The 288,358-nt window shown below is 41.2% G+C and overlaps 1 protein-coding gene across 2 annotated transcripts; it reads left to right on the top strand.

The window, feature by feature from the left end:
- Positions 1-103,462: 103,462 nt before the first annotated feature.
- AMPH (amphiphysin) lies at positions 103,463-278,361 on the top strand (the record flags this gene model as incomplete). Of its 2 annotated transcripts, XM_079711942.1 has the most annotated exons (21): positions 103,463-103,531; positions 184,152-184,236; positions 197,431-197,481; positions 205,032-205,126; positions 208,247-208,342; positions 218,773-218,880; positions 220,811-220,896; positions 225,358-225,433; positions 226,077-226,159; positions 228,873-229,011; positions 230,121-230,249; positions 238,221-238,337; positions 242,440-242,463; positions 244,445-244,468; positions 247,255-247,287; positions 250,027-250,083; positions 255,044-255,169; positions 269,469-269,678; positions 271,658-271,897; positions 274,629-274,730; positions 278,254-278,361. In XM_079711942.1, 21 exons carry the CDS (start codon positions 103,463-103,465, stop codon positions 278,359-278,361), a joined length of 2,058 nt encoding a protein of 685 aa, XP_079568068.1. The 2 variants fall into 2 exon arrangements, with proteins under 2 accessions (XP_079568068.1, XP_079568069.1); XM_079711943.1 differs by lacking the exon at positions 255,044-255,169.
- Positions 278,362-288,358: the final 9,997 nt, after the last annotated feature.

The raw sequence follows: 288,358 nt of genomic DNA, 5'->3' as shown, positions 1-288,358 counted from the left end.
AGGTAATTATCAATATGTATTCCCATTTTCTTAATTGTTTTGGGTTTGTTATTGCAGGTCTTTTCCTTCTCTTGTGTTTCTTGCCTAGAGAAGTTTCTTTAGCATTTGTTGTAAAGCTGGTTTGCTGGTGCTGGATTCTCTTAACTTTTGCTTGTCTGTAAAAGTTTTAATTTCTCTATCGAATCTGAATGAGATCCTTGCTGGGTAGAGTAATCTTGGTTGCAGGTTTTTCTCCTTCATCACTTTAAATATGTCCTGCCACTCCCTTCTGGCTTGCAGAGTTTCTGCTGAAAGATCAGCTGTTAACCTTATGGGGATTCCGTTGTGTGTTATTTGTTGTTTTTCCCTTGCTGCTTTTAATGTTTTCTTTGTAGTTAATTTTTGATAGTTTGATTAATATGTGTCTTGGCGTGTTTCTCCTTGGATTTATCCTGTATGGGACTCTCTGTGCTTCCTGGACTTGATTAACTATTTCCTTTCCCATATTAGGGAAGTTTTCAACTTTAACGTCTTCAAATATTTTCTCAGTCCCTTTCTTTTTCTCTTCTTCTTCTGGGACCCGTATAATTTGAATGTTGGTGCATTTAATGTCCCAGAGGTCTCTGAGATTGTCCTCAGTTCTTTTCATTCTTTTTTCTTTATTCTGCTCTGCAGTAGCTATCTCCACTATTTTATCTTCCAGTCACTTATCCGTTCTTCTGCCTCAGTTTTTCTGCTACTGATCCCTTCTAGAGTATTTGTAATTTCATTTATTGTGTTGTTCATCATTGCTTGTTTCCTCTTTAGTTCTTCTAGGTCCTTGTTAAATGTTTCTTGCATTTTCTCTATTCTATTTCCAAGATTTTGGATCATCTTTACTATCATTATTCTGAATTCATTTTCAGGTAGAGTGCCTATTTCCTCTTCATTTGTTAGGTCTGGTGGGTTTTTACCTTGCTCCTTCATCTGCTGTGTGTTTTTCTGTCTTCTCATTTTGCTTATCTTACTGTGTTTAGGGTCTAGTTTTCACAGGCTGCAGGTTCATAGTTCCCGTTGTTTTTGGTGTCTGTCCCCAGTGGCTAAAGTTGGTTCAGTGGGTTGGGTAGGCTTCCTGGGGGAGGGAACTAGAGCCTGTGTTCTGGTGGATGAAGCTGGATCTTGTCTTTCTGGTGGGCCGGTCCACGTCTGGTGGTGTGTTTTGGGGTGTCTCTGGCCTTATTATGATTTTAGGTAGCCTCTTTGCTAATGGTTGGGGCTGTGTTCCTGTCTTGCTAGTTGTTTGGCATAGGGTGTCCAGCACTGTAGTTTGCTGGTCGTTGACTGAAGCTGGGTGCTGGTGTTGAGATGGAGATCTCTGAGAGATTTTTGCCGTTTGATATTACATGGAGCTGGGAGGTCTCTTGTGGACCAGTGTCCTGAAGTTGGCTCTCCCACCTCAGAGGCACAGCACTGACTCCTGGCCTGGAGCACCAAAAGCCTTTCATCCACACAGCTCAGAATAAAAGGGAGAAAAAATAGAAAGAAAGAAAGAGGATAAAATAAAGTTATTAAAAAGTAAAAAATAATTATGAAAAAAATTTTAAAGTAAAAAAAAAAAAAGAAAAGAATGGACGGACAGAATCCTAGCACAGATGGTGAAAGCAAAGCTATACGGAGAAAATCTCACAGAGAAGTATACACATACACACTCACAAAAAGAGGAAAAGGGGAAAAAATAATATATCTTGCTCCCAAAGTCCACCTCCTCAATTTGGGATGATTCATTGCCTATTCAGGTATTCCACAGATGCAGTGTACATCAACTTGATTGTGGAGATTTAATCTGCTGCTCCTGAGGCTGCTGGGAGAGATTTCCCTTTCTATTCTTTGTTCGCACAGCTCCTGGGGTTCAGCTTTGGATTTGGACCCGCCTCTGTGTGTAGGTTACCTGAGGGCGTCTGTTCTTTGCTCAGACAGGACAGGGTTAAAGGAGCCGCTGATTTGGGGGCCGGGGGGAGGGAGGGGTACGGATGCCGGGCGAGCCTGCAGCGGCAGAGGCCGGCGTGACGTTGCACCAGCCTGAGGCACGCTGTGTGTTCTCCCGGGCAAGTTGTCCCTGGATCACGGGCCCCTGGCAGTGGCGGTCTGCACAGGCTCCCGGGAGGGGCGGTGTGGATAGTGACCTGCGCTCACACATAGGCTTCTTGGTGGTGGTAGTAGCGGCCTTAGCATCTCATGCCCGTCTCTGGGGTCCGCGCTTTTAGCCGCGGCTCGCGCCAGTCTCTGGAGCTCCTTTAAGCAGCGCTCTTAATCCCCTCTCCTCGTGCACCAGGAAACAAAGAGGGAAGAAAACGTCTCTTGCCTCTTCGGCAGGTCCAGACTTTCCCCCGGACTCCCTCCCGGCCAGCCGTGGCGCACTAGCCCCTTCAGGCTGTGTTCACGCCGCCAAGCCCAGTCCTCTCCCTGCGCTCTGACCGAAGCCCGAGCCTCAGCTCCCAGCCCCACCCGCCCAGGCGGGTGAACAGACAAGCCTCTCAGGCTGGTGAGTGCCGGTCGGCATCGATCCTCTGTGCGGGAATCTCTCCACTTTGCCCTCCGCACCCCTGTTGCTGTGCTCTCCTCCGCGGCCCCAAAGCTTTCCCCCTCCGCCACCCGCAGTCTCCGCCTGCGAAGGGGCTCCTACTGTGTGGAAACCTTTCCTCCTTCACAGCTCCCTCTCACTGGTGCAGGTCCCGTCCCTATCCTTTTGTCTCTGTTTATTCTTTTTTCTTTTGCCCTACCCAGGTACGTGGGGGAGTTTCTTGCCTTTTGGGAGGTCTGAGGTCTTCTGCCAGCATTCAGTAGGTGTTCTGTAGGAGTTGTTCCACATGTAGATGTATTTCTGATGTATCTGTGAGGAGGAAGGTGATCTCCGCGTCTTACTCTTCCGACGTCTTCTTGTGTGTCTTCGATAATTATACTTCTTAAGCAATTATTATGTCAAACACACTGTTAAGCATTATATATACGTTTGTCACTTAAACTTCACAACCATCCTATTATTAAAGGTGAGACCAGGGAAGCAGAGTGGTTAAGGAATGCTGCCAAGGTCACCCAGCTGGTTTGAATCCAGGTGAGGCTAGAGACTGCCCTCTGCACCACTGCACAGTGGCCTGTCCCTTGGAAAGGTACAAGATGAGCTGGGAGGGACTTGGGAGCTGTCTGGTCCCCTCCCCTTGTTCCAGAGTAGGAAGTGGCTTGCCCAGCCTGCACTGCCAGCCTGGGGCAGACGTCTCCCTCCAGCACTCTAGAGGAAAGCCACACCAGGAACAGAAGCCACAGCTCTAAACCCCTCTTCATCACCAGGGAATGATGGAGCCACGAGGTACGGCTCATTCGTGGGTCCTGACCCTGATCAACAACAGCAGTTTACTCTAATTCTTTTTTGTATGAGGGCCGTAAACATAACATCTCTAGATTGCAAAAGGCTTTCCTGACCTTTCCAAATCAGTAGATTTGCTTTGGCACTGTTCACGGGAGCCAAGACATGGAAAAAAACCTAAATGTCCATCGACAGATGAATGGATAAAGAAGATGTGGTACATATACACAATAGAATACTACTCAGCCATAAAAAAGAATGAAATAATGCCATCTGCAGCAACACGGATGGACCTAGAGATTAACGTACTAAGTGAAATAAATCAGAGAAAGACAAACACCATACGCTATCACTTATATGTAGAATCCAAAATATAACACAAATGAACTTATTTATGAAACAGGAACAGACTCAGACACATAGAGAACAGACTTGTGGTTTCTAAGGGCAAGGAGGGTGGGGGAGGGATGGAGTGGGAGTTCGGGGTTAGCAGATTCAAACTATTACATATAGAATGGATAAACAACAAGGTCCTTCCGTATAGCACAGGGAACTCTATTTAATATCCTGTGATAAACCATAATGGAAAAGAATATTTTAAAAAATAACGTATATATATGTATAACTGAATCACTTTGCTGTACAGCAGAAATTAACACTAAATCAACTATACTTCAATCAAAATTTTTTTAAATTAAAATAAAACACTGCTGGTGAGAGTACATTTTAACCCTTTTTAATTAAAGTGTACAATTCTGTGGCTAAGTACATTCCCATTGTTGGGCAACTATCACCCACCACCCCTCTCCAGAACTTTTTCATCTTCCCATTTGAAACTCTATACCCATTAAACCTAGCTCTCCATTCCTCCCTCCCTCCAGCCCCTGGCAACCACCATATTACTTTGTCTCTATGAATTTGACTATTCTAGGTACCTCATATAAGTAGAATTATACAGCTCTTGTCCTTTTGTGACTAGCTTGATTCATTAATCATAGTGTCCTCAGTTTGTCTAGGTTGTCAGACAAACTTTTTAAGACTAATACTTTTCCACTGTGTGTATATACTGCGTTTTGTTTACCCATTCATCTGTCAGTGGACATGTGTGCTGTTTCCACCTTTTGGCTATTATACCTAATGCTGCTATGAACACTGGTGTGCAAATATCTGGTCAAGTCCCTGCTTTAAATCTTTTAGGTATCTATCTAGAAGTAGAGTTTCTGGATCAGAGGCTAATCCGATGTTTAGTTCTTTGAGAAACTGCCACTGCCACACTGTTATCCTCAGTGGCTGTACCATTTTACATTTCTACCAACAATGCACACGTGTTCCAATTTCTCCACATCCTTGCCAACACTTGTTATTTTCTGTTTTTATTTATTTGTTTTATGATAGCCACCCTAATGGATGTGAAGTGGTATCTCACTGTGGTTTTGATTTGCGTTTGCCTCATGAGAGCTAGCAACTTTTAGGATGATTAGTTACACAGAACTATATAATCAGAACATTAATCACATTCCTCTTGAGCACTGCCTAGGATAGACAGCCCTGTCTGTACAGAAATAAATTATTATTTTAGTCATCCTAGAACAGTCTCTCACTTATTCTTCACATCTCTTAGCAGATGCTAAATGTTCTTGTCTCTACCTCCAAAAGAATGCTCCAGTCCAGCTCTACCCTCCAACCCACTACAGCTGTTGCAGTCCATGTTCTCATGCAGGAACTCCTTCTTAGTATTGGCTGCAAAATTTCTTTATGTTTTTGCAAATCCTGAGAAAAATCAGTCAAGAGATTGGGAAAATGGAAAAAGTATTATAATTCTATGATGATTAAAGCTTAACAGTCAACACAGAGATGTTACTGTTTCAAGGGACTCCACTGGCATCAAGGGCAGAAACCCTGACCTGAGAATCAAAAACCAAGGTCAGAATTTTCAGGAACCAGGACTGGACGCTGGAGGAGGGGAATTCACCATCTAATGAGATGGCCTTGCTTGTAGTTGTTGCCACATTACAAACATGTGTTTGTGGTCCCGTTTGCTGCTAACAATGAGTCATTCTTGCAAACAAAACAAATAAATTATAAACTTAGACACGTGGTATACTTCTTATAAATCCTATGAGTGGGATTCCAAGAAATAACACATTTTAGAAGCAAAATAAATTCTTCAATTGGCAATTTCAACACATGATTCTGTTAGTGTGTTAACCTTGCTAGGAGATCCAGATATTTGTTGTTTGAATACTACCCAATCACCTTCACTGTTTTCCAGTGAACATATAGGCTACAGTTCTTTGTAAATACTTTAATAGAAGAAATGCAAAGAGAAAAAGACATGAATGTTCCCAATGGGAAATTAGAAACTGATAGATATCTGAATTAGCAAAGCAACACAGATTATAATTTTTGCCAGCAAAGCCCATATCAGGGCAAGTAGACAAAATAGTGTCATTGGTAAAAAGGAATAAGCTCATGTGAAGCAGCAACTACCCTGATGCCCAACTTGAAGATGCTTTTGGATGCACTCTTTTTTTTTTTTTGCGGTACATGGGCCTCTCATTGCTGTGGCCTCTCCCATTGCGGAGCACAGGCTCCGGATGCGCAGGCTCAGCAGCCATGGCTCACGGGCCCAGCCGCTCCACGGCGTGTGGGATCTTCCCGGACCGGGGCACGAACCCGTGTCCCCTGCATCGGCAGGCGGACTCTCAACCACTGCGCCACCAGGGAAGCCCTGGATGCACTCTTAACAATTCATCCCAGTGTCAATGTGAAAAGAAAGAAATTTTTCTACATCTGGGATATGTGTCATGAAACAAAGATCAAAGCTATAGGATAGGGCAATGGTATTTTGTATGTTTAAAATTTCCATTTTACGAATGGATAACTGTTAGATATTAAATATGGTATTTCAAGTTGTTTAAGTGATTTTCAGCTGGAATTTATTTTATTTTAATATTCCCATCTTATAATGTTTTTATTATCAGATGTCTATATCAGGTAGGGATCATCTTTTCATGTTATTGAAATATATCATCTTGTCATAATAGATTAGTTGGCAATAGAAAAACTGTTCATTTACTACCGTATCTTTTTTAGCATAAAAGTGAAACTTTAAAAATACAACCACATCACAGAAAAATGATTTACCATTTATTATCACGGTAACTCATTATGATTTAAAAACATAAATAGAATTTTTTGAAAATACTGAATAGTTTACGATTTGGGGAATTCACAATAATTCCCAGGAATTCCACTTTCTTGTTTACAAGTGCCCAAGACTAACCCATTGGGAATTTGGAAACACTACTTGGGCTACTGCAACCCCTCTTACTGGGCTTGCCTTCATTTCTGCCACATTTTATCTGTGCTCCTGTAATCAGAAAAATCCATCAGAAATCGAGAGTTATCCACATCAGTTTCCTGCTTAGAACCCTCAGTAGCTTAGTAGCTTCCCACAATATTTTTGTTCACATACCCCATCTGTATAAATTTTTTTAGAGCTCACCCCATGTCTATTTATAAATCTACTACTATATATAAATGTACTACTATACAAAACTAGTATATTCATCTCAAAACATGCAAAAAGTTGCAAAAAAGAAAATACTTCAGGCTTTGTGGGTCATACAGTTTGTCACAATTACTCGATTCTGCAACTGTAGTACAAAGGCAGCCACAGATGCGGGGGACACGGGCTCATGCCCCAGTCCAGGAGGATCCCACATGCTGCGGAGTAGCTGGGCCCGTGGGCCATGGCTGCTGAGCCTGCGCATCCTGTGCTCTGCGGCGGGAGGGGCCGTGGCGGTGAGAGGCCCGCGTACCGCAAAAAAAAAAAAAAAGCAGCCACAGAGAAAACATAACTGAATGAGCATGACTATGTTCCAATAAAACTTTACCTATGAAAACTAAAAAAAGAAAAAAATGCAAAAAGTAAAAATTTTAAAGGATGAAATTTATAAAATCCTTACAGAAATTCTAATTTTATTTTCCAGCAATCCAGTGAATCATTTTGGTACATTCCAAAAGATCATGCACCTTACTTCGGGGTCCACTGATTTGAAGAATAAAAATCCAAATTCCTTAGCAATTTTTTTCATGATTGGGCCACCCTCCCACCTCTCTGCAACTCCCTGTGCTCCAAGCACATTCCTTGTATGTGGAATAGTCTCTCTCATTTTTGCACTTCTGTCAGTTTTGTCCATGGTGTTTAGAATGACCTAGCCTCCGCTTTTGCTTGGTGAAACTCCTCCCCCTCTTTAGCATCATTCTAAGCATCACCTCTTCCAAGAAAGCTACTTTACCCTCTCTAAGAAGAGTTGGTGAATGATAGTAATTATTTTAATCATCTTCATAAAGCATCAGCTACCACTCATGGATTGCCAGTTCTGTACCAGGCAGTGCCTGGGGAGTCCAAGTGCACCATCTCATGTAATCACTGCAGTGTCCCAATGAGACTCTTAGTAACCCCCTTTTTTGGATGAAGCAATGAAGGCTCAATCTGCCTGGCTCCGAAGCCCAAATACAGGACTGTCTTCTAGCAACTTCTTTTACGTCCCTTTCCCCACTGCTATAAGCTTTTCCAGGTGTATCCCTCACAAAGCAGTGAGCCCCTGGAAATCCGGGGCTATCTTTCATCCACCTTTGCATTCCTGCTATTGGGCATCAGAACTGACACAACAAAAAACTCAACAGTTACTGAATAAATCTGTAAGCAATTTAAAGAATAATTTTGTGACCCGTTGTAGTTGGCAGGTCAACAAGGTTGTTAGGCAAATAAATCCTTATAAGCAATTATAAAATGTTTTTTCACAAAACTCTTATCACACAAAATACAAACTCTCCTGACCTCTCATATCATCTCTCTGCTCACTGTCGAGAAGAAGTTCTAATACAGGATATGGTTAAACAATGACATTTTAGAATGTCCTGACATGGTCCCATTATTTGCTTAGCTGCAACTTTTTCAAAGTTTCACAAACTCTGTGAACCACAGTTTCCTTCTCTGTAAAACAGGGATGTTAATAATATCCTCTTAGAGTTGTCGTGAGGGTTATGAAGCATTTAGAGTGATGACTGGCACATAGTTATTGCTCAATACATGTTAGTTCTTATCATATTTAGAAACTATTCCTGGCATGAGTGGCTCCCAAGCTGCATAGAAGTTGTGGCATCTGAGGGGTTCCTCCACCTTGGACCCCTTGTCTCTCTCTAAACTCCATCTCTGGGCAATCACTCTTGTAGCTTCAATGATCATCTTTTATTGGCCAGTTGCTCTAAATTCCATGCCTTAATTCAAGCTTTTAGCCCACAGAGCTCTCTGAAACTTTAGACTCACATATCCAAACACCTACTAGATAGATCTACGTTGCCCAGTCACTTCAAACTCATCATGTTGAAGATGGTGGAGTGGGAGGATGCGGAGTTCATGTCTCCCCACAACTAGGGCACCTACCAGATGCTGGTGGGGGACCTCAACACCCAAGGGGATGGGAGGAACCCCCAAGTGACCAGGTAGGATGTCGGAGGGAGTGGGAGGGGTAGAAGTGGAGACTGGACGGGACTGGCGCCCCTGAGAGGTGGCTGGGGGTGGGGGGGGCGGGGAGGGGATTCCACGCCTGGAGGGACGCTTGGGGGTTCAGAGGATCAGTGGGGAATGCGGCTAGCATTTCACCCACCCACTTGGGCCCCAGGAAGTATTCTGGGCTCCTGGGCTGGGTCCTTTGCCTTCCACGGCCCCCTCCAGCTGCACTGGTCTTAGGGGTGGGGGGGTGGGGAGTAGAGAGGCAGACGTGGAGGGACCTTCTGGGATCAGAGGATCAGGGGGAGCGTGCATTCTGTTTCCCCAGCCCACTTGGGCCCAGGGAGCCTGCTGGGGGCCTGGGCCTGGTCCTCTGCCCTCTGAGGCGCCTTGGAGCATGCTGAGCCTAAGCCCCGCCCCCAATCCCCCCAGGGCCTTTTCCAGCTGCATGTGTCCTAAGCCTTGACCCCGCCCACTGCCTAAATTCTGCCCCTACCTAAGCCCAGCCTCCCACAGCCAAGGCCTTTTCTGGCTTTTTTCTTTTCCTCTTTTTTTACTACTGTGGTTGTGCTTTACCTTCCAGTTGTTGTTTCATCTATATATATTTTTCAAACATATCTGTTACTTTTCTAATCTTACTTTCTTTTTTACTCTTTGTTATTGTTCTGCTTTTCTTTTCCCCCTCACTGCATGGCTTGTGGGATCTTGGTTCACGAGCTGGGGGTTGGCCCTGAGCTTCTGTGATGGGAGCTCCAAGTCCAAACCACTGGACTAACAGAGAACCTTAGACCCCAGGGAATATTCATTGGAGTGAGGTCTCCTGGAGGTCCTCATCTCAGCACCAAGACCCGGCTCTACCCACCAGCCTACAAACTCCAGAGTTGGACTCCTCAGGCCAAACAACCAGTAAAACAGGAACACAATCCCACCCAACAACAACAACAAAAAAGTGAGATGACAAAAACATGTTATAGATGAATGAGAAAGGTAAAAACCTACAAGACCAAATAAATGAAGAGGAAATAGGCAACCTACCTGAAAAAGAATTCAGAGTAATGACAGTAAAGATGATCCAGAATCTTGGGAATGGAATGGAGGCACAGATCGACAAAATACAATAAATGTTTTAAAAAGACCTAGAAGAACTAAAGAACAAACAGAAATGAACAACACAATAACTGAAATGAAAAATACACTAGATGGAATCAATAACAGAATAACTGAGGCAGAAGAACGAATAAGTGAGCCAGAAGACAGAATGAGAGAAATAACTGCCAAGGAGCAGAATAAAGAAAAAAGAATGAAAAGAATTGAAGACAATCTCAGGGACCTCTAGGACAACACTAAACACACCAACATTCAAATTATAGTGGTCCCAGAAAAAGAAGAGAAAAAGAAAGGGTCTGAGAAAATACTCAAAGAGATTATCATGAAAACTTCCCTAACATGGGAAAGGAAATAGCCACCCAAATCTATGCAGTACAGAGAGTCCCATACAGGAGAAACCATAATAGAAACATACCAAGATACATATTAATCAAACTAATGAAAATTAAATTCAAAGAAAAAATATTAAAAGTAGCAAGGGGAAAGCAAAAAATAGCATACAACGGAATCCCCATAAGGATATTTGCTGATTTTTCAGTGGAAACTATGCAGGCCAGAAGGGAATGGCAGGATATACTTAAAATGATGAAAGAGAAAAACCTACAACCAAGATTACTCTACCCAAAAAGGATCTCATTCAGATTTGACAGAGAAATCGAAAGCTTTACAGACAAGCAAGAGCTAAGAGAACCCAGCACCACCAAACCAGCTTTACAACAAATGCTAAAGGAACTTCTCTAGGCGGGTAACACAAGGCAAGAAAAAGACCCACAAAAACAAACCTAAAATAATTAAGAAAATGGTAATAGGAACATACATATCAATCATTACCTTAAATGTAAATGGACTAAATGCCCCAAATGAAAGACACAGACTGGCTGAATGGATACAAAAACAAGATCCATGTATATGCTGTCTACAAGAGACCAACTTCAGACCTAGGGACACATACAGACTGAAAGTGAGGGGATGAAGAAAGATATTCCATGCAAATGGAAATCAAAAGAAAGCTGGAGTAGCAATATTTGTATCAGACAAAACAGACTTTAAAATAAAGACTGTTACAAGAGATACATAAGGCAAGTGCTAACAACCATAAAAGGGGAAATTGACAATAACACAATAATAGTAGGGGGCTTTAACACCCAACTTACACCAATGGACAGATTATCCAAACAGAAAATACATAAGGAAACGAAAGCTTTAAATGACACAATAGATGAGACAGATTTAATTGACATTTATAGGACATTCCCCCAAAAAGTGGCAGAATACACTTTCTTCTCAAGTGCACATGGAACATTCTCCAGGACAAATCACATCTTGGATCACAAATCAAGCCTCAGAAAATTTAAGAAAACTGAAATTGTATCAAGCATCTCTTCCCACCACAACACTATGAGATTAGAAATCAGTTACAGGAAAAAACTGTAAAAAACACAAATACATGGAGGCTAAACAGTGTGCTAATACATAACTAAGAGATCACTGAATAAATCAAAGAGGAAATAAAAGAATACATAGAAACAAATGACAATGAAAACACAATAACCCCAAACCTATGGGACTCAGCAAAAGCAGTTCTAAGAAGCAAGTATGTAGCAATTCAATCTCACCTCAAGAAACAAGAAAATCTCAGATAAACAATCTAACCCTACACTTAAAACAGATAGAGAAAGAAGAACAAAGAAAACCCAAATCAGTAGAAGGAAAGAAATCATAAACATCAGAGCAGAAATAAATGAAATAGGAACAAAGAAAACAGTAGCAAAGATCAATAAAACTAAAAGATGGTTCTTTGAGAAGGTAAACAAAATTGATAAACCTTTAGCCAGACTCATCAAGAAAGAGAGGGAGAGGACTCAAATCAATAAAATTAGAAATGAAAAAGGAGCGATCATAACTGACACCGCAGAAATACAAAAGATTATAAGAGACTACTACAAACAACTATATGCCAATAAAATGGACAACCACGAAGAAATGAACAAATTATTGGAAAGGAACAATTTTCCAAGACTGAACCAGGAAGAATTAGAAAATATAAACAGACCTACTGCAAGTAATGAAATTGAAACTGTAATTAAAAATCTTCCAACAAACAGAAGTCCAGAACCAGATGGCTTCACACGTGAATTCTATTAAACGTTTAGAGATGAGCTAACACTTACCCTTCTCAAACTCTTCCAAAAAATTTCAGAGAGAGGAACACTCCCAAATTTGTTCTATAAGGCCACCATCACCCTGCTACCAAAACCAGACAAAGATATCACAAAAAAAGAAAATTACAGACCAATATCACTGATGAACATAGACGCAAAAATCCTCAACAAAATACTAGTAAACAGAATCCAACAACACATTAAAAGGATCATACATATGATCAACTGGGATTTATGCCAGGAATGCAAGGATTCCTCAATATACAGAAGTCAATCAATGTGATACACCATATTAACAAATTAAGGAATAAAAAACATATGATCTCAATAGATGCAGAAAAAGCTTCTGACAAAATTCAACACCCACTTATGATAAAAACTTTCCAGATAATGGGCATAGAGGGAACCTACCTCAACATCACAAAGGCCATATATGACAAACCACAGCAAACATCATCCTCAATGGGGAAAAACTAGAAGCATTTCCACTAAGATCAGGAACAAGACAAGGATGTCCACTCTCGCCACTCCTGTTCAACATAGTTTAGGAAGTCCTAGCCACAGCAATCAGAGAAGAAAAAGAAATAAAAGGAATACAGATTGGAAAAGAAGTAAAACTGTCACTTTTGCAGATGACGTGATACTATACATAGAAAACCCTAAAGATTCTTTTTAAACATACATCACTTCACATAGTTATATGTTGTTTTTTCTTGTGTTGCGAACTTTTAAAAACTTTATTATTTATTTGTTTGTTTGTTTTTGGCTGCATTGAGTCTTAGTTGCTGCGCGGGGGCTTTCTCTAGTCGTGGCCAGTGGGGGCTACTCTTCATTGCAGTGTGAGGGCTTCTTGTTGTGGTGGTTTCTCTTGTGGAACATGGGTTCTAGGCGCATGGGCTTCAGTAACTGTGGTGCTCGGGTTCAGTAGTTGTGGCTCACAGGCTCTAGACCACAGGCTGAGTAGTTGTGGAGCATGGGCTTAGTTGCTCCACAGAATGTGGGATCTTCCCAGACCAGGGCTCAAACCCGTGTCCCTTGCATTGGCAGGCAGATTCTTAACCACTGCACCACCAGGGAAGCAGGGTGGCAGGGTCTGGGGAAGGGGCGGCAGGTGCCATGTTGGGCTGCAAAGGTGGCAAATAGAAGCCCCCGAAGCAGCCTAAGAAGCAAGCCAAGGAGATGGATGAGGAAGATAAGGCATTCAAGCAGAGACAGGAGGAGGAGCAAAAGAAACTCAAGGAGCTAAAAGCAAAGGTGGCAGGGAAAGTCTTAAGAAGTCTGGCAAAAAGTAAGCTGTTCCTTGTGCCTGAGGCAATGATGATCCTTAATTCCATTCCTGTTTAAACATGTGGATTAAACATTTGGATTCCCTGCCATACATCTGTTGCCACCTATAGCTAGAATGCAGTGGTGTCTTGGAACCTACTGTACATTTAAGAATAAACTTCTGTAAAAAAAAAAAAAAAAAAAAAAAACAAAACTACTAGAACTAATCCATGAATTTGGTAAGATTTCAGGACACAAAATCAGTGCACAGAAATCTCTTGCATTCCTATACACTAAAAGCAAAAGATTAGAAAGAGAAATTAAGGAAACAATCCCATTTACCATCATAGCAAAAAGAATGAAATACCTAGGAATAAATCTACCTAAGGAGGCAAAAGACCTGTACTCAGGTAACTATAAAACACTGAGGAGGGCTTCACTGGTGGCACAGTGGTTGAGAGTCTGCCTGCCAATGTAGGGGACACGGGTTCGTGCCCTGGTCTGGGAAGATCCCACATTCCGCGGAGCAGCTGGGCCCGTGAGCCATGGCCACTGAGCCTGCGCGTCTGGAGCCTGTGCTCCGCAACAGGAGAGGCCACAACAGTGAGAGGCCTGCATACCGCAAAAAAACAAAACAAAACAAAACAAAACACTGAGGAAAGAAATTAAAGATGACATAAACAGATGGAGCGATATACCATGTTCTTGGATTGGAAGAATCAACACTGTGAAAATGACTATGCTAACCAAAGCAATCTACAGATTCAATGCAATCCCTATCAAATTACCAACAGCGTTCTTTACAGAATTAGAACCAAAATTTTTACAACTTGTATGGAAACACAGAAGACCCTGAATAGCCAAAGCAATCTTAAGAAAAGTGGAGCTGGAGGAATTAGGCTCCCCAACTCCAAAATATACTACAAAGCTACAGTAATCAAGACAGTATGGTACTGGCGCAAAAACAGAAATATAGATCAATGGTACAGGATAGAAAGCCCAGAGATAAAACCATGCACGTATGGTCACCTAATTTACAACAAAGGAGGCATGAACATACAATGGACAGTCTTTTCAGTAAGTGGTCCTAGGAAAACTGGACAGCTACATGTAGAAGAATGAAATTAGAACACTTCCTAACACCACACACAAAAAGAAACTCAAAGTGGATTAAAATCCTAAATGTAAGATCGGACACTATAAAACTCTTAGAGGAAAGCATACGAAAAACACTCTTTGACATAAACCACGGCAAGATCTTTTTTGACCCAATTCCCAGAGTGATGAAAATATAAACAAAAATAAAAAATGGGACCTAATTAAACTTAAAAGCTTTTGCACAGCAAAAGAAACCATAAACAAGATGAAAAGACAACTTTTTCATCTTTCAAGTCTTGTGATTTTTTTTATTGGAGTATAATTGCTTTACAATGTTGTGTTAGTTTCTGCTATACAATGGAGTGAATCAGCTATATGTATACATATATCCCCTCCGTCTTAGACCTCCCTCCCACCCCCCAGCCATCCCACACATCTAGGACATCACGGAGAATGGACATGTGGACACCGGGGCAGGAAGGGGAGGGTGGGACCAATTGGGAGATCAGGATTAGCATATATACACTGCCATGTGTAAAATAGATAGCTAGTGGGAACATGCTATAAAGCACAGGAAGCTCAACTCAGTGCTCTGTGAGGATGGGGGATACAAATCAATCAGTAGAGGGACATGCAGGAAGGTGAGGGAGTTCTGCCCAATGGCCACTAGTTTCTTTGGAAAAGAGAAGAGGAGACTGTTTGCTTTAAACAGAGTAGGGAAAAGGAGAGCTTGGGGCTATATTCAAGTTGTGAGGATTTCACACCATTGTCAAAGAATGGAAGATGAGCTTCCATGCGAGGCTGTGTGAAGGTCCCCTTGAGGTCAGAGAACACAAGTCTGTGCCCATTGCTCTGCGAGGCTGTGTGACCTTCTCAGTAGTTGGGCTGGAGACGGGGACAGTGAAGTAGAGAGGTGGACATTAACAGAGAGATATATGCTCTTGGAGCCAATGTGAGGGATGAGATGGGTTTGACTGGAGCACAGTTGAGGATGGGGAAGACCAAACATATGTAGGCTATGATGAAGCCAAAGAGAAGAGAAGGAAGAAGTGCTCAGCTGGGAGGACAGGAGACTGTGGTCAGAGAACGGGGTGCCTGAGTTACAGTTTTCTGAGACGAGTAATTCCAGGTAGCTAACTGCAAGGTTTACAGTGTGGCCTTGGCAGTGGGTAGCTGAAGGGATGGTCACTGGAGATGGGTATGTGAGTTGTTTGGGCCATTCACCTGGACACTGAGATATTGAGGAAAGATGAAGAGCAGGCATCACTGGGGGAGGGAGGGGCCAGGAAAGAACTTGGGGAATCTTCCTCCTGGCATGGAGGGCTGGCTGAGAGCATATGTCCCTTTAGGGGGTTCACCCAGTGCTGGGGAGAAAGCTCACCATTTACTCACCATTGGTAAATGCTGCTATAGGAATTCAGGTGAGAGCACCAAATATTTTAACTCCCTGCTCTTTTCTCGCTGCTTAAAAATGAAATATCAAATCATTTACCTATCTCCTTTTCCTTTACCACTTTTCCTTGAAACTTCATTATTCTGAAATGGACTTGTCACTTAGATCAATGTCCTAGCCATAATTTTAAAAACACTAAATACAGCTCATTTATTCTTCTCTTGTTACAAAAGGTATACATGTTCATTTTAAAAAAAAGAATTAAAAAACTAAAATCACAAAAGTTGCCCATAATTACAACACCTAGTGGTAATCACTATTAACACCTTGGGATAAATTTTTCCAGTTTTCCCTGAATAGGTAAGTGGTTTTCCTGGCTTTATTTAGTGTTTCTGGCTGTTCTGTCTTATTGTGACAATAACTGTTGAGTTATTGTCACAGCACTCTCTCCTACTCAATCCAATGTAATGGATCCATAGTCTCAAAGACTGGGCACTCAGAACTCCTTGGAACTCGCAGATGGCAAACAACTACTCTAACAGACCTCCAAATGATGATTCAAGTCTCTACAGTCTAACGCCAAGAGCGGGCGTAATACATGGCTCTTAGTGGACATCCCATGTTTGTTGAATGAATGAGTGGATGTTTTCCTTTACTTCCTGTTCTGCTTTTCTTATTGTACCTAAGTTGACCCACCACGTTATAGTACAAGATAAATGTTTCTGAATACAAAAAAGAGAGAGACGTTATCACCTTCAGAACAAATGTAGAACATTAGAATTAAGTCTTCAGAACTCTCTACAGCCCAGTGCTTCCCAAAAGTGTTCCGTGGAACACCAACCTCTCATCAAGCTCAGAAAACAAGGGCCTTTGTGGTGTGATAAGTTTGAGAAATATTACAAACTCTCCCCCACTCCTTGGGTATTTTAAAAAGCATATTAGTGTGTTAAAATTCCCTACGGCCCAGAAATAAAGACATCTGTGTCACAGTAACTTTTACTTAATAGTGGAGGAAAATCAAGGCCAGAAAAGTGACCAAAATGGCCACAAAACTGAGGCCAGAAAAGCCATGAGGCTAATGAGCACCAGACACAGGCCAGACCGAGCGCCATTCCACTTGTGGGTCAGACAGAGCCCCCTGTAACCCCTTACACTCGCCACCCCTCAGATTTCTAGCACTTTGTAAAGACTCAGAGGGAAAGTTCTAAAATTGGACCAATAGGACATTTTAGCTTCTAATGGGCAGATTTTCCACAAAGCCTGGGAAAGTTCACGTAGTTCATGTGCCATCTTAGATCCCGGGCTTGTTGCCAGCTGGTTCCTGTGCTGGTTGTTGCTTAACTCTGATCCACACAGAATGAAATTTTGTACAGGGAACAGTGCTTGAGGTCAAAAATATTGAGGTCAAAAATAAAGGTCTTTCTATTTTCCATGGACACTAGTAAATGGTCACCTCCTCCCTCCCCGTATTTGTGAGAATCTCGGCTGCAATGCAGTTTATATAAAATGCCACAACTCATGTGCATTCATAGAACAACTGTAGAAAATTCTATCATTTGTCACAAAAGTTATCCACATATATGAATTTTTAAAATATATTTAAATTTTCTCTAGAAAGTGCAAAAATTAAAAAAAAGATTTCCACGTTTAGTGGAAATCTTTCTATCCATGGTACATCTGCTGGCCTTTTTTGTCAGAGTCACCATTTAACTTTGTCATAATTATAAACACCAGCACTGAACAGTGAAAGCCTCTGGCCACTGAGCTCCACATCAAAAAGGAGAGACAGTCTGGCATGCTGGTGAGAAGTCCAGGTCTCAGAGGGGGATACCTGTGCATCATCCTGGTCCTGCCACACACCACCAGTGGGACCTGGGACAGTCTACTTCACCTCTTAATGCCTCAGCTTGTTCCTCTCTGAAATGAGCATGGTAATGCCCACCTTGAAGGGTGGTGGTAAGGCTTTAAGGGGTTTGGCATGGAATAACCCTTCAACAGGTGATAAGTACCACAGCCTGTGTGTTTTATTTTTTTAAGATTTATTTTCTCTGCTTTCTTTTTTCTTTTAAGATCAGAGGCAGTCAATTTTTGCTGCTTTCTGTCCCTGAGATCTCCATCTGTAGGGGAATCTGTCATTCATGAGTGCTCCAAATCTCCTGAACACCCTTTCCATGTCTGGGTAGTTCCCCACCGTGGAAAGGGAAAGGCTGCCTTCCCAAGATAGACCTAGAAAAACGCTGTAGTCTGCTGATCAGATGCATCCATGAGATGGTCTGGTTAGAACCCAGAATGGTCCTGTCTGAAGCCCGTGATCACTAAAGCCAATTAGGCAAGTAGGGAATAGGGAAGATGCATCCTTGACTTAGAACAGTTTATATAACATTATAGACATATTTGTTTATGTTTATTTTAAACAAATAATATTCCAGCCATGCAGAGGCTGCCATGCTAAGCTGAGGACACACTTCTCCAATTTGTCTTCCTAGTTCATAAAATTAGGTTACAATAGTTCAATTTGCAGCAAACTTGCTCATGCTAAACCCTCAGGGTCACACATGGCCACCTGTCACACTCAGCAGGGAAACCCCCTCCAACCTCTCTCTTCCCAGGCCCCAGAGGGACTCATTTTAACAGGTTTCCTACCACCCACACCCTGAGGGCTTGAGCACAGCTTCTGACAGAAGCTGTCTGTGATTCAGCTCCACTAGGTTCAGCCAGAACAGAGAGGACTCCCTCCAGATTCAGAGAATGGAGGGAATCTCATTACCTATTAGATATTTAGGTCCTTTCCTCTGCCTTAATAATTCCACAGGCACATCTTCAGTGTTATTTTGTGAAAGAGTATGTGTCCTTTCTACATCTTGAGTTTCAGATCAGTATCTGAGCCTTGGTACCTGTTAGGACCATGAAAAAAGTGGATTTTGTCAAAGAAGAGAGTAGAGACCTATTCCACAATGTTAGATTGTCCATTAATAAATAGTCTCCAAAAATCCCAAATTCTTAAAGCAAATGTCTTCCTAGTCATGCAATCTTGAGCGCATAACCTGGCTTTCATATTTTGGGACAATTTATTTCCTTAATTTTAATTGCCCAATTGATAAAAATGTGATCACAACCATGACTTCAAGTGAAAGGACACAGTGTACCTTAACTAATTAAAAGCTAATGACTGGGGCTTCCTTGGTGGCACAGTGGTTAAGAATCTGCCTGCCAATGCAGGGGACATGGGTTCGAGCCCTGGTCCGGGAAGATCCCACATGCCGCAGAGCAACTAAGCCCGTGTGCCACAACTACTGAGCCTGCGCTCTAGAGTCCACATGCCACGACTACTGAGCCTGAGTGCCACAACTACTGAAGCCTGCATGCCTAGAGCCCTTGCTCCACGATAAGAGAAGCCACAGCAATAAGAAGCCCACGCACTGCAATGAAGAGTAGCCCACGCTCGCCGCAACTAGAGAAAAGCCCATGTGCAGCAACAAAGACTCAATGCAGCCAAAAATAAATAAAATAAATTAATTTTTTAACAAAGCTAATGATTGGAGGGGCTTGCGCTTGGCTCTGACAGAGTGGCTAATATCTGGCTTGCCCAACAATAAAAGCTGGGAGATGACAACACCCCCATGAAAACAAAACAAACCTGTTTGAAGGTATCGGAGATCAACCAAGGTAGTCAGGACCTTGGAGAGAGGAAAGAAATTCTCAGAGATGAGCTGGACCTCTTCCAGAGCTTTAACCTACAGAGCGTTTATTAATTCACAGTGCAGGGTAAAGAGGTCCAACAGAGTCCAACAGTGAACTAGGGGTTGACACAGTCTCACTCGAATGGGGAGACCTAACTGGAGTTCAGGTTTACCAAGGCAGCTAGGGATCAAGGAGCCAAGATCCTGGGGAAAAGGGACCTGCAGAGAAAGGGTTTCCACACCTGCATGGAATTCACCACTGAGGTATCTGATGACCCCTAAAGATGCACACTGCAAAGTGTGACACCAGGAAGACCAACACTGACACAGCCATTCTAGAGAGCACAACCTAGTCTAATCAAACATACACATACCCAATGGTAGAACGGATAACTGATAACCAAATGAACAGAAAAATACAAGTGAGCATGAAGCCTCGTACAGACTGATGAGCACAATTAACTCAAACCTCTGCAACTAAGCTGCAAGAAAAAAGAAACTATAATAGGGACTTAACTTATAAGATACTTAGAAGCAAAATGTAAAAAAGAAATATAAAGGATCAATATGAAGAAAACAAACGTATGGAGACATATGAATAATTGAACAAATGGACAGACAACTCCGATTTCTGGATGAGAGGGTTTAAAATTATACATACGAATTCTTGGGGGGGAAGGAATCAAGGTGGCAGAGGAGTAGAATGTGGAGCTCACCTCCTACTGCAAACACATAAAAAACACATCTACAAGTGGGACGATTCACACAGAACAGCTACTGAACACTGGCAGAAGACCTCAGAATTCCGCAAGGGCAAGAAAACCATTGCTGGGGGCGGGGGCATGAGGAGAGGGGTGAGACCACCATAGGAGCTTCTTTCCCTGTGCACACTCTCAGGCAACAGGACACCACTTACATGAGCTCCAGGGGCGGGTGCAAGCCACCGCCTCCATCGTGGGCTCCAGAGGCAGGCATGAGCCACCGCCAATGCTAAGAGACCCATGAGTGGGCTCTGGTCACTGCCCCCTTTGTTCTGGGAGTGTGTGGGCTGCTGCCACCACTGGGAAACATGAAAGCGGGTGCCAATCACTGCCCCTGCTATCGTAGAAGTGCATGTGCAGTCGCCAATGCTGGGAGACACAGGAGCAGACACCAACCGCTGCCCAGGAGTGTGTGGGTCACTGCTGCTGCTACGGGACCCAGGAGTGGACACCAAGTGCTGTCCCAGGAGTGCATGGGCTGCTACTACTGCTGGGAGGCCCGTGGGCAGGTTCCAGTTGCTGCCCCTGCTATACCAGGAGGAAGCACAGACCGCTGCACCTACATACCCCATATAAAGGGAGTAACAGCCAGCACACATTGAGGAAAGAGGCAACAAGCATCCAAACTAAAAGCAGCCTCTCAATTCAGGACAAGATGGTGGAGTAGAGGAAGCTGAGCTCACCTCCTGTCACGAAAACACAAAAACCACAACTAACTGCTGAAGAACCATCGACAAAAAAGATCAGAACCTACCAAAAATATATTTTAAATCCAAAGACAAAGAAGAAGCCACAACAAGACAGTAAGAGGGGTGCTTTCATGATATAATCAAATCTTATACCCACTGGGTGGGTGACCCACAAACTGGAAAATAATTACATTGCAGAGGTTCTCCCACAGGAGTGAGAATTCTGAGCCCCATGTCAGCCTCCCAAGCCTGAAGGTCTGGCATCAGGAAGAGGAGCCCCCAGAGCATTTGGTTTTGAAGGCCAGTGGGGCTTGAATGCAGGAGCTCTACAGGACTGAGGGAAACAGAGACTCCACTCTTTCAGGGCGCACATAAGATTTCACATGCACTGGGACCCAACACAAAGCAGTGACTCCATAGGAGTCTGTGCTAGACTTGCCTGTGGGTTCTGAAGGGTCTCCTGGGGAGGTGGGGGTTGGCTGTGGATCACTGTGGGGACAAGGACACAGGTGGTAGAGGCACTAGGGAATACTGACCAGTGTGAGGTCTCTTGGAGGTCGCCATTTTGGCACTGAGACCCGGCCCCAACCAAAGACCTGCAGGCTCCAATGCTGGGACGCCTCAGGCCAAACAATGAGCAGATGGGGAGCACAGCCCCACCCATCAATGGACAGACTGCCTAATGTTGTACTGAGTTCACAACCACCTCTGAACACACCCCTTGACACAGCCCTGCCCATCAGAGGAAAAGGATGCAGCTCCACCCACCAGTGAGCAGCCACCAGTCCATCCCACCAGGAAGCCTGCACAAGCCCCTGGACCAACCTCACCCACCATGGGGCAGGCACCAGAAACAAGAGGACCTATAATCCTGCAGCCCACAGAAAGGAGAACACAAACACAGGAAGTCAGAAAAAATGAGATGGCAGAGAAATATGTTCCAGACGAAGGAGCAAGATAAAAACCCCAGAAGAACAACTAAGTGAAGTGGGATAGGCAATCTACCTGTAAAAGACATCAGGGGACTTCCCTGGTGGTCCAGTGGTAAAGGATCTGCCTTCCAAAACAGGGGAGGTGGGTTCGATCCCTGATCAGGAACTAAGATCCCACATGCCACAGAGCAACTAAGCCTCTGTGCCACACTACCGAGCCTGAGCACCTCAACTAGAGAGCCCGTGTGCCACAAACTACAGAGTCCATGCACTCTGGAGCCCGCACACTACAACTACAGAGCCCACCCACTCTGGAGCCGGCGCACCACAACTAGAGAGAGAAAACCCACATGCCACAACTAGAGAGAAGCTGACGTGCCACAACTAGAGAGAAGCCCACACGCCACAACTAGAGAGAAGCCCATGTGCCACAACAAAGAGCCTTCACACCACAATGAAGATCCTGCATGCTGCAATGAAGATCCCATGTGCTGCAATGAAGACCCAATGCACCCAAAAATCATAACAAAAAAAAAAATCAGAGTAATGGTAGTAAAGATAATCCAAGATCTCAGAAAAAGAATGGAGGCACAGACCGAGAAGATACAAGAAATGTTTAACGAAAAGAAGATTTAAAGAACAAACAAACAATACAATAACTGAAATGAAAAACACACCAGAAGGAATCAATAGCAGAATAAATGAGACAGAAGAACAACTAAGTGAGCTGGAAGACAGAATGGTGGACATCACTGCCACCACTGTCCCCATTCTGGGACAGGATAATGAAAAACGAATGAAAAGAAATGAGGACCGTCTCAGAGACCTCTGGGACAATATTAAATGCACCAAAATTCATATTAGAGATCCCAGAAGGAGAAGAAAAAGAGAAAGGGCCCGAGAAAATATTTGAGAAGACAATAGCTGAAAATTTCCCTAACATGGGAAAGGAAATGCTCAAATCTAGGAAGTGCAGCAAGTCCAATACAGGATAAACCAAGGAGGAACACACTGACACACATATTAATCAAACTGACAAAAATTAAAGACAAAGAGAAAATATTAAAAGCAACAAGGGAAAAGCTACAACTTAACATGCAAGGGAATATCCATGAGGTTATCAACTGATTTTTTCAGCAGAAAATCTGCAGGCTAGAAGGGAGTGGCATATATATTTAAAGTGATAAAAGGGAAAAACCCATGACCAAGGATACTCTACCCAGCAAGGCTCTTGTTCAGATACAAGGGAGAAATCAAAAGCTTTACAGACAAGCAAAAGCTAAGAGAATTCAGCAACACCAAACCAGCTTTACAACAAATGCTAAAAGAACTTCTCCAGGCAGAAAAGGCCACAACTAGAAACAAGAAAATTAGGAATGGGAAAGCTCACTGGTAAAGGCAAACATACAGTAAAGGAAGGACATCATCCACACAAACATGATATCAAAACCATCAATCATGAAAAGAAGAGAGTACAAATGCGAGATAATGGAAATGAATTTGAAATTAAGAGGCCAGCAACTTAAAACAATCTTGTATGTATATAGACTGCTACACCAAAACCTCATAGGAACGTCAAATCAAAAATCTACAGTAGATACACACACAAAAGAAAAAGCAATCCAAACACAACACTAAAGATAGTCATTAGAGACTTCCCTGGTGGTCCAGTGGTTAAGACTCTGTGTTCCCAGTGAAGGGGGCCCAAGTTTGATCCCTGGTCAGGGAACTAGATCCGCATGCTGCAACTAAGAGCCTGCATAGCACAAGTAAAGATCCTGCATGCTACAACTTAAATATCCAGCACGTGGTAATGAAGACCCTGCATGCTGCAAGTAAGACCCGGCACAGCCAAATAAATAAATGAAAAAATAAAAATAAAGATAGTCATCAAATCACAAGAGGAGAGAAAAAAGAGGAAGAAAAAACACCTACCAAAACAATTAAGAAAATGGCAATAAGAACATACATAACAATAATTACCTTAAATTATTAAATGTAAATGGATTAAATGCTCCAACCAAAAGGCACAGAGTGGCTGAATAGATACAAGAACAAGACCCGTATATATGCTGTCTACAGGAGACCCACTTCAGATCTAGGGACACACAGAGACTGAAAGTGAGGGTATGGAAAAAGGTATTCCATGCAAATAGAAATCAAAAGAAAGCTGGAGTAACAATACTCGTATCAGACAAAATAGACTTTAAAATAAAGACTGTTACAGAGAAAAAGAAGGACACTACATAATGATCAAGGGATCAATCCAAGAATAAGATGTAACAATTGTAAATATTTATGCACCCAACATAGGAGCACCTCAATATATAAGGCAAATGCTAACAGCCATAAAAAGACAAATTGACAGTAACACAATAATAGTGGGGGACTAATCACCTAGAGATAAAATCAATAAGGAAACACAGACCTTAAATGACACATTAGACCAGATGGACTTACTGAAAATTTATAGAGCATAATCTGAAAGCAGCAGAATACACATAGAACATTCTCCATGATAGATCACATGCTGGGCCATAAAGCAAGCCTAAATAAATTTAAGAAAATTGAAATCATATCAAGCATCTTTTCCAACCACAACGCTATGAGATTAGAAAGCAACTACAAGAAAAAAAACTGTTAAAAACCACAAACACATGGAGGCCAAACAATATGCTACTAAACCAGTGGATCACTGAAGAGATCAAAGAATAAATCAAAAAATACCCAGAGACAAATGAAAATGATAACATGATGACCCAAAACCAGTGGGATGCAGCAAAAGCAGTTCTAAGAGGAAAGTTTACAGCAATACTATCTTGCCTCAGGAAACAAGAAAAACCCCAAATAAACAACTTAACCTTACACCTAAAGCAACTAGAGAAAAGAACAAAAACAAAACCCAAAATTAGAAGAAAGAAACCATAAAGATGAGAGCAGAAATCAGTAAAATAGAGATGAAGAAAATAATAGAAAAGTTCAATGAAACTAAAATCTGGTTCTTTGAAAAGATAAACAAAATTGATAAACCTTCAGCCAGACTCATCAAGAAAAAAAGGGAGCAGGCTCAAATCAATAAAATTAGAAATGAAAAGGGGGAAATTACAACAGACACCACAGAAATACAAAGGATCCTAAGAGACGACTACAAGCAACTCTATGCCAATAAAATGGACAACCTAGAAGAAATGGACAAATCCTCAGAAAGGTACAACATTCCAAAACTGAACCAGGAAGAAACAAAAAATAGGAACCGACCAATCACAAGTACTGAAATTGAAATTGTGATTTAAAAACTCCCAAACAAACAAAAAGTCCAGGACCAGACGGTTTCACAGGCAAATTCTATCAAACATTTAGAGAAGAGCTAACACCTATCCTAAAACTCTTCCAAAATACTGCAGAGGAAGAACACTCCCAAACTCATTCTATGAGGCCACCATCACCCTGATACAGAATCAAAGATACCACACAAAAAAAATTACAGGCCAATGTCACTGATGAACATAGACACAAAAATCCTCAACAAAATACTAGCAAACCAAATCCAGCAATACATTAAAAGGATCATACATCATGATGAGGTGGGATTTATACCAGGGATGCACAGAATTTTCAATATCCGCAAATCAGTGTGATATGCCACATTAACAAATTAAAGAATAAAAACCATATGATCATCTCAATAGATGCAGAAAAACCTTTTGGCAAAATCCAACACCTATTTATGATAAAAACTCTCCAGAAAGTGGGCATAGAGGGAACCTACCTCAACATAATAAAGGCCATATATGTTATGACAAACTCACAGCCAACATCATACTCAATGGTGAAAAGCTGAAAGCATTTCCTCTAAGATCAGGAAAAAGACAAAAATCTCCACTCTTGCCACTTTTATTCAACATAGTTTTGGAAGTCCTAGCTATGGCAATCTAAAAAGAAAAAGAAATAAGAGGAATACAAATTGGAAAAGAAGTAAAACTGTCACAGTTTGCAGATGACATGATACTATACACAGAAAATCCTAAAGATGCTACCAGAAAACTACTAGAGCTCATCAATGAATTCAGTAAAGTTGCAGCATACAAAATTGATACACAGAAATCTCTTGCATTCCTATACAGTGACAACAAAAGATCAGAAAGAGAAATCAAAGAAACAATCCCATTTACCATGGCATCAAAAAGAATAAAACACCTAGGAATAAGCCTACCTAAGGAGGCAAAAGACCTGTTCTCTGAAAACTGTTGGGTTGCCCAAAAAGTTCATTCAGGTTATTCCATACGATGTTACAGAAAAACCCAAATGAATATTCTGGCCAACCCAATATAAGATGCTGATGAAAGAAATTGAAGATGACACAAACAGATGGAAAGATATACCATGTTCTTGGATTGGAAGAATCAATATTGTCAAAATGACTATACTACCTAAGGCAATCTATAGACTCAATGTAATCCGTATCAAAATGCCAATGGCATTTTACACAGAACTAGAACAAATTTTAATTTGTATGGAAACACAGAAGACCCTGAATAGCCAAAGCAATCCTAAGAAAGAAGACCGGAGCTGGAGGAATCAGACTCCCTGACTTCAGACTATACTACAAAGCTACAATAATCAAAACAGTATGGTACTGGCACAAAAAGAGAAATATAGATCAATGGAACAGGATAGAAAGCCCAGAGATAAACCCATGCACCTATGGTCAATTAATCTATGACAAAGGGGGCAAGGATATAAAATGGAGAAAAGACAGTCTCTTCAATAAGTGGTGCTGGGAAAACTGGACAGCTACATGTAAAAGAACACAATTAGAACATTCTCTAACACCATATACAGAAACTAACATTCAGAAATCGTGTCAGGTGAAACACGTTATGAACTGGAACTTCTCTCCAATATGGTAATCATCACAGTGAAACTTACCACACTTATTTTTTTCTGATCACTAGAAGAATCAAAAGGAAGAATCTAACATGAAGGGAAATGCAAGTCAAAACTACAATGAGATATCACCTCACACCAGTCAGAGTGGCCATCATCAAAAAATCTACAAACAATAAATGCTGGAGAGGGTGTGGAGAAAAGGGAACCCTCTTGCACTGCTGGTGACAGTGTAAATTGCTACTTTGGAGAACAGTATGGAGGTTCCTTAAAAAACTAAAAATAGAACTACCATATGATCCAACAGTCCCACTCCTGGCATATATCTGGAGAAAACCATAATTCGAAAAGATACATGCACTGCAATGTTCATTGCAGCACTATTTACAATAGCCAAGACATGGAAGCTACCTAAATGTCCATTGACAGAGGAATGGATAAAGAAGATGTGGCACATATATACAATAGAATATTAATCAGCTATAAAAAAAAAATGAAGTAATGCCATTTGTAGCAACATGGATGGACTCAGAAATTATTATACTAAGTGAAGGAAGTCAGACAGAGAAAGACAAATACCATATGACATCACTTATATGTGGAATCTAAAAAGAAATGATACAAATGAACTTATTTACAGAACAGAAACAGACTCAGACTTAGAAAACAAACTTATGATTACCAAAGGTGAAAGGTGGCGGGGAAGGGAGGAATAAATTAGGAGTTTGGGATTAACATATACATACTATTATATATAAAATAGATAATCAACAAGGATCTGCTGTATAGCACAGGAACTCTACTCAATATTCTGTAATAACCTGAATGGGAAAAAGTCTAAAAGAGAATGGATATATGTATATTTATAACTGAATTACTTTGCTGTACACCTGAAACTAATCCATCATAAATCAACTATACTCCAATATAAAATAAAAATTAAATTAAAAAAAAGATACCAATTCTTCCCACAATAATCTGTATATTTAGCACAATTTCCATTGAAATCCCAAAAGATTACTTATAAAACTTGATAAAAATTAATTCTAAAATTAATATAGAAGAATAAATGAGGAAATATTTAGAAAATATTTGAAAAAGAAAGTAATGAAGGAAAAATGTCCCTAGCAGATATTAAAATGCACAATAAAGCTATAATAACAGTAATAGTTATATCACTGGAACAGACTAGATCCAAAAAGGATTAAGGATATAAGTGTAAACAAGTCATAAAACACAAACCATAAAAGTAATGTAACATAATGTAGATCAATATGTATATATATTATGATTTCATTTTTTATAACACAAATTTTGAACCATTTTGAATTTTTTTTTGCTTTAAGGACTGAGGTAGGAATTAAGCTTTATTTTTCCTAAGTAGTTAACCATTGACTGAATATCCACACTGATTACTAATGATCCTTATCACATACCAATTTCCTGTGATTCATTCGTTGTCTGGTCCTTTACCTGTACTATTTTAATTGATATAGCTGCACGCATTTTCATGTGCAAGGGTCAAACTGACCTCATTTTTTTTTTAGAATTTCTCCCAGCTATTCTGCTACATATTCTTTTATATGACCTTTTAAATTATTTCATTTCACAAAGTTTTTTATTTGCAACTGCATTTAATTCACTGATAAATTTGGGAAGATGTGATATCTCTACAATGTTGATCTTTGGATCCAATCAGAAAGTATGTTTATAGTTTTCTTCAAGGAGATATATTTTCAAAATAAGGGAGAGAACATATATATATTAATTATTCAGCTATAGTGTAATTTTTGTCTATATCATCTGACTAAAAGAGACTTGTCTCTTTCTATGGTTATGTTTCTGTCACATTTTCTTTACATTTTCAGCAGTTTTGGTCTTAAAGGTAATTTTTGACTTTTTACCTTTGATTTTCATAAAAGTTGAACTGGTATACATTTGTAAATGACTACTGATTCCTCTCCATCAGCTCTGAGGTACTGAATTCAGAGTTGCCTACTTGAGTTGACCCAAAAGTTCTCCGAGTTATTTTTTCACAGTACTGGGGCCTGTCGGCCAGCCAGCAGTCCACTTTTACTGTTACTATTTTGCCGAATATAAATTGTATTTTTCCCTTATTATTTTATAAAATAATTGAACCATGGAAACATAAATGGGTTGGTGCTAGTGATAAGAATAAATTAATTCTACTGCAAAAAGACGGAATTCATCAGATAAACCTAGTAGCAAATCCTCAGGTTCAACTAGGCATTTATTATGAAAATAAAGCAAAATTAAAGAAATTTTAGAAAACAAACTTATGGTTACCAAAGGGGATAGTGGGGGGTGGGGTAGATAAATTAGGAGTTTGGGATTCACATATATACATTAGTATATATAAAATAGATAACCAACAAGGATCTACTGTATAGCACAGGGAACTATATTCAATATCTTATAATAACCCAAAATGGAAAGGAATCTGAAAAAGAATATATACATATGTATAACTGAATGACTCTGCTGTACACCTGAAATTAACACAACATTGTAAGTTAACTAAACTTCAATAAAAATGATTTTAGGGATTCCCTGGTGGTGCAGTGGTTGAGAGTCCACCTGCCGATGCAGGGGACACGGGTTCGTGCCCTGGTCCGGGAAGATCCCACATGCCGTGGAGTGGCTGGGCCTGTGAGCCAAGGACGCTGAGTCTGCATGTCCGGAGCCTGTGCTCCGCAACGGGAGAGGCCACAACAGCGAGAGGCCCGCGTACCGCAAAAAAAAAAAAAAAGATTTAAAAAGAAATCAGATGAAATATATCAAAACTGTAGTAATAAAGATGATTATATAGATGAGCAGTATCCAATGGAATATAACACAAGCCACATAGGCAACTTAAAATTTTCCAGTAGCTACACTGAAAAGGCAAAAACCCCACAAATTAAATTTACTTAACCCAACACATCCAAAAGGTTATGATTTCAACATATAGCATAAAAATTATTAACATGGTGATTTATATATTTTTTCATTCTAAGACTTAGAAAGCTGGTATTTATTTTATACTTGCAGTGTTGCACTCAGACCAGTGGCTATTGTAATGGATGATACAGATCTAAAAGGTAAGGTATAACTAGGAATCTTACCACATTTTAGCTCTCTTGGAATGGAATTCCCTTTGTAACTTAATGGATTGTCTAGCTTCAACATGTTACATTTTCATAAACTTTTCCATGAAAATATATTTTTTTAAGTTTTATTTTTATTTATTGATTTTATTTGTTTATCTTTGGCTGCGTTGGATCTTTGTTGCTGCGCACGGTCTTTCTCTAGTTGTGGCGAGCAGGGGCTACTCTTTGTTGCGGCGAGCGGGCTTCTCATTGTGGTGGCTTCTCTTGCTGTGGAGCACAGGCTCTAGGTGCATGGGCTTCAGTAATTGTGGTGCATGGGCTCAGTAGTTGCGGCACACGGGCTGAGTTGCTCCACTGCATATGGGATCCTCCCGGACCAGGGCGCAAACCTGTGTCCCCTGCATTGGCAGGCGGATTCTTAAACACTGCACCACCAGGGAAGCCCATCCATGAAAAAATATATATTTTTTAACATTTTTATTGGAGTATAATTGCTTTACAATGGTGTTAGTTTCTGCTTTATAACAAAGTGAATCAGCTACACATATACATATATCTCCATATCTCTTCCCTCTTGCGTCTCCCTCCCTCCCACCCTCCCTATCCCACCTCTCTAGGTGGTCACAAAGCACCAAGCTGATCTCCCTGTGCTATGCGGCTGCTTCCCACTAGCTATCTATTTTACGTTTGATAGTGTATATATGTTCATGTCACTCTCCCACTTTGTCCCAGCTTACCCTTCCCCCTCCCCGTATCCTCAAGTCCATTCTCTAGTAGGTCTGTGTCTTTATTCCCATAAAAGAGAATTGTTTGCATGATATTTTGATGCTGTGGGTTCAATGGCACTTATAAACTTCTTATGAATTTCTTTACCCATCATTTATATAAAGTGACACTCTTAGGCATGTCTTTAATGCTCTTTGCTTGACTAACTTGACAGTAATCTCGTGACCTATGTTTTATTTTGTTTGCTTTTGCCCGCCATATTTCTCCCATCTCTTTAAAATTTTGATTCCTCTTGTTTTAAGAGTATCTCTTGTAGACACTAGTAACCGTAGACCTCCTGTTTTAATTATATCACTTACAGACATTAATTCATTGGTTTAAATTTGTGATGCAATACTTGAGTAAATAGTACTCACATGTATTATTATTATAGACAGTTTCACTGTCACTTTGTGTGACTGTGCTTTCCTATTTCCTATCTTTGCTATGTGGCCCCTATTTTCTTTGAGCTCATCTCACTCTTCTCCCTTTGGTAACTTGAAAGTTATTAAGAATGACCTTATTTTAATGTTAAGTAACATATGGGAATGTGGATATTTCAAGTCAACTTCATCCATCTTCATAAGCAAAACAAAATCCATTTACTTCCTCCTATGGAAGAAAAGGGAATTCACCCACTTAAACTTCCTTCTGATATCAGCTCCAAGTTTTTGTTGGGATACACTAGGATTTTTGTCCATCACTGTTATTATTTTTATCATAGAGGCTTTTCTGTAAAGAGGTATAGCATCTACACACTGTATTATGAATACAATGATTCTATATTTAAATAATTTAATGTTTACTGTCTAAAGGCCAGCTCCATAATTTGTAGGGCTGAGTGTAAAATGAAAATGGGGGATCTCTTTGTTCAAAATTATCAAGGATTTTAAGATGGCAACAGCAGAATGCAAACCACGTGTTGCTCTTTTAAACACAAGGCTCAGCGTGACGGCACAGATCCTGAAGTCCACAAAGAAAGGACTGCTGCCCTCTTGTCATACCACTTCCCCGTTTGTTAGTTCTTTTGATTTATTTATCTCGGGTGGCCTTGGCCTGCAGTGGCTCACAGCAGGATTTTGGTTCCCAGCCAGAGATTGAAGTCAGGCCACAGCAGTGAGAGCACTGAATCCTTGCCACTAGAGCACCAGGGACCAGTGGCCAGTGGCAAGGCCCTGGCCTGTCGGCTTTGTAGAAATGAATTCCCACAAAGAAACAGAAAGTAGTGAAACAAATGTTTATTAGGAGGAAAAAGAGTACATGTGAACAGGCACACACAGGCCGCCTCATGGTAGTTTTAATCACTTACATGGGGCATTTCTTCTGGGTTTCCTTTAGCCAATCATCTTGCTTTTCCAGGCTCTGAGCCTGTATTTGGTTTATCTCAGGGTCCTCCCTTGTGTGCATGCATATCTCTTAGCCAAGATGGATTCTAGCAAAGAGGCCTATGGGTAGGTTGACATCACTACCTTTTTGACCTTCAAGGGCCATTTCTGTACATGTACAGTCGGGAAGGTCTCCTTGACTTCGAGAATGAGGAATATGTGGTCTCTTTTATCTGGGCAGGGCCCAGCCTCTCCTATGATCCTCCTGCTACTGTCTTCATCCTGGAGTATCTGTCCACAGGGGACAAACTCCAGCTGCTCAGCCTGGGGCCCATCTATCTCCTGCCTCATTATCATTTGGTGGATTGAAGTAAGACTTTGCACCAGTCCTGGGCAAAGTCCTGCTGGCCCTCGGATTCCTTCCTCACTCTTCTCCTACTTGTTCCGAGCCATAGAGGGACTTCCCTGTGAAAGACGTTTTCCCAGGTGCTTGAGTCAGCTGGTTTTCAGCAAGGTTTGGCCAATGGGAGATGAAGGAAGAAACTGGAAGGATGGAGGAAGGGAGAAGGAGAGTATTTCTCCCTTTCCCTGTGCATCTCATTCAGCATCCCAGACACCAACTCCCCGTAAGTCTCAAGGAATACAGCAGTGCCCCCTTATCTACAGGGGGTATGTTCCAAGACCTCCAGTGGGTGCCTGAAATTGGGATAGTACAAAACCCTATATATACTATGTTTTTTCCTATACATACGTACCTGTGATAAAGTTTAACTTGTAAATTAGGCACAGTAAGAGACTAACAACTAATAATAAAATAAAACAATTATAATATACTCTAATAAAAGATATAAATGTGGTTTCTCTCTCAGAATATCTTACTGTACAAATTGAATGCCTTTACCATTTTAACTAAGTACTTATCATTCACTGTGGCCATAACTTTTGCAGTTTGAGGTGGGACCGTAAAAGTAGTATGAATTTCTTTTTCCTTCTTCACAATTTCGTGAATAGGACATACATTCTTAACATAGATCTTAGCAGCCTCAGCATACATTTTTTTTCTTTCCTTATTAAGTCAAGATCTTTCAACTTTTCACTTAAAGGAAGCACTTACCAGCTTCTCTTTGGCACTTCCCAATTGTCAGCATTACTACTCTTGCGCTTTGGGACCATTATGAAGTAAAATAAGGGTCACTTGAACACAAGCACTACCATACTGTGGTAGTCGACTGATAACCCAGATGGCTACAAAGTGACTATCGGGAGGGATATCCTGCACAAAGGGATGTTTCAGGTCCTGGGTGGGACTGAGCAAAATGGCCTGAGATTTCATCATGCTACTCAGAACAGCAAGCAATTTAAAACTTATTAGTTGTTAATATACAAACAGCTCATACAGTTCAATATCAAAAAACCAAACAATCCATTGAAAAAGTGGGTGGAAACATATTTCTCCAAAGAAGACATACAGATGGCCAACAGGCACATGAAAAGATGTTCAACATCACTAATTATTAGAGAAATGCAAATCAAAACGACAATGAGGTATCACCTCACACTGGTCAGAATGGCCATCATCAAAAAGTCTAAGAGGGACTTCCCTGGTGGCGCAGTGGTTAAGGATCTGCCTGCCAAGGCAGGGGACACAGGTTCAAGCCCTAGTCTGGGAAGATCCCACATGCTGCAGAGCAACGAAGCCCGTGTGCCACAAGTACTGAGCCTGCGTTCTAGAGCCTGTGAGCCACAACTACTGAGCCCATGTGCCACAACTACTGAAGCCCGCACACCTAGAGCCCATTCTCCGCAACAAGAGAAGCCACCGCAATGAGAAGCTCACACACCACAAGAAAGAGTAGTCCCCTCTCACCGCAACTAGAGAAAGCCCGCGTGCAACAAAGACCCAGCACAGCCAAAAATAAATAAATTAATTTTTTAAAAAGTCTACAAATAATAAATTTTGGAGAGGGTGTGGAAAAAAGGGAACCCTCCTACACTGTTGATGCGAATGTAAATTGGTACAACCCCTACGGAGAACAGCATGGAGGTTACTTGAAAAACTAAAAATAGAGTTACAATATGATTCAGCAATCACTTGCGGGCATATGTCCAGAAAAGATGAAAACTGCAATTCAAAAAGATACATGCACCCCAATGTTCATAGCAGCACTTTTTACAATAGCCAAGACATGGAAGCAACCGAAATGTCCATCAACAGATAAATGGATAAAGAAGATGTGGTAATATATACATACAATGGAATATTACTCAGCCATAAAAAAGAATGAAATAATGTCATTTGCAGCAAAATGGATGGACCTAGAGGTTATTATACTAAGTGAAGTCAAACAGAGAAAGACAAATATCATATGATATCACTTCTATGTGAAATCTAAAAAAATTACACAAATGAACGTACAAAACAGAAACAGATTCACAGACATAGAAAACAAACTGGTTACCAAAGAGGAAAGGGGGGAATAAATTAAGAGCTTGGGATTAACAGATACACAGAACTATATAAAAAATAAACAAGGACCTACTGTACAGCACAAGGAACTATATGCAATATCTTGTAACAGCCTATAATGGAAAAGAATCTGAAAAACAAGTCATATATATATATATAAAATATATGAATATATATTTGAATATATATGATATATATAATATAAAATATATAGAATACATATTTACATTTTATATTTATATATAAATATATACATTTATATTTATATATTTATATATATTAAAATATATATATATAAAATCTGAATCACTTTGTTGTACACCTGAAATTAACACAATATTGTTAATCAACTCTACTTCAAGTAAATGAAAATAAAACAACTCACAAATTGAAACTTCTCACTCATTATTTTCAGACTGCAGTTGACTGCAGGTAAATGAAACCGTGGAAAGTGAAACTGAGGATTTTGGGTGGTGATGGGGCTACTGTATCTCCATTCCTGCTAGACACGTCTGCCAGTAGTAATTTCCTTCCGGTTAACTCTGGCCTCTGGTTTCCTTTGTTCTGCCAGCAGAGAGCCTTGCTGTTGTTTCTTGCTATTGCTCATCTTGAAATGTCTCATTTCCCCTTATCAGCTCTCACATCAACTGTGAAAGTAATTTTCTTCATTCAATTCTCCCTCTTTCAAATAATCATGACAAATTTATTTTCTGGGTCTATACGTACAAGAGATGGTTACCTTTGCATGCAAATGACAATTTAGCACGGCATAGAATTCATGAGTTGCCCTGTGTTCATTTTTTTAAAACTCTGGAGCAGTGCTTCTCAGACTTCAGCGTGCCTCAGAATCACCTAGAGGACTTACTGGTGCACAGATTTCTGGGCCCCACCTGCAGAGAACTGAAATCAGTGTCTATGGTAGGGCTCCCGAATTAGGATATTCTAACAAGATTCAGGGAGCACTGAAGCTGCCAGTCTGCAGACCACACTTGAGCAGCACTGTTCTGAGAGTTCAAAATTTCCTTCAAAAATTCCTGTGCTTCTTTTCCTTTCACTGCCTGCCACATGCTCTTAAATAGTGGCAATGTGTTTTGACTCTGCCTTCAACTTGCTCAAAAATAAATGACCTGTTAGCTATTTATTTTTAAATCTGTGAGGGGTTGCTAGGGAAAATATTTGGTTTCTGAACAAAGTTTTCTAAACAATTAGTTAAAAATTTTGTTCATTTAGGTGGGTTATAAGGAAGGTTTTACTTCTTAAAATGTTTTCAGGAACTTTTATTTCCTAGTTTAAAAATAACTCATGCATACTGGAGAAAATTAGGAGAGCACAGAAAACAGAAACACAGGAAATAAAAAACTGCCCATTACTTTTGCACAGCAAAGGAAACCATAAACAAAATGAAAAGACAATAGAAAAGAGAAAGACTGGGAGAAGATATTTGCAAATGATGCAACCAAGAAGGGCTTAATTTCTGAAATATACAAACAGCTCATACAACTCAATATAAAAAAAAAATAGACAATCCAATAGAACAATTGGCAGAAGACCTAAATAGACATTTCTGCAAAGAAGACATACAGATGGCCAATAGGCACATGAAAAGATGCTCTTTATTGCTAATTATTAAAGAAATTCAAATCAAAAACTACAATGAGGTACCACCTCACACCAGTCAGAATGGCCATCATTAAAAAGTCTACAAACTCAAAACTACAATGAGAAATCACCTCACACCAGTCAAAAGAGCTCTCATCAAAAAATCCACAAACAATAAATGCTGGAGAGGGTGTGGAGAGAAGGGAACCCTCCTATACTGTTGGTGGGAACATAAATTGGTACAGCCACTATGGAGAACAGTATGGAGATTCCTTAGAAAACTAAAAATAGAACTACCATATGATCTTGCAATCCCACTTCTGGGCATATATCCAGAGGAAAACATGGTCTGAAGGGATACATGCACCCCAATGTTCATTGCAGCACTGTTTACAACAGCCAAGACGTGGAAGCACCCATTGACAGAGGAGTGGATAAAGATGTGCTACATATATACAATGGAATATTACTCAGCCATTTAAAATAATGAAATAACACCATTTTCAGCAACAAGGATGGACCTAGAGATTGTCATACTGAGTGAAGTAAGTCAGAGAAAGAGAAATACCATATAACTTATATGAGGAATCTAAAAAGAAATGATACAAATGAACTTATTTACAAAACAGAAATAGACTCACAGACTTAGAGAATGAACTTATGGTTACCAGAGGGAAAGGGTGGGGGGAAGGGATAGTTAGGGAGTTTGGGATTGACACGTCGTACGCACGGCTTTATTTAAAATCGATAACCAACAAGGACCTGCTGTACAGCACAGGGAACTCTGCTCAATATTATGTAACAACCTAAATGGGAAAACAATTTTAAAAAGAATAGATATGTGTATATGTATAACTGAATCACGTTGCTGTATACCTGAAACTATCACAACATTGTTAATCAACTATACTCCAATATAAAATAAAAAGTTTTTTAAAAGTCTACAAAAAATAAATATTGGAGAGGGTATGGAGAAAAGGGAACCCTCTTACACTGTTTATGGGAATATAAATTGGTACAGCCATTACAGAAAACAGTATGGAGCGTCTTCAAAAAACTAAAAATAGAGTTACCATATGATACAGCAATCCCACTCCTGGGCATATACTCAGAATTCGTGCACCCCTATGTTCATAACGGCACTATTTACAATAGTCGAGACATGGAAACAACCTAAATGTCCAAGACAGATGAATAAAGAAGATGTGGTATAAATATATACATATGTATAAATAAAATGAAATAATGCCATTTGCAGCAACATAGTGGACCTAGAGAGTATCATACTAACCAAAGTAAGTCAGAAAGAGAAAGACAAATACCATATGATATCACTTACATGTGGAATATAAAATACGACACAAATGAACATATCTGTGAAACAAAAACAGACTCACAGACATGGAGAACAGACTTGTGGTTGCCAAAGAGGAGGGAGTGGGGGAGGGAAGGGCTGGGAGGAGTTTGGGATTAGCAGATGCAAAGTAGTATTAATAGGATGGATATACAACAAAGTCCTACAGTATAGCACAGGGAATTATATTCAATGTCCTGTGATAAACCATAATGGAAAAGAATATATATATATTCTTCTATGTATATATATATACACACACATATATATTAACTGAGTCACTTTGCTGTACAGCAGAAATTAACACAACATTGTAAATCAACTATACTTCAGTTAGATTTTTTTTAAGAAGAAAAATAAATTGCTCACTATCTGGAAGTAAATAATCCTAATATTTTTGTCCACTTCCTTTCTATATTTTTCTTAACTTACTGAGAGAAAATTATACAATTCAATTTTGATCTTATATTTTTCATAGAAAATTTTATTTTCCAAGTCAAGTGGAGAGATCTGGCAGGAATATAATTCCATTTACATGGCATGACCAAAAGTTTATTTGATTATACCTATTGTTCAGTGTACTTACTAATAGTGCCTTTTTTTTTTTTTTTTTTTTTTTTTTTTTACACTCAAACATTTTTCACTGGGAGTACAGCGGAATAAAGCTGGAGGAAAGAGGAGTAGAGATTAACTGGGGGTGGGGGGTTAAAGGAAGTCAAAATAAATTTGATTAAACCAATAAAAGTAAAGCTTTCTGTACATTATTTAATGTTTGAAGATACCAAAAGAAAAGTGAAATGTAACTAGAAAATTTTGGAAGGAGTAAAGGGAGAGAAGAGAGAAGTGGTGAAGTGAGTTAAATCCTTATCTTGGATGTTACCCCACAGGAAACAATGGCACCAGATGAGTAATGCGAGCTATTCTATAAAACGGTTCTTGCAAAAGCTCTATTGTCACCACACCCTCTCAGTGGCACTTTGGGATTATTGTCTAATCTGCATCTAGACCGCAGAACCTCTGCCACAGTTACTGCAGAATAATTGGCATCTCCACCCACAGATTGGCCAGAAATTACCACCACCTCGAATTGTGAATTTCTTCTATGTTTTACACAAGCAGTATGCCGGCTTGGTGAAAACTAGGTCACATATGGGTCCCCTGCTGCAAGAGAGTCTGGAAAACATAGGTTTGCTGTTCTTTTATAGACTTCTGGCTTCTATCATACAGGAAGGCAATAGAGGGTGGTGGCGCTCATGTTGAGTGAACTGATTTGCAGAGTTTGCCGTAATCTACTTGCTTAAATAACACCTGTAGACAGTACTTTTAAAAGTTTTCTCTACCCTGACATTTCACCACAGAGCCTTATAATAAACTCCTATCGTCAAAACAAACAAACAAAAAAACCCCAAAAGTACTAATAATGAATATATACAAATAGAAAATTCATAGTATAGAAGGCACAAAATAAAAGGTAAAAGCTGCTTATTATAACTCCTTTCCACCCCTCACTTCCTGGATGAGTTATCTACTGCCAAGTAACAAATTACCCCCAAAATATAGCAACTTAACAAAACATTTATTATCTCAGTTTCTGTGGGTCAGAAACCTAGGCGCTGCTTAGCTGGCTGTCTCTGGCTCTAAGTCTCTTGGGTTGTAGTCAAGCTGCTGACTGGACTTCATCTCATCTAAACACTCAGCTGGGGGAAAATCTTCCAACTCTCTCACGTGGTTGTTGGCAGCATTTAGCCCTTCACTGGCAATGGACTGAGGATCTCAGTTCCTCATGGCTGTTGGCTTCAGGCTGCCCTCAGTTCCTTGCCACGTGGGCTATGCTTAGGGCAGCCCACATCATAGCCACCAGCTTCCCTCCTGGTGAGCAAACAAGAGAGAAAGCAAGAGAAAACAGCCAAGATGGAAGCCACCATCTTTCTATAACTTCATGCAAGTGACATCCGTCACTTCTGAATTGTGGTAAGTCACCACGTTCAGCCTACACTCAGTCTACACTAGAGGTTAAGTCAACACGTTCAGTCTACACTCAAGAGGAGGGGATAACACAGGGGTGTGAATCCCAGGAGGTACCTCACCTTAGAGGACACCCATCACAACTCATTTGTGCCCTGCCCACAACTCTCCTCCCCCCAAAGTAACCACTGTTAACAGTTTCTTATGATTTCTTTCAGGGGAAAAAAGAAACAATTGGATTTCAATCAATTTTCCAAGATTAACCTGGAAGTGTTCCAACAGTTACTGCTAAGATTTAAATGTCAACCATTCCTCAGTGGCATAAAAGTCATCCTCTTAGCCAAAGAGACCAGATGAGCATTGAAACTCACAGCCTGTGTTCAGCAAAAAAGGTAAACAGTACGGCGATGGTAACGTGGTGAAAGTGCCTGAATGTGTGTTTACATTTTCACAAATGAAGAAAAAAGTCAACCACAGAACATATGGGCAATGCCTCAGAAGAAGTTTTTGAAAAATAAATTTGTTCAGAAAATGCCTCCAGCTCTGTCTCCACAGAACTGACAGAGAAGCAGGGTGATGCTCCCAGGATACAGGTTAACCTAACATACAAATAACAACGACCGTGTCTGCTCCTCCCTGGTACCACCTCTGGCCTCACGCAGAATTCATGGCCAGCCCAGCAAAAGTGCTGTTCCTAACCCCCCCTTCATCTTCTTCACAGAGATGAAGAAACTGTGGCTCTGAAATGTAAGTGACTTGCCCAAGTTCCAACCCAAGGGTCTTTGGTTTCAATGCCTTTGCTCTTCCCACTTCATTCAATGCCTGAGGTCTGTTTTAACCTCTCCCTAACTTTACTGATGCCCACACTATTCCACAGCTTAACTAAGCAGACCCAGCTACAAGCTTCCTTGGGGATAGTTTCCCTCTATCAGAGGGGCATCTTTCAGCTGTCACCTGCCATCCCCTCTCCTATGTGAATAAGGATTCTGAAAATAGGCACATATGATTCTCATCTGGTTCCACTCTATCTAGATCAGTGATGCCTCACAAGGTCTTTTCTTCTTACAGAAGCCAGCAAATATTTAGAAATCATTCTCAAGCTGTGTACACTGCAGCAGGACACTGGATGCTGGCTTTTGTCCTATTTGAATTTAAATTAAGAAAACAACTAAAAATAGATATAAGTCTTAGCTATCTGGGGAAGAAAATTATACAACAAATAACACTTGTAGACAATGTCCAATATGATGAATAAAACATGCAATTATGTTAGAGAGACTGCTGGGAATTAGAAAGTACTAGATGCTATCTGATTTAGAAATTTGAGCTACAGCTATCGTAAAATCTGAAGTGTTAAACACCCCTCCAGGATTAAGCACTCATCAAACAAATATTTATTGACCTTAGTACCAGGGACAAAAAAAAGGCAAAGATAAACAAAAGCATTTTGGGGATTCTAGAAGAGGCAGAATGAGAAGTAATCATATAAAAATAATTACAGTACCATTAAGGGGGCATTTATTCCCCAATTCGTACATTTTCATGTGGAACTCCCATTAGACAACACTAGGCTTTTCTCCACCTCTCTCCTTCCCCCTTCACTGGTACCCAGGCTAAGGGTGAATTATCTGATGGAGACTTTGGAAGAGGAAAAGGACTTGCCTCTCTGCTTCTCTCTCTCTCTCTCTCTCTCCCCTCACCCCACGGCTACTCTTAAGCTCTCTGACACTCTACTTAAAGGAAACATGGTAGGGTTTTTGCCCATATGGAAGTAGTTTCACTCAGACAGCAAAGTGTAGTCATAAGCCAACATGACCACGCAACTTAAGTTTCATCTTCCAAGATACAGTTTTCTATCAGTAAATGGGGCTGAGATTATATATATATATATATATATATATATATATAAAATATATATCTTATATGTATATATTTATATATAAATTACATATATTTTTAGTTTCATGAAATTTTATTTTTGTATACAATCATGTAACGAGTCATGTTAACATCACATTTCCATCATGAAGCTGATATTTTGATCTTCATCTCACATCTCCTATGTGTCTCTCTTAGAACTAGGCAACAGAGAGAGAGGCTGCTTACTGTAACACTTCAAACTCCAAGAAAAACAGGATATGTGGATAGTATATTGTAAGTACAACAAGCGCTGTAGGACGCTGAGGAGATACCATCTCTTCCCACTGGATATCTAAGGACCTCACAGTGCAGTCACTGGGGCAAAATGTTGAAGTACCTGGACTTATTAAGGCAAAGAAGGCAGGAAAGAACATGCTAGAAAAGATAATACAGAAAATTACTCTGCATGAAAATGTGTGTCACGGTAGGAAAACGGAAAATAGTCTCTGTGGCCTCAGGGTATGAAGAGGTGTGGAGAGAGGGAAAGTGGAGCTGAGGTCACACTCTGTGGATGGAGAGCTCTCTACAGATTTCTGCACCCCAATCCCAGGATTTGGTGCCTCTGGGATGGAGACCACTATTTGCTGTTTTAAAAACTACTCCAGATACTTTAGATGCACAATCAGCTTCAGGAAGCACTGTCTTCCAGGCTAAAAAGTATGAACTTCATCCTATTAGTAATAAGAAGCCATTAGAGGATGCTGACTTCAAACATCTGTAGCAAGATAACTCTGGTGGGCAGTGTGAAGGCAAAAATAAATGAGAGAAGCTAAAACCACAGTGGTTGGAAAGAGAGAAGGTGGGGTTGATTCTAGGTATATTTTGGAGGAAGGGGAGACAGGGCTGAGTGACCAGGTAAGAGGGGAAAGGATGCACTTGCTGGAGAAGGGGGAAGAGGTAGAAATGACTGGAGGATTCTACTTTGTCTCAGCAGAAGTGGAGAGGTGCCTGCAGGGATTATTTGTCCCATAATTCTTAAGTCTCTCTCCATCCTTCTACTCACCCATCCACATGAAAGGAGGAGTGGCTGATCGTATGGGTCAGAGTCTGATGCACTTTGGACCATGCTTCTCTACGGGGTTAGGTCACTGCACTGAACAGCGCTGCATGTTGCCCCTGTTCTCTCGGTTCCACTGTGCCTTGGTGAGTAAAGCAGACACACCCATTTCTCTAGGGGCTGTTTGGAGGATAGAGCCTTTTAGATTCAGGAGAGAAAAACAGGTAGAAGAGGTCTTGCTTGATTTTCCCAATCTAAGCCATAGTCTCCAATTCAGTTTTAAGGATTTGAAGTGGGGAATCAGGGTAACTGATCCCCGTTCATTTTGGAAAGACCTAAGTCGTGTTGTATCCTGTCTAGTTTAGCCTTTGCCCTAAATATTTCTGTTTTAAAGTAGTAGTATTAGTAGTTACATTGAAGTAAGCTGGGGTGAATTTGGTAGACTCACACTTTGTACTTCTATCTGCTGCCATGGCTTCACCTAGGAATGAGTGATTTGTGGGAACAATAAGCATAGTTTTCATATTAAGGTAACAGGGGAAAACAAATCTGACTCCATATTGGATCTGTTTCTTTTACTTTAACCTTTGTATACTATTGCTTTTTCTACAAGTTAATCACTAAAGGGATGTTGCCTAGAGCTTAAAGCATGCATAATGGTCCTCTGGGAACCCTGCCTCCCATTCCTGAGCTTAAGCTAAAATATCTTTGTTTAGCTCACAGGAAACATCCTGACCAGGCCCACCTGTAAATGGCTTCAGGAAAGAAGAAATTAACACATCCCCTCTGGAGTCTGGCCAGAACCAGGAAATACTTGCAACAACTTACTGCCCTTTTTACTTTGCCTCCTCCTCACCTTCCCCTCTTTGCTCTAGAAAAGAAACTAGCATCCAAACCTGCGCAAGATGGTTCTTTGGGACCCCAGTCCATCATCTTCTCAGTCTGCTGGCTTCCTCAATAAAGTCGCCATTCTTTGCCCCAACAACTTGTCTATTTATTGTCCTGCTGGGCTGCGAGCAGTACAAGCTTGGACTCTGTAACAACTGCCTTCGAGAGACATTGCAGGAGGAAGGGTATTCCTTCCTGGTTCCAGTGTGGCTCACTCCTAGAGAGTGGACTTTGTTTCTTCAATTTCTTCATGCTAGGTGCCTACACCATGCTACCTTCTCTAGCATTTGTTTGCCACTTGCTTTCTGAATCTCTCAACTCAGGCAGTAGCAGTGTAGCCACAGAGAGTGTGGACCTGTGTCCTAGCTGAGGTTACTGCCCCCTGCACCATCCTCTCAGCCCCAGCTATGGGCACACATGTGGTCCCAAGGAGCTGGTCATCTAGTGAGCTGGCTGCCTGATCTTTATCCCACCCATGCAGCCATGAACCCCCAGCCCAAGCCATACACATAGGTGCACCAGACTCCTGCAGAGGGTGGCTGCTTCAGCTCCCAATATGGCAACAACTGCAGCAGTGCCCTGACTCCTAATGCTCTTTGGGTATTTGCCCACCAGCCTTGGCTCAGCTTTGCCCTGGAAAGCTGTTTCTGTGGCCCGCTGGATTCAAACACCATGTGGGCCGGGCCTTGCTCCTGCAGCCTTATCCAGACTCTGCCCACCCATCCACCTACCTTGACTTGTACACACAGAGGGTTGTTCTTGATTACCCAGCGCCTGGGACCAACTCTGTCCCAGGCAACCCAGTAAACTTCTCTACCATCCACACCTTCTTCAATGAATTCTGAGACTTGTCTTGGGAACGGGGCCTCTTCCAAGTTTGTTCTTCCATATCTATTTTTCCTCCATCCTTTAGATGTCACTTACATCTTCAAAGTAATTATCCTGTCATAGCTTATGAGTAGGAAATTTTTTTTGCAAAGAGCCAAATAGTAAATATCTTACACTCTGTAGACCATACAATCTCTGTGACTACTCACCCCTACAGTTATAACGCAAAAGCAGCCATAGAAAATATACAAACGAATTGGAATGACCGTGTTGCAAGAGCACTTTATTTTACAAAGCTAACCTTACTGTGGTCGCCATTTCACAACTCATCAGACTGCACACCTTAACCTTACATAATGTTTTCTGTCAATTATACCTCAATAAAGCTGGCAGGAGAAAAGCAAGCCTGAATTTGGCCCCCAGGACACAGTTTGCTGACCCCACATTTAATACCCCTTAAGTTTAATAATTTAAAGAAGTATTAAACTTCTTTAAATTACTGTGCAGGTTCTGTCTTCTATTTGGCCCAAGTTCAACTTTGAAAATTGAGGCAGAAGCTGGCGGTGCTCCGCTTGCATCTTCTCAATTAATGCTCTTGCCAGTAAGTGCATATTTGTCAGGAGACTGCTTTCAGGCTGCTCTAACGCACTCTACAAGGCCAGAAGTGCCTGGGGCACTACCCTCAGGGGTACCAAACAATCAGTAATTAAAGGGAATAGGAGTATACATACCCCAGCTCCTGGCCCCTTGGCTGGGATAATTCTGAGGCATGTGTTTTACAGTCATCCTTAGAGCTCCCCACAAGACTAAGCCACCAAGTCAGCTGGCATAGGATATTACTTCCCCACTCTCCTGATGGTTTCCTGAACCTCCAAATAAATCATGTGCACTCGAGGCTAGCCTCAGTGTCTGCTTCTGGGTGAATCCAACTAGGAAAGAAATTTTTTTCTGGACTAATGTAAATACGACTCTTGATGCAACAGAGTCATGGTAAAAAACAATGTTCTACTAAATTAAGAAACCTGTGCAGCCTATAGCTCACAAGTGCATTCAAACACCTTGCAATCAAAATAGCAGCTGTACTTGTCAAATTTTTAAAATACTTTTATCACTACAACTGAACTGCATTTTTTTCTTTTTCTGGTGGAAGCTGAGCCTGGAAACTAAAAACACTGATGAAAGGCAATACAAGTTTTTGTCTACTGCCTATTATCAACTGAGTTTAGAGATGTTTGAGCCTTTGAAAAATTACTCTGTGAGTCAAATTCAGAGTCCTGCAAATGGTATTAAACTTTTGCGTAACTGAGTAATCTAAAGCTTGTTTGCATTGTATTCAAAATGTTAAACAATTGTAGTCCTCAAAACCTCAACATTCAACCATTTTTTTTCTAATTGCAGTTTGAAAGCAACACTTGCATACAGGAAGCTGTTGACATGTATCCCTACTAAAGCTACAGAGGAACTGAACAAATTAACAATGATAGGGCAAAGGGGATGTAAGATTTAATTTTCAGGTTCTGTAAATATACTTTGGAATATCTTATTTTGTAGGTAGAATCTATTAATTCTGCAGCATCTAAATTTGATTATCATTTGAAAGAATCATAGATAAAAATTACTGAGTTTTTCTGATGAAAATTAATTTTGATAGGTAGCAAAAGAAAAAACAGATTAATTGAACTACATCAAAATTTAAAACTTCGATGCATTGAAGGATACAAAGTAAGAAGGCCACTCAAGGAATGGGAGGAAATATTTGCAAATCATATATCTGATAAGAGGTTAATATCCAGACTATATAAAGCACTCCTACAACTCAACAACAAAAACAACCCAATATTAAAATGGGCAAAGCACTCAAATAGACATTTCTTAATATATACAAATGGCCAAAAAGCACATGAAAAGATGCTCAACATAATTAATCAATAGGGAAATGCAAACTCAAACCACAATAAGATACCACCTCATACCTGTTAGGACAGCTACTTTCAAAAACAAAATAACAAGTGCTGGTGAGGATATAGTAAGATTGGAACATTTATGTACTGTCTGTAGGCGTATAAAATGGTACAGCCTCTATGGAAAACAAAGTGGCAGGTCCTCAAAAAATTAAAAATGGAACTACTCTATGATCCAGCAACTCCAGTTTTGGGTATATACTCAAAAGAATTTAAAGTAGGAACTTCAAGACATATTTGCACTCCTAGGTTCATAACAGCATTAGTCTCAATAGTCAAAAGGCGGAAGCAAACCAAGTATCCATTGGTGGATGAATGGATAAACAAAATGCAGTATATACATAAAATGGAATATTATTCAGCCTTAAAAAAGTAGGAAATTCTGACACATGCCACAACATGGATGAACCTTGAGGGCACTGCACTAAGTGAAATAAGGCCATCATAAAAGGATAAATATGATCCCACTTGTATGACTTATTTGTAGAGTAGTCAAATTTATAGAGCCAGAAAGTAGGGTGGGGTTCCCAAAGTCTGGAGGGTTGGGAGAGTGGGGAGCTATCATTTCATGGTACAGAATTTCAGTTTTGCAAGATGAAATGAGTTCTACAGGTGGATGGTGGTAATGGTTACATAACAACGTGAATTACTTAATGCTACTGAACTTCACACTTAAAATGGTTAAGATGGTAAATTTTATGTATGTTTTACCACAATTTAAAAATGCCCAGGGGACTTCCCTGGTTGTGCAGTGGTTAAGAATCCGCCTGCCAATGCAGGGAACATGGGTTCGAGCCCTGGTCTGGGAGGATCCCACATGCCATGGAGCAACTAAGCCCATGTACCACAACTACTGAGCCTGTGAGCCACAACTACTGAACCCACGTACCGCAACCACTGAAGCCCGTGTGCCTAGAGCCCATGCTCTGCAACAAGAGAAACCACCACAATGAGAAGCCCACGCACCACAAGGAAGGGTAGCCCCTACTCGCCACAACTAGAGAAAGCCCACGTGCAGCAACAAAGACCCAACACAGCCAAAAATAAAGACATTAAAGAAAAAAAATTTTAAATGCCCCCAAAATTCTGAAAGAAACCTTGAATGGAAGCAAAAGATAAGACCTGCGAAAATATTTGGGCTGAAATATTTACAAATTTCAATATAAGGGAAATTAGAATTTAACATATTCTCCTTTTAGCAGAATTTGTTCTACAATTACTTGCACGTTAGTACCTGTAAAGATAGCATTTTCTTAATTATAGATTATAACATGTAGAGAAGAGCCAAGTGAAGGTGTGAGCAATTTTAAATATACTAACCATAAAATGCACACTTGAAGCTGATTACTGGCAATTTTTTGAAAAAAATTTTAATAATTTAAAAAAGGTTTTCTCAGTCTCTTCAGGAAGTGGTGTTGGGAAAGTTGGACAGCTGCAAGTAAATCAATGAAGTTAGAACACACCCTAACTCCATGCACAAAAATAAACTCAAAATGGCTTACACACTTAAATGTAAGACATGACACCGTAAAACTCCTAGACGCGAACAGAGGCAAAACATCCTCTGACATAAATCGTACCAATGTTTTCTTAGGTCACTCTCCCAAGGCAACAGAAATAAAAGCAAAAATAAACAAATGGGACCTAATCAAACTTAAAAGCTTTTGTACAGCAAAGGAAACCCCAAACAAAATGAAAAGTCAACCTATGGACTGGGAGAAAATATTTGCAAATGATGTGACCGACAAGGGCTTGATTTCTAAAACTTACAAACAGCTCACACAACTCAATAACAAAACAAACAACCCACTCGAAAAATTGGCAAAAGACCTAAATAGACATTTCTCCAGAGAAAACATACAGATAGCCAACAGGCACATGAAAAGATGATCAACATCACTAATTATTAGAGAAATGCAAATCAAAACTACAAAGAGGGGACTTCCCTGGTGGCAGGGTGGTTAAGAATCCGCCTGCCAATGCAGGGGACAAGGGTTCGAGCCCTGGTCCGGGAAGATCCCACATGCCGCAAAGCAACTAAGCTCTAGAGCCCGTGAGCCACAACTACTGAGCCCATGTGCCACATCTACTGAAGCCTGTGTGCCTAGAACCTGTGCTCCACAACAAGAGAAGCCCCTGCTCGCCGCAATTAGAGAAAGCCTGCACAGAGCAATGAAGACCCAATGCAGCCAAAAATAATAAATAAAAATTTAAAAAAAACTACAATGAGATATCACCTCACACCAGTCAGAATGGCCATCATCAAAAGTCTACAAACAATAAATGCTGGAGAGGGTGTGGAAGAAAGGGAACCCTCCCTACACTGTTAGAAAGGGAACCCTCCTACACTGTTGGTGGGAATGTAAATTGGTACAACTATGGAAAACAGTATGGAGGTTCCTCAGAAAACTAGAGTTGCCATATGATGCAGCAATCCCACTCCTGGGCATATATCCAAAGAAAACCATAATTCAAAAAGATACATGCATTCAAGTGTCCACAGCAGCACTATTCACAATAGTCAAGACATGGAAACAACCTAGATGTCCATTGACAGATGAATGGATAAAGAAGATGTGGTACATATATACAGTGCAATATTACTCAGCCATAAAAAAGAATGAAATAATGCCATTTGCTGCAACATGGAGGGACCTGGAGATTATCATACTAAGTGAAGTAAGTCAGAAAGACAAATATCATATGGCATCACTTATATGTGGGTGTTAAAAAAAAAAAGATACAAATGAACTTATTTACAAAACAGAAATAGACACACAAAGAAAACAAATTTATGATTACCAAGGGTGAAATTGGGGGTTGGGAGGGTTAAATTAGGAATTTAAAATTAACAGATACACACTACTATACATAAAATAGATAGGGACTTCCCTGGTGGTGCAGTAGTTAAGGATCTGCCTGCCAATGCAGGGTACATGGGTTCAAGCCCTGGTCCAGGAAAATCCCACATGCCACGGAGCAACTAAGCCTGTGCGCCACAGCTACTGAGCCTGCGCTCTAGAGCCCGCAAGCCACAACTACTGAGCCCATGTGCCACAACTACTGAAGCCCACGCACCTAGAGCTCATGCCCTGCAACAAGAGAAGCCACCACAATGAGACAGCCACGCACCGCAACAAAGAGTAGCCCCCGGTCGCCGCAACTAGGGAAACCCCGCAGGCAGCAACGAAGATCCAATGCAGCCAAAAATAAATTAATTAAAAAGTAAATAAAATAAAATAAAATAAACAACAGGGACCTACTGTATAGCACAGAGAACTGTATTCAATATCTTGTAATAACCTATAATGGAAAAGAATCTGAAAAAGAATATATACATATATATGTATAACTGAATCACTTTGCTGTACACCTAAAACACTGTAAATCAACTATACTTCAATAAAAAATAAAAATAAATTTTTCAGAAAAATATCAGTGACAGAGAAAGAGATATGGCTGAGAAGCAGATCAAAGTAAGTGAATAGGTACCAAGTATAATTATTTTGTTTACCTTATTTCAAATGCTTAATATAAACAAGCTTTCATAAAATTTGTTTTAATGTACATGAAACATTACTTTTATTTTGTAGAAAGCATTTTGTTTTTAGAAATAGTTTTTAATAGGACTATTTTATAAGCCTATCAACATCATAAGATCAGTTGAGGGCCAATTAATAAATATTTCAAATCATATGATCCATTCTTAGCAGAGTTTCTCAGTCTCAAAAATATTTAGGTTTAGGTGATAAATGGAATACTTAGTTGTTTATAAAGTTGGTATGTTCCCCAGCTGGCTGTCGATCCTCAGTCCCTCCACAGAGGACACTGGAGGAAGGAAGGAGAAGCAGTGGGTCATGAACCGTGATTCACGGGTGCCCAGCCATGTGAGGACACCCTCAAAAGCAGCATTTGAAGACCAGCGTACTTCAGGGAAAGGCCAGGTCTCATTGTGCCGCTGTGCAAGCCCATGGCGTGCCTCAGGCTGGTATGAGATTATTGGGAAATGAGATTCTTTTAGTTCCATTTAAGGCTGACTTCAGAACAGCCAGTGCTTCCAACAGGCTTTTAGGCAGCTGTGGGGAGAATGCTGTTTTGCTCTCACAGCTTGTTTTCTCCTTTAATCTGTTTCTCAGCAAGGACAGCATAGAGGGACAGTATGTCTCTGAAGAAAGCATCTACATTCCACATATGCCTCAGGGGCCTCTGGTTCACAACCTTTGAGCATAGGCAGGTGGTTCTGGATCCATATTCCCAGACTATGTATCCAGAGCTAAGAAGGGAACCATGGTGTGACTAACATCTTGGATTCATACAGTCTGTGAAGTTCCTTGGATTCACCACCTCCTCACCATGTATCAACTGAATTTTGGGTTGCTAATTATATACCTTTAATTCAGTTCAGCATTTCATGACCCAAACATTGGTTTCAATCACAGTGGGTGATGGAATTTCTCTTACCAATAAATAGACAAAAATGCCTGAGGAACTTATTATACAAGACTACGTTACCTAAGTTAAGGCAGATTCTGATAGATTGTATTATTGTTGGCCACATATTCTAGCTTTCCTTCCTTAGATGCTTCTGCAAGAGTTATAAATTCTTACACAGTTGAATTCAGGAGTGGCCATGCGACTGGCATTAATCAATGAAATAAGGGCAGAAATAATGTGTTACTTCTAGGCAGAAGCTTTAAGAGCCAGTATGTGGCTTCTCCATGTCTCTCTTCCCTCTGCCACAGCAACTGGCAATATTTCAGGTAGAGGCTACTCTGCTAGTCTGGTCCCAGAATGAAGATGACATGGAGCAAAACCAGAGCAATGTGTCACAATAAGTAGATAATATGAGTGAAAATTAAAACTTTATCATTGTAAGTCACTAAGATTTGGAGTTGTTTGTTACTACAGCATAACTTAACCTATCCTGACTAATGCATAATTATCAATAAACTCAAAGGCTAGAAATAAAATCTAGGTGTGCCTGGACATTTTGCTTACGGGAATCCCAGGGAAGAACAGGATGAAAAACACAGTAAATGCAAGCCAGGCAGGACCTCAATAATGCAGTCTTGGCCTGGGTTCGACATTGGGGTAATGGGAGGATGCTTCCTGGCTAAAATTGCCTCATTTAGATAGACAGAAGAGTAAAGATGGGCATGATCTGTTTGAAAAATAGATGTTGTAATAGACTCAGAACTTGGTACATTTATATTTCTTATTGTGGAGAACCCCAGAAGATAGATTATAGATGACTGTGTTAGGAAAACATATGTTTAAGCTCAAAAGCAAAGAGAAAAGGAATAAAAAGTATTCTGGTCTAGTGCACAGTTTTTGTCCTCCATGTGCTGGAGCGGAAACAGGACCACCATACAAGCTGGTTAGATTTTAAACTCAGCTGGGTTTGCTTGAAGAGAGTAGGAAATAGGAGGAGGAATCTGGGCTCTAGAGTTATCACACTATTGTAAGAAAAGACACATCAAAAAAACAGCTTTCTACTGCTACAGAATGCGCACAAGTTAATCTAAGACTAGAATTTAAGAACTTGATACCAACGGCTCATACAAACCAATATCAAATCAAAACAAAACAACCCAATCAAAAATTGGGCAGAAGAACTAAATAGACATTTCTCCAAAGAAGACATACAGATGGCCAACAGGCACAAGATGCTCCACATCACTAATTATCAGAGAAATGCAAACCAAAACCATGATGAGGCATCACCTCACACCAGTCAGAATGGCCATCATCTAAAAGAATACAAACAATAAATGCTGGAGAGGGTGTGGATAAAAGGGAACCCTTCCACACTGTTGGTGGGAATGTAAGTTGGTGCAGCCACTGTGGAGAACAGTATGGAGGTTCCTTAAAAAACTAAAAATATGATATGATCCAGCAATCCTACTCCTGAGCATATATCCAGAAAAGACGAAAACTCTAAAAGATAGATGCACCCCAATGTTCACTGCAGCTCTATTCACAAGAGCCAAGACATGGAAGCAACCTAAGTGTCCATCAACAGATGAATGGATAAAGAAGATGTGGTATATATATATACACAATAGAATACAACTCATAAAAAGAGTAAAAAGAATGAAATAATGCCATTTGCAGCCACGTGGAGGGACCTAGAGATGATCATACTGAGTGAAGTAAGTCAGAGAAAGAGGAATACTACACTTATATGTGGAATCTAAAAAATAATACAAATGAATTTATTTACAAAACGGAAACAGACTCACAGACATAGAAAACAACCTTATGGTTACCAAAGGGGAAAGGAGGAGGGAGGGAGGGATCAATTCGGGGTATGAGATGAACAGATACACATCACTCTACATAAAACAAACAACAAGGATTTACTGTAGAGCACAGAGAACTATATTCAATATCTTGTCATGGCCTATAATGGAAAAGAATCTGAAAAAATATATATGTAACTGAATCACTTTGCTGCACACCTGAAACTAATACAGTATTGTTTCATCGAAATATAGTTGATTTACAATGTTGTGTTAATTACTGCTGTACAACAGAGCGACTCAGTCATACAAATATATACATTCTTTTTTCATATTCTTTTCCATTATGGTTTATCGCAGGATATGGAATATAATCCTCTGTGCTACACAGTAGGACCTTGCTGTATTTCCATTCTCTATATGAAAGCTCACATCTGCTAACCCCGACCTCCCACTCCAACCCTCCCCCAACTTCCTCCCCCGTGGCAACCACCAGTCTGTTCTCTATGTTCGTGGTTCTGTTTCATAGATAGGTTCATTTGGAGCATAATGCTGTAAGTCAACTACAGTGTGATTAAAACGCTGATGCCTTGCTTTGCTGTTTCTACCGTGGTAACTCCTCAGGGAGCAATGGGGGCCCCATCTGGTGCCCTGATAAGGATCAGGTATGAGAGAACAGCGAGACAGAGGAAACACCTTAGCTAATGCTTTAGAATACATCCCCTCCCCACTTCTGTTAACACAGTAGCACTTCCGTCATCCTCCTGCTGTTCTACCTCATGGGTACAGTTTCAGCACACGGAGGGGTGTGACTAGTTGGGCAGATTTGGGGAATCCTATGCCTGGTCATCTAACTCACAACATGCACATAACTGGATATCCCTCAACTGACTAGAGCGGTGAGCACGAGTGACTGGTATTTATACGGGCACTTTTCCAAGAAATAAGTACAGAACTAGAGAGATCCAGCATGCAGCCAGAAGGAACAGGGAGCTGGCAGGGGCAGTCTGTGACAGGGAGAATAGGATGTATGGACAGCAGAAGAAAAGGTCCAGTAGCCTGAGAGGAAGATGCCAGCTCCGCCTGAGGCCCTGCCCAGCCATCTGGGCTAAAATGATCTGACACTGGATGAAGCAAGGGGAGCACTGGATGCACTTCAAGTAGGCAACCTTGGACTTCCCTGGTGGTGCAGTGGTTAAGAATCTGCCTGCCAAGCCAGGGGACACGGGTTTGAGCCCTGGCCCGAGAAGATCCCACATGCTGCAGAGCAACTAAGCCCATGCACCACAACTACTGAGCCTGCTCTCTAGAGCCCGTGAGCCACAACTACTGAGCCCACGTGCCACAACTACCGAAGCCCGAACGCCTAGAGCCCGTGCTCCATAACAGAAGCCTCTGCAATGAGAAGCCCACGCACCACAACAAAGACCCAATGCAGCCAAAAAATAAATTAATAATAAAAAAGGCAACCCTCCTACTTTAAGATGTGAATAATTGATCACTTTAGCCAAAAATGGTGAGTTCTGCTTCCCTTTTCCCCATGACGCGTGCTTTCATACATACATGTGTGTGCACACAGACACAAGTGGACACGCACAGAAGCCCACAAAACCAAGGACTGATGTGACAAAAATGACAGGACTGGCGATAGCCAAATGGCCAGCTGTGAGATGAAAGGGTTGTGGGTGCTGGGTATATGTACCCAAAGAGTTGCTCATCTAGCTCTGCCAGAGTCAACATGTAAGGCTGGAAGTAGAGGGAACATCCGGGGAACAGGATTTGTGAGGCAGGGAGGAGCATCGTGTGTTGCACCCTGCCCTCTCTAGAGAATGCAGAAGGAACTAAGGAAATTCTTCCCTGAAGTCTCAAAGTTATTCTAAACACAGATGTAGCAGTCATCATCTGAGCACTGTGCAGCCCACTAGGATGGTCTTCTCTGCACCCTTCTCCCCTGCTTCCCTTTGCTTTTGCCTCCAGAGCTCTGCACCTGTGATTTTTTCAGAAGACTTCTTCAGCTTCCTGGAGCCGACTTTGCCTGCAGGAGTTCAGAGCCCCAGGTATTCCCAGGCTTGTGGCCCTTAACCAATGACTGGTGTAGATAGATAGATGGATAGATAGATAAGATAGATAAATAGATGATAGATAGATAAGATAGATGGTAGATAGATGGATAAGATAGATGGATAGATAGATTAGATAGATGATAGATAAGATAGATAAATAGAAAACAGATAGATAAGATAGATGGATAGATAGATGATAGATAAGATAGATGGATAGATGGATAAGATAGATAAATAGATGATAAATAAGATAGATGGATAGATAAGATAGATAAATAGATGATAGATAGATAAGATAGATAAGATAGATGGTGGATAGATGGATAAGATAGATGGATAGATAGATAAGATAGATAGATGATAGATGGATAGATGGATAAGATAAATAGATGATAGATAAGATAGATGGATAGATAGATAAGATAGATAAATAGAAAACAGATAAGATAGATGGATAGATAGATGATAGATAAATAGATGATAGATAGATAAGATAGATAAGATAGATGGTGGATAGATGGATAAGATAGATGGATATATAGATAAGATAAATAGATGACAAATAAGATAGATGGATAGATGGATAGATAGATAAGATAGATAAATAGAAAATAGATAAGATAGATGGATAGATAAGATAAATAAATGATAGAGGATTGATAGATAAGATAGATAAATAGATGATAGATAGATAAGATAGATAGATGATACATAGATAGATAGATGGATGTGTGTGTGTGGGGGTGTGTCTTGGGTGTGGGAGATGACTGCTTGGCCCCCCTGCTCAGGTCCCAACACCTCTGAGACTCATTTACATTCCAGAATTCTGAGGAATCAGGCTGTAGCCACCTCCCTCCCTCCCCTAAGAATCCCTTCTCCCCCTCTTCCCCCTAGCAGTACCCCTCCTCCCTTAGTGGTCTTCTTCTGAAAGCATTTCCTTAACAAATCACTTTCACCCAAATCCTTAGCTCAGAGTCTTTCCCTGGGGAACTATTTTTTGGAAGTATAATTGACATACCACATTACATTAGTTAAAGGTGTATAACACAATGATTTGATATCTGTATATACTGTGAAATCATCACCACAATCAGTCTAGCTTCCGGGGAATTTGACTCAAGACAAAAGAGGACTGGTGTTGGCTTTTTTGCTGAAGTTTGCTGAGAGGAAAAATCTGCAGGTCACCCTTGCTGCTAAGGAAAAGTGACCTCAGAGCTGTTGAGTGAAGAAGCTGGGAGGAAGTGGTCATGTTTCCACAGGATCACCCAACGGCAAAGCTGCAGGAGGACCCACCTAGGTACCTAAAGACCATCTAACTGTCACAAGCAAAAGCCAGTATTGGATACATCCGGGATGATGGAGCTGACAGTAGCCATCAGCTGCAGTTGGGCACCAAAGCCAAGCAAATGCAATGAAAATAAAGACAAACATGCCTCCCCCACATGTTCACCCAAGTGTGTTGCCCATGGAAACAGACACTTCTTTCTTCTCCCTGATGCTACCCAGAGACGCGAACACTGAAGCCTGTTGAATGAGAAGTAGAATTAAAAGGAGGTGAGAAGAAGAACACAGGATGGAAAAGAGTTCGGGACAGGGAGCTATGTGCTTTGACTGAAGCAATACTTCACTTCAGCTGAGTATTTACCTGAATGAGATGAAGTATTAAAACAGGAGTGACTAGAAGGTTGACCAAAGATGTCAGCCTGGTGGTAAATATCTTTGAAAACCTTTCCTTGAAATATTTCAAGTTTGGCAGCAGGAAAATGTTAAAAGCTCAAATGAACCAGATCTTGTTTGAGGATTACATTTAAAATTTATTTACCATGATAAAGATCAGCCAGGATGGAGGAGTAGAAAGACCCTGAGCTCACCTCCTCTCGTGAGCACACCAAAATCACAACTATCTGCAGAACCATCGATGAACCTACCAGAAAACAACATTCTACAGGTAAACACATAAAGAAGGAACCACAATGAGAGGGGTGGGAGGGGTGGACTCGCGATATAATTAAGTCCCATACCCCTGGGTGGGCAACCCCCAAATTGCAGGATAATTATATTGCAGAGGTTCTCCTACAGGAGTGAGAGTTTTGAGCCCCATGTCGGGCTCCCCAGCCCAGGGGTCCTGCACTGGGAAGATGAGCCCCCAGAGCATTTGGCTTTGAAGGCCAGTGGGGCTTAATTCTGGGAGCCCCACAGGACTGGGGGAAATAGACTTCACTCTTAAAGGGTGTTCACAAAATCTCATGTGCACTGGGGCTCAGGGAAAAAGCAGTAATTTGATAGGAGCTAAGCCAGAGCTACCTGCTGGCCTTGGAGAGTTTCCTGGAGAGGCAGGAGGCAGCAGCCACACTTGGCAGTTTTCTACTGTGTGAACACTACTGCTGGTGGCCACCATCTTGGGACCCTCCCTCTAGCTCATTAGTGCCAAGACCTGGCCCCATTCAACAGCCTGTAGGCGCCAGGGCTGGGATGCCTCAGGCCAAAAAACTAACTGGTTGGGGACACAGCCCTACCCACCAGCAGATAGGCTGCCTAAAGACTTCCTGAGCCCAAAGCTACATGCTTCTAGGCAGGGCCCTTCTCACCAGAGGGCCAAAACCCAGCTCCATGCACCAGTGGGCAGGGTAACAGGCCCTGCCCTCCAGAAAGCCTGCATTAGCCTCTAGATCAGCTTCATCCACCAGGGGGCAGATACCAGATGCAAGAAATTCCACAATCCCACAGCCTGTGGATCCAGTGCCCCCTCAGCAAGCCAGACCCTACCTTGGGACCAGCTGGGCCCTGGCCCTGCCTGCTAGCAGGCCAACAGAAGCTTCAGGACACCCCAGACCACATACCCAACTGTGTCAGAAACTGGTACTTCCTTACCAGTGATCTGACACCAGCTCTGTGACTCCTTGGCCCTGCAGCCAGACTCCAAGACCCGGCTTTGCCTACCACTAGTCTGGCACTAACCCCAGGACTTGGCTTCACCCACCAGTGGGTGGGCAATAGCCCTGAAGTCTTCTGAACCCTGACTCTGCCCACCAGTGAGCGAGCACTAACCAGGGCCCCCTAAAGTCCTGCAGCCAGCTGCCTAATGACCAGACCCCACTAAACAGCAGCCAGCAGCATATACACAAGGCAGGGCCTGGCCAACAGGGCCAGGGGTCAACCAAGCCTACCAGACCACCCACATAGTCAGCCTGCTACAACAGAAGAACCCATGAAGCCCTTTTATGGGGAACCCACAGAGCATATAACTTGGGTGACAGTAGGGAGTGTGCTGCTGGGATGCATAGGACGTCCCTGACAGAGGACAACTTCTCCAAGGTTGAGAAACATAACTAACCTCCCACATACTTAAAAATACAAATAGCAACTTAGCCAAAATGAGGTGCAGAGTAACATGTTCCAGACCAAGGAACAAGATAAAACCCCAGAAGAACAACTAAGTGAAGTGGAGATAGGCAATCTACTTGAAAAAGATTTCAGAATCGTGATCATAAAGATGATCAAAGAACTTGGGAGAAGAATGGATGCACAGAGCTAAAAGTTAGAAGTTGTTTTTTTTTTTTAACAAAGCATAAACATACAGAACAACCATATATAAAGAATACAATAAATAAAATGAAAAATACACTAGAAGTAATCAACGGTAGACTAAATGATACAAATAAATGAATCATGAGCTGGAAGACAGAGTAGTGGAAATCACTGCTGCTAAATGGAAAAAAGAATGAAAATAAATGAGGACAGTTTAAGAGACCTCTGGGACAAGATCAAGTACACTAACATTTGCATTAAAGGGGTCTTAGAAGAAGGGAGAGAGAAAGGGCCTGAGAAAATATTTGAAGAAATAGTAGCTGAAAATGACTCTAACCTGGGAAATGAAAGTCACCCAAGTCCAGGAAGTACAGAGAATCCCATACAGGATTAACCCAAACAGGAACACACCAAGACACATTGTAATTAAAATGACGAAAATCAAAGATAAAGAAAGAATATTAAAAGCAGCAAGGGAAAAGCAACAAATCACATACAAGGGAACTCCCATACAGCTATGGGCTGATTTTTAAGCAGAAACTCTGCAGGCCAGAAGGGAGTGGCATAATATATTTAAAGCAATGAAAGATGAAAACCTGTAACAAAGAATATTCTACCCAGCAAGTTTCTCCTTCAGATTTGATGGAAAAATAAAATGCTTCACAGGCAAGCAAAAGCTAAAAGAGTACAGCACCACCAAACCAGCTTTAAGTGTTAAAGGAACTCTTATAGTCTGAAAACAAAATGCCCCAACTAGAAACAAGAAAATGACGAAATGAAAAAGCTCACCAGTAGGAGGTGCAGCCAAGATGGCGGTGTGGGAAGACACAGAGTTTGTGCCTCCCCACAACTAGGACACCTGCTGGCCACTGGTGGGAGGCTCTGATGGGAGGAACCCTAAAGGGAACCGGTAGGACGTAGGGGTACTGAGTGGGGAGGAGAAGTGGAGGCCAGACAGGATGTGTGACCCTGAGGCTGGGGAGATCAGGAGAGGCAGGCAGGAGGAGCCATCTGGGAGGAGAGAGAGGAGAGGAGGGCGACTGCTCCGCCCACTTGGGCACGGGGAGCCTGCTGAGCTCCCAGACAGGTTCCCTGCCCTCCAAAGCCCCATCCAGGCTGCGTGGGTCCTGGGGGCAGAGGAGGGAGGCCGGGGAGACCAGGAGAGGCAGACGGGAGGAGCCATCCAGGTGGAGGAGGAGAGGAGCGGAGGGCGTTGGCCCCGCCCACTCAAGCCCAGGAAACCTGTTGGGCTCCCAGGTGAGGTCCGCTGCCCTCTGAGAGCAGGGTTGGGGGCCACGCCTGGGCCCCTTCTGTTCCTTGAACCTAAGCCCCACCCCCCACAGCCTCCCAGCCTTTTCCAGCCCTGTGGGTTCTGAGCATTGGCCCCACCTACCACCCAAACGTCACCCTTGCTTAGGCCCCGCCCTCCAGAGCCAAGGCCTTTCCCATTTTTTTTTTCTCTTCACTTTTTTTTTTTTTTTTTTTTTTTTACAATTGTGGTACTGATGTACCTTCCGGTTGTTGATTCATCTATATTTTTATCTTTATATTCTTTCTAACATGTCGGTTAGTTTCCTAGTCTAACTTTATTTTTTACTTTGTTATTGTTTTTTTTTTTTCCACCCCACACAGCTTGCAGGATCTTGGTTCACGAGTTGGGGGTCAGCCCGAAGCTCCTGTGTTGGGAGCTCTGAGTCTGAACCACGACACTAACAGAGAACCTCAGACTGGAGTGAGGTCTCACAGAGTTCCTCATCTCAGCACCAAGACCCAGCTCTAGCCAATAGCCGATAAACTCCAGTGTTGGAAGCCTCAGGCCAAACAACCAGTAAGACAGGAACACAATCCCACTCATTAAAAAAAAAAAAGTGGGGGCTTCCCTGGTGGTGCAGTGGTTAAGAATCTGCCTGCCAATGCAATGGACACAGGTTTGAGCCCTGGCCCGGGAAGATCCCACATGCCATGGAGGAACCAAGCCCATGCGCCACAACTACTGAGCCTGTGCTCTAGAGCCCGTGTGCCACGACTACTGAGCCCACGTGCCACAAATACTGAAGCCTGCATGCCTAGAGCCTGTGCTCTGCAACAAGAGAAGCCACTGCAATGAGAAGCCTGTGTACCACAACGAAGAGTAGCCCCGCTCACTGCAACCAGAGAAAGCCTGTGAACGGCAACAAAGACCCAACTCAACCAAAAATAAAAAAATTAAAAACAAATAAATTTAAATAAAATGAGTTAAAAAATATGACACAGATGAAGGAGCAAAGTAAAAATCTACAAGACCAAATAAATGATGATGAAATAGGCAATCTACCTGAAAAAGAACTCAGAGTTATGATAGTAAAGATGATCCAGAATCTCAGAAATAGAATGGAGGCATGGATTGAGGAAATACAGGAAGTGTTTAACAAAATTCTAGAAGAACTAAAGAACAGAGATGAACAGCGCAATAACTGAAAAGAAAAATCTAACAGAATCAATAACAGAATAACTGAAGCATAAGAATGAATAAGTGAGCTGGAAGACAAAATGGTGGAAATAACAGCCAAGGAGAATAAAGAAAAAAGAATTGAAGACAATCTCAGGGACCTCTACGGCAACACTAAACACACCAATGTTCAAATTATAGTGGTCCCAGAAAACGAAGAAAAAAGAAAGGTTGGAGAAAATATTTGAAGAGATTATAGTCGAAAACTTCCTTAAATTGGAAAGGAAATAGTCACCCAAGACCAGGAAGCAGAGAGTCCAATACAGGATAAACCCTAGGAAAAACACACCAAGACATATCAAACTAATGAAAATTAAATTCAAAGAAAAAATATTAAAAGCAGCAAGGGAAAAACAAAAAATAACATACAAAGGAATCCCCATAAGGCTATCAGTTGATTTTTCAGTGGAAACTCTGCAGGCCAGAAGTGAGTGGCAGGATATACTTAAAATGATGAAAGAACAACCTACAACCAAGATTACTCTACCCAGCAAGGATCTCATTCAGATTCGACGGAGAAATCGAAAGCTTTTCAGACAAGCAAAAGCTAAGAGGATTCAGCACCACCAAACCAGCTTTACAACAAACGTTAAAGAAACTTCTCTACATGGGAAACACAAGAGAAGAAAAAGACCCAGAAAAACAAACCCAAAACAATTAAGAAAATGGTAATAGGAACATACATATCAATAATAACCTTGAATGTAAAATAGATTAAATGCCCCAACCAAAAGACACAGACTAGTTGAATGGATACAAAACAAGACCCATATATATCCCATCTAAAAGAGACCTACGTCAGACCTAGGGACACGTACAGACTGAAAGTGAGGGGATGGAAAAAGATATTCCATGCAAATGGAAATCAAAAGCAAGCTGGAGTAGCAATACTCACATGAGATAAAATAGACTTTAAAATAAAAACTGTTACAAGAGATAAGGAGGGACACTACATAATGATCAAAGGATCAATTCAAGAAGAAGATATAACAATAATAAATGTTTATGAACCCAACATAGAAGCACCTGGATACATAAGGCAAATGCTAACAACCATGAAATGAGAAATCGACAGTAACACAATAATAGTAAGGGACTTTAACACAATAATAGTAGGGGACTTTAACACCCAATTACACCAATGGATAGATCATCCAAACAGAAATAAGGAAACACAAGCTTTAAAGGACACAATACACCAGGTAGATTTAATTGATGTTTATAGAACATTCCACCCAAAAGTGGATGAATACACTTCCTTCTCAAGTGCACACAGAACATTCTCCAGGATAGATCACATCTTGGGTCACAGATCAAGCCTCACAAATCAATTTTAAGAATACTGAAATTGTATCCAGCATCTTTTCTGACCACAACACTATGAGATTGGAAATGAATTACAGGAAAAAGAACTGTAAAAAACACAAATACATAAAGGCTAAACAGTGAGCTACTAAATAACCAACAGATCACTGAAGAAATCAAAGAAGAAATTAAAAAATACATAGAAAATAATGACAACAAAAACTCGACAACCCAAAACCTATGGGACGCAGCAAAAGCAGCTCTAAGAAGGAAGTATATAGCAATTCAATCTCACCTCAAGAAAAAAGAAAAATCTCAAATAAATAATCTAACCTTACACTTAAAACGACTAGAGAAAGAACAAAGAAAACCCAAAGTCAATAGAAGGAAAGAAATCATAAACATCAGAGCAGAAATAAATGAAATAGAAATGAAGAAAACAATAGCAAAGATGAATAAAACTGAAAGCTAGTTCCTTGAGAAGATAAACAAAATTGATAAACCCTTAGCCAGACTCATCAAAAGGGAGAGAAAACAAATCAATAAAATTAGAAATGAAAATGGAGAAGTCACAACTGACACTGCAGAAATACAAAGGATTATAAGAGACTACTACAAACAACTATATGCCAATAAAATGGACAATGAAGAAATGGACAAATTCTCGGAAAGGTACAATTTTCCAAGACTGAACTAGGAAGAGTTAGAAAATATAAACAGATCTATCACAAGCAACGAAATTGAAACCATAATTAAAAATATTCCAACAAAAGTCCAGGACCAGACAGCTTCACAGGTGAATTCTATCAAACATTTTGAGAAGAGCTAATACCAATCTTTCTCAAACTCTTCCAAAAAATTGCAGAAGGAGAAACACTCCCAAATTCATTCTATGAAGCCACCATCACCCTGATACCAAAACCACAAAAAGATATCACAAAAAGGAAAATTATAGACCAATATCACTGATGAACATACATGCAAAAATACTGGACAAAATACTAGAAACAGAACCCAATAGCACATTAAAAGGATCATACACCATGATCAAGTGGGGTTTATCCCAGGGATGCAAGGATTCCTCAATATACACAATCAATCAAAGACCCCGAATAACCAAAGCAATCTTGAGAAAGAAAAGCAGAGTTGGAGGAATCAGGCTCCCTGACTTCAAACCCTACTACAAAGATACAGTAATCAAGACAGTATAGTACTGGCACAAAAACAGAAATATAGATCAATGGTACAGGATAGAAAGCCCAGAGATAAAAAACCCACGCACATATGCGCACCTAATTTACGACAAAGGAGGCAGGAACATACAATGGAAAAAAGACAGCCTTTCTATAAGTGGTGCTGGGAAAACTGGACAGCTACATGTAAAAGAATGAAATTAGAACACTCCCTAACACCATACACAAAAATAAACTCCAAATGGATTAAAGACTTAAATGTAAGATCAGACACTATAAAACTCTTAGAGGAAAACATAGGAAAAACACTCTTTGACATAAACCACAGCAAGATCTTTTTTGACCCACCTCCTGGAGTAATGGAAATAAAAACAAAAATAAACAAATGGGACTTAATTAAACTTAAAAGCTTTTGCACAGCAAAGGAAACAATAAACAAGACAAAAAGGCAACCGTCAGAATGGGAGAAAATATTTGCAAATGAAACAACAGACAAAAGATTAATCTCCAAAATATACAAACAGCTCATGAAGCTCAATATCAAAAAAAAAATCAAACAATCCAATTAAAAAATGGGTGGAAGACCTAAATATACATTCCACGAAGGAAGACATACAGATGGCCACGAGGCACATGAAAAGATGATCAACATCACTAATTATTAGAGAAATGCAAATCAAAACTACAGTGAGGTATCACCTCACGCTGGTCAGAATGGCCATTATCAAAAAACCTGGAAACAATAAATACTGCAAAGGGTGTGCTGAAAAGGGAACCCTCCTGCACTGTTGGTGGGAATGAAAATTGATACAGCCGCTATGGAAAGAGTATGGAGCTTCCTTATAAAGCTAAGAACAGAACTACCATATGACCCAGCAATCCCACTACTGGGCATATACTCTGAGAAAACCATAATTCAAAAAGAGACATGTACCACAATGTTCATTGCAGCACTATTTACAATGGCCTGGACATGGAGCCAACCTAAATGTCCACAGACAGATGAATGGATAGAGAAGATGTAGCACATGGATACAATGGAATATTACTCAGCCATGGAAAGAAACGAAATTGAGTTATCTGTAGTGAGGTGGATGGATCTAGAGACTGTCATACAGAGTGAAGTAAGTCAGAAAGAGAAAAACAAATACTGTATATTAATGCATATATGTGGAACCTAGACAAATGGTACAGATGAACTGGTCTGCAGGACAGAAATAGAGACACAGATATAAAGAACAAACATATGGACACCAAGGGGGGAAAGTGGCAGGGAGGGGTGGTGGTGTGATGAATTGGGAGATTGGGGTTGACATATATACACTAATATGCATTAAATGGATAACTAATAAGAAACTTCTGTATAAAAAAATAAATAAAATTATAAAATTCAAAAAAAAAGATGTGAGATATACATACACACACACAATGGAATACTACTCATCCATAAAAAAGAATACAATTTTGCCATTTGTAGCAACATGGATGGACTTGTAGGGCATTATGCTAGGTAAAATAAGTCAGACACAGAAAGACAAACACTGTGTGATATCACTTATATGTGGAATCTAAAAAATACACACTAGTGAATATAACAAAAAAGAAGCAGACTCAGTGATAGAGAGAACTAGTGGTTACCAGTGGAGAGAGGAAAGGGGGAGGGGCAGTACAAATGTACAAACTATTCGGTATAAAATTAGCTACAAGGATACAACACAGGTATACACGTGGGGAATACAGCCAATATTTTATAATAAAGCCAATATTTTATAAGCTACAAGGAAACAACATTGGGGATACAGACAGTATTTTTTTTATTAGTTTCTGCTTTATAACAAAGTGAATCAGTCATACATATACATCTGTTCCCACATCCCTTCCCTCATGAATCTCCCTCCCTCCCACCCTCCTCAAAGCGAAAGAGAGGCATGGACATATATACACTACCACACGTAAGGTAGATAGCTAGTGGGAAGCAGCCGCAGAGCACAGGGAGATCAGCTCGGTGCTTTGTGACCGCCTGGAGGGGTGGGACAGTATTTTTTATAATAATCATAAATGGAGTATAAACTTTAAAAATCATGAATCACTATACTGTACACCTGTAACTTACATAATATTGGAAAGCAACTATACTTCAATAAAAAAATTTTTTAAAGTAAAACAGGAGTGACTAAAATAGCTGGAAGAGAGAAGATCAATATCCAGTTACATACTGCTGAGAAGCCCATATGGGAGCCCATAAATGGAATAAGATCTGTTAGGAAAATAATTTTATTTCTTTGCATACATCCCCTGTGTCGCACACCTGGCAGCATTCTCACTCCCCATTTAAAGTCAGAAGATACTAAACTTGCACGGGGCTTGCCTTCCCCAGCTCCTTTTATAACTTTGGGAGAAACCCTTATGATGGAAAACCCATCCTATTGGGCATGATAGCCTTATCTAAGATCCACCCAAAATAACACATGATGGATAATAGTCTTCTCAGATCTCTTTCAATTTCTTTATAAAAGATAAAGCTGGGACTTCCCTGGTGTGTGCAGTTGCTGGGAATGTATCCTTTCATCTTCTCATTCTAGACTGAGGGATCTAAACTCATAACTGCTCAGTCCAAATCAACCCTGCCTGGAATCTCTGCTTTTGTCTTTCAGTGCCAAAATATAAGCTCTCCCGGATGTCCACCTTTCTCTATGCCATCATCTCTCTATGGCTCCATGTGATTTTACTGTTAATCCATCTATGGGCCATGGAGATGGTTTCCTCTTGGCTCCCATGGCCATTTCCAGTATGAGACACCACCAGCTCTCAAAATAAACAAAGCCAAATTGGGTTCCTTGGAGACTCACACCATTGGATTTATCACTCTCAACCTGTCAGGCACTCGGCTAGCTCCATAGTCCATCCCATTTATTAAGGATTTTGAAACCTGGTTGATAATTGTCAGCTCCGCTCCAGGTTCTGCATCCTGGATGACTTCACCATCTGTTGGGACAACCCATCTAATACATCAGTTTCTTAGTTCTTCGAGCACTTCATCTCTAATGACCATCGCCTCCACTCTTCTCCAGCTACCATCTACCAAAGTCATGGTATGGATTGAAGTGGGCGATCGACAGGCCCACCCCTCTTCTCCTCATTAAGTTCTATACCAGTTGTAGTATAGAGGGGAGTAAGACAGATAGAAATGAATTTATCTTTATTGCAGATGATAAAGGCTAGATTCGAGAATGTGGCTTAGCTGTGAAGCCAAGATTAAGCTTCTTGATAGTGGGCCCTAGAATGAGGTGCGTCCACCCAGCGTGAATATGTACAGGTTCTTCATGAGGAAGTCAGAGAAGCAGATCTGAATGTGCACTTCCTGGGTAGCAAAGGAGATAAGGGAGAAACAGCTGGGTACTTATGTTTAACTTCTCCTTCCCAGCCCCTCCAGAGTTGAATCAAAGCACAAGAGAGCCACTTTATAGGAAAGGAAATGACAAGCATGGAGAGTAAGTATCCTTCCCAGCTGCAGCTTGGACCATATCATCATCCCAAACTGCTTCATCTCCCAAATCACTAACTCGAGCATCCTACTCCCTGGCCAATTACTGTGTACCCTCATTGGAAGTTTTGGTCCTATGACTCTTTCTTGTTCATTTTCCTTCTATTACAGTGTAGGTTTCTTTCTAAGCTCTTACTAATATTCTCTAATACCTCGCTCCTCTGAATTTTCTTCATCTGTCTAGCAAAACTATAAGCCTATAAGCTTCTGGGTTGTTTTGCACCAATAGTCAAATGGCCAAATACTCCTGGAGAAAAACAACACAGCACGTTGATATCATTTAAAATACATGGTCATCAGCCTCAATCACGCCCTCAACACTGACCAGCACTACTATTACATTTCTCTGATCAACTCATTCTCCTGCACTCAACAATGGCTATTTAAAATCATGCCCCACCCTTCTTTGAAGCCTTTTGCTTTTTTTGTGTGTGTGTGTGGTACGCGGGCCTCTCACTGTTGTGGCCTCTCCTGTTGCAGAGCACAGGCTCCGGACGCGCAGGCTCAGCGGCCATGGCTCACGGACCCAGCTGCTCCGCGGCATGTGGGATCTTCCCGGACCGGGGCACGAACCCACGTCCCCTGCATCGGCAGGCGGACTCTTAACCACTGCGCCACCAGGGAAGCCCGCCTTTTGCTTTTTAGCAGATGAGATCATTTCCTATTTTACTGAGAACCGTGAAGCCATCAGTCAGGTGCTCCTTCACTTCCTGATACCAAGCGTACATAACCCACCCACATCTGTACCCATCATCAGAGCTGTCTGCCCTCCCCACCCCGCCAGCCCCGTATACAGCACACACCTTCTCCTGTGCCTTGGACCCTACTTGTCTATGCTCTCATGATCACTCCCCACTAGCAAATATCCCTCTTCCCTCTGTACAGTCAGCCAGTCCTTACAAACTGGCCCCTTCCCAACACCACTTAAATGTACTTAAGTCTCTTCTCTCTGAAAAATAACTTCCCTTCAGCTGGATGTGACTGGGGAAGAGCCACAGGGACGTCTCAAATACTGGTAATATTCTTCACCTGAAGTTGAACACACATATTACATAGGCTCTTTTATATGCATGCATTTTTGTATATATGAATTTTTCACACTTAAAAAGGAAAAACCAAACCGAACCTTCTCTCAATCTCAAATCATGTTGTCACCCAACACCATCCTGTTGGGCCCTATATCACTCTTTTCTTTCACAATCACACTTCTTGAAAGAGATCCCTGTATTTTCTGTCTCCACTTTCTTAACTCCCCATCCTTCCTCAACCTACTCCAGGCTGAATGTTCTGGTCCCATGCTCCCCCCACCCCCAGTCACTCCTCTGAACCAGCTCTGAGAAGGGCAACAAGGACTTCCCTGTCCTCAAACAGTGGACACTGCTCAGATCTTATCTTACGGCACAATTCAGCAGTCTTCTTGAATGCTGTTAACCACTTCCAAATTCTTGCAACTCTTTCCCCCTTGCTGCAATGCTGCCACGTCCTCTTGCTTTCCCTTCCTGCTTCTTCTCAGCCTACTTTCGGGTCTCATCTTCTATCCAGCCATTAGATCTGAAGCTTGCCGAGGCCCAGGCCTTTTTTTCAATACACTCTTTCTGTCTAGGCATCTCCATCCGAGAGCATTAGTTTTAACTGCTATCTCTAAGCTATTTATATCTGTCTTAGGCTCAGACACTTCCTTGAGGTCCAGATGCATATATCCAACAACCTATTTATATCATCCATTAGCATGTCTCAAAGGCAGTCCAGACACCTCACGTTCCAGACCAAACCCAGGCTCTTCCCCGAAACATCTGGTCTTCCGCCAGCGATCCCTGTCTCATGCGTGCCTCACACATCTTTTACTGGCCATCTTCTGTCCTACCATAGAACCTTGGCACATCTCCACCTAGCTGTCTGCAATGCTCTTCCTTTTTCTCTTTCCTTAGGTAACTCCAGACATTCTTTATAGGTCAAAGGTCTCTTCCGTAGAGAAATCTTCCATGTCCCACAAGTGTAGGTCAGCTTTCTATCTTACATTCCTTTTCCTTGGAGCATGTATCTACATTTGAATGTTTGCATTTATTAATTAGCATGGTTATTCGGTCAATCTCTAGGACTCCCACTGAACTCTTAAGTGTCTCCCCCATTGAACTACCCTTGTTATTGCTCCAGTGTGTCACTGGTGTCCAGTATAGTGAGCACACACTTGTGCAGCAGGCGCTCACTAATATTTGTTTAGACTCAGAGAACGGCCTTGTGGTTGCCAAGGGGGAGGGGAGGCATCTTTATGAGAGATTATCTTTGCATCAGACTCCATTGTGGGAAGTCTGTATACTTGCAAAAAATACACCACTATCCTTGCTCAGGTAGCCCAAGACATCTTAAAGCAGTTTTTCTTGACTTTCACTCATGAAGGATCTCATTTCTTTTTCCCTAGAAGTAAGAACTCTGTGCACACCTAATCATCTTAGAAACGAATTCCTTTTATGCTTACTTGTAACATCAAAAAGCTACCAATTCATAAAAAGCAAAGTATGTCCCCCCCCATTAAAAGCATCCTACTAAAATATGACACAAATGAACTTATCTATGAAACAGACTCATGGACATAGAGAACAGACTTGTGGTTGCCACGGGGGAAGTTGGGGGAGGGTTGGACTGGGAGTTTGGGATTAGCAGATGCAAACTAGTATATATGGAATGGATAAACAACAAGGTCCTACTGTATAGCACAGGGGACTATATTCAGTATCCTGTGATAAACCATAATGGAAAAGAATATGAAAAAGAATGTGTGTATTTATATATATATGTATGTATAATGAATCACTTTGCTGCACAGCAGAAATTAACACAGCATTGTAAGTCAACTATACTCCAATAAAATAAATTTAATTAAAAAATAACAATGTTTAAAGTATGTGTGTATAATCATAAATAAATGAATGATTAACATGTAGTGGGATATAATTTACTCTCAGTATAAGAGTATATAATTTACTCTCAATATATTTATATATATATGTATGTATAATGAATCACTTCGCTGCACAGCAGAAATTAACACAGCATTGTAAGTCAACTATACTCCAATAAAATAAATTTAATTAAAAAATAACAGTATGTTTAAAGTATATGTGTATAATCATAAATAAATGAACGATTAGCATGTAGTGGGATATAATTTACTCTCAATATAAGAATATATAATTTACTCTCAATGTATTTATATATATAAATATGTGTATGTATGTATAATGAATCACTTTGCTGCACAGCAGAAATTAACACAGCATTGTAAATCAACTATACTCCAATAAAATAAATCTAATTAAAAAATAACAGTATGTTTAAAGTATGTGTGTATAATCATAAATAAATGAACGATTAGCATGTAGTGGGATATAATTTAGTCTCAATATAAGAGGATATAATATATTCTCAATGTATTTATATATATGTATGCATAATGAATCACTTTGCTGCACAGCAGAAATTAACACAGCATTGTAAATCAACTATACTCCAATAAAATAAATGTAATTAAAAAATAACAATATGTTTAAAGTATGTGTGTATAATCATAAATAAATGAACGATTAGCAGATAGTGGGATATAATTTACTCTCAATGTAAGAGTTAAGTAATTTGGATGCTGGTTTTATTTTGAGCCTCTTTGGTTGCGTGGTCAATGTCCAGAGAGCTGTGGATTTCAGTGGCATACTGGACACTCTGATGCACCTGGAACTGTCATAGCACTGCAGGCACTGGAGGATAAGACGCCAGGAGCCCACAGGAAGGATATTTAGAAAGTGGCTCCTGAAAAGGAACATCAAAAGTCTCCGTTGCCTTCCTCTCTTGCTTAACAGACTCTCTTGCTAAAATGTGAAATTATATTATTGGATATGGGTTACTGTGGTAACAAGGAGGCAGGGAGGTATTTGAGAAAAAGACATTACAATGCAGATAGGGGCTTAATCTGTATAAACTTTGGGTGAAAGTCCCTTCCTCTGAGATAAGCTTTAAATGTTATTATGTCTGCTCCTCTGAATGTGGAGGACTTCATAAGGAACACAAGAATATTCTCACGTTTTTACAAACAGACTGATTTTTCTCTTTATCCATTCTCAGAGGAGCCCAGAAAGACCACAAAAGAGGCATCCTGGTGGTGGTAACAAAGCAATGTTAAAGTCAAGGTCAGGAGGCTGCCAAAGTAAAGAATTCTACTTTGAGCAGAGAGAACAGGGAGTAAAACTCAGTGACAATCAAGAGAAGGATAACAAACGTTTACACGGCACTGACCATGATCCTGGCACTTTTCCAAGGGTTTGATTTATATTGACTATTCTAACCCTCAATTCAATTTTATGAAAGAAGTACTAATTTTATCCTAATTTTAGAGATGAGGAAACTAGAGCAGAATGGGCTGAGTACTTCCAAGATTATCAGTGTCATGCCATGGTTATGAACTTTTTCAACAGAAAAGGCATTTAGACATGAAAAAAAGCATCCTGTTCTCTATATGACTATATGTATGAATGAATAAGTGATACTGGTGGGAGGAAACCTGCCAATAGGTTCAGAATTAAGATCAACTCTTAATGAGATGGTTGTTGACTTAGAACTGGGGGCCCATAGTTTTTTGTAAATCTGCCTCCTTTGAAGGTTTCTTACTTCTTGGGGGAGTATATTCATCTGTCTATATCTTAATCTGCAGATTCTTCTGAATACAATGAAGACAAACGAAATCCTTGCTGGCCTTCAGAATGAGACTGATGGACCCTTGCGGGACTGAACATTTTTATCTTCAAAAATTGGGATAGGGTGGAATCGGGGAGCATGGAGAGATCGTGGTCATAGGGCCCTGATCCTGACCATGTTACTTGGATTCAAGGACCATTTGGGTCATCAGCTATGTGTGTCTCAGAAAACATGATACTACAGAAGACCATTCTCCTCTTTGTAAAGAAAGAGGACACAAAGAAAAAAAGACATCCTTAGTTTAATCACTTATCAAGGGATAGAGGGATCCAAAATTGAAGCAGCTTGACAAGAGGCCAAAGTTCTGTGTGTTAGTGATAGAAGATATATACTCAGAAAATAGTGCCTTAGGGTCTGAAAAGTTGGGGGACAAATGCTCCAGCCCCTAGAATCAGTAAATGATGGCTGTAAGGGTCCTATGGCGGCTCAGTAAACAGGATTCCAGAGATCCAGATAAGAACTTCCCATGAAAACACTGGGGGACAACAGCAGGAATCATGTGCAGGTGAGGGGTCCCTCTGGAGGTTTGCAGCGTCAGAGCCATTCCACTGTCCAAGCTTCCTGCGGAGCTGGGTCAGGGACCACTGGGAACAGCTCACCAGGACAAAGCTGGGGCTGCTGACTCACTTCCCTGGAATGCTGGATGCCTGAGCACCTGCAGGTCTTGCAGCACACACTAGAGGGAGCTGTGAAGGTGGTGACCAGGAGAGATCTGAATGAGTTCTAAGGATTAGAACGTGCCAGAAAGGGAGACATACCCAAAGAAACCAGGAAAGATGAGAGTAGATCCAAGTGTCTTAAAAGCGGCAAGAGAGTGTGGGATGAGACAGCTAAAGTCAGCATTAGGGACATCATGTGGCAGGTGCAAAAATTATGTGAATTCCTCCTATTTCAGGGTGAACCCAGGTGAGAGAGTTCTCACAAGTCTTCATGGCTTCATATGAGAGCACATGGAGGTCAGTCCACAGGAGGGCATGAAATAAAACATGAATTAAACAGAAAGTTGTACCGCATCCCCAAATGAGGAAATTTAATATCATGAAAATGTGAATTGTCCCGTTAATATAGAAATGAGTGCAATCCAAACTAGAACCCTGGTGTGGTGTGTGTGTGTGTGTGGGGGGTTTCTTTTGGATTAAATGAACTTAAAATTCATATGGAAGAATAAATGTTCAAGAATAGTCAAGAATTTTGAAAAGGAAGGCTTTATACGATATTAAAATCATGTGAAACCTCTGTAATAAAAGCAGTATGATGTTAGCATAGGAAAAGGCAAAAAGACAAGTGGAACTATGTAGAATAGGATCCCCTAAAATAGATTTCAGCGCCTTTGGGAATTTAATATAGGAAAATATTTTATAATTCAGCAGGGAACAGTGTTTTAATTTAATGAATAATACTGGCAAAACTGGCTATGCATTGGGAAAGAATAAATTTGACTCCCATCTCTCACATAAGAATAAATGCCAGATGGAGTAAAATCTTAAAGGTAAAGAATAAAACAATACATTTTAAAGGAAAGTGTAAGAGACCATACTTGCAAGCTAGAGGTTGGTGAGACAGGAAAATCATGAGCTATTAAACATTAGTCATATTTGATTTTACAAACGTTAAAACATTTTATAAGGGAAAATATAACAAATATAAAACACTTATATTGTTTGTAGCATACGAATGATTAAGAAAAACATCTGTAACAGCTAAAGCATAGGTTACATACAAACAACTATAACAAATTATAATCACACCAAAAAAAGACGATGGAATAGAAAAATGGACAGAGATAAGAAAGAGGTCAAAGAAAAGCAACTCCAAACGGCTTGTTATCAACAATAAAAGGCCTTTAAGCTTGCTAGTAGTCAGGGGAAAGCAGATAAAAGTAACTATGAAGTATTAAAAAGGAGTTCCACTTACTGTTGGCGTTCACCATCAGGAAAAGGGGGTGCTCATGCACTGCTGATCCACTTGTGAATTGTTCAAATTTTTGTGAAAACAGTCTAGCACAATCTGTTAAAAAAAAACAACAATTAACACCTGGAAAGCTAATCTTTAGATATAAAAAGTAGCAATGCAAAAAGAAACATGTACTCATATTTGTTCCAGCATTCTTTGTAGTACTAAAACTCCTGGAAACAAAGTAAATACATATCAAGAAGGAAATGGTTATGTAGGTGGAGGCATAGCTGACCAAGGCATATCTTGTAGTTATGAAAGAATCAGGTAGAGCTACACTAGTTGACCTGGAGGAACTCCTGAAGCTGTTAAACTAGGAATGCAAGATGCAGAGGTGATATATATACATATAAATAAAATACAGTTCCATTTTTGTGGAAGTTAATGGCAAAAAAAGCCACTTGATTTTATACATTATGTATTGTGTATTTGTGTGGTTTACTTATATAAAAATATGTGTATGTTCATAAATATATGCACAGAAATATCATGAAAGGATGATCACTGAAAGGTCACTGTGGTCACTGCAGGACATGAGGTTTCTAAGTGACCCTGAGACAGGCTGGGACCTGGGACCCTTTACTGCAGTCCTTGCACCAGGACAAACATCTCTTCGAGCAAAAGAATATAAAAAGAAACTATAAGGGACTAAAAATAACTGCATGCACAGGCAGATGGGGCAAATTACCAACAAGATACAAAAAGGCCAAAATCCAACTGCCACTTATGAGGTGCCAGGAGCAAAAGCAGAGTACTGGGCATGATCCCTGCACACAGCACCACCAAGGGGGTGGGCAGACCACCTAAGCCACCTTCCAGCCCAACTCACCTACACACCCCTACTCTCACCCCAATTAAGGGACCAGCTCACTGCCCCCACCTCAGGGCGTGAGCAAGGCCACCTGTTACTTGTTCTCGCTCCTTCGGGCTGCAGCATGAGTCCCAATTAAGCCTTGCCTAAATTCTTCGTCTGGCCTCTCATCAATTTCTATTGACTAAAGAATCCAAAGACCCTAGTCAGTAACAACCCTAGTGTCATTTGAATCTGAGGATGGGCCTCAGAACACGGTGGCTAAGAGGACAGGCTCCAGAGCCAGATGGACTGGACCTGAAGTCCACCTCCGCTGCCTCTTAACTATGAAATTTAAGTAATCTCCTTGTGCCTCAGTTTCCTTGTTGGTAAAACAGGTTTTTAGTACCTAACTCACAGACTTGTTCAGAGAATAAAATGAGAAATTAAAACATTTAAAGCCCCTAGAACAGAGTTTGGCACTCAGTAAGCAGTATATAAGTCCTCACTAATGAAATATCCACACACTTGTTTATTTTGTGGTAATGAGAAGGTATTATTTATGTAATCAGAAAAAATTGGAATGACATTAAAGGAACAACCCCAGGTATAGTAGAATTTTCTGACTAAAAAAATTGTACGGTTTTCTAACTTCTTCCCTTCCCTTTCTGTAAAAGTATGAGTGGAAAAATAAAATACCAGAACTTCTCTTTCTGGGTGGGAAGAAAGAAAGAAGAGAAGAGAGGGTAGGAGAGAGGCAAGAAGCAAAGGAGGGAAAGAAGGAAAAGAGAAAGATGTATATGTGCCTCTGTGGAAGGGTCTCTGCAGTAGAGTGATAGTGCCCAGTGCAGTGTATACAGTGGTCATTCGTGTAAGTCAAAATTAAGATATGCAGAGAGTGATGTTGAGACAGGCTGGGCCCTGGGACCCTTTAGTCCTTGCACCTGGACACACATCTCCTTGAACAACAGAATACAAAGAAGCTATAAGGGACTGAAAATAACTGCATGCATGCACAGATGGAGGCAATTATGAGCAATAAGATACAAAAAGGGCATGAACCAACGGCCACTTCTGGGGTGCCGGAAGCAAAAGCAGGGTACTGCGCATGATCCCTGCACACAGCACCCCCAAGGGGATAGGCCGCCTACCTACGCCGCCCCTCTGGCCCGACCCACCCATCCACCCCACCCCCTCCCCATTTGAGGAAACAGCCCGCCCCCTCCCTCTCCCACCCACGCCCACCGGGAGCGGGCAAGAGCACCTGTTACTTGTTTTCACTCCCTTGTGCTGCAGCACGAGTTCCACTAAAGCCTTACCTGAATTTCTCATCTGGCCTTTTAGTAATTTCTATTGATTAAAAGAGTCCCAAAGAAATCTGACTCCACGAGATCTGTTTCTTTCACGCTAATCTTTGTTTTCTTGGAGTTAAGAATGTTGCCTAGAGCCTGAAATATGCAGGATAGCCTATTCTCAAGGCTCTGACCTTTAAGGGTGTAACACCATTCTTACAGAGGTAAAAAGCTGCACAACAGAGAGTAACATTTGTTTTGTTTGAGATTTACAGGAACATCTGACCTGACCCTTGTGGACAAAGGATTCCTGCACCAAGAAGTCTGCAGCAGCCAACCTGACCCCTCCCTCAACTTACCTTTAAAAATGCTTTGCTGAAACCCTTCAGGGAATTTAGGGGTTTGGGGGGCACAAACCACTTGTCTCCTTACTTGGTCCTGCAGTAAACCTTTCTCCGCTCCAAACTCCAACGTTTCGGTACTGTTTGGCCTCACCATGTGTCGGGCACACAAACCTGCATTCGCTAACATTCCCACAAAAACAATGACTCAGCAACTATCCATAGACTAAAAGAGCTCTGGGAAAACTCTGGAATATAATTAAGAAGCTGCAGCAACCCAGTGGAGCCCCAAAACAGAGGATGGCCACATAAAAAAGGGTAGGAAGGGGCTTCCCTGGTGGCGCAGTGGTTGAGAGTCTGCCTGCCACTGCAGGGAACACGGGTTCGTGCCCCGGTCCGGGAAGATCCCCCATGCCGCGGAGCGGCTGGGCCCGTGAGCCATCATGGCCGCTGAGCCTGCGCATCCGGAGCCTACACTCCGCAACAGGAGAGGCCACAACAGTGAGAGGCCCGCGTACCGCAAAAAAAAAAAAAAAAAAAAAGGTAGGAAGAATTTTACCTGTTACTCCATCCCCCAAGTCAGCAAATCCCCTTGGACGTGAGTTCACTCCATGGAAGAAAAGGGGAGCAGGAGAACGCTGGAAGCTTTCACCACTGAGGACCCCAGAAGTCCTCACTGCTGCTGTGGACTCCCACAGCCTCTGCCATTGCAAATCTCCGAAGTCTTCACCAACGTGGACCACGGCTACGGAGCTTCTCAGAGTCCACACCACTGAGCGTCTGGCGCCAGTTTTCAACGCTCCGAGCCCCGTATGGGCTCCACTGCGCATGCCCACCCTGTATTTGGTGCACCTGGAACTGGCGTCCCCACGTGACCTTGGACCCAGCACCAGACTCGCCGTAAGAGTGCATCTCACTGAACCAGTGAAACCGTTAACAGAAGCTGATAATTAATAGAAATGCTTGAACTTGTCTTATAGAACAACAGATAAGGGAACGGCCTGTTAAAACCCTTTTGCTTGTAAACTGCCTTCACTGATTAAGTTTGCTTTAGTTGTCTTTTTTCTTAAACAGAGGAGAAATATCTTTCCTTACGTACCTTCTCAGCTTCACACAGCTCAGCTGTTTTACAGGAACGCGGAATCAGCTGCTCCCTAGTGCGAGCTGGCTGGGGGCTGGTTAGGACCAGCAACCCTAAAACTGGGCCTGCGCATGTCCCGTGGATGTCCGAGGGCCAGAAAACCCCACCCTCAGATCAGGCTGAGCTCCTCCATCTTGAATCTGCACAAGCAGGTAACTTAGATGCACCTGTGCAGAACACCAATTGTCTCGCCTTTTTCCCTAACTCCAATCACCTTTCCCTACGCCTAAGACCATCCTACTTACCCCAACACTCTCGCCTTCGGGGGATGGATCTGAGACTTGTTCTCTTGTCTCTTCACTTTGTGAATGCTTTGTGAATAAACGTTTTCTTGGCAGTAAACTTCAGTGTATCAGCCTTTGGCTTGCTATGCGTTGGGTAAACAGACCGGGTTTGGTAACACTAGGCCCTGACATCCACACACAAGCAAAGGTCTTTCCCTGCCAGTCAATAAAGTCTGGAAGAAGTGACTACTTCCAATGTGAAGACACCAATGCAAGGCTACAAGGAAAACAAAAAATCAGGTAAACATAACACCATGAAAGGAAGACAATACATTTCCAGCAACTGACACAAGAGAAATGGAAATCTATGAGATCTTTGACAAAGAATTAAAAGAAATTGTTTTCAAGAAGTTCAGAGAGCTACAAGAGAACACAGACAATTCAATGAAATCAGAAAAATAATACATGTACCAAAAACAACCCAAATAAAAATGGACTACGGACCCGAATAAACTTTTGTTCCAAGAAGACATACAAATGACCAACAGGTATATAAAAAGGTACTCAACATCACTAATTGTCAGGAAAATGCAAATCAAAAACCACCAAGAGGTATCACCTGATACCTATTAGGAGGGCTATTATCAAAAAATCAAAAGATATTAAGTATTGGCAAAGATGTGAATTGTTGGGTGGCAATGTAAATTGGCACAGCCATTATTGAAAGCCGTATGAAGAGTCCTCAAAAATAGTTAAAAAATAGAACAATCATACTATAACAGCAACCCCATTTTGGGGTTATACCCAAAGGAAACAAAATCAGGACCTTAAAGAGATAATCTTCACTCCCATGTTTACTGCAGCATCATTCACAATAGCCAAGATAGGGAAATAACCTAAATGTCCATTGATGAATAAATAAATAAAGGAAATGTGACACACACACACGCACTGAAATATTATTCAACCAGAGAAAAGAAGGAAATCCTGCCGTTTGTGACAACATGGATGAACCCTGAGGATATTATGCCAGGTGAAATGAACTAGAAACAGAAAGATGTGCTACCTTTTGTTTTTTGGTTTTTGTTTTCTGGCCGGGCTGCACAGCTTCCAGGATCTTAGTTCCCTGAAACAGGGATGGAACCCAGGCCCATGGCAGTGAAAGCACAGAGACCTAACCACTGGACCTCCAGGGAATTCCCTACATGCTGATTTTTATTTTAAAACAAGTTACTAAAAACATAAACTCGATGAAACCAGAGTTTGGAATTATGCTGTTGACAATGCTGTTGACAATAAAAAATTATTTGATTGAAAAGGAAGAGAAAAAGGCAAAAAACACTTAGATGAAAAATTCAAATATTAGAGCTATCAGGTAAGAACACTAAAATAGCTGAAACTAATATGCTCAAAGAAATTTAATGACAAAATGGTGAATTTCACCATATACTGGATGTTACAGAGAAGAATCAAATAGGAATTCCAGAACTGAAAGATATATAACTGAAATTAAGAGTTCACGGTGGGAGAGGTTTCACTTCTGATTAGGCTGTTGAAGTTATAAAACGTCATTGCTCCTGCTCAAACAACAACATACAAGCTAAACTAAAAAAAATCTTAATTTTAAATGATATTAGAATGACACTGAAGAGCCGTGGAAACCATAAAGTCTAAGTGATCTATACTGCAGAATATGGCAAGCCCTTTGCAAGGAGGGAATAACTGGCAGTCAGTTTTACATATGGGCATAATTATCCTCTCTGGTAATATGGATGTACCACTCAAAAACATCAAGAAAAAACTTGTTGGCTCAGCTGTTGGGAATGTGCCAGAAGGCAGCCTTTGGTTGTTAAACTCTTCAGTGAATGCCTCAACTACAGAAAGCCAACCCACCCAAAGCCACACTTCTCTGGGGGTGGTCTGTATCTACTGCCTGATTGGGTCATTTTGGCTTAACACAGGAAAACTGTGACTGGCTATTTTATCCCGGGACTCCTTGTGGGGTTGCCTGAGATTACTGGGTCTGTGTTGCAGCCTGACTCTCCTTTTTGCTTCTTTCCTCTCTCTTCCATAGATACTGATTCCTAATAAACATACTGTCCTTTATACTCTGTCTCAGAGACTGCTGACTGGAGAACTCCATCTGTAGACAGTTACTCCCAGAAATGGCCAAAAAAGTGAACACTGAAGTGGGGTTTTGGAGCTAGATTACTCTCTGCCCAGCTGCTACTGAAGACTTCATCACTGGTGAAAAGTGGAGCACACACAGTTGTTAAAAATTTCAGTAGTGATGAATGCACTAGCATGTGAAGAGAATGCACTAGCCAAACGTATCAATCAGTATTTTAAAAGTATGGGGGAGGAAAGTACCTCAACCTAGTAAAGGCCAAATAGGAAGCTCCCATAGCTGGTATCATACTCAATGGTGGAAAAACTGAAAGCTTTTCCTTTAAAATCAGGAACAAGTCAAGAATGCCCACTCTCACCACTTCTATACAACATAGTACTGGAAGTCCCAGACAGAGTAATTAGACAAGATAAAGAAATAAAAGACATCCAAATTGAAAAGGAAGAAGTAAAATTGTCTCTGTTTGCAAATGACATGATCTTATCTATAGAAAATCCAAAAGACTACATGCAAAATAGTATGGTACTGGCAAAAAGACTCTTAGAACTAATAAATGAACTCAGTAAAGTTGTATGATGTAAGCTCAACATACAAAAATCAGTTGCATTTCTATGCACAAACAATGAACTATCCGAAAAGGAAATAAGTAAAATAATCCCAATTACAATAGCACCAAAATGAATAAAATACTTAGGAACAAACTCAACCAAGGAGATGAAAGACTTGTACACCAAAAACTATATGACATTGATTAAAGAAATTAAAGAAGACACAAACAAATGGAAAGACATCCTATGCTCACGGATGAAAAGGCTTAATGTTATTAAAATGTCCATACCACCCCAAATGATCTATAGATTCAATGCAATCCCTATCAAAATCCCAACGGCATTTTTAACAGAAAGAGAAAAAACTATTCTTCGTGTGGAGCCCCAAATAGCCAAAACAATCCTAAGCAAGCAAGAACAAAGTCGGAGGCATCACACTTCCTGATTTTGAAACATATTACAAAACTAGTAGTCAAAGCAATGTGGTACCAGCATTAAGACAGACATATTGACCAACAGAATAGAATAGAGAGCCCAGAAATAAATCCATGCATATACACTCAACTGATCTTAGGGTGCCAGGAGTACACAGTGTGGAAATCATAGTCCTTTCAACAAATGGTGTTGAGAAAACTGGATAGCCATATGCAAAAGAAAGAGATTGGACTCTTTTCTTATATCTCACACAAAAATCAACTCAAATGGATTAATAAGACCTGAAACTATAAAAATCCTAGCAGAAAATATAGGGAAAAAATTCTTGATATTGATCTTGGCAATGATTTCACAGATATGACATCAAAAGCACAGGCAACACAAACAAAAATAAACAAGTAGGACTACGTCAAACTAAACAACCTTCTGCACAACAAAGAAAACAATCAACAGAGTCAAAGGCAAGCTAGGGGATGGGAGAAAATATTTGCAAACCTTACATCTGTTAAGGGATAAATCTCCAAAGTATATAATGAATCCCTACAACTCAACAGCCAAAAAACCAATAACCTGATTTAAAAAATGAACTAAAGACTTGAATAGGCATTTCTCCAAAGAAGACATATAAATGATCAACATACATATGAAAAAATGTTTAACGTCACTAATCATTGGGAAATGCAAATGAAAACCATAGCATCACCTCACACCGGTCATGACAGCTATCATGAAAGACCAAAAGACAACAACTGTTGGCAAGCATGTGGAGAAAAGGGAACTCCTGTGCACTGTTGGTGGGGATGCAAAATGGTACAGCCACTATGAAAAATGGTATGGAGTTTCCTCAAAAAATTAAAACTAGAACTACCACGTGATCCAGGAATCTCACTTCTGGGTGTTTATCCAAAATAACTGAAATCAGGATCTCAAAGACATATAAGCACTCCCATGTTCACTGCAGCACTATTCACAATAGCTAAGATGTGGAAACACCCTAAATGTCCATCAACATAGAAATGGATAAATAAAATGTGGTATATACATACAACGGAATGCTAGTCAGCCTTAAAAAAATAAGAAAATTCTGCAGTATGCATGACATAGATAAACCTTGAGGATATTATGCTAAGGGAAACAAGTCAGTCACAGAAAGATAAATCTGCATGATTCTGCTTACATGAAGTATCTAAGATAGTCAAATTCATAGAATTGAAGAGTGAAATGGTGGTTGCCGGGGGTTGTGGGGCACGGGTGAGTGGGAAATGGGAAATTACTAATCAATGGGTACAAAGTTTCAGTTAAGCAAGAAGAGTCAGTTCTCGAGATCTGCTGTACAACGTTACACAGTAATGTACCGCACACTGAAAACTTCGTTCAGTGGTAGATCTCATGTGAAGTGTTCTTATCACAATAAACTAAAATTTTAAAAAAGAAAAATATGCAGGAATCAGTAACTAAAAAGATTATGGAGTTAGATGCCTTGTGCAAAACTCACTGACACTCTAGAAAAAGATAAGGAAAGACTAAAAGCAACTAACTGGCAGTTGAAAGGCCAGAATGAATTAGAGCACCTCTTGGGAGACTGCTAAGAGGCTCTGAAAAGTATCTGCAGTTGGGGGTGCAGGGAAATCTAAGCACGAGGCCCAGGACTCAATCACAAGAGCAGCAGGGTTCCAGAGGTTAAACTCTCAGCCATGGTAGGTCTTAATGCCAAGATTAGAGCCTTGTTTGAGAAAGAACAGGACACTGACACATGGGATGAGGATATCTGGGTTGAACACCCTGAAACTCTTAAATCCACAAATTTTCCTAAAAGTTCTGAGCCTTCAGAAGTGGCACATCCCCTTCCAAGAGCTAGTGCTCTGTTACCTTGAAGACAATTCAAAAGCCTCTCCTCTGTGAGCAGGGATGTGCCCCAGGATATGTCCCCTCATTCGTCCTGGGTACCAGGCCTATAACACGGGTGAAGTCACAGGATGCCCCAACCAGCAACATACAGGGCCAGAAAAGGGAGGAAAAGGCCTGTACCACAAAGGAGCTGCCAGTCCCAGCCAGCATATACTGGCAGGACCAGTGGAGTCTGTGTGGGACTGGATCTGAGCATGTTTGGTAAAGGGGGCCTGGCTAACAGAAAGTTTTCAAATTAATTGCACTTTTCCCAGATAAAGGGTTTAACATGCTAGCAAAGACTCTAATCTGGCTCTAGGATGGCTCCTAGAAGCATGGAAAAAGTAATGGTCTGTACTAAGTGAGGAAAAATACCAGAACTACTGTGGCAGACAGTGGAAGAAGAGATTCAAGGACTCAGGGAAATGGGCATGCAGGAGTTGACAGACTGTGTAGGGCCAGAAAACTCAGCAGATGGTCAGGTTTGATGGGAAAGCCTTCCTCAGTTTGTGGTAATTTGTTATGGCAGCCCCAGGAAATGAAACACTTCCTTCCACAGGTGCTGATCCAAGGGCACTCCCTGGAAACAGCCTGCACACCAAGCTCCATCTCAGAGTCTGCGCGTCCCTGAGAACCCAGTCTCACTGTACCCGTGTCACAGGTGGGAGGGGCCTGGCATCACCTCAAAACACTTGGAACTAGAAGATAACTGAAATTAACTAAATCTGAAGCCCAGCTGCCACCAGCTCAGCTGATAAGTTCATAGAGATCAGCCCCTCAATAGTATAAGAAGCTGGAAAGCAGAGAGATCTCACAGTCTCATTTATTTATTTATTTTTGGCTGCGTTGGGTCTTCATTGCTGCACATGAGCTTTCTCTAGTTGCGGCGAGCGGGGGCTACTCTTTGTTGCGGTGCGCGGGCTTCTCATTGCGGTGGCTTCTCTTGTTGCAGAGCACGGACTCTAGGCACGCGGGCTTCGGTAGTTGTGGCACGTGAGCTCAGTAGTTGTGGCTCACGGGCTCTAGAGCGCAGGCTCAGTAGTTGTGCGCACGGGCTTAGTTGCTCCGTGGCATGTGGGATCTTCCCGGGCCAGGGCTCGAACCCGTGTCCCCTGCACTGGCAGGCGGATTCGTAACCACTGCGCCACCAGGGAAGCTCTCTCACAGTCTTATAGTATAGTGGTGACTTGCCTGCAAAGTCTGGCTATTGGGAGGGGGCTGACTTCGTTCTCAAGCGGTCCAGATGTAAACTGAAATGAATTAAAGCTGCTATTGATCCCCTACTGAGGTTAACTCCTAGTGAGATCAAAGAAATCATCCCTTCACCTTAGCTGCCTGACAGAATCTACTTCACTGTCTACTGTTTTAAACACAATGCCTGTCATAAAATTGAAAATGTATAAGACACACGAAGAAGCAGGAAGACTAGGTTAAAAAGAAACCAACTAGATCTATAGTCTAGGTTAAAAAAATAAATTGATAGAAGCAGACCTACAGATACAGATGGTCCAGATATTGGAATTAGAGACATGAATTTTATAATGGCTTTTCTTTACCTTAGAGAGATATTTGGGAAATAATCTCTCATTTATTTCAAGTTTACAGTTCCTTCAGTTTTTTCTTTTTCACCCATCAGATTGACAAGAATCCAAAGGCTTGCCAAAATTAGCCAGATTGTGCAGAAACAGGTACTTTCATACACTGCTGATAAAAATGAAAAATAGTACTATCCCCTGGAGTTGAATTTGACAATACTGAACAAATCTACTTACATATGTATTATTTGACCTACAGATTTATCAGGAATTTATCCCGAAGATATATTTTTAACAACATGAAAATACATATGCAAAAATTGTTCATACAGCATTATTTATAATTGTAAAATATTGTAAACTACTTAGATGTACAAACACAGAAGATTGCTTTCACTGGCTATATCTGGGATAATTTCAGCTTGAAGATAAATAAGAACAATGATTGTTGGTTGAATACACTATGATAAATATACACTCTGAAGTACTGGAAACTGGTAAAAAAAAAATAGGGAAATGTTTATAAACTGAAAGAGAGTAATTTCCAGAACATATTTTAAATAAAAAATGCAAAAGAATATATGTAGTATGCTAGTTTTTTTTGGTAAAAAAGAAAATAAGAAAACATGCACATATTTGTATAACTGCAAAAAGTAATACAAGACTGATAATACAAAAAGTAATAAAATTGGTTACCCACAAGGAATGGAGATGAAGGGATGGTTGAAGGGATAGGAGAAGGAGTGACACTTCCCTGAGTGTACATTTCTATACAGTTTTGACTTTTAGATTCATATTAATGTTCTTCATATCCAATAAAATAAAGTTAATAAGGATGGGGAAAATCTTAAACTAAATGAAAACAGTAACAAACCTGTTTCCAGTGAATAAAGTGATCTGCCTCAGGAAGTTTCTCATTTTTTTTTATTATGGTAAAATATACATAATCTACAATTGACCATTTTAACAATTTTTAAGTGTGTAGTTCTGTGGCATTAAGTACATTCATATTGCTGGGCAATCAACACCACCATCCATTTCCAGATGTCTCTTCATCTTGTAAAACTGAAACTCCAAACCCATTAAATAACAACTCCCCATTGCCACCAGTCCTGGGTAACTACCATTCTACTTTCTGTATCTATGACTTTGACTACTCCAGGTACTTCATATAAATGGAATCATACAATATTTGACCTTTTATGATTGGCTTGCTTTATATGGCATCATGTCCTCACGGTTCTTCCATGTTGTAGCATGTGTCAAAATTTCCTTCCTTTTAAGGCTGTATGAATATATCACATTTGTTTATCCATTAACCAGTCAATGGATGCTAGAGTTGCTTCTACCTTTGATGATTATGAATAATGCTGCTATGATTGTAAGTGTACAAATATTTCTTTGAGACCTTGCTTTAATTTTTGGAGGGTATATATCCAGAAATGGTACTGCTGTCATATGAAAGTTCTATTTTACTTTTTTCAGGAATTGCAATGTTGTTTTCCATAGTGGCTATACCATTTTATATTCCCACCAAGAGTGCACAGGTATTCCAATTTTACTACATCCTCATCAACATCTGTTATTTTCTGGGTTTGATAGTAGCTATTCTAATGGGTATAAGGTGGTATCTCATTGTGATTTTAATTTTGATTTTCCTGATGATGAGTGATGTTGAACATCTTCTCATGTGCTTATTGGCCACTTGATTATCTTGTTTGGAAAAATGTCTATTCAAGCCCTTTGTCCGTTTTTAAATCAGGTCGTTTGGTTTTTGTTGTTGAGTTTTAGGCATTTTTTATATGTTCTGGATATTAACCCTTATCAGATATATGGTGAGCAAATAGTTTCTCTGATTCCATGGTTTGTCTTTTCACACTGCTGATTGTTTCCTTTGATAAACAAAAGCATTTAATTTTGATGTAGTCCAATTTATCTTTTTCTTTTGTTGTCCATGTTTTTGGTGAGATATCCAACAAATCATTGCCTAATGCAATATCATGCTTTCCTTTTATGTTTTCTTCTAAGAGTGTTATAATTTTAGGTCTTACATTTAGGTCTTTAATCCATTTTGAGTTAATTTTTGTACCTTGTATAAGTAAGAGTTCAACTTCATTTATCTACATATCAATACCCAGTTTTCCCAGCACCATTTGTTAAAAAGACTGTCCTGGGCTTCCCTGGTGGCGCGGTGGTTGAGAGTCCGCCTGCCGATGCAGGGGACACGGGTTTGTGCCCCAGTCCGGGAAGATCCCACATGCCGCGGAGCGGCTGGGCCCGTGAGCCATGGCCGCTGAGCCTGCGCGTCCGGAGCCTGCGCTCCACAACGGGAGAGGCCACAACAGTGAGAGGCCCGCCTAACGCAAAAAAAAAAAAAAAAAAAAGACTGTCCTTTCTTTTTGAAAGACCTTGGCACTTTTGTTGAGAATCATTCAACCATATATGTGAAGGTTTATTTTGGGACCTCTCTATTCTATTCCATTGGTCTGTCTTTATGCCAGTACCACAAGAAAATGCTGAAGATAGCATTTTGACTTCAGTCCAAAGGAAAAAAAAGGTTAACCTTGAACTCTTCTCAATAGGTTTGTTGCAGTGGTATCAGTATTATGAAACATTTTGTGGGTATTGCAGTATTGAGCAAATGAGTGACTATAGTAAGGTTCTTGAGAGCCAGGAAAATACACAAGATGAGAGATACAAGTATGGAATGGGGAAAGGCAAGCAAGATCCTAGGTTGGATTCTAATTAGAGGTATCCATATAAATTTATTATTTCAATGACGCTCAGTCACCCATTTGCAACGAGCAAAGCCTGAACCCACACCTTCGTTTCTAAATACAATTCTCCACAAAAATGAACCAGGGGTTCATGGAGAAATGGCTTATTCAAAGGCTGGGGCAGAGAAAATCAAGATGAGCCTGGAATATGTTACTGTGCCAGAAAATAAGGAAGTGCTCAGAAAATGATGAGGATATATTAAAAAAAATGAAGGGGCTTTCACTGGCCAAGTCTGGGGTAATTTGAGCAGCAAGGTACATAAGGACAATAACAGAATGAATAAAATAAGAATCCATGAGTCCATATTGACAATAGATAATAAATGAGTAGATATGTGGAAAGAAAGGGAAAGCGCTTGCATACAGTGGAGTTCTGATTAACAAACACAGTAGCACTGATGGAAGTAGAAAATCGCCATTTAAAAACCATCTTGGTAAAAACAGATTTAGGCAAGAACCCTTATGCATGCCAGATTGGGGGAGGGAGGTTTTGGCAAGAAACAGAGTATTTACGTAGTTTCAGAGTGTCCACCTACAAGTTTCTTTTTCTTTTTTTTTTTTTTTGCGGTACGTGGGCTTCTTGCTGTTGTGGCCTCTCCCTTTGCGGAGCACAGGCTCCGGACGTGCAGGCTCAGCGTCCATGGCTCACGGGCCCAGCCGCTCCGCGGCATGTGGGATCTTCCCGGACTGGGGCACAAACCCGTGTCCCCTGCATCGGCAGGCGGACTCTCAACCACCGCGCCACCAGGGAAGCCCCTTATTTATTAAAAATGGAAAAATAGTAGCTATAGAGTGGGGAGCCCTGACAACACAGATGACTACAACTAACTTCATAAGGGGCAAATGGACCATGCTTAAATGTAAAAGTCTGTGCCTTGTGGAGGATGATCAACTTAGTATTGATCTCAGAAACATCTCAGTGTAGGTAGGAGGCAGGAAACATGGGAGGGTGAAGAAACAGCAGATGTTTAGAGGGGACCAAAGAACACGGGTCTACCATGTTCTAGGAGCTCTTCATCTGAACTACTGAGTAGGGGATGGCCTGGCCCACTGCCCAGATCCCCGTCCAAGAAGGGCTTGCTGGGACCTCCCTGGTGGTCCAGTGGTTAAGACTCTGTGCTTCTAATGCAGGGGTCGTGGGTTTGATCCCTGGTCAGGGAACTAAGATCCCAGATGCTGCGCTGTGTGGCCAAAAGAAAAAAAATGGGGCTTGCTGCTCACCTCTGAGGGACGGTCCCTGGGCAGCCTCCTGCCAGGGCCTGCAGAGTGGACTCCCCTGGCAGAAAGCTGCCTGACCCCAGTTCACATGCCTCCTAGGGCCACCGGTCTCCAGTGGCTGGTGGGCAGAGGTGTAATGGCCCAGTCCTGTGAGCTGGATGGGGACATTCTATGGGCAGTGCTCCCTACAGAGGCCAGACCCGCCTGGGAGTCCAGCTTCCTCCTCTGTCAATGCTGCTTCCTCCCCCTGCCTTTCACAGGTTCAGCGATCTCTAATGAACTTGCACCCCAAACTCAGCCTCTGCCTCCTTAGAACCCAACCTGCAAGAGGCTCGCTCAAAAGCTACTGCTTTTTTCACTAAATTAAGAAGGAAAAGAAGTGCAAATCATGCACTTACAAAAATACATTGTTTCAAAAGAAAGCAACAGATGAGCAAAGGCTGTTCCAACTAATGAAAATCTTGTTTTCAGAAATCTGTTTGTCAGTGATTTGGATTGGGAGATAAATTTTTCCAAGATGTATGCTGTTTTGAAGAAGGAGGTTGGATTCTGCATCAGTTTCCTAGGCCTGCTATAAGAAAGTAACAAAAACTGGGTGGCTTAAAACAACAGAAATTTATAACCTCAGTTCTGGAGGCTGGAAGTCTGTAATCCAGGTGTCAGCGGGCCGTGCTCACTCTCCAAGCTTCTGCAGTTGCTGGAGGTGCTCCTGTGGCGCAGCTGAGTAACTCCCATCCGTGCCTCCATCATTACACGGCCCTCTTCCCTCTGCGTCTGTCTTCACATGCATTCTCCTCTGTGTGTGTCTGATTCCAAGTCTCTCTTTTTTTTTTTTTTAAATAAAGAAACCAGTTCTATTGGATTAAGGACCTGCCCTACTGCAGTGTGACCTCATCTTAATTTGCATCTTAATTATATCTGTAAAGATCCTATTTCCAAATGAGATTAAATTCACAGGTACCAGGAGTTAGGACTTCAATTCTTTCTAGTGGAGACTAAAGAAAAAACTCCTCCTAGGTGTTTTTTTCCTACTTGCAAAACTTCTGGCCACCAAATGTTGGGGGGAGCTGCCGGGTTTCCCCACACCAAGCAATTCTGCAACACCAGCTGGGGGTCCTACAACTCAGTTCAGTCCTGACACTACCTGGAGTTAGTGTCAGATCCCATAGTTTAAGGGCTCAACCCCACCCTCCACTACAGGTGCCAATGGCAAGTTCAGGTTGTCACCTATGCTTCTTACCAACTGGCTGTAAATTGGAGGTTCACATGACCCCCTCCTAGGATTTAACTAATTTACTGGAGTGGCTCACAGAACTCAGAGAAACATTTTACTTACTAGATTACTAGTTTATTATAAGGGTATAATTCAGGAATCGCCAGATGGAAGAGATGCATAGGGCAAGACGTGTGGAGCTTCTAAGCCCCCCTCCAGGCCCCATTCTCTCTGCACCACCACGTGTTTACCAACCCGGAAGCTCTCTGAATCTTACCCTTTTTGTTTTTATGGAGGCTTCATTACACAGGCATGGTTGATTCAATCATTGGCCTGTCTTCTCTCCCCAGAGGCCGGGGGTGGGAGAAGGTAGGGGGTAGGGGGATGCAATGAGGGTGGGGCTGAAAGTTCCAACCCTCTAATCACCAGGTTGGTCCTCCTGGCAACAAGCCCCCATCGTTAGGACCTTTCTAAGAGTTACCTCATTAACATACACTCAGGTGTGATTGAAAGGGTTTTTTTTTCTTTTTTTTAAATAAATTTATTTATTTTTGGCTACGCTGGGTCTTCGTTGCTGCACATGGACTTCCTTTAGTTGCGGCGAGCGGGGGCTACTCTTGGTTGCGGTGCCCGGGCTTCTTATTGCGGTGGCTTCTCTTGTTGTGGAGCATGGGCTCTAGGTGCACGGGCTTCAGTAGATGTGGCATGCGGGTTCAGTAGTTGTGGCTCGCGGGCTTTAGAGCACAGGCTTAGTAGTTGTGGTGCGTGGGCTTAGTTGCTCCGTGGCATGTGGGATCTTCCCGGACCAGGGCTTGAACCCATGTCCCCAGCATTGGCAGGTGGATTCTTAACCACTGTGCCACCAGGGAAGCCCAAAAGGGGCTTTCTTAAGAATAACAAAAAATACTTGTATTGCTCTAATCACTTGGGAAATTTCAAGGGTTTGGGGAGCTTTGTGCAAGAACAGGGACAAACATCAAACATAATATTTTTTATTATAAATCACAATATCACAGGGACACAATTCAATCCATGACAGATTCTGTCCTAGACTAGCTTACCAAAGCCTCTCTAAGCCCAATAATGCTGAACTACAGCAGAAACACAGAGAGCAATACTAATAGGAAATATTACCACCATCACCATCCAACTTGCTTGATTCCTTGGAGGTGGCTCTAGGCAGCAGCCTGTTGGGGGTCTTAGAGAAGAGAGGCAAAGAGAGTGAGGTAATTTTAGATGTGAGAATGTAATAGGGAGGAACAAATCTGACTCCATATTGGATCTACTTCTTTTACTTTAAACTTTGTATTCTATTGCTTTTGCTAGAAGTTTATTACTGAAGGGAAAGTATACAAAATGGTCCATCCCCGGCAACCCTGCCTCCCGTACCTCAGTGTTAAGCTAAAATGCCTTTGTTTAGCTCACAGGAAACATCCTGGCCAGGCACACCTGTAAACGGCTTCAGGAAAGAAGTAATTAACACATCCCCTCTGGAGTCTGGCCCGAACCAGGAAATATTTGCAACAACTTATTGTCTTTTTCACTTTACTTCCTCACCTACCCCTCTTTGTTCTATAAAAGAAACTAACATCCAAACCTGTGCAAGATGGTTCTTTGGGACACTAGTCCAACACATCAGTCTGCGGGCTTTCCAAATAAAGTCTCTATTCCTTGCCCAATGACTCGTGTCTTGATTTATTGACCTGTCATGCGGTGAGCAGTATGAACCTGGAGTAGGTAACAAGAACAGGTCGAAGGTTGTGTGGTCTCTGGAGAGGAAAGAGGCTATACTGCAGGGAAGTAGGCAGATGTTTGGGAGGACACAGTGCTTAGTCCAGACTTCTTGTACATAAAATCATACCAGGAACCTGGGTTGGCTTCATTAGCCAGGGGCTTTGGTTGAAGTGCGGGCTTGGAGTGGAGGAACACTGTCGGGGGAATCTTATGGTCCAAGGTAATACCTCTACTATGTCAGCGGCAGCCACAGCTCCAGGAGCAGTTTGGAGAGAGGTGTGGCAAAAGATGGGGTGAAGGTAGGGGAGCAGCCATGCAGCCAAAGGTAGGCACATGTGAATAGCTACATTCATGTAAAATATAAATATGGACACATTTAATCAAAAAAATAAGTTCCTTGAGCCAAAAAAAATCTCGGGCCAACATATGATAAAATTAAGCATTTGTTAGAAGGTTTTCAAGTAGATCACTGTTATAAAGCTGGGGTTTGTCCAAGCTGGAAAACTTCCCAATAAAATAGTCTAGATATATAAGCAATTAAGAGGGTGCTCTCGGTAGCCCAGACAAATGTGCTGTTTCCCACACTGTACATGGAATTTTTATAGCTTATTTGTGGATAGAAAATAGCTTAAAATATTTGCAGGGACTTGTCCCTTTCTTCAGAAAGAGTTGTGGTTAATTAGAATTTCTATTTTGTTTTGCTCCCTGACCTCTCAGTTGGCTTGTAAGCTATTAAGTGATGTTCAAGCATTTTGTTTTGAGGCATAGAAGTTGTTTTGCATTATTTTGCATAAACACATCAAACATGGTGTTGAAGTACTTTAAAGTTATTAGGCAACTGAATACATTGTTATTGTTTTCCTTAGTGGCCAATGGCTCATGTATTAAAACAAAGCTCTTGCCTCCTGTGCAGTATTTTGGGATACATTAGTGATGCATTATTAATAGAGTTAGAAATTTGTATTTTTAGACTTGGTTAAATTGGAAAAAGAAAAGGGTAGTCATGCAGGCGATTTAATAAAAATATATGTGGGACTAAAATGTAAATAGTTGGCATAATTTGAAGAAAGTTTTCACCTGAAATGCACAAGATAATCAGTCAAAAAATATACATTTTACAGCACATCCTCCTTTCACTGCTATTTTAACATTTGTGAGACAAAATAAAATTTTGTCTGAGTCTTTAAACAAAGAGGTAAGCGTAAGCACTAGTCATAATTTGGTTGGGACCAAAAGTCCAGGTAGGTTCAACCAAATGTTTAAATGGAATGGCTCCTTAATTATCTGTACAATGACATAAAGAAGTTGTAGCTAATTAGAATATACAGCATAAATTTTAACTCTTTGTTAGCAAAGGGCTAGACACATTAAACAATGGATCTAGAAATCTACCTTCCTAAGGTCTAAATTGGACTTACAAGATATAAATATAGGCAAGGATAAACTTCTGTACCATTAAAACATCTGGAAAATGAGTTTTGTGATAATACAGTAGTAATTCTGGGCCTATTCCAAATTATGAAAACCTGTCATAATTATACTTCTGATTTATCAAGCAATTTGAAGTGCAATTTAGAAGGAAGGAAGGTGAATTGGAAATTTCAATTAATTCAGGAATTCTGCCCTGCTCAGATGAATACCTGGGGTTGGAGTTGTGATGCTTTTTCTGAACTTTACCTGAATAATCATTAAATATAATTTAACATTTTGTAAGCAGCTTTTGGCAGGAAAGAGTTCTTTGCAGGAAAGAGCTCCCTGCAGGAGGCCCCTTTTGTCTTGACACTAACCTTAAACCAGGAACCCCCCATGCTCTACTCATCTCTGGCCCAAGCACACCTTTCAAATCTTTTGATCACACAATACCTTGCCTAACGTGTTGGTTCTTTCCATAGATCAAAGAAGTAGAAATGAAGAATAAGGAATTAATAGATGACCAGATCTCTTCTCTAGCTTCCCCTTCAGTAAGCTCCCAAGCTGTGTGAATAAGACTGCATCTAGAGAAAGACCACAAGAAGTCAACAAGCCTGCACACATTGTGGGATGGCAACAACTCTGACCCCCATCTCAGTGATTAACTGAGATTACTTCCCTTTTTCCTTTTAAAAGCTTTTGTGGCTGAGCAGTATCTTTGGAGATGGTTTTGGGGGATGCTGATTGCTGGCAGATTGCCGGCATTCTGATTAAAAGCAGTTTTCCTTTCTACCAACATTTGTCTCTCTCTCGAGTACTGATTTCTGAGCGGTGAACAGCCAGACCTGAGTTCGGTAACAATCTAAGCTTGTCCCTGAAATTAGTGAGGATTTGGGTTACTTTTCATTAATAGTGACATCTACGTGGAACTGCAAGGGCCACATTTTTCCTTGACTGACCAAGGAGAAAAATGTATGGTCAATATGAGGAGCAGGCACAAACAATCAAGAAATACTGGTAGGAAGGCCCAGTGGTGTTGGGGATGAAGGAAACACACACAAAAGCATGGATCCTACAACTTCAGAGACAGAAGGTGTCACTGAGGATCGCTGGTACTGTGGACTTCTGCTGTGTACAGGGAGTTCTGTGGCTCTAAGGATCTTCCTTAAAGATAGTCACAGGGAATAAAGGGGCCACCTAATGGGTGGAGGTCTGGGCACCCAACATTCTCTGCATCTATAGAGGGTCCATCTGATTAATATATTTGAGTACTGCATAAGGTTTTGTTAAAAAAAAAAAAGACTCCACTGTATGACATAACCATGTTTAAAAATCATACTAGTTTTTTTTTTTTTTTTTTTTTTGAGTATAAGATGCTATTGAGGTAGGAAGCAAGATGGAAGAATAGAAGGACGTGCTTTCACTCCCTCTTGTGAGAACACCAGAATCACAACTAGCTGCTGGACAGTCATCAACAGGAAGACGCTGGAACTCACCAAAAAAGATACCCTACATCCAAAGACAAAGGAGAAGCCATAATGAGATGGTAGGAGGGGCACAATCACAGTAAAATCAAATCCCATTACTGCTGGGTGGGTGACTCACAGACTGGAGAACACTTATACAGCAGAAGTCCACCCACTGGAATGAAGGTTCTGAGCCCCACGTCAGGCTTCCCAACCTGGGGGTCTGGCAACGGTAGGAGGAATTCCTAGAGAATCAGACTTTGAAGCCTAGTGGGATTTGATTGCAGGACTTCGACAGGACTGAGGGAAACAGAGACTTCACTCATGGAGGGCACACACAAAGTAGTGTGTGCATCGGAACCCAGGGGAAGGAGCAGTGACCCCATAGGAGACTGAGCCAGACCTACCTGCTAGTGTTGGAGGGTCTCCTGCAGAGGTGGGGGGTGGCTGTGGCTCACTGTGGGGACAAGGACACTGGCAGCAGAAGTTCTGGGAAGTACTCCTTGGCGTGAGCCCTCCCAGAGTCTGTCATTAACCCCACCAAAGAGCCCAGGTAGGCTCCAGTGCTGGGTCGCCTCAGGCCAAACAACCAACAGGGAGGGAATGCAAACCCACCCATCAACAGTCAGGTGGATTAAAGTTTTACTGAGCTCTGCCCACCAGAGCAACAGTCAGCTCTACCCACCACCAGTCCCTCCCATCAGGAAACTTACACAAGCCTCTTAGATAGCCTCATCCAACAGAGGGCACAAGGCAGAAGCAAGAAGAACTATAATCCTGCAGCCTGTGGAACAAAAACCACATTCACAGAAAGATAGACAAGATGAAAAGGCAGAGGGCTATGTACCAGATGAAGGAACAAGATAAAACCCCAGAAAAACAACTAAATGAAGTGGAGATAGGCGACCTTCCAGAAAAAGAATTCAGAATAATGATAGTGAAGATGATCCAGGACCTTGGAAAAAGAATGGAGGCAAAGATCGAGAAGATGCAAGAAATGTTTAACAAAGACCTAGAAGAATTAAAGAACAAACAGAGATGAACAATACAATAACTGAAATGAAATCTACACTAGAAGGAATCAATAGCAGAATAACTGAGGCAGAAGAATGGATAAGTGACCTGGAAGACAGAATGGTGGAATTCACTGCTGCGGAACAGAACAGAATAAAGAAAAAAGAATGAAAAGAAATGCAGACAGCCTAAGAGACCTCTGGGACAACATTAAACGTAACAACATTCGCATTATAGGGGACCCAGAAGGAGAAGAGAGAGAGAAAGGACCCAAGAAAATATTTGAAGAGATTATAGTGGAAAACTTCCCTAACATGGGAAAGGAAATAGCCATCCAAGCCCAGGAAGTGCATAGTCCCAGGCAGGATAAACCCAAGGAGAAACACATAGAGACACATAGTAATCAAACTGACAAAAATTAAAGACAAAGAAAAATTATTGAAAGCAGCAAGGGAAAAATGACAAATAACATACATGGTTACTCCCATAAGGTTTACAGCTGATTTCTCAGCAGAAACTCTATAAGCCAGAAGGCAGTGGCATGATATACTTAAAGTGATGAAAGGGAAGAACCTACAACCAAGATTACTCTACCTGGCAAGGATCTCATTCAGACTTGATGGAGAAATCAAGAGCTTTACAGACAAGCAAAAGCTAAGAGAAATCAGCACCACCAAACCAGCTCTACAACAAATGCTAAAGGAACTTCTCTAAGTGGGAAACACAAGAGAAGAAAAGGACCTACAAAAACAACCCAGAACATTTAAGAAAATGGTCATAGGAACATACATATAGATAATTACGTTAAACGTGAATGGATTAAATGCTCCAACCAAAGACACAGGCTTGCTTAATGGATACAAAAAAAAAAAAAGACCCACCTATATGCTGTCTACAAGAGACCCACTTCAGACCTAGGCACACATACAGACTGAAAGTGAGGGGATGGAAAAAGATATTCCATGCAAATGGAAATCAAAAGAAAGCTGGAGTAGCTATACTCATATCAGACAAAATAGACTTTGACATAAAAAATGTTGCAGAAGACAAGTAAGGACACTACATAATGATCAAGGGATGAATCCAAGAAGAAGATAAAACAATTATAAATATATATGCACCCAACATAGGAGCGCCTCAATACATAAGGCAACTGCTAACAGCTATAAAAGAGGAAATCGACAGTAACACAATAATAGTGGGAGACTTTAACACCTCACTTACACCAATGGACAGATCATCCAAAATGAAAACAAATAGGGAAACACAAGCTTTAAATGACACAATAGACCAGATAGATTTAATTGATATTTATAGGACATTCCATCCACAAACAGTAGATTACACTTTCTTCTCAAGTGTGCATGGAACATTCTCCAGGATAGATCACGTCTTGTGTCACAAATCAAGCCTCAGTAAATTTAAGAAAATTGAAATCATATCAAGCATCTTTTCTGACCACAACGCTATGAGATTAGAAATGAATTACAGGGAAAAAAACATAAAAAACACAAACACATGGAGGCTAAACAATACATTACTAAATAACCAAGAAATCATTGAAGAAATCAAAGAGGAAATCAAAAAATACCTAGAGACAAAAGACAATGAAAACACGATGATCCAAAGCCTATGGGATGCAGCAAAAGCAGTTCTAAGAGGGAAGTTTATAGCTATACAAGCCTATCTCAAGAAACAAGAAAAATCTCAAATAAACAATCTAACCTTACCCCTAAAGGAACTAGAGAAAGAAGAACAAACAAAACAAAGTTAGCAGAAGGAAAGAAATCATAAAGATCAGAGCAGAAATAAATGAAATAGAAACAAGGACAACAATAGCAAAGATCAATAAAACTAAATGCTGGTTCTTTGAGAAGATAAGCAAAATTGATAAACCATTAGCCAGACTCATCAAGAAAAAGAGGGAGAGGACTCAAAGCAATAAAATTAGAAATGAAAAAGGAGAAGTTACAACAGACACCGCAGAAATACAAAGCACCCTAAGAGACTACTACAAGCAACTCTATGCCAATAAAATGGACAACCTGGAAGAAATGGACAAATTCTTAGAAAGGTATACCCTTCCAAGACTGAACCAGGAAGAAATAGAAAATATGAACAGACCAATCACAAGTAATGAAATTGAAACTGTGATTAAAAACCTTCCAACAAACCAGGACCAGATAGCTTCACAGGTGAATTCTATCAAACATTTAGAGAAGAGCTAACACCCATCCTTCTCAATCTCTTCCAAAAAATTTCAGAGGAAGGAACACTCCCAAACTCATTCTATGAGGCCACCATAACCCTGATACCAAAACCAGACAGATACTACAAAAAAAGAAAATTACAAACCAATATCACTTATGAATACAGATGCAAAAATCCTCAACAAAATACTAGCAAACAGAATCCAACAACACATTAAAAGGATTGTACACCATGATCAAGTGGGATTTATCCCAGGGATGCAAGGATTCTTCTATATATGTAAATCAATCAATGTGATACACCATATTAACAAATTGAAGAATAAAAACCACATGATCATCTCAACAGATGCAGAAAAAGATTTTGACAAAATTCAACACCCATTTATGATAAAAACTCCCCAGAGAGTGGGCATAGAGTGAACCTACCTCAACATAATAAAGGCCATTTATGACAAACCCACAGGAAACATCATTCTCAATGGTGAAAAACTGAAAGCATTTCCTCCAAGGTTAGGAACAAGACAAGGATGTCCACTTTCACCACTATTTTTCAACGTAGTTTTGGAAGTCCTAGCCACGGCAATCAGAGAAGAAAAAGAAATAAAAGGAATACAAATTGGAAAAGAAGAAGTAAAACTGTCACTGTTTGCAGATGACATGATACTATACATAGAGAATCCTAAAAATGCCACCAGAAAAGTACTGGAGCTCATCAATGAATTTCGTAAAGTTGCAGGATACAAAATTAATGCCCAGAAATCTCTTGCATTCCTATACACTAATGATGAAAAAATCTGAAAGAGAAATTAAGGAAACACTCCCATTTACCACTGCAACAAAAAGAATGAAACACCTAGGAATAAACCTACTTAGGGAGACAAAAGACCTGTATGCAGAAAACTATAAGACACTGATGAAAGAAATTAAAGATGATACCAACAGATGGAGAGATATACCATGTTCCTGGATTGGAAGAATCAATATTGTGAAAATGACTCTACTACCCAAAGCAATCTACAGATTCAATGCAATCCCTATCAAATTACCAATGGCATTTTTTATGGAACTAGAACAAATAATCTTAAAATTTGTACGGAGACACAAAAGACCCCGAATAGTCAAAGCAGTCTTGAGGGGAAAAAGCAGAGCTGGAGGAATCAGACTCCCTGACTTCAGACTATACTACAAAGCTATAGTAATCAAGATAAGATGGTACTGGCACAAAAACAGAAATATAGATCAGTGGAACAGGATAGAAAGCCCAGAGATAAACCCATGCACTCATGGTCAACTAATCTATGACAAAGGAGGCAAGGATATAAAATGGAGAAAAGACAGTCTCTTCAATAAGTGGTGCTGGGAAAACTGGACAGCTACATGTAAAAGAATGAAATTAGAACACTCCCTAACACCATACACAAAAATAAACTCAAAATGGATTTGAGACCTAAATACAAGACCGGACACTATAAAACTCTTAGAGGAAAACATAGGAAGAACACTCTTTGACATAAATCACAGCAAGATCTTTTTTGATCCACCTCCTAGAGTAATGGAAATAAAAACAAAAATAAACAAATGGGACCTAATGAAACTTAAAAGCTTTTGCACAGCAAAGGAAACCAAGACGAAAAGACAACTCTCAGAATGGAAGAAAATATTTGCAAACGAATCAACAGACAAAGGATTAATCTCCAAAATATACAAACAGCTCATGCAGCTCAATATTAAGGAAAAAAACAACCTAATCCAAAAATGGGCAAACCTAAATAGACATTTCTCCAAAGAAGACATACAGATGGCCAAGAAGCACATGAAAAGCTGCTCAACATCACTAATTATTAGAGAAATGCAAATCAAAACTACAATGAAGTATCACCTCACACCAGTCTTCAGAATAGCCACCACTAAAAAATCTAGAAACAAATGCTGGAGAGGGTGTGGAGAAAAGGGAACCCTCTTGCACTGTTGGTGGGAATGTAAATTGATACAGCCACTATGGAGAACAGTATGGAGGTTCCTTAAAAAACTAAAAACAGAATTATCATATGATCCAGCAATCCCACTACTGGGCATATACCCAGAGAAAACCATATTTCAAAAAGACACAGTCACCCCAATGTTCATTGCAGCACTATTTACAATAGTCAGGTCATGGAAGCAACCTAAATGCCCATCGACAGACAAATGGATAAAGAAGATGTGGTACATATATACAATGGAATATTACTCAGCTATGAAAAGGAATGAAATTGAGTCATTTGTTGAGACATGGATGGATCTAGAGACTGTCATACAGAGTGAAGTAAGTCAGAAAGAGAAAAACAAATATCATACATTAACGCATGTATGTGGAACCTAGAAAAATGGTACAGATGAACCAGTTTACAGGGCAGAAATTGAGACACAGATGTAGAGAACAAACTTATGGACACCAAGGGGGGAAAGCCACGGGGGGTGTGATGAATTGGGTGATTGGGATTGACATGTACACACTGATGTGTATAAAACTGATGACTAATAAGAACCTGCTGTATAAAAAAATAAATGAAATAAAATTCAAAAATACAAAAAAAAATCATACTAAGTGAAGTCAGACAAATATCATGTGATGCCACTTATATGTGGAATCTAAAAAAATGATATAAATGAACTTATTTACAAGACAGAAACAGACTCAGAGACATAGAAAACAAACTTATGGTTACCAAAGGGGGAAGGAGGGATAAATTAGGAGCTTGGGATTAACAGATACAAACTACCATATATAAATAGGTAAACAACAAGGACTTACTGTATAGCACAGGGAACTATACTCAATATCTTGCAATAACCTATAATGGAAAAGAATCTGAAAAAGAATATATATATATGTGTAACTGAATCACTTTGCTGTTCACATGAAACTAACACAACACCGTAAATCAACTATGCTTTAATTTAAAAAAATTATCCTAAGGAAAAAAATCATGGTAGTAGTTGGGCTCCCCTTCCCCCCACCCATAGCATTATTGAAGAATTATGAGAAGAAATAGCTAAGAATGCATCCTCATGAGCTAGTCTCATGCATTCCTGCATTTGGCGCAGTTGTTAAGAATCCACCTGTCAATGCAGGGGACACGGGTTCGAGCCCTGGTTCAGGAAGATCCCACATGTTGCGGAGCAACTAAGCCCGTGCCCAACAACTACTGAGCCTGTGCTCTGGAGCCCGTGAGCCACAACTACTGAGCCCACGAGCCACAACTACTGAAGCCTGCATGCCTAGAGCCCGTGCTCCACAAGAGAAGCCACCACAATGAGGAGCCCACGCACCGCAACAAAGAGCAGTCCCCAGTCACCGCAACTAGAAGAAATCCTGTGTGCAGCAACGAAGACCCAATGCAGCCAAAAAAAAAAAAAAATTATATATATATATATATATATATATATATATATATATATATATATTACAGGGCACCTACTAAGTACCAGCTAAAGCGCTTCATCAATATTCCAGAGTGGCTAGAATGAGCCACATGGCAACCCGAAAATGGATACTGGTTGATTTGTTAACAGTTTGCACACAATTTTTTAATATGCTCAGCATGTATTCCAAATGGAATTATCAAGAAATGACAAGCTTCCCTTTCCACCCACGCTAGAGATCTAGATTTGGGCATCCGAATGATAAGAAAAGCTAACCATTTGCAATTTTATCTCAAAAGATATTCACTGTGTTCCAAAAACTGGTGGGGGAGTAATTGCCAGGAGAGACAAAGGCTGGGACAGTGATATCTGATGGCTCGGGCCCTAAGTAAGCAGAGAAAAAGTAAACCCACTGCTTGGGACCCTGTCCCTCGCTTGTCAGAGAGAGGGCAGTGGTGACTGTAATGAGGGCTATAGCCAGGCCCAGAGGGAGAAGAGGGGGCTCTGGGGCTCAGAGAATAAGAGTAACCATGTACTGATATGCTCCAGAACATTCTGGTATATTCCAGCATTCTGAGGCTTGTATCCTCATGGCCAAGGTCCCAAGGCAGAGCTAAGGTTCAGAAGCCCCCGACTCAAAGTTCGTGGCTTCTGAGTGGTCTGTTCTACTGAATGCTGACCAAGAGAAGAAACAAGTTTTTCTTACTTTGCTCTGAAGTAAACTCCTGTTTAGTTGAGATGTTGGAAAGAAGGTGACCAACTCTTGCAGTTTCCCCAGGACTTTCCTGGTTTTAGCACTGAAAGTCCTGTATCCTGGAAACGCCTTCATTCCCAGGCAAACTGGGATGAGCAGCTATCCTAAGGAAGAGCCAAGTGAATAGACTGGGTATTTCAGTAACAAACCATCAGAAAAGTGGCTTAAAAAACTGTGATAGGGTAAAACAAATCTGACTCCATATTGGATCTGTTTCTTTAAATCTTTGTATTGTATAGCTTTTGTTTAGAGTTAAGAATGTTGCCTATAGGCTGAAATGTACAGGATAGACCATTCTCAAGGCTCTGACCTTTAAGGGTATAACACTTTCCCATTCATATAGAGATTAAAAAGCTGCAGAACAGGGCTTCCCTGGTGGCGCAGTGGTTGAGAGTCTGCCTGCCGAAGCAGGGGACACGGGTTCGTGCCCCGGTCCAGGAAGATCCCACGTGCCACGGCGCGGCTGGGCCCGTGAGCCATGGCCGGTGAGCCTGCGCGTCCAGAGCCTGTGCTCCGCAACGAGAGAGGCCACAAGAGTGAGAGGCCCGCGTACTGCAAAAAAAAAAAAAAGTTGCAGAACAGAGAATAACATTTGTCTTTTTTTTTTTTTTTTTTTTTTTTTTTTTTTGCGGTAGGCGGGCCTCTCACTGTTGTGGCCTCTCCCCTTGCGGAGCACAGGCTCCGGAGCACAGGCTCAGCGGCCATGGCTCACGGGCCCAGCCGCTCCGCGGCATGTGGGATCCTCCCAGACCGGGGCACGAACCCGCGTCCCCCGCATCGGCAGGCGGACTCTCAACCACTGCGCCACCAGGGAAGCCCTAACATTTGTCTTGCTGGAGGTTTACAGGATCTTCCTGACCTGACCTACCTGGACAGCTGCAAGAAGAAAGGATTCTGACACGAAGAGGTCTGCACCAACCAACCACGCCCCTCCCTCACCTTGCCTTTCAAATGCTTTGCTGAAACTCCTTCCAGGAGTTTGGGATTTGGGGAGGCATAAGCTACCTGTCTCCCTGCATGGCCCTACAATAAACCTTTCTCTGCTCCAAACTGACATTTGAGTTTGGCCTCAGGGTGCATCGCGTAACAAAACCACTATCATTTTTTTGTTTTTGCTCACCATTCCACATTCTTGGCTAGGATTGGCTGGGCAGTTCTTCCGCTGGTCTTGCTGATGATTTTTTGTGCGGCTATATTCGGCCGGTGTGTTTCCTGGAGGATGGTCTCAGCTGGGATGCAAGGACATCTGGGTTTTGCTCTCCCTGTCCAAGTAACCTCAGGGCTTCTCCCTTTACCATGTGGCCTCTCCAAGGGGCTTTTTACAGCAGGGTAGCTGAAACTCTACACGGCAGCACAGGAAGAACAGGTTTCGTTCCTCAGACTGCGAAACCTGCCTGGCTTCTCAAGGCGTTGGTCTGGCATTGGCACAGTGTACTTCCGCCATATCTTATTAGTAAAAGGCAGTCACAAGCCTTTTAGAATCAAGGTGAGGGGACTATACTAGGAGTGGATACCATGCGGCAAAGCATGGGAGCTGCCCACGTGACAGTCTACTCCAGAGGGGGCATGAGATGCTCTCCGGGACTCACAGGATTCCCAGGTGCCTGACTCACTTCTGACCTGTTTGCTGGGCCACCTGCCTTACCCGTCTCACATTCTCAGAGAGAACCCAATATGAATAGTTTGACCCTCGGTCAGAAGCTTCAAGAGCTCTGCGTAGGTATAGGACAAGTTTATCTCCATTATTCTTTTTGTTGTTGTTGTTGTTGTTGTTGTTGTTGTTGCGGTACACGCAGGCTCAGCGGCCATGGCTCACGGGCCCAGCCGCTCCGCGGCATGTGGGATCTTCCCGGACTGGGGCACGAACCCGTGTCCCCTGCATCGGCAGGTGGACTCTCAACCACTGCGCCACCAGGGAAGCCCTCTATTATTCTTCCTTCTGCGAAGTGTACTGACGATGGTGAATCCCTGTTAAGGTTACCAGAAGGTGAAGCAACAGGTTAGGAGGCCTGGGTCTTACACTGCTGGTGTGAGGCAATAAAGGACCTGCCTCTTCCATGCAATGGTTCTTGGAAAGTGAGTGCCTATGTTCAGGGAAGGCACCTGCCTTAAAGGAGCGGACCTTGTCAGCAAGGAACCTCCCGCCCGCGCCCCAAGTCTTGTGTGGAAGTTTACACAAGTGTCACCATTGGTGCCTCCCTCCTTTCTACCTGTGTCTCTGGGGCAGCTCCAACGTCTGCCTTGACTCGGTTTCCCAGTCGGCTTCCCTCGTTGGGCTGAGAGCCTCCCGAGGGTGTGTTCTTGAACACACAGATAATCGAGGGGTGCATTCTCTGCCTGGGGTCGTCGAGTGGGTCCTCCAGGGAGCGCAGCCCAACCCCCTCCATTTCGGAGCTGCTCCACTTGCACCTTCCCGGTGTTCTCTTTCCCTCTTCTCCAACTCCCCCGCCCACACCCGCCTTTTTTTTTTTTTTTTTTTGCTGGAGAAAATTGGGGCCCCTCTCACCCTCCCCCACCACAAACTCCGCCTTCAGAGAACCCCGGAGCTGCTGCGGGCCCTGCAGCTGCTGCTCGGCTCCCTTCCCTTTCTCCACCAGACCTCCTCTTCCATCACTGTGGGCGCTCTCTGGGCATTCCGACTCTTGGCTTCTTCTCTCTCTTCAGCTCGTCACCCGTGTCACCGCCCGGCCCGGCGCGTCCCTCCTCCGCTCTGTCGCTTTAAGCGGGTCCCCACCGCCGCGCCCCTCCCTCACCCCTCCTGGCGCTCGCCGGCTCCTCGCCGCCTCTCCCGCTCCTCCTCTCCCGCTCCTCCTCTCCCGCTCCTCCTCTCCCGCTCCTCCTTGCCGCCCGCTCCGCTCCTCGCAGCCTCCGCGGACCCGCAGCCATGGCCGACATCAAGACGGGCATCTTCGCCAAGAACGTCCAGAAGCGACTCAACCGCGCGCAGGAAAAGGTCAGAAGCGGGTGGCGGGGACGCGGCGGGCAGGGCCGAGCCGGCCCGGGCGGGGGTGGGGTGTGGGGGAGCGCAAGAGGCCGGGCCTGGGTCGCGGGGACGCCCTGCCCTCCGCCGCAGCCACTGCAGCAAGGCGGCACCCGGCGCTGCGGGGAGCCGGCGGGAAGGCGGGAGCGCCGGGGACGCGCAGCCCCTGTCCCGGGAGGCGCGGGGTTGGCCCGGGTCTCCCGGCTGCCTCGCCGCTCCCCGCGCGGCTGGCCGCGCTCCCCGCCCTCCTGGGCCAGCGCCCGGCACGAGCTGTGGCAGGTGCGGCGGGTCGCCCGCGGCTCCCGGAGCTGAGCGCATCTTCCTCCCGGTGCCCGCTGGCCGCGCGCCCGCAGGCGGCTGGTGGGGACGCGGCCCGCAGGTCCCGGCGGGAGATTGCGGCGCTGTCCTTCCTCCGACGGGATTTCCTGGCTACTTGGGTGCAGCAGGAACGAGCGATTTAGCACAGAAGCTACCTCCGAAGAAATATGTTTGGATTAAGAAGGCTGATCGCGAAGAGCCAAGGGCTTTAATACAGTACTGTGGAGTGAATCCCGAAGTTCAAAACCGAGATCTAGATGCACACTTCTTTCTTTCGTTTTTTCTTCCTTTTTTTTTTTTTTTTTTTTTTTTTTTTTTGAGGGTTTTCTCTGTATGTGTATCCCTTTTGACGCCAGCGTCCTTCTCTGGAAGGTCAAAAATAAATATGACCTGAACCTAACAGTTCTCTGCATATTTTTGCACAGAGGAGGGCGTTTTATTGCATGAAAAAAAAAATCCATGTTGCACGGGTTGGGTTCCCTGGTGTTTCACAAGCCCCTCAAGATTGGTCACAGTAATTTATTTTTCTGCCCGAGAGATGGGCACAAATGAACGCCATGTCCAAATCAAGCCCAGCCCCGAGCAGTTGGAGAGGTACAGTAGCAGGCACTGGGCTTGCCTGGCTTCCCTGCCCACTGCTTGTTATCAAGACCTTGCCAGCACCGAGGTCTTTACTTGTGTCCCGGGCAAAGGACATTCATATTGTAGATGAAGCATTGTACTTGAAAATGGACACTGGCTAATGAGCCCCGCGGTCTGTGTCACTTGAACTGAGTGCTCTTTCACGTGGAAGTATTTTCCATCCCTGGGATTCTGGATGTTTAGCGGTTTCCTGTTTTACTGGAAGTCAGATTCGCCGCGTTGCCCACTATGACGGTGAATTTCCCTTTTCAGACTTGGGCTCAGGACGCCCGCCCAGCTCCCATTGACTCCCATGAACTCAGCTGGAGGGGGCACTGATTCCTTTGCCTGTCCGCATGCCCAGAGGCTGAGTGGCTGCCTCTCGTCCCTCCCTTCACACATGCATGCTCTCAATGCAGTAAGAGGATTGTATTTCTTTTAATATCTACCCAAGCTCATCCTGAACTGTGATCCTCCTGTCGCTCCTTTAGCAGCTGAATTAACAAGGCTTCCTACCCCCTTCCAGTCCCTGGCTACTTGTGCAGAAAGTAGCCATGATCTGCTGGGATCCTGGCCAGGTTTTGTCATCATTTTTCCATACTTCATTTTTACCCACTGGTAGGTATTCCTCCTCACCCTCTCCCTCCTTCCAAGTAAGTAGTTGAATTTTAGGTCTGAAGCTTTTCATTGAATCCATTTCCCATCTGTGAGGGAATTTATTGATACAGTCTGCCTTTTGACATATTAAATTATTTCATAATCTAGGTCACCAGCTGTTAATATGCCAGAAATAACTGAAAAGAAAATGTAATCTGACTTAGCATTCAAACCCTTATGAATTGTTGAAAACTCACTTTTTCATAATGGTGTGTACTATGATTGCAGTTGTGGTTGGTGGTTAATCAAGGTGGCCTAGGGGAGCCTTGAGCAGGGCTTCAAGTGTCCTACTTTCTTCCCTGGGGAAAGCTGCGGATGAAAACTGCCTGTTGTACTTAGCTTAGGGGGTTAAGACACCAAGAGGCTGAGAGTATGAGTTTTGTCCCTGGGTAAGTTCTGAGCCCATGCAGCGCATGGGAAAAGGGCATGTGGGAATCCAGATAAGGCAGCCCAGTCGAGCCCAAACAGAAGCTGCGGGACAATGGAAAGCAGTGTGTTGCTGTTTGGGCTTCATAAGACATCTCCCCCAGTGATTCCTTCTTTTTGCATCTTCAGTCTCCTCCTCTTATCCAGATGCTCCATTGCAATAATCATATGCTACGTATGTTTTTGAGACCCTTTGCTCTTTGTTTCTACCATCACATTTTCTCAAAAGAGTGTCCACTTCCTCAACTTTTTTATCACCTGTACTCCACCTAACAGCTTGCATGCATTTTGGCTCCAAATGCATGACTGAAACTACACTAAGAGGTAATTTATGGCCTTCTGTGAATTTAAGGTACATTTTTTCTTATTGAAAGTCTGTTAAGGTTCATTGGAGAAAGAATGAAATACATATATAAGGGGGAAAAAAAACCCACCAACAAATTAGGACTCATAAATTCTACCACCCAGAGATTTCACAGTCATTTGATATGTATCCCAGTACATTTGTTTCCTTATGTATGTGTATATATTTATACAACTAAAACAGGTGCATCCTATATGGTTTTGTAACTTGTTTATTTTATTTAATGATCATGAACGTTCTTCAATAGATGTACATATTTTCCATCACTATTATAAGTGACTGAACAGTATTGGAATGTATGAGTTATAATGGACCCCCTGTTTTTGGACACTCAGTTTCCAGTGTTTTTGAATATAAATATAATCAGTGAGAAAACTTATAGGGAAAATGTTCCCACACACTCTTAAGTATCTCCTTAGATGAATTCCTAGGAGAAGAATTATGGTATCAAAGGTGTGCTTCTTTTCATTATAGCTAGATTGCCTTTCAGAAAGGTTGTGTCAGTTTACGTTCTCACTAGCAGTCCATGGGACGTTTGCCAACACCAGGTAATAAAATTTAAAGCACTCTTTAGATTTAACATCGGAAAAAATTAGTTCCTGTTTATTTCATGTTTGATTTTTAAAACCCGAACATTACTTTCTTGTGTTCTTGTTTTGTTTCATTTGTGAATTGTGTGTTTATATTTGTGCCCATTTTGTGTAGCATCTCCATCTTGTTATTTGTAAGCGCAGAAACTTTATCAATCCAAACATTATTTCTTCCTTTTCTATTTACTTTTTAATTTTTTGAGGATTTTTTTTCTGTAATAGAGCACATTTATGTTTATATTATGTGTATGTTTTATATATTTGCTTAAATCTATTGATTGATTTTGCCTGGTTTCTCTTTTGACTGTTGAATTAGGATCCTGCCACTTGTAAGTATCAGAAAACTCAATTCAAACTGGCTTAAGGAAAGAAGAGGATTTAATTAAAAGTAAAAATATGGTTCTTGCACACATAAATTTAAATGAGATTTTAATAAATATATGTTTGTATTAAGCTATGAACATATAATATATGTATATATAAAATATATGCACATATGTGTGTGTGTTACATGTTAACTCATTTGATTCTGTGAGCTTGGTACCATTACTATTCCTATTTTATAGATTAGGAAGAGGTCAAGTGACAGGCCCAAGGTCACACAATATGCAGTAAAGCTGAAGTTTGAAGCCACGTAGTCCAGTACTTCCTCCTTACGCGGTACTGCCTCTTACAATTATGAAAACGGCAGGGGAAGACAGACTTCAGACCTGCATGGAACCGGGGCTCAATCACAGGCATCAGGGCTCAGGTGTCTTTTCCTCATCTCTCATCTCTGCTGTCCATCCTGTCAGCCCCATTCTTGGGCACGTTCTTCTCTTTTGGTGGCAAGATGGCTGCCAGCCCCTCTAGGCTAGGCCACATTTACAGAGAACTCCTCAGTATAGCCCTCATCGGCCCAAATTTGGGCTTGTGCCTATCCCTGGAAAAGAAAATATATCTCTGGCCAAGGGCCAGGGCCATGGGTTGGATTGGGCCTGAGTCACAAGCTACTACAGAAGCTGGGGTGGAGAAATTTCCCCTAGACCATCTGTACTGCTGGTGGAGGAGGGAGAATCAGAGCACAGAAAAGGGAATGGGCACTGCGCTGGCAAAATGAAAGGTGTCCACTGCGGTGCACTTCAAAGGCCTTCTCTGCCCCGTGGTTGTGTAAATAATCACATAGCTAATAGCTTATAACTTAATATTCACTTAAAAATTTCCCATCAAGTTAATATATGCACAGTTTAAAAAAATCAAATATTAATAAAAGGCTTATTATGAAAAATAGTAGTCCCCTGTCTCTCTTTTTTTCCTCAACCACCTGTCTTGTTTCCCCAGAGGCAGCTATTACTAATCACAAATAAGCTTAAGATAGGAAAGGATCTATCCTTTCTTATTTGGTGAAGACCGTTAAAGATTTAGCTCTCTTACATTCATCCTTCTACTTCCATATCCCCTAATAATAGAGCAAAAATTGTTGATTGCTGAGGATTATATTTTTTAAAAATTAAAGTATAGAAAAAGAATAGATACGTGAATATGTATAATGGAATAACTTTGCTGTACACCCGAAACGAACACAACATTGTTAATCAACCATACTGCAATATAAAATAAAAATTTTAAAAAAAGCTTACTTGATAACATCAGAAAAAGTATAGCGTTTGTTGACTAAAGTATACAAATCTTAATATTCAGCTCGGTGGATTTTTATGTATATGGATTTCCATATAGCTACCACCCAGATCAAGTTATAGAACATTTCTATTATAAACCAGATATCTGTCATCCCTCATGTCTCTTTTGTTCTTTGTCTTGTTTATGTTCATACCTTTTTAATTCCTTTACCATCATTTCCCTGATGAACATCTTTTCTTGTATAATGCTTGTTGGTTATTTTGGTATCTTCTTTTGCAAAGTGTCCGTTAAAGTTTTTTGCCTATGTGTTTTATTTGGGTTGCTTGTTGTTTTCTTCTTGGTATGTAGTTCTTTATATATTCAGGATATGAATCCTTTGTCAGAGAGACAATTTGCAAATATTTTCTCCTAGAAGGTGGCTTGCCTTTTTACTTTCTTAATGGTGCCCTTTGTGTGTGTTTAAAATTTTAATGAAGTCTTATCTGAAGATTAGGTTTTCCATGCAGCTTTTTGTTTCCCTAGAGTTAATAATAGCCTTTATTTCTGTTTGCTTATTTTTTTATGAACTATTTAGAATTGTTTGTTCTTGCTTCATCAGCTCTGTCAAATGCCTGTCAATATCATTATCAAAGGTTCGATATATCAGGTAATGCAATTATATTCTCCAGTGAGTGACACCACCCACAACTCCCCTCTGTTTGGAACCTCAGCCCTTTTGCTGTAATCTGGGCTGATTTTGTTTTTTCTAGGCCTGCTACATAGCTGTCATCCTGGGTCTTTCCTTGCCAATGTTGGGGTTGAGGAAGGGACTTGAAGGCACATCTGATGACTGTCCCCCATTGTCATTGTTGTTCTTTATCCTCACTTTCTGTAGTACTTGGTAGAACCAGGTTTGAAGCCGGAGTGTGTTTGTGTGTGTGTGACTGTGCACTGAGAATTGGCTGCTTGTTCATTGGTTGCCTGTACAGGCACTTTTAAAAAGTAGCTTTGTCGGGCTTCCCTGGTGGCGCAGTGGTTGTGAGTCCGTCTGCCGATGCAGGGGACGCAGGTTCGTGCCCCGGTTCGGGAAGATCCCACATGCCGCGCAGAGGCTGGGCCCGTGAGCCATGGCCGCTGAGCCTGCGCGTCCGGAGCCTGTGCTCCGCAGCGGGAGAGGCCACAACGGTGAGAGGCCCGCGTCCCGCATAAAAAAATAAAATAAAAAGTAGCTTTCTCTATTTTGCTGAGTTGTTTCCATTCTTTTATCTACTTTTCTGCTTCTGTAAAATGTATTGAACTCATCCACTAGTAGTGCCTCTCCTCTTTTTATCCATGTATTTTCATACCTTTTTATTCCTTTGCTGTTGTTTTTTGTTGGGTTTTGGGACGAGACAGATATAAACACATACAGTCAGTCTGCCTGTTTATCCAGAGGCCTTTTTTACTTAAATATTTAATCCCTTTGGGATTTTTTTGTCCATCTTTATTCATTTGTGAAATCCAGTGACATTTATTTGGTCTTAACCCTCCCTCAACCCTATTGACCTCTAGGCAATATTTAAATTGGTGGAGCACTTTAAACATTTTTTAAGATTTAAACATTTTTTTTTAATGTGACTCTAGTGAGCAGGGAAGGCTTTGGTATAATACCAGCCTTTTTCAGCATTAGATTTCTTTTTTTTGTTTTAATAAGAGAGTTATGCTATTTAAACTCTAAAGACATGCACTGTTTGATATTCTTTGTGCCAGTTTATCTGCCCTGAGTAATTATTGTAAAATAATAGGTGCGATTTTTTTCTTGCATTATAACTTCCCAAGTAAATTGTAGGTGCTTGAGGACAAGGACCAAATGTCTTGTGAATTGTATGTACTCGGTGATGATGTATTATTTGACTTTGTATGTTCTTGCTAGTTTACTTCCCAACCCTGCAAACACATTGTCTGAAAGCATCCTTCCACATTATTCTTTCTCTCTGACTTTTGTGAAATTGTCATAAAGGTGTCACTATGTATCACGGTCATTTGAATTGTCATTTTGTGGAGGTAGTATATCAAATAAAATTAACCTTAGGAGTTCTGAGGATGGTGGGAACTCCATCAGTATTAGGTTGAACTGTACTAAATTGTTACTTTTGTAAGTCAAACAGTCAAATATTGGTAAAGTCCTGTGGTTCAACCCCACGCTGATTGTGTGATATGGCAAGAAAAAGAGTGTAGTCTCCTTCCATGCCTAATTGTATGACATTTGTGGGTTTTTTAAAAAAATTGTTGCCTTGCTGGTGCCCACATCTTGGTTTGTTCTCAAAGGGAGACATGTGGATGGTGTTTGTGTGTGCATGTGCTGATGTGTACGTGCCCGTGTTTATTTATTTATGCAGATTGAATGGGAGAAGGAATACCCTGCTCTGACCAGGAGACACTTTCCATGGATCCCAGTGCCTTGGCTGTGGAAGAGTAGCTTGTATGACCATGTTTACATTTGAGGACACTTTGGAGACTGAGTCTCTGAGACACATCCAGGGTTTCCCCTTTTAAGATCATCAGAAGACTTCGTTGTTGTCCACTTCTACATTGTACAAGCTTATACCTTCTCATCTACTAAGATAATTTTCTCTGGCTGTATTAGGAACTGACAAAACTAAAAATAATTCGGAGGACATTCTTGACAGTAAAGTTTCTTTCTTCATTTTTTTTTTACACATAAACATGCATATACCCATATATCCTTCTTTCTCCAGGAATAGGGAATTAGAACTCTAGGGATTGAGATTTTAATATTAGTAAGAGTTATCATTATCCTTTACAACATAGCATATTGTGTGTGTTTGTGTGTGTGTGTGTTCCATAAATCATACTTTAAAAGTCAGCTTGTCTGTGGACCGATACAACTTAAAATACCTGAAATACTTGTGTAAATAATATGGTCCACTTTACTAGAGGTATAAAATTAGGTCCCATTTAAAAAAATACTCTAATTAAATGGTTTCAACATCACATCCAGTGTATCATGAGAATCTCTTACTCCTCCCTGGGGTCCCCGTCTTGTGATAAGTTCAGAAATCCTATGGGGAGGGTCCCTTCTCTAAAGAAGTCTGTGGTTTTTACTATGGCCTTATGGAAAAGGGTTCTAAAAGGGAGTCCAGCATTCAGATGTCACTCTTGTCCCCCAGGGTGAGCACTGCAGTGTGTCAGGAACATGGTGGCCCCACTGATGGTTCTCACAGTGAGGTCAGGGCCAGGAAGCCTTTCTCTCTGGGATTATACTCAACTATGGCCACTGTGTCACAGAATGTCTGAGCTCCAAATATGTGAGCTCTTTATCAGTGGGCTTATTATTTCCAAATATACTTTCACATATACACACAGCTTCTCGCTCCAAGATTTCCCATCATGCCAGGGTTTCTAAGTTAGGAAATTCAATATCAGCAAACACTGATTATCCATTCCATTCTATGCCACTCCACTCTGTTCTGTTTTTAATAACATGCTAAGGGGACATACTAAATTGACTTCCAGCCTGCAGTTTGGGAATACTACCTTAGAGGACCTCCAGCATCCTTTCCTGTAAGCTGACTTTCTTTTGGGCCATCGGTCCATTTAAGGGTGTGTGTGTGTGTGTGTGTGATTAAGTTTCAAAAAAATGTTGTGAAGCACTTTGTGAGGGGATGAGTCGAGAAGGCAAAGAGTATTTAAAAAAATATGTTCTGACTTTTTAAGATCTGGGAATTTCCACTTGACTCTTCAAACACAATTTTTTATTTTTCTAGCCACTTAAATTAGGGGCTGTCTGAGTAGAACTCCCGAGGAAATAACAGCCTGTGGGCTTGTATGAAGGGATAGCGGATGTAAACGTTTCTTATGTTGCAGATATAATTTTCCAGATATTCTCTATAATGGCTAACATTTACATAATGAAGCTGCCATCATCACAGAGTTTGAGGAATTCATTGATGAACATATATAATAAGACTACATACACAGCATTGTGCAAAATTAACATGAGAGTAATCACGTTTTCCTGAGAACACATCCACAGGCCAACTTTTAATAAGTGAAGCTGAAACTTCATTCTTACTGATTCAAAGTAAGTCTAAATTTAAGTGTAGTGCTTAAATAAATATATTTCCTGAATATATATTGAGTAAATCTCTTATTAGGAATAATGTTGGATAAAGCCATGAAAAAGATCTTAGTTTTGAAATGTTTGCTATGCGTAATATACTTATATATAAATTTTGATTACCCTGAAGCTACTTAGATGTACGAAAATCAGAAAACCATGATTTTGGTCATTTTCATCTTATTCTCGTATAGTTCTTTAGTTGAAAGTTTAGTTCATAAGTGGGAAGAACCTGAAAAAAAAAATATATGTGTACATATATATACGTACACACACACATATATACACATTTTTTCTATCTTAAAGTGCCTATAATGATTTAATAAAATACACATGGACCTATGAATAAATGTACTTTTGTTACGGCACCTGACACTTGTTGAGTAAAAGGATGCTAAATTTACATATTCTAATAGTTAATATATTTGATTGTGAAATCAACCTGGTAAAATTCAGTTATTCATTTAGAATCGTTTATTAAGAATCTAAAAGACACATGCAACCAACATTCATTGCAGCACTATTTACAATAGCCAGGACATGGAACCAACCTAAATGTCCATTAACAGAGGAATAGATACAGAAGATGTGATACATATATTCAATGGAATATTACTCAGCCATAAAAAAATGAAATAATGCCACTTGCAGCAACATGGATGGACCTAGAGGTTGTCATACTGAGTGAAGTAAGTCAGAGAAAGACAAATACCATATTATATCACTTATATGTGGAATGTAAAAATATGGTACAAATGAACTTCTTTACAAAACAAATACAGTCACAGATGTAGAAAACAAACTTATGGTTACCGGGGGGGAGAGATAAATAGGGAGATTGGGATTGACATATACACATTATTATATATAAAATAGATAACTAATAAGGACCTACTCTATAGCCCAGGGAACCCTACTCAATACTCTGTAATGACCTATATGGAAAACAATCTAAAAAAAGAGTGGATATATGTATATGTATAATTGATTCACTTTGCTGTACGCCTGAAATTAACACAACATTGTAAATCAACTATACTCCAATAAAAATAAAAAAAAGAATCTAAGGCCCAAAAGGCACTTGTAATATAGCATTCAACAAAGACCAGCAGGAGGTGGTAGAGAGATAAATCTTTGAATATACTAATAACTAAACAGTTATTAATGAAAAATCATAATTAAAAATTCTGTGAGGAGAAAAAAACCTTTTGTAAATGTAACTAGGGAACTCACCTAGAGTGAGAGGATTGCATATCTCTATCTGAAGCAGGTAGATTTTAAGCTAAGATCCTAAGGATGAGTTGTAGCTGTCCAGGCAAGGGGAGTAAGGTAACAGCGTGGGGATTTTAGGAGTCAGTAAGCATTCTAAACATCATACTCTTTGCCCTTATTCAACTAACTAAGATAAAAATAAGAGCTGTAAAAAAAAAAAAAGAGCTGTAGAATATACAACAGATAACGAGAATCGACTGCTAGCGTTGGCTTTATAAATGATCTCTTCTACCATTTGCATAATTATCAAAGTGGCAAAGTGGACCCTAACTGGGATGGTCCTTCTGTAGTCACAATCCCTCTTTTGTGTGATCAGATTTTTACTCTCACATGTTGAAGGGTCCTTCTAGGTCAGAGTTCCCCCTTGATACAGAGGCAGGACACTGGTTCAGAGCTGACTTGCCCTCTGAATTATCTGCCCTACAAAGATCCCTTTGTATAACAGCAGTAAACTCCAGCCCAATCTGCTTTTATGGATTTGTAAGGTCTCTTATCATAAACCATCAGAAACTCAAAATAAATATGAAAGCCCTTATAAAATTCTTAAATGCCACACATCTGTTAACATTGGTTTGTTTTTAAAAGGTTTGAATGCACTTGGATTACCAACTTTTAATGAGAGAGAGAGAGAGAAGAGAGAGAACACACATGGTTAAGGCTGGCAGCAACTTGACTTAATTATGTTGTAGGCATTGACTTGATTATTTTGCAGGCTGTGGTCTTGAATTTAGGAATAATCTGAGATGATTTGCAGCTTGGGAAGAATCTTAAATTTGGAAGAGAATCTTTTGTAGCAGGCAGTCTCTTCTTCTACCTAGTAATGGTTGCTAACAGTTGAGTAGCATAGATGGCCCAAGCCTTGGAAGGCTCTCCCATTTTGTGGTAGCACAGCCTAGAACAGTGTGATACCTTTCACATGCCCTGTTATTCCTCAATATTTGAGGCATCTGTACAAGAAATCCTGCCTCTTTAACCTACATGTTTGTATAGGAAAAAATCAACTTCCCACCTGCTGCCTGTTCAGTGAGTTCTTCTCTGAGTCTCTAGGAAAACGATTGTCCAGATTTTTCTTCCCACCCCTCTAGGAGATGCGTGTGACCATGGGGACCACTAGCATTATGAAACATGGTCAGGAGAGGGTTCTCCTGGGTACCTGTACTGGCCTGTGTTTGCTCCTGTTAAGCATAGGGAGTGAATCTAGAAATCAGGTACCTCCAGGGTAGTGTTTTCTCAATAGTCAGGAACACTTGGGGGGTGGGTGAGTTAAGAATGCAGATTCCTGAGCCTATTTTAAAACTTACCAGAATCTCTTATTAAGACTTGGGAATATGCATTTTAATAAACTCCTCGGTAATTCAAAGGTTTAATGAATCTGCAAAACACACTGCTTTAGAGAAGGGCGTTTGGTTGAGATTCTGCGGTGGGTATGAGCTCCTAGGTCCACTCCAGGGTTATAATTTGGAGAGTAAGCCTCTCTTCCACCCAGTGACTATAAATTTATCTCCAATGTAGTAGAGAGAAAAGGGTGAAAAGCAGTGCCTTATACTATACTTAAAAATATCCTTATTCTTAACGTAGCCTACTTAGATTTCAAAGGAATCAGTTTTGTGGAGGCCAAATTGGAGATGTTTCATCAAGGGCCAAATGTCTTCCTTATGAGGAGTGTTGTATAGCATGGAAGATCGGAGTCTGTGAAATCTGGTTCTGTAAAAACCATTATAATTTTAGAATAATGCTGGCTAATGCATCAGTCACGAAAAGTAGAAATATTTGTCTCAAAAAACTGCAGTGTATTTTTGGTGGGTGACAGAAGGAGATGGGCGAGTTTGGGAGATATGTTTATAATTACATTGATTTTGTATGTTTTACTGTAGAGTGAATAGTAATAAGATTGCTTAACGTGCCTAGTAGAGAGTGTGGTCAAAACTCAGAGGATGGTTTTGGTCTCTTGTGGAAGAAGCCCCATTTGATAGGACCTGGATTATTAGATTCTAGGTTTAATTTTTTTAAGGTATTTGTTGAGAACTTGTGTCTTTATTCTTAATGGATATTGTTTTACACTTTTCATTTCTTGTGATGTTTTTGTCTGTTTTTTGTATCTGAGTAATAATCGCCTCAAATAATGAATTGGGAAGTGACCCATCTCCTATTTTTTGGAAGAGTTTGTGAAGAATTGGTGTTAGTTCTTCTCTTAATATTGGTAAAATTCATCAGTGAAGCAATCTAGGCTTGGGTTTTTTATTTGTGGGAAGTTTTTTGATTGCTAATAAAATCTCTTAACTTGTTTAGGTCCACACAGATTCTCTACGTCTTTTTGAGTCAGTTTTTGTAGATTGTGTCTTTCTAGAAATTTTCTATTTCATCTAGTTTATTGATTTAATTTGTTGGCATATACTTGTTCATAGTGTTCCTTTATGTAGTAGTATTCCTTTTTATTTCTGTAAGGTTGGTAGTAATGTCACCTCTTTCATTCCTGATTTTAATAATTTCAGTCCTCTCTGTTTCTTGGTCAGTCTAGCTAAAGTCTTGTCACTTTTGTTAATCTCTTCAAAGAACCAATTTTTTGTTTCATTGGTTTTCTCTTGCATTAGCTGCGTTCCATAAGAGTTGGTATGTTGGGTTTCCATTTTCATTTATCTAAGATATATTCCAGTTTCCCTTTGATTTCTTGTTTTATCAGTTGGATATTTAGGAGTGTGTTGTTTTGTTTGCACAGGTTTATTAATTTTCAAAATTTCCTGTGTTAATGATTTCTAATTTCATTCAATTGTAGTTGGATAACATGCTTTATGTGATTTCAATCCTTTAAATTTATTGGGGAATGGAGGGTGGGGGAATTGGGTGAATGTGGTCAAAGGTACAAACTTCCAGTTATAAGATAAATAATTTATGGGGATGTAATGTACAGTATGCTGACTGTAGTTAACAAGACTGTACTCTATATTTGAAACTTGCTAAGAGAGTGGATCTTAAAAGTCCTCAAAACAAGAAAAAATTTTTTACCTATGTGACATGATGGATGTTAACTAAACTTATTGTGGTAATCATTTTGAAGTACAGATCTTCCTTGACATATGATGGGGTTAAGTCCTGATAAAGCCATCATAAGTTAAAAATACCCTAAGTTGAAAAAATGTTTTTAATACACCTAAGCTACCAAACATCATAGCTTAGCCTAGGCTACTTTAAACATGCTCAGAACACTTATATTAGCCCACAGTTGGGCAACATCACCTAATGTAAAGCCTATTTTATAATAAAGTGTTGAATATCTCATGTAATTTATGAGTACTTTACTGAAAGTGAAAAATGGGAGGGTTGTCTGGGTACAGAGTGCTTGTAAGTGTATTGGTTGTTCACCCTCGTGATCACATGGCTGGCTGGCTGCTGTACTCACTGCCGCTGCCCAGCATCACGAGAGAGTACAGGCATACCTTGTTTTTTTGTGCTTCACTTATTGCACTTCCCGTATAATGTATTTTCTGCAGATTGAAGGTTTGTGGCAACCTTGCATCAAGCAGGTCTGTTGGCACCATTTTCCCAACAGCATTTGCTCTTCATGTCTCTGTGTCACATTTTGGTAATTCTTGCAATAGTTCAAACTCTCTACCAGCAAAAAGATTATGCCTAGCTGATGTCTCAGATGATGGTTAGCATTTTTCAGCAATAAAGTATTTTTTATTTTTTTAATTTATTTTTTATTTTATTTGGCCGTGCTGTGCGGCTTGTGGGATCTTAGTTCCCCGACCAGGGATTGAACCCCAGGCCCTTGGCAGTGAAAGCGTGGAGTCCTTACCACTGGACCTCCAGGGAATTCCCAATAAAGGATTTTTTAATTAAGGTATGTACATAGTTTTTTTAGACACATGCTGTTGATCACTTAATAGGCTACAGTATAGTGTAAATATAACTTTTATATGCATTGGGAAACCAAAAAATTTGTGTGTCTAGCTTTACTGCAATATTCGCTTTATTGTGTTATTTGCTTTATTGTGGTAGTCTGGAACTGAACCCACAATATGTCTGAGGTATACCTGTATTGTACTGGATATTGCTAGCCCAGGAGAATGTCAAAATTCAAAATTTGAAGTATGCTTTCTACTGAATGGGTATCACTTTTGCACTATGGTAAGTTGAAAAATTGTAAGTCGAACCAGCCTAAGTCAGGGACCATTTGTACATACGTATATCAAATCATTATGTTGCATACCTTAAACTTACACAACGTTATATATCAATTATATCTCAATAAAACTGTAAAAAATGTCTTGAGTCTTGTTTTATAGTCTAACATATGATCTGTTCTGGAGGATGTACCATGTGCATTTGAGAAGAATTGTAGTCTGCTGTTGAGTAAAGTGTTGTATAGATAGATGTGTGTTAGGACCACTTGGTTTACAGTGTTGTTCAGGTCCTCTATTTTCTTATTGGTTTTCTGTTTAGTTGTTCCATCCATTACTGAAAGTAAGGTAGTGGAGTTTTCAACTATTATTTTTGAATTGTTTATTCTTCTCTTCAGTTCTGTCAATTTTTACTTTATGTATTTTGGTGCACTTTGATTAGGTATATAAAGGTTTATATTTCTTATATCTTCTTCATGAATTGACCGTTTTGTCATTATAAAATGTCCTTCTTTGTGTCTAGTAACAATTTTTGTCCTCAAGTCTATTTTGTCTGTTATTAGTATAGCCACTCCAGCTCTCTTTTGGTTACTGTTAGTATATCTTTTCCATGCTTGCGCTCTTAACCTGTTTGTGTCTTTGAATCTAATTTGTGTCTCTTGTAGACAGTATATAGTTGGATTTTTAAAAAATCCATCCTGCCAACATTTGCCTTTTAGAGTGTTTAATTACTTTACATTTAATGTAATTAGTGACAGAGTAGGATTTATGTCTGCCATTTATATTTTATTTATTTTTGTTCCTTGATTCCTCATCACTGCCTTTTTTGTGTTAAAAAGATATTTTGTAGTATGCCATTTTAATTCCCTTGTTGTTTCTTTTACTATATTTTTTGAATTACTTTCTTGGTGGTTTCCCTGGAATTACAATTAACATCTTAACTTGTAACAATCTAATTCAGATTAATGCTACCTTAATTTCAATAGTATACAAAACTTTGTTCCCACACAATTCCGTTTCCTCTTCTCTCTTTTGTTCTGTAGTTGTCAAATTACATCTTTATGTATTGTATGTCCGTCAGCAAGATTTAGAATTATTTATAATTATTGCTTTATTCAATTCTCTTTTAAATCAGTTAGGATAAAAAAATGAGTTATGAGTGAAAATACATTTATATTTTACATTTACCTGTGCAGTTACTGCATGTTTCAAAATATATACTTCTTATGAAATGGATTGTATTTGTTAGGTAATAATTAGCTCATTTCTCCATTTTTAAGACTAAAGCAAGATGATAGTAGGAGATATCTAGTGTTAGTGCATTGATTAAATATAGCTCCAGCTAAAAACAAAGTAATATAAGGAATCAGTCTTTAGCTTTATTGTACACCAAGAGTCTGTTAGACTGGGTTATTGAGAAGAGGTTTCAGATTCTTCTTAATAGTTTTACAGTTCTGTGGTTAGGTGCTATTAAGTATTACTTAAGACTTAAAACATATGCAACATTTTATGCTTTTTTCCCCCCTGCTTCCGCATAGTTTTTATCAGATTCTGAAAAAGATCTGTGACCTTCAAAAGCTTAAACACCAATGAGTCTAAAGTATTAAGGGACTCTTTCGGCTTAAACATTTCCACAAAACTCCTTGAAGAGCAGCAAGGAGAATAAAGTCTTTGGTGGATACTGGAACTACTAGCATCCAGGCTCCCAGTCCTGTTCCAGTTTTGGTCATGGTTCTTGTGCCTCGAAGAGTCAGAATCCCTGTGTCCCTCCAGGTTAGCCCTGTTTTCGTGATTGTTTCAGCATGAATGTGTGACACGTGCCCTCCATGACGCCAGGCTCCTCATCACACATTTAAAACAATTATTATTATTATTTGTATTGATGTATAGTTGATTTACAACGTTGTGCTAGCTTCAGGTGTACAGCACAAAAATTCAGATATATATACACTCATTTTCAGATTCTTTTCCCTTATAGGTTATTACAAAATATTGAGTATAGCTCCCTGTGCTATACAGTAGGTCCTTGTTGGTTATCTATTTTATATATAGTAGTATGTATATGTTAATCCCAAACTCTTAATTTATATAAACAAATTCTTATAAAAAGAATCTGTTATTTAGGGCTAATAAAATTTCTTACATGAATGTAGTCACTGTAGCCTACCTTTTCCCAGTTGCCCATCCCATAGTAACTGGAGATCTGTATGTAGAAATGGCCCAGGTAAACGAAGAGGGGGAGTCTTTATTAGAGGTGACCAGGCAGACATCTACATTTATCTCCAGAGTACATTAGATGAGATCCTGTAGAGTCTGGGTATAGAGCAACCTGTTTGGAGTAACATAGTAACATTGCTGACCCTCTTCTCACCACTAAAGACTCTGCTTCCTCAAACTGAAATTGAAAGATGCACATATCTGTGTGTATTATGTGTGTGTGTGTGTGCATGTGTGTTTTGGGGAAGCTTTTAGAGTGAGATATGACATGCATATATTAACTTGCAAAAAATCTTAGGTGTACAGCTTGACAAAATTGTACAAATACACATGTATAACATATAATCTGTGTTACTGACACTCCGATGAAGTGAAGAGCGTTTCTGGAACCCAGTAGACTCCTTCAGACTTCTTCCAAGTTAACATTTCCTCTCTTCTGTTCACTTCTTCCTACCAGGTAGCTGCTATTCTGATTCTACTCCCATAGGTTAGTTTCACCTGTTCTTTAAATTTGTATAAACAGAGTCATACAGTGTGCGCTCTTTTGAATCTTACTTATTTCACTCATCACAGTATGTTTGAGAGTGATCCAGGTTGCTGTGTATAGGAGTTCATTCCTTTTTATTCATGAATAGTATTACCTGTACAATCTCTCACAATTTATTTATCCATCCTCCAGTTGATAGGCACTTGGCTTGTTTCTGGTATTTGCCTGTTATGAATACAGCTGCTGTGCACATTCCTTATACATGTCTTCCGGTGGACAAAACCCACTCATTTCTTTTGGGTTAATACCTCGGAATAGAATTTCTGATTCTTTAGGGTAAGCATTATTTAGCTTTAGGAGAAAGGGCTAAAGAGTCTTCCAAAGTGATATATCAAATTTACACTCCCATCAGCAAGTGTGAGAGTTGAGAGAACCTGTATCTTCAAATGATAAGTTTGGTGTTGCAAACTGAGTTGTATTTGTCCCGTGCTGTATCAGCATAAGACTCCTTGTTTAATGAACAAATGACGTTATATATTTTACACAGAATCATAGGAACATTCCTCTCTCGAGAACCCGTCAATATATTGTGTTTAAACTTGGGGAGTGGTGACCATTACACCATCACTCACATGTGCAGAGGAAGGGTACAGCTGGCACCTGTGTGCATGGGGTGAGGGGCCGGAGGATTGTGGTGCAAAGAGTCTCAGGGTGGCAAGGGTTCTTTGATGTGCTGTATTCTACCTCCTGTCTTCTGGGATCAGGGTCTCTGGTCCACACAGGTGGCTTTCTCTGCAGGTGTATGTGGTTTAGTAAGTTAGGATTTGAGCACCTCTGGGCTTAAGCAAGGCTCAGTGGCATGGCGTGCTACAACTGACTCAGCCCCACCTTGGTTTCTTCTGGCCCTGTCTGTTCTTCTGCCATTTGGCTAGACTGGCACTGGGCTCTGGTCCCCAGCCCTTCTACAGAGCCGCATGGCTACTGCCGCAGCCACATCCCTCTTCCAAGCTGGCGGGTTTCTTGGCCAAACTTCCAAGTAACTATGTGTTCACCACATGAGTATCAAGGCATTGAGGAATCTAAACTTCAGGGCCCCCTTGACTTGGTTGCCTAGTGCAGCCACAGAGATGTAGCTGTGCCCAAGGTTGGCAAGTAGGGCAGGCTGAAAAAGGAACTTTCTAGAGTGCTCCATGGGGTGTAAGTGTCATAGCTCTCTTTTGCCGTTGACATTACCCTCACTTCAAAGGGAGGAGAGAGGAAAATGGGGATGCATTTTTATTCCATCTCTTTTTCTCTTGCCCGTGGAGGGGAAGGCTTTCCTTTGCATTCTGTTGTATCTTCCTGCCACGGAGCTTGCCAGGCCGTCACGGATGAAAGGGGCCTCTTCATTCCACTGTGGGAGTGAGGACTCTGCCCTGGGCTTCATTTGCCTCTTTAGCATTTGATATACTAAGGAGAGAAATGAAAGATTGTGGAAAAGTGGCATTTGAGGCATCTTCATTCTTGCGCCTCGTCTAGTTTGCATTAAGAATTGGGTGTTTTCTGGGAAACAGAGCCAATATTTTGTAATAACTGTAAATGGGAAGTAACCTTTAAAAGTTGTATAAAACTAAAAACATTTAAAAAAGTGAAATTTGCCATTAAAAAAAGAAGAATTGGATGTTTTCTATCCATGAGGCACTATTATGAGCAATTTACCTATATTGGCTCATTTAACCCTCAGAGTAAACCTATGAAGTAGGTCTTCTTATTATCCTTATTTTACAGATGAGGAGACCGAAGCACAGAAAGGACAAGGTTGAGAAGTTGGCTTGAGGTTACTTAGCCAGTTAAGGGTGGCACTGGGATTTGATCTCGGAAGTCTGGTTCCAGAGAGCCCACGTTCTCTGAAATGACTCAGAACTTGGCAGTGCAATGTTCTTTTCATTGGTTCTGATGATGTTCTTCTGCAGTGCTGAGTTGAGAAAATGTCAGGTCTCAAGTCGTGACCCCGGGTTGGGGAGAAATTCCATTTAGTCTGGTCCCTGAAATCGTTTCATTCCTTTATGAGTCATTCATTGCTTTATGTGTCATCATATTTGTAGCCCTGGGACCTCTCAGTTATCTTCTCAACTTTTGGATTTTATATACTGGCTTTTCTTAAAGTGGGGTAAACCCATGTGACAATCACCTGTTTTTGGTTACATGGTAGTTTTATCTTAGCAGCTCAAACTACTTTAATAAACATGGTGCTCACAGGCTTATGGGATCTGGGAAGGAGGTACTAGTAACTTGGGGTCTTAGTGGCTCAAAAGATGGGTTTGGAAAAAACCATAGAGAATGACCAGTTATCCAAGTTCATTTCATTTCTTACAAGATGAACATCCTGTAAAATCTTTACCGCTCACCCTAAAGTTGAGCACCAGGAGAAGTAAGAGAAGGATGTGCCACTAAATATGACCTCACAGATGGGGAAGAGAGCGGAGCGCGGATGTGTGTGCTCTACCATATTGACAAAGGTGGCTTTCTAAATACAAAGGGCAGATTTTTCCCAAGCCATCCAGTGAACCGGCGCATGTTCTACATCTGCATCTTAGAAACTTGCATGTGCTAGCAATGCTGATTTCCTCTTAATTTTAGCTCCTTGAATAACTCCATTTTCATCTCTCCAGATGCTTTTCCAAAGCCTCTCAAGTCCGCAAATTTTTTATGATCCATCATAGAAATGCTCTAGCATTGGCTGATGATTCCTATTCTTTCTTTTGTCACGTGGTAGACAATTTCAGGTTGCCCATAGTATCAGTTCTTCCTTTTTTCACGGCTATCCAGCATCTCCCAACCTCATTTGCAGCTAGATGTGGCCACGGCAGTTAGCTCTGACCAGAGGGAGATGAGCAGAAGGGCTCATGTGTATAACTTCTAGGTCTTGATTGTAAGCCTAGGGGTTTGGGTTCCACTGCCCCCTCTTAATCCCCACTGTCTGGAATGTCCGTGTAATGGTGGGAGGTGGAGCTGAGACCTGGGACCGTGGACGTCACGCCATCTCAAGTGTTGAGCGTGGCAAGACAGTTTGATGGCGGAGCCTGGGTCCACCACACTGTGGAGTTGTCACAGCCTCAGGGCTACAGAAGAACAGTGGCTGGACAGGGCAAGAGAATTCTATCTCTGCAGAAGCTACTGTGTTTTCCGGCTTTCATTCCTACAGCTAAACCTCCGTCCTAAGGTTTAGTTTGAACTGTTTGAGACTGCCATTTTTTTGTGAATCAAAACTTGTCAAATATCATCCGTTTCATACTGTTCAACTTAAGAACACACATTCATTTAATCTTTTTTTTTTCATTGAGTTTTGCACCTACCGTCTGAGGATGCATCCTGTGTGTTTTATGGAAGGTGCCTCAGACATGGTGGAGAAGTACTGTCACTTCAGAACAGGAGGTAATGAGTAGGTGCTTGGTGACTTAGGAATTACCCAGATTCGATCTGTTGTAAACATTGTTCTCTTTAGTTAAGACCTCCCTGGACGCCTCATAAGGTATTTTTATTCTCATTAGTTGGAAGGCAGCCACCTCAACAGCTGAGTATATCAATGGATGACTTTAAGGTTTGACCCCCTGAGTGGTATTTTCCTTTCAGCTGTGATGCAAATGGGCCACGTGTATTGGGTCGTTTGCCAAGGGTAGGTGCTGATGCTCTCAGGGGTATTTGGAGCTGGCCATGATACTTTAGAAAGTGCATCTTTGGTAAAAGGTAAGCTGGGCTGTTAGAACTACTGGAAGATTTTGTTAGGATTTGGAAGCAGTTCAGGATGATGGGAAGAGATGTGGGAATTAGTCAGGTGTGGGTTCGAATCCTGACTTTCTCACTTCCCAGCTGTGTGGTCTTGGGGCCAGTCTCTCTGAACCTATGTTTCCACTTCAGTAAAATGCAGATAATGATGCTGATTTTTCAGACTGCAGTTAGAATCTGAGCTAATATTGTAAACATTGGCACAGTATGTAGGAGTTCCATAGACTAGACATGGTCGCTATTTTTATTTTCTTTGGATTTTAATGTCTTTCTCGATGTGGCACATCAGCGCTCTGTTTATGTGGCTTCTAATCCTTCTTTAGATGAGATGGAGGATCTCCATCCTTTTTGGATCTTAGATCCAAAAAGAGGATCTAAGTATATACTCCACACATCTATTTGGGCCAAATTGGGAGGCTCCTTGTTTAAACTGAGAAAACCTGGTACATAGCATATATTTCCTTTGGTCATGTGCATGTGTGCTAAAGACTGGGGCCAGAACCACAGGTGAAGACAAACCATTTGCTATCATCTGTCTGCCCTTGGATACCTCACAGGCAGAGTGTGTGGCCTGCATCCTCAGCCATGGCGAAACAGACCCAGGGACACTTTTGAAAATCCTGATTCTTGTCCATGCAGAGAACCAACTTTTGCTAAGACCAAGATGGAAAGGCGTTTTCTCTCTTTCTTTTCTCTCAAAGCTCTCTATATCTCAATGGTTGTGGGGCTCTTTGAGAAAACTGTTCAGATGGCGGGGAAGAGCTTGATCCCGTGGGTAAGATTTAATCCACCTTGCCCTCTGTTCAAGCTCTGAAGTCCCCTTTGAAACGCTAGTGATAGTTTCATGGTGATAATGGTACAAAACAAAAACAGTCTTACTAGGGTCTCCATTGAACTTAGACCCAAAACTTTAGAGCTAGAAGGGAAGTGAGAAATCAGAGGTGTATCCTCAGACCCAAGTCATTGGCTTAGCTTACTGTCGAAGTTGTGTAGATGGACCTTGTTTTGGATCTATTACATTTACAGTAACCCAGGCTTATCTATTCCTGTCATTTGGCTCTCTCATCAGTATAATTAAAGTTTTAATAACTAACTTATTTTTAATTAATATTTTAATTAATTAGGCTGCATTGGGTCTTAGTTGTGGCACGCAGGATCTTCGTCGCGGCATGTGGGGTCTTTCGTTAAGGCACGTGGGCTTCTCTCTAGTTGTGGCATGTGGGCTTAGTTGCCCCATGGCACGTGGGATCTTAGTTCCCTGACCAGGGATCGAACCCGGCTCCCGCACATTGGAAGGCGGATTGTCAAGCACTGTACCACCAGGGAAGTCCCTCTAACTGTAACTATTGACATTTATGAAATAAGAAATGAATTAAACCTCTGTTCCAGCCCAGTGCATAGGAAATATATTTGATACACCTATAGAAAAGATGAGCTAATCTAAGCGGGCAAATTTAGGTGAGACAAACCGTAGGAGGTAGGTAGAATTCAGCCACTTGTTTCATTTCTCTGAGCTGCTGCAAATAACAGTTGCAGAGTTACTGCACCAGGCAGGGTATGGAAGTCGAAAGAATATTCCCTATTGTGGCTGTGTCTTCCATAGTGGAGACTGGAGGTTTAGGAATCAGAGCTGTATATAGGACTTAGATAATCCTAATTTTGTAGAACACATATGATCCAGGGGTTCAGATAAGAGATGTTCACCTCATTTAAACATTAAAAAATATTTTATTTAAGAACACAATATGAGATCTACCCTCTTAACAAATTTTTAAGTATATAGTACAGTACTGTTGACTACAGGTGCAGTGTTGTACAGGTGGATCTCTAGAATTTATTCATCTTGTTTAACTGAGACTTTATCCCTGTTGATTAGCAACTGCCTATTTCCCCCTCCCTGCCAGCCCCTGGCAACCACCATTGCACTCTTTGATTCTATGCATCTATTTAGATACCTCACAGGCAGCTTTTTGTCCCTCTGTGACTAGCTTATTTCACTTAGCATCATGTCCTTAAGGTTCATCCATGTTGATCATATGACAGAATTTCCTTCTTTTTTTAAGGCTAATATTCCACTGTATGGATGTACCACATTTTCTTTATCCTTTTCATCCCTTTAGGGACATTTAGGTTGTTTCCACATCTTGACTATTGTGAACAGTGCTTAAAATGATGAGCTGCTGAAGCATTTTTGTCACACATAGGAGAGAGGCGAGCACAGGACTTGAATCTCCTGATAACAGCATCTGGTAACCCGGCCTTTTACCCTGATTTATCTCCCCATGAGGCCCTGGCCTCTGTTTCTTTGGATTGATGTCAGTATTGATCATAGGTGTCACTAGTGACAATTAGTGAGGTCAGTATATTGGAGGGATTGGGAGATACATGACAAAGATTAAACTCTCAGCCTTTCTTCTTTTAAGTCTGGGGGCTCTTGGAGATGCCAATCAGGATAAAAGCCTTTGCTAGAGAGCTGAAGAAGCCTAGACAGAGATCAGTGTATTAGGAAGGTGGAGGGCTACTCAGTGAAGAACAGGTTGAAGAAGGGGGCAAGAGAGGAATTTTATCTAATTTAATTTTCACCACGGGATTGGGAGACAGCTTTACCCCTGTTCTTACAGATGAGGACGCCAAGGATTCTGAGAGAGAAAGTGGAGGATAATCAGAACAGCTGGCAGTGACTGGGAGGCAGCATAGAGGAGAGCTGGCCCACAGATTCATGGTCAAACGCCTCCACAGTCCTGAACTCCATCAAAGCGCGTGCCTTATGCATGCGAACCCCCCATAGAAGCTCTGACCCCAGGGATTTGACGAACAGACACACACAAAAAATCCCTGACTTATATCGGAGTTTTCACCAAGGGTGGGGGGAAAAAGAAAGCTCTATCTTGTAAGTCATCTTCATAATGCTTTATAAATGGATTTTTGGGGTAATTTTATTTATTTATTTATTTATTTATTTAATTTTGGCTGCGTTGGGTCTTCGTTGCTGCGCACGGACTTTTCTCTAGTTGTGGTGAGCGGGGGCTACTCTGTTGTGGTGCGAGGGCTTCTCATTGCGGTGGCTTCTCGTTCTGGAGCACAGGCTCTAGGCACGCGGGCTGAGTTGTTGTGGCTCATGGACTCTAGACCGCAGGCTCAGTAGTTGTGGCGCACGGGCTTAGCCGCTCCATGGCATGTGGGATCTTCCCCCACCAGGGCTTGAACCCTTGCCCCCTGCACAGGCAGGCGGATTCTTAACCCCTACGCCGCCAGGGAAGCCCCTGGAATTTTTAATAAAGTCAATGTTTGTAACATCAGGAATTAGTCCCACAAGGACTGGATATTGGAAGCCTTAGATCCTATTTTTAGTAACTTCAGTGGTCTACGCAATGAAAATAAAATCCATTACCAGGAAAATTGTGTGAGTTCCTTGTGTTCCTCCTTGGAGCATCCAGACCCCCTTCGCTTTCATTTGATTGTGCAGTCATGGAAACGGATGACTTAGCAGACGGTAGACCATTCCCCAATAACGGAAACAAACCCTCCCGGTTTCTCTCTATTGCCTCCTTTCCTCTATCTGTCTGTAACTCTTTGTTTCCCTGGAGGCCCCGATGTCTTCTGGAAGGGCTTTCTCACACTCCTGCTTTGGACCACAGTAGCCTCTTCGATGTTAGCCTGAAACATTGCATAAAAACACTCTGCTTTCAAAAATGGGATCTGTATCATTAGTATATAACCCAATGTACATTTAATTATTTTACTGTCTTGGATGTTCTGCTTTGGATATTTAGTTACAGGGGAGTTTTAAATGGAGAAAATGAGGTGGCTTTCTCCATCCCACACCCAGAATGCCCCCTTGTGCACAGTCGTAGATGGTACGCAGACATGGTGGGTGCGCAGAAGAAGCAGAAGCTTTGGGTCTTTGGAGTTGGAGGGTTTATACCTCATCCTTTGCTCTTGTTGCAATTTCTGTCTTGCCGTCATTTGTCTCAGATTCTACCGTCTTCTTGGCGCCTCAAGGAGGAGGGCTGATTCCTGGGGACATTTGCTACAGACCCCCTGGGAGGGTGCCCGGCCTCACCAATGGAAGACCCTGTTTCTCTAGGACTTCTTGGGGCACACACACCCTGGCGCTTCTGCGTGTGGTCTATCCATTGCTCCCCACCTTTGCCTCTCAGGCCTTGAGAGTTCAAATTCGGCTGCACCAGATGTGTGCTTATTCTTTGTTTTGTAGGTCTGTTTACTATAGGTTGTTTCAGTGTGTTAGGGACAGTGCAAATATCTCCCCTCTGTTTAGAAAGGTTTCACTGCACCGGTGAATGAGGTCCAACACTTGAAGTTTCATCTACCAGCCATGGTCTTCATAAATGACACGTTGGCTCGTTCTGGACAGGTGCAATTGCACTTATTTGCCTAGTTTTGAAGTTCTCTGGAAATTCCCTCAAGTCATCTTAATCCCTCTGATCCTCTTAATCAACACAGGATGTAATTCTCACATCGAGCTAATTTTTTCCTGCGATATAACCTAAGTCCCGTATGCTCTGTCCTTTGTCCACTGAAAAGATATTACCTTTCATGCATTGCACACTCACATATGTTGTGACATTTGTCAAAACCTGTATCTTTTTTCTTGTTTTTGTTTTCCAGGATGAGAGCAGGGCCTGAGTACAACTCAGCTGGATTTGTATTTGGTAGCACTCTCCACTGTGGAGCCTAGAAATAGTCTGGGGGCCTCAGGGTGGTGTCACATAAGTTCTTCACCAGGGTTCTTCTCCTGGTGGCTTTTTATTTTTTTGGCTGTGCCTCGCAGCATTTGGAACTTCCCCAGCCAGGGGGACCAGGATGGAACCTGTGCCCACTGCAGTGGAAGCGCGGAGTCTTAACCACTGGACCACCAGGGAAGCCCTCTTCTCCTGGTGGCTTTAAGTCAAGGGGCTTAACCACTATACTTGTTTTAGGCTACCATGGAGACATGTACATTTGGAGCTGTAACTTGTGCCTAGCATATTGCCAAAATGGTTTAGGCACTGAAAGAATCTGACTCCCATGGTGAAGTACAAAGGAGGTTGGGAAAATAGAAAAGAATTTCAAAACTAGTTTGAGTAGCTTTTCTTTTGCTTTGGAATTCTGAGAAATGAGAATTATGTTTTTTAACGTGATTTTTTAAAAGATTTTGTTTGACATGGACCATTTTTAAAGTCCCTATTGAATTTGCTACAGTATTTCTTCTGTTTTATGTTTTGGCTTTCTTGGCCACGAGGCATGTGGGAATCTTAGCTCCCCGACCAGGTATCGAACCTGCACCCCCTGCATTGGAAGGCAAAGTCTTAACCACTGGACCGCCAGGGAAGTCCCGTGATATTTTTTTAAACGTCATATTTTTCTGCCTTATTTTAACTTTTTATTTTGACATTATATCAGATTTATGGAAAAGTTGCAAAGTGAGGCAATATTCAAAATCAGGAAATTGATACAGTGCTATTATCTAATCTATAGACCTGATTCAGTTTTCACCAGTTGTGTCCTTATAGCATCACATCTTTTTAGTCTCCTTTGATCTCAAGCAATCCTCAGCCTTTCTTTCTTTGTATCAGGATATTGGCAGTTTTGAAGAATCTAGGCCATTTATTTTGTAGAATGCCCCTCAGTTTTAGCATGCCTGTTTCCCTGTGATTCAGTGAATTTGGCAGGAATACTGTAGAAGTGATGCAGTGTTCTCAGTGTGTCATAGTACATCACATCAATGTCTTGGAGACTGTAGTAAGCAGAGTAATATGTCCTCAAGATGTTCGCATCCTAAGTTCTGGAACCTGTAAATATCTTACCTAGTCTGGCAAAAGGAACATCATGGATGTGATTAAGTGAAGGATCTTGAGATGGGAAGATTATCTTGGACTATCCGGGTGGGTTCAATGTAATCAGGGGACCTGATAAAGGAAGGAGAGAGCCAGGGGAATCAGAGAGGGAAACATGATGAAGGAAACAGGTTGGATGCTGTATCTTTGGCTCAGTGCCAGCTTGGGTGCTGTTTGTCTGTGGTGGTACTTGTCACTTCATAATAGTGTCTTAATATTTTATTCGAATTGTCTTGTAACAAGGTTGAATCAAGAATGCTTATTTAGCCCAAGCTCACTAATGAGTGTAGATACAAAAGCCCCATATAAAAACGTGGAGAAGCTGAATTTAGAAGTGCATTAAAGGGATTATCCTCTGACCAGGTAAGATTTGTCTCTTCAGTGCAGGCATGGTTTAATGTTTAGTGTATCTTTCGGTATGTTAGGTTGAACCATAGGAAACTACCATGTTTTCTAGTTTAAAAATGTTGGAAGATCTGCATTTTCCTGTGGTTTAACCTAAAAATGTAGCCAATCAATAGGTAATAATTTCAATAGATGTATAAAAGTTTATGATAAAACTCACCACCCATTCCTGATTAAAACCTCCTTTTTTCTCATGACAAAAAATATTAATATTAATCTTATGGTGAGCATCATAGTTGTTCTATTCAAAATCAGGAATATTAGAAAGATCTCCAATTAACAATATTATTTGATGTTGATTTGGAATTTCTGGCTAATTCAAAGAGTCATGAAATGGAAGTAATATTATAACATGAGTGTGACATGACTAACAGATACAAAGAAAAATTTAAATATTCATCTAAAACTCATGCAGTTATTCAAATCATTTAGTAATAAATTTAGTACATTAGTACATAAGAGACAAAGAAAAATTACTATTTTCTTAAATATCATCAATATTTACAAGATATGATAAGAAAAAATTATTCCATAACAACAACACAATATAAACTCTGGACAACCCTACTAAGCAAGGAGTGACAGTTATTTAAAAGGATATTGTATACTGAGAGCCATAGCTGTAAGTTATGGTGTAAAAGTGTCTGAATGCATGGAGAGATGTACTCTGTTCTTTTAGAAAGACAATATTTTAAGGATGGCAGCACTTCCCAACTTAATTTAAAAATATTCTAAATTATACTCCAATAAAGATGTTAAAAAAAATAAAAATAAGGGCTTCCCTGGTGGCGCAGTGGTTGAGAGTCCGCCTGCCCATGCAGGGGACGTGGGTTTGTGCCCCGGTCCAGGAGGATCCCATGTGCCACGGAGCGGCTGGGCCCATGAGCCATGGCCGCTGGGCCTGCGCGTCCGGAGCCTGTGCTCCATGGCGGGAGAGGCCACAGCAGTGAGAGGTCCGCGTACCGCAAAAAAAAAAAAAATTCTAGCAACAGGTAATCAGATGAAAGTACATATGAGTATTTTTGATTATTTTGTGCCACCAGAGGACTTACCCTCTTCATATATAATGTACTATAAAGGTAAAATAGTTAAAACAATGGGGCTCTTGTTCAAGTATCTATACACAGATTAGATTAGAACACAAACCTCAGAAGAAGGCAGACCCATCAAGGAAGCATCAGTTTGACAAAGGGAAGCACTCACTCCAAAAATATATGAAAGGAATATTCATCAATAATCGGTCATAAAAAAAAGCAGCTAATTGGGGAAATCATGAATTGTATGAGTTTTCACCTTATGCCATAAACAAAAACATTTTTCAGATGGATTGATTAAAAAATATCAGATAAAACTATAAAAATTAAAGGTGAATATATAACTGAATCTGTGATGAGAATCAATTTTCTAAGCATAAAAGCAATAGAACACTAACATAGTTTTTATTGCATACAGGTTTAAAGTGTAAGTTTGTTTGAAATATATTAAGCAATATTAAAAAGCAAAGAACTAAAATACATCATTTGGAACGTATGTGAGTTATTTTCCTACTATATCAAAAGGTCTCATAAGTCAATTAAATTGTTCATAGTCTAGCAGGGGAATGGACCAATGGCTGGCTTAGATAGTTCTTAAAAGAAGCAATAAAAATGATTTCGAAAGATATGAGAAAGGTCAGATTAGTTGGTAATAAAAGAAATGCATTTAAATTGCAATTTTATCTCTTATGTTATTAGATTCTCAAAGAAAAATAAATAAATAAAAGCAACTCATTACCTCTTAATGAGGTCCCAGTCACTCTTCTGAGTTACTGGTTGGGAGTGCAGTCCTTAAAAATGTCTACAATCTTCGATTCAGTAATTCTATTAGGAGGAATATACAATAAGAAAATTAAAAGCTATAAAGATATTTTTTTAAAGATATTTTTATAATGCTTTGGATGGGGAATTTTTTTTTATTTGGATGGGGAAATGTTTTATAATAGTAAAATATGGGAATAAATAGTGTTGGAGAATAGGAGTTTTATTAACTAATTTATGTGAGATCCATTTATTATGGATTAAATTAAAATACCATTAAAATAATATTTACAAAGTTTATTTAAAGAAATATTTAAAATATTTCAAGTCTGTTTAATATTAATGATAAAATATTAAGTAAAAGTGCATGCTGCAGACTATATAATTTTATATGTATGAACATATCAATTTGTATAGCTATATATTCATATATAAACTGGAGGACATGGGTGATTTATTGTGTCCTATAAATTAAGAATATATGTCCTTTTCCAGTACTTCAAGAATATTTACACTGATAATGCTATATAGTAAGCTATAAAGATCATCTTACTACATTGCTAAAAGCAGGAATCACACAGACCACATTCCCTCTACAACTCAAAAAATTAGAGAATAATTGAAAAGTTTTATCACAATTCAGCTACTTGAAGAATTACAAAGGATTATGTTAAGTAATTTAAAGCAAATAGAGGAAATCAAAACTACATGTAGAAATGTAGAAATCACTACGTAGAAATCAATGGCCGTGACACATTGTACTCTAAAATTCACGAGATAAAGCAATTGCTTTAAATGCTTTTGTATTAAATAGGAAAGGATAAAATTAAATAAAATGAGCTTCTACTCAAGAAGCCAGGAAATATAATTTAAGGACAGGAAGAGAAAAGAATAATAAGGTTAAAAACAGAAATCCAGGAATAGGGCAATGAAATATACAATAAAATTGATATATTAAAATAAGATAATTCTTGGAAAATACTAATAAAATAAATGTAACTCTGGGATGACCAATCAAGAAAAAATGCTGGAATACACATCAAGAAAATAAAGAGAAAGGGGGTGGAACCACAGATATAGGGCTGAAAAAATGTAAAGTACTAAAACTCAGAAAATTTGGGGGAAAAGAACTGGGGCTTGTCTTATCAGATATTAAAATATTGCAAACACAAATAACTACTTGAACACTGACAAAATTGTAGTGAAAGGAAATGGACTTTGCCTTATCAGAATTAAGATGTTACAAACATAATTAGACAAATCAGTGGAAAATTATAGGAAGTTGAGATACAAAGCCAAAGATATGTTAAGAATCATTCAACAAGTCTATTTGAGCCAACAGCTCATCATTTTGGAAAAAACAACCATAATATTTATTTTATGCACTATATACAAAAATAAGTTCACAGCTAGAATGAGGATTAATGTACAGAAGAGAAAAATGAAACAGGTGTTTTAAGAGACCACAGATAAATACATAGGGAGACTGAGGGTAGGGGAGTCTTTCTGAGCCAGGTGCAAAGGCAGACACCATACCAGAAAAGATTGACAGATTTCACTCTATTGAAAACAAACCAAGAATAAAATTTACCATAAATAAGATTAAGAGATAAAAATATTTTCAAATCATATGACAAGCTCACAGCATGTTCTATTGTGTTCTGTTGAGTTTTGGTAGGTGGATGTTATTAAGACGAGTTTAGCTTATCAGACATTAATGTTGCCTTTTGTTTGTATTCTGAGTGGTAGGAGTAATTTCTGCCTCTGCTTGTGAAAGGTTATAAAAATCTATTTCAATTGTGGAAAAAAATTTTAAAAGATAATTAACGTCAGCATGAGAAATGTATATTTAATTCTGTTTAAGAAATCCTAGACAACGAATTACTCTAAAGCGTCTCTTTTGAATTAGAATATTCATAAATGACTATATATTTGTATATATTTTTTACCTTGAACTCCTAACTGTAGAGCTGATTCAAACCCATTCAAACCCATCTAGGTCACACACATGATCTGCTGAACTTCGTGATTCATTATAGCTTTTCTCCTATTCCTTTTATGTGACAAATACTCAGTAATAATAGCCCTCTTACCTAACATAATATAACTTTCGTGATGATGAACTCCTGTTAAATGGAAATGCAATAACATACATCAGTCTATGAATTCCTGTGATTGCATGTCATACAGTTTCACAAATAAGCAAAAGGATTGACTATGAATCCGAAGCTTTTATTAAGCAATTATGGTATCAAAACTCTCATGAAATGGATATTATTTATTCCACCTTTTAATTTTATAGTAATGTCAACAAAGAACTATATATGCCTTTTAATATTCAGCTCAGAGGTTTATACCAAGACTAAAAAAGGAATAGCATAGGTAAAGGTGATCTAAAATCGACTTTTTCACGTATTCAATGACTATACGTTGCATTCTTGCCCTGGGTCAGGCAGCATTGGACTTTATCCTAAAGACAGTGGGAAGCTGTTGAAACAGCAGAGAAATGTGATTGGATCTGAGTGGTTAGAGGGTCATTTGACTGTGGTGTAGAGAATGGGTTGGAGGGGTAAGAAAGACTTGAAGCAGAGAGATGCACAGGTGAGGGGATGGGGGATGGAGGCCCTCTGCCCAGCGGGAATGGCAGGGGGCTGGAGAGGGGTGGACAGGATTGAGGGGTCTTTGGGAGGGAGATGGATGGGATTTGGTATGTGGGAGTGAGCAAGGGGGATGGTCAAGGGCAATGTTAGGTTTCTGATTTGAGAAAGTAAATGAAGAAGGAGGACGATTGGACTCCCATCCTTTCTCATCTTTCCCTTCCCATCAGCGGTTTTATTTGATCACGCTTGACTGCAGCGTGAAAGTTGAAAGTCACAACAGAGGGCACACTTCTGAGCGCGTTTATAATGTCGTGTCCCAACTTCAGATCTGGTGTGAGTGGTGACCTCTTCACTCTTCTCGGTGTGTCCCCCCACCTCTGGGTAGTGTCTCGACACGTCCCTCTCCTGCTGCCCACGCTTCCTGCCTGGAGTCTCTTTTTCTGATGGTCTAAGAAGTCCCTGGGCTCTTGCCTTGTGTCTAAAGGGCCAGGCCTGGGTGCTCCCACCTGGAGCTGGAATGGAGGCAACGGGCTGCATGAGGCCCTCACTGACGGCTCCTGGAAGGCGGTGGCCTGTGAACAAGCTCTGGCCTCTGTACGCTCTTTCCTTCAGGCAAACAGCCTCTCCTCCTTCCCAGCAGTTTTCAGACCTTGCACATCTCTCTTGTACTTACTCATGTCCAAGTTCAAGTTGGGCTTTTCTGGACGCCCTGATTTTTTTTTTTTTTTTTTTTGCAGTACGCAGGCCTCTCACTGTTGTGGCCTCTCCCGTTGCGGAGCACAGGCTCCGGACGCGCAGGCTCAGCGGCCATAGCTCACGGGCCTAGCCGCTCCACGGCATGTGGGATCCTCCCAGACCGGGACACGAACCCGTGTCCCCAGCATCGGCAGGCGGACTCTCAGCCACTGTGCCACCGGGGAAGCCCTGGACGCCCTGATTTTTATGTGGGAGGATTCTTGCTCTTCTCCTTAGCCTCTGCTCTGTACTTGGGCTTCACTGGCCATTCTCATATCCTTTCCATCTGCAAGAGAACCGCATCAGGGACTGCTCTATTGGCTGCTGAGTTCGCCAGCGCAGACCCCAGACACCCTCTTTTCGTACAACCCGTTTTTTAAAAAAAATTTTATTGAAGTATAGTTGATTTACAGTGTGTGTTAATTTCTACTGTACAGCAAAGTGATTCAGTTGTACATATGTATACATTCTTTTTCATATTTTCCATTACGGTTTATCACAGGATATTGAATATAGTTTCCTGTACTATACGGTAGGACCTTGTTGTTTATCCATTCTATATATAATAGTGCATCTGCTAATCCCAACCTCCCCATGCATCCCTCCCCCACCACTCTCCCCCTTGGCAACCACAAGTCTGTTCTCGATGTCTGTGAGTCTGTTTCTGCTTCATAGGTAAGTTCATTCATGTCATATTTTAGATCCCACATATAAGTGACATCATATGATAATTATTTGTCTTTCTCTTTCTGATTTTCTTCACTTAGTATGATAATCTCTAGGTCCATCCATGTTGCTACAAATGGCATTATTTCATTTTTTTTTTATGGCTGAGTGGTATTCCATTGTATATGTGTCGTACAACCCATTTTTAACGTGACCTTGATCTTTCCTAGCACTTCCCACCCTGGACCCCAGCACAGACCATATGCCTGTTCCCACCTCTCTGCCTACTTCTGAGGGGAAAGCAGGAAGCAGAGGCGGTGCATGGAGGGGAGGGAAGGAAGACACGTGTTGGGGAGCCCTGGGGAGCACTCTGCTTCCACTAGAGAGCGGAGTTCAGAGTTAACAGGTCAAAGGCATAACTGGAGACCTGCTCCCACATCCCTCTGTGGTCACAGAGCACTGGCTGCTAGCAGACACTGTGCCCCAGTTTCACTTGGCAAATATCTCTCCTGGAGAGCAAAGGCCATCTGTGTCCTTCCTCTCTTGTACATTTGGTATGTAACCTACTCCAGTACGGTGGGCCTGTAGTCAGTCTTAAAATTCTTTCTTTTTTTTTTTTTTTAAACTTATGTCTCATCCCTGCCTTATATTCTTTGAAGCATTTCTTAGATTCTTTCATTTTCTCTGCATCACCTAGGATGATCATTTCAAAAAATATTGCTGATAAAAAAAAATCTAGGAATAATTTAGAATTAGCAACATTGCCTTTTCCATCTTGCGAGGATGGACTGCCCTTAGGTGAAATTTGGTATGAAGGTGTGTTTATTTAGCCCATGTAAGTGTTGGTTTTTTGTTTTTTTGTTTTGTTTTGTTTTGTTTGCTTGTTTTTAGAATGCTATAGACACCAAATCTTAGACATACGTTTGGTAATTATTTCTTCTATCTGTTATTAAAGTTTGAGTTGGGTAGGGTTGAATGGGAGCAATGTAAGTTTTTGGAGGTCACAAAATATAGTTTTACAGTGCTGGTTCTTTTTAAAAACTATACATTTAAATATCAAGAGAACCCACATAATAATCGGGATTTCAGATTTCCCTAGAGAAATATGAAGATGTAGCAATACTGGGATGGCATTTCCTCCAGGCAGCAAACTCCTGGAGCGGAATAGATGTCCCCCTTCCCCCTTTAGACATGCTCTCTCTTTTCTGGGTCCAGCTTTAGGCAGATCACCTACCTCTGCTGAGCCTCAGGTCTCTAACATAAGATGGGATATGACAGATGAGTGGATAAAGAAGCTGTGGTACATGTATACAATGGAATACTACTTAGCCATAAAAAAGAACGAAATAATGCCATTTGCAGCAACATGAATGGACCTAGAAATTATCATAGTAAGTGAAGTAAGTCAAAGAGAAAGACAGATACCATATGAGATCACTTATATGTGGAATCTAAAATATGACACACATGAACCTATCTGTGAAACAGAAACAGAATCACGGGCATATAAAACAGACTGGTGGTTGCCAAGGGGGAGGGGGTTGGGGGAGGGATGGAGCGAGAGGTTGAGGTTAGCAGATGTAAGCTTTTATATATAGAATGGATAAACAACAAGGTCCTACTGTATAGCACAGAGAACTGTGCTCAATATTCTATGACAAACCATAATGGAAAAGAGTATAAAAAAAGAATATATAGGGCTTCCCTGGTGGCGCAGTGGTTGAGAGTCTGCCTGCCGATGCAGGGGACGTGGGTTTGTGCCCCGGTCTGGGAAGATCCCACATGCTGTGGAGCGGCTGGGCCCGTGAGCCATGGCCGCTGAGCCTGTGCGTCCGGAGCCTGTGGTCCGCAACAGGAGAGGCCACAACAGTGAGAGGCCCGCGTACCACAAAAAAAACAAAACAAACAAACAAACAAAATATATATATATGGATAACTGAATCACTTTGCTGTAGAGCAGTAATTAACACAACATTGTAAATCAACTATATTTCAATAAAAAAATAAAAAAAGAAAAGAAAACAAAAGCATAAGATGGGATCATAATCACCACCGCACAAGTTTTTAGTGTGGATCATGTGCGCACAGAGCACAATGTCTGATATGAAGTAGAGAAGCAGGATACATGGGTTACTGTCCCCCAAGGAGCTAGTTCACGAGCTTCAGAAGAGATGGTGTGTTGGGGAAGGTGTTTTGCGGACATGGGGGAAGAGGTATTGGAAGGAGCTTGGAATTCACTGGTATCATACATGTATCTTGTGTGCAGACCTGGAAGAAACTTTGTCATCCTAGACTCCGCTCTTTCTTGCCCCACATCCAAGTCTATCAATAAATCATGTCAGCTCTGCTTTCAGAACGAACCTGGAATTGGGGAGGCCTCACTTCTCTCTCTGATCCAGACCGCCATCATCTGTCACCTGGTGATGGGACTGGCCTCCCAACTTGGCTTCCTGCTTCTGACCCAGACCCCTGCAACCTGTTCTCCTCAAGACCACCAGAGTGCTATGGTCAGAGCGAGGCAGGCCTCTGCTCAGAACCTTCCCGTGGCACTTAGGTCACTGTGGTCAAAGCCACTGCTCTCTCCGTGTCCCACAGACCCTCCTGATCTGGCTCCTTCCTCCTTGTCTCTCTGACATCATTTCTTACCCTACCATGGCCCCGCTCTCTCCACTCCATTTCTCTACTCTTTGTTTGCTTATTGCATCTTTTTTTATGCATATGTGTTTTACTTATTTATTTTCTGCAAATACGTTTTATTTTTTCTTTTATTTACTTTTTAACCTTATTGCATCTTAAGCATTCCAACAGTCCAACGCACTCCCTACTTTACTTACTCATCTTATTATTATTTCTTTCCCCAGTTCCATGTAAGCTTTGGGCAGGGACTTTGGACTGTGTGTTCACATCTGTATCCCCAGTGTCAAGGTCAGTACTTGGCACTTAGCGGGTGCCCCACACTTGTTTGTTGACCAAGGAACAAAAGCTAATGAAGGGGCTTCCCTGGTGGCGCAGTGGTTGAGAATCTGCCTGCTAATGCAGGGGACACAGGTTCGAACCCTGGTCTGGGAGGATCCCACATGCCGCGGAGCAACTAGGCCCGTGAGCCACAACTACTGAGCCTGCGTGTCTGGAGCCTGTGCTCCGCAACAAAAGGGGCTGCGATAGTGAGAGGCCTGCGCACCGCGATGAAGAGTGGCCCCCGCTTGCCACAACTGGAGGAAGCCCTCGCACAGAAACGAAGACCCAACACAGCAAAAATAAATAAATTAATTAATAAACTCCCACCCCCAACATCTTCTTAAAAAAAAAAATTAAAAAAAGCTAATGAAAACATGTTACCAAGTAGGAGCTCCTGTCCTCTTCTTTCCAAAGCGAAGCTATGGAGTAATGCAGCAAATTAACACCTGCTATTTTTAGAGAGGCAGTTAGCTCCTATGAAGAATGGAAAGCAATAGAGGGAAAATTATAGGTCCTTTAATATTTGTATTTGATTAAAAGTAGGAGCCACCCAGGAGCACTGTCTGTATCCCTTGGTGCTGTGAATGTAGCCTTGGTTAATTCTACAGGGTTTGTTCCCTCAGAACACACATTCCTTCAGAGTGTCCTGGCAGCTCCTGGAGATTTTGTTTTTTTTTTTTAAAAATGTCAAAGAAATTTAGTGAATATGTCCTACACTGAAAGAATAGATTCTGTTTCACTAGAGTGAAACCAGGTCCTTAAGTACAAAAATAATTAAATGTTTGACTGATAGTTAAGCTGTTTTATTGTTTCTTTCCTCTCGAAAGCCTTTCATTTATATCATTTAGCCGGCATATTTCTTGTGTCCCTACTGTGTGCTAAGTGTTTTATAAGATACAAAGAGAAGTATTAAAATGATGTCTGCACTTCAATAACTTGCAATTCAGTTGGAGAGACAGCATGCAGATTCATAAGCAGCTATAAAAGAAGTTAAGTAAGTACAAGAAAAGAGATGCTGCTTTAACGGTCATCGGGGACCTAGAATATGCCAGACACCATCCTTAGGGTGAGTCAAAGCACGTACCCTTATTTATTCAGCTGTGATGTAGAGATTGCTGGTCTCACTTCATGGATGAGCACAGTGAGATGCAGGGAGCTTAAGTAACTGGGCATCCTGTAGTGGGAGAAACTGAGTTTGAATCAAGGTTGTTAGACCCCAAGGTCATTAGACCTCAAGGTCATTTCTCTTTCCACTCAAACATGGCTGAGAACATGCTGTAGTTAATGAGGGGGGAAGGATCATGTCTGCAGGGAGAGACCTCAGAGAAAGTTGAATGGAGGGAGAGGCTTCAGAAGGACGTCAGTGTCAGAGCTGTGAACAGGACGTGGTGGTGGAGACACACTGAGTACAACGGTGGGATTGCCAGCAGTTTGGCCGTGAGCTTGTTGTGGGCAGAGAAGGGGGAATGATGAGGATTCAGGGATCTCTGCAGTATTTTCCCACTTTGGGGATCCTTTCAAACTTAGGAAGGCAGAGTTGACAGAGGGAGGTTTGGGGCTTTCAAGATTTGTATGTTGTTCTCTTTCGTGGTTGGGATTATTTTTACTTGGAAACTGCCTTAGTTTTAGGGAACTAGAGGGCTTGGTGGAAGTCAGAGGAGACCGGATAACTTAGCTGTACTCTCAAGAGAGAAAAAAATCATGGGACTTCTTTTTGGAAGAGCTCTTGTGGTTGGTGGAAAGACCACCCTGGGCTTTGGATACAGATCAACCTGGGTGTTGGCCCCCCTTCTATCAATAAATAGCTTTGTGGTACGTTTTACCCTCCCTAAAACGTAATAATGATATGTATCATGTTCTCCTGAATATAAGGCAACCAGTGAGAAGGTTCACTCTCAAAATTTTTTTTCGCTCTGTATGAACTTATAAGGCTGTAGTTGAAATTGTTGAATGTCAACTTATAAAATTAATGTATTATTTTTTTTTAAATTTATTTTATTTTATTTTTTTAGATTCCATGTATATGTGTTAACATACGGTATCTATTTTTCTCTGACTTACTTCACTCTGTATGACAATCTCTAGGTCCTAAAAAAGAAAACGGCTCTGAAGAACCTAGGGGCAGGACAAGAACAAAGACGCAGACATAGAGAATGGACACGGGGAGGGGGAAGGGTAAGCTGGGACGAAGTGAGAGAGTGGCATGGACATATATACACTACCAAATGTAAAATAGATAGCTAGTGGGAAGCAGCCGCATAGCACAGGGAGATCAGCTCGGTGCTTTGTGACCACCTAGAGAGGTGGTATAGGGAGGGTGGGAGGGAGGGAGATGCAAGAGGGAAGAGATATGGGAACATATGTAAATGTATAACTGATTCACTTTGTTATAAAGCAGAAACTAACACACCATTGTAAAGCAATTATACTCCAATAAAGATGTTAAAATATAAAATAAAATTAATGTATTAATTTAGTAGCATATATTTAGAAATCTCATATAAAATCATATCCTACCTTAGAGATATAGCTTTTTCTACTCCTATTTTATGAAAGTTTTTTAGTCTTTCACATGCATCTTTGACCTCAGTATCTTTGTTCCCAATGGAGCCTCCTTTTGAATTCTCTGACGCAGTTTCCAAGAGCATTTCAACACTCTGTCAGAGTTGTTTGCAACTGGTATTTGAACTCCAGATGCCCATGAAAGTCTTCAATTACATTTTAACAATGACAGCCATAATCTCAGTAAAATATTTCTTAAACATAGTATCACAAGAGTTCTTTATACTGATGGTTTGGTGGTAAAGAAATAATGGTCTTTAGAATTAAAGCCACTTCCAGGTTTTCTGAGTATGTATCTGTTTTTTTTTCTGATTATAAAAATAATAAATAACCATAACAATTAATCCAATATAGAACTCCATTATTGGAGAGTTGATTAGGCACAGAATAAAGTCAGGAATGAGAGTTAGGTATATTATGGCAAAGAAAATGAGTTTTACATTTTGACAGGTCTATTTTGATGTGGTGGCATTACATATGTGTAACATACAGTAGACATTTAGAAAATCATAAATCGTACTGCCCTTTGCTTACGCAGATCCGTTCATCAAGGCAGGTACAGCAGGGTCATGATTAAACATATACTGGAGTTGTTTTGCTTTTTTTATATCTAGAGAAATTAAATTCAATAGAAAAGATTCAAGATAATAAGGAACTCCATTATGTGTAAGTGATGGAGAGAGGAGTGCAGACCTAGAGTTGGGGAAAAGGCTATTTGAAATAAGATGGAAAGTAGGATGGAAAATGATAATTTACAGTATTTAATAAGCTGTTTTGAAGTTCAGAATTTTGAAGCTGAGAAGCCTAGCTGATTACTCAGGACTATATAGGGGCTTAATATTGAGTAAGTATTACAATTTAGGGCTTAGAGAATGAGCACAGTTGGCAGTCACAATAATTAGGAAGATTTTCTTTTGGAAGGGACCAAAGGCATTGACACATATATATGATCCGATGTTTCAGTACATCAAAGCAGGGTCATCCCTGTACCACTTTTTGGTGCCATTTGAAGGTTTCATTCACTGTTTAAGAAAATTGTTAATTAAATATTTTGTTCAAAGAATTAAGCTCAGAGGGCCTGGCATTTGCCAGCCCCCAGTGACTGTCTCGGGTCATAACATAGTGCTTTCTCTTTTGCAAACATTCATTAGTTAACTATCCGAGTCTCCCCAAATCCCTTTTCAGTTGGTTTCAGTACAAAATATTATTTAAGTATCAGAAGGTCTTTTATTACCTGGACTTAAACACCACTGATAACTCAGGAAGTTTAAGCTGACAATTGCCCCTGGAAACACCTCCTCGGGGTAAGCACTTCCAGGTAGATGTCAGCATTGTTCTTTGGTAGCACTAAACAGTCACAACTGCCAAACCTCGTGGCCCACCTGCTTTAGGAAACATAGGCACCCAGAGTTGTTTCCTAAAAGGTAAGGTGGTCTGAAGTGTGGTGGAGCCTGGTGAACAGACTGGTGTGGCTTCAGCTCCTTGATTTATTCAGTCCCTTAAGGAGTCATAAAAAAGGTACAAAGTTGGTAAAGGGCCTCCTCATAGACTCAGATTTTAACCAGCTATTACCCGGGTACTGATCATTCCATCCATTACCATGCCGGAGATTCAGATTAGGTGGGGATTTTATTTGTGTATGTGTGTGTGTTTGTTTATATTAATTGATGATATTTGGGTCAGTATTTGGGACCAAAGTGTGTTACAGGAAAAGAATGCAGACTTTGAAGTCAGGAGGCCCTGGTTTATAATCGAAACTCTGCTGAACAAGAAATCTAATCTCTCTAAGCCTTCATTTCTCCATCTGCAAATTGATGATTAAAGTGCTTATTTTGGACATTAAAGAGATGCTGAAGTGCTTAGCACAGGATGTAGGGTAGAGTAGGTCGGCAGTAAATGGTAATGGCAAGGAGAATGATGATGATAAGCAAACTTTGGGACCTATGGTGTTAACACTGGTGTGGTAGACGTAGGCCGTCTATTTTCCTGGTTTGGGTCGCGTGCTTCCATCTTGTACACGGCATTGGCTCTAGACCACTCCTTCCATCTTGGGCTTTGTATTTTCACATGAATGTGGTAAATGTACAAGAAAAGATCCATCTGTATTCCTTAGAGCTGACTCACTAGCAATTAGCACTTTCATATCTTGATTTGTTGCAAGCGTGAGTTACTATCCAGAGTAGTTTTGAAATTGAGCAGATGCTCTTGATTTGAGATATCCCATGACTGGTACCACAAGACTGAAGTCTGATACTGTCACTTCACTTCAGTCCCCACTGGGTTTTTGGGGTGGGGCCACACCACACGGCTTGTGGGATCTTAGTTCCCCAACCAGGGGATGAACCTGGGCCCTTGGCAGTGAAAGCGCCGAGTCCTAACCACTGGATGGCCAGGGAATTCCCCCCACTGGTATTCTAATATAAGGTTTGTTTTGCTCAAAGAATGCCCTTTTAAAAAATTCTGGTGAGAATGGGATGGACACATGACCCAAGAATGGCAGAGCTGGGTGGTGGGTATGTGAGGGCTTATTATACTGTTATGTCTACTTATGTGTATGTTAGAAATTTTCCATAATAAAAAAGTTCCACATTTCAAAAATTCTGGGATAGTTGTCTTCCTGTATTTGGAAGTAATAGGCATGTTTTAGTCCCATGTCTGGACTTCATACAGCTATCTTTTAGGTGTTGTTTAATGTATTATGTCATTATTTGTAGGATGAGATGATTTAATAGGGCAAAAAAAGAAAGCTAATTTGAAAAGAAATGTGGAAGGACCAAGAGATTATCATGTTAAGTGAAGTAAGTCAGGCAGAGGAAGACAAATATCATGTGATATCACTTATATGTGCTATCTAAAATATGACACAAATGAACTTATTTACATAATGGAAATAGACTGACGTAGAAACCAAACTTATTGTTACCAGAAGGGAAGGTGCGGGGGAGGGATAGATTAGGAGTTTGGGATTAACATACACAGATTACTGTATATAAAATAGGTAAACAACAAGGACGTACTGTATAGCACAGGAAACTCTACTCAATATCTTATAATAACCTATAATGGAAAAGAATCTGAAAAAGAATATATATATATATATATACACACACATATATATGTGTGTGTGTGTGTATAACAATCAATTTACTGTACGCTTGAAGCTAACACAACATTGTAAATTCACTACACTTCAATTTAAAAAAAAATGTGAGAATGTTATCTCAGTGCAAGTAGAAGAAGCTTAGGAAAAAATCTCTCAGGACAACTGCAATCTCACTGTCCTCTGGTTTAAGGATTATGTAAGTGAAATTTTCTGGGTGGCTAGATTCCATAGTTAAGCATACATTTATATTTAATTTTCCCATCAGGAGAAATAATCAGTAATGAAGCATTATTGAGATTTAGACACTCTGCTGTATATGGCACTTAAATTATGAAGGATGTTCAGAAATAGCCCTCACTGTATTTAAATAGCCTGTTAGAGTAGACAGGAAAATTCCACTGACACAGTGGATGGTGGGGCTCTTTAATATACCCATGTGTTAAAAGCTTGGGCTGAATTTGAGTTTGTGATGTCTAAAACAACATCAAAACCTAGTATAAAGTGCATTTGTCACACTGTTTCTTCAAGTATTCTTATGTGTCAAAAGAATGTATTTTTCTTAAGCCACGTGTGTGTCTGCAGGACCTGGTACCACAGATGGCCTCAGGGCTTGCTTTCACCATCAAGCTGCATCCTCATCTTTGTAAGAGCTCCATGAGTGGTCTTCCGTAGTCAGCGAGGCTTATTCGTCTCTCCTCCCCTCCAGCTAAAAGCTAGCAGTCAACTTATATCCCCTACCCTCTTGTCACGCCAACTGGAAGCAAGATGTTTGTTCACTCTTTCCCAAAGAGTAATGGTTTAGGGCCTGGAGGTTGGAGGCAGACAGCCCTGGGTTTAAATCTCTGGACTACCTCTTATTAGCTGTGAGCCACGTGCCCTCCAAATTCTCAGATTCCTCATTATAAAATGGGAATAACAGTGGTATCTATCCCATAGCCCTGTTGTGAAAGGAAATAAAATACAGCTCCTCACCTAAACTGGCACCCAAGAAATAATTGTGTGAATTGTTCTTGTTATTATTGTGATTATGAATCATTCACTTAGGAGTCTTGAGTGTTCGACCATGTAGCTTGCTGCTTCCCAGAGTTGGAAATTGCCATCTTCCCTGGTTGTCATGGAGAATTCCAAGATGAATATTTTGTGATTCTTACCTCGAAAGGAGAGGAAATGTCCGTCTCAAACCTGAGGTATGTGAGGGAAAATGTAGACCCGGGGGCTATTTGGCAAAAAATGCACATATGCCCTTGCACACTGGATTCAAGCCCAGATGTTTACGTAATGGCCACTTTATTTAGGTAGAAGTCGTGAGGACGCAGCTTCATCTGCTCTGGTCTCTGCTGAAGCAACAGTGGAATCAGACCGTGCACCCAAAAGTGTTCAGAGAGAAAATTTCCAGAAGCTTGCTGCCCATGAATGTCAATTTCCCGGTTCTCTCATCACAAACCTGGCCTTCCAGATCCCTAGGAGGTCCTTCCCCTCTTGTACCCCACAGCGTGGTTCATGGTTGAATACCAAGAATTACCCACCAGAGAAGGAAGAGACTATCTCTAAGAGGAACTGTAATTTTTGGCAGAATAACTGCCTCCAGGGGAGAGTCCCTCATGGATGGCGTTGTCTGAAAAGGAAGGTACTAGGTATTAGTAAACGACTCACCTGCCTGCAGAGACGTCTCATGAGTGTGACCACATCTGGAGTGATCTACTGCTGTGTAATGAAGAGGCTCATAAGCAGTGATATCCATGCAATAGTGACCCATATCTTACTAAAAGGAACCATTTCCTACTGAAATTTCTTACTGCCAGGGCCCCTTGGAGAAATAGCTGATTCCAGTGTGGGCAGGAAATGTACAAGATGAGTCTGGAATATCTTGTCATCCTCTAAAGGAAGGAAGCTATCTAAGACTTTGGGTCAGTTTCAAAGGAAACATGCCAACTCAAAAGAGCTCCCTTGGGTCAAAAGAGTGACCTGAGACATCGCAATAAGAACTTGGAAAGGATAATGACTACAATGGATTGAAACACACCAAATAAATAAAGCCGAACGGGCCTTTAATGATCCTAAAGATGTCTGAAAACAAATGCACGTACGAAAATAAATTGGTCGTAACCAAATCATTCATTTTTCACAGATTCCAGGCAGATGAGGCTCAAATCCTAAACCCTCAAAACACAATGACAATCCCTAACTTTGTCATGATAGAGCAGAACGTAGCGAGCTGAGAGGTGTGGCAGTGGTGATGGTGATGGAGAGGGAGTGCTTTAGGGACACCTTTCAAGAGTTGTTACTTGTTTAAAGAAGACTGCAGGACCCAGTGGGCAGCAGGGGTTACCGAGTCCAAGTTCGTACTGCTCACTGCACAACAGGCCAATAAATCAAGAGATGAGGGCTTCCCTGGTGGCGCAGTGGTTGAGAGTCCGCCTGCTGATGCAGAGGACATGGGTTCATGCCCCGGTCTGGGAAGATCCCACATGCCACGGAGTGGCTGGGCCCATGAGCCATGGCCGCTGAGCCTGCGTGTCCGGAGCCTGTGCTCCGCAACGGGAGAGGCCACAACGGTGAGAGACCCGCGTACCACAAAAAAAAAAAAAAAAGAGAGATGAGTTATTGAGGCAAGGAATAGAGACTTTATTTGGAAAGTCAGCAGACTGAGAAGATGGTGGACTAGCGTCCCAAAGAGCCATCTTATGAGAGTTAGAATTCAGGTTTCTTTTCATGCTAAAAGTGGAGAGGATGTGGTTGGTTGTTGCCAACTTCTTGGTGTCAGAATCCTTTGTTCTTGCAGCTGTCCACGTAGGTCAGGTCACTATGATCCTGTAAACCTCCAGCAAGACAAATGTTATTCTCTGTTCTGCAACTTTTTAACCTCTATATGAATGGAAAAGCGTCATACCCTTTAAAGGTCAGAGCCTTGAGAATGAGCTATCCCGTGTATTTCAGGCTATAGGCAACATTCTTAACTTGAAGCCAAAGTAATAGAATAGAAAGGTTAAAGTATGGAGAAAAGAAACAGATCCAATATGGAGTCAGGTTTGTTCTTCCCTATTACAGTTCCTCATTTAGAGAAGGCTACAGGACTTAGTGGGCAGCAAGCAGCGCGGGCACCCCTGACTCCGCCGTCTCTGCCTCTGTGGCACCTGGTGCGTGGCCCTCAAAGCCATATCCCTCTTGTACTGCAGTTGTGTTGAAGGTTGTTTCCCTATTAGACCACGAGCTTCCCAGGGCGCAGGGGCCCTGATTTATCCTGTTCAGTACTCCCAGTGTGTACCCCAGTGCCTGGCATATCGTAGGACTCAATAAATGTGTATTGAATGAGTAAGGACCTGATAGAATATAGCCTCATCCTCAAAGCATACAGGAAGCTTCGCTATGAATATTCACATATGTGTTTCCCCTTAAACCCTTTATTGTATATTTTTTGGCTTATTATAAGTGTGTCCTGATATTATAATTTCAACCGTTTTAAAGGTACATCTTGTGCTCTTTACTGACATACTAAAACAAAAATCTGCCATTTACTTAATATCTGCCATTTGCTAGTCTCTATAGTAGGTACTTTGTAAAGCTTGCTTCTTTTGACCTTCATGAACTTCTGACATCTCTGTTTTATAGAAGGGGAATTAAATCTCAGAGAAGTTAAGTCACTTGCCAGAGTCATTCAGCTAGGAAGTGGTGGAGCCCAGGTCTGTGGCACTCCCAAGCCTATATTCTTTTTACTCTGCTGGGATACAGAAATGTCATCTTGGGCTCTTGGATGCTTTGAGTGAAGAGGAGCTCTGATGAATATCATCTTTAAGAATGAAGAAAGAGGACAGTGGTGATTCTCTTCACTTCGACATTTTATGAAAAGAATTCCCTATTCCCATCAGTAATAAACCACGAGATTGCCAATGCACTGTTTACTATTATGTATGGAGAATCACTCGAAGCTAAGTTTCCCCTTAGACAAAAATATAATGAAGATAAAGAGACATTTGAATCCATGTGCCAGATTGTGCTTGAGTGTGGGATAATCATTTGCATTTTAATATCAGATCCTGAGTAAATAAGATTGTTTTCAGAATAGAGCCTTTCAGACAGTCACAGATTGCACTGACCTGTGTCTCCTTCAACATGTCCCTTTGGGCTAAAGCTTTGCCATGTGCCACCTTCTAGGGCCACTACGTCCTCTCAAGATGATGGCTGATTAGTTGTTTAAGAATCGCATGTGGGTGACTTATAATGTCAGACAGTGGAACTAGGAGAAAATGCAGCTTGGGATACTCATTCATTCCCACTTTCAGTATATATCTATCTGTGTGTCTACCATCTGTCCATCTATTTATCTGTCTATCCCTCTATCTATCCATATACCTATTTATATCTGTGGTTCTCAAACTGTTTAGTCTCAGTACCATTTTGTGCTCTTAAAAACAATTGATGACCCCAAAGAGTTGTGGTTTATTTGGATTATGTTCATTGATATTTCCCATATTATAAATTGAAGCAGAAAAATTAAAAGCATAAGAATACACAGGCACACATTCCTTTAGCTGTCAGAGCACAGATGTCATCACACGTCATGGAGTCTCTGGCAAACTTGACTATACCCTCACGAGAGAATAAGGGTGAAGGTATTTTTGATTCTGCAGACCCGTAGAAAGGTGTGCAGGACCCCCACCAGGAGTGTGTGGACCACACGTTGGTAGCTGCTGATCTGTGTGTTTTTCATTTCTCTTCTTTCTTGAACCACTCCAGTCAGGCTTTCTACCTGACCATGCCACCTACACTGCTCTTGTCAAGGCCATCCGTTGCCTCCACATGTTTAATTCAGTCGTCCGTTCTCAGTCATCGCCTTACTCGACCTCTCAGAACCATGTGACACAGTTTATCATTCCCTTATCCTTGAAATAGTTTCTTCATTTGGCTTTCCCCGTGACTCAGTCCTTGAGAACTTCTTTTTTTTTTTTTTTTTTGTGGAACGCAGGCCTCTCACTGCCGTGGCCTCTCCCATTGCGGAGCACAGGCTCCGGACGCGCAGGCTCAGCGGCCATGGCTCACGGGCCCAGCCGCTCCGCGGCATGTGGGATCTTCCTGGACCGGGGCACGAACCCGTGTCCCGTGCATCGGCAGGCGGACTCTCAACCACTGCGTCACCAGGGAAGCCCGAGGACTTCTTTTTTTTAAATCTACATTATTCACTTGGTGTGGACATCATCCAGTCTCATATTTTAAAATACCATTTATGTGCAGATACTCCCAAGTATTATTTCCAGCCTTGACCTCTCTCCTGAACTCGAGATCTGTGTATCCCACTGCCTCCTTGGCCTGTCTCCTCGGGTGTCTGATCGCATCTCAAGCATAATGTGTGCATAATGGGGCTCCGCAGCTCCTTCCCTAAGCCTTCTTCTCCCATAGTCTTCCTCACTGCGGCAAACTCCCGTCTTTCCAGTTGCTCAGTAATAAAACTTGGAGTCATTCTCGACCCTTCTGCTTCACACTCCTCACCCAGTCCCTCAGCCAGTCTAATCTGGCTCAAATTCTAAAATAGATCTGGAGTCCTGCTACTTTCCACCACCTCTTCTGCTACTACCGCCCTACGGTCTTGGCCTGAGTCACCGCAGAGCCTCTCAGTTGTCCCCTGGTCACTCCCTTGCTTCACTACAACCACTTCTTCGCACAGCGATCTGGTTGTTCCTGTTAAAAGGTGAATCAGATCATGGCTCTCCTGTGTTCCAGAAGATCCAGTGCCTTTTCATCTCATTCAGAAAGAAAGCCAAAGTCCTTAAAAAAGGCTCCCAAAGCCCCGTAGGACTTGTCCCCTAGGTCCACTGTCTCTTTGCTCTTCCCCTGGCTCACTCCCATCCCCCCAGGCTGTATCCTTGTGGCACCTCCGGGGCGTTTGCCCTACAGCATCATCCTTCTAGAAAGCCCTTCCCATTTGTCTGCAGGGTTCACTCTTTACATATCAAAACGAAACAATAGAAAACAAAGAGGTGCGAGAGAACTTTGGGAGGGGTTGGGAACGTGAGTTCCCTTGATTGTGGCAATGGTATCAGGAGTGTTTGCATATGTCCAAACCCATCAAACTGTACACATTCATTACGTCCAGTTCTTTGTATCAGTATATCAACTATACCTCAAGAGAGCTCTTACAAAACAACTTTGGACGTTATTCAAATATCACATGCTCAAGTGAGGCCTTTGTCAACACCGCTTCCTGCTATATTTTTCCCCATGACATGTTCCAACATTAATTATATATTTTACTTATTGTTTTAAAAAAATTATCTCTCTTCTCTCCAACCGCAGCTGAAAGATCTCTTAAGGCAGTGGTTAATTTTGTCTGTTTCTTCTCTTGCAGTTCAGTGCCTAGAGGGTGCATGGCAAACCCTAGACTCTGATTAAACATTTGTTAAATGAATGAATGAGTGGGAATGAAACTGTCAATTTCATCTCCTTAGGTTGAGAAAGAATTCATTAAAAACATCAAAGAAGTAGAGTAGGATTAGCTAATTCCAAACTCCACATTTTCACAGAGTATTCAACGTAATGTGTAGTTCAAAAAAACGTCTTTTAGGATAAGTCATGACTTTGATCATAGGAAGACCCCAATGTTTTGAAAATTAATTTTTATTGGAGTATAGTTGCTTTACAGTGTTGTGTTAGTTTCTGCTGTACAGCAAAGTGAATCAGCTATATGTATACATATATCCCCTCTTTTGTGGATTTCCATATAGGTCACCACAGAGCACTGAGTAGAGTTCCCTGTGCTATACAGTAGGTTCTCATTAGTTATCTGTTTTATACACAGTAGTGTATATGTGTCAATCCCAATCTCCCAGTTCATCCCACCTTCCTTTCCCCCCTTGGTATCCATAAGTTTGTTCTCTACATCTGTGTCTCTATTTCTGCTTTGCAAATAAGTTCATCTGTACCATTTTTCTAGATTCCACATATAAGTGACATTATACAGCATTTGTTTTTCTCTTTCTGACTTACTTGACTCTCTATGACAGTCTCCAGGTCTATCCACATCTCTGCAAATGGCACTATTTTGTTCTTTTTATGGCTGAGTAATATTCCATTGTATATATGTACCACATCTTCTTTATCCATTCCTCTGTTGATGGACATTTATATTGCTTCCATGTCCTGGCTATTGTAAATAGTGCTGAAATGAATATTGGGGTACAAGTATCTTTTTGAATTATGGTTTTCTCCCAGAATATGCCCAGGAGTGGGATTGCTGAGTCATATGGTAGTTCTGTTTTTAGTTTTTTGAGGTACAGGAAGGCCCAAATTTTGTGTTGACGTTCAAGCGTAGACTCATACCTACATGGTGAGGTACCTTAGCATAAACTGATTTTGCGGTGGAGGACCTTTGGTGTGGGACCCCCTTTGAGAACAAGCGCAACTATTCCAGAGTTCTCAGAGCCTTATCAGCATCAGCATCATCATTACTGCATTTATCTTGCAACTGCTCATACTCAGATAATAGCATAGGTAATAATAGATAATGTTGGGAGGGTGACTATCTCAGGCTCCTTAGGCCACTGGCTGAGGGAAAAGAAACCCAGGTGCAGGTCTGGTCCATCCACTCAGGGCATCACACAGGACACCCCTGGGATTTGGCAGCCCAGGTTTGATACTGAAGGATATATAGTAACAGACAGCTCTGTGGTTTTGGCACAAAGCGGGGAGGTCCAAGATAAAATAGTCTGGGAAATAACCGGTTAAAGTTTCTGCTTTTTCCAGGGCCTTATTTCACAATTGTATATAATAAGCCTCTAAGAAGGAGTTGTTTTGTGATTACCAAGAGGGGAAGGGGGGGCGGTGGGATGAATTGGGAGATTGGGTCTGACATATATACCCCACTATGTATAAAATAGATAACTAATGATCACCTACTGTATAGCACAGGGAACTCTACTCAGTGCTCTGTGGTGACCGAAATGGGAAGGAAATCTAACAAAGAGTTGATATATGTATACGTATGACTGATTCACTTTGCTGTACGGTAAGAAACTAACACAACATTGTAAAGCAACTATACTCCAATAAAAAGTAATTTAACAAAAAAAGAAGGAATTAGAGGAGGCAGTGTTTCACACACTTATTGGAATACAAACCCTTCTGTTTTTGCAACATCTCCCTGAGGGGAATTCATGAACATAGTAGTGAGCCTTTGCTGTTTATATATGTTACATTCTTTTCATCTTTCCTCTGGCCTCCAACACTAGGAAGAGAAAGACATAAACATTAAGTAGAAAGGTCTTATAATGAAATGTTTCTTCCAAAATGAGAACAAAGGCTAGGAGGGTATTTTATTTACATAGAATTGGAGCAGCGCTCTGATGAGAATCTGCAAAAGGGTATGAGCAACAAAAAGTCAGCTGAACTTTTTGGAGGTTCACATTAGGCTAGTTTTTTGCATAAACTTTTTTGTCACAGAGGGACCGGTCTTACGTTGTGTACATTTTTTTGGTCCCTTGTGCTTCTTTTTCTTTACGTGTCATTTACTTAAAGGGTTTGGTGACAGAGGAGTCCAAAGTTAAATTTAGGTGTAGGTATTAATGTCATTACTTCAGATTCAGCTATCAATATAAAACATGCCTTCCCTCATTGATTTTGATTATTTCTTTATCCCTTAAAGAATTATTCTGGGAATATAACCATTGACAAATGTTACTGCACTCATCACACAGTGTTTGCTCCTTTAGTAGGAAGAGTTCTGGACCAGGCAGTTCTTAAATTGTAGGCTATTACGTTATCTTCTAAGATCTCAGCACCTACCAACTATTCACTGAACGTAAGTCAAGACAATACACCCCCACAATTGCAGCCACCACTACAATTAGGAGAAGACAGCCTACACTTGATGTATATTATATTAAGAAACAACTTAGGAGTTGGTGGCTTGGGAGTGAAGCTGTCCCCTATTCCTACTTTGAGGCTGAAGAACACGATTCTCTGAAGAACGGTGCTGGAGGGGAAAGCAAAGCCCACAGGTGGTGAAGAGGATCTGGCTGTGTTTCTGTGGGAACCAGTGTTCCAGGGGAGAAAGGGCATTTCTGTCTGTCCTGTCGTAGACACTGACTCATGAGTCACTGCACACCGTAGACCAGCTAGACAGAGCAGTGGACACCAACACAGCCTCTGCTGGGTGTTTCATAGTTTCCATTTGTCCCTGGGTACCTTGGAGTCGCAGTTCTCAAAGCGCGTGGTCCAGGGACTTTGGCAGAACCTAAGACTTTCTCAGGGGCTTTGTGAGACCAACATCATTTTCAAAATAACGCTAAGCTGTTTTTTTTTGCTTTTATTTTGCTTTTATAACTCTTATTCTCTTACAAGCGTACGTAGAGTTTTCCAGAGGCTAATATCCCTACAGATTGAATGCTGAAGTAGGTGTGAGAATCCAACTGTCTTCTATTAAGCCAGACAGTAAAGAAACTTGGAAGCATATTTTTTAAAAATCCATAAAATGTCATAAAATATATTATTTACAGTGACACATAATGGGCTTATTATGTGAAATAACTTCATAAATATTTAAAGTATTTTTTGCTTAAAATTTGAATTGGGTAAATCATCGGTAAGATATAACTTCAGTAAACTAAAGATGTTTATGAACATTTTTTGTGTACGTATGCCCCAAATATTGCAGGTGTTTTTATTTGCTAAATCTGGCAACCCTAACTGCTCAGCCATTGTGTTTTGTGGGAAGGGCTTGTTTTAGCACCTATTCTTTGTTTGGGGAGACGGTGGAAAAACCACAAGCTCTTCTTGCTTATTTATTGACTGCCAGTTCAGCAGACAGTGGAACCAGCTCTAATAAGTACAGCCATACTGGGTTATTCTTTTAAAAAGTTTTGAAAATGTATTTTAGTTATTCTTATTTTTTTTACTGAGACAACATTGGTTTATATCATAATATAAATTTCACGTGTACAACATTGCATTTCTACTTCTGTATATATTACAGCGTGCTCACCACCAACAGTTTATTTTCCATCTGTCACCATACGGTTGACCTGTTTACGCATCTCACCGCCTCCCCCATCTCCTCCCGTAACTGCTATTGCTACTGTGTTCTTTGTATCTATTCAATACATGTTTGCTTTGGTTTGGTTGGGTTTGTTCATTTATTTTGGTTTTTGTTTGTTTGTTTGCTTGTTTTTTATATTCCTCATATCAGTGAAATCATACAGTATTTGTCTTTCTCCGTCTGATTTATTTCACTTAGCATAATGCCCTCAAGGTCCATCCACGTTGTCTCATATAGCAAGATTTCATCTTTTTTATGGTTGAGTAATATTCCATTGTCTCTATACACCACATCTTCTTTATCCATTCATCCACCAATGGGCACTTAGGTTGCTTTTATATCTTGGCTGTTTTAAATAATACTGTGATGAACATAGGGGTGTATATATCTTTTTAAAACAGTGTTTTCATATTCTTTGGCTAAATATCCAGAAGTGGAATAGCTGGGTCATTTGATAGTTCTGTTCTTAATTTTTTGAGGAATCTTCATACCGTTCTCCATAGTGGCTACACCAGTTACATTCCCACCAACAGCATAGGAGCGTTCCTTTTTTTCCACCTCTTCTCCAACACTTGTGATTTCTTGCCTTTTTGGTAATAACCATTCTACCGGGTGTGAGGTGATACCTCATGGTGGTTTTGATTTGCATTTCCCTAATAATTCGCACTGGGTTATTCTTGATGTCTTTCTGACTTTGCAGTGGTGGATGTGATTTTCTCCAGGAAAGAGTTGAGGGTTACTTGAAAGGCATCACCTAAAAAAATGAAGGCTTCCCTGGTTCCACACGGCAGTGTCAGCAACTGATCTCAGCTCAATCTCTGCCATTTATTACTGGATATAGTTGTATCTCTTGTCACTCATAGCAGAGCTAGCAGAGCTGGCACAGTTACGGTGCCTGTTTCTAATGTTAAGCCCTTGGAATTTGTCAAGAGAGGGCTCTAGGGCCAGTTGCCAAGAGGATTCACTGGCATTATTCTACTGATTGATTGATTCATTATTTCTCCTTCTTCTCTCCCTCTCTTCTTCCTTCTCTTCATCCCTTCTTTTTCCTTTATCTCTCTGTCTCTCTATCTCTCCCTTTCTTTTTTCCTCTCTTCTGTTCAACAGCTGTTCACTGCATTCTTCAGTGTATGTGGCCCTATGCTAAATTCTGGTTTTCAGGAGAAAACCAAAAAAGTGATGTTCCTGCCTTCGGGGACCTTGGTCAGTATCTCAGAATTCTTTGCCGCTGACTTGTACTAATCAAGCTCACAAGGGAATGAGGCATAGAAGCCAGAATGTCCGTGGGTTAGTTTACAGCAGAGGACTGTCCTGTCCAGTGGATTCCATGCTTAGCATCTGCACAAGGAGGAAAGGGCACTGGTAGGCAAACCTGTAACTGACGGGGCTGGGACTACGGTCCTGCGAGGAAGGGGGCAGCCCAGGAGTGAGGTGATTCATCTGCACGCAGTTTGGAAACCTGGAAATTTGGAAATTCATCTGCCATGCGGCTCCTTCCTCTCCTTCCTTTTGATTTTTTAAAATGAGTCTGTGGATGTCATCTGTTTAATAGCATTTTTTTTTTAGCTATAATAAAGTTTTGTGTTGGAAGCAGCATATCTTCTGCCTATTTCTGCTACATAAAAATCTATTTCCAAATTTTCTCACACCCTGGTAAAGATGATTTGTATGTAGACCAGAAGAGAATAAGATGGTAAGCCAGATCCCCCACACAGATCTTCTTTAAGAAATAATAACTACTGGTTACTGAGAGCATATTGTGCTCTGAGCCTCTATATGTTATTTCATTTGATTCCTCAAAGCAATCCTATCAGGTAGAGTTTACCATTTCCATTTTATAGGTAAGAAACGGATTCCAGAAAGGGTAAGTGTCTTGCCCCAGGTCACTGTTACATGGCAGAATCCAGATTCCGTCTCCAAGTCCGTGTTCATATCCACATGCTGTGCTACGCCCGTTCCTTTCCTTGTGCTAGACACAGAAGGAGCTAAGTGAAGATCTCTCAGGCATGAGGCCAGGGCCTCTCTTCAATCCTTAAACCTTTTCTTTAGAAATAGACATAGAAGAGAACAATGAGCCACCCTCTCTGCCCCATTCTTTTGCCTTTTTTCTTATGTACGCTGAGTTGATCAATAAGACAAGATTGGCATTGTCTGGGCATCTCATTCTCCTAACCAGATTTCTTGGAAGACCCCAGATGGTTCATTTTGTGTATCCTCAGGTGGATAAGTATGAAAACAAGAAAGAATAATGAAGATAGAGGTGCAACACATTATAAGGAAAATTGCCATAATTTAATATCTGAGGATATTAAATCAAGCATTTCAAGGGCTGTCATGTGGAGAAGGGATTAGTTCTGCCCTAAAGCAATGAACTGGGAGAACCAATAAAGAGAAATTATAAGCCTGAGTTGTGGAGCTCCATGTTAGGAAGTTTTTTGCTTTGTTTTCTTCCTTCCACTCACCCTCCCTACCTTCCTACCTTCCCTTCCTTCCATTAGACTTTTCCAAAGTGGTGTGGGCTCCTTTAGAAGGTTTTGAGTTCCCCAGCATTGGATGGCCACTTTGAAGGCTTTCTGTGAAGGTGTTTTTGTTATTGGTTTAGAACTGTGATCTTACACACTGCCACATCTCAAGAAATTCTAGTGGCAGCCAGGACCAGAATGTTTATCAACGGAGACGTTCCCCTGTAAGAGTTATTTAGGGAAGGTGAATAAAAGCTACACCGGTCACTGGAGGAGGTGGTCCCTTCATAACTGCGTCCCTCTCAGGCTCAGAGAGGACAGGCAGGGCAGCCACCTCCCCTCTTTGGGGTGAATAAGAACAGATGGACAGTGGGTAGCAGAGGCTGAGCAGTGGAGAAGGGAGGGCCAGGAAGGTGGAAAGAGCATCAGGCTGCCCTTTGATGACTTCCCCTTGAAATCCTGGCTGTGACACATCATGTTCACTCTCCATTTTGTACATGTATAAACATTAAAAAAATTAACATTTAATCACAAAATAGTCATGACTATATTTTCCAGCTTAAAAAAATCAAATTACTACAGAGGAGACTAAACATTTTTGTGTTCTCTATCCCCATGCCCAACAGAGGGTACACGCAGAGTAGGGCCAAAAGCACATTTGTTTACAGAGGAAGGATGCAACAGAATACCCGGGATCTGGATTTACTAGCACTATTCAGTCCTTGTGGACTGTTTTAATAATGATTTTTTACTTAAGTAATAGTAATGAGTGCTAATTATAGAAATTTGGACAGCCTAGAAAAAATAGAATAAAAAATTTACCCATAGACTTACCACAAAAGATAATGTTGGTAATCATTGCTATCTTTCTTTTATTTGTCCCATTAATATTTATTTTTGTAATAAGTGGGCTTTTATGGTTTGTTTGTCACAATTTTCAGACCAGCCACTTCTCAGTTATAAGTGGTATCAGCTGCTGATTGTGATTGTCTTTTCAGTTCCCTGAATCTTATAATTAGAGGAATCCTAATGAGAGAGTGATAATTGGCTGGAATTCTAACCTTCAGTGTTGTTAGGAGTGTTCACTTGTGTCTTGAGGATCCTGCTGTCTGAGTGGACCTCACCAAGGGCCGATGGAGCAGAAGTCTCCAGTTGTGGGATTCTGATAGATTACCTGCTCAGTTGTCCTCTGTACCGAATCTGGAAGTGCACGATGGGAATAACAAGGCCCTGAGTCGTCTCGTGCATGGTGAAGTCAAGGAAAATAAGAATATATGTGATAGGGCTTCCCTGGTGGCGCAGTGGTTGAGAGTCCGCCTGCCGATGCAGGGGACACGGGTTCGTGTCCCAGTCCGGGAAGATCCCACATGCCGTGGAGTGGCTGGGCCCGTGAGCCATGGCTGCTGAGCCTGCGCGTCCGGAGTCTGTGCTCCACAACGGGAGAGGCCACAACAGTGAGAGGCCCATATGTCACACTATATATGTGATAAAGTTGACATCACTAACTGTGGGAAATGAGGATGGTTCAATAATGTTGTTAGGATTGTTAGCTGGCTACTCAGGAAAGAAAAAACAGTACTTTTTAGATCTTTGTCTTGCCCTGTACATCAGAGTCCATCCCAGAGGCAACGTGGCATTGTGTTTGAGCACCGAGAGCCTAGAGCCAGCCTGCATGGGTTCAGATCCTAGCTCTGCCACTTCCTGGCTCTGTGACTTTGCTCAAGTTACCTCACTTCTCTATGAGAAAATGTCTCTATTTTCTCACCTGTAAAATGGGATGGTAATAGTAGCTATTTAGGGTAGTTGTGAGAATTAAATGTCATTGCATTATTTACTGTTTAGAATTATAATTTAGAACAGTATCTGCCACAAACCAGGTTCCATATAATTGTTTAGTATTACGATGATGTTTGCTAGTATGTTTGTAATTATTCTTATTATCTACTACTACTATTATTGTTATTATGCTTTACTTTTTTTTTTTTATTTACTCAGCCATAAAAAGAAACAAAATTGAGTTATTTGTAGTGAGGTGGATGGACCTAGAGTCTGTCGTACAGAGTGAAGTAAGTCAGAAAGAGAAAAACAAATACTGTATGCTAACGCATATATATGGAATCTAAAAATAAAAATGGTTCTGATGAACCCAGGGGCAGGACAGGAATAAAGACGCAGACACAGAGAATGGACTTAAGGACACGGGGAGGGGGAAGGGTAAGCTGGGACGAAGTGAGAGTAGCATTGACATATATATACACTACCAAATGTAAAATAGATAGCTAGTGGGAAGCCGCAGCATAGCACAGGGAGATCAGCTTGGTGCTTTGTGACCACCTTGAGGGGTGGGATAGGGAGGGTGGGAGGGAGACACAAGAGGGAGGGGAAGTGGTGATATATGTATGCATACAGCTGATTCACTTTGTTGTGCAACAGAAACTAATGCAGCATTGTAAAGCAATTATACTCCAATAAAGATGTATAAAAAAACACCACAAGACAACCAGGAGGAAATAGAAATTGATATTTATCTGATCTTAAGGTTAGAAAAGGCTCTCTAAGCATGCAATCAGGGACAGAAACCCCAAACAACTGATAGCTTTAACTACATAAACATTAACGTCTATATTGGCTAGGTCAACAAAGTAAAGCATAAATATTTACAATATTAAAAAATAAATAAAAATGCAGAATAAATAGTTGCAACACACCTGACAGATGAAGAGGTGATAGTCTTCCGACACAATTTGGCAGGAGACCAAAGCTCATCCCTTGGATTTGTTATATATGGTTGACATTAGCCCGTGCTCAAAATTATGCACCTACACTTCTACGAGTGTATGTATGTGTGTGTACATGCATGTATTTCTTTCCTGCTTGTTCCGTAAATGATTTGTCAGCTTACAGTAATGCAAAATAGCAAATATTAAAAATAAGAGAAAAGAAAAAGTAGAAACAGTGGAGGAGGACTGAGGTGGAGTCACAGTGCAGCTGTGATTGACAGAGCAACGTAGGAAGATGAGCGGTTTTACCATCCAGTGTCCATAAGCCCAAACCTACCTAATTACTAAAGGATGTACAAGTCATTTTGATAACTGAGCACAGTGGAAAAAATTCTCTTCAGAGTCATCAAGAGAGGGTACTTACTGGATACATAATGATGGGAAATCTTTTTTTTTTTTTTTTTTTTTTCTGTACACGGGCCTCTCACTGCTGTGGCCTCTCCCATTGCGGAGCACAGGCTCAGTGGCCACGGCTCACGGGCCTAGCCGTTCTGTGGCATGTGGGATCCTCCCGGACCGGGGCACAAACCCGTGTCCCCTGAATCGGCAGGCGGTCTCCCAACCACTGCGCCACCAGGGAAGCCCCATTATGGGCAATCTTAAGACCATTTTGTCATTACTGCTACTATTACTAATGATGATGGTGCGTTTCATTCTCTTGGTATTGGCTGATGGCACCACACCAAAGCAGATTACGGAAAAGCGATTTCTCAGAGTTGAGAATGGTGATACAGTGATGCAGTGCAAGGGTCCTGGGCCTGCTTGCCCTCAGATGCCCCTCTCTGGGGCAGATGCTGTCCCTCCTCTGCTCTCTGCGTTGGAGGGCCCGGACCCTGCAGGCTCCATTTCCCAGGCTCTTTCAGTTGGCTTCCAGCTGACATTGGCATTGGGAGGCATTGCCGGGAGGTTGGAGGGTAGGTGGAAGGGAGAGACCAGGGTAACTCTCTGTCTTCCACTTTACCTGGGGTGGTTCCTTTAGCTGCAGCTGTGTGTCCTTCCTGGGTCCAGCTTCTTATGGGCTGGCCGACGATGGTGCCAGCTTCTGTCCGTTGACCTTGATCCCTGGGCTCTCCCCAGCTCAGGTGTGGGAGCGGCTTTCCCCACTTGCTAGTCTTTGGAGCTCCTCATGTGCCCCTTTGGCTTCTCAGCACCTCCATCCCCTGGATGGTAAGTGAGTGGTTTCTGATTTCTGACTTATACAGACATCAGGTCTCAACTGACCTGGCTGGATTCTGGATGATGATATATTGTCTCACTAATCAGCATCGTAGGGACTTCCCTGGTGGTCCAGTGGTTAAGATTCTGTGCTTCCATTGCAGGGGGCACGGGTTCGATCCCTGGTCGGGGAACTAAGATCCCACATGCCACGTGTCATGGCCAAAAATAAAATAAAAAATTAACTAATTAGCATCACAAAACAAATGAGAAAATGAGAAGCCTGAAGAGTGGCCTCACCAGCTGGTCTCCATGGCTAATGTGGAATCCATTACTTATTATAAGGTCTTCTTTGTAAAGTTACGCCTGTGAGTATGCTTTCCCCACCAAAGGGCTGCTTTGGTTTGATTGAGCTTTGCGAACCAGCCCAGAGTCAGGGCCTCCAATTTTCAGGACTCCTTAGGGCAATTTCCAGGCAGGCTGCTGTGTTAGAATCTACTTGGACATCCACTTGCACTGGGCACGGTGTTATGTAGAATTTGTGCTGTCATGGAGAATTACCATTTAGATTGAAGAAATGTATTTCATTTGTTTCCATAATTTATTTCCAAGAAATCTATGGTCTTACAAATAGAACATAATTGGTACATTTTGTTTTTCTGTTTTAGTGAAATTGCTTCCATCTCTATATTAATGAAAAAAGAACAAAGAAGGAATACCTCAAAAGACATACACAGGCAACTTTTCTATCACCTTTAGTGCTCGGATGGGCACTCATAACCAGCCTCGCACAACAGTTACCCTGCTGGGCCTGATTGGCTTTTTATCCCAAGCCTTTCCAGATTCTGATTTCCTTGTAAATTTCTTTAAAAAAAAAGCTTTTCCATATTCTTATATATAAGCAGTACCAATTTATTAGAAAGTGGAAGAAACTCTCTCCCAGGCATTGTGATTCTTCAGGTTACTTGCTCCCCACCCCTGCCTCCACCCCCCAATTTCTGTCCAACTGTGCTTTGTGCAAATGGCAGGTACTTCTGTCAGGCAATTCTGCTTTTCATATAATGTTACCTGGTATTTATTTTCTTTAGGACAAATGTATAAGCACAGAAATACAGTATTTGCAGTACAAATAGATACAAGTACACATAAACATAAGCCACTTACATGTAAATGTTAACTAGCATTAGAAATTGTTTCAGTGTATGGTGACTTGAAAGAATTACTTTATATGATAATACAATGCCTAATGTTGCATTGTATTGATACTTTATTTTGCAGCTCCCCATTTTGGGGGCATTTCTTTTTCTTTTTACAGATAACATGATGATGAGGATATTTGTGCATAAAGTCTTTGCTGGGTTTTGTTACCTTAGGTGCCATAAATTATTTCTCAGTTACCATATTATGCAGATTATATTTATCAGCCAAAATAGATGAGGGTTGGATTATTAAACTATATTGCCAATTTAATTTTAAAAAATATGATTTCAGTAATGTAAAAAAATAAATAAATAAACAAGCAGTTGCAGTGGAAAAAGAAGAAAGATATGCCAAGTGCTAATAGTGCTTTTTGCTGGTTATTGAGACTATCAGAGATTTTTGTTTTCTTTAAACTTTCCATGTTTTCTGTAACAGAGCATTTATAGGTAAATCAGAATTATTCTTAATTATTTGGGGATTATTTTTATTGTTTTCAAATAATGATTCAATTAAAAATACATGTATTATTTCTCTCCTCAAGGTGTTTTAAAGTCTCAGATCATGTATTCTTGTAATTCTTTTGTTCAATAGATATTTACTGAGTGCCTCTAAGAGAGAGAATGCATAGGAAACTCAGGTCCTGGGAATCAGATTCCTGTACTCAAATCTCACTTGTATTACCATTTGGTTGTACGATTTTGGGAAACTTACTTAACTCAGGCCTGTTCTTTTGCAGAGCTCATAGCTTCCTGGGAAAAGTGTGGGGTGGTTACTTACCAAATGTCATGAAATGAAATAATTTGGTCATGATGTGCTTATTACTGGTGTTTGGCATACTGATTTCTCAAACAAGGTTTGAGAATGAATGATTGAAATAAGTGAATGAAAAAGGATTGACTTAGAAACTCTTTTCCCCTAGAGTAAAAAATCTTTTGGTTCTTCTGGGGCATTTATATGTGCAATTAACAAGCTGCCCCTGGATGAACCATGGAACCCATTCATTCATTAACTCACTTACTACTCATTCATTCATTTATCATTCATATGATCAATACATTCATATAATCATTCATTCAGTACTTAGTGAGCATCTAATAAATTAAAGGATAAGCGTGAAAAAAATCTCATTCTAATGCCTTCTCCTCAGAAAATACGTTTTTTTTGTTTTGTTTTGTTTTTGCGGTATGCGGGCCTCTCACTGTTGTGGTCTTTCCCGTTGCGGAGCACAGGCTCCAGACGCGCTGGTTCAGCGGCCATGGCTCATGGGCCCAGCTGCTCCACAGCATGTGGGATCCTCCCGGACCAGGGCATGAACCGGTATCCCCTGCATCGGCAGGCGGACTCTCAACCACTGCGCCACCAGGGAAGCCCAGAAAATACGTTTTAATTCAAATAGGAAAACCTAAAATGCTTAGCAGTTGATTTCCCAACTGGGTGCAAATGTAGTTGATCTCAAGTTACCGCTATGGAATTCAGATATAGGTGGTGATGCTTAGTAAGAAGAACTTACAGAAGTGTTCAAGGAAGATGCCTCTGAGACTAATGATGACTTTAAATTCTGTTTCAAGTGAAGCTTTTTCCCTTAAAAGAAGGTGAAGAGTCGGTGTGACGACACACCCCTTGCACTGTTGTTTTTTCTTTGCTTATTCTTTTTGCTGCTGTACTCTTAGAAGAGCAGATTACAAGTAGAAGATGCTTCTGTGTTGCTCACCCCTTTCTCTTACCCTTCAGCTCCCCTTTGTCTCCATGCGCCTCTCTCCTTCTTTCCCTCCTCTTCTCCCACTCTCTGTAATCACATCACGGTTGCTTTGAATATTTTCAGTGTTGCCGCAGAAGTAGAGGCTGTGAGTTTCAACACCCCTTCATGTATCTGAGAATCCGTACCTTTGCCTTGCTCCTGTCACTTTCATGATGTGGGGAGCTTTTAAGTGTTTCTTCAGTTTCCCCTTCTTTTCTGCTTTGCCAGTAGGTGATACTAAATATTTATGAACGAGTAATTCCATCTCGATGCGGTCACAGTACTATAAATGACATCACCCCAATTTGAGGCGTGTTTTACAATTCATTGATTTAAAGAGAAAAAGAAACCACAGAGCAGTTAGCACGTCCTCACCCTGTCAGACAGCTGCCTGGTGCTGCCGGGGAATGATGGCTTTCTCTCTTGACTATCAGGGTTTGTTGGAAAGAATTGAAATTGTTGATGTGTTTTGCTTAGGGTTGAACAGGATGTTTTCTTTCCTCCTGTATTGTGAGGTTGACCCTTGCTTGCCTTCCTGTCTTTTTCATTTTTCTCTCCCTTTCCATCTGTGGAATGGCTTCCTTCTTTTCTCCCCACCTTAGTTTCCATCCATTTAACTTTCTTATGTTATTTTCTACTTGGCCCTTCGGCTGAAGTCCCGTCTCTTCTGGAAAACCTTCTGTCTTAGTCCTCTCGGCCTGCTATAACAAAATACCGTGGAATGGGGGGCTTAAACAACAGACATTTATTCCTCTCAGTTCTGGAGTCTGGAAGTGCAGGGTCAAGGTGCCGACAGATTTGCTGTCTGGTGAGGGCTCTCTTCCTGGCTTGTAGGCAGCAGCCTTCTCTCCGTGTGCTCACATGGCCTTTCCTTGGGCAGGTGCATGGAGAGAGAGGGGGTTACAGTCTCTTCCTCTTCGTATAAGGATACTAAGTCCATCAGGGGGTCTCTACTCTCATAACCTCATCTAAACCTAATTACCTCCCAAAGACTCCACCTCCAAATACCATTATTTTGAGGGTTAGGGCTTTAACATATGCCTTTTAGGGAACATGGACATTCAGTCTGGCAACTGAAAAAATAATACACAGCCTAGAAGTTGAGAATGATGTTTTATCTGGAGGACAAACCTGAGAACTTAAGCCTGGGACGCTGCCTCTCAGATAGCTCTGAGGGATTGCTCCAAAGAGGTAAGGGAGGAACCGGGATACACAGGGGGGTTTGCAACAAAGACCAGGTAGTCGAAACATCAAAAAGATTACTGTTAAAAAAAAAAAAAAAAAAAAAAAAAAAAAAAAAAAAAGATTACTGTTAAATTAATAAAACCAGATCTTTCAAGTTAAGGAATTTAGCGCTTTTCTGTGTATGGGAAAATGCGAGAGTCTGGGCTCATTGAAATAATACCTTTGATGTGCACCTTAGCTGTCTGGGGCCAGGATCCTGTGCTTTCCCATCCTGAGGCCCCTCAGGGTGCATCGTTGGGGATGGCTGCGGTGGCTGAGAGCTTGGCAGCTGGCAGCCCATTTGTCTTCATCCTGAGTTCCCTCAGGGCTCACCATCGGAGTGGCTGTAGTGGCCTGGTGGCTGCAGCATCCTTTGTTTACTGATAGGACAGCAACATTTTTCATTCACAAGTCCGTAGCCCCTTGAGCCAGAGGAATTCTGCCTTCCTCCTTCCTTTAGGGCTACTCATGGGCCAGTCACGTGGCTCTGGAGGTTTCTCTTCTCTCTTTTGCCTCCCTGTAAAGATGATTCACTCAGGAACCCTGCATTTTGCCCCTCCTCTGTTGCGCAGTGCCTAGTACAATACTTGGCTCTGGCTTGGGACTCAGCATTTCTTGACCGAGTCAGTGATGGATCATGACCCATGTGCTGGCCCCTCCCTGGGCTGGAAGCACGATACTTTACAGAGGGTGAGACAGGCCCTGCCGTCCAACTTCATGAGAGGAACCAAGTGTTGGTTGTTTAGCTTGAATGTTGGTAACGACTATACAATCACATGTTCAAAGCTGGAAGGGAACTTAGTGTTCATCATTCAACACCTATGAGAAATGGAATATTGCCTGCCATATCAGTAAACAAAGGATGTCACAGTCATCAGCACTTGCAGCCACCAGCTGGGTGACGTGCTGAGCCCTGAGGGAACTCAGGAAGGAAACAAAGAATACCTGTCATCTAGCAGCCATCGGACTGCAGCCGCTCCCCATGGTGAGCCCTGAGGAAACTCAGGATGTGAAAATACAGGATACTGAACCCAGATAGCTGAGGTGCATATCAAAGGACTGATTTCAGTGAGCGCAGACTCTTGCATCTTCCCATAGGTATTAAAGCGCTAAATTCCTTAACTTGAGATTTCTAGTTCTCTCTTTTTTTTTTTTTTTTTTTTTTTTTTTTGCTGTACACGGGCCTCTCACTGTCGTGGCCTCTCCCGCTGTGGAGCACAGGCTCCGGACGCGCAGGCTCAACGGCCATGGCTCACGGGCCCAGCCGCTCGCGTGGGATCCTCCCGGACCAGGGCACGAACCCGTGTCCCCTGCATCGGCAGGCAGACTCCCAACCACTGCGCCACCAGGGAAGCCCTGGTTTTCTTTAATTAACAGTAATCTTTTGTTCCTACTACCTGCCCTTTGTTGCAAATCTCCTATATATCCTGGCACCCCTTTTGCCTCCTGGGAGCAGTTCTCTAAGTGTTACTTGAAATGCTGCCTTCCGGGCTTGAAGTCCTAAAGATTTCTGCTGAATAAAACATAACTCTCAACGTTTAGGTTGTGCATTTATTTTTTAGTCGACACCTATTTCCGTATGGGAAAGATGACTGTAGGAGAGCTTCAATGACTTGTCTGCGATCTCACATAAAAACAACCATGCACCAGCCCTGTGAGCCTAACGAGTGGACTTAACAATGAAGCAAGGCCTTGCTAAGAGAGCCTGGCCACCTGTCCATATGCACAGATACCGTAGATGTCAGCGGTGCAAGGAACGTGTGGTCTCTTGACTTGAAATAATCTCACAAGCTCAGCATCATGAAACAACAGGTTATTAAGAGAACAGACCAGGGTTTCTGGTACCAGCTCTATCACTTTGTAGCTATGTGACATTGGGCCATTTCATACCTGTAAACCTCCGTTTTCTCATTTGTAAATTGGGGATAATAATGGTACCTACCTTACAGGCTATTCAGGAGGGTTAACATGACATAAAGCATGTAGCACAGTTCTTGACACAGCAGAAGCATTCAGTGCATGAAGTTGTTGGAATTAGACATCCCCACTTGTCAGAGGGACAAGATGGAATGCCCCTTACTTCCTAGTTAATGTGACTCAGGGCTCCAGCTGGGCATCCGAGCCTGTTGTCAGTGATGGTCCACTGAGCATCTCACTGGGAATCCCTGGCTCCCCATCCCGTCGGGAAACCCAGTGCAGCTGAAACCACAGGTCTGGCTTTCTTCTAGAATATTGTGTAGAAGCCACTGTCCCCTGTTCCCCAGCCTGAAAATTAGATTTGCATCTCTTTGTCCTTCATCTGTATTCACCTTGCGTGGGTGAGCTGTAACTTTGGCTGGGTTTTGACTGCTCTGTCACTTTCTGTTGTCACAATCAAGATAGGAGCTGAGGAAATATGGTTGGGTACCTGATCGTGATTTCAGTAGTACGCCTACTGGGTTTGCCGGATTACAGAATGCTGGCAGCTGGCGAGCTGCATATACTGTGCCTGCTAGGAACTTGAGGAGGCTGGAAAACACATGAATTATACATTTTGACAATGTGAACATGCAAAGGGCATGTCCTCTGTGACTTTAGTTTTTCATTAAACAAACTGTTCTTGGATTCTGAAATCTATATACTTGCCTTACATCTCCCTGTTTCCTGGTCAGTGTGTGGCTGCCAGGATAAATCAAGTGGAGTGACTACAAATGGAAGAATGCAAAATAAGCTTCTTAACGCAGAGGTCTGTTCGTCACATAGGTGCCAATTACAAAAACAGTGAGCATTGTTGTTTTCTTTCATCTTTTCCTCCCAGGTTGAACCACCGGGGTCACTGGAGCCCAGTGTGGCTGTGGAGCATCACAGGATTAACACCCAATGCTCACCAATACCCTTTTTTTAAAAAAAATTTTTTTGGCTGTGTTGTGTCTTCGTTGCTGCACACGGGCTTTCTCTAGTTGCGGTTAGCGGGGGCTACTCTCTTCGTTGCGGTGTGTGGGCTTCTCATTGCAGTGGCTTCTCTTGTTGCGGAGCATGGGCTCTAGGCGCACAGGCTTCAGTAGTTGTGGCTCGTGGGCTCTAGAGTGCGGGCTTCAGTAGTTGTGGCACAGGGGCTTAGTTGTTCCGTGGCATGTGGGATCTTCCCGGACCAGGGCTCGAACCCATGTCCCCTGCATTGGTAGGCAGACTCTTAACCACAGTGCCATCAAAGAAGCCCTCACATACTTTAAGTCACACCACTTGGAGTGGACTCAGACTCCTCCTCTTTAGTAAAGCCAAACTTCGTGTTGGATGCTGAAATATTTTTAATGCTGTCAAACTGGAAGAAAAAATTACATGTTTATACAAACATTCTTTTGTTCTGGGTATATTTTTCTTTACTAACAGTTTATCAACATAAGAAATACATCATATATAATTCAAGGGCAAGTATTGAAAATATATTTTAGTTGGGCCTGGATAAAATTCACAATGTTAAACTAGAAAAACAGGGCTTCCCTGGTTGGCACAGTGGTTGAGAGTCCGCCTGCCAATGCAAGGGACACAGCTTCATGCCCCGGTCCGGGAAGATCTCACATGCCGCGGAGCAGCTGGGCCCGTGAGCCATGGCCGCTGAGCCTGCGTGTCCGGAGCCTGTGCGTCCGGAGCCTGTGCTCCGCAACGGGAGAGGCCGCAACAGTGAGAGGCCTGCGTACAGCAAAAAAAAAAAAAAAGATATTTTATTTTCCTCTTTCTGTGGGTATTGCAGAGATCTGGAAGAGCTGACCCTGGTAAGAATTCTTACCGTCAGCTGGCTTCTGACCTGTTGCGTCTTCTTCAGCGAGAGTCAACCCCTTCTCAGGCTGCAGAGATGGAGAGTGAGAATCTGAGCATGTGTTTCTGGCCCTCCTAGAAGGCCTTGCCTTTGAAAACCACCAGGCTCCTTTTATATCAGTTTGAGTTTTGAAATTTTATTTTCTAGGAATCAAATTCTGGCAGCACTCAAGGCCAATTTTTAAGGGCCTTAATGTATGTAAATATATATTACCCTTCCTAGGGCACAGGTTTGTTTTGCAGTTACGGCTTTAGAACTTGGACTCAATGTAATATATATTTAAATACATGCTACTTGGTGTATATTAAAATGGTTTATTTGGACCCTCAGCAACCTATTCTGAGAGGCCAGGTTTTTTTGTGACCATGTATATATGCATGTGTGCTTTAAAACTGCAAATATGCCCTCCAACCCCTCGCTCAGTGGATTCAGGATGGGCACAGTGATCGCCAGGGCCAGAGACGGACTTGGGCTATCAGCCAGGGCCTGGCAGGAGGCAGAACTCAGCTCAGATGGTTAAAGATGCTTTAGTGGGGACTTCCCTGGTGGTCCAGTGGATAAGAATCTCTGTGCTCCCAGTGCAGGGGGCGTGGGTTCAAAACCCTGGGCAGGGAACTAGATCCCACATGCCGTGACTAAAAGATCCTGCATGCCGTAAGTAAGACCCGGCACAACCAAATAAATACATAAATATATATATATATTTTAAGATGCTTTAGTGAATAGAGCATAGAAAGGCAGAAGTGTTAACGGAATCACCAAAGACTAGTAACAACAGCAAGAAACTGTAACCACTGCTAGGACTCAAGGGGCAAGAGGAGAAAATGGTGCAGCCAGACCCAGTGACAGTCATAAAGGAGGGGTTTCCGGATGGGAGCCGTAGGGGTGAAGGGAACATAAGTATTGCCAGAAACAGCTCAAAGCCGAGATAGAGCAGGACCTGACCTTCCTTTCCCCACACTTTCATTTCCTGCTGGTGCCTCCATTGGTCCAGGAAGCTAGAGTCAAGGGAGCTTGCGCAAGTCTGTCCATTGGTTCAGTCCTGCAGGGCGCAGAGACCTGTAGAAAATGAATTTGGGGCCGGCGTATGTTTAGGTCATGATGTGTATTCCACAGATGGTTTTCTTTCATTAGTTGTCACCTAAATGGTGAAAGAATGGTGGAGAAGAAGAAGAAGTGAGAAAGCTTTCGCTTACACTTGGCAGAGCTGGGTCATGAACCAGATCTCCTCCCCACCAATTATTTGAGCCTGGTTTATATTGAATTATTTATGCAGGGCAATTAATGCTGCTGCTGTATGTATCCCAGTAACCTGAGCTGCATGTGGCAGGAGTTACAATGCAGGGATTCTGTTTGTTTTTTGGGATCCTGTGTGGGTGCCTTGGGGCGGCAGAAACGAGGAAGGGAGACTCCTGGAGCCTCAGTGGCTTATCCAGGGTGATGGAGCTTACGCCCCGCTGAACCAGGACATCTCATTATTTGTTTTTGTTGCTGAGAGATGGCTCACTTCTGAGTGTTATATGAACTTGGTATTAAATTAAAATAATTACTCCTGAGGAATAAGCTTAAGGCTTTGCCCACAGCTAACAGATCAGAGCAAATCTGTGGTCATCAGAATGATCTTTGCAGACCTGCTTCAACAGATGCCTGCTAGGTGATCCTGATGCCACAGCCAGGTTGAGGATCTCTGTCACTGATGTTCGTTAGGTTTTAGAGGAAGAAGCAAAGATTGGTTCAGTATAAATGATTATGGCCTGCAGACTTCTGGGTTAAAGCCTCTTTCTTATTTTATATAGAAAACCATCATAGGACATTTGCCAGAGAAATAGATTTGCTCTTATTTGCAGCCATGATTGTCTGAGGTTAAAATCCCCTGTTTGTAGTCCAGGTTGCTTGGAACATTGATGCTGAGTTCCATGTGATTTCAGTTGTTTCCACATGAAAGGGCAGGAGTGCCTTACTCACCATTTGCGGGGATGGCCAGGAAAACCGTCACGGATGTTCCTGTTTCATTTATCGGAAGTTGTTGACTGTCGCTGAGCCAGAAACTCACGTTTAATTCACAGACTGTGGACAAAAACGTGACTGATTGGAATGATTCTGCTTCCTATGGAGTAGTCTGCAGAATCATGTTTTTATAAAAACCTGATGGTGATGACTTCATTAAAATGCAAATTAAACTGCAAACAACCAGAACCCACTCACCTGTCCATAGCATTTAACCATTTGGAAATTTTTCAGTCCTTTGCTTTAAGAGAATGGAGGAAACGCTGAATAGAGCTCATGCATTCATTTTAATATCCAGTGTTCAAGGTGTATCCTGTGATCATTGCAGCTTCAGTGTGATAAGCTTGATTTTTTCCTACATTGACAACAAATGCCCAGAAAAATGACTATTTTTAAAAATTTACCTGTGGGGTGTGACATTGAGTTTGTAATTTTTAGAGCACGTTTCCCAAACTTGAACGTACAGATGGATTGCCTGGGGATGCTGTTGAACAGCAGATTCTGATTCAGTGGGTCTGGGATAGACGTGAAATTCTGCATATGTAGCAAGCGGCCGGGTGAAGGCTGATGCTGCTGGTGTGAGGACCCACTTTGAGTGGCAAGAATTTAGAGACAGAAATGTAAATACGATGAAAGGATGCCATTGAATAAACGATCAGTTATATTTATTGCTTAATAAATTCATCAGGATGACTAAATAATTCTTGAAAGCTGTACAGTAAGAGGATTTGAGAGTGTTCATGGGTTACTCCTTTCTATGACTCTGGACATTATGTTGATTGGACTGCAGTATTCCTTCCACTTGCTGACTAATCAAATATTAGATATTATAAACTATGGCTTTAACAGCGACATTGAAGCAGAAGGGAAAGAACCAACATTTTAAAAAGTGATCTCAGCGGGGAGGGAGTTAGGGATTGACATGTACACACTGGGAGTCAGGGATTGACATGCACACACTGCTGTATTTAAAATAGATAACCAACAAGGACCTACTGTAAAAAAAAATAAATAAATAAAGTGACCTCACATCTGGATCTTCTTAAACAGAAGGCAGAGAAATACTTCTGCAGTATTGCCTATAATAATGTGCAGAACTGGTGTAGCCAGTGAAATCTAAAGTAATGATCTCTTGAGAACGCAGGCCTTGGAGAGAGGTTTTGCCTTAGAATCACTGTCAGTTATTTTTCTAAAAACATAGTCCTAGCTTTTTAAACATTTTGATTTTTACACCAGAGACCCTGTCTGGGATTTGATTTCCCCATAAACATGGAATAAGACATATAGAAGCTAGCTGTTTGTAGGTGTTGTTTACTTTTTACTCTGCTCAGGATTTACTAGGGGCCAAGGTCAAAGATTTTGAAGGAGACTACCCTTTCAGTAGGACAAAAGTAGGTCATCCCATGTTTAGTTTTCTATTCTGAAAGTTCGACTTTAGGACTCTAAAGAACTTTGGCGTGGGATATAGCAACCTTCTTTATTCTCCTTTTTTTCAAAATTGTTTTGACAATTCTGTGTCTTTCACATTTCCATATAAATTGTAGAATTATCTTGTCAATTTCCTCAGTGAGCCGACTAGGATTTTGGTTGTGATTACCTTGAATTCTCAACAGAGGAACATCAACATCTAAACAACATTCATGAAAAGATGTCTTGCAAATGCCAGGGATAAAAGTCCCACAACCTTTCAAAGGAGAAACAATTTCTCTTTGAGATGTCTTCAAATGAAGGCTGAAAACATCCTACTAAACGCTTTTTAATGAGAATTAGCCTTTGCCAACTGCAGGCAGGGCTTCTGTTCCTGAAAAGTGTCCTCGTTGGCAAAACCCCATTGTTGTGGGATCAGTATCTTTAGACTTGCTTATCTTGCACATTGTTTCTAGTAGGATGGATTGTGCTGGTTTATTTTTATCCCATTCCTACACTGTGACACAACAGTGGTACTTTTTTAGAAGTGTGTTGGGTTGCTTTAGTTCATTATTGCTCATGGTTGGAAGGTAAAAAGGGCAGTGGGAGATTTCGAGCTAGGAATTTTGAGACCCCAATTCTATTCCAGGATGGCCGTTGGAAAGCGTAACGGGAAACCAGCAAGGGATGGGGACGCTGCTGGGTCTAGCAGCAGAGGATGGTGCTGGGGATCTTTGATCTCCAGGCCTATAGGGGAAGGGTAGGAAGCTGTTATCAGAACTTAGGAAGAGGAGATGTAGTTGTTGGAGGGGCCACCAGAGGGTTGAGGCTACTGCGATGGTGGCTGCAGGGAGGGGACCAGGGGAACCACTGTCCCCACGTCTCTGCTCCTGCCTTTCCATCTTCTGCTGGCTTGAGTTCTCATGATCAACTCTAGACAGAAGCCAGAGGGGAAGGGCCGGGTGCAGTCCCTAGAGGTGCTGAACCAGGTGAGAAGGGGGGAGTGTGGATCTGTAGGCGTCAGTGCAGAGTATGACCCACAGAAGTGTCTGCATGTGTTTACAGATGGCCCGAACAGCCAGTAAAAGGCTGTTCCAGAAGCATGTTTCCCTTATGCAAATATCATGTAAGTATCACTCAGGGTGTCCAGAAGACAGTTGTGTTCTTCCTACCCATTCTATCACGTGGTAATTCTTACACACCAAACTGTGCTTCTTAAAAAAAAAAACGCTTAAAGTATTCCCCTGTCCAGACAAGAGTCTGGTGATGCAGCCCAAAGCAGCATACTGTTAGTCTCGATACTTTAAAAATTCACACAAGGTTTGCATTTAACTTTATAAAATATTCCATATTAACCATATGAATGTGGTGAATCCAGCTCCAGAAGCTCCAGTTAAATCTGAAAAGTGGGCCTCATCCAAACTATATTTAATAGTTTCTTTTCTTTAGTAATTCACTTCGTGCAGATCAGACTTTAAAAATAGCTGCAGAAAATTGAAAATCAAGGCGTAAAAGCAAAATACAGAAATGTGTGCAGAAATAATTAGTGCTGCAGGATTTACTTGTTTGTTCGCTCATTTATTTATTTGTTTGTTTGTGACGATCGCATGTTTGTTGATGAGAAGTATTTTCAGCCCTGAGTGCCCAGGAGCAGAAGGCCATGTGCTCTGACAGGCAGCCCTCACAGCCATAACGAGCATCCTCTATCTCACCTAAGTCTCCCAGGACCTTATGTCGCCCCTCTGTTCCAGTGTTCTTTAAATAAAGGTCATGAAGGCACTCAGAGTTCCTTCTTGAGCACAGATCTTTAGAAAACTGCCACAGGAACAAACGGAATGGAAAATACCATGTCCAGCTCTATATCAGGACTCATTTCCAGAGGAAGTACCATTTGGTTTTCAGCCTATTAGCAATCTCCTTTTTTTTTTTTTTTTTTTGGACTTCCATTCGAACCTGCAATTCGTATAAACATTTTTACATCAGATTACTGTTAGTTTTGGATCAATAAACGTTCAAGGTAGAAACCACTAGTGAAATTGCCTTTGAGTCACATCCTGTCGGGCCTGTCTAAAATCCTTGGTAACGGTGAGCCCTGGCAATTGGAGTATGTTGCACATTTAGGAACCTGTGGAATCGGGGTCCTGCTTCAATTTGGGATTACCCAGAATGCGATTTCAAAAGTTCTTTAGGCGCCCTGTATCTTTCTCTTTGTGTTTATTCACGAAGTATTTGTGAGGCAGGAAGGGTCAAGTTACCAAAGGCATCATTAATAAAAAAAAGGAGTTTGAAGAGGGACAGTGTCCTTTCTGATATCACTCAGTGGCCCCAGGCAGGACTGCGGTGGGAACTTTGTTGTGAGGATCTGTTCATACCATTCTTTCCACCAAAAGTTTGGGAAACAGTGCAGTGCTTGCCCACAGGACATTACAGAACAAGCAGCTACACTGTACTGACGTGCACCTAAGGTTTTTTGTTTTGTTTTTCTGAACTACTTGGTGCTGAGCCACTCTTTGTGGCCTGATCTCTAATGTTCTTGTAACGAGGTGACGTCCTCCGAGGCCTTTTGCCAGTCTGAGGCTAGTTGGAAGTCTTCTTTCTAAGTAAGGGTAGAGTAGGGAGAATGCGTATTTTGTATAACCCATGTCCCCTCACCGAGGATATTTGAATGAATATAATGACCTATTTTGGATGGAGATGGTGTCAGATGATTCCATTGAACAAAAGTATGGATCCAGCAGTTGCTATATTGGCATCCCTGGCAATATGATACAGACAGTGAGAGTGAATGTAGAATGGACGAAAATGACTTAGTTGTCTAGGGAAAAGCTACCAGCCATGTTTCTTTCCCTGCTGCTGTCTTTAGGGCATTATAGCCTTGTAGTTAGAAGCTGACTCTGGAATCATACTGTTTGCTTTGAATCCCAGCTCAGTTACATACTAGTGTGTGACTGTGGTCAATTGTTTAACCTCACCAATTTTCAGGGTTCTCATCAGTAAAATGAGGCTAGTCTTTATAACCTAACTCACAAGATGGTTGGAAGGATTAAATTCATTTTTAGGTATAATGCATTTGGAACTGTGCTTGATGTATTTTAAATTTATATTTATATCATAGATTTATATCATATTTTATATTTATATTTATATCATAAATATAAATTTATATTTATATCATAAATATATATAAATTATATAATTTTATATTTATATAAATTTTATATTTTATATAAATTTTAGAAATTATATATTTATATAATTTTATAAATTATATATATTTATATATAAATATAAATTATATCATAAATTTATATTTATATCATAAATTTATATCATAGATGATAGCTAATAAATTAGGGAATATGGAGTTATTAAGATGGAGCATTTTCCCAAGAGGAAGAAAAGCAAAAACATGTCTTTACTCTCTTCTCTGGACTCTCCTTTTCATCTGATTCCTACCCATCAACTCCCTCTTGTCTTAGGCAATTTACAGTTCCCAGTTGAAATCCTGAGTAGGGTTTTGTGGACTTTGGATCCACCTAAGTCAACATCTTCCTTCCTATTTGTACTGCAGTTGAGTGTGTTCAAATTGCTGATTCATCTTTTGCTAGTACTGTGGGTAACTGAGGTTACAAAGATGGCTCGAGGAGTCTGTAGGAAGAAATCAGGCACAGAACTGATCCCCAGTGAAGTGCCTGGGTACAGAGCCCTCCCTGGTTGCTGTGGCCACATGCCTTTCTAACAGCTCCTCTGTAGGTGGGTTGCCACCAGTTTAGGAGACAACTTTTCTCTCGTGGTATATGGAGGAATATCTTCCCCTAGCTAAGCAGAGTGAGGATTAATTTGAATGAGTTAATGAGGTTGGAGGATCACTGTACAATATTGGCATGAGATAGTGCTCCGTCCTTGGTGGGGGGGCACTGGAGAAGGAAAATATGGTCCCTCTCAGAGCCTCAGGATGACTCAAAGGCTTTAGCCGACTGTGTCACTGAATTTTGCTGTAAATGTTGTATTCTGGGTTGGATACTGGAAGTATCAGGTTTCATAGAAAAGTAGTCTTGAGACGAGGTGACCCAAGCAAGAGGAAGAGAGGGGGCACCCAGCTTCCTGGAGAAGAAGAAGGGGTCAGATGCCAGGGCTCACAATTCATCTTTGCTACATCGGTATTCGTCAAGCTATCTTTTCCAGCAAGATGTTTTTTTTAAGTCAGAGGACTAAGATGTCCTCAACTTTAAAGGACTGGGGAGGGTAGAAGAGAGCAGACTTCTGGAGCATGGTACCTCACCAGGTAGACCCATGATTGAAAGCAACTTTGGCTGGTGCTTACTGTACCTGCACTTTGGGGGCCCTCTCCCTTCTCTTTCCTTTCCAGGCTCCTGAACTTTCTTTCCTGCACTGCTTTCTAATTCCCAGTTGCTTCTGTCCCACTTAGGAGAAACCTGCTCATGTCTGAGACTTGTACTTTCCCTCTACCGTGCGTTATTCTCAAACTTTTAAAGTCTGAAGGCCACCCAAATGGGATGGAAGGCTGTGAACCTTCCCTCTCTCATTTGTTCTTGCTTACCTCCCTGAAGGTGTTTCCCGGAATTAGCAAGAAGGCTCATGCCAACCTCCGAGAGGCTTTGATGACGTGATGGCTAATGTACTGTTGAGATCTGCCAGGGCAAGATTAGTGGATGTCGTAGCCGTGCAGAAATAGATCCCACAGAGGACCAGATGGAAGGCAAAGTGCAGGACCTTGATGGGCACCCGAACCACACCAAAGGATGACTCATCTCATTCTTCTCAAATCAGGCCACATTAAAGCCACTTCTTTAAGTCTTGAAACATATCCAGAAAGAGGTAAAGGGACTAGTACCCTGAAGTTGGGGAAACAGTGCGGTGTGTACCCATAGGACACTTCAGAAAAGCAGCGACCCTGCACTCGCGGGCACCCAGTGGTCTCCCTCCAGTCTGAGGTTTTGGATCTTTGCACAGCATCAGAGTGAGCGCTTGATAAATGGATAGGTGGGTGTACAGACAGATAAATGAATGAATCATTTGGGTGTGGGCAGTGATAGAAGACCATCTGTCTGCGTCCTGTCCAGAAAAGGCCATGGTCCTCCCATGTACTTGATTCCTGGATTCCGTGAATCATGTTTACCTAATTTGATGTGCTCTTCTTGCTTTATAAAGACAGAAAGTGTGAAGAGAGGGGCACCTCCTTGTTTAGAGAAAACTAATTAGATTGTAGGATTCTTTCCTTGACTTTTAGAGTCTGGCTTAAGGAAGCATGAATCACCCAGAGTTGGAATTTTGTCTAGTCTGAGCCCTCATCTAATGTGTGAATCTCTCTAGGGCATCCCAGTGGCCAATCCTGCAGAATTCTTTTAGCCATCACCCTTGTCCCAGTGTCAAGCGGTATATAAAAACGTGTCTCAGACACCCCCAGTGGCCTTCATCTTGAATTACCTTGTTGTCTGCCTCCCCTCCCCTCATCAGTTTCCCACTTCGGATCATAGGACTTTTTTTCTTGCTTGGGGTCATACCTCACTATTTCTTGACCTCGCTTTGATCTTTCCCCTGATTAACAGAAGTCCTTTCCACATGGAATGGAAGATTGTGAATTTTTTTCTTTGATTTCAAATGCCAACTACTCTTTTTGAGAGCTGTGAAACACAGTGTTCCATTCCTAATTTTAACATATGGAGAGAAGGCAATTATTCTCTCACTGCTACAATAGTCAGCATTTAATTTGCACTGGACTCTGAGGATTTGAAATTGGATCAGAATTTTGGCTTTACAGTGTGGGGAAACTGCCCAAATTAAAACGAGTTCTAAATTTTTAGGGACTTGACTTGGACACTTTGTACATGAACAATTGCTCTAGAAAAGAGCACATCATTGGAGCAGCCTTTGTAAACCAAGCTGAGAAACGAACTGCTTTAGGAGACACTGAAAAAAGATTTATTAGCTTAAATATTCCAAGTTACCATATTCCTGCTTTAAATTTTTTTTTTTTTTTTTGCCTATGTCATGATGTCTTTTAGGATCAGATCAGAACTTCTGAACTCAGGGCTGAGAGCGAGAAGATGAACACCCAGCCAGCCCTAGAGGAATATTTCAGAATCTCACTGAAAGGAAAGGCAGTTTGAGAAAGTTTCTTCAGTTGAGAATATTATTTTGCATTTGAAAACTGACAGCAACAAAAGTAACAACAGAAGTCTTCTTGTGTCAAAACAGCAAAGTGTCAATGTACATGAAATTAGCTTTGAAGTAAAAGACCTAAATCCTAAGCCAAGATGCACCAGGCGCAGAATTTTCTTCCTTTTGCCTGTGGAGGAGGAAGATGTGTCATGTTGTCAAAATCTGAGTATCAGATGCATGAATATATAGTAATTCTCCTGTAATAACAGTGGTGCCAAGCTGTTCAGGCTTAATTGGTATTGTCAGCATAGCCAGTAGAGAGGTGAACGAGAGAGGCCACCTAAATTATAAACTCACTGTTAAATATTATAATATTAGAACAAGGTAAAAGATACATTTTTTTGTCATCTCAATGCTAGGTTTCAGTGTCCTTGATGCCTTACGATACGGTCTTTCTAGGTAGCAGATGGCTCTCATCACCTGTATCAGGGCTGCTGGAGAAAAATCACAAAACTGCTTAAATGTGGGCACCTGCACATTGGTGGTTTCTGCCTCAGCTGGGCCTTTGGTTCCACCCACGATTCCTGCTTTGTGTTTCTGGTTCTTAACCTTTTCCAATTCCACATCTAAACCATTCCATCTCCCTGGAGACTTTGCACCAACTCAGCACCCTGATTGTCACCAGAGGACCCATTCAGCCACCACAGAAGCAATGAAGTCACCCTTGACTCATTCGGTTCTCACCCTTGTCATCTCATAAGCTGGGAAGTTCTGTATGTTTACTTCTTGAGGGTTGGTTTTATCTGTTCCTTAGCTCCGGCTGTCATTTACTGCCTGGACTATTTAAATCTCTTAACTGGTCTCCCTTTTCCACTCATTCTCTCTTCTAACCTATCCTTAACACTGTCACCAGGGACCACAGATTTAATCATGTAACTGTCTCCAGGGAAGGGAAAAACTCTTCATTGCCGTCCCGTGGTCTCTACAAGCAGATGGAAGTCTTTAGTCTTGCAGACGAAGCCTTTCCGTAATCTGCCCTCTGCCTAGCACGCGAGCCACATCTACCCTAGTTCCACATCTTGCACCCTTGCTCAGACCTGTCACATTACCACAGTCCCTGGAACGCAGCTTGCTCTTCTGCAGCCCCTAGCACAGGGTTTGGCAAGCAGTCTTCAGCAAGTCAATATCAGTTGGAGATAGAAACGAACAGACGTTCTTCTCTGCCTTCTATTCGTTGAGATTTTCATTCTTTAGGGAAAATGTCTAACATGATACATTGATTATGGATTCAAGAATGAGAAGATATTTGAAATACGACTCATTCCATTCACCAGTTTGATGAATAAATCTCTTCTCTAGCACCTCTAACTTTGGGTTAAACTTAAATAACTCCTAGGACAGTGAGCTCATTACCTCTACCAACAAACTATTTAATTTCCAGAAAACCATGATAGAAATTTCTGGCACAAAGATTTTCTTGATATGTAATTTTTACCTTCCCGTGCTGGTTCTTGATCTTGGTTTCTGATGGGAAAAGTCCAAACCTTCTTCCTGATGTTGGTCCTTCAGGTATTTGAAGACAGCTGTACTCTTTTCCCTTTGGTCTCCTTTTCTCCCTGTTACTATACCAATTACATCATTTATGCCTCTTACCTCATGGTATCAACTCTCTGCCTTTCTGGGGGCCCCTTCAGCTGACTCCAGGTTGTCTACGTATCTATGTGTTTATCAACTTGTTCGCCACATAGAATCATTCAGGACTGCTCCCCGGGTACCTCCCATGCTTATTCGTGTAGCCTGAGATTACATTAGATGCTTTGGCAGCAATATCACTTTGTCAGCTCATACTGACTGTTGGCGAAAATGGTTCCTTATTTCTGCTTAAGGGCAAGAACCATGTATTTTAACATGCATCCTGTCTCATTGTAGTTGAAAGTTGAATACATAAATCTGGCACTTGGACAATTATATTTTGACCTACATTTTATCCGTGTTGAATTTCAACTTGTTAGGGAAGCTTTCTTTTGTGAATCCTGATTCTCATCATATAACATATCCAATATCCTCCCCAACTTTTTGTCAGTATAAGTTTAGGCCATTGATAAATTATTCGATAGTGTTAGATAATAATATCTATAATAATAGTAGATATTTATTGAGCATTAATTAAATGCTAGGCATCAAAGCTCAGCCTTTCCATGTGTATCCTTGGTAGTTTCACACAATACTGTGAAGTAAGTACCATTGATACCCTCTCCTTACACATGAATCACTGAATCAGGTATAGGTCCCCAAGGGCTGCCTCTGGAAACCTTTCTTCCAGTTGATATTAATTCACTCATCTGTATCTTTTGAGGAGAGTCTTTCAACTAGTTACTAACAATCTACTTGCTGGTACTAGAATCTAATACATAAATCTCTTATATACCAGATATCAGTATGATAAACTCCTGATCCATATCTTTATGATTTTTCCTGATTACTTTAGTAACATATAACCATAGAGGAAATTATGGAAAATGTAGCAAATTATAAAGAAAAAAATAATAATCACTCTGAATCTTACCATCCAGGAATAACCACTGTTAACGTTAAAATACTTCATATATATATTTGATCATGTTTCTTACACTTATCAACTTATTCCCTAGTTACAATGCCCAGTTCTTTCAAAAATTAGTGTTTTCTGTCTTTCACAGAGACTCTTAAGTGAGAAAAGATTATTAGTTAATAGAGTGATTATTTGTCCTTTTAATCGTTATGTTACTGGATACATCCAGCTTTGTTTAAATAATAAATTTGCAATGAGGAATAATATATCTTTCATATTATTCATATATGATGTTGGTTTGGGAAATTGAGTGAAGTTGAGTAATTGGTAATATATGTGAATCTGTATACAGTTTTAGTGTTTTTAAAAATCTTTGTTTAGTAATGCCAAAGGAAGGAATACTAGCATATATTATAAACAATTAGTTTTAGAATAGAATAAAATAATCATTTTTTACTTATATACTTAGAATAATTACTATTTACCTCCAAAGCAAATTTATTTCTTGAAGGAATCTGCATGGACTCTGACTTGTTGGCTAAATACTTTGATACTTGGGTTTAGTTAAAACATTCTAAACTGAGTCTAAGGAAGTATCAATTTGTACAAGATTATATCTTTAAGGAAACAAATTAGCATAAGCTGATGTAACACCTAGCCATAGAAGGTACTTTGTATGAGTGTATGTTTTAATGCCCAAATGGTTATGTTTTGGAAAAACATATTTGGTAATGCCATAGGGTGTACATATTCTGAGAAGGCAACGTTTATGGAGTTTTTATAAATTCTTAAATAAGCTGGTGTTTTAGATACTAGGTATGGGAATCTCAAATAGTGTACCCAATCATGACTCTCAGGGCCCTTCTGCGCCATCCCAAGTAACTTTCTGCTGTATCGCTAAGAGCTACTTCTTCCGATACCCAGTCCTGTGCTCTAGGAAAACAGCCACTTATGTCCAGTTCACAGTCCATCCTGATTCTTCCAGTGGTCTTTGCTTAGGCTGCTTCCTTGACTGGAATGTACTCTGCCACGTTCCTGTCTGCAGGAATTGCCAGCATAGTTTTAAATTTGAAGTATAGTTGATTTACAACATTGTGTTAGTTTCTGGTGTACAGGAAAGTGATTCAGTTATATATGTGTGTGTGTGTATATACATATTCTTTTTCATAGTGTTTTCCATTGTGATTTATTACAGGGTATTGAATATAGTTCCTGTGCTATACAGTAGGACCTTGTTATTTATCTCTTTTATATAATAGTTTGTACCTGCTGATCCCAAACTCCTAATTTATCCCTCCCCCACCCCCTTTCCCCGTTAGTAACTATAAGTTTGTTTTCTATGTCTGAGTCTGTTTCGTAAATAACTTCATACTTGTGTCGTATTTTAGATTCCCCATATAAGTGATATCATATGGTGTTTGTCTTTCTCTGTCTGACTGACTTCACTTAGTATGATAGTCTTTAGGTTCATCCATGTTGCTGCAAATGGCATTATTTCATTCTTTTTTATGGCTGAGTAGTATTCCATTGTATGTATGTACCACATCTTTTTTTTTTCTTTTTTACTATTATCTTCATTTTACTGATGAAGAAATATACTCAGAGAGGTTAAGTGAGTTGCTAGTATGTTGTACCACATCTTTTTATCCATCCATCTGTTGATCGACATTTAGGTTGTTTCCATGTCTTGGCTATTGGAAATAGTGCTGCTATGAACATTGGGGTGCATGTATCCTTTCAAATTATAATTTTCTCTGAATATATGCCCAGGAATGGGATTGCTGGATTCCAGCATGTTTTGAAGAAACCCCACCAGGATTCCCTGAAGAGCTCAGCTCTAAGGGAATATTGCTTCTAACACCTTGCAACCCACTCATATTGCTTATTACAGATTGTCTTTGATTTGTTATTTGTGAACTTGCCTTGTCTACCCCATTAGATCATAAGCTTAAGATTAAGTCCTGGGGCCTTATTTTATTCATGTATCTATTTCTGGATGACCAGTTCTTAGCATGGGCGTTGTGTATCCCAGGGCCTCTTTGAACATTTATTGAATGGAAGAGAGTGTCAGGAGATGGTGGGGGAGAATTTACCATGTGCCTGTGGCTCCAGGAATTCTAAATCCATCCCTATGAAGTAGGCTAGTACTTTTCTCAAATACCTTTGATTCACCGTTTAACAAAAAATTGAGCAACTGTTATGCATCAAGCATTGTGCCAGATGCTTTGGACAAAAGGACAAGGCATAGCTTTTGTCTTTAAGTGTTACAGCCTACTGGAGAAAAAATATGTGAATAAATGAATGCTATAGCATGACACTTCCTCAAGGTCATGCAGCCTGCGCGTGGTAGGACTGTGATTAAAATCCAGGTCTGTTCAACTCCAAAGCCAGTAAGCCAAGACGCTTACAGAACAGAAAACTAGCTGTGCTAAGAGAGACGTCTCCTCAGAAGAGCGAAACAACAGCCTTGCTCTGCTTATTGTTTGAAAATATTATTATTTTTAAAAGATCTTTAGGGCCTCCCTGGTGGCGCAGTGGTTGAGAGTCCGCCTGCCGATGCAGGGGATACGGGTTCGTGCCCCGGTCTGGGAGGATCCCATATGCCGCGGAGCGGCTGGGCCCGTGAGCCATGGCTGCTGAGCCTGCGCATCCGGAGCCTGTGCTCCGCAACGGGAGAGGCCACAACAGTGAGAGGCCCGCGTACCACAAAAAAAAAAAAAAAAAGATCTTTATTGGAGTATAATTGCTTTACAGTGGTGTGTTAGTTTCTGCTTTATAACAAGGTGAATCAGCTGTACATATACATATATCCCCATATCTCCTCCCTCTTATGTCTCCCTCCCACCATCCCTATCCCACCCTGAAAACATTATTAAACTGAACCATTTTGTTTTATTCACAAACTAGGTCCTTCAGAAGCTTGGGAAAGCTGATGAGACAAAAGATGAACAGTTTGAAGAATATGTGCAGAACTTCAAACGGCAAGAGGCAAGTATATTTATCTCATTTCTGGAGTGGGAAATGGGTTGGCTTTGCGTTTTAGTGCATAAATAAAGTACCTTGAGGTTGAAGAAAGATCTTCTTCATTGGGCTTGGCATTAACTTGAGGGGAACAATGGTTAATTCTGTAGACTTTTTCTGTGCAAGGCAAACAGGTAGCAGGCGCTGCGGGAAGAAGATTTGTGTTTTAGAATCTCAGGAGATGAAGACTTTGCTTCTCTGAAGCTCTTCAATACAGATTACGGATCTAAAGGAAAGGCGATCTTTTTGGTGATTTATCTTCCACTGAGTATTAGCAGTAATTATATACTTCTGACAAAATTATTTCAATTGCTGCATGCTTTAAGATCACACATTTTCAATAGGGAGTATATCTCCCAAAGAGGGAGAAAATTGGTTATTGGTGGATGAAAAATATCATACTCTTTTTACGGGAATACTTCACATAAGTAGACATGGTATATCTGTGGTATTAAAATTTCATGGGGGTATAATTAGGAAAAAAACATCTAAAAAGTTTCCTTAGGGGAGGTGATAATGAAAAAAAAGGTTGAAAAACACAGTTTGTGATATTTGTTCCTTTAATAGGGTGCTATGTGTTTAACACAGACATATGAATAAAGAAACAAACTGTTTTTTAAATTATTTGTTTATGGGCTTCCCTGGTGGCACAGTGGTTGAGAGTCCACCTGCCGATGCAGGGGACACGGGTTCGTGCCCCGGTCCGGGAAGATCCCACATGGCCTGTGAGCCATGGCCGCTGAGCCTGCGCATCCGGAGCCTGTGCTCTGCAACGGGAGAGGCCACAACAGTGAGAGGCCCGTGTACCGCAAAAAAAAAAAAAAATTATTTGCTTATATTTCTAAGGCTTGATGAATGGCTGGCATATCATCTTTAGAGAGCATGCGTGAGGGTCAGGGAGAGGGAAGATAAAGGCCGGGCTCTCTTACATTAGAAGCTTCAAAACTTGTCAATCAGTGCCCTTGTTACTTTGCCAGGCAGTCCCCAATGTCTGCTTGAAGGGATTGGCTTTGGATAGAAGAAGTGACTCACGTTTACAGATATCCCTACTTGAGGATTTACCCTCTATCCTTTGAAACCTAGTCTTCCTGCCCGGTGTGTCCCTGTGGAGCGAATTAGTTCTTTGCTGTTAGATTTTTCTTCTCAATCACTATGGCATTATGATATTTTAGCACCCCAGAAGGCTAACCTTGGGAAGCATCAAGTTCAGGAATGCATTCATGATAAGGTAGTACTTTGCATTTTCCAATTATGGGGAATTCTTTTTTAATATAAATTTATTTATTTTATTTATTTATTTTTGGCTGTGTTGGGTCTTGGTTGCTGTGCGTGGGCTTTCTCTAGTTGCGGCGAGCGGAGGCTACTCTTCGTTGTGGTGCGCGGGCTTCCCATTGCTGTGGCTACTCTTGTTGTGGAGCATGGGCTCTAGGTGTGCGGGCTTCATTAGTTGTGGTGTCCGGCCTTCAATAGTTGTGGCTCGTGGGCTCTAGAGCGCAGGCTCAGTAGCTGTGGCGCACGGGCTTAGTTGCTCGGCGGCATGTGGGATCTTCCCGGACCAGGGCTCGAAACTGTGTCCCCTGCATTGGCAGGCGGATTCTTAACCACTGCGCCACCAGGGATGCCCCTTATGGGGAATTTTTATTGTTCTTTTTTGGACTTTGTTGACTGAACAAGGTGAGGATTGTTTTTTGTCTAAGGTATTAGAGAAAAGTGCAGTTGGCTAAATCATCATCAGTTAAATGCTCTGCTGCTTATTCCTTTCACTATATACATTTTCAAATGTTATGGAGCCAATAGTATACTGTCATTCTTGAAGATCAACACCTTAGTTCTGTCAAGATCATTAGCAGATTTCATAATGCAGGTAAAACTTAAACATTTGGGGAAACTTGCCCAAGCAATTCTACTTGATAAGAGTAAAACAAATAGAATGGAAATGTAGAAATAGTATTTCTCAGGGAGTCTCCTGACCCTCTTTGGTTCCCTTTGAAAATGTTCTCACATGAAAATCATCTTGCATTTGCACATGCTCATTTTGATATTTTTTTGTTAATCAGAAAGAGTAAATTTATAGTCATTTTAGTGCCATGAGGAGGGAGGGAACTTTAACCTTGTCTGTATATTAAAGGGAGAGAAAGAAAAAAGGAGGGGGTGGGAGGAAGGTGAGGAGAGAGGTTTACTAATCTTCTGTAGAAACATATTAAAGGTTGGGAAGAATAGCTGAAGACTGAATTTATTAATACTCTGTAGAAGGAAAAATGTGTCTTTTTAACCCCCAGTATGTATTGGTGACCAATTCCCATCTGTTGCATATGCTTTTAGGCTATGTAGAAACATTAACCAAGGATGAAGTCTCTACCAAGATTGTGCTGACCTCTACAAGGCTTATTATTTTTAGTATTAATGTGAATCATTACTCTAAAGGCAGAAGGCATTCTCTTAAGGTGACATACGCTAAAGACATTGACCTAGGAAATCTAGATTTCATATTTTTTTCTGTGTATATGTATTTCAAATCCAACAAAAATACTATTTATAGTATAAAATGAACTTTATTTGGATTTGTGCAGTATGTTATAGTCATCTGACCATACTAAATTAGTACTTAATCAAAAGATTCTAAAAGACCACTAGGACTTCCCTGGCGGTCCATTGGTTAAGACTCCATGCTCCCAATGCAGGGGGCATGGGTTTGATCCCTGGTCAGGGAACTAAGATCCTGCATGCTGCACAGTGCGGCCAAAAAAAAAAAAAAAAAAAAAAAAAAGAATGTTAAGAAAAGTAGACCACTAGAATGTTCTAGAAAGTATTCAAGCTTATGGGTCTCTGATGATCTTGCTTTTAAATTTCCTTTAAGAAAATCGGAAGAGTCTTTATAGTAATTGATACATTCCCTGCTTCTTCGTGGTGGAAACAGAGGTAGCAGACGGGTCTATGTTTGAACTTGAGCTTGAGGATTAGCTTTTATCTTGTTCCAACCCCAAATTCTCTTTTTGATCCCAGACCTCTTTTCCTAAAAGTTATTTGGTTTGCGTTAGCCGGAGAGCATGGATGCAGGGTCTGTGCATATGCTCTCATTGCATATGCTCTCATTGTCCACTGCACTCCCCGTTGCTATGGGTTTTGTGGCCCATGAACACCCAGTCAGGACAGGGAGGAAGGAGAGAGGAGGGTCCAGAAAAGGAGAATAGAGTGACCCCTCCCCCAAGAGCTCAGGGTTTTCCGTGGTGACCAGTGGTAAGGAAAGCAAGGGTTGGAGACATCCAGCCAGAAGAATGAGACCTGACTTCACCGTTTCCTCCCCAGAGGGTTTGTTTTTTTCCTTTCTATATTTCCTCTTTTACCAGAGCTGCTAACAAGTAGCAGAAGTGACTGGTGTGAACATCGGCTGCTTTCACTTCAGTTCCCCTGGGTGCTTGCTGACGGGTCTGTTAATGAGCCCAGAGAAGGTCCCAAAGTAAAAGGAAGGTCCTTGGCTTCTCTCTCTCCTTCCTGCTCATAAACTTGCTCACTAAGATGCCATGCTCATGGCCAGTGTGCAGATTACAACAGGATAACCCAGGGGCTGGTGGGGCTCAGATAACCAGCTTTGATCACATTTCAGCGAGTACAGATATGGGCGCCCTAATGGAGGTGTGGTCTGAGAACTTCTCATATGCAGGAGAAGGGAGCCTCACTTCTGCTCACATCTCCACAGCTTTTTAGTCCCCCCTTGAAATACCATACAGTGTAGCTCTGCTGCTTCTCTCCATGCCCACCACCAGGTAACGGCTTAACTGGTATAACACAGATGAAGAAGGAAAGAAATATCGGGACCTTGAAATGCTCTCCAGTGGGGAGGATCCAGAGCCAGTGATTCTCATTATTAGGATAATCCAATGTCTGAAAGCTGGAGTCATGTCTTCATACTGATCTCTCCTCTGCACAGGGGTCCCGTGTGGCCGCTTTCATCTTTTTCTCTGCACAGAATCTAGTGCTTTGAACATAAACTTTAAAACATTTGTTAAACTTGAAGCTGAACTAGTGGCAGAAATGATCATTTGGAGCATGTTCCTAGAGCACGTTTTTATTTCTGGGATGGAAGAGGTGTTGAATAGTGCTTGAATTTTTGTAAGCAGTTTCACGACACTTTTTAGGACATATGTATGTAAATAATTAAAAATTACAGAATAGAAGTTTGAAAAAAGAACATAAATACAGGATATATTCCCACAGTGTGTTAATGTGTGGATAAAATTTTTATTTATGGCAAATCACATTTACATTCTGAAAAATTTTGTAATTTCCTTGAGCAGATAGTCCTAACAGATATCCTAGAACTATTTCTTTTTAACACAGATAACAATGATGTGAAAGGGGATGGCTGGTTGTTCCTATGCCTGATGGTGTTACTTAGGGACTGGACTGCTTGCTTCCAAGTTCTTCTTCCACTTTCTCCACTGTGGGTGCTTCATTATGATTGAACTATCCTTGCCTGACCTGCCATCTCCATCTGTTGAAGTCCTACCTTTGCTTAAGGTCAACTTACAAGATATTTCTTACCTGATGTCTTTCCAGTCCCCTCAGCCAGGCTCTCTCTTTCTCTGTATCCTCCAGTGTACATATTTTTGTAATTCATCCAAAAGCTCTTGTTCCAGTTTTCTTATATGACAGTTATTTTAGATGGGCATCTATGTCCTCATTAGGTGATAAAATATTTAAAGGAAGGCATCCTTCCCCAGCCATTAAAGAAATCCACCTGCCAATGCAGGGGACACGGGTTTGACTGGGAAGATCCCACATGCCATGGAGCAACTAAGCACATGTGCCACAACTACTGAAGCTCGCGTGCCTAGAGCCTGTGCTCCACAACAAGAGAAGCCACTGCTATGCGAAGCCTGCAAACCGCAATGAAGAGTAGCCCCCACTTGCTGCAGCTAGAGAAAGCCCATGCACAGCAACAAAGACCCAGCACAGCCAAAAAAAAAAAAAAAATCTCTGCCCTCTAGCACCTGATAGGTGCTTATTAGTAAATATATCCCTCCTTGTCACACTTATCTCTGTACTCACTCTTTGTCTTGGATTTTCCATGCCTCCTCACTCATTCATTGTCAGTGCTTCTCTTCATTGTCATTTACTTTCTCTTTTTCATCCTAATTTTTGGCAGCAGAATAGCCTTTGGAGAGTGTCTCACATGGCCTGGACTTGATTCTAACCTGGGTTATCGAGACTAGAGCAAGGCTCTGGTCCCCTCCCTGGGTTCTGAAGCTGCCCTAGTTTCATGCTACTCCATATGTATCAGCTGGCATGTACAGTATTTTCCATCTTCTGAGAGCTTTACATACGTTTACTCACAATGTAATAAGTAATTTTAATTAGTGCAGAAGAATCGTTTTCAGTCCTTGAATCCCAGTTACATTCTTCAATTTGTCGGGTTTTTTTCATGAATTGTGTTTTAGAGTAAGCTTACTCTTCTCTGATCAGATAATATTTTGACCATAGAGCACTAATATATTTAATTGATACAGTTAATTTCTTCTGAGCCACTTCTGAGAGAATTGTTGAGTCTTGTTGCTTGCATTTATACTTGGTTTCCATTAAAGTTTGAACTCAATAATTGTACAATATACTACAAGAGAATTCATATATGTCTGCATCTCTGGAAATAAAATTTACTCCTGTTTCTGGCTAGCTATACGTTTCTGTGAGAATTCCGTAATACTGAAAACCATCTTAGTGTGCCAGTGTTTTCCAGAATTTAAAGTATTTCTTCTTGATATCAACTTATAAGGAAGTTTCATGGTTATTTGATTGATGATAGCATGTGGATGCATGTTTAGAACAATAGTATGTAACCATTTCAATATTCATTTTCTTTATATTTATTGAGTGTCTTCTATGTTCCAGGAATGGTTCTAGGTCTTTGGGAAACTTCGGAGAACAAGCAGACAAAGGTTACTACCATTGTGGATCTTACATTCCTAAACAGGGGGACAGACAATAAATAAAACACTTTAATAAAAATAAGCAGATTATACTGTTTGCTAGAAATGATGAGAGCTATGGGGGACAAAACCGAATAGATAGAGAATATATAGAGTGAGGTAAAATATATCAGGAGGCTTGGAGACAGTAAGTTTCAAGTTTTGCTTCAAAGGGGAGCAAATAAATAGGACTGTAGCTGGGGAAGGAAGTGGAGTCGAGAGCATTTTCCTAAGATGGCAGAAATGTGTGTATACTAATGGGACTCATTTAGTGCAGAAGGAAAATGTGATGAATCACCAGAGAAAGGGGAGAACAGCTGACTTGTGTCCTTGAGTAGAAAGAGGAGTTGGGATCCGGTACACAACTGGAGACATACTGGAGACATTGGCTTGAGCTAGGAGCTGGACACGTCATCGAAGGTAACAGGTCAATATATATAACAAGCCAAATAATAAGTGTCTATTAAAAGCATTTTTCAGCCGACTGAACACCTAATTAAATGTCTACTAAGCATAAGGCATTGGAAACAGTGATAAATAGTTGAGACAGAATAGTTTCTGTCTTTGTCAAGCTTGTGGTCTCGTGTGCAAAAGTCTTCTTTCTTTTAAAAAATAAAGTAGTAGAAAAAAGACACAGAATCTTGAGATAATGTTACTATATTTCCATCATTAGAATGCATTTTGGTATCCTAGTTTCACCTTTAACATTAGCATATGAGTATACTCTCACTCCAATTGGTATTCTTACAAAAAATGGTCTAAGCCCCTAGTTAAGACTTTCAGTCTTCTTTGTACCGTTGTTCTGGTGGAAAGATGTGGTTTGCACATATAGTCTTGACTTAAGAGTCCTTTTTCTGGTAAGTGTCACCCACTGATGGCCAATACAATTGACTTCTGTGGAAGGAAGCAGAGAGAGGAAACCTGCAGGGGTCAAAAGAATGTGTTGGCCCGTGCCCTTCAAATGTCCTTGCATTTCTCGATAGTCTTCTGTTTATTCATTTCTGACACATCCATTAAACCTCTCTTTTGCTCACTGGCTTTCAAGGAGAGAAATGAGTCTGCCTACTTCTTGTGACTATTCAGGTGTTGCTGTCCATGGTGCCCGATGGGAGAAAGAAAAAAATAATTCGTTGGAGAACTTGTCCATCTTTTATCCTCTTTGTTCTTATTTCTTTCATTCCAACCCCAAGAATATCTTTTCATTTATGGCCTATATAAATCAAAAGCTTAACCTAACTACATTTGATTTGATCCAGTCAAACTACAGATGTTCTAGGCATCACTGTTGGGGCCACTTCCTCTGGAGCCTGTTCCCCACTTAAGAAATCACTTTTAGAGGGATCTTGTCATATTATCACTCAAAAGGTTTCCTTTCATCTACCTTATTCTGTTACCTATTTTAATTGTATTTTACCTTACTACATTAATTAACTATGCCAATTGGAGAAGATTTAGTATCTCATTTCCCAGCGTTCATTTAGAGACAAATTCCATGTATCTCCTACTTCTCCTTGTGAAGTCAACTTATTATGTAGTTTGGATGCTTCTCCCTAAATGATCCCCAGGTTGACTGTACTGTTCTGAGATTGTGATGCAGAGAATTAGGCATCTCTCTCATCCGAGCCTAAGGAGGCTGTCTGGAACGGTTGTGAACATTGGCACAGATGAGCTGCAGTTGATTTTCAGATTTGCATCAGTGTTACTGATTCCCTGCAGTTGCCTGCAATTCTCTCTCATAAGTCACCCTGTAAGCCCCTTGCTAACTTTGCACTGAAGATATACTCTAAGTGATGGAAATGCATTAGAAGGCATGTCTGATGGTGACTGACTGAAACCTGGAACCGGACGTATTTTTAAGGGCCTTTTTGGCTATCTCATACTAGAGCCACATACGAGAGTGTCCATTCACACACTGTGTCAATTAAATGATAGACACAGTGAGAAATTAAGGCAGGGGTTCCCAAATAACCATTAGAATCATCTGGATGCCTTTTAAAATTTTGATTCCTGGGTCCCATTCCAGACTTCTGAATCGGGTCACCCGTTTGACTTGTATCTCTAAAGAACCATCATAAGGTAGTAACAACTTGGATGCAAGCCTTAGATTTCACTGATATAGTGAAGATAATACATATATCTCCTTGTATGTGGAATAGTAATACACATTATTCCTTAATTGTACCTTCTTTTGACTGTGTTCCTAAACCCGGATAATTAGAAGACTCTTCCATGGAGCTTAAAAAATTTACAAATTTTCAAGCCACACTTGACTGGCTTAGGCAAAAGCACTGATGAAGTATTTTTATTATTAAGACTTTCCATAAGTAGGGCTTTAACATTTATAAAGTGTTCTGAACATTGTCTCACTTGATTTCCATAGCAACTCATAATTGTAATTATGCTTTATATACGAGAAAATTGAGTATATGTCACAAAAGCTTTCATTTGTGGAATGGGCTTGATTACTCTGTTGGTCATGGGTATTCATGCTTTCTTGTTTCCTCACAGTAATTTATCATGTCAGTTTGATTTTTTTCTCATATCCATTTTCTTTTTTTTTTTTTTTTGTGGTACACGGGCCTCTCACTGTTGTGGCCTCTCCCGTTGTGGAGCACAGGCTCCGGACACGCAGGCTCAGCAGCCATGGCTCACGGGCCCAGCCGCTCCGCGGCATGTGGGATCTTCCCGGACTGGGGCACGAACCCGCGTCCCCTGCATTGGCAGGCGGACTCTCAACCACTGCACCACCAGGGAAGCCCCTGGGATGCTTATTTTATTTTTAAAAAAGTTTATTGTTGGGCTAGATGAATGCAGTGTATAGATTGGAGCCTGAATATTTCATTCTCTTTCTTGTACTTTTCTTGAAAGAAAAGGCAATGACTTCATTGTGGGCTTAATTTGACATGCTTTATTTTGTAAATATTTGGGAAAAGAATGCCTTTCCACCCTACTCTTTCGCTGTTTCCAGGTACTCTGAGCAATCGGTGTGACTCAAAACCATCAGTAACTGTGGTTGGCTCTGTATTACTTCCTGAGGGGAAAGCATCCTTCTGGGTGAGATGTGAGCCCTGCCTGAGCTAAGTGCTTCTTGCACTTTTCCAGGGAAGGAGCAGGAACAGTAATAGAGCAGAGTCTTAGAGCAGACATCTGAAAGCAGGAGACATCTGTGAAGTTCTGTTTCACCTCTATGCAGTTTTTCATTTTACATCATAACAGGTGGCTTAGTGGTGGTAAAATAATGGTTTCTCCATTCATCCCCCTCCAATAAATTGATATTCCAGCAAGATGTTTTAGGTTTATTTTGTGGCTGTAAGTGTGCTAGACAAATCATTAAGTACCTCTAAGGTCTACACTTAACCTATTTTGAAAAACATGGCCTTAGGGGAGCCAAACCCTCCTAATTTCCCCTTTCAGGGCTGTAGGCTTTAGATCGGTCTGGATCTAGATCTGTCTGGGTAAATCACGTGTCTGATTTCACATATTATTCTCTCTAAATTATCTGCCGTCTGTTGGGACAAATGATTGTGATCTGCTGTCCTCTGTCGGTACCATTCTACCTCTTTCAATCACTTGGCCACCACTCAGGCTCCCATTTGCCAAATCATCTACTTTGTTTCCAATTTGATTTCCTTTCTGAAATGTCTCTGTAAGTGCCTTTAATGCTCTTCTGCTCAGTAACTCCACTGGCTTCTTCTTGTTGTTGTTAGATTTCAGGCTACTCTATCTTTCTGCGTTTCTACTCTTGACGGTGCACCATTGTATCAGGCTGTTTAGGGCAGGTCATGCTGTGGGAGCAATACTTTGGTGGCTTTTAAGCACAGGTTTGTTTCTCGCTCCTGAAAATGTGCACGGTAGCTGCCCATTTCATCTTCCCTTCGCTCGGAGATCCAGGCTGGAGAAGCAACCCCTATCTGGAACATTATGGGGCGCATGGTAGAGGGAAAGGAAATGGTAGGAGTGTGTGATGGCTCTTACATCTTCTGCTCAGAAGTAGCACATGGCTCTTCCACTCACATTTCATTAGCCAAGTCCCACAACCAAGCTTGATGTTGATGGGGCAGGAAGTGTAATCCTCCCCCCAAAACACATCTGCTAGGGAGATGCAGTGTAGATGTGACAATAATAAAATCTCCCCAAACAATGTCTTTTCAGCTTTGTATATACTCAGAATCTTACACCGTATCCATCCCAAAATAGATAATCAATAGGGGAAAGACTGACTTCTTTGTTCCCCAAATTCTTTGCCTGTTCGTGTTGGGGACCTTGGCCTGATTCTACCTGTTTCTTCTCTGGATCCTTTTTATCTTCTACCTTTACCCGAGTGTTTATCATTAGCATTTTTCTTAATTCTCCTCATCCTTTGCCTACAGTTTTACACTATACTTTGATGTTTGGGAAATCCACTATGGTTAGTTTTTTTTTAAATCTAGCTTGTAGTAGTTTGCTTTCACACTGTATTTCTGAATGGCTCAGCAAGGCAAAGGAAACTTAGTTTTGATCTTAAGCCATGCTGAGCCACAAGAAAGGGAGTCAATTGTTTAGAACTTTGAAGATTTCTGTTTTGCCATTCTGTATAGCACCATTCTGGTTGAAGTTCATATGTGCCAACAAATGAATTAACTCTAAGCTTTCACCTGGTGGTACCTGGATTTACAGAGTTGCGAAAACAGTCTGAGCTTAAGTCAGGTAAAGAAAACCTCACCTGAGCTTTACATAGACTTTATAGAAATAATGTCACTATACCTGCACTATAAGATATAGGAAAATATTCTTTTCCAGAATTTATTTTGGAGTCCAGCATAGTCTTAAACACTTCTTTTCAAAGTTTGTATTTTTTTAATATTTATTTATTTATTTTTATTTGTTTGGCTGTGCCGGGTCTTAGTTGAGGCATTTGGGATCTGTAGCTGTGGCACACAGACTCTTCTCAGTTGCGGCATGTGACCTCTTTAGTTGCAGTATGTGGGATCTAGGTCCCTGGCGAGGGATCGAACCTGGGCCCCCTGCATTGGGAGTGTGGAGCCTTAGCCACTGGACCACCAGGGAAGTCCCCAGAGTTTATTTGTATTAATCACTATCTATTTTTAAATGTGCTGGGCATTTTGGCTTTGCATTGTACCCCCAAACACTTTGGATGGTGTTTCAGAGTTAAGTATAATCTGCCTTGCAATGCAATTTTTCGTATAGATATTTTAGTTCCTCTACTAGATTGTAATTTATTGAAAGACGTTTATTTTAAGAGTTTAGTTTTATTTTTTTTAATTAATTAATTTATTTTTGGCTGCATCGGGTCTTAGTTGGGGCACGTGGGATCTTTCATTATGGCGTGCAGGCTTCTTTCTAGTTGTGGCCTGCGGGTTTTCCCTTCTCTAGTTGTGGCACACAGGCTCCAGGGCACGTGCGCTCTGTAGTTGTGGCGTGCAGTCTCCAGGGCATGTGGGCTCTGTAGTTTGTGGCATGCAGGCTCTCTAGTTGAGGTGCGCAAGCTTAGTAGTTGTGGCATGCGGGCTTAGTTGCCCCGCAGCATGTGAGATCTTAGTTCCCTGACCAGGGATCGAACCCTCATCCCCTGCATTACAGGGTGGATTCTTTACCACTGGACCACCAGGGAAGTGTCTGAAGGACATAAGTTTTTTTTGCCTTCATCCCCTCTCCCTTTTTGGTAGATACTAACAAATGCTCGTTGAATTGAATGTGACTATTATAGTTGCTATATTAGTGGGTGTATTATTAACTATCAAGTTAGAGTTATAAAACAGTTGCTATAGTATTAATTTTCAAGGTGGAGTCATTCTGTATGCTAGCTCTTTTCACTTTTGTTAAATGATTATGCAATTAAGATGCATGTATTTTTAATGTGTTCAGTTGCAGTATCATAGGCAACAATGTAGGTGCCCAGCTGTATGCCCCTAGCACCTACCTTTTCTGAGCCCAGTAGACTGACTTGCAGCTTCCAGCATCAGAGCTCTTTGCCCGAGGGCTTTCTGTGGTTCCGGAGACCTATCTGCCCCTACATGGACATAATGGGGAATTAATGTCCCCCAGAAGCAGCCAATGATTGGCAGGAGTTGATGCATAAATGCCCCAGCTCCCTTGCCGCTCGGTTAGGATATCTCTAGGGTGTTTGAGTCTGTCTCCCAGAGTTCCCCAACGGGGTTAAGGCGGGGCTGCCCACTGCAGAAGCTTGCTTGCTAATGCACTCTGCGTTGACTGTCTTTCCTTACCTGCTTCACTTCTCCACGCTACCATCAACATTTCCTGGGGTAACTCCAGACTAAAATCTAATCCTAGTCTCAGAGTCGTAGAGTTTCTACGTGCAATCCAAACCAAAACAAGTGTTCATGGGCCAACATTTACAATTGAACAATTTCTCTATTTTGGTGATGTCCAATAGAAACACAATGCAAACCACATTCATAATTTAAAATTTTCTAATGTATTTTAAAAAGTGAAAGATGCTGTACACCTGAAACTAACACAGTATTATAAATCAACTATAATTTTTAAAAAGTGAAAAGAAAGAGATGAAATGAGTCTTAATATAGTTTATCTAACTCAGTATATCCAAAATATTGTATTAATATACAGTCAGTGTAGAATATATTAATGAGATATATATGTTTTTTGGCACTAAATCTCTGTCCACTTGGGGCTAGTAGCTACCATATTAAACAGTGAACAGTGGTGATCAGTTTCCAACCATTGTAACCTACATGTCAAAATTTAGAGACTTAGTAGCTCTTGAATGTATAGAACTGCTGTATGGTGGGTCACAGTTTCTAAGCAAAGTCTTACTTGCCTTCTCCTTTTCTTTTCTTTCTTTAAAAAATATTTAAATATTTATTTATTTATTTAGGCTGTGCCGGGTCTTAGTTGCAGCATGCGGACTTCTTAGTTGCGGCATGCATGCGGGATCTAGTTCCCCGACCAGGGATCGAACCCAGGCCCCCTACATTGGGAGTGTGGAGTCTTACCCACTGGACCACCAGGGAAGTCCCTCTCCTTTTCCTTTTTAGGCTGAGTAAAATCTCTGTACATACCTAGAGTGATGGGCATCTTGTTTAGTCTGTGTCCACACATTTATGTTCTTTCAAGAATGAGCTTCTGGCGAAAATAACTCTAGACTTATTGCTTTGTACATGTTTGCATGCAAGATACAGACAAGATGCTTAGCATCTCTGTGTTTGTGTGTTTTCAGGCAGAGGGTACCAGACTTCAGCGAGAACTCCGAGGATATTTAGCAGCTATCAAAGGTAATGTGTATGAGTTGTTTACTGCATGTTGCCAAGCACAGGTTATTCTTGGAATTCAGGAGTAGCAAGATTGAGTGTTAATTATACAGCCATTTGGCTTTCTGGCCGGATGGGTACTCGAGCACAGGTGTTGCATTCCGCCCACTCCCCAATTCCCATTGAAATGATAATCAGAATACACAAGGAACAAATGCGTCTGCCCTTATGCTGGAAACTAGGAATAGGTGCCTCCCACGTCCTACAGCTTTCTAGGAAGAGTTGTTAGATAGCGTGAGCTTGAGACCTTGCAGCCGATTTTATCCCAGGGGAGAGTATGTCCCAAGAGCTGGATGCTCACAGACTTACACACAAGCCTTCTAGCTGGAGGGGGCGAGGGATGGTAGCAGGGTTAGCAGGAAGCATGGCCCTGGACTGCCTGTGACTTGTGAGGACCAGCTGCACCTGCAACCCTGCCACTGTAGGGAGACAGAGAGGCTCTGGCGCTGATTTCTAGTCTCAGGATATTCAAGGCAAAGAAATGAGGCTGGTGACGGAGGGCAGGGAGAGTGATGGGGGTGTGTGTCCATCTCTGCCGGCCGGCCGCTGTCCAGCCCCCTGCACTGAGTCAGATCCAAGTGCAACCACGGATGTGATGGATGATAAGGCAGATTTTGAGATTAGTGGGGAGAGAATGGATCATCTGTCAATGAGTCTTGGGTAAACTGGCCAAACACTCAGAAAAAAGTGAGATTCCCAACCTCACTCTTTACTCCCTCCTCCTCCATTCCAAATATAGTGAAGATTGAAATATGTATACAAAGAGATGCTCTCAAGTACCAGAATAAAGTACAGTAGACTTAGTCTCCAGCCTTGGGTGACAGGGTCTTTACAAGGCTAAGCCAAAACGCAGAAACCGTAAAGGGAAAGTTTGAGAGGTTTGACCTCATACATATATAAAATGTTAAAAAAATTATTTTGACAACATATTTTAATGAAAGTGAACCAGGATATAAAGAGCTCAGTAAGTAAACTAAATGAAGATCAGTTGATCAAAGGAAAAACCGAGTAGAACATATGAAGAGGAAATTAACCAAAGAAGATCTGTTGATGGGTAATAAATGTGGAAAATGCTTATCCTGAGTAATCAAAGAATATTAAATAAAATCAAAAGGAAGAAGCTGTTATTTTTCTTCCAAATGTTGAAAGACGTTAAAAAAAAAACCCCATAATACCTAGCATTGGCAGAGCTGTGTGGGAAATGGACCCCTTCTGTACATTGCTAGTAAGATAGCTTTCCTAGAGAGCGATTTGGCAAAGGTCTTTAAATGTGTATTTTTTTTTGGCATGCCTTTTTTAAAAAATTTATTTATTATTTATTTTTGGCTGCATTGGGTCTTAATTGCTGCACACGGGCATTCTCTAGTTGCGACAAGCGTGGGCTGCTCTTTGTTGCGGTGTGCGAGCTTCTCATTGTGGTGGCTTCTCTTGTTGCAGAGCATGGGCTCTAAGTGCGTGGGCTTCAGTAGTTGTGGCACACAGGATCAGTAGTTGTGTCTCACGGGCTCTAGAGCGCAGGATCGGTAGTTGTGGCACACGGGCTTAGTTGCTCTGCGGCATGTAGGATTTTCCCGGACCAGTTCTCGAACCCGTGTCCCCTGCATTGAAAGGTGGACTCTTAACCACTGTGCCACCAGGGAAGTCCCTAGCATGCCTTTTGATACAGCAGTTTCATTTCCAAGAATTTATTCTTAACAGTTTCAATGCGTATGTATGCAATTGATTACAGAGGTATGGTTACATAATGAAATAATGAAAATCTTAATTAAAAGTTAGTCATGATAATAAAAATTAGTGAAAGTAATTTTTAAACTAAAATGTATTTAAGCTTTGATATACCAGCCATATAATTTCAGTTCTCGTGACAACTCTATGAGGCAGGTACTTTTATCATCTTCATCTTATAGGTAAGAAAAGCCAGGCACACAGGGGTTAAATAGCTTGTCTAGGGTCATGGGCTTATTAAACAATACGGCTACGATACATAGACTGGCCTGTGTGTCTCCTGAGGCCTTGCTGTTTCCTTGTACTGCCGTTGAGCTATATGGCCATCACTATTGCATTAGTTTCATAAATTAGAGTTCATCTGTAGAATGGAGTAATGACAACTTACCTCTGTTGCTTTTTAATGAGCACTTACTATGTGCTAGGCTGTGTACTAAGCATTTTAGCCATGTTATCTCTTTGTTACCATCCAGTGCAGACTAAATGACATTAGCCTTATTTTGCCTTTGCAAAGAGGTAAACCTCAGAGAATTTAACTTCCACAATACAGCGAGCACATAATTCACTGCTCTAAAAAAATTAACCTCAAGTATTTATAACAGTTTGGTCAGAAAATAGAAGGCACTCTAGGTATTTCTTTCATTATTGATTCAAGATTTGAACACAAGAAGTCACATATTATTTTAAACACAGTATTTTCCGTTTGTTAGCTGATTAAAAAGAAGTGGATACATCTGTTGAATGAATGAGTGAATTAGATCTCTTTTCCAAGTCTATATATTTTGGTTTATTTTACTGCCCTAGTATGGATAATGCTGTTTAAAAAGACTGACTTAATTCTTTTCCTTAACGTGGTCTAGAAGGATAATCCACTGAGTGAAGAGTTGGCTCCAGAGAGACATTGGGTGGAGCATCCAAGCAACTCTTCCGTCAGACTGTGCCCTGCATCCCACTTCTAATGGCCACATCTCCATAAGAAGGAGGGAGGACCCTCTACCAGCTTTCCTCCACACATTTTGCTGACTGAGTGATGTTAACAAATGATATTCCATGCGAGAGACCTCTGTTTAGATTACTTTGGCTGAGGCTGGTTGGAATAATTTTTAAACAGGTTACTACAGCGTTTATCAGAGCCCTTAATATGCTAATACAACTAAGCTCCCATGGCCTATGGAGTAGGCGGCATTTTCCACTGATTTAACTGTAGAATGCCTTTTTCTTCTCAAAGTCTGACAAAGAATTAGCATTCCTTAGGGCAAATTTTGAGTTTTGGGAACACACTTAAAGACAAGGGTTATGCATTAAGTCGATCGTAATTTGCATTTTCAAAGCGCTTTCATGGCCCATTTTTCTGGTTTTCACAAGAAGAGCTCTAGCTAACTCATGGTACAGCTTAATACAGGCAGCATTACAGAGGAATGAGATCTCACCCAGCAGAGTGATGGGCTCTGGGTCTGGTCCCAGAGGCAAGTGTGGGAAAATCACCAAGCCTGTCAACTGCCTCATGTGTAAAGCGCTCCAGTTACTCTCTGAAGTCCCCCCAAAATCTCTACTCCTGGGATTCTATGAAATTGGATTCAATGAGCTCTACCCTTCATCTTATTATCACTAAATCTCTGGGTGGTATTCACTCCAGTAGGTCTTTATTATTTCTGCTGACGGCTTGGGCTTTGCAGGAGATCATATGCTCGCATTCATTTTAGCAGCAACATTGCCTTGAGCCTCAATTACAGTCCAGGTACTGTTCTAGGAGATGGAGATGCAGAGGTGAACAAGACATAGTGTCTGTTCTCGTGCAGCTAGCTGTAGAGAAAGCTGAATAAACAAGAAGACCAGATATGCATAGTAATAAGTAGTTTAAGAGAAGTGTGCATTCTGGGCTATCACAACAGAGGAGAGACCCCCTCCACCTTAGCTGAGGGACGAGAGACCAGGTCAGGAATGGCCCTTTCAAGGAACTTACACTTGAATGGACCCAAGAAGGGGGCATATGTGGTCATCAGGTGATAAGATATGCCAGAGAAAGGGGTTGATGTTGGAAGGACTTTCCAGGTAGAAAAAGCATTGGGTTTTATTCTGTCAATGCAGAAGGGAGTCCTTACATTATTGTAGGTGAGGGAATGAGTCACATGATCAGATTAGCATTTTAGAAATAATTATTGTGATTGTGTGGAATCCAGGCTAGGGGGAATGAAACTGCTAGGAAACTTCTTAGAAGTCTAGGCTAATAGTTTAATAATAATTATAGCTAACGTTTATTGAGCATGTAGGTAGGCACTGACATAAACGTTTTATGGCCTCATTTCATGTTATTCTTACTACAACACATGACATGCACTGTAATTTATTGATAATGTACACGTTAGAAAACTGAGGTCTAGGGTGGTCCACAATTTTGATGAGAGGGAAGTGGTTCCCATCCAGAATAATCATTCTTCTCTATATGATGTTTGAGACTTGTCTTACAGTTTTGGAAACCACTAATCTTTTAAGAAAATATTGGATATTAGATATTATTAAATGTCACTTAGCATCTATTCTGCTTTAACGGTGCCCAATTACTTTGAAGGGGACTTGGGTTTTAGCTTTTTTTTTTTTCTCGTATGCTCTGCCAGCAGAGTAAATCCTAAATCCCTAAAGCCTCTGCCAATCTTTATGCCTTTTAAGAGCAAGGCTGTGTCTTGTTCACCTGTGTATCCCTCAGAGTACTTCCTATGGAGTGTTCTAGAGACAATTTTTTTGTCAAAATAGATTCTTTCCAAATTATCCACACCACTACTTATCCACACAGCAATTAGTAGTTATTTTTGTCTGCTAATAGAAATATTTACTGCAAACATGGAGCTTTTCGCCTCAGTGAGTAAGGCCTTACATAATTTTATTTTAAACTTACATTCACAGTTTCATTTTTAATTTATTTATTAATTTATTTATTTATTTGGGCTGTGTTGGGTCTTCATTTCTGTGCACGGGCTTTCTCTAGTTGTGGCAAGCGGGGGCTACTCTTCGTTGTGGTGCATGGGCTTCTCATTGCGGTGGTTTCTCTTGTTGCGGAGCATGGGCTCTAGGTGCACGGGCTTCAGTAGTTGTGGCGTGTGGGCTCAGTAGTTGTGGTGTGTGGGCTCAGTAGTTGTGGCACGTGGGCTCTAGAGTGCAGGCTCAGTAGTTGTGGTGCATGGGCTTAGTTGCTCCATGGCATGTGGGATCTTCCCGGACCAGGGATCGAACCCGTGTTCCCTGCATTGGCAGGCGGATTCTTAACCACTGCGTCACCAGGGAAATCCATCACAGTTTCATTTTGTACCACAAAGGTTTTGTCCTACAATGCCATATTCTTCTTTCTTTCTCTTAAGACATTAAGAACCTACCTAAACAGCTGTTTATAATTTCCAGCTGACTCAAGGCAAAGATTTAAAAGAAAACTTCAGAAGCCTTTTGGCATCTGAATTATAGAATTCTAACTGATGACTCACTTTTGGTATAAATTTGAAGGGTATATTTCTTAGTATTGATTTGCTTAGGGAGGGGTAGACATAGACACTTGAAATAAATGTTCCTGCCATGTCACTGGTGACCACATGTACCATCACAAGAGAGATTCTTCCTTGTTTGGATTCAAAATGCTAGGGGATGGATGCAGGGTTTTGCATTATTTTTTGCCTGTCTCTACACTTATAAGACGCTAGTTCATCAGAGTTCCCAGAGAATTGAGTCATCACTGCTGTTTCCTACCTTAGCCTGCCGGGCTTCATCACGTGGTTGCCAAGTCATTTCAGCAGGTGTGGGTTGTACCTCTCATTGTAAGGGGCGTCCTTAATATGTTCAATGATGTGCTCTTCATGGAGAGAGGGTCACAGGCTTTCACACTTCCTGTGGCCCCAAAACACGTTCATACCTTTCATGTGCAAAGACCAAATATATATCTGCACCTTATAAGGGGAATACAAAGGGGGATGGTCTATGCCTAAAGCACGGAAAAGTATTATGAAATAGCAAATTAGATGTTGACTCTTTTTGTGGGGTGGGACTAGTATTTTATTTAATTTTTTTAAAATTGGTATTGATATATAGTGGATTTACAATGTGTTAGTTTCAGGGGTACAGCAAAGTGATATATATATAAATATATATACTTTATATATATAATATATATAAATATATATAAATATACTTTTTTAGATTCTTTTCCATTATAGGTTATTATAAAATATTGAGTATAGTTCCCTGTGCTATACAGTAGGTCCTATTTTATATATAGTAGTGTGTGTATTTTAATCCCAAACTCCTAATTTATCCCTCCCCGACCCTTTTCCCCTTTGGTAACCATACGTTTGTTTTCTATGTCTATGAGTCTATTTCTGTTTTGTAAATAAATTCATTGGTATCATTTTATAAGCGATATCATATGAAGTTCTCTGTCTGACTTACTTCACTTAGTATGATCATCTCTAAGTCCATCCATGTTGCTGCAAATGGTGTTATTTCATTCTTTTTGTGTGGCTGAGTAATATTCCATTGTGTGACTCTTTGAGGATATACTTTGATCCTTTCAGGCATCTTCGTTTTATTTTTTATTTTGTTTTGTAGAGCAGAGAAAGGTTTATTGCGAGGGCCAAGCAAGGAGAACAGGCAGCTTGTGCTCAAAACCCTCAAACTCCTCAGCCATCTTCTTTTATTTTGTCCTTTTCTCTCATTGTTGAACCCAGAACTGACTGTCTTAAATTCAGCAAGCATGTGGGTGAGTCTAGAGTGCTGCAGCTTTCAGTTTAACAGAAAACTTTCCCTCTTTGATTTGCTGGCATTAAGTTTATGTGTCTTTTATTTTTAATGGCAGCACTATGGTTTTTCTCTCCTCTCCTTCTATCCAGCCCCTTTTCATATCCCCTAGTGACAAAGACCAGGACACCAACTCGGTCAGGTCTCACCTTCCAGCTGTGAGGGAGAGTCTGGTGCCAAAGAGGCGCTTCTCCAAGTCACCAGCCAAAGACTCCACTTTGCTCTGTTCCCAGCCCTGAGCTGTCTCCACGGCAATCCGCACTTTACCCTCCATGTTTTGAAGGAGGGGCAAAGGGAGTCTGGAAAAGACTTCGTGATACTTTGTATCACCATGTTGCACTGGGAAACTTTATATCTTTCCTATTATTAATAACCATATTTTTGCAACATACCAAATTGTACCTTAATGAAAATTCTGAAAATACCCATAGACTTAAGAACACTAAGCTTTCTGAGAGTTCTGACTTAAAACTGTATGTATAAGCTTTTAGTAATATTGGAAAAAGAACAACTTCTTGTTTCTTTTGAAAATTTTTAGGCCAATTAAAGCCCTTTCAATGATGCCTGAAAATCCTATAGATTTTGCTTCTATCTGCTTCCCCCCCGCCCAAATGCTTTATTTCTAATATTTAAAGTCATTTGGTATTAATTGTTTTAGAACTCTTTAGTTTTATAGGTAAGTATTCTAGGTGTCCCATACATTTATAGTTTGATGCCATTTAGCAAGTGACAGCACACATAATAGGACATATTATTATTGGTGTTTTTAGACTAGAACACCTTGTTGATTTTTTCAAGACCCAGCATGTTTCTTTATCCTGAAAATACTAGAAAATGCACACTGTAATCAGAATCAGGACTACAGGTGCAAACAGCAATTGTGCCTGCCCAGGTTTTCCTTAAACAATTAGCAAGTATTCAGGATTTTTCCTCTCACTTTGAAATGTAGGGAAAGGAGGAAGAGACTCCTCACCTACCTCTCTCTAACAGGAGTTGTTTTTCTCCAATGCTAGGCATGCAAGAGGCTTCCATGAAGCTCACCGAGTCGCTGCATGAAGTCTATGAGCCCGACTGGTACGGGCGTGAAGATGTGAAAATGGTTGGCGAGGTAAGAGCTGGTCACAGCACGTGAGAGGCCCCGGGGTGACTTCTGTGAGGTTCCCACCATGTCCTGCTCACTCAGCCTATCCCCTGACCCCCTCTCACCACTTCATGGCCCCAATCATGAGGGGACACCGTGTACCCAGAAGGCACTGTGCAGTTCCACCATCCAGATCAATCCAAACTTGCAGTGAGGAGTGAACATGATAATAAAGCCACTTGGGTAGAAAGCTGTGGCTTAAAGATTGGTTTTGTTCAACATAAGAATAGCACTTGTCGGTCCTTTACTACACTTCTTAGCCCATTCCAGTAGGAGAACTGGCTCATGGCCTGATTTTATGTACTGTGCCTTCTTCCTCATCCCTCCTTGAAAGCAGGCACAGGATCTGGGAAGAGCATCCCATTCACTTTACCACCAGATGGTCCATTCGCTGGTCTGCAGGGCCGAGGACAGGGCCTGCTAATAGGAATTTAACTAATGAAAGGCTTTGTCCTTAGACATGTCTTAACACCTGAAATGCACCGTCTAGCTCAGGGCTGTCTGGCTCTGGGAAGTGAGAAAGTGGTTATTGTTGCTTTGAGGAAGGCGGAATGGGCTGTGACATCAGATGAGTTCTTTAATCTTCTTGGGCTTTAGTTTCCTCATCGGCGAAGTGAGAATTATAATTGTATCTCCTAATAACACAAAGTCTGTGTATTCACATCCTCGACCTAGTGCACTGTGTGTGTGATTATTACTGACTTTAGGAAGCCTGCTGTCAGGGGTTTTCTCATGTCCAAGCTCTTCGTTAAAACAAAGAACGGTTGGTCATCGTGCCCACTTCATGGGAGCTTGTTGCTTCTCATGAGGCACAGAAGAGTTAAGAGATATGGCCGCCACAACTCAGGGAAGGGTCTGGTACATGACATGCTGATCATCTATGCAGCCTTTGGAAAGATGGGTTAGCATCTTTCCTGGGCTGCTTCACGAAAATTCTGACACTCCCACATGGATCACAAGTCATAATCTTGTTATGACTATGATAGAAACTGAGATCTATTTATGAAGAAAGCTCTTTGTGAGCTCTGTTACCTCTTTTGAAAACTTTCAGTATGTGAATTAGGCAAAACTAGCCTCCACACGCCATTTTCCAATGCAGTTTTGAGGAACTGCATCTTCTCACGTTTCTTAAATATAAAGATGCTGTGTTTCAACAGCGTGTTGTTAAAGGCTTAACTCATTTTGTAAATTTCTGATTAGAGGTGTATAACTAAAACTTCATTGTGAAAAGAAGAATTTTTAAGGGAATGGTAGAAACTTGTGTGAATGGCTTTTCAGAACACCACGTTACAATTCTGTGTATGGCAAATGCCACTGTTGACCTTGATTCCTAAGGAAACAGCTGCTGTCCTACCTTGATCCTCGTGGCTGCCAGGATTTTTGGAATCTTTTGATGGGGAAGCACCTGACACTGCATGTCCAGGGGGTCTGCTCAGATCATAAGATAAGCCTCTTTGTACGGTGGACTTAAATTTTTTTGTTTGCATAAAATTCTTTTTTTTTTAATTCTTTATTTATTCGGTTGCACCGGGTCTTAGATACAGCAGGCGGGCTCCTTAGTTGCAGCACATGGGCTCCTTAGTTGTGACATGTGAACTCTCAGTCGTGGCTTGCATGTGGGATCTAGTTCCCTGACCTGGGATCGAACCCGAGCCCCCTGCCTTGGGAGCACGGAGTCTTATCCACTGTGCCACCAGGGAAGTCCCTGTTTGCATAAAATTCTTAATAAGGGTTTATGACAATTAGAATTGGGTTTTAACGTGTGAAAAAGAGAAGCAAATCAACCATTAAAAAGTGGTTTTCAACAAGAGAGAAGCTTCTCTCCCATCACCGACCTTGGAGGTTGGCAGCCCAGGTGTGGTATGGGGGACCCATGAGCATCAGGGGCCTGTCTTTGCATCCCTGCTGCCACCTCCACGTTCAAGATGACTCTGAGCTCTGGCTATCAGCTCTCATTTTTGTCTTCCAGTCAGCAAGAAGGAGGAAGCGTGGAGGACAAGCCTCCTTTTAGGGCCACTTCCTGAAAGTCCATCCCATTGGCAGAATTTAGTCTCATGGCTGCACTTGGCTGCAGTGGAGGCTGGGAAGTATAGTCTGTATCCTAGGCAGCTGTGTGCCCGGCTAAAACTGGACGTTCTATTGCTAAGAAAAAAGAAAGGGTAGGCATTGTCAGGAGACGCCCAATGTAGTAATGGGAGGAATATGGAATGACGTTCTTGCGCACGTGCCTGGGATTCTGTGAAGCAAGTTTATGTTGTCAACTCACATACTTGGAGAAATTGAAACTCAGGAACGTTCAGTTCTCCAAAGTCACACAGCTGGGCTATGAACTCTGTTCTGGTGAGGCAGCCTGGTGTCATCGACAGATCATGGGCTTCAGATTCAAGGGTTGAAACCAGAGTCTGTCATATACCAGCTGCATGACCTTAGCCAAATTATGTAACATCTCTGGACTTCAGCATCATCTTCTGTATAATGGCAACAATGAGACTTTCTTCATAGGGCTATTGTGAGAATTAAATCACACATACACACATACACACAGAGACACATACAGCTTTTAACCCAATGCCTTGACAGTAATAGAAGTAACAATAATAATAATATCTAATACTCACTGTGTTTATCATAATTGATATTCCATAAATGGTAGGGCCCTTCCCAGTATGACTACATTTTCTGCTCTACATGTGGAGGCTTCAGCAATGGTTTGTTGTTTGTCTGGAGTGGTTTCTAATTTCATGGATTGCTTCAGAAGCAAACTGTCTTTGTGGAATTCTTCACAGACTCCTAGCCCCAAAGTCCATTTATAGGAATCTGGGGACCTTTTGAAGTTTCTACATTCTTTAGTAATTCGGAATCAGGAACACATTTTTAAATGAGCTGAGCCCTTAGGTAGCCTATATTATAAATTAGAACTGGTAGCCAAATTACTGTATTTTTAAATAATCCACACTTTTCTAGCATTTACTAGCCAGGGAAGTAGAACTTATTTAATTTTATAGTTTCAGGTTTTTTAGAAGTTGGTGAAAGTTATCCAATTAAAATAATTCTGCAGTTGTCTCTTTATTTCTCTTTTTCTTTCAGAAATGTGATGTGCTGTGGGAAGACTTCCATCAAAAACTAGTGGATGGGTCCTTGCTGACACTGGACACCTATCTGGGCCAATTTCCTGACATAAAGGTATTTTATTCTGTGTCTATAAAGGGAAGAATTGAATGGTCCCATGTTCTTATTAAAACATGGGCAAGAGATAAGTAGAATTAAAAGTGCTCAAGCTGGCATCAAAGACAGTTGGTAACTTTTCATTTATTTAAGCATGAGATTTTTATCCTGTTCCTAACAGTTTAAAATGAAATATAGTTCCAGAAATCACATTTCCCCCTTTAATGAACTGCTTCAGCTTTTAGTTCTCTACAGAAGTCTTTTTAATCCTATAGATAGAAAATCATAAATCAGAGATACCAAAAAATTCCAATCTTCTTTATGTTCAAACCTTTTGGTTATATGGCATTTGGCAAGAATTTCTATTAGAATAAACAAAGGTCATGAGGAAAGGAGAAACTTCTCATTACACATGTGAGAGCAAAATCTGATCTTTTCCTTACTGTTTATTTTGTGTATGTTCATAGTACACCTGCATATTTTTTCTCTCCTTGAAATTTTCAGGTTCACATTGAATTCTTAAGATGTAAGCATTTCAAATACATTTGCATCTGGATCTAAAAAATATCTTGTCTAAAACATTTGTCTTATTCGACACTTGGACTCAATGAAAGGAAAATATACAAGTGAAGGATTGAATATCACAGATTTGAAATTGACTCTTAAGGTATAGATGGTCTTTAAACCATCCCGGCTGTATAGAGCAAATGGTAGCATTAATAGATGTGCTCCCTAGTTGTTTTCCCAGCTCAAAGAGGACTGCTAGGTAAGACAGCCATGTGCCCTTCCTGTAGAGCGAGGAGGCCATGAACCAGTGTCCTTGGGCATTTTCAGTATCTTGCTAGGTGACCTCTGATGTGAAGTTCCATTTTTTACCTGGCCTTCTTTATAGCCATTGCCAGACACCAGGAAACCATCTGCAATAATGTGCACCGCCCTAGGCCGTGAAACCTAGTGAAGCTTCTTGGCCAAAACTATACTCCTATCAATGACGTTCGTTTCCTCAGTCCCACACAGAGTGCATAATGCTAGATGGCCAACACCCGAAGTGTGTTTTGGGACACCAGAGGCACCAGACAAAAACCTGTGTGGGTCAGACTGGACACATTAGCCTTGTTGGCAAAATGTCCCAGAGAACAAATCTAAATGAGGAATTCTAGGTGACGTTATCATAATAGGAAGCAGAATGCTTTACCGAGTCATTGTATAGCTACATCTTAATTTGGAAAGGTATTAAGTCAGTTTTAAAAATTTTCTGAGAAATTAAACTTTTTTTTTTTTTTGCGGTACGCGGGCCTCTCACCATTGTGGCCTCTCCCGTTGTGGAGCACAGGCTCCGGACGCACAGGCTCAGCGGCCATGACTCACGGGCCCAGCCGCTCCGCAGCATGTAGGATCTTCCCGGACTGGGGCACGAATCCGCGTCCCCTGCATCACCAGGCGGACTCTCAACCACTGCGCCACCAGGGAAGCCCTAAACAATTTTTTAAAAAATTAAAATTCTGTACACCGGGAATGTGTTTTGAGATATCTTAAGATAATTTTATAGGCATTGACATTTTGTCTTGGAATTTGCAGCATTTGTGGAGCAAACAGTCTCAGAATTATTATCATGCTTTAGAATACTGTTTATTGTGTGGTAATTCAGTCTCCATAAAAATCAATTCCTAATAAATTAGGTATAAGAAACGTTTGTCTTCCTACTTGAAAATTTCAAAGAACCTCGCAACTTGTCTAAATTATTCATATAATATTTGATAGTACAACTTAGATAAGCAAATAAAGGCTGCAATTGACTACAGGAGAATACATTTGAAAAGTTGTTGAGCTTCAGGAACAAAAACTTAGTATCATCAAAAATGTGTGAAGGATCTGTTTGTTATTTGTTATTTGTTATGATACTGCCCAGCACTAGCTATTTGGAAATTGACCATTCTCTCTAGGAGCGTAAAATTTCAGAAGACATACAGAAGTACCTTTGTTGAAACAGAGAGATTAAAATAAACTCATGATGGGTTATGTTGGTTAGTCTTTTCAGTTTGTTGAAACACTCAGTGGAACTTTTATTCTATTTTTTAATTAATTAATTAATTAATTAAATTAATTTTGGCTGCGTTGGGTCTGCGTTGCTGAGTGCAGGCTTGTCATTGCAGTGGCTTCTTTTTGTTGCGGAGCACAGGCTCTAGGCACACGGGCTTCAGTAGTTGTGGCGCGTGGGCTTAGTAGTTGTGGTGCATGGGCTTAGTTGCTCTGCGGCATATGGGATCTTCCCAGACCAGGGCTGGAACCCGCGCCCCCTGCATTGGCAGGCGGATTCTTAACCATTGTGCCACCAGGGAAGTCCTTTTATTTTGTTTAAGCTGTTCTTTTCCTGTGGTCCATGGTTGAGGTCACACACAATGATGATCCTCCAGTTACTGAGACATCTTACATGAGAGATTTGGAATCATGTTATCTAGCTGGATTCCCTGAAGATAAATGAAATATGGTTTTACCTGCATCATGGCTTTACCTGCATCATGGAAAGAGCCTACATAATCTCTCTCTCTATTTCTCTGAAGTCACATTCAGAATATTAGAGCATACACATAGGGTTTCAACCAAGATAGACAATTGTAAAACCATTTCATATGGTGAACAGTGAAGGAAATAGCAGTGTTTAACTTGGAAAGGAAGCAATCTGGGGTTGGAGAGCAGTCGGGATAGCTGCTTCTAATCGTTGAAAGACTTTTCTTCTGTGAACATACACAGATGTTGTGCCTTTTACTCAATGGACGGAAGTTAGATGTGGATACAGACTCTGTCACTTCATAAAGTGAGTGCTGAGAGATTATGTAGTGAATGGGTTATTGATGAAAAGGAGGATTATGATTAAAAATACAGTGGAGCATTTTCAAAGCCTGGAACACAGTTGACTTCCTTGACTCATTAACACCAACAGGGTGTGCATGGTTAGGCAAATTTCCAAATGTTTACTGCAGCCCATCAGCAAGGGCTATGCAGTACCATTCATGAGGGAATGGTGTTTGACTTTTCCAGCTGTGACTGGCAGGGCACCTGGTGTTACAGTTTTTGTTGTGCAGCACTGATATCTAAAATCAATGTTGTAATAAGAGCCAGCTTGTCCCCAACCTACACAGGCTTACAGCTGTTAGCAGTTATTGTAAAATGAAGTTTAGATTTTATCTTGGCAGCTGTGCATGAGCCATTAAACATATATTTACAGCAGTGGGCCAAAATGAATTCCAACTTGGAGTTATTGTTGAAATTTTAAAAAAATTTAGTAAATTACTTTCTTCACTGCATACGGTCAATGCATAGTGGGGAATCTGAAGAACTTTTAATTAAACCGTTTAAGTGAGACTTCCCTTGTGGTCCAGTGGTAAAGAATCCACCTCCCAATGCAGGGAACACAAGTTCGATCCCTGGTCAGGGAACTAAGATCCCACAGCTCCAGAGCCCATGTGCTCTGGAGCCCAAGCACCACAACTAGAGAGAGAAAACCCACACGCCACAACTAGAGAGAAGCCCAAGCTCTGCAACTAAAACCCAACACAGCCAAAAATAATAACAATAAATAAATAACTAAAATAAGTAAATATTTAAAAGCCATTTAATTAAGCTATTTACGATTAAGCTAGTAAATTTATTTAATAAAATTTACTATTGGATGATTAAAAAAGAATTGTATCATTTTCCAGGTGAAAGCTATAGTGTATTAACTCTACCCTTTCTTAGGAGATGTGGTTCTTTTTTCAGGTTTCCCAAATATCAGATAGGTAAGGCAATAAGATTGATATGTTTTGCCAACACAAAAATATATGCATCAAAATGAGTGATGACCTTCAAAATGTCACTTCTACCATGGTAAGCTGTATTCTGTAATTGACTTTTCAGTTACACAAGAAAATGACTCACATTATTTACTTCACTTCTTGTTTTTGAACAAAAAATAAGATGATCCAGTGCACTGTTCCCAGGCTTGGAAGTAGTTGAATTTTGGCTCTTTTCGAAAATCAAGTTTATCTTCAAAGCATCAAGATTTGTTTTTCTGGAAGATACTAAAGGACAACCTCCCCACCCCCAACCAAGTTCACAAAGCAGAGTTTTGTAAAAGTTTTCACAGAGTTACACAAGGCCACTACCTCAAGGGGCAGTGCTCCTTGGAAGGTAACAGATGTCTGCTGAAAGTAATGAGCTTTGTCACCTTGTTAGCACCCTTCTCTCTACTCTGCTGGGCTAATTCATTGCATTTTTTTTTTACATCTTTATTGGAGTATAATTGCTTTACAGTGGTGTGTTAGTTTCTGCTTTATAACAAAGTGAATCATTTATACATATACATATGTTCCCATATCTCTTCCCTCTTGCGTCTCCCTGCGTCCCACCCTCCCTATCCCACCCCTCTAGGTGGTCACAAAGCACCAAGCTTATCTCCCTGTGCTATGCGGCTGCTTCCCACTAGCTGTCTATTTGACGTTTGGTAGTGTATATATGTCCATGCCACTCTCTCGCTTTGTCACAGCTTACCCTTCCCCCTCCCCATATCCTCAAGTCCATGCTCTAGTAGGTCTGTGTCTTTATTCCCATCCTACCCCTAGGCTCTTCATGACATTTTTTTTTCTTAGATTCCATATATATGTGTTAGCATACAGTATCTGTTTTTCTCTTTCTGACGTACTTCACTCTGTAGGACAGACTCTAGGTCCATCCACCTCATTACAAATAGCTCAATTTCGTTTCTTTTTACGGCTGAGTACTATTCCATTGTATATATGTGCCACATCTTCTTTATCCATTCATCCGATGATGGACACTTAGGTTGTTTCCATCTCCGGGCTATTGTAAATAGAGCTGCAATGAACATTTTGGTGCATGACTCTTTTTTTTTTTTTTTTTTTAGTTTCTGCTTTATAACAAAGTGAATCAGTCATACATATACATCTGTTCCCACATCCCTTCCCTCATGCATCTCCCTCCCTCCCACCCTCCCCATCCCACCCCTCCAGGCGGTCACAAAGCACCGAGCTGATCTCCCTGTGCTCTGCGGCTGCTTCCCACTATCTATCTACCTTACGTTTGGTAGTGTATATATGTCCATGCCTCTCTTTCGTTTTGTCACAGCTTACCCTTCCCCCTCCCCATATCCTCAAGTCCATGCTCTAGTAGGTCTGTGTCTTTATTCCCATCCTACCCCTAGGCTCTTCATGACATTTTTTTTTCTTAGATTCCATATATATGTGTTAGCATACAGTATCTGTTTTTCTCTTTCTGACGTACTTCACTCTGTAGGACAGACTCTAGGTCCATCCACCTCATTACAAATAGCTCAATTTCGTTTCTTTTTACGGCTGAGTACTATTCCATTGTATATATGTGCCACATCTTCTTTATCCATTCATCCGATGATGGACACTTAGGTTGTTTCCATCTCCGGGCTATTGTAAATAGAGCTGCAATGAACATTTTGGTGCATGACTCTTTTTTTTTTTTTTTTTTTAGTTTCTGCTTTATAACAAAGTGAATCAGTCATACATATACATCTGTTCCCACATCCCTTCCCTCATGCATCTCCCTCCCTCCCACCCTCCCCATCCCACCCCTCCAGGCGGTCACAAAGCACCGAGCTGATCTCCCTGTGCTCTGCGGCTGCTTCCCACTATCTATCTACCTTACGTTTGGTAGTGTATATATGTCCATGCCTCTCTTTCGTTTTGTCACAGCTTACCCTTCCCCCTCCCCATATCCTCAAGTCCATGCTCTAGTAGGTCTGTGTCTTTATTCCCATCCTACCCCTAGGCTCTTCATGACATTTTTTTTTCTTAGATTCCATATATATGTGTTAGCATACGGTATTTGTTTTTCTCTTTCTGACGTACTTCACTCTGTAGGACAGACTCTAGGTCCATCCACCTCATTACAAATAGCTCAATTTCGTTTCTTTTTACAGCTGAGTACTATTCCATTGTATATATGTGCCACATCTTCTTTATCCATTCATCCGATGATGGACACTTAGGTTGTTTCCATCTCCGGGCTATTGTAAATAGAGCTGCAATGAACATTTTGGTGCATGACTCTTTTTTGAATTATGGTTTGACCCATCGCATATTTTGAGTGAACGTGGTATGTCAGCCATCCTTCCACTGACACCAGTCGGAAATGGTCGGTGCAGAGGGTAAAGTGAAAGGGATTTGGAAGTAGCTAAACAAGAGTAACTGCCCCGCCCTACCTGTCGTCACCCCTGAAGTGGATGTAGAGGAGTAGCACAGAGTGACAGATGGCAGCTGGATGACAGAGTCTGTCAGAGACACCTGGGCGGTGCCGGAAAGAGCACTAACCAAGCATCAGGGGCAGGGAGTGAGTGAGACAAGTGGGGGCACGAGGGTTCAAAATATAAGGACTGCTGACCCTGCATTAACATTACCCCAAGAGGAAGAGCCTCCTTAAACATGTGCCCTAGGTGTCTCACTGGAGTCACCCTACTCTTGGCCCTGGTCCCGGGGCTGATACCTAATTCATCTTTCACCACAGACTTTCTGAGTAATTCTGGACAAGTTAGAGGTTAATCTCATGCAACTTCAAATTCCCTACCTGTAAAATGGGAAAATCCCTGACACACCCATACTGGGCATCGCTGTGAGGACTTTGTTTTGTAAACAATACACATTTATATTGTTGTTGTTTTTCTTCTTCCTACCATATGAAATTTAAAGTTTTTTAAGGATCCTCTTCTGCAGTTCTCAGTATTGGACTAGCTGGGCATAACTAGACCACTGGGGATTTTTTTAAAAAGGACAGATGCCTGGACTTTGCCTCAGACTAACTAAATCAGAATCTCTTAGTCTGGGGCTCAGGAATCAGTATTTTTACACTATTTGCTTATTAGTTGTTCCTCCTTAACTTGATTTTTAGTGGTTGCCCTACAGTTTGCAATGTACATCTTTAACTTATCACGTCTAACTTCAAATAACGTTGCAGCGCTTTATGTACAGTCTAAGAACCTTATAGCAGTATATTTCCAGCTCTTCCCTCCCTTCCCTTGTGCTATTATTGTCATATATTTTCCCTATACATAGGTTATAAAGCCCATGATCTGTTGTTTCTGCTTTTCTCTAGTTCAGTGACCTTTTCAAGCAATTCAAAGTAAAAAACCAAAATCTTGTCTATTTACCTTAAGTTTTACCATTTCTGGTACTCATTTCTTTGTACAGCTCCTGTTGGTATTAAAATTCTTATATGGCAGTGAGTTCCCCCAGCTTTTGTTTGTCTTTTAAAAAACGTGTATTTCACCTTTACTTTTGGAAGGTGTTTTCACTGGGAATTGAATTCTAAAACTCTCTCTTGGTTTTTTATTTTTCAGTGCTTAAGAGATGCTACTCCATTGTATTCTGGCTTGCACAGTTTCTGAAGACGAGTCTTCCGTAATTCTTACCTTTGTACTTATTTTTTTTCTTTATTCTTGATTTTAAGCAGTTTGGTTTTGGTGTAGCTGTCTGTGTCTTGTTTGGTCTTTATCCCTCTTGGGATTCTATGAATTTCTTGGACGTGTACTTTTCTGATGTCTTCCTTATTTTATAAAATTCTCAGCCATGATCACTTCAAATATTTCCCTGCCTCTCCCTCTCCTCTCTTTGAGACTCCAGTTACATGATGTTAGACTGTTTGATATTTGATATTGTATTATAGGTCTTGTATGCTTGATTCTGTTTTTTTTAAACTTTTGCTCACTTTGTGGGGGTTTCTTTAGTGATTTTTAAAAATTAATTAATTAATTTTTATTTTTGGCTTCATTGGGTCTTCATTGCTGGGTGTGGGCTTTCTCTAGTTGCGGCAAGCGGGGGCTACTCTTTGTTGTGGTGCGTGGGCTTCTCATTGTGGTCGCTTCTCTTATTGTGGAGCACGGGCTCTAGGTGTGCAGGCTTCAGTAATTGTGGCACGCAGCATCAGTAGTTGTGGCTCATGGGCTCTAGAGCACAGGCTCAGTAGTTGTGGCGCACAGGCTTAGTTGCTCCACGGCATGTGGGATCCTCCCAGACCAGGGCTCGAACACATGTCCCCTGCATTGGCAGGCAGATTCTTAACCACTGTGCCACCAGGGAAGTCCCTCTCTTTGTGTTTTAATGAGAAAAATTTCTCTTCATTTCATTTATCTTGAACTGTACTGTTTCTTTCCTCAGCTGTTTTAAGTCTAATGAAGAAATTTCTCCTCTCTGATAAATTGTATCATTTCCATTTGATTTCCATTTAGCTAAATTTCCATGGATCTGTTGAAATTCTCTATCTGTTTATGTATTTTGTCTACCTTTTCCAGCTAGATACTTTAACATGTTAGTCATAGTTATTTTAAAATTACTGACTGGGGACTTCCCTGGCAGTCCAGTGGTTAAGACTCTGTACTTCCACTGCAGGGGGCACAGGTTCAATCCCTGGTTGGGGAGCTAAGATTCCACATGCTGCATGGGTGCAGCCCCCCCCACAAAATTACTAATACTTCCAACATTTGGGTCATGTCTGAGTCTGGTTCTGTTGCTTGCTCTGTCTTTTCTCATGGGCCGTTTTTCTTTTTTTACTGTGTGTGTTTCAAAATTTTTGATTGAATGCCAGACATCGTGTGTAGAATAGTGAAGACTGGAGTAATATTTATGCCTGGCAATGGGCATGCCTTTTTGTCAAGCCAGTAGTGTGAGAGTTCAAATTAATCTGCTTGCAGCTTGAGCTGGATTTGTGTTTTGTTGTTGCTATTGTTACTTTCAGTGCACTGTCACTTTCGAATTCCTCTGGAATTGGGCTGCTCATACCTTGCACGTATAGTCTAACATCTATAACATTTTCAGACTCTTGGGTTGAAGTCTAGTTTTTGCCTCTACTTTGACCCACATTGGTTGGGCCCTTGGATGCCAGAGAGTTTTTCTCAGTGTTCCTGCTCCCCCTCAGATTTCAGGTGTCCTTGTGTGCCAGTGTTTCAGAGGGGGTCTCTCTCCATACGCTTGTCCTTTCTCCAGTGGTAGGCAGCTGTTTCTTGTTATTCAGTGCTGGGCTTGGAGTGGAGGCAAGGCTGTTTTATGTTTTACTTTCCTGGCCTGTCTTAGGCAAAGTCGGCCTCGTATCTGTGGTTGAGCTCGAATAGGAGTTTCCTGACCCTGCCCAAGTGGGATCAGACCTCTTCTTGTTGTAGGAATCAGATCTTGGGCCTAAGAGGGTTTTATGTTCCTCCCCAAGTGGGTTTTATTTTCTCCCACTCTTCTGTGTGTTACAATTATTTTTGAATATATCTAGGGGCCCAAGGGATTCCTATCCATCACTGGGGCCAGATTGATTTTGCTTCTACGTTTCTCCCAGAATCAGTGGATCTCTGCCTGGTCTCTGTGGACCAGAGGATCTGTTGTTTCCTCCTCAAGTGGCTTAAGGCTTTTGCTTTGTAAAGAGAAAAATGTCCAAGGGAATGGGCAGGGCTTTGTATTTCTACCCCCATAGCCATCAGAGATCATTTCATTCTCACGTGCACTGCGAGGGAGTGTCTTGTCCCCAGACTTTCTCATAGCATCCAATAGAGGCCCAAGGAAAGAGCGTGCCTGTAAGTGCAACTTCCCTTTGTGTCTTGGACACCCAGCTATTCCAAACTGACACGTTAGCCCACAATAGACCTTAAACAATGTGTTAAAATTTTAGCTGACTACTCTTGTCCACTTGTATGGTGGCCACAGCTTTTACCTGCCTAAGGTGAAAGAGTTGGTATGTCTCATCTCTCCTTGAAGAGACTCATCCCTCTTTGGAATTGAGATTCGTTTATTGTCTTGTGACTTCATGTCTGTGATACAATCAAGACAATTTATGCTTTTATAAATTATCCAGATTTTTTTCTTGCTAGTGTGGCAGTAACATTCTTTGTAGCTCCCTATATCCTAACTGGAAACAAAAGTCTCTAGAAATCAATATATTTTTAAATCTCCTCAGATAATTTGAATGAACAAAAGGATTGACAAACACTTCTAGGAAACAGGGTTTCTTAGGAAGTAAATCTGGTTTACAGAACTGCTGTTAGTGTGAGTGCTATTAGAATTATAAAACCAAATCCTAATAGAGTCTTGTACTGTCTTCAAAATGGAACATTTAAAGATCTAGAATAGAGACTAACAGAGAGTATAGGTTTATGTGCTTCCCTCAACCTGTTCTGGAATTTCTCTGGTCTTTGACTGCAGATTCTGCCTTCACCTCCTCATGATTGTCCTAATTATTGGAAGGGAGGCCTTTACCTAATGGTTTTCACACAAAGGAGTGGAGGCTGTAGTCTGTTTTCCAGGGATCATTTGTCTAGTGAAATTCTGGTTCACCTCGATCTCCAGTCAAGGTCCTCAGCCACTGCCGACAAGGAAGGCATTTTGGCAGTCAAGAAGAGAGTCTGTGACCGCGTCTCTTTCTTAGTGCATATGTTTCCCTGTTGGCAGAACCGCATTGCAAAGCGCAGCAGGAAGCTGGTGGACTATGACAGTGCCCGCCACCATCTGGAAGCTTTGCAGAGCTCCAAGAGGAAGGATGAGAGTCGCATCACTAAGGTAGGGACCTATCCCACTGTTGTCACCACTCTCCATGCTCCGTGACCTATAGCAACTTTGCTTTTGAAAATGAAATCTTTCCTTTCTCATGGAGATTGGAATCAGGGCAGAATTGAAATGGAAGTATGGTGCTTGTGGGCTGCTGTTCATAATTTTTAAGTAACATTAAGGGTTTTCAGGTCATAGTAGAGTTCACGTGGGTGACACTGACTCACATTTTCATCATAATAAACGTTTGCCCCCAACAGTACTATCTGATCAAAGAAAGTAATGCGTCCTTACATTCTTTCTGTGGTCGTGCTCCAGACTTGATGCCAGAATGCAGATTCAACTAGGAAATCGAGTGTGAAATTCTCAGACAGAAATTGTGCTTGAGAGTACAGATGTGTACTACAATTGCATGACATTCTTTTTCTTTTAGAAGACCCATTTCCGGAGCTTTTACCATGTATGTCAGTCATTGGCTGACAACTCACTGGAGACACCTGCTGACCTCTCACTTGGCATCCAGTCTTGCCTTCCCCCACCTGCACACACACAGCTGCCTGGATGGCCTTTCTGCAGCACCTATCTAGATAGAGCTTCTCCCCTGCTTAAGTCTTTCAATGGCTCCCATTGCCTGTAGAAAAAAAAATTCCAAATTCCTTACCATGGCCCATGCGACCTTCGCACTTTGGTTCTGACTCACCCTCTCCATCCTTGTCAGCTTTCAAGTCTTCTTTCCCCTCCTTTCCTTCCTCTACACATGTCCTAAGCTGGAGCCTCCGTGACCTACAGTACCAGCTGCTGAGCAGCTGTGATGAGAGCCGCCCTTCACGCGAGGCCCCTGAGGTGCCAGGCACCACGTTCAACACTTCATTTACATCCTCTTTCTTTAATACTCACAACACCTGTGAGGTGGGCGTTGCTATGTCCATGTTACGGATTTGAGGTGCACAAAGGTGGAACAGTCTGATAAGTCCACATGGTTAGTGACTAGCACCCCAAATCCAGCGACGCCACCTTTTATGTATTGCAGTCCATTCTCCATCCCCTTTGTTAACAAACATTTGCTCATTCTTCAAGATTTGATATCAAGTTAAAACATCACCTGCCCTATGGAACCTTCTCTATTCCTTGCACCATCTTCCTTAATAGCTACTCCATAACAGCTTATAAGCCCTTTCTTGTAGTGTAATTACTTAGACTTCCCACTAGACAGGGAATTTCTTGGAGAAGCATCCATGTCCAGTATCCCGAGCAGAGTAGTGTACGTGACAGGCTGTTAATGCATTTTTGTAGAGTGAATGACTCTGTAAGAGATGCAAGAGCAACATTGTAATCAATCACATTTTCCTCTTGAAATAAGATTCAGTATTTCACTTTTTAAAAAATTAATTTATTTATTTATTTTTGACTGCATTGGGTCTTCGTTGCTGCACGCGGGCTTTCTCTAGTTGCGGCGAGCAGGGGCTACTCTTTGTTGCAGTGCGTGGGCTTCTCATTGTGGTGCTTTCTCTTGTTGCAGAGCACGGATTCTGGGCACTCAGGCTTCAGTAGCTGTGGCACATGGGCTCAGTAGTTGTGGCTCGTGGGCTCTAGAGCACAGGCTCAGTAGTTGTGGCTCGCGGGCTCTACAGCGCAGGCTCAGTAGTTGTGGCGCACGGGCTTAGTTGCTCCGCAGCACGTGGGATCTTCCCAGGCCAGGGATCAAACCCATGTCCTCTGCATTGGCAGGTGGATTCTTTACCACTGCGCCACCAGGGAAGTCCCCAGTATTTCACTTTTATTGAAAAAAATCTTGTGGATTTTTACCAGATTCTCTCCTTCCCAAAATGTTTCCGGGATGCCATAAAGCTGTTCCTATTTTATATTAAGCTATGTTTGGTCTAGAAATGGCTTGTGTCTATGTGATATTTTTTAGTGTAAACATGTTATATGTCACTTCTAGGCAGAAGAGGAATTTCAGAAAGCACAGAAAGTGTTTGAAGAGTTTAACGTTGACTTACAAGAAGAGTTACCATCATTATGGTCAAGGTAAAGATGTTTCTGTACAGGTTATAGAAGTGCACGAACAGAGAATATTCCTTATCTTGTCTTATTCCGTGTGATGCTTCAGCACTGTGCAATAGAAGTGTTCGGTAATCTGTAATTTCCGATATAGTAGCTACTTGCCACATGTGGCTAGCTGTTGAGCACTTGGAATATGGCTAGTGTGACCGGGGAACTGAATTTTAAATTAAAATGATTTCTCTTTAACTCTTTTAAATTTAAATAACCTGACGTAGCTAGCAGCTACTACATTGGATGGCACAGTTTTAGACCTTGGTATATTTCTCAGGTGGAGACCCAAATCTCAACTAAGCAGCATTAGGAGAACTGTCCTTAACCTTGAAATTTACAAGGATACTCTTTTAGCTTTTGGAAGAACTTCCTTTATTCCAATAGCTCATCTAGTCTTCTGTCTTTGATACGAAGCCTCTACTTGCAGCCCTTACCTGTTAACCCAAACTTCATTCCTATTTTAGATGTTAAATATTCTTCTTATTTATAGGTATTCTGTATTTCTCATGCCATTAAGTGCAGTTTTCCCACTCAGTGGTTGAACAAGAAGTTGTTGGGTGAAGTGGGGCCTTGTATCTCTCAATTCCCATCAGCACCCCCATGCTACCACCCTGAATAAACAGAACTGTGCTTGTCACGCAACACTGCTTTAAGTCAAATCCTAAATCTTGGCGAGGATATGGAGAAAAGTGAACCTTCGTACACTGTTGGTGAGACTGTAAATGGGTGCAGCCACTATGGAAAACAGTATGGAGCTTCCTCAGAAAACTAAAAATAGAATTACCATATGATCCAGCAATCCTACTCCTGGGCATATATCCAAAAAAGATGAAAACTCTAATTCAAAAAGATACATGCGCCCCTATATTCATAACAGCACTTTTCACAATAGTCAAAACATGGAAGCAACTTAAATGTCCATTGACAGATGAATGAATAAAGAAGATATGGTACGTATATACAATGGAATACTACCCAGCCATAAAAAAGAACAAAATAATGCCATTTGCAGCAACATGGATGCAACTAGACATGATCATAAGTGAGGTTAAGTCAGAAAGAGAAAGACAAATCCCATATGATATCACTTATATGTGGAATCTAAAATATGGCATAAATGAACCTATCTATGAAACAGAAACAGACTTACAGGCAGAGTATTCTTCTTCCATTGTAGGGGGCTCTGGGGGAAAACAGTGACCAGCTCCCAGGGGGGACAGGCTTCCCTCAGGGCAGTGCCAAGGTGCGAGCATCCTGGCTGGCAAGCTGGGACTGCGGTAAGCTGAGCTTTTAATCCTTTCCACCATTTCTGAGAACAAAGAAACATCTTAATAAAGAAATTAAGTTGGCCTTGACAGCTGCCAGGAGGGACCTGAGGATGCCTCAGACAAGTCCTTTGGGGAAATGGTAATGTCTTAGAGTCTCTTTTTTTTTTTTTCCGGTACGCGGGCCTCTCACTGCTGTGGCCGCGTCCCCCGCATCGGCAGGCGGACTCTCAACCACTGCGCCACCAGGGAAGCCTACAGTTGCCTCTTGAACAACGCAGGGTTGCTGACCCCCATACAGTCTAAAATCCGAGTACTGCTAGCTCCGCCTCAAAAACAAAAGAATTGATAAATGACTCATCCAAGGGCAGGAAACTGAAACAGTTCAGCTAGAATCAGAACTCAAACCCTAGTTCTTTTGACTCCACATATTATGATCTCTTATTGAACACAAGCTTTCCCCTACACAGTTAATTTAAAGATCTGTCAAATGGAAATACAGGTACTATCTTTATTGAAAAAATCCATGTGTAAGTAGATCTGCACAGTTCAAACCTGTGTTGTTCAAGGGTCAACTGTACTTTAAATCAATTAAAAGAAAAAGTAGGTGAATTCGGGGCCACATGATCACTGTAGATAAAGAATATTAAAATTGAGCGAAACGTTCATTTGTCTTTCTCTGTCCGGCTTATTTCACTTAGCATAATACCCTCAAGGTCTATATGTCTTGTCACAAATGACAGGATTTCCTTCTTTCTCATGGCTGAATAATGTTTCATTGTATCTATATATCCCATCTTCTTTATCCACTCATCAGTTGATGGACACTCGGATTGTTTCTATATCTTGGCTATTGTGAATAATGCTGCAATGAACATGGAAGTGCAGATACCTCTTTGAGATTCTGTCTCCATTCCCTCATGTATATATATCCAGAAGTGGGATTGCTGGATCATATGATAGTTCTATTTTTAATTTTTTTGAGGAATCTCCATACTGTTTTCCATAGCAGCTGCACCAATTTACATTCCCACCAACAGTGCACAAGGGCTCCGTTTTCTCCACATCCTTGCCAACATTTGTTTTCTCTTGTCATGGGTATCTGATGATACCCATTCTAATAGGTGTGAGGTTATACTGCATGGTATCGCTTATATGTGGTATCTTTTTTTAAAAAAGGCAAACTCATAGCAACCGTGTAGAAAAGTGGTTGCCAGGTGCTGGCGGTGGGGGAAGTAGGGAGAGGTTGGTAAAAGTGACAAACTTTCAGCTCTAATGAATAAGGACTGAGAACCTAATGTAAAATATGGTGACTGTAGTTGATAACACTGTGTTATATAATTGAAATTTGCTAATAGAACTTACATGTTCTACAAGAAAAAGATGAGTATGTGAGGTGATGGGTGTGTTCATTAACTAGTTGGGGGAATCCTTTCACAATGTATATATCAAGTCACCATCATGTCGCTTTAAATATCATACAATTTTAATTGTCGGTTAGACCTTAATGAAGTTGAAAAAAAAGATGAAGAAAACCCAAATAAACTAATCTTATAAAGAAAAAAAAAAGATTAAGTGAAACATGGTAGGAATCTAAGGTACAGGTTAAGCCATAGGAGAAGTAAGTCTTATTGGTAGAATGGATTTTAGCACTCAACTATTGTTTCATTTCCGAACCTCTACATTGAACTTCTAGCTTTTATTTTATTAAAATTCCAAACCACGTAATTCATGAGAAAGCATGGAAATAACAACATTCACGCTTCAGCAGAATTTCTTGGCAAACATTCCATGCTTTTCTATTGCGTTTTCCTCCTTTTGCAACCAAATACTGGTTCTCTACTTATTAACTGTATGGCCTGGGACAGTAAAACTCTCTGTGCCTCTGTTTTTTTTTTGGATATAAAATGAGAATCATTGCCTAGGGGGTTGTTATGAGGGTTAAATGAGGGAATATAAGAAAGTGCTTAGATGGCTCTTCTTTTTATTGGCTTTAATGATGATGCAACATTCATCCACCTCTACTGTTTGGAATTTGACTCACCACAAGGCACAGCTAAGCCACTAGAAGCCCCCTTTTCTCTAGCCTTTCAACCCTTTGTTTAAATAAGAGGGGTGCCTACTGTGTATGGGCACAGTCTTATTCCCCAATAAGTATTCTTATTATAAACTCCCTGAATATATGTTTATTCCATATATTAGACCTATTTAGTATTTCTGGTCCTTTCTTGCTCTTGATTGGCATTTGGAATCTAATTAACCAATCAGGATTCTGGGATGCTTTTTGAGACTGTCACTGAAAAAAGAACATGAATTAAATCAAAGTAGTGATTTACTCAGATGGAGTCAGAAGGACTGAATTAAATATAGAGTCCAAAGAGCCCTCATTTAGAGCAGAGGGAGCTTATACTGGGGATACTGGGCTGAATCCAGTGGGCTGACTGGTGTGCTAAGTATTAGGGACCTAAAAATGAAGACCGAGGGGACCTTGCTCATTTCACAGAAGCCCCCCACCATGACTTTACTTCACAAATGTGTTTGAGGTATTGCGAATGAATAGCTTGTGTTTTTATTTGTTCAATGAAAGTACACTCTCACTTCAGCTGAAAAATTGTAATTAATGTGTAGGTTTTTTTATTTCTCTCTATCAAACAAATTTCAGAATCCAAATATATGACACCAAAACTAGACCATTTCTATTTTGTAAATATTAATAAACTTCTCTATCTGAAACCTTTTACAAGATACAAATCTAAAATACAAATGCTTAGGGCAGTGGTTCCAAAAGTGTTATCTCTGAGCCAGCAGCATCAGTATTACCTAGAGCTTGTTAGAAATTCAAATTCTCAGTCCCCACCTCAGACCTACTGAATCAGAAACAAACCACCAAGTGATCCCGGTGCACACTGAAGTGTGAGAACCATTTCTTGGGGTTATTACCAACACTCTAGGAAAGGTTGTGCTGTATACCGAAAGAAGCTGTTTTTGTTCATTAACAAATCAGGAAAGGTTGGGCCTACTTTGCGTTAGGTATTTTTATTTAATCCAATGTTATTCAAAATTTCGTAAAGAAAATCTGTTTTTAATGTATGTCATCGCCATTGAAAATACAGTTTTGCTGACCAGTCTTTCCCATCTCTTCTTTCCTCTTTGTATCTCTACATGGTAGACGAGTTGGATTTTATGTCAATACTTTCAAAAATGTCTCTAGCCTAGAGGCCAAGTTTCATAAGGAAATTGCGGTGGTGAGTAATGAAGATTATTTTTCCTTATGGAATATAAAGTAAATGAATGTTTGTTCTGGAAGCAAATGAAATGGCATAGCATTATGCAAAGAATTCACTCTCTTTCATGTTTCTTTTAATAGTGTGTCATGACTCTCAATAATATTTCTACATTTTTTTTGTAGTGACCACACAGTTCTGTGTATCTGGTAAAGATTTTAGTTTGTGCTTTCATGAATCGCTGCCTGCTTGTTACAGTCTTACAGTCTTTTTTTTTTTTTCTTTCAGTCAGTTTTTAAAGTTGGATTTCCAAGTCTTTAGGCTCAGGAGAAATTGGTCTCCAGATATTCACATAGTCAGCAGCTCTGTCATTGACTAATATTTTCTTAGTTCAGCAGGGAGGTTGTATGACTTTATCTCTAATGGAATCAATGTAAACAATAAGTTTTCCTGCTCTGGTTTGTATATATATTAGTTTGTTTGTGTTTGTGGCCTGACAGTTTTGACATGAATTTTAAGTTGAACCCTATTCAGAGGTTAAATTATCCTGGGACCATCCATACTATCATAAGATTCTTAGTTTTTCAATAAACAGTTCCTTTCTGGGGTCAGTAGCCTGAATTTGCACCAGAATGACTTACAGCAGTGGCCTCTGTCCCCTTAGCTTTGCCACAAACTATATGAAGTGATGACGAAATTGGGTGACCAGCACGCTGACAAGGCCTTCACCATTCAAGGAGCTCCCAGGTAGGCCATGTTCATCAGAGCCAAGTTCATGTCTGTACACCTTTAAAGCAAGGATTGTTGCAAATTCTGCAGTCTGTATCAGCCTATGGTCTTTTACTCATCCTCCAAAGATCTAAAACCAAGGAGCCTGACACCAGCCTTAGTTCTGTGCTTTTACATTGACTTTTAGCCTTCACATGTATCTCCATGGACTTTTGTCATTGTCACAATAGAGTTGATATCTACCTCTCTCTGCTTTCCAGCAGTGGTGTCAGCTTTTTACAGATAATTTCTTTTTTTAAAAAAAATTTATTTATTTTTATTTATTTATTTTTGGCTGCGTTGGGTCTTCGTTGCTGTGCGCCAGCTTTTCTCTAGTTGCGGCGAGCGGGGGCTACTCTTCATTGCAGTGCGCAGGCTTCTCTTGTTGTGGAGCACGGGCTCTAGGTGCGCGGGCTTCCGTAGTTGTGGCACATGGGCTCAGTAGTTGTGGCTCCCGGACTCTAGAGCTCAGGGTCAGTAGTTGTGGCTCACGGGCCCAGCCGCTCCGTGGCATGTGGGATCTTCCCGGACCAGGGCTTGAACCCGTGTCCCCTGCATTGACAGGAGGATTCTTAATCATTATGCCACCAGGGACGTCCCTTACATATAATTTCTAGTTTTGCACTTGTTACTTTATTTGGAGAAGAAGGCAATTCCCCAAACTCACAACAGTTAGTCCTGATACTTATTATTGGTGCTTATACCTTTAATGAATCCATATTGGGAAAGGAGAAAGGAGGTAGGTGAGACCTCACCATCATCTTACCTCCTAACTTGACCTTGCAAGCACTGCGTTGTTTCGGTTTTGTTGAACGTTGGTTTGGTTTTATTTTGAGTACACCAGTCAGTTACACCAAAGGCTCAGTGATCCGTAAGTAAATGGTCTACATTGCCAGGGTTTGGATTCACAGCAGCTTTCTCCTGTGATTTGGGAATCCCTTTTATCCATTCTTCTCAGACATTATGTACTCAAGTAGTGCAGGCTAGTGAGGCTTGGGTTGGAAGTCAGAAGACTCGGCTTTCACGTTTCTGACTCTGCAGTTAATTTGCTGTGCCTTCCTTGAGTAAGTTCAATAACCTCTCTGGTTTAAGAGCTCTTTTTTAATCAACAGAAATAAAAATGTGCTGTTGAACTAAACAGCTTCTAAGGTAATATGCAGTCCTGACATTCTGTACTTGTGATTTTAACATCCGTCAATATATACATGATACACACGCATTTATAAAAACACACATACTCATACACAGGCACCACCACCTCCATATATCCACCTCCATATATTAGTGTTTGGAACTTCCCTGAAATAAGTAATTTTCTTATTTGATGTGCCTTGGTCTAGCTGTACTTGTAGGCCCTACTCTGGCCGCTATTCTAAGTGAGCATTAAGTATATTTTCTTTGTCTAAGGGAAAGAATGTTGCCTAAAAGAATACAGGAAAGGGATAGAGCTGCTGTTTCCAATACAATTATTTCAATAAGAGGTTAGAAACCAAGAAAGGATTGTAATAAGAATATCACAGGGACATTTGGGTGATTTAGAGATGCGGTGCATGGGAAAAGGTTGTTCCCTAACACAGAGAGGAAAGGGACAGCGGCATCTGGAAGCTGCAATGTTGCTGAATCAGATACGATGAAGAAAAAGTGGGGCCACGACCACTTGACAAATGTTCTTCATTTTTTTTCCATGTTCCTCCGCAGAACAAGGTGGTGAGTGAGCTCAGCGGGGTCTCCATTTGGCGTAGATTTGGGGGCTGTGCTTCCCAGCAGAGGCCATGATTGCTGGCACAGCCCCAATCATGCATGTGTCCGCGTCTTGTCCATGGGACCTATTCCCTCAGCCCCTTGACTACGTAGACCCTGCTGCTGTGTACCTGCTCAGTTATTTGGGGGTGCAGACCTTGTTCCCTCAATCTGTAGCGTTTAGAAATTCTTAGAGAGTAGGCTGTATCCCGAGTGGTGTCTTAGCCGTTGCATTTGGGCTGATGACAAGCATCTGGCCTGGTGCCAGGCATGTAGTGGGCTCTCAGGAAACAGTACAGACTCTCATCCATCACATAATATGTTTGCAGTTTCAAGCTGTCTGAGTTGAGTCACTGTGCCATAAGGTGCAGAAAGAGAAATAATGAATTAATTTCTAAGTGTCATCAGAAAGCACTTCTACAAAATCTTAATGAGTGCTATCCTAAGGATGCTTTTTAATACCCCCTTAATCATTTGGGGGGTAGGTTTTGCTGTAGATTATGCCATAGCAAGATTCTCCTATAAATCAAGAGTAAAATTAGTTCAATTAATTCAGCTTATGTTTGGAAGATCCTTGCAGAGTCTGTCTGGCCCAGTGGAAAGGCCAGGGGTTCGCAGTACCAAGGCCAGAATTCACATCCACTAAATTGCCCAGTGACTTCAGGGATCTTTATCCTCTCCGTGCCCTAGTTTACTTACCTGTAAAGTGGGGACAAACATGCATGAGTCTTGTGACGATTAGAGATAATATATGAACGGGATCTGGCACACAGTGGACCATAAATAGTACCAGTTACCACATCACCGTTGCTAAGAACCAGAATTAACAGGAAAAGGGAGTAGGTAACCAGCAGTACCTGGAACGCCTCAGTTTTTCTGTGGGAAGGAGGGCCCCTGAGAAAGAAGTTCTGTTCCTTAGAAGGAGCCCTGCTTACTCTCTCTGTTCATCCAGCGACTCGGGTCCTCTCCGTATCGCAAAGACGCCTTCGCCGCCCGAGGAGCCTTCACCCATCCCGAGCCCGACAGTGAGTCCCAATCACACGCTGGCACCTGCATCTCCTGCACCAGCCCGGCCTCGGTCACCCTCGCAGGTAGGAAGAGATCGCATGTATAATATTAGGGGGACTGGGAAAACTGGTGCTCAGTTGACCACACCTGGGATAATTCTATGGGGCGGGGACATTGACAAGAGTTTCCAGTCGGGCAGGTTTTGAGGTGGGAGCCTTGGGCATTGTGATCGTCACCAAGGAATCAGCTTCCTTTGCTTACTTGGATTTTTATGTTTCCTCACATACCCTCTGCTTGAGTGTGTTGAGACGTCGTTCCACAATCTCAGCTTCCTCAGGCTCGCATGCTTTCCTTTTCTCAGAATCCTGTCCTTTAAGGTTCTGTCGAATCCTACCTTTTCCATGAAGCCTCCTTCCTGTCAGTGCTTTAGGTAACATCTGGAACAAGAAAGGTCATGACGTGTATGTCATTTCACATTTTTTGCACCATCCACGGTATATTGCGCATGCGCTCAACAAAAATGATGGAACAAGTGTTTGAAAGAAACAGAAAGAGCCAAGCAAAGATAAATACAGGGGAAAATGGCCACCCTTACCTTCCCTGCCTTTGGCAAAAATGAAATTCCTATGGGGAAACTTGACGTCTCCAATCCAGTTCAAGCGTTCTTGTGTATGGTCGAAACTAAGGAACGTTGTACGAAGATATGAATAATGGATCGATCTCTAAAGCGCTTATTTTCCAAAATCCTGGAGTGCCTAGTGAGATGTATGCTGCTGATGGTGGTCTCATTGACGCCAGTGAAAAGCGTGCTGGATGTTAGTTCTAGAATTCTAACGCACTGCTGAAGTGAGAAATCTTTTTCAGTTGACTTCAGAGAAGGTATTGCCTTAGTTTAACTTGAGAGGCACAGGTACACGTGGCACCGCAGCCCTGTGTATATAGCACTTGGGTTGAGATGGATGGAGCCCCATAGCCTGACTTTTTCTCGTTGGGCCACTGGTGGTCAGAGCTCTGAGGGCCACCCAAGCAGGCGTTCTTTGCCTGAATCAGGTGGGCTTATTGCTCTAAGCAGACCTACATTTCAATCAGCAGTCAATCTGTTCCCCTAGCTCTGTGCACGTGACACTTCTGCATGTCTCCCATGCCATCTTTGCCTGAATTAACCCCTGCTGGTTTGTGTGATGCTTCTTAGACAAGAAAAGGACCTCCTATCCCACCTCTCCCTAAAGTCACCCCAACAAAGGAGCTGCAGCAGGAGAACATCATCAGTTTCTTCGAGGACAACTTTGTTCCAGAAATCAGTGTGACGACGCCTTCTCAGGTGAGTGCCTGATACAGAGCTGGGATGTTCGCTCAGGCACCACAGCAGAGGGACTCTCAGAGCTCATCTCTAAAGAAGGTGGCAGATGTTCAAGCCAACAATGTAATTTTAGTTGTCATTCAGGTTTGCTTTATCAATACATGGTGTGTCTAAAGGGTTCCCAAATGGGAGATGCGCGGTATTTGAAAAGACTCATTTTTCCCACTGTTAAGAGTTGTACATCCTTCCTATAGAAAGTTGGGAAAAATACTAAGTGTAAAGTGAAGAATTTTAATAATCCCTTAAATCATAACACTAACATAACCGCTGATGCATTTTCGTTTACTTTCTTTTAGTTAGTTTTTCTTTTAGTTTTTTTGTTTTATCAGTTTTGCAGCACAGAATTCGGATGGTATTGTTATGTATCCCTGAATTTTCTGCTTCATCTTACTGAGCTTTTGTTCATGTCATAATATTGTCTTTTCCAAAAAAAAAGTTTGACCGGGGTATTCTATCAGATGGATGTAACCAACCGCTGATGGTGGTCACAGGTTACTTCCACTTTTTCTGTTACGTCACCAGCACCTTGGTGATATCAATATATATTAATACACGTTTGTGCCTTTTATCATTTCTTCCATATTGCTCCCTAGTAGAGAATAGGGAAATGAAATTCAAAGAGGTGAATATTAAGTCTTTTGACCTTTAGCAGGAGTAAATGTATTCATTTACGTGACTCGGCACCAGCGTTCCCCCTGCTTTTCAAGATACCTGATTGTGTGTGTGTTCCACCTACAGCTACTCTCAATGTTATACCTACACCTGTCCCAGTTTGGTTGTCCCGTTGCCTCAAGGATAGCCTTGACTTAGTTGCCCCTAATGCCCTCAAAGCCATCTCTTTGTTAAGAGTGAATGTCCCCAGAGAAGCCATGCCAACATCATTTCCTCCTGGTGTTCTCAGGGTCAGAAATAATTTTAACATTTTGCAAGGGGTGCAAACACAACATTGTAATTACTGAGTACATCCATAACAACACTACATATTGTATCCCAATTACAATTGCATCCTGTCGATAATAATGGAAATAATGTACTAAAAACAGGGAGCTCAGAAAATGAAAACTCAGAAGCAGTGCAGTGGCACATCATAATTTCTCATCTCTTTCGAGGGCATTTATGGATCAGCACGATGCTTTTAGCTGTTGTTTTCCTTCTCCTGTTGTTTGTATGAGATGCTGAATTTGGTAAGCTAATTAGAACTTGAAATGAGATTTAGTAGCTACTTTGAAGAGGGGGAATTGCACTTTTATCAGCGCATGGACCAATTATATCTGTGGATACACAGATGCCACCAGGGATAGCAGTCTTAGAGCCAAATGATCTTACCCAGCATCCGCCATGGCCCTGGCACCAAACTTGAGCAGCTTTCATTTCCAAGTTGTGCTGTCCCTTTGTATTTCTAACAGCTCATTCTCTTTTTAGCTACATCAGTTTAAAAGTGACAGTGTTTTAGGGTGATAATACCCTTACTCAAGTTGCTTTCACCTGGACCCCATGACAGCATCCTCTCAATTCCATCATCAATAGAGAATGTGGCCACCTAGAAGCCTTGTGTATTTAGCTGAGGACATGTAGCAGCTGAGGCCACTGAAGTAGAGAAATTTGCAGTTTGCTGGCCCACATAAGGGTCCTTTACAGAGGGGGAAAAAAAAGAATCAAAGCACTTCTAAAAATTACAGATGCCAGAAGAGGTGCCTAAGTCCTTCTAAGAGTGGTAACGTGGGCTGGTGTTGTTGAATGAGAGTGATGGGCAAAGCCAAGTGTTAGGGAGAGGAGAGGGAGAGGAAGCACCTTTCAAAGCAGAAACGTCTCCAGCTGTGGCCGGAGCAGCTGTGGCTCCTGCAGTGACACAGTTAGCTGATGGAGCCCTCTTGCCCCAGCTTGGATAGTCTGTATGCACGACTCCAAGGCTGTTGGAAAGGGAAGGGAAAGCATCTCCCATTTTGCAATATATATTAATACACGTTTGTGCCTTTTATCATTTCTTTTTTTTAGAACTCTGCAACAGGTTTTTATTTTTGCTTTATATCTATGACAGTGTTTGAAACCTAAAGAAATACATTTTCTCTTCAAATTTGGATGTGTATATAAATATCATTTGTCTGGACTCAGCACACTCAATGCTATGGTTTCTTGGCCTGTATCTGCTCTGAAATCATCAAGCTTTGTCTGTCTACTGTTTATAACTTACCGGCTGGGTCACGTCCATCAGTATGCCAGGTGACTTTGAAAGAAGTAACCCCCAGAGACATTATGGGGGTGCATTTTGGGGGGTTCAACTTCATATAGATTGTTTTCTTTTAATCTGGGAAGGAGGCAGAAAGGATTTTCTGTCATTTTCTTCTGGATGTAAGTGGCAACGTGGTTCTAGCAGGTGGACCCCAGTTTATAACTCGAAGCATTTCCATCGACTCAATGGCTGTGAGTCTCATGTCACAGTAACAGCAGGGGTGAATCAAGGATTTATATTTCAGTCTCTTTCTCCCCCTTTTTTTTTTTTTTTTTTGCGGTACACGGGCCTCTCGCTGTTGCGGCCTCTCCCGTTGCGGAGCACAGGCTCCGGACACGCAAGCTCAGCGACCATGGCTCACGGGCCCAGCCGCTCCGCGGCATGTGGGATCTTCCCAGACCAGGGCACGAACCCATGTCCCCTGCATCAGCAGGCGGACTCTCAACCACTGTGCCACCAAGGAAGCCCTGCTTTCTCCCTTATTGAGTGATATAATCTAGCTTTATTTAATTTCACTTATTTTTTCTTTATTGAAGTATAGTTGATTTACAATGTTGTGTTAGCTTCTGGCGTACAGCAAAGTGATTCATATATATATTTATATATAAATTTTATTTTACTATTTTCAAAATGTTTAGTGGGTCATTTTACATTTAACAAATAGATTTATGCCCCCAGTTTGCTATTTTTATCATTTGCATAATGGGGAAGAAAAGCATTTGTATTATCCCCACCTGGAAGCTCAAGATGTGATGAATGTAATATTCCTCATCTCTGATGGATTTGTGTGTTTCATACACCAGGCTTCGTCACAGCGATAATTCTCTCTTGAGAACGTGCTGGGATTGGAAACAGAAATCCATCAGGTCTACAGAGCCCTCTAATGGCCCAAACCTTAAATGTAGCATGTGTATTTGGGAAATATATATTTCCCAGAATCTTCTCTGGAAATATCCTTATCTGCTTATAGGGAGATGCCTGCTTATCAAGACCACAGGGCTGACTTGGCTTTTCTGGTTCTGTGTTTACAAATATGGACCCGATAAAGGATAAATCCATCCCTCCATGTTTTTAACTCCCAGGAACTTAAATAGGAAGAAACCCTCTGTGTGTGTGTGTGTGTGTGTGTGTGCATGCACACACCTGCATTATTCTTTCAAAACAGCATTTTCCATTTGTCCTATGAGATGCTGTGAAAAGGGCATCTTTGATCATAGAAGGGTGGGGGCTGCATCTCCTTTTGCATTTTTCATAGTCCCTATCAGCAGGTATGGGGCTCTGAGGAGTTCTGCAACAAAATCTCTGTGTACTTTCTTTAAATAAGAGCTTCTCAAATAATCTCCCATTCCCCTAAAATACTCTATTCTTAGGAAATGGATTTTTGGTAAACATTTTTAAAAGGTATTACGTCCCTGGAAACCAAATATATGGGAAATAAATAAGATTTTTACCAGAGATCAAGACCCAAAAAAACAATCATGTGTATAAATACACATAGATATATGTGTACATGCAAGGTTGTCTCCTTTTTTCTTCAAAAAATGTCCTGGAGTGCTTTCTATGCTGACTTGATTACTTAACTTTAATTCAGATATTCACCGTCCCCTCCCACCAGGCCTTTCCTTAGGGATTGTGGTCCTGGGCAAATACTTTTTTTGGCACAAGGGCTCTCCATATAAGCAGTCTGAGTCACTTGATGTGAGCGTGGCAGCAGCATCCTGATGGCCAGTCTCACGGGACCCCGTAAGTGAAATGCCGGCCAGTGGGAAGGGTCTGCTTGCCAGCCAGCCTCTTCACAGCAGGCCTGGCCACCAAGTTCCAGGACAACCTGGTGGTTTATGAGCCCCAGACTCCTGGGGCATGAGATAGACCCTCCCTGTGGAGTTAGGGTGGGAGAATGCTCCAAAGTGGAAAGACGGGGGCCGGGCCCATGCAGGTCCTGGTCCAGGGGTGTCCTGCTTGGATGGCACTGCTAGCTGTAGTTGGTTCCCACAACCAGAGGGTGATCTAAAAAATTCCAAGAAAGGTGCTCAAAAGCATGGGGACCCCTTGAGAGGCAGTGCTAGGGGCAGGGTCCCTTCTCGCCTATTTTCCTGTCAAATAGCAGTGAGGAAGAAAAGATGGCTTGTTTTTGGATTTTTTTCATAGCAGATACCCCAACTATTTGGTCTAAATCTTTTCCCGACAATGACGTCACCTATTTTCTCTCTTTGATATAGCTTTCTTGTTTACGAATCCAAAGGGATTATCTTCTGAACAGCCCAGCTTGTTCCTCCAAGCCCTCCTGTCACCCTGATGTGCGGGAAGGCAAGACATCAGCACAGCCTTTAAATCGTGTGACCGTCGGGATCAAGTCAGCACTATTTACTTTGCTACTCTTAGATCTCCGTTCTCCGGCCTAAGGCTGCATCTTACATTTTAAGTCCGTGAAATCATCCTCTTTTTCCTAGCCAATCAAACTGAAATAGATTTTTCAACTTGCAAAATACGTTCACGAGACAGCCCTTTTTCATCTCCTCAATCCTGATGGGGCCAGTCTGCGATTATTTACATGTGCGTCACTGGCTTCCTGGTTGTCTGTAACCTGCTTTTAAATACCGCTCTGGCTTTTCTTTTCAATGTAGCGTATTTCTGGACCAGCTGCTTCTACTTTCAGTTGATATTTTTTTCAAAGTAAACATGTTAACATTCTTTGAAGACAGAAAGAATTAATAAGATGAAAATCGGAAAGAGGAAAAAATAGTGCTTTTCAAGCCCAGAGTCAGTCAGTATGGGTTGAAATTTATTTCTTTACATATGGATATACAATAGTTGAAAAGTCTAGCATTATTCTCCTTAATTGCCTTTGTACCTTTGTGGAAAATTAGTTGTCCATATGTGTATAGTTCTATTTCTGGACTGGTTTTCCATTGATCTTTTTGCTTAGGTTTATGCCAGTACCACACTATCTTGATGACTGTCCCTTTATACTGTCTTGAAACCAGATAGGGTTAGTCCTTCAACTTTGTTATTCTTTTTCAGAGTTGTTTCAGCTATTCTAGGTTCTTTGAGTTTCCATATGAATTTTAGAATCAATTTGTAAGTTTCTACAAACTTTTGGGACATTGTATTAGATTTCTAGGGCTGTCGTAATAAAGCACCACAAATAGCGTGGCTTAAAATAACAGGCATTTATTCTCTCACCGTTCTGCGGCTAGAAGTCCAAGATCAAGGTGTCAGCAGGGCCGTGTTCCCTCTGAAAGGCTCTGGGGGAGGATTCTTCCGTGCACCTCTAATTTCTGTCGGTTGCTGGCAATCCTTGGTGTTCGTTGGTGTGTAGACCCATCATTCCACTCTCTGCCTCTGTCATCACACTGCACTTTCCCTGTGTGTCTGTGTGCTTTGTATCTTCACATGGCATTGTCTTTGTGTCTTTATATCCAGAATTCCCTCTTCTTATAAGGACACCAGCTATTGCATTAAGGCCCATCCTAATCCAGTATGACCTCATGTTATTTTCATTACATCTGCAAAGAACCTATTGCCAAATAAGGTCACATTCAGAGGTTTCTGATGGACATGGATTTTACAGGTGACTGGGTGGGCAGAGTATTCAACCCAATACAGATGATTGGAATTGCATTGATTCTGTAGATCAATTTGGGGAGCATTGACATCTTAATAATATTGAGTTGTCTGACCCATAAACACAGTATATCTCTCCCTTTATTAAGATCTTTAACTTACCTTTGCTGCGTTTTGTAGTATTCAGTATACAAGCTTTTCACATCTTTTGTTGGGTGGTTTATCCCTAAGTATTTCGTATTTTTAGTGTGACTGTAAATCATATTTTAAAAATTTCAGTTTCTGAGTTTTTATACTGTTATATGTAAATATAACTGATTTTTGTATATGGATGCTGTATCCTGCAGCCTTGTTAAACTCAATATTAGTTCCTTAGCTTTTTTGCAGATTTCACTGGATTTTCTATATAGGTGATTGTATCTTCTGTGAATAAAGATAGTATTATTTCTTCCTTTCTAATTTGGATGCCCTTTATTTCTTTTTCCTGCCTTATTTCACTGTCTAGTACTGCCAGTATAATGTCAAAAAGAAGTGGTGAAGAAGTTGTCCTTGCCTTGATCTTAGGGGAAAAGCGTCCAGTCTTTTGTTATTAAGCATGATGATAGCTGTAGGTTTTTGTAGATACCCTTTATCAGGTTGAGGAAGTTGACTTTTTTACCTACCTTGTTCAGAGTTTTGGACAGGACTGGAGGTGGATTTTTTCAAGTACTTTCTCTACACTATTAAGATGATCATATGAGTTTTCTTTTTTAATTTGTTCATATGATGAATTATATTCATTGGTTTTCACATGGTAAATCAATCATGCATTCCTGAGATAAATTCCATTTGGTCATGATGCATTATACTTGTATACATATTTTTATTCAATTTGCCAAAGATTTTTCTAGAGTTTTTCTGTCTATATTCATGAGGTTTATTAGTCCCCAGGGTGTTTTTTTAAAACAACATCTTTGTCTGATTTTAGTACCAGGGTAATGCTTGCCTCATAGAAGGAATTGGGAAGTATTCCCTCATCTTCAATTTTCCAGGAAAGATTATATGGGACTGGTATTTTTTCTTCCTTAAATGTGTGGTAGAATTCACCAGAGAAGCCATCTGGGCCTGAAGGGTTGTTATTACTATTATTATTATTATTAATGGACAAATGTCTTAAACTGTAAATGCAATTCCTTTAATCAATATAGAGCAATTCAAGTCATTTCTTTTTGAGTAAGCCTTGGGAGTTTGTGTTTCTTATGAAATTTGTCTGTTTCATCTAAGTTGTCAAATGTATTGGAATAAAGTGGTTCATAATATTTCCTTAATATTCTTTCTAATGTCTGTGGCTCTGCCCCCGCTCTCATTTCTTTTTCTTTTTGTAAAATTTATTTATTTATTTTTGGCTGCCTTGGGTCTTCGTTGCTGCGTGCGGGCTTTCTCTAGTTGTGGCGAGCAGTTGCTACTCTTCGTCGAGGTGTGCGGGCTTCTCATTGCGGTGGCTTCTCTTGTTGCAGAGCATGAGCTGTAGGCACGCGGGCTTCAGTAGTTGTGGCTTGCAGGCTCTAGAGCACAGGCTCAGTAGTTGTGGCTCATGGGCTTAGTTGCTCTGTGGCATGTGGCCTCTTCCTGGACCAGGGCTCGAACCTGTGTTCCTTGCAGTGGCAGGCGGATTCTAAACCGTTGCGCCACCAGGGAAGTCCCCCTTACTTTTAAAATCTTAGCTTCCTAGGGGGCATCGCAGCAGTGGGTAACTGTAACGGGTCCAAGCCTTAGCCCGTCTTATCTCCTTGTTCCTCTGTAAATCTTGACCTGAGTTTTCTGAGCTGGCAGAGAAGGAGATTCCTTGGATCTTGGTGGCTTTAGGCTACATTTCTCAGACATTCTCTTTGTTGCCTGGACTTGGAGCTGAACAAAGGATAAGAACTGGAGCCTGGGCCATGTACCTGAGCATCTTAGGTGATACTTGGCTGGAGGTGGTTATTTCGCCTCTCATCATACATAAGTAGTGACTCTGGGAGCCCATGGATGAGCCAGCTAAGTGGTAAATTATCAAAGCGTGCTTTGGGGTATCAGCTGAAATTGGAGGGTTATACATGGAATAGATCATGAAGTCTGATCAGATTCAAGCTCGTGCATGTTTTGTTTTGTTTTAACAGAATGAAGTCCCTGAGGTGAAGAAAGAGGAGACCTTGTTAGATCTGGACTTTGATCCTTTCAAGCCCGACATGCCCTCTGCGGGTTCTGCTGGAGTGACCCACTCACCGATGTCGCAGGTACCAAGTGGATTTTTGGATGTTTGGGGCTGATGTTTCATAAACTTTAATAAGCTTAGTAAGGCATTTCGATGACCCCTCTCCCTTTCACGTGACTATTGACTTTTCTTTTCAGCTGACGAATATTTCCTAATGAGAAGGAAGGGTAGAAAGAGGACTTGATCACTGTCAGTTATTCTCAACCTCCCCTACCATTAGCTTTCTCTACCCGCAGAGCTGGGATAACATACATTCCAGTTTGCCAGGAATCATCCATCTCAGAATGGTAATCCACAGAACCACATTTGTACTCAGAAGTGTCCAGGTTTGGATGATACATTTTATGGCTTCCCAAAATAAGACTGTTTCTTTGGGCTTGGGGTTGAATCTTCTTACTGTTTTCTCTACTTTCCTTCCTCATACTTCGCAAATTAAGGCATGTTTGAAATCACCATGAGATTTTGCCCCAAAAGGAATTTTTTTTCAGTATTGATAGTTCTGAACTTGATGATGGTGATGATGGCCTATGTGTTCTTGATCATGGCTTGATGCAGAGTTGGCCTTGCTTATCCAAGCTTACCCCTGCTCACGACTTCCTCCCTCTCAACTTTTTGCCCATTTCAGTAGTTACTATGATCTCATTGTCTATCAGAGGGATACTGGTGGTGGATGCTGTCATGACCTGTGGGTGATTCCTCTGGAATATAGTTACTTCACAGTTGTCTCTGCTCATGGAAGGAAGTTAACTCAGAATTTTTGCCACTGGGAAATTGTTTATGTCAGTAGTTTTGATGTGGTTGGGGCCTCACATTTGAGTTTGGGAAAAATCCAAGGGTGCTACAATGTACTTCAAATTAATGAATCACCGTGTATTGCAAAACTCAGCTTAGGAAGTGAGACCCAGCTCAACTTCCTGGTCATGAAGCCTTCTTGATACAGTAAACCACTGGGGCACAGACAGCTCACTGTGACCCTCAATAAATAAAGCTCCTCTTTAATCCGTATTTCGTTCCAGAATGTGATTGGATTTCTGCAGGCCTCCAGGTTGTGATATTGGAATAAAATAAAAATAAAAATCTGAGACATCAATAAAGCAGGCAATTAAGTAGATTAGACACTAGTCGGAAAGGTACTTTGCAAAAAAAGAAAAATGTGTCTCTTAGATGAATGTTTCAGGAAGTTCTGTTAATTCCCTTTTAAGATATTTGTGATGTGCCTTAGAATATTAAGGGCTCCAAGAAGTCCTACAATTTAAAAAAACTGTTTAGATTTGTTTAACTTAGGGTTTCCCAAATTTGTTTGAGCCCAGAAATCTGTTTTAATGAAACGGTCTTAACATTCATGGGAACGGTCTCTACAACTCACTTTGGAAAATGCCGATGTAGCCATTGTCAGCAAGTTTGACGATTCTATCCTGGTGGCCATGCAAAGCAGAAAATGAATGTACCTATCATTCAGAACGTCTCCTTTCCAGAGCTTTCTCATTGTATAGAAAGCCAGCAGAATTCAAGGGACTTCTTCTGCCTTCCCCTCCAACATTTATTACTTTAGTGGCAGGAAGAAAGTTTCCACAGCGGCTGCTGTGATGATCAGAGGGTGAGATACCACAGCATTTCTGTCTGCATGTCTGATTCAGGAGAGAAACCTCTTCTCTATCAACTCATGATTAAAAGAAGCCATGAATCATGGAAACTAAGGCTAAGAGATTCTTTCAGAATTAAACAAACAAAAAATAACCTTGGTGATATCTTCAAAGGTGTCAGTTTCTGGAGGAAATGTATTACTGCCATCAGGGCAAGCTGTGTGTGCCCCTCTATCCTTCCCTCGGGCCAGGTGATTAACTGCTCTGACTTCCCAGTGGCTGTAATTGAGTCACCTCACCGCAGAGTTGTCCTGGGATCCAGCGCTAACCACATCTCTCCTCTTTGGCTAAGAAGAAGAGTCTAGGCTGAGATAACAAAAAGCACAGAGCTGTTAGAATCTGCTACCTTCTCTCCCCTTCACTCAAAATGCTCTCCCTTCCCCACCGCCTGACCCCGTGTTTTATTTAATTTAATTTAATTTTATTTTATTTTGAGATCCAGAGTTTTGCTTTATTAGACATCTGTGAAGACAGTTTGCAGATACAGTCAGATTGTGAATTGCTGCCAAGTTCTGTGAAGTTGGAATTTATAGTGAGCAAGACCCCAGTGGCTCTTATTTTAGAATATATTTCCGTATTCCAAGCAGATGAGACATGTGATGTCTCTGGCCAACAACTTTCACACTGGTCATCCACTTCAGCCATTTCCCAGCGTAAATATGCAGCTTAATCACAGCTACTTCATCTCTACAATGTGTGATTCGATCTTCAATTCATAATGCATTCTGACTCCTGTTTATATAGGTGCATGCGATTCTTTGCCACGCTGGCAGTTAACCAGACCTGGACTCTAAAAGCTAAACTTGATCTAAATAACATTCTAGGGGTAGGGCAGGCTCTGTAATCTGGACTCATCTTAGCCATCTGACCCCATGTTTTAATTTGTGTTCTTGCTGCTCACAGAACACCTCACCTTGTGATCTCTGCAGTGTCCACACGAGCTAACACATCCTTTCATGATCGGAAGGAGTGATAAACACGTTTCCCGTTGCTGCCTTCCTTTGGAGAAAATACCTGTTCTGTCTGCATTATGCAGGGATGTGTAGGAGCTCTAGGAGCTGTGATTCTTAAGGGGCTGTGAAGCAAGAAAACATCAACCATTTGGAGAATCAGAAAATGCATATAAGGTGCAGAAGGAGTCCAAGTACCAATAACTGGCTTTCAGTGGAGCTATTCTGCACTTAGTCGTTCTACAAGTGGGTGCTAACCCAGAGACCGACCAGGCTGCCCAGAGCTGCAGGGTGGGACCATTAGAGGAGGTCTGGACCAACTGCGATGCGGGGAGGTTTCAGCTGGAACCACAGGGCCCACCTTCTGTGTAGTACAGAACCCAAACCAAACATCCATAATCCCATCTGGAAAGTGTCATATTCTTCAGATGCGAGTACCAGGCTCTCTTAATTTTCTGTTCACATTTAGAGATTCAAAATAAGTGCACAAACATGGATCTATTCTAGTCACAAAGACATGAGCAGAAAAGGAGGTGGTCTTAGCTGTAATTCTGAGTCACAAAGGAAATAAGAAAGTGTCCCCCACTTTCCCCACACAGTGGAAGTTATTTGAACCATCTGGATTCATTCCCCAGGATCAATAATTAAATGCCCATGTCTTAGGGGGCACCCTGCTAATTTGCACGATTGCCAATTAATCAAGCTGTGTGTTACCATCTAATTCAACATACTGAAGAACTACTTTTCTGGAATTCATTTACCATTAACAGGTCATCGTCTTGAATTTGGTAAAGGGGGGTGGGGAGAGGAAAGAGCATTAGCAATGATTAGGATCTGCATTTCCTCAAAGATGTGATAAACTCTAATTTCTGGACATCTTGTTTACTTCATTTTAATTGTGTGTGTGTGTGTGTTCATGTAAACCCATTCATCATAGTTCAGACATAGTTTTCACTCACAGAGCAAAAGGCAGATTGACTAGACCTATGCTATCCAATATGGTAGCCACTAGCCACATGTGGACATTTTAAATCTAAATTAAATATAAGAATGTAAAATTTAAAATTTGGTTCTGTTCCACTTGCACAAGTGTTCAATAGCACATGTGACTAGTGGCTGCTGTATTGGACAGCACAGATATGGAACATTTTCATCACCAAAGAAAGTTCTGTTGGGACAGTGCTGTACTAAGTGTTTCTGAAATGTTTATGATTTTATTTCAAGAACTTTTGTCACCTCCGTGGGTTTTTTTTTTTTTTTTTTTTAAGAAGCGGTACGCGGGCCTCTCACTGCTGCGGCCTCTCCCGTTGCGGAGCACAGGCTCCGGACGCCCAGGCTCAGCGGCCATGGCTCACGGGCCCAGCCTCTCCGCGGCATGTGGGATCCTCCCGGACCGGGGCACGAACCCGTGTCCCCTGCATCGGCAGGTGGACTCTCAACCACTGCGCCACGAGGGAAGCCCACCTCCGTGTTTTTTACATGCTGGGGATTTGTCTGTTAATGGTATTTTTGTTTCTCTGTTTGCTTTCAGACATTGCCCTGGGACCTATGGACGGTAAGGGAACTAAGAACTTTGTATTTTGGTGTATCTGGATTGCTAGACATTTGGGAACCTTGTTATATTTTATTTCATCTGTGGTGGAAAGAAGACCCAGATGTTTTTTGATGACAACGTAGCCCCTAGAACAATCATCAGCTCCCTCGTGGTTTCTAAGCATTTACCTGCACATGGAAACAATGGTGAGGAAAAGAATGTCAGTGCCAGACTCCTGGGTGAGCAAGAATTCAGTGTTTTGCCTTTTATGCATCCTCCTGTGATTATCGGTGGCCAGAGGAAATTTTGTAGTGAAGGCATGCTTATTTGTTATTGCTTACAGAATACACAAAAAGTATGGATGAGAAAATGTGAAGGACGAGCTACTCTACACAGGGAACCATTTTTTCATTATTATTTTCAATGAAGCTTATTAGTCAATGAGGATTTGAACTTCAGAGTCACACAGTCCTGGATTTGAGTCTAGACTCTAGTTTTTCTAACAATATGACTTTGAGCAACTTCTACTAAAACTCTTTAAGCCTCAGTTATTCTCATCTGTAAAATAAGGGTAATGACACCGACCTCAGAGGGTTGTGTGAGGATTAGAGACAGTATTTGTAGAATATTTAGCCCAATGTCTAGCATGTGTCAATACAAGGTAGATATTACTGCTAATGTTATTTATTCAGCTACTCTGATGTACAAGGATGAATACTTCCAGAATTTAGACTTCAGAATAAAACACAAACAGGCTGTTGTGGTGGTGACATCTGTGAAATTAAGAAAATGACTGCACCCACATAGAGCCTCACATCCCTTGGGGTAGGGCTGTTGTCTACCCCTTTCTTAGAGAAGCCCTTGGTCATGGGGTCTTAAGAAATCAACTTGAGTTCACATTTTCTTCTTTTTTAGTGAGACAGCAACAGGAAAGTTGGGTAGATTTAACTATTCATGAGCCTGGTCTTTTGAGGTGACATTGCTACTTTCTTCCCTTACAACAGAAAGATGACTATCTCCTTCCCTTCCACAGGAGCTTAAAGCATCGTGGAAAGCTCTCAAGAGAAGAGCTAAAAAATGTTGAATGAAAACGTCTTTTCTAGGGAGCTGGTTTTACTTGGATATTCACAAAAAGGGATACATGGATTGACATTCAGAACACTGGAAAATTCTAGCCTCAACTTTGTGTTACTTTTTTTTAAAGATTAACAGGACAACGCTAATTTTGGTTATTCCAATATTTCATATCTTTAGTTGGAGCTGTTACACACCTTACCTTCCCTAGCTGGGAAGGGTATAGAGAGGATAAAAGTACCATCTAGAAGGAACGCTGACTAATTCAGAGGACAGGCCTGCCAGGAATGGTAATGATGACAAGATTGTAAGACGGAAGCTCCCTGGGCATAATAGCTGACATTTCTTGATCTTCTTATCTCCTCAGTGTTATTTCTTTGTGTGCAAACAAGTCTTCTAGGTTGGGGGGAGAACAAGAGGACAATCCTCCAGGCAGGCAGAGTGGTTAGTCCGTTGGATCATCTTCCATGCAAACACCACCTCAAAGGCAAAACCAAGGGCAGGATAAGTTTGGGAAAGATTTTATTCTGATACTGTATCAGAGCACATGATGCTGTGTGATTCTGTGGCTGCTAATGCTTGATCTTGTTCTGGTGTCCTCAGGCTTGCTTCTTTATTTGAAACTTTTCATTTCAGAGTCTGCTAAAGCAAAAGTCATGTAATAGCCATAAAACATCCTTGTTGATATTAGTAAATGACAGAGGCATTTTTCATGTTTCAATTGTGTAGTCTTAGCAATAGTGGAACAAAACTCATTCCTATTATAAAACAAGTTACAAAACTTAATATCAAACTAATAAAAGCCAAAGTCTTCAGCAGTATGTTGACTTTGGACAGCCTGGGATTTTAATGTGCTAGGGAATTTTCTTCTCCTGCTTTATGATTATGCTTATGCTTATTTCTTCTTATTATTTTTTTTCTTATATAGACAAGCACTGATTTGGTACAACCGGTAGGTAAATATCCAGAAAATTCTGGATTTTTTTGGTATTTAATAGGCATTGTATATGTGGTATATTATCTAGAATGAGCTTTTTTTTTTCTCATGGCATTGTTAGTCACAGATTTAGCCTTAAACCATTTAATTTAAATATTTTCTAGCTTTGTGTAACTGGTGCTACCCTACTGAAGAGCTTTGTGTTTTTCATCAAATCTTACCATGATCTATTTCATCTTATGTTTTTTTTTTCCTTTGCTTTTCTGCACATTCTAAAGACTGATTCTTCAAAAAGTCTTTCCCTGTGTAACCTGATCATGGAGGAACCTCCAGACAGTGGGTTGACCGAAGAAATTCAAAGATCTCAAATTGATTTAAGTGCAATTATTTGGGGCCCTGATGCTAGTACAGACAGTGTCAGCCAGGAAATTACCCAGGGTGGGTCGCAGGAAGACTCTGCATGTCTCTCCGAAGCAGAGCAGGAACTGGGATTTTCCACCGGAATACTTCCTGCTGCTGACTGGCACACTGTAGCTGGACAGGGTGAGCATGTCCTGGGGCCAACCCCTCCATGTGGAGAAGAACAAATGCCCCCAAATCCCATGCCTGGGGCTGCTTGTTTGGAGATGGAGCATCCTTGCGATTTACCTGACTCAGAGATACCAGCCATGGAAACTGGTGGCCTGGTCAAAGAAAGTCAAGAAGATGTTAAAATGTCAGAAGAAGAAGAAGGAAAACAGAAGATAGAAGATTCTGTCTGGGCAGGTGTGGAGACATATGAAAAGGTAGAGGCTGGAGCTATTGGTGTCAAGGCCCTAGAAGGGAAAGAGGCATTTGAAGAGAGAGCATGTACAGGAAACAGAGTAGTAGATCTTTTTAAAACAGTAGGAAAGCAAGACCAGGAGACCTTAAAAAGCAACGAAGAGGAAACTAGGAAAGATCTAAGTGCTGGGTATAAGGAAAGTGTAAAGACCAATGAAAAGTATCTTGTGAAAACTGACATATTAGAAAAAGACATGGGAAGTGTAGACAGAGCAGGTGAGTTGAGTGACAGAGACCAAGGGCTAGATAAAGGGATTCAAGTAGTAATAAATAATTGTGAAATTATAGAGGGATCTGGAGCTAACCCTGCCAATCACACAGATATTTTGAATCTGCCTCTCCATACTGACTCTGTATCTAATCCTGAAGATGCCAGCACAGAGGAATGGGACTTAGCTGGAAAAGACATAAAGAAAAATTTAATCGACCCTCCTAACCATGATATAATGTATCACTCAGCACAGGGCAGTGCAGATGCTGAAGAGCTGCAGTGTGAGGCTGTGTTACATGCGCCTGGAAGTAACAGAGATGGAAGTCAGTCTGTTGTTTTATTGATAAAACATGAAGCAGCCACTCAGTCTAGGACAGATGTTAATTATGCTCTGGGAACTAATGCAAACAGAAGAGATTGGTGTTTGTGTAAGGCTGAAGATTCATTAATAGAGGAACCTGAAAGTACAGTGACTGGGAACTGTAGCCATACCCTTAACTTGCCAAAAATTGCAAAACCAGACTTTTGGGGAACAGATCCAGGTCAAATCTGCCAGCCAAGCTTGGATTCAGCAGTGAATAATATGGATATATTGGAATTCTCTGGTATACCAGATGGCCAAGCAAGTGGATTTGCCAGTTGCCTTCATTCTATTAACCACTGGCCTATCAGAGATATGGGAGGCTTAGATAATTGCTGGGAACATTTAGACACAGTTGGGAGAAAGAAAGGGCTGGAGGTGGACTTACTAGCAGATGTATGTGGGGAACAAGCCATTGCTAGCTGTGGGGAACAGAGTCAGGAGAGAGCTAGACCACTGGTTGTGGGAACCTCCCAGAATGTTAGCACCGAGAGTTCCACTAGTCCCCAAGACAATGACACCAACAACTCAGATTTATCTGAAGATGAAATTGCTAACCAGAGATATGGATTGTTGTACCAAGAAATAGAGGCTGATAAAGAAGAGGTACTTACCCCAGTATGTAGTATAGACTAGCCAAAGACTTCTGTAGGTTCTGTTTTTCCTAATGTTTCTCACCGACTTCATCATCCATCACTATCTTCTCCAAGATCTGCTTCATCTCCTTGACAGATTGTCATGTACCTCTTGAAATCTGTGCAAACCAAACACAAAATAGGTTGACAAAACAAACAAAAAACCCCTGGAACAACAACACAAAAAGCAGAATGATGGTGTTGGAAACTAATGAGTGTCTACTTTACCATCCTATTTACTGTATTTATTCTTTCTACTTTCATTTTTATTGTTCAAGCACTAAAATATATATAAAACAGACAGATTTACTGTTCCTAAAGTGGTTCCACCCCAGTAAAACCACATGAAATGTTTCTACCCAGGCCCATTGAAACTATAAAATCTCATAATAGCTGTTCATCAAAATGATGTATTTAGAGAAATACTGGAAATGCTTCCAGATTCTATAGATGGCTAAAAAAACGAGCTATTTAACCACTCATGGCTCTTGTCTGGAATCATGTTCTCATTATTGAGAAAGTGGGCTTTGGTTCGCCCTTAGCCACATACCAGCAATAATTGTAAAAATAATGTTGTTCTTTTTTTTGTCAGCCTATTTAAAATAATACAATATGGCCTTTTCCATTTCCTAAGCATTTTCATGCACAGCAGCCTTTTGTATTATTTTAAACTTTGCAGTGGTCCTTACTTTCCCACTTGTCTAATAGATATTTACCAATCCTACAAAAGTAATGAAAAAAATAACGTACTCTGATTCCCATTTCTGTTTAGGCTTCTGGAGGTTCATTTAATGGATTCACCCAGGTAAGAAATCAGTTTGCTGGCAAAATCCATCTGTTGAGAATGATGCAAATCTTAAAAATATGGACCTCTGCTTGCTGGGATAGCATGATGTTTAAGTATGTCAGCATAAAATTTGAACCCACTTCTTGTGAATTCAGTAATGGAAACAGTAATAGGAGCAATGTTGCAGGGTTATTGTGAAGATTAAATGAAATGTGAACATAGAGATTTAGCCCAGCAGCCTAGCACATACTAAGTGCTCCTTGACTCTAGTTAGCTATTGTTAATATTATTGGCTATACCATGGAATTCTGATGATTCCTCCACTAGAAATTAGAAGTTGTCTTTATCTGAGGGATCTCCTAAATTCAGCTGTTGGAAAAGAGGAGATAGGATTGTTTTGAACTAATGAGATGGATCTTTAGACAATATAAGAGATTTTTAGGAGCCTCCTTCTAAATATATAAGAGCCATACTACGCGGAACCTTATTTCTTCAGTGGTTCTTCAGGAAGGAGCCATTGGAAGATCAGAAACTGTAGGTTGGCTCTGGCCAATAAGATGTGCCACACAGTGGACTGTTCCATTCACTGTATATGTCCCACAGATGGACGGTGTAACCCATGTGAAAGGCAGGCCACATGGCTGTCAAGTTCATGGAATAAGTTCTGAAAACCTCTTCAAGGGAGACTTCAAATATATGCTTGTCTGTGATGAGTGCTTTGTCTCAGAATATTAGACATGAACAAGTTTGAATTTTAACATTCAGAATTTCTCCATTTAAAAGTTTGACTACTTTCCCCCATGTTACCTATAAAAAGAGAAAACCCACTGACTCACACACCTACACCCAAATACAGATAACACACAAACACACAGAGAGATGATAGCATGTCTCTTCCATAGAAGAGAACTCCTTTGAAAGATCGGGTCATGAGAATTCATTTCTCATTTTTTAAGTTTGTATTTATCACTTATAAATGCACATAGTTTAAAGAGTAACAACATTTCATAAGGTTTTTTTTTTTAATTTAAAAACTTCAGACCATCTCACATCCCCTAATTTCCTGCTTCTTAGAGGAAAATACTTTAACACCTTGTAGCGGATTCTTTGATTTCACCCCCATATGTGTGCATGACTTTCTTCTAATGCTCCTTCTTGATTTCTAAAGCATTAGCTATAGACTTATCTCTCTGGAAGATGAGGACTTAAAGCGCTTTCAACCTGCTGTGGTCACAGTTCACAGCTCTCTCTGCTTCCTGGCCTTACACTGATGTCATAGCCAGCCAGCCAATCAGTGGTGGTATTATCACGATGCTACAGATGCTCTTAGTGCTCAAGTCATGAAGTTTACATTTCCTTTTATGCCAACGTTTTGTTTTCCTTTGAGGAAATAATTGTAGGGTCTTGTTTGTGAGCTTGTTGGTTTGTTTGCTTAGTTTTCTAGGTACTTATTACTAATTCAACCCCATACTCTGTGGTTATAGAAATCTCCGCTCATTTTATTTAAAACATTAAACATTCTTTAAGTTCCATCCTCCTGAAAGTTGAAACTGTCCTTCTGGATGGCTCCAGTCTGACCTAGGGATTCCATGGCTACAACTTGCTGCTACGGCTGTTATCACAGGGTCTCCCATCACGTCTACTGTGGGGATTGCCTCACCTGTCTTCTGTCCATCCACTCTTTTCAGGACACAGATTGTCCTCATTTGGGGTTAATATCCTCATTTGGGTAGAACACATCCTCCAGTAGCTTGCTGAGAAAGGTGTGCACAAGAAGCATGCATTTGTGACCTTCTCTGTTTGAAAATAATTTTGTTCCCATGTACATAATGGACTGTTAGTTTGGATATTATATTACAAGTTGTAAACCGTTTTCCTTTAGAATTTTGGAGCCATTGCTCCACTCGATTCTACCTCCTAGTCTTGCCACTGAGAAATTGTCATTTTGATTCTTGATCTTTTGTAAGAAACCCTCTCTCTTTCTTGTTTTTGTTCCCATTCTTTTTACCCTTATGGGTTTATGCCTTTAAAAATTAATTTTCTTATTGTTATTTAGTTTGGATTCTGGAGGTAATTGCCTGTGTTCAATCCACCATCTTTAACCAGATGTCACTGGCTCATCTTTTCTGTTGGGGAACCGTTGATGTTTAATTCTTCGGGGATTTCTTTGGTCAGATTACCCAGGAAAGATTCTTTCAGTCTCCTGTTTGGAGGGTATAAGTCTGGCTACCTGATGAAGATTCTCCTAGAGATCACTGTTGCCTGAGATTTCCTGCACCTTGATTTTTTTAGGATTCATATCCTGAATGAATATATTGTATACAGTTTTTAAGTTATGGCTCATAATTGACTCATAGAAGTCACACTTCAGTGATATAGTAAGATTAAGGTTCCAACATTTTAAAACGTTTAAATTTGTAGCTTAGATCCATTAAATTCTAACTTGATGTTGATGTCCAGAGGAGAAGCTGCAGACCAAAGATGCCCTGAAGACACTGCCCTTTACGTAATGTCTCTCATCAGATCATTGAATTCTGCTAGCTCAGGTTTCTATTTAGAATAACTGCTGTCAAAAAATTATCTCTGCATGTTTTGCTTTTCTGATTTAAAATAAAAAGAGACTAAAAAAACTTTATAATGTATTTATTGACACAATTCATGCGAGCTCATTTAAATGATACCTTTGTTGTTGCTTTTTTGGCAAATTAACTGAAACCCTAATAATTTTGAATATTCTACTTTATTCCCAATTTTTAGCCACAGGACACTACATTATTCACAATGCAGACAGACCAGAATATGATCTGTAACTTGGTAAGCTGATTTTGGTTTGTGTTTTGGGGATGTTGTTAGTTACCACCAGATGATCCAAGGTTGATCTTTGTAGGTTATTTAGAGCTTGAAATCCAGAGTGTGGTTTCTGTAGCCCCCTCTTTTCTAGAAAATGAGAAGGAGAGCTTCTGAAAAATCTCAGTGTGACTTTGAATGTGGTTGCCTCTATTTATAAAGGCACAGTGATCCCAGCAAAAATCAGTCTCTTAATTATGGGCTTCAGTGGAACACAGTCTATCCATCAAGGACATGGGTGTTTTTTTTTTAATTAAAAAAAATAAATTTATTTATTTATCTGGCTGTGTCGGGTCTTCATTGCTGCACGCAGGCTTTCTCTAGTTGTGGCGAGCGGGTGCTACTCTTCATTGCGGTGCGTGGGCTTCTCATTGCGGTGGCTTCTCTTGTTGCAGAGCACGGGCTCTAGGCGCGCGGTCCCAGTAGTTGTGGCTTGCGGGCTCTAGAGCACAGGCTCAGTAGTTGTGGCGCACGGGCTTAGTTGCTCCCCAGCATGTGGGATCTTCCTGGACCAGGGAACGAACCTGTACATGGGTGTTTCTGAGTGACTGTACCTTATGCTACAGGACTGACAATGAAATTGCCTCGAGAATTCATGCTTGAAAGTAGATCCTTGCTTTTCCTTGAACCTGAAGCGACCTCATTTCTCATGTCCTCCCTTCATTTTGTGAGTTGTAGAAGGAAGTAATGCACAGTAGAGGTAGGATTCCTACTTTGCTGTCAAATGAGATGAGAGAAAAGCTTAGCTGGGGAGGAGGAAGCAGAAGGGTTACTCTGGGGGTTAGAGGAGATTCTTACAAACTCACTTATCATGGGAAACATTTTTAGCAGCAGCTTACTTGTAAAGTTGAATGAAGAGACCTTGAGTGACATCACTGAGAGCTTCCCAGTGCTACACTACAGAGGATTTGGGCTCTTTGAGGATTAGTTCATGGTTATTTGTAGCACACTGGTTTTCCCATGGGAATGGCATAGGATTATCCCAGCTTCTGGCTTTCATTTTGGAAACTTAGAATTGGGTTTAAGGAGAAGGAATTTTTCCTTTCAGATGATTTCACTTCTAAGTAAGGATTTCTGCTCTGGGAAGTTTGTTATCAAGGCTAATTTGATATTTTTCAAAGGCAAGTGTTTCTCTAGCACCTTGTCCGGAGATTGTTGTATTTTTGCCTTTTGGGTAACCAGATAAAAAGGTGGAGCCTGTGAGGCCTGCAAATAAAGATTTAAATGTTTAAAATTCAGATTATATTGATGTTAATAATGGAGCCAGAGAGACCTCCATTTCATGGTCATTGGTGGTTTTCAGTCTGGGTACTGATGGAGTAAAGGTTATATTGGTGCTGGAGGATGAGATTTTTAATTATCAGTTGAGAATGGGTTAAGAAAAATGGAGGGACCCTGGTATAAATGAAAAGGCAATGGGTCATCATTAAATTCACACCTGTTACTGTTGCAAATTCCTGGCATAGAATCCAGTGGTTTTTTTTTTTTTTTTTTTTTTTTTTTTTTTTTTTTTTTGCGGTAGGCGGGCCTCTCACTGTTGTGGCCTCTCCCCTTGTAGAGCACAGGCTCCGGATGCGCAGGCTCAGTGGCCATGGCTCACGGGCCTAGCCGCTCCGCGGCATGTGGGATCTTCCCAGACCGGGGCACGAACCCGTGTCCCCTGCATCGGCAGGCGGACTCTCAACCACTGCGCCACCAGGGAAGCCCTATCCAGTGGTTTTTAAGTTCCTCTGAACATCTCTCTACCCCCTACAGCTGGTTCTAGGAGCTTCCATTGCCTGCCCTCCCCTTGTCTTTATATGTGTTCTCTGAAGCAGACTTCTTGCACCTTCTTTCCATTGGGGAACTTAGCGTCGTCATTCCCAGCATTGCAGATGCTGCTAGTGTTGCCCTGTGGGGAACTAGGAATCACAGTGACCCCCTCCCACTGAGCTGTGATTATATGGGATCTTCCCGGGAACAGGGCAGTGTCCCAACATGGGTTCATTGACTGGTCTGAGCAAGGTGGAGGCTGCAGTTGGTAGTCAACTGCACATCTCCCCAGTCTGCATCTTATGGCCCCACGGGACATCCCTTGTGTACAAGTTTAAACCTTTTTGAATCTGCAAACCCTGCCCTGGGTTCAGGGTTGCCTCCATGGCCCTTTGAAGTTCTCACTAAATTAGCTCTCCCCAGTTTGGAGAAGCAGGATCATAAGGTAGTCGCCATATTGGAATGTGACTAGACCCTTAACTCCACTCTCCCAACCCATCTCTTCTTCCTCTGCACTGACCTTCTTTCTAGCTTATCACAGAGGATGCCGGAAAATGTGCACCAAAGTTACACTACTCGTTTTGTTCTAGAACAAGAATTCCATTTCTGAGTCTCAGAGTTAAACCATTGTGGCATCCTGCTGTCAGTAATAAATATAGAGTATACCTCTCCTCTGAATGTATAATGGTCTCTACTCCAGCAAACAATAGCAAGTCCTTACCAGTGCTCCCAGATGGATATGGCATGGTATCAACCCATTTGAAATGCTTGTCAAGGGAGGCTTCTTATAGAAAAAAAAGTGGTTGAAACAGGGCACAATTCCTTCAGGACTACTTTGAGATCTTTCTGCAAGATGTTGTTCACAAGTTACCTTTGTCTTTCTTTCTATCTTGACAAAACATTTTCAATTTTACATTATCTTAGAAGGATTAGGAAAGTGGTTTCTATTTCCAAAGTTGAGTAGCTGATTTTATGTGCAAGCGTGCTGTCACGCTTCAGCCTTACTCATCATTCAGTGAGTTCTATTTGTCCCCCTAGAATTTAAGTTGTTAAGTGTGTAATGCTATATTATAATACTCGGTGTGATATTATAAATAGAGAAAAATGTTGTGACTCGTAGGACATAACCCGTCTCTCCTCCCCTTCATACTTTGCTTCCATTGAGTCATTGTCTGACCTCAGCAAGGAGACGCCATTGGACTCATTCATGAAATCACCCTAGTTATTCTTGCTGTATGTAAAACTTCAGAATTTCCTCTGACTTCCAAGAAACCCAGCCTCTGATGCAAAGTTATCTCTGTGTTTGGTTTTCTGGGTTTTTTCTTAATGTGCACAGATATATTCATTTGATACACGTTTTGAAACTTCTCTTGACCCCTCATCCTCCATTTCAGACTCAGCTCACAGGGGCACAGCCATCTGCCTATGGGTTTCTTGCTCTTCGTCAAATTACCCTTCCTATACTTGTTGTGTAGGTCATCTGATACCATTCTCTCATAGCAAATCACCTCGACTTCCAAAATGGTTAGATCCTACTCTGAAAGCTTACAGTAGCTCTTTGCTGCTAGGAAAACTCAGTCCATTATGAAGATAATTCCTTCTGAACAATACAAGTGAAATCTTTCCCCATAAAGGACTCCTGAGAGTAGATTAGGGTGAATTTTATCTCATTCTTTCTTAAAAATTGTGTCAGATCATCCCTTAAAGGTTATAAAAGCCCATAAAAATATCAAGCCTCTGTACATTGATCTCCCTAAGTGTCCTTTCATTTTATTAAGCCCTTTCAAGAGAAGGGTGGTATGACCTTGGCATGCGTCACAGTGGAGGATTTGGTGGAGGACACAAGACAAATATTTTGCATATTTATCCAACAGCAGGCTATCATTATTTTCTATAATCTCAGCATAGCTTCTCCATCACTTCCGCATGCAACTTGCCATATGCACCAGCTTCAGTGGACATATGGGAGAACTAGAGATGGCTTTTGATTGCTTACAGCGAATGTCTGACGGAAGTTACTGATTCCTCCAAAGGAAGTTTTTATTGGAGACTCCGTACTCCTCCAGGAAAACGCTTTTAAACTTTCTTATGGTTTAAATGCCCTAATAGAAAATGATCTTAAAGTGCCCTACAGTGGCCATCCGTTTAGTGAAATAGTCATGCTAAATAGTGTGTTTACATTAATCTATAAATCAAAAGAGAGGAAACAATTTCAGTAGCCGTGGTAACTTGCATTGGCTGTGCTGTTTTTCATAGCCTGTTGTTATTTAATCATGCTAATTTTAAAACTCAAAAAGCCTGGAGGTAAGAGAGGCCAGAGGCTTGATTCAGCATATAATTGGAATCAGGAGGGTGTCTGTGTGTAGGGGTCACAGTGGGAAGAAAAGACCTCACTCTTATCCACACAAGTAGAATAGTCTCATTGGTACCACAGAGAATACTGCCTGTGGTTCCCTAAAGAATTAGTTTATTATATGAAAAAAAAAAACACAAAAAAACTGATGGCTAAAGATTTTGTTGGAGGGAAAAGTGGAATAAGGGAACGAAAAAAGCGTAAGGCAGCAAAGTATCTACGACTGTGGTGGCTCCTTGCCAGGTGGTTGGATCTACTCATCCCAGCCGGGGCAGTTGCGCAGTAACTTCATAGTGACATTTTCGTGCACGTTAATGCATTTTGATCTGAGTGTTGGGATGGCCCCTCAGTTTTTTGGTTGCGTTGCCTATCAGCAGAGGGGGGAGGTTCCAGAATTGTGTTTCCGTGAGCTCTTCCCTACTACTTCCAATTTCCAAAGGTGGGAGCTCCTAGGATCTCTCCTCTCTCCACTCAGTAGTGGAAAGTACCGTTTCAGGATCTCTTATAGATGTCCTAAGGAAGTGAATACTCAGAATGTTGGAAGTAAGTAAAATGAGTAGCCAAAATGGTAAGTCTTTTTGCCCAACTTCAAGGGACATAACAGAGCTTGGTGATGGTAATGTGAAGCTTAATAAGAGTTTATTCCTAGACTTTTCAGTTGTGTAAAGACCCATCATGCCTAATGTGCGGTTTTTTTCCAGCACAGATTTAATGAAGCTAATTGCCTGTAGGATGACGAAGAAAATCGTAACTGTCCAGTATTCCGTCATGTGATCTATTCACTTGTTGAATCTTTTCCCTCTAATCCTCAAACCATCAAAGGCTGAACCTGAACAGGCCCCGCCCACAGAGCCGAAAGCAGAGGAGCCCCCCGCTGCTGTACCACCTGCTGCTGGGCTGGATCTTGGACTTGACACCCAGGCTGAGGAGCCAGTGGAGGGGGCAGCGGTGAGCGCCAACTCCCTTCCACCCTCCCCCACCTCCCCTGCCATTAGCTGTGCTCATCTCATCATCCCATTTCTCCCTTCTCGTTCATGCTTCACTTGGACCAAATCACCTCCGTATCTGTCATGGCTCCCCAGGTTCAAATGGCCTTTATTCCTTTGACAGGGAAACTGCATGCTCTTATTGTTTTTTTTTTTAAAGAAGATATCCAGAGACCTGCTCTTACGCTGTCATGTAGCCACAGGCTTAGTTCTCAAAAAAGGGTGCCTTGATTCTTTCTGATACTCTCCCATTCATGGTCAATAGGTTGTAATAGCTCACAAATAACCAGACTTGTTAATGCTCCGCCCCACCCGTGATGGCTGGAGATGGGCCTTCCATTAGGGACTAAACAGAAGGGTAATCACCTTGTTGGTTGTGTCTACACGTTGATTTCTTACAATATTAGTTTTGTAGGTTGGTGAAGGCCCCAGGAGGGACTGAAATCCTATATTAGAAATCCTTGAATCTATAAGGACTTCTATGGGAACAACCATTTGCTCAAAATCAAGTCTGGTGCTGGCTGTCATAGCACAAGAGAGCTTGAGGATGTATTTTGTGCAAGAGTGGAGACTCATTTGTCTGCCTGGAATCCTTCCCTAACCTGCTCCTTTCAGCCACACACCACACCACATCGAAAACTGGGATGGGCTCTATATGCACCCTATTGAACTGGATAAGTTAACACACATGAAAGTATAGAATGATACCAAGGAAAATTTACCAGGGAAGTGTACCAAAGTTTCCCAGGGAGAGTGAACAATAGTTTATTTATGAAATGCAGTTGAAATATCTCCCAAGAATTTCAATCAGGGTACCCTACAGCCTTCCCAGAATCTGTACAAAGAGGGAGACCAGGCTTCCCTGGTGGCGCAGTGGTTGAGAGTCCGCCTGCCGATGCAGGGGACACAGGTTTGTGCCCCGGTCCGGGAAGATCCCACATGCCATGGAGCGGCTGGGCCTGTGAGCCACGGCCGCTGAGCCTGCGCATCCGGAGCCTGTGCTCCGCAGCGGGAGAGGCCACGGCAGTGAGAAGCCCGCGTACCGCAAAAAAAAAAAAAAAAAAAAGAGGGAGACCAATCTCCCTATTCCCAAAATAACATTGCCTAGGTGAGATAACTAGAGAAATAAAAGCTATATTTTTTCTGTCAGTGCCCTAGGTTGTTTTACTGGGAAAAGGGTAGGTCATCTGTCAAATTTATTATTTATTAATAGAGTAGAAAAAATAAATAATAGGGCAAGATAGTGATGCAAAATACAAATTAAGAATTACTCAAGAAAAATGATCGTATTTTCCATGTAAAGGTACACAGTTGGACCAAGGTTTTTTTGTGGCCTCTCCCATTGCGGAGCACAGGCTCCGGACACGCAGGCTCAGTGGCCGTGGCTCACGGGCCCAGCCGCTCCGCGGCATGTGGGATCTTCCCGGACCGGGGCACAAACCTGTGTCCCCTGCATCGGCAGGCGGACTCTCAACCACTGCGCCACCAGGGAAGCCCCTGGGCCAAGTTTTGTAAGGAAAACAAGCCTGTGTTCTGCTAGACTGAGTCCTTCCTTAAAAGGCTGTTTGCACAGATTGTAGACTGGGAAGTGCTGAGCCGCTGTGCTCCAGTGTCCGGTATTTTTCTTCTTAACTCTCATTCCCAGATTCACAGGTGATCTTAGTAAACTCAGTGCAGATGGAGCATTTTCATTTGGTGTCAGATCTCTCCACCCAACTTAGGATGATTTAAATAACAAAGGAAGGGAAAGAGACAATTGAATCTTCGAATACTGTTACAATTAAGAAGAAAATTGATTTTAAAAAGAATATGGACCATGCCAGGGAGTTAGAAAGATATCGATTAGGTTCAGGTATTGATTTAGAAACGGCTTCAGTTCTGAAAAGTTGTCATGGAATTTCTATTTTGAATAGCAGCACAGACTCCATCTTTACCAGTGCTTTTTTTAAAAATTAATTTTTATTGAAGTATAGTTGATTTACAATGTTGTGTTACTTTCTCCTGTACAGCAAAGTGAATCAGTCATACATACACATGTATCCACTCTTTTTTAGATTCTGTTCCCATCTAGGTCATTACAAAGTATTGAGTAGAGTTACCTATGCTATATAGCAGTTATCTGTTTTATATATAGTAGTGTATACCAGTGTTTTTAAACCCAGTTGATTCAGTGCCCCAGGCTATTCAGTGTAAGGCTTAATGACATCAACGCCCATGGTTTTGAGCAAGGGTATTCTGGGTTTGACAGTAGGGTGAAGATGTGAAATAGACAAGCTCATGTGTTAAATACAGGCTCGAATATTGATCCTCTAATGGCCGTGACCACATAATCTCTCATACCCATCCTTACTTTAACAAACTTATATAAGTAGGTTTTGTTTTCTCAAAGTCTAAGTTCATTGGCTTATCCAATGAAGAATCTGAGTAACTACCAATTATCAAGTACCTATTGTGTCGTACCTACTACATATATAAAGATTTATAAAAGAATTATAACCTTTTAAATCAAGGGTGGTGTTAAAAATATTTAGCAAACTGTATGGTATAAGCATCAACCATTACTAGAATGGGCTTCCCTCGTGTTGGGTAAGGAGATGTTTGGAAGAATTCTTTTTTTAAAAAAAATATTTATTCATTTGGCTGCGTCGGGTCTTAGTTGTGGCACTTGGGATCTTCGTTGCGGCATGCGGGCTTTTCTCTAGCTGTGGTGCGTGGGCTCCAGAGCACACGGGCTCAGTAGTTGCCCCGCCGCATGTGGGATCTTAGATCCCTGACCAGGGATCAAACCCGCTTCCCCTGCATTGGAAGGCAGATTCTTAACCACTGGACCACCAGGGAAGTCCCTGGAAGAATTCTTCATTCTGAAAATGCTTGTCTCCTAAAGCTTATGTGAACTTTAGAGAATAGAAAATTTAGATTCCTTGTGAAATGCAAGGCAGTTTGGAGAATCTTATGAAGGATTCAGGCACCTGCTGAGATGCAGAGGTGATTAAGAACAGCAGGTCCTGAGCTGACCATGTGAGTCATCCTCTCTGAGAAGAAAAAGTTCAAGCAGTTGATTTCTCCACCCTCAAATGGACTAAAAAATAATAGTAAGAGGGCTTCCCTGGTGGCACAGTGGTTGAGAGTCCGCCTGCCGATGCAGGGGACACGGGTTCGTGCCCCGGTCTGGGAAGATCCCACATGCCGCGGAGTGGCTGGGCCCGTGAGCCATGGCCACTGAGCCTGCACGTCCGGAGCCTGTGCTCCACAACAGGAGAGGCCGCAACAGTGAGAGGCCCGCGTACCGCAAAAAAAAAATAATAATAATAGTAAAAGAGGGCAGTTTACAGCAGTTTGATTTTGCCTAATACTCATCAAAAGTGGCTACTTTTCATGTTTTAAAATGGACACACTTGGATAAAGTCAGTTCTCCCCCCCATGTCCACCCTTCTTCTTAAGAAAATAATCTCAGATAAAATGTGTTTTTGTTCTCTTAACGTAGGTTTATAGCTTCTTTTTTCTGGTCATAATTGAGATAATATTAGGGTTATTTTTTCTAAAGAAAGCTCTCTTCTGTTGCTAGATGTGTGCTATTTAGTTGTAAAGAGATGGAAGTCCACACCGTGTCCCGAGCATTGATTAGAAGGCTGGCTGTGGCTGTCATCAGTCACGATGGGGTTGACGTGACCTTTTGAGGTCATCATTTTTGCTGCCGAAATGTCACCACACGGTTATTATTTTCCAGTCTTGACAGAATGTGTTTCGTATGAGGTGAAATTTGTGGTGTTCTGTTAAAAAAAAAAAAAAGAGGCAAATGTAATTTCGAAAACAGGAAGTTTGAGCAGCGGTTCACAAAGAAACTTCGGGCTCCCAAGAAAAGTTTAATTATTACATTTTTGTTTGTTGTCTCATTCCCCACCTAGCTTATATTGTTTTTAGTTTTTCCCTACAGCACCAGATTTTACCAGTATATCTGCAGGATACATTTTAAAAACCAACACTTGCTAGCTGTTCTCCAGACGTTTCCATGTTATATAAGTACTGAAAATTTTCTTTAGGAAAAAAATCAATATTTGTTTAGAAATATATCAGAGAATTAGGTTCAAAACCAGATAAAGATGATTTTTACCTACATTTATTTTATTTTCTTGCAGAGAATCCCTTCTAACTTTCTCTAAATTTCTCTCTGCTCCTATATTTTGCTCCAATGACGTGAAGTGGACCAATGTCTTTTTTCCCTATTATTTTTAAAGAAATAATGCAGTGTAATTAAATTTAGGGTGAGCATTGTTTCTAAAACAAATAAATGGGGAAAAGATCGAGGTAGATATTTTAAGAATTTTAGAATTTTTAGAATAATTTTAGAATCCTGGAAGGTGAAACACTGACCCATTATTTGAGGAACTACTTTTGGTTTTGTTGTGTTTCGTTTGGTGAACATTTCACCAAACTTAAGTTGACTTGTCAGGACCAATTTAAACCAACAACTATAGATAGATTGATGATAGATAGATAGATACATAGATACATAGATAGATAGATGATAGCTGTAGGTAAACAGATAGATGATGATGATAGATAGATAGACAGATGATAGATAGTTAACTGATAGGTAAACAGATATAGATAGATTAGATAGATAGATAGATAATGGGTAAACAGATGGTTGATAGATGATAGGTAGATAGATAGGTAAACAGATACATGATAGATAGATACATAGATAGAGATATACACTGTGGTCTGTGAACTTCATCTTTCCAGGAATATTTCTATCTGTGTGTGTAGAATGCATGTGCTAGTTTCCTCCTTCATTCAGCTGGTAGATATAGCTGAGTCCTCTCTAGATGTCAGGCCCTGTTCTGGGTCTGGGGGATATGGTGATACAGGCAGTAGATATGGCTCCTGCCATCCTGGTTCACACAGACTGGTGCTGGGTGAGGCGCACATTACCCAGTGGTGCGGGCATCCTTCTGTGATGGGCGTGTGTGTGGGCAACAGCACTGAGTTTTCTCCTTGTGCAGCGTGAACATGGGAGCTCAGGCTTCCACTGTGCCTCTAGATGTGAGCTCGGATCTGTCAGAGGAAGACACTGAGGAACAGAGGAAGCCAGCAATTTCTTGTCTACCCTTCATTATCATAGAATTATGTCCAAATGCACAGTGCTCACTCTGAAGCATGCTTTAAATTATAATGTATATAATTACATATGGATATGGATATATATGGCGATAGATAGACAGACAGACAGATATGCATGTCTTGGAGATAGATGCACCTTTTTTACCTTTCTCAGAAAAAAAATCGCAGGAATGGTTATTTTCTCTGAGTTTGCCTGCATTCCTATCAGCAGCTAATTACATTCCCAGTGCCCTGCAGGCCAGACAAATAGCTGTTTCTTTTGTGTTCCAGGGCACCCAGCACAGAACTGGTGAATAACATATGCCCAGTAAATTCTGAGTCATTGATTTGTTGTCTGATTGACACTATAATCTACTGATCCTGAAAAAGACTACAGCCAAGAGAGCTGGAACTATAAGTGTGATCAGGAAAAAGTGCTTGATTTTGGATCAGAGGTCTCTTCCTTTTCTCTGGCAAATTGAGTCTCAATGTTGCCAATATTGAGTCTCAACCAACCCAAGTGCAGCCTTTGAGAATTACTGTGTTTGGCCTGCAGTGAAAGGCAGTATGACTGAAACACCAAGAGAGTGAAGGTGCAGGCAACAGGACTATATTGTATGCTAATATTTGACATACATTATCGCACAGCAATCCTGTGAAGGAAGCATTCTTTAGGTATCATGACCGCATTTTGCAGATTAAGGAAACTGAGACACAGAGAGTTTATGTGGTTTAAACCAAGGTCACACACCCAGAAAGTGATGACATGAAACGCAAATCCTGACATTTTAATCCATAGGTATTCATCTCATAACTACTCCAGATGCTATATTTTTCAAAAGAGCAGGTTTTTATAAAAGTACATTTACAGACCAATCTAAAGCCAACAGGGTCACAACTGGGCTGAAATCCCTGCACGCTGACACCAGGACTTACTCAAACCAGTGCTTCGACTTGGTGCATATTCCTGATGTGGAGCTGAAGGGTCAAAAAGAAATAGAAATGCCTGTAGAGCCCAACCTTGAGCTTCTCGGAGACAATGGGTATCCTAATCCTCCACTTTGGCTGCAAAGCAAGGATCTAAGGGGATGTATTGGAAAGATCCCTGAATCAAGAGTCTGGAGACTCTTAGCTCCATGACTCACCAGTGAGGTGGCCTTGGGAAATCATTTTCCCGTTCTCTACCAGTTTTCTCATCTCTCCTTTACAAGTTGTGTTTGATACACAATATGTTCTCTTCCTACTCTCAAAAATCTACAACTTACTACATTAAACAGTTAAGGGTTTCCAAATCCTTTGTAATGAGAGCGCCCTTGAATCATGTCTTATTTTCCAGCTTCTATTTGCTAGGGAAATGGGGCGACAAATCAGCATGGAGTGTTTTACTTACCAAGTCCAGGGACTAGTCACAGGCTGTCATATCAGAGGGTAAGCAGTTGGATCTTCCACATGTGACAGTCAGCTGCTTACCTTTCCTCAAGATTCAGGCCTCCGACTGCCATCTGGCTGAGTCACAGGTTGCCCAAGGACATGCCTGTGGTTCTTGGCAGGGTCAGGATTGAGAGTTTCACCAACAGAGCATGATGACATTTAGGTGATTTGCAGATCTCCATTTTTTGGTTTAGTCTCTGGGTGTGTCTGGCAGCCCTGCCTCTGCCTTCTGCTAACCCCAGCCTGAGCCTACTCACTAGAAGGCAGTTTGAGCAGTGGCAGCAAGTGCTCAAAGATACCATAGCCAGGCAGGGTGAAATGTTTATTGTGCAGTAAAGGCATTTTCTAAAGAGGCTCTTTAACAAGCTCTTTGCAACCCCCATTGAAGCTGTGTTTTGTGGCTACTTCTGAAACTAATACTTGCTTACATCCCAGTCTCTGAGTGTGCAACGCACAATATTTACCTTTGCTTATAAAGATAAATCCACCTTTCCTGTGCATTTCTCCCATACACTTTGCCGATGAATCTCTAATTAAAACCTTAATAATTTAATGTGTATCATTATTGGATATTCTGCTATGACCTTAAAGGCCAAATTAACCCCAAAATTCCTTAACTTCGGCATTTCAGCGGGAGATCTTAATTTTTAAAGAAAGTATGGAGCTAAATTGGACAGATGTTGCCATGGCAACCCTGCTGCCAGCAGCTGAGTTGCCCTGGGACCAGGCTGCTAAAGGCTTATGATGGGACTGCAGGCAATAGAAAAAGATGATTGAGCTGAAGGTCAGGGGGAGAAAAACCAACTAAATTCCTTTATTAGAAAGGAAACGTATAGATTATCAAATGAAGTTTGTAATACCAGGGGCAACCTTTGAAGGGAACAGCATTGGAGGCATGGTGTTCCATGGGAGAGCTCACACTACAGCCTTCCTGAAGGGGAATTATGACCTGCCATGTTTTAAGTGTAGTTTATGTGAGGAGGAGTACCGTCCACCAGACTGTGTCTTAGTATAGGGACCTTCTCTTCTCTAGCTGCCTCTTAAGCTTTTCTTTAAAATGGATCCTGAAGAGAATGCTGTGTTTTCATACAAATGCTTGGATCTTCGGACAAGTCAAGAGCTCAAGTTGGATCCTGAACGAGGGCTGGGCAGGAAAAGGCCAGAATGGCCTGGAGCCAGGATTCACACTGTGGGATTCATGTCCCTTCATTACTTCCCAGAGGGACTCAGGGGTCACTCCAGCTCCAGTGCTTGTTAGTGGGAGAATCAGAACTAAAACCCAGGTCGCCAGCTCCATCTCTAGGACTACTCCCACTCCACCATATTTCCTCCCTTGTAAATGAGAACTCTGGGTTACATGAGGCCTCCAGTCCTTCCAGCTGTGGAATCATATCAACCTCTAACTTGGGAACATAGCTAGGACTGCCCAAGTGCCCAGTTTCTAAGTGTTTTCAGTTGTAACTCTGCAGTGCACCGGATAACACCAGGAGATGGATTCATCTTCTTTTCCACTTTCCCATTCTTTACATATCTTTCTAAACAATGGAATTTACAGGACTATTGACAAAAATAATGGGGAGAAATTCTATTCAACCAATCTCTTCTTGATAGCTTTCGATCATATAATTTGTATTAAGTAAGAGGGATTTTACGACGTTCGCTTAGGTGCCCGGATACGTCATGTCTACAAATAAAAATTTTATTTACAATCTACAAATCTCAACTTTGAAAAATCTCAGCTTAAAAATTTTATTTATAATCTACAAATCTCAAAAAAAATTTTTATTTATAATCTACATATCCAAGAGTGTAAGTGAATGCATTGGCTGTAAGAACATGCTTGAATTCTTCAGCAAACATTGCTCGCTTGGGAGTTGTCAGTAGGACGTGGCAGGTCTGTGGAGGTGCCGGGTCTCAGGATCACTGTGGAACTCTGATTTAGAGGTGCATTGCTTTCTTGGTTGCCGTTTGGTGTGAAAAAACACAGAATTTAGAGTTAGACTGTTCTAATCCTGGTTTACGGACTGGGCAAGTCACTAAGTATGAGTTGACTTGTGTAGAAAGAGGGACTATAATAGGGCTGTTGGGTGAATAATATGCAATAAATGTAAAACACCTGGGATAGCACCTGGAAAATTGTAGAGCCACAGTAAATGTCAGTTTCCCCGACAGGCTACAAAATGTGCATATATTGAAACTGTCAAGCAGAAACCTGTCTGTGATTCAGAATTATTACTCTCCATGTTTGGGATAAATTGGAAAGCCTAGAATTCAGTGATCTTTTAGCCAAGTGCCTCCTGCCAAGAGCAAATGTCAGGAAGATGGCTACTCTCTGACACAAGTGTAACCAAATTAAAAATATATATTTCTTACATTCTTTACTTATCATTTGTGTCATTTACCCCAGGAATATTTTAATGAAAATCAAATGCATCCAGTGAGCAAATAACTGAAGATTGTAAGACTGAAACAGAAAAAAAAAAAATCACAAAATTTTACCAGATTCACTGTTATCAGTGTATTTTTTCATTTTAATGCTCTTTATGCTTAAATATACAAAGTGAGTCAAAGCATGAATAGTACTCTAAAAGTATTAGCCAAGCTCTGGAGAATTTTCCACAAACCAAGGCATAAAGAAGTCCTAAAAGCACAATAACTGAGCCTGGCATAGAAAAATATGTGTCATCCCTCCCACCCCAGATAGAAGACACTGGTACCCAGCCCACCATGAGTGTGGGCACATCTTTCTGAAGCATCCAGGTCACCTGGGACCTACTGTCACTCTCACACCAACACATCCTTTGACACATGCATTTGGGGGATTTAAGACAGATGGTTGTGAAATGCTTACAATGTAATGCAGAGTGCAAAAGGCAGTGCTACCTTTACTACATACATGAATTCCCTGGACTTCATTAAGATGCAGATTCCAATTCAGTAGGTTTGGGGTGGGGCCTGAGACCCTGCATTTCTAACAAGCTCCTAGGTGATGCCTCTGCTACTAGCTGGGACCAAGGGTGAAACCGTAGATAGGTAATCCCAGTTAAGTTCAAGCACTTGTGTCCATAGCAAAAAGATGTGTGGGAGAAAACACATCAAAATGTTAACATTGGTCATAAAATGATGGGTACTTTGTTTTCTTCTTTACGCTCCCATGTTTTTCAAATTTTCTCTAATGACCACCATTTAATAAAAATACTAGAATTTTAAAAAGAAACTATATTGTATTAACACACACAAACTAGAAACCAGCTAGTGTTCAATTATAGGAGAACTGTTAAATAAATTGTTAAATAGAAAAAACAAAGTATTATATATCCGCTAATATAATTTTTCCAAGAAACACAATCCATGTGTTCTAAAATAAAGTCCCTATATGCACAGAAAATGAATAAAAATAAATATATCAAAATGGTACCATAAGTTATTTATTATTTTGAAAACCATGGTTTCTATTATTTTTTTATGCAGAAAAATACCTATTTTCAGATGGCCTACCCTATAGGAATTTCATACTAGGGCATCTCTTCACTTTTCTTCATCCAGATCAGTTACACAGTTGGCAAGCTGCTTTTCAGGCATTGTTCAGAGCTAATATTGCCAAGAAAACAAACAATGAATGAATAAAATAAATCAATAAATTACACAAAGCCTGCAGATTACAAATTCTCCTGCAGCCAACACAGCTCTTATCTGGGGTCTCAGCCCTTGTTGACCTGTTTCTAGGGCACCATCGCCCAGAGGAACCGGTTAGTTTCTGTCACCCACTGTGCAGGATGTGGGGGCCATTGTTGCATTGCATTCATTTCATTCCGCTTGCAGGAAATCTCGCTAAGGCACATAGGTGTTTGAAAAGACTCTGCCATGCGTGCCATGACCATATTGCTTTCCACCAAGGGGATTGTTGAGGCAGAAGATTAAAAGGCAGTAAGATCTATACAGTGTGATAAAGTGAGAACCGCTCACCTTCTCAAAGAAGGTCCCCTGCAGATCCCTGTGATTTCTGTGTGATTAATGTGCAAATTGGCAATAGGTGCATGTGATTCACGGACCTTGTGGATACAGTAAACAACCTGAGGGTAGGGAGAATTGTTTTTAGTCTCTTTTTGCATCAGATGATTTCCCACCATGAATCTATTTGGTGAACAGATAGTACAGTTTTGGCAGAAGATAAGATAATAGTGTTTCTCTTAAAATGTGTAGTGAAGAGAAAAATTTAGTAACGTTGAATATCAAAGGCTTGAAATACTTTCAGTAGTTTCAATACTCTGGTCTCCCTTTAAAAAAAAAACACAAAAAATACAGTCATTAGTTATTGTGGTTGCAGGTGTCTAGAGTCTAGGAAAGACTAAATTTAGAGTCTAAGTCTACATTAGCTAACAGATTGGAATGCATAAAAATAATCATAGAGGGATAACTCTCACTGAAAACCTTTTGAATCTGTTCTTGATTTATCTAGAGCTAACACCTAATCTGAGCAAATGGATTCTATTTTCCATTGTATTTTTATGTTGTTCTATTATTGCAGTCAGTAAATATGCACTGGAAATATTTTGGCAAGAGAAGAAAATATGGCACAGATTCCAGACATAAGGTGAGGATCAGGGCATCCTTGATTTTTCAGAGGAGTGTCGGACAGAGGCAGAAAGATACAAGGGAGTACAGGTGGCGACGAACTTCTCTGTTTCTATAATGTTCTTAAGGTCTGTAAAATCAGAGTGTTAATTTCAGCTAGAGAAATAGGAATTTATTTCTAATGGACTCAGAGAAGGATGGAGGAGTGATCATTTCTTCCCTTTCCAAGTGTTTGGCTTTTCCTCTCTAGTCAGTGCCATTTCCTTAGCACCTTGTCTTTATTAGCGTTGTTACTTTCAATATTTTGGTGACTTATATCTGCCGTCATTCTTATCAACAATATTCCACCTGCTCCATCCCTTTTTGTGTGTGTGACAGGGATCAGGTAAATTGCTGACATGCTAAAGCTGGGCTATTTGTTCCTTTGAGGTCCGCGAACCTCAGAGCAGACAGACAAGAGCCCTTGGTCTCCACCTGCTGGTGGCCGGCATCGCTGCAACCACCCTGTCAGGTGTAAATCAGATCTAGCCAATGAGGATGCCTATTAAAATTATTTAACAAAGGAGAGGTGATAACATGTATATCTTGCACTAGTAAAATCGGGTACAACCAAACTGATAGTTATAGAGAGCTATAGAGATAAATCAAGGACTCATTATTAACATTCTATTTGTATCAAGTTAAAAAATTACTTTTGGTAACCCAAATCGATACTTCACAAAAATATATTCTCTTCGGGAGATATATCAATCCAGTTGAGAGTAAAATCCAATTACTAATAGTATGTGCTTGGAACATGTATGTAAGGAAGGGTTTATGTATGATAACTTGGAGGAGTAGCCTGTCAATACCATAATGGCTGCTTTTTGATCTGTAACACTGTGTCTGTGTGTATGTGTGTATGTAGTGGTATTCACTGCTTGTCCATGCTGTCTGCATAGCATAGAGCCCGTCTGGTTTGAAGCTGTTGAAACCAGGGGAATGTTCACTCCATAGGTGTGATTTTTCCAGACAGATAGAAAGCATACATAACTTAGAATGATGACAATACAACTTGTTTTCTACATTTGAGCTCATAAGTTCATTGCATGCACATTGTCTTTATGTATAGTGTCCGATGAGGAAGAATATTCATTAGGTCCTTAGGATCCTGGAGAGAGCTTGTTGGTTTCTCCAACAGTAAAGCTAAGAGCAGTTGTTCATTACTCTTCTTAGAATTAAGATGCCCTCCTAATATATCTTCTGAGTATTTAACAATGGTAACAAACATATACATAAAAAGACCTGTTTATGTAAAACAAGACATGCAATTCTCTTAAATTTTTAAATTAACTTTTATTATAGGAATTTTCAGTCATTCAGCTAAATATAAATCCCCCTGTACCTGTTACCCCACTTCATTAATTATCAACGTTTATAGTTCATCTTAAATAAGTATATTACAATTCAGGTAGAAGGATTACTTTTCTGAAGTTATGTGCTTTAATGCCAGAGTAGAAAAAAAAAAAAATGCCATGTCATGGCCAGTGGCTGCATTTTGGATCATTGCATACCGTGTGGAGAGCCAAATTCTCATAATAGGAAATTCTCCTAAGAGAGGGAAGTAAATTTCTAAGAATATGAGTAATACTTATAACAAATACTCCACCGTTGGCATTATTTTTCATTTCTAAAGTAAAATGTTGCAGAAAAATGTATTCTGCAACAGGTTATTTATTTATTTTTCTTTTTTTAATTGAAGTATCGTTTGTTTACAATGTTGTGTTAGTTTCCAGTGTACAGCAAAGTGATTCAGTTATACATATATATATGTGTGTATTCTTTTTCAGATTCTTCTCCTTTATAGATTGTTACAAGATACTGAGTATAGTTCCCTGTGCTATACAGTAGGTCCTTGTTGGTTATCTAATTTCTATTTAGTAGTGTGTATACTGCAATGGGTTATTTTTATAAATAAAAGTAAATTTGAGTCAGAAGAAAGTTGGCATTTTAAAAAATGCCTGGCTGTGACTGTAGGTGTGTAGCTCAGAATCTCCATGTCCCATTTCTGAGGCCCGATTGGCAGGCACTCTCCATCACCCTTTTCAGTATTCTGGGTTTGACAGTTAATACCTGCAACATCAGAGCTTTCCTAACTTAGTAGGACAGGCTGGGTAGAATTTATTCAATAAAGAAAAGGAATGGCTAATGCTAATCCCATCAGCTAGCAACATCAGTTTTTGAAAGATGCGTCCTGAGTGTATTATATAAGATCAAGCTACAATTCTCCTTCTTTCTCAGTCTTTCCGATGTGAACCTCTCAGATCACATCTGCCAAACTGATGGGAGAGTCTTGTTCAAGACTTGGACTCCATAGCCAATCTGTGCAAAACTAAAACTTCTGATTGCACTTTATTTCATTATTACAAGTTTTAAATACTATTTAAAACTCTTCTGACTGCGTTCCAACCTTAGAAACAAAATTCTCTTTTTTTCTGTCTTGCCTTTCTCAGTAAAGGACCCAAAGTCTGATTTGATTTTTGGATTATATTGCATATTTGATGACAAAAATGATTTTCCCTTCATTCTCAAGAGGTCTCATTGAGAAAGTTCCTAATTTTTTTTTTTTCATGACTGTGATTTAGCTTCTGGGACCTTTCCCCATGAAGATTTGAAAGTTCATACTAAACTACAGTTTTTCTAAATTCTGACCTTGTGTGATGAGGGTACTTTTAAGTGGCTTTCTTCCGTGACCCAGGTAGTATCGGGCCCGGCCCCCTTCCATTTCATCACTCAGATAGCCTCTACAGCCTTGCCGCCCTCTGCTTTCAGCCAACAGAGCTAGAAAGAGCTTGAGGAGGGGACCACGCACACCTTAAAAGCCATGTCTCAGGAGTGGCATGTGTCACTTCCATTCGAATTCCATGTGCTCCACCCAACTGCAAGGAAAGCTGAGGAATGCAGCATTGTTGGGGGCCAGGAGGGAGAGGAGTCAGGGTCTTGTGGAGCAAATGGCAGACTCTGGTGTACCTGCATCCGGGACTTCAGGACATGACAAAGAAATCCTGGAAGTCTGATGGCCTCAGTGGAGGGGAGAGACGTGAAAGGGCTGAGTCTGACTCTTACTGAGGCCCGTGGAGACAGACACGGCCTGTTTGGTTTCTGGTTTACAGCTCATCCCTGCAACGGATGCTGATGTGACGGCTGGGACCTTGGTGCCGGCAGCCGAGGGGGCCCCCGTGGGGGAAGCAGAGACAGAGGAGGTGACTCTTCCTGCTGGAGAAGGAGCAAGTTCAGAGGAGGCCAAGATTGACACCGAAGCCACAGAGGCTGTAGATGGTGACAGACCTCAACCGGTAGAAACAGAAGCAGCGGCAACTCAGGTACATGTCCTAGTAAATGGAGGTTCTAGGGAAATAACGCCCATTGAAATCCTCTGTCTGATGGTTAATGGTGGTATGTCTTTTGGATGTGGAGTTGTGGACAGTTGGTAGCCATTCTGTGGCATTGCACTCCACCAAAACGAAATACTCAATTCTCAGGAAGAGTGGCCTCAGCATTCTCTCAGTATCAGCATTGTGAGGCTCCACACAGGCCCCAATTGCTCTGGCGGACTGGGCTTAAGCACAGGTAGGGGCAAAGGAAACCGTGGAATAACGTGATGGAGAAAAGGAGTGAAGCACAGTGAAAAGGATGAGAATGGGGGAAGGAGGAAGAGCATATGATAGAACAAACACAGGGTTGTTGGATGCAGTGAGAAAACAGCCACAAAGTGCTTAGCCAGGTGCCAGGCACATGGTGAGAAGCCCGTATTAGTAGTTATATCATATTACTGTAATTACTATGTTGTGGTCATTATTTTTATTAGAGTGCCCCAAACTCACCATTAGGCTGCTTTCACCAAAAGCCCACCCCTGTGTTGCACTTTCAAAAGAAAATGGGTCGTTGATACGTACATGAAGTTGGAGTCACCTAAGTTCTTCATTTCTTCAGAGAAACACTCAAAGGCAACAAATGCGGACATTCCTAATGTGGAGCCTCAAACCCAGGAGCCAAAGCAAGGACAGCTCTTCTCAAGCCCATGTTCTTGCTCTTCTAAGTAGAAACAGTGAAGCGTTGGTTTAATGGGAGGCTTTGCTTTTTCCTGATGATTTTACTCATGATAAATTTCCAATAATCTCTCCAGAGTTACTAAAAGCTTGAAATTGAATGATCCCTTCAAACAGCAGGTAGCAGTACTACTTAGAGAAATAACTCAAACGTATGTGCCGTTTTTTCCGTAGATCATCTTTGTCACAATGCCAGGCATATTCCTGTACGTATTGCTATGCTTGTTGAAAGGGTGTATTGTTTTCTCCAAATTGAAGAATGGAGGTGCCTGTGTCCGCGGATACCTGAGGATGTATCGAACTTGATCTCCAGGCTTCCATTATGCTAGCGAAATTCCCCTCAGTGCTTATCTTTGTTAAAAAATGAAAGAGAGATCTTGATCCTCTGGCTCTGCTTTTCCCCCAGACAACACAGTACTTAGAGTGGTTGGTGGGACTTGTCATCCCTCAAGTTGTCACTGCAGTGTGGGCTCTGGTGATAATCAACAAGCAAAGGACAGGCAGATTATCTCCAAACACGGGCCACCAGATCTTTACCAACAATATGGTTTCAAGGAGAAAAGCAGTCACAGGAAGTGACATGTCAGTTTCAAGCGAGGGTTACTATTCAGTGGGACAAGAACGAGGGGCTTCCCTGGTGGCGCAGTGGTTGAGAGTCCGCCTGCCGCTGCAGGGGACACGGGTTCGTGCCCCGGTCCGGGAAGATCCCACATGCCGCGGAGCGGCTGGGCCCGTGAGCCATGGCCGCTGAGCTTGTGCGTCCGGAGCCTGTGCTCCGCAACGGGAGAGGCCACAGCAGTGAGAGGCCCGCGTACTGCAAAAAAAAAACAACAAAAAAACAAGAACAGACCACTGCGAAAATGAGAGCGTCCTTGGAGTCCTACTACATCCCCTTTCAGGATTGTCCCCCCACCCCCATGGTGACTCGACCTCTCTCCCCGAAGCCTCCTATCCCACTTCCCGGTTTCCCTAGTAACCTCAGTCTTACCAAACTGCCTGGTTGTTCAAGGATCCAGAAATTAGTCCTCCTAAGGGCTTCTGTCTCAGGAGAGATAGAAAGGAAGCCATGCCGGGAGGAAGGTCCTGCAAGGTGGAAGGGCCAAAGGCCAGGATGAGGGAACAGCAGGCATTTAGCTGGATGGGGGAGGTGGGGACAGTGGAACCAGGCAGCGTGGGGTGGGGTAGTGGCCGCTCTGGGAGGGTACAGAAGTCTTCTTTCCCAGTCGCTGCCAGCCACATTTTTCTTCCTTTAGGAGAAGGTCATCCCTTCGGTGGTCATAGAGCCCGCCTCCAACAATGAAGGGGAGGGAGAACACGAAGAGATCGTGGGTGCAGAGTCCAAGGAGGCAACTGCTGACGCGGCTCTTCCAGGCTCCACCGGCGAGACACCAGCGCTGGCCTCGGAGGAGCAGGAGGCGGGCAAGGCCTCCCAGCCGGCCGCCCCCTCTGCAAGCGAGGCCCTCCAGGAAGGGCCTCCCGGCTTCCTCTACAAGGTCTTAACATTTCTTCTTTTTATTTTGCTTTTTTTTTCTGATTTTATTCAATGTCAGGAAAATGTAATAGAAAAATCTGTCCCTTTGGATGGAGAACAGAGTATAATTAAATTTAGCCCTACTTGAGAACTGTGTTGCATTTGATTTGCAGTTAACCGAGGTTCATTGTTTAGTTCAAAAGCTTGTACGTTTGGTTGTCTTATCTGCACAGAGGGATACATTTGAAGTGCCACACCTGATGTTTAAATATATTTTCAGTTCTCTATGACCTGCGATACAGTTTTACTTAAATTAAAGCTGATTCTCTTTTAAAAAGGAGAAATGTGTTTCAGATCTCTTAACATTTGTTATTTCTTAATCTGGTGGCCATTTGTCCTTCCTTTGCTTTGAGGTCCTTTTGTGCAAATTTGGTTGTCTGATTTTTAATCTTTTTGCTATATGTATTTGTTCTCTGACTGCCTTAGGCTTTATTCCCACATCCCGTTGTAACATGGCAAGGTTTCCAAGCTGCTGGGCTACAAGAACCACAGTCATGTCTTTCCATATTTTAACAACCAATAATTAAAGAAAGTCCGCCACAGGGTAAATGATATGCCCCTTGGTAGTGAATGGGTGGATTTCTTCTTGGTAGTGAATGGGTGTGCCCTCCCGAGCTCCCCCTAGAGCCCAGGGCTTGAAATCATCCGTGTGCTCATCTGGTTCCCCATAGAGGGCAGGATACATGAATCGTTCAGTCAGCTCTGGCACCTTGTTGTAGTGCATGGCACAGAGTAGGGAGTCAGTAAATATTTTGAAAGTTAATAGCTATCTTAATGGGCTTCCACGATAAGGATAAAAAATAATGGCAAGAAGGTTTTGCTCAGAGAGGCCATCAAATGGCTACTAAAGTCTTCATAAATGGAAGGGTACCTACCAAAAACCCAGTAAATACCTAATACTTAAGCCTAATACCCTAGTTTAAGCCAGGGGTTAAAGGCAGATAATCCTACCTAACAGAATATAGTTGGAATGTTAATTTGCATGTTTGATTTTGCATTTCCTAATTCAGCTCTTTGTCTTTTAAAAAGTATTAACTCTCTGTGTGTTTGTCGGGGTGGGATTGAGTAGAATCCTCTTCTTCTCTCTCTGCTCATTAGAAAGTAACTGCTACCTTGTCACCTCCAGTGGGTCCAGGTGGGATTGATGAATGAATTAATGTGGAGAAAAAAGCTAGACTTGTGGCCAGTGAGGACATGTGTCCCACTGGGTTCTGTTTTAAGAAGAGGGCATGAGGGCTTCCCTGGTGGCGCAGTGGTTGGGAGTCCGCCTGCCGATGCAGGGGACACGGGTTCGTGCCCCGTCCCAGGAAGATCCCATATGCTGCGGAGCGGCTGGGTCCATGAGCCGTGGCCGCTGAGCCTGCGTGTCCGGAGGCTGTGCTCCGCAACGGGAGAGGCCACAACAGTGAGAGGCCCGCGTACCACACACACACAAAAAAGAAGAGGACATGAAATCAAGGGGACAGGTGCCATGCAAAGCCAGGCCTGACTGGGTCCCTCCCTGGCTTTGCCCACTAGTTGCAGTGTGAGCTGGGACTTGCACTTCCCCGCTCTCCAGGCTTCAGTTTTCTCATCAGAAAAATGAATTTGATAGTCATTTCCAGCTCTGACATGTTATGATTCTGTATGCAAAACACACAACTTCAAAGCCAGGTGTTTAATCTTGGCAGTGGGATTGAGGCGAGGGATATGGGAGAGAGAAAACTGGCCGTGACTGAATCATTATCCAAGCTGGGTGATGAGTCCATGGGGGTTCATTATAGTACTCTTTCTCCTTTTGCTTTAAAAAATTTTTCTATAATCAAATTTTAAAGAAATCTTTCCAAAAAAAGGGAAGGAAGGGTGGTGGGTTAAGACAGGTGTTGTTAAAAGATGCAAACTTGCAGCAAGTAGTAAAGTAGACCTAGAGATCTAATCCATGGTGAATATAGATGACACTGTTGTATTATAGTCATCAAACCTGCTAAGAGACTAGAACTTAATTAACCCAACGACTAAAAAGAAATGATAATTATGTAACCTGATCAGGAGGTAGCTATGGCTACAGTAGCAATCATATTACCATATATAAATGTATCAAATTAACACGGTGTATACTTTCAATTATACAATGTCACATGTCAAATATATTTCAATTAAAAACCAGAAAAAGAGAGAAGGAAAAGAAACAGATTGTCATGGTTTAAAGGGTAAGATAGGGAAGGAAGTTTGCTTATAAAGAAGTTGATCACAGGCTTAATTAGTAATTCCTATATGACATGCAAGCTCTCAATTATTATTTTACAGAAGCTGGGGTTAGAGGAACTTTTCACTAGGTATCTTTACTTCAGGTTAAAAAACAGTAACAAAACATTGATGATAATACAATGCAAATCTCTAACAAAAATATGATGAATTGAAATTTCATTAATGCACTACATTTTAGTTCTTGCAGAAGGCATTGCTTTACTAAATATACATTCAAGTGGCCTCAGTATCAGTCTGTAAGACTCGGATATTTTAAGTAAACAGAGATTAGGATTTCTTTCCTGTCTTCAGCGGCCTTCCTCCTTGGGGTGTGACTCATCTTCATCCTATTTTATCCAGCTTGGAGATGCTTCTTAGAGAGGCTGCTGATAATCTGGCTGAGAGACTTTAATTTTACATCTCCTTTTCTTTCTAAAATGAATCGGTTCTCTTACAATCTTTTGCAGGTGGAAACACTGCATGATTTCGAGGCAGCAAATTCTGATGAGCTTACCTTACAAAGGGGTGACGTGGTGTTGGTGGTGCCCTCAGATTCGGAAGCTGACCAGGTAAAGGATGAGAGTGGAAGGTACTGCAGGCTGTATTGGTTTTTCCTGAGAGTCAGGTGGGCACAGTGACTTCCTGAAGACATTTCTACCTTCTGAGATGCTGTGTGACAGCTCTGAAAAGGGCTTAAGGTCACAGCATCACTAACTAGATTTTTAGGACACTTCTTTTGGGATGCTATTGGGATGCTATTATATATATATTTTTTAATACAAATAGATGACAAAGCATAAAGTACCAATATCAGGCAAAAGTGTCTAGGTATCTGAAAATCATTAAAAACCTCATTATAAACTTATGAAAATATGTAAAATATATATAAAATATATTTTATACTTATAAATATATTATAAAATATAAATTTATATATATATTTGCATTAACCATAAGTTATCTTTTAAAGAAATAAAGAGAAAAAAAGCTAGCCTTTTATATTTACCAACATGTTTGCCATTTCCAGTGCTCTGATTTCTTCCTATAGATCTGAGTTTCCATCTGGTCTCAATTCCTTTCCAATTGAAAAACTGAGTCCTAGAGTGCTGATCTTCTAGCAGTAAATCCTCTCAGCATTTGTTTACGTGACGTTTATTTGATGCCTTTATTCATGTTCATTTTTAAAGATTTTTCACTAGAGGAAGAATTCTGAGTTGTATTTTTTTCCTTTCAACTCTATAAAGATGTCGCTCCATTGTTTTCTGCTCTCTCCTATTTATATTAGAAGTCAGCTGTGATTTCTTTAACCTTGTTTCTCAGTATACACTGTGTGCTCAGTATACACTGTGTATACTCAGTATACACCTGAGTACTTTTTAGAATTTCTCTGTATCTTTGGTTTTCATCAATTCAGCTATAATGTGCTTACGTGTTTTTTTTTAATAGGTTTCATGCTTGGGGTTCATGAGCTCCTTAGACTTGTATCTTGATTTTTTTTATTACATTTGGAAGATTTTTGGCCATTATTTTCTAATTTTTCCCTCTCTTTCACCTCTTTTTCCTCTGTCTCTAATTATATTTATGTTGGACTTCTTGATGTCTAAGACTCTGGGGTTTTTTGTTCAGTATTTACTCCTCTTTGTACTCACATTGGATAATTTCCATTGATCTTCTTCGAGTACAGTGATCCTTTCTTCTGCCGCTTTGAATTTGTTGTTAATCTGATCTTGGGAATTTTTAATTTCAGATATTACTTACACAGGTCTATGATTTCTGTGTTTTCTTTTACATAGTTTCTGGGTTTTGCTGAGATTTTCCCATCTGTTCTCATTATTACCATCTTTCAGTTTAAGTACTTGAACCGAGTTACAATAGCTGCTTTAAATTTCTTAGTAGGTCTCTCTTTCAAGATAGTAGTTCTCTGTAGTTCTCTCTTTCAAGATATTCTCCATAAAAGTGCTCCTCTGAATGCCCTGCATCACACAGACTGAGGCTGATCCTCAGGGAGAAAGCTCTATTAACAGATCTCACCCAATGCAGTTTCAAGGGTTAAATATTCCCCAATTTCTACCTGCTTTTGGTCATTCTCAGTGCCTGCAAATAGTTGTTATACATGCACAACTCCGTTATTTGTAAAATTCTAATATATAAACTTATATTTTATAGCTGTCATTTCTAAATATAAATAGTTGCACTTCTGTATGCATATGTATATATAACTACATCTAAATATATAGTTGTTCTAGTGTTTATAACTGTTCTATGCAAAAGCATTTGTCTGATACCAGCTATTTTGCCACTACCAAAACTGGAAATCTTTAGTCTACCACATGTTTTAAGCAGTTAAAGTTTAATTTTCTATATTTTCCTCACTAAATATTGATATTAACTATGATTCTTCACTTTATAAGTTGCATTTCGGAATGTATGTGTTGGAGTATATCTTGATTATGGGTTTATGCCAGCCCTTTATTTTTGTTTTTATTGAAACTATTTTAAAATGCGTGACTCCACTTGGCTCCATTAGATTTTTCACCCGCTGTAAATAAAGTCAAATATAGACACTTGAGGGGAAAATATGACCTTTTATATGTCTACTAGAGGTTTAGAAACTGTTTAGTTATCATGTTTTACTCAGTATAACTTTGTCCTTCACATACATAACATCATAATTTTATAGAGGACACTTTTCCTCATCAGCTAGGATTTTATCAGTTACTTTATTGAATCATTTTTTTCTCAGTGTTATTTTTTTCTGCCTTCAAAAATTGGCCTGTCTAAATGCTTATATTTCTTGTCTATATAGCAGCATCAATTTATGGTCTCAGATTATATCAAAGGGAATGTATTCAGCTTCTTTATTTAATTTTTGAGACCTTGTTTTATCTGATGTACTTGAACTATATTGGGGATTGGTTCAGATTAAATCTGGCTATCCCTCATTTTAAGTGAGATCTCTTTCCTGCATTGGTTAACATAATAAAGGTAGTCATTTCCCTCTCGTTTCACTTCCTACGGTCTGTGTGTTTAAAATAGTTCCTTCAGCTCAGCTTTTCCCAACTAGACTCTGCTTATCTCCAGAAGGCCAAGGGCAGATGGCAACCTCTGTTTCTCAGTTTTACGTTTGGTCTCCCATGCCATATGACCATGCACGGATGGGTTCTTTAAACTTCCCGTGGTTAACTAGCTTCATTTTTGTGAGGGCACGCCTATACGATGGACAGATGTTTATGAGGAGTAATTTACAAAGATTCTACAAATGTTTCCAGCAAGAATATCATGACATCAAACAGCTTTGTAGTTTATATAAACTTGAAAAACAACAAACACAATAGTGATACCAGGCAACACATTTCGAGCTGTTAGTATTTGGTAAGCCTTGTATATGGTGGTTTATTTCAGTTACATGATGTGAGCTGGCAGACAGAGTTCCTTCTTATAAGCAAGTGGTTGAGGATGAAATAAAAGACCTTCCATGGCCTTGTCAGCACTATATTCCAGCCCACTGGTCCTCAAGCCTTTTTTTCACTGTGATCCACAGGACAGGAAATGGTCCTGTGTGTGATGTTTTCACCCGGTGTTCCTCTCTTTGCACTGGCTATAACCCTTCCTTCCTTCCTTCCTTCCTTCCTCCCTCCCTCCCTCCCTCCCACACTGCTCGGCTTGTGGGATCTTAGTTCCCTGACCAGGGTTTGAACCCGGGCCCTCGGCAGTGAGAGCACGCAGTCCTAACCACTGGACTGCCAGGGAATTCCCTGCACTGGCTATAATTCTAATTCTTTCCTCTTCCTTAAGGACTTACATTATAACCCAGTTAGCATCAATTAACTATACTTTATACAAAATTATAATATTAACCTTCAATTAACAATATACATAAAATAATTTCAAATGTTTACTCCTTTTTTTTTTTAACTAACAACTTACTTGAGACAAGCCTTCCCCCTGAGGTCAGCACACCTGTTTACATGTAATGCGTCATCCTCGTGCAGGACCACAATGCTCATTAAACCCATTATTTTATTAATCTTTGGCAATGCAGATTTTTCCAGTAGTTTGTTGGACTCTGAAAACCCTGTCTTCGTCTTGCAGGATGCAGGCTGGCTGGTAGGCGTGAAGGAATCAGACTGGCTTCAGTACAGAGACCTTGCCACATACAAAGGCCTCTTTCCAGAGAACTTCACCCGGCGCCTGGATTAGGGCCAAAAGTATTGTAGAAAGAGCCTGATTACTGGGTTTTTAAACCTTTGTGAAAACCTGAAGAGTTCACTTTTGCTATGACACTCTTAGTGATTTGCAGACCAATGCCAGACAAAGTGTGGAAGGCTGTGTCAATGAAGCATGTGTGCAAACTAATGTTTAGAGGAAAAAAAAACAAGTAAATTAAGGAAAAAGTCTTCACTGGTTCCCACGTTCTTGCTAACAGGTTTGTTTGTGCTTTGTCCAAGCTGTGGAGACTTGTATACTCGACCCCCTCCCACCAGTTCTAAAGTAGCTTTCTCCAGACCAGAACCTTAATTTCTCTGCACCAAGTGTATGGTATTGAGTGGCTTCCCTGCAGAAGACGTGACGAATTGTCCTGTAATACGAGATTATCTTATTCCCCTGTGCAGGTGTGAGCACGTGCTCTCTCTCTCTCCCTTTCACATTTACTGTGTTTAAAACGAAACTGCTGCAAAAGTTGTCACTGTTCTTTACCAGCACCTCTCTCTATATATATGGACACACAGTCACACGAGCTAGTTCTCATCACTCCTGGATCTATGTGTATGCACAAGGCTACATATACATAGTTGCGCTCTCTCCTTGCCATTGTAGCTTTTAGCCTCTTATGTGTCATTGATACATGCGTTGCTCTTATTCCGTCTGGAATCACAGTTGCAGTTTTGCCTCTGGGCAAAACCAGCCATCCCATTGCCAAAACAGTGGACAGTGTCTGTGTTCGGAATGTGCATTCTTCAGGATGCGATGACTAAACGGCACGTCGGAGCTGCTGCCCCTTTGGAGAAAGCAGAGTCTGATGATCTGGATGTCCAGCCACCATGACTGGAGTTGGGCGAGTGGGTATCAGCAGCTAAATTGTCTTAATTTCTGCCTTTCTGAGACTGGCTAGCTGATGGGGCATTTAAATCCACCCCCAAAGAACACTATTTCAAAAAGCTCCTATATATTTCCACCTCTTTTTATTGATGCAACTCATCTTCACAGAGATCATCCGAAAATAAGATATGGTGTATGCTGTATCCACAAGTCACCTGTAACGAGTCTGTTTTCAGTGCTGTGTCATCCCAAATAAACCTTGGGTAATCTCCAGCAGTGACCTTGACTCCTTCTGATGAGTCATTTGTTATGGAAAGCTTGTTTCATTCGGGTACACTGCTTGAAACAGTCTGTGTTGGAGTTGTTATTTGTGCAGAAATATGCTTGTTCCTCCGGGTTGTGCTCCACAGCCCACCTCCCTTCCGCAAAACCCTGCATCCCAGTCATTGCTGGTCACTTGGTGGTCCCTGCTGCCTGGCAATCACTACAGCACAAATAACAGCTTTCAGTGGAGGCCCCTCCAAGGTGCCAGCTGTCGCTGCCCTAGTCTGTGTATCACAGAAATCGGACGACCTCCGTAATCAGCAGTTTCTTCTCACACCAGCCTCATTTTTTTTTTTTGGTTAGTTTTCTTTCTGACATGTTTATGTTTGGAGGTACATAGAAAAAATAGATTAGATGACATAGAAGAGTCAATTCACTGGACCATTGTTTATAGAAGAGAATTCTTAAAACCCTTTCAGTTGATTTAGACTCTTTTCTGCTAGTATAATTGTACTCAGTAGAAGCTGATCTAGAATGGGTGTTATTAGAATTTTAAATTTGGTATGTATTAGTGATTCATGATTTCATTTCTCCTGGTGGATTACTGACTTGGATGCATAGTGGATGGTTAAGTGTTGATAGAGAAACAGCTATTATTGACCCAAGATTTTTCCAGGGGCTGATTTCCAGGGAAACTGGATAATCATGAAAGGCCTTGACCCAGGAAGCCCTATCCTAGCCTCCTCTTCATCTTTTAAGATTTCTCTTACAAATCTAGTAGGACTCAGACCTTCAGATAGTTCAGAGCACCTTCACAAAGTCAGATATGGAAGCCTATGGTTCTTATAAACATACACCTACTTGGCATTCCTGCCAATTCCACATACAGACTGAGTGACGTATATAGTTGCAGGGCAAAGCCCTCAGACAATTTGGATTTTTAATAATATCTCAGTGCCACCTGGGATGGAAAAGCTCCATGCACTATGCTGTCACACTGCTTCCACCTGGGCCAGCTCTTTCTGACCAAGCCGGGACAGCTTTGGAGTGAGCCAGAACCCCGCATCCACGGGCTTCCATGGAAAGAGTATGCAGGCTCAGAATTCTGAGCCCTCTTACTACCTAAAAAAGCCCAAACTCAATCTAGAAAAACCCAGCATGGCCCCATGGTCCATTCTGATGGCCCATTCAAAAAAAAACCTTTGGGAAACTGCAGAAATTTTAAGAAATCGATGAGTTTAAAGATGACTGACAGGGCTTCCCTGGTGGCGCAGTGGTTGAGAGTCCGCTTGCCGATGCAGGGGACACGGGTTCGTGCCCCGGTCCGGGAAGATCCCACATGCCGCGGAGCGGCTGTGCCCGTGAGCCCTGGCTGCTGAGCCTGCGCGTCTGGAGCCTGTGCTCCGCAACGGGAGAGGCCACAACAGTGAGAGGCCTGCGTAACGCAAAAAAAAAAAAAAAATGACTGAGACTCAGTGCTTTATTTCACACAAAATGCATGAACACCTCAAAGCCTGAGAAATAACTGATTTGCCTTGCTAGGACTCTCCTGGTTTTTACTTGGAACCCAACTAAAGACTTTATGAACACTGTGTACCAGACCTTGGACATGAGCTGGTCACGCAGTTTTCTTGGGTGGTGGTGTAGCTACTGTCTTCCCAGCATGATGTATAATAGCATCATCCTAGGACTTGGATAAATGGCATCAGACATTGGTAGCTGCATGGAGAAGATGGTGACCAGTATTCTCTTCCCAAACTTAGAAATCTGAGAGCCGTGTGCTTCTACTCATCCTCGACTCCACAGCAGGGCCAGGACTAGACGAACCCTAGCTGTTCAGGGCAGCCTTCCTCAAGGTGTATAGCGTGGGTTTGATACATTTTTCATAATAACCAATAAAATATGCTAAAATAAGTTTAATAGTCCATTCAAATATTGGATGGGTCAAAAAGTTCGTTTTATGGAAAACCCGAATGAACTTTTGGGCCAACCCAAGAGTTAGTGGCTCATTGGTTATCCTTTGTTATGATTGCTTACTGGTAACACATACTGACTGTTTCCATTGAAGGAGTAATTGAGACACACCCCTTAATTCTATGCAGATTGAGAGGCAGTCTAGGTACCTTGAAACTCTTTCAAAGGCTATCTAAACTCACTTTCTTAAAATCCAGTTAATTCCCAGTCCCCTGCGGTCTCAGGTCCAACACTGAGGTTGCCTCATTTTTATAGGTTGGATCAAGGTCACGTGCTTATTCCTACTCCTCTATACCCACCAGGGTGCGTCTGCCATTTGCTCTGGCAAAACCTCCTGATGCCTTTTAGTGCCATGAAAACCATTGCAGGAGCGCCTGGTCTATGGCACATTTTGCCACACGGCTGATACCCTTACACCCTCCCCCTGTTAATAATAGCATCAGACTCAGTGTCCTCACACTCTGCTCTCCGAAAACCGGCCAGTGACCACCAAATGATTTCTGCGACGTCTGATGATGCCGCCAGACTTCTCCAAACTCCCTGTAAGGTTCCAAGAGACTCATCTTCCTTGTTTTCTGGCTTCTTCCAATGGCTGCTGGAGTGGGGCGGTGGGGGGTGGGAGGGCAGGGCAGCATCAGTCTCCCTCTCTCTCGGTCTGTACACCCACTGTCCAGAGAATGTTTCCTTGGAGGGTCCCATTACTGCTTCCAAGTCTGCATGGTCATTCATTAAACATTTGTAAGGCTCATGCTAAGTGTCAGTTACTGTGCACTGGACCACATGGACTGAGACCTTGTGCTCAAGGAACTGCTCTCAAAACTCTACTGCAGCCCACCGCTGAGGGGTCCCCCTCTTCAGAGCTCTGGGCCTGGAAGTGTGAGGCCTCGCCTCTGCCATTCCTTTTCCAGATTCCAAGCACCTGTCTTTGTCTCTTTTCTCAAAATGTCATGCGATCTTGTGCTTTACTCCCTGCTACCGCGTCTGGGAGCGGTCCTTATCCCTGCCAAGGAAGACTTTTGGTGCTTGTCGTTCCACTATCTCCCTGCTTCCCTTCTTCCTAGTTTATCCTCCACTCCCCAGACCATTTACCTACACTGAGGTCAAAGGGTTAGCACTCCCCTCTTGGTATCCCTCTCTCTCTCTCACACACACATACACACTAATGAGGAACACTGTTGTATGACACGTGGAATCCCCATGCCTCTGCTTGGCTTTCAAAGCCTTCCACGTCTTCACCGATGCTTGTCTTCTGCTTCCGTCAGAGGACCTTCCTCACTGGTCCATCCTGCCCTCCCGCTGCACCTCTACCCTTTGCTCACTGCATTGCAACCTCCTCCTGAAATGCCCGCCCCTCCCGTCTGCCTCTGCAACGTCCCCTCCCTCCAGGCACAGATTAAGTCCCATCTCCTGGACAAAGCTTTCTCACTAGTTCACTCCTCGGTCCACACCTGTTCGGCTCATTGAATTCAGTGTAAAAAGGATATCAGGCAGCCCTTTTGTTCCCCCACGAACTGAAAACCCTCTACCAACCTTCTCTGTATTCCGAGTCTGCTCCAGGACCTTATACACAAGGTCACCAAGCAAAGGAACAAGGTACTGAGTGACGGATTAATTCAGGGAAGCCCAGAAACTCCAATCCCCAATCTGAAATTCACTGTAAGAAAGTACCCAAAGTATATGGCCAAAAAATAGTTTGACTACAAAATTGAGAATTTCTATCTAATGAATGATGCTTGAGACAAAATCAGTAGACAGATGATAGATTTGCTGAGAATATTCATGACAGCCGAAAGTCACAAAGGATAAGTATCTTATAAGTTTAAGATACTTATATCTTTAAGATAAGTATCTTAAACTCATTCAAGTCAACAAAAAACAAATAATTGGTATTATCTTAATACAATTTTAATAATTCACTTATGTTTGTTATTTATCTTTGTATTTATAATATTAATAAATTACTTGTAATAGTAAGTATAATATATATATTATGTAATAATATACAGTATTATTATATATTATAGTATATTATTATATAATATATAGTATATAATAACTAACATTTATTGCATGTCTGTTATTTACCAGACACTCACCTAAGTGTTCTGCAAGTGTTAATCTTCATTAATCTGTGAGGTAGTTGCTGTTTTTCCCTTTTGTAAATGAGGCTAAGGTACAGTGAGTGACATGAAGGAACTTCCTCAAGGTCACACAGCCAATAAACAGCAGGGCCAGGCTATAGCCTAGGCATCCTGGCTCTAACATAGGTTTGCCCCTCTGCTATCCACCCTTCTTTTTGCTCTGTTTTAAGGACTTGAGTAGGCAAGGCTCTGGAGGAGACACTTGAGTGGATACCAGGCATAAAAGGAGACCTTCAGCTTCCTAATAATCAGACCAGTGCCAATAATCTCACAGACTCGTGAGATACTGCTTGGTAGCCAGCAGGTTGGTGAAGATTGAAATGTCAGCTAACATAGCACTGACGGTATTTAGTGAACATGTGTATGTATAGTCCCTGTGACCTACAACCCTGGGGTTAATTCCCAGGGAATTGCTTACTCTGGGCATGAAGAGATCCTCTGAGGTGTCAGTCACTGCATAGCTGGGAATGGCCAGGAGGGGGCAGCAGGTGAGGTGCTGGTCCCTGGGGGATGGATGCAGCGAGCTGTGAAGAGCAGTAAACCAGGTGAGCAGACAGATGTACAGACACAGGCAGGTAAAGTTGCTATGCCATTTATATCAACGCAAAAATACATTCTTCACAAGTGATACTCTAGTTTTCACAGATACATAAGCTTGAAGGACATAAACAGATCGAGCATCTATGGAGGCACTGGAATAGGGAAAGAAGGGGAAAAAAGAATAAAATAAATAACAAATACGTAAAACTATGTAACATGACTGGTACAGATTCATGGTGATAGTGTGCTCTACACTGAGAAATATGACACACGCAAAAATGAGAATGAAGGTTAAAAAAATACACAAAACCCAAAAAGCAATCAGAAAATATATACCATGGAGACACTCAGAGAATGCTAATTCCAGAACAAGCCATCAAAACCTCATATTTGAGACTTAATTTTCGACAACCTATCTCCCCTCAATCTCAAGGATGGTTTCAACTGGTAAATTAAGATCAGGTTAACCCAAGGGGAATTTGTTCATTTTCTTCAGTGGTTGTGGACAACCCAACTTTTTCCTTCTTCAGGGAAAATTCAGGTACACTGGCTGCCAATGGATGTCTAGCTGGACCTGGCCATGGTGCGCTAGTCATGGAGTTGACCTCACCTCCAAGGCAATGTTCTCCTCCAAGACAATTAAAGCAAACCCAGAATGAGGATGCTCCTGTATTTAAAAACTGGAGTCAGGTATTGATACAAGCCTTTGGGGGTCTCTGTGAAATGAAAATGAAAGAAAGTGTGAGAATCTAGTTTTTAGCCAAGATGTTTTCCAAACCATAGTCAACTACCATGTCCCTCAGAGACAGGCATACTGAGTATGTTGTTGATAATCCTTTTGGTTTTTAAAAACCATGAAACATTACAACACTTTAAAATTATAAATAAACTTGAAGTATGGGGGTGGTACAGACAGATGGCAAATTCTATATATCCCCAAGAGAATTCTATTTTGTAGGCATATTTAGATTTACTGAAGGTCTTCTCTCTTAGTGTCTCAACAGAGCCAGAAGCAATTACCTATGATAATCAGCATAATTCAGCTTTGGGTATGTACTGTAGTCATGTACGTATACCTGTGTGTGCACATGTGTGTGTGCACGCGCGTGAGCACATTGGGCTCTCTCCATGCCTCAACGTTTGCATCTTTTCTAGGTGTGATATTTGAGCATTTCCTTTGCACTGGCTTGGGACAAGTTTGCTGGAGGAAGTACTTTCTGTAGTGGTCAGGCTGGGTAACAAAGCCAGTGGCTATATATACCCTTACAATACACTTAGGAATTAATGGGGTTTTGCAAAGGAACCTACTCAGAATAGAAGTTTTCTAGAGCAGTTATTAAGTCAAGAGGCAGCAAGCAACATGCATTATTATTACATCAAAACCAAAATGATAAGCTTTCATTTTTTGCATCCTGCCACACCTGGTATTTCAACAACTGGAGTGTCAATCCAGTTCAGAATCACAAATTATTGGAATTGGAAGAGACCAAAAACATCACCCTCTCCTCTCATTTTGAGGCTGGGGAAATGGGGGCCTTGAAAGGAGGAGTCGCTTGCTTAAAAATGCTAAGCATATTAGGAATACAATTGGAAAAACAACTTTCCTGCCTTGCATTCCAGGGCACTTTCATTCATCATGCTGAGTCTTTGCTGTTAACAGACATCACTTCCTGGGGCTCCGATGCAGGGGAATATAACATGTATGACATACCTCCTATGGCCAAAAGGGGGTGCTAGAAGTTAGCATAAGTGAATGCATCCAAATACTACAGCACTTTGTAAGCAGGAAGCACGAATTGAGAACAGATCCGATGTACAGTAACCCCACAATTTGCATTAAAATGAAACAGTCCAGTGAGGAGACAAATTAATTCCTGAACCATAAACAGCCAAGCATGTTACTTAGGGCACAGGCTCTGGAGACTGGCTGACTTGGCTCAGATTCTCGGTGTGTCTTTATTCCCTAGGCAACCTCAAGTAAGTTACTTAACCTCTCTAAGCCTCTGTTTCATCTGTAAAATGGGCATAAGTATGCTTTTACGCTTGCAAGGGAGGGATAAGTATGTACAATGTTTCACATTCAATAAAGGGCATTTGTTATCATTTAATGGATCAATGATTTCTGTTACAACCTTAAAAAAATTAGGCTTTTTAAAAGGCCATCAACTATTAACTCAAAAGTGTTAGAAGAAATTTCTTTTACTTTTTGAGGTCGACCACGTTAATGAAAGTAGGTTCTTCAAGAATATCTTATAGGGCTTCCCTGGTGGCGCAGTGGTTGAGAGTCCACCTGCCGATGCAGGGGACACGGGTTCAAGCCCCGGTCCGCGAAGATCCCACATGCCGTGGAGTGGCTAGGCCCGTGAGCCCCGGCCGCTGAGCCTGCGCGTCCGGAGCCTGTGCTCCACAACAGTGAGAGGCCCGTGTACTGCAAAAAAAAAAAAAAAAAAAAAAAAGAATATCTTATAGTCTTTGTGTGCTGGTGTGTGAGAGTTATTCTTGAGTTTCTGTAATATTTCTGAAATTTTCTTCATGGTCCCTTGCATATTATAATTTAAAAAGAAATCATATATATATGTGTGTGTGTATACATATATATATACACATATATATATCGCCTTTATGTATTGAACAGATGTTGGCACAGGCTTTGTAATTTGTTAGACTGGGGTTTGAATCCAGGCTCTGTTACCTACTTCTTAAATGACCCTGAGCAGAATGGCCATCATTAAAAAATCTGCAAATAATAAATGCAGGAGAGGGTATAGAGAAAAGGGAACCCTCTTGCACTGTTAGTGGGAATGTAAATTGATACAGCCACTATGGGGACAGTATGGAGATTCCTTAAAAAACTAAAAATAGAACTACCATACGACCCAGCAATCCCACTACTGGGCATATACCCTGAGAAAACCATAATTCAAAAAGGTTCATGTACCACAATGTTCATTGCAGCTCTATTTACAATAGCCAGGACATGGAAGCAACCTAAGTGTCCATCGACAGATGAATAAATAAAGAAGATATGGTACATATATACAATGGAATATTACTCAGCCATAAAAAGAAATGAAATTGAGTTATTTGTAGTGAGGTGGATGGACCCAGAGACCGTCATACAGAGTGAAGTAAGTCAGGAAGAGAAAAACAAATACCATATGCTAACATATATATATGGAATCTAAAAAAAAAAAAACTTATGAAGAACCTAGGGGCAAGACAGGAATAAAGACACAGACATAGAGAATGGACTTGAAGACACGGGGAGGGGGAAGTGTAAGCTGGGGCGAAGTGAGAGAGTGGCATGGACATATATACACTACCAAATGTAAAACAGATAGCTAGTGGGAAGCAGCTGCATAGCACAGGGAGATCAGCTCAGTGCTCTGTGACTACCTAGAGGGGTGGAATAGGGAGGGTGGGAGTGAGACTCAAGAGGGAGGGGATATGGGGATATATGTATACATATAGCTGATTCACTTTGTTATAAAGCAGAAACTAACACACCACTGTAAAGCAATTATACTCCAATAAAGATGTAAAAAAAAAAAAAAAGATCCTGAGCAGATGAAATGTTTTAAGATTCTGATTCTCTCATCTGTCAAATGTGGTTGAATATAACTACTTTGAAGTATTATTACAAGGATTAAAATGTTATAAGAATTAAATGGTACTTAAGACCAACTTAGGTAGTATTTATTTAAAAAAACAAACAACTTGACACAATCACTGGCACAGGGTGGACAGCATAACCAGAGTAAACACCATTGTTCCCATTTACAGTGACTTGCCCAAGGACACACATCCTTCAAGTGGCAGTTCTTGGATTCCAGCTGTCATTCTATCTTTTCCAAAGCAATATAGCCTCACAGAATTACAGGGTCTCATGTCAGACTCTGCAAATGTCCCTTTTTGGTGACTCCGTCCTGAGAAGGACCATCTCCCCTCAGCTCACTGTTGATGGGGTTACATTGCTGTCTGTCCAGAGAGCCGGGGTCCCCAGGCAGAGCCCCATGACGGAACCATTCACCTGACAAGGAAGTCTGGAAGGCTGGCAGCCACGTGGAGTTGATCTGAGCCAGCAGTTTCCCCTCCTTTCATCTGAACCTATCAGAACTTGTCACTTTCAAATGAAACCTTCTGATGATCCAGAAACTAAACCCTTAATTTCTTAAAAATACCCTAAACAGGTGAAATATCTTGGGGTTAGAGAAAGAAAAACAGACTGAAAGGAAACT

Source organism: Hyperoodon ampullatus, assembly GCF_949752795.1.
Source record: "Hyperoodon ampullatus genome assembly, chromosome: 9".
Taxonomy (NCBI): Eukaryota; Metazoa; Chordata; class Mammalia; order Artiodactyla; family Ziphiidae; genus Hyperoodon; species Hyperoodon ampullatus.
This window is presented reverse-complemented; position numbering and strand designations above follow the sequence as displayed.